Source organism: Dermochelys coriacea, chromosome 9 (genome assembly GCF_009764565.3).
Source record: "Dermochelys coriacea isolate rDerCor1 chromosome 9, rDerCor1.pri.v4, whole genome shotgun sequence".
NCBI lineage: Eukaryota > Metazoa > Chordata > Testudines > Dermochelyidae > Dermochelys > Dermochelys coriacea.
Genome location: NC_050076.1, coordinates 55,557,279 through 55,821,641, shown reverse-complemented (window position 1 = coordinate 55,821,641; position 264,363 = coordinate 55,557,279). Strand labels below are relative to the sequence as shown.

The 264,363-nt window shown below is 44.3% G+C and overlaps 6 protein-coding genes and 1 long non-coding RNA gene across 32 annotated transcripts; 3 read left to right on the top strand and 4 right to left on the bottom strand.

Moving 5' to 3' along the window:
* Positions 1 to 61,184: 61,184 nt before the first annotated feature.
* Positions 61,185 to 114,276, bottom strand: UBXN7 (UBX domain protein 7). 12 transcript variants are annotated; one of them, XR_006274393.1, is made up of 12 exons: positions 114,016 to 114,232; positions 109,315 to 109,462; positions 107,495 to 107,562; positions 105,621 to 105,814; positions 103,509 to 103,574; positions 93,262 to 93,408; positions 92,803 to 92,893; positions 86,956 to 87,083; positions 84,680 to 85,073; positions 83,735 to 83,814; positions 75,726 to 76,041; positions 69,096 to 69,221 (listed from the first exon to the last, which is right to left on the bottom strand). XR_006274393.1 is itself a non-coding variant. In XM_043492730.1 (12 exons), the coding sequence occupies exons 1-12, from the start codon at positions 114,086 to 114,088 to the stop codon at positions 77,467 to 77,469; spliced, it is 1,626 nt and encodes a 541-aa protein (XP_043348665.1). In that variant the 5' UTR covers positions 114,089 to 114,234; the 3' UTR covers positions 77,452 to 77,466. The 12 variants fall into 12 exon arrangements, 11 of the variants coding, with proteins under 11 accessions (XP_038271892.1, XP_043348666.1, XP_043348667.1 ...); XM_043492730.1 differs by lacking the exons at positions 69,096 to 69,221; positions 75,726 to 76,041 and adding exons at positions 77,452 to 77,481; positions 77,930 to 78,151 and having other exon boundaries at positions 114,016 to 114,234; XM_038415964.2 differs by lacking the exons at positions 75,726 to 76,041; positions 105,621 to 105,814 and adding an exon at positions 99,598 to 99,710 and having other exon boundaries at positions 61,185 to 69,221; positions 114,016 to 114,276.
* A 273-nt stretch (positions 114,277 to 114,549) lies between these two features.
* LOC122455889 lies at positions 114,550 to 125,800 on the top strand. Its single transcript, XR_006274395.1, has 2 exons — positions 114,550 to 114,888; positions 125,686 to 125,800. It is a non-coding gene; the product is annotated as an uncharacterized LOC122455889 (long non-coding RNA).
* A 3,940-nt stretch (positions 125,801 to 129,740) lies between these two features.
* RNF168 (ring finger protein 168) lies at positions 129,741 to 160,220 on the bottom strand. 15 transcript variants are annotated; one of them, XM_043492714.1, is made up of 10 exons: positions 159,789 to 160,062; positions 151,097 to 151,211; positions 150,413 to 150,541; positions 141,489 to 141,829; positions 137,222 to 137,298; positions 137,089 to 137,091; positions 135,290 to 135,481; positions 134,314 to 134,438; positions 132,858 to 132,945; positions 129,741 to 132,139 (listed from the first exon to the last, which is right to left on the bottom strand). In XM_043492714.1, the coding sequence occupies exons 4-10, from the start codon at positions 141,787 to 141,789 to the stop codon at positions 131,057 to 131,059; spliced, it is 1,869 nt and encodes a 622-aa protein (XP_043348649.1). In that variant the 5' UTR covers positions 141,790 to 141,829; positions 150,413 to 150,541; positions 151,097 to 151,211; positions 159,789 to 160,062; the 3' UTR covers positions 129,741 to 131,056. The 15 variants fall into 15 exon arrangements, with proteins under 15 accessions (XP_043348649.1, XP_043348647.1, XP_043348655.1 ...); XM_043492712.1 differs by having other exon boundaries at positions 151,097 to 151,181; XM_043492720.1 differs by having other exon boundaries at positions 135,290 to 135,466; positions 151,097 to 151,181.
* Positions 160,221 to 163,046: 2,826 nt separating this feature from the next.
* SMCO1 (single-pass membrane protein with coiled-coil domains 1) lies at positions 163,047 to 199,023 on the bottom strand. The gene is made up of 3 exons (XM_043492711.1): positions 198,701 to 199,023; positions 165,504 to 165,656; positions 163,047 to 163,968 (listed from the first exon to the last, which is right to left on the bottom strand). Exons 1-3 carry the CDS (start codon positions 198,832 to 198,834, stop codon positions 163,545 to 163,547), a joined length of 711 nt encoding a protein of 236 aa, XP_043348646.1. The 5' UTR covers positions 198,835 to 199,023; the 3' UTR covers positions 163,047 to 163,544.
* On the bottom strand, positions 187,665 to 198,544 carry WDR53 (WD repeat domain 53). Its single transcript, XM_038415361.2, has 3 exons — positions 198,072 to 198,544; positions 194,395 to 194,890; positions 187,665 to 189,752 (listed from the first exon to the last, which is right to left on the bottom strand). The coding sequence occupies exons 2-3, from the start codon at positions 194,872 to 194,874 to the stop codon at positions 189,165 to 189,167; spliced, it is 1,068 nt and encodes a 355-aa protein (XP_038271289.1). The 5' UTR covers positions 194,875 to 194,890; positions 198,072 to 198,544; the 3' UTR covers positions 187,665 to 189,164.
* Positions 199,024 to 199,149: 126 nt separating the features above from the next.
* Positions 199,150 to 205,945, top strand: FBXO45 (F-box protein 45; the record flags this gene model as incomplete). Its single annotated transcript, XM_043491544.1, is given in 4 exon segments — positions 199,150 to 199,185; positions 199,188 to 199,226; positions 200,049 to 200,405; positions 203,312 to 205,945. Coding segments are annotated over 4 exon segments (618 nt in total), but the record flags the coding sequence as incomplete, so codon positions are not given.
* A 44,269-nt stretch (positions 205,946 to 250,214) lies between these two features.
* NRROS (negative regulator of reactive oxygen species) lies at positions 250,215 to 260,062 on the top strand. The gene is made up of 3 exons (XM_038416400.2): positions 250,215 to 250,591; positions 253,883 to 254,006; positions 256,408 to 260,062. Exons 1-3 carry the CDS (start codon positions 250,560 to 250,562, stop codon positions 258,379 to 258,381), a joined length of 2,130 nt encoding a protein of 709 aa, XP_038272328.1. The 5' UTR covers positions 250,215 to 250,559; the 3' UTR covers positions 258,382 to 260,062.
* Positions 260,063 to 264,363: the final 4,301 nt, after the last annotated feature.

The following is a 264,363-nucleotide window of genomic DNA, read 5'->3' as shown; positions in this document are numbered from 1 at the left end:
TCACCACCCTCCTAGTGAAAAAGTTTTTCCTAATATCCAACCTAAACCTCCCCCATTGCAACTTGAGACCACTACTCCTTGTTCTGTCATCTGCTACCACTGAGAACCATCTAGATCCATCCTCTTTGGAACCCCCTTTCAGGTAGTTGAAAGCAGCTATCAAATCCCCCCCTCATTCTTCTCTTCTGCAGACTAAACAATCCCAGTTCACTCAGCCTCTCCTCATAAGTCATGTGTTTCAATCCCATAATCATTTTTGTTGCCTTCTGCTGGACGTTTTCCAATTTTTCCACATCCTTCTTGTAGTGTGGGGCCCAAAACTGGACGCACTACTTCAGTTGAGGCCTCACCAACATCAAATAGAGGGGAACGATTACATCCCTCGATCTGCTGGCAATGCCCCTCCTTATACAGCCCAAAATGCTGTTAGCCTTCTTGGCAACAAGGGCACACTGTTGACTCATATCCAGCTTCTCATCCCTAGGTCCTTTTCTGCAGAACTGCTGCCTAGCCATTCGGTCCCTAGTCTGTAGTGGTGCATGGTATTCTTTCATCCTAAGTGCAGAACTCTGCACTTGTCCTTGTTGAACCTCATCAGATTTCTTGACCCAGTCCTCCAATTTGTCTAGGTCCCTCTGGACCCTATCCCTACCCTCCATCGTATCTATCTCTCCCCCCAGCTTAGTGTCACCTGCGAACCTGCTGAGGGTGCAATTAATCCCATCATCCAGATAATTTTAAATGTATTGTTTGTTAAATGTACTATTTGTAAATGTAATGGTAATGGAGACCAGACTTTTAAATCTATTGAGGCACATCCTGGGTGTTTTAGGATTTTTTTTCTTAGATTGACAAGTAAATACCTTAATAGGAAAGACTTCTGGTATTCAAGTGTTGCATTTGCATGTCTCAAACTAAATCTGCAGCCTGGAATGCCTGATGAGCGACATCTCTTAAAGGACACACGATTCAGAAGTAGAGATAGTGAGGGTATCTCTAAAAACACGCTGGAAAACACACATTTGTTGAAATTCTGCAGATTTGCATTCCAATATGTATACTCACACTTTAAATATTTGTGAAGCTATCCTCAGCTATGATAGCTCATCACTGCAACTTTAGTTTCCTGACTACTATCCCAAATTATGTATAGGCCCTTCCTTCCATCAGTGTTTCCCCAACCGCTCCCCATTACCAACCCCAAGCATTTAAAAAGCATGACATTTTAAAATAAGTTTTGGATTCTTTTTGTTTGCATTCTGGTTTTTGAGCTGTTGGGATTCAAATTTTCCATTTTTCCTCCACAACCATGAGGACTAGAAACTTTGCTTTCAATAAAAGCTGGGATCTTCACGTGACTCCAGGCACTGGGGCTTTGAGAAAAGCATCCAGTATTGGGAGACCTGGCAACCCTGATGCTACTTAAAAAAATTCAAAACCCCCCAAAACCAACCCTTTTGAAACTAGAAAAAATCTAATATGAAACCAATAAGTAGTGTCTGTTTATGCTATTTTGGTTTGTTTTTTTGCTGTAAATAGCTATTCATGATTTTAAAAGTTCCTTTGCATGAATTTGTGATGCATTTAAATACTGAGCAGTATTACTTTCCTACATGTTCACTCATTGAATGTAACAGCTGTCTGATGAATTTTAGTTGAAATCTTTAAAACATAACTATTCTTTTTTTTCTTAAAAAAAAAGAGATGTACCCTTTGGCATAAATTAGATGAAAGGAATACAACCCCTTTATTACACTGTACTTTACATTTAAAAATATAGATGCTTATCTCACCTGGTGATTAAATGGAAAATATTGTGGAAAATTTTAAATTTGGGACCCAACTGCTCTAGGTTTCCTACCTCTATGTTGAATTGTATTAAAGAGGATAGTTCATAGAATATCAGGGTTTGAAGGGACCTCAGGAGGTCATCTAGTCCAACCCCCTGCTTAAAGCGGGACCAATCCCCAATTTTTGCCCCAGATCCCTAAATGGCCTCCTGAAGGATGGAACTCACAACCCTTGGTTTAGGGGGCCAATGCTCAAACCACTGAGCTATCCCTTCCCCCATGCCTGATAAATGTGGACTAGTGACAAATTAGATTTCTTAGCCAACTTTCAACTGGCCACAGTTGATAAGGGAGTATGCTGAACAGTCTACATGGTAATCATTGTACTAACAGTTTATGAACCAATATTAGACTGTTGGCTAAGGAAACATTACTCACCCTGGGCCGTAACTGTAGTTCAGCGAGATGTGTCCCTATTTGTGCTCCACATCAGGGCCATGTGCACCTCTCAAGCCCTTGATTGGAGATTTCAAGCTAGAAGTGCCCATTCAGCCCACGCATGTTCCCTATGCCTCCTGGTGGCAGACACCGAGGATATATAGGCATGGGTGCCGACTTCCCCTCTTTCACATGCGTGCTTGACCCCGACTCTGCCCCGGTCCCACCTCCACTCCACCCCTTCCATGAGGCACCACCCCTGCCCTGTCTCTTCCCCCCACCCCAGAGCGTGCTAATGCTACCAAACAGCTGTTTGGCGGTGGCCAGGCGGGAAATCCTGGGAGGTAGGCGGAGGACCTTGGCTGCCCATGGGTACAGAGCACCCGCTAATTTTTCCCTGTAGATGCTCCAGCCCCGGAGCACCCATGGAGTCGGTGCCTATCTATATGGGGCATCCCCTAGGGAGTGATGACCCAGACCCCCCAAACAGAAGAGAACTTTCTTTTCTTGGAGGTGGCAAAAAGATTGATCTCTGGCCATCCCCATCTCTGGAATATGTCTTAGGAGACCTGAGCATCCAGGTCCCATTCATAGTCGTGGCAGAAGTGTCTGCTGAGGGCATTGGCGGTGGTGTTCCGGAGGCCTGGAAGATAGGCTGCTGAAATCTGGATGTGGTTCGTTACGCACCAGTTCCAGAGCTTTCATAGCTTCAGCTCTCAAGGAGGGGGATCTTGCTCCTCCTGCTTGTTGATATAAAATATTCAGGACATTTTGTTCATCAAGACTGATTATTTTGCACCTGATGAAGGACAGGGATTTCCTGACTCCCCTGAGCTCCAATAGGTTGATGTGGAGACTGGTTTTGTGCACCCACTATTTGACCTAAACCATGAGTGTGCCAAGTTGGGCTTCCCATCCTAACAGGGATGCACCAATTGTTAGAGTTGCTGATGGGGTTGGGTAGCAGAAAGAAATGCCCGTACAAACATGGAATTGCTCCTTCCAGCAGTTTAGGGAGTTCTTTATGTGCAAGGGGACCACCACCTGCCTGTCCAAGGCATCTCTGGTCAGAGAACAGCAGTTCTCAACTAACCTTAGAAGCAGCAGAGGCTCAGCCTTGCATGATTGGTTACAAAGATTCATGCTGCCATATGACCAAGGAGTTGGAGACAATTCCTTCTAGATGTCCGATGGCTTCCCTGAATCATCCCTATTAGTCTTAACAGAGTCATGAATCAATCTAAAGGGAGGTATGCTCCGGCTGTCACTGAGTCCAAGTAGGCCCCCTATAAACTGTATCCTTTTCACTGGTACTAACATGGATTTCTTTGCATTCAGCTATAGGTCCAACTCCCGGAATAGATCAACAGCCTTTTGGGTGGATGACAACATTGCCTTGAAAGAGCGGCCTTTGAGAAACCAGTCATTGAGGCATGGGAAGACAAGAATTGCTTCCTGCTGAAGGTAAGCCACCACTACCGCTAGAACCTTTGAAAACACCATTGGGGCCTGTTATAAATATAAAGGGAAGGCTAACCACCTTTAAATCCCTCCTTGCCAGAGGAAAAGCCCTTTCACCTGTAAAGGGTTAAGAAGCTAAAGATAACCTTGCTGGCACCTGACCAAAATGACCAATGAGGAGACAAGATACTTTCAAAGCGGGGGGGGGGAGAGGGGAAGGGACAAAGGGTTCTCTCTGTTTGTTGCTTTTGATGGGACCAGAGCAGGAATGCAGGTCAGAACTCATGTAAAGGGTTAATAAGCAATCTAGTTAGATATGTGTTAGATTCTGTTTGGTTTAAAAGGCTGATAAAATAAATTGTGCTGAATGGAATGTATATTCCTGTTTTTGTGTCTTTTTGTAACTTAAGGTTTAGCCTAGAGGGATTCTCTGTGTTTTGAATCTGATTACCCTGTAAGGTATTTACCATCCTGATTTTACAGAGGGGATTCTTTTACTTTTCTTTAATTAAAATTCTTTTAAGAACCTGATTGCTTTTTCATTATTCTTAAGATCCAAGGGTTTGGGTCTGTGTTCACCTATGTAAATTGGTGAGGATTTTTATCAAGCCTTCCCCAGGAAAGAGGGTGTAGGGCTTGGGGGGATTTTGGGGGGAAAGACGTTTCCAATTGGGCTCTTTCCTGGTTTTATTTGTTAGATCTTGGTGGTGGCAGCAATAAAGTCCAGGGACAAAAGGAAAAATCATTTGTACCTTGGGGAAGTTTTAACCTAAGCTGGTAAAACTAAGCTTAGGGGGTTTTCATGCAGGTCCCCACATCTGTACCCTAGAGTTCAGAGTGAGGAAGGAACCTTGACAGGGCCAAAGACAGGCTGAAGGGAAGCACTTGGTACTAGAAATTATCTTGGTCTATGGTTAATTGTAGATATTTCCTTTGTGATGGATGTATACTTATATGGAAATAGGTGTCTTGTAGGTTGAGGGATGAAAATCAATCACCTTCCTCTGGAGAATAAATGATAGGTGCTAAAGTCACCATACTGAACTTCTGAGGCCTCAGAAATGTGTTCAGCTGTCTTAGAGCTAAGATTGGCCTCAAACCTCTGTCCATCTTTGGTACTCGGAAGTATTTTGAGTAGAACTCCCTGCCCCTGTAAGGGACTGCTTCTGTTGCTACTAGCCAGAGGATATAGTTCACTTTTTGCCTTAATAGCAGTTTGGGAGAGGGTTTCCTGAAGGGGGTGGAAGGGAGAGAATGCCAAAAACTGGATGGTGTAGCCTAATATTATGACCTCCAAGACCCATTGGTCTGTAGTGATCCATTCCCAAGCCTGGTGGAGATGGACAAGGCCATCCTCAGAGTGCGGGAAATGGGCTAAAGGACACAACTGTAAAATCAGAGGAGTGGGAGGATTGGGACCTTTGGCCAACCCATCAGAACAGCTGTTTTGATGTCACCTGGGTGGCTGTGGAGGGTGCATGGGCAGACCTCTTCCTCTGAAACCTGCCTCTTTCTGGAGCATTCTGGGGGTCTTTGGTACCTCAAGAACTGAGCAAGGCATGAGCTCTGGGCACTCTGTGGCCTACTGAAACATTTCTTGCTTGTAGACGTGTAAATGCCCAAAGTAGGGTAGCCCTGGAGTCCTTGAGCATGTGCCGGGAGTCATTCTTGGTCTTGAGAAGAGCTTATTACCATCAAAGGCAAGGTCTTCTACAGAAATCCCAAAAGCTGGAGCCAAGACACCCTGTGCATAACTACTGCAATGGAGGTAGATCTGGCAGCAGTGTCCACAGTGTCTAGAGCGTTTCTCAAATGCGGCCACTGTGGCCAAGTGCTGCCACCAGGGGCTTTTCTTGCTGCCACAGCCTCCTGTGCTGTGATTGAGGGAAGCAGTGGCCCATCTCCCAGGGCCACCAGTGGGAGTTGGGCCCTGCCCCCCTCCAGAGACACAAACGTTGGAGGTACAGGCAGCTGGTGAATTCCTCCCTCTTCCAGGGGCAGGTGGACAGGCTTCATCCACATGGTAGCAGGCTCTGGTCCCAGGCTCATCACCCACGCCATAGTCCCTGGGCCCGGCAGCCTCCCTGCCCAACTCCTCATCCAGGGCTTAATTTGTCCCCGGACTTGCTGGGGCTGAGTAAGTCTGCTGTGAAAAGTGATAGTAACAAATATACAAATATCACTTTTCACAGCAGCAGACTTACTATCTAGGAAGTTTTTTTAAAAAAGCAAAAGAAACAATAACAAAAAGACAAGAACATGCAAAGCACCTTATTTGTGTTTCTATTCTGTTTAGGTCCAGTATAGAGACCACTCTACATTTCTTTTATTACTGAGTCTGAAAAAACCCTACATCAATAAATTACAATGATTTGGACATGTATATGTGCATATTTATTTGTTTTTCCTAAAGTTAATTACGTATTTTAGGAAAAATTGTCAGTGTGGCCACCAGCAAGAGTCTGAGGCCACCAAAAAATTTGTTGTGAAAATCCCTGGTCACTTGGAGAGCGGTTCTGATCATCAGCTGACCCTTTGCAACAATAGAGTGGAATTACTCCCTGCAGTGATGTAGCAGTTGTTCAATAGAGGCTGTGAGCTTGTTATAATTAGTAAAGTTACAGTTGGCCACAACTGCCTGGTAGTTTGCAATGAGAAACTGAAGGATTGTGGACAAGTAAGACTTTAATTCAAAGAGATCCATTCACTTTTGGTCCTTGTCATAGGGGTTAGCCCTCAAAAAGTACTGCCTACCCCACTCATTCACAGCATCCACCACAGGGAAGCTAGGTGAGACATGGGAAAATAAGAAATCACAGTTCTTAGTGGATACATAATACTTCATAATACTTTGTGTCCACCCATTTGCACGTTGGTGGAATAGTGGCTGGCATCTGCCATACTGTCTTAGTTGGATCCAGGACAGCGTCACTGACAGATAGTGCCACTCCGGAAGGTATTGCTTGTGCTGTTGATCTTTGACCTTCTCCAGAGGGATCTGCAGAGTGTCCACTATCCTTCTAATGAGATCATGAACTGTCTGAAATTGTTGGCAATGAAAAGAAGGGGAGGCTTGAGCGGCTCATCTGGCAACGTCAACGAAATGAGAGTCTCAGGGGTGAATAACCTCCAACTCCTCAAATGTCTCCTCCTGCCTTGGCAGTGTAGAGGGAGGGTGTGAAATCCCAGTTTACCTAAGGCACAATACCTCTGGTCTATTGAATTGCTGCCGATAGGCAGTCCAGGGTCCAGTATGGCCATTTCGAGGGTCCATAAGGGAGCAGGGTGGCATACAGGGTTGGTTCCATCATGCTTGATGAACTGCAAGGCCCTCTCTGTATAAGGATGGGTTCAAAGGGGTTGTAGAAGAACCTCAACAGCAACAGGGACTCTGATTCATCTGACACCAAGTGGTCCCTCGAGTATCAGAACTCCTGTGGTACCAGAAAGGACCCTGGTATCGATACCATAGCCAAATTCACCGTGGCTGGAGCCAAAGGTACCAATGATGATCTGTGTACTGCAGGCTTTGTAGATGTCAGACACCGATGCTTGCTCAGCACTGCGGGTATGGCTTGTACAGTACCCACAGCTGAGCTAAGTGCATTGGTACTGATGGCTGGGCTAAGGTGCGTGACGGCACCAACACTGAGTGGGATGTTCAGTGCTGATGTAGTGGCTGAGCTTGATGGTACCCTGTGCCCACTCTCCTTGCTAGTGGAGGATACAGGAGGCTCTCCTTGGAGCTTCAGGGCTTCATGGGCCTGCTGGAACGAGAGCATGAGTCCTTGGCCTCAACAGTACCCTCGGAGACCAGGGACCTCAACAGGGACCTGGATTTTTTTGGAGCTGGCTCGTTAGGTATGGAGTCTGGGCTCCTCTTTTTGGCAGTCTTCCCAGCATGCTCCAAAGGATTCTCTTTCTCAGGGGAAGTATGCCCTAAGGTTGGATCCAGGATGCCGGAGCTATACGAGCACAGACATACAGGAGGGGGATATCTCCTGACCTGGCTCAGAGGGTAGCTGTAGGGACCATTCCATTTCCAGCAATCTGAGCTTTATCTCCCTGTGCTTCCTAGCCCTGGATTTAAGGGCTAAACAAAAAGCAGCACTTCTGGGAGATGTGGGACTTCGCCAGGCAACTGCCACCCACTGGTATTAGCCTCCCAGCAAGAGAATCAGCATTTGAAGCCCAGTGAACCAGGCTTCTGCTAGGAAACACGTCTCCCGGGAAAAAAGAGGGAAATGGTCCTCTCACCTAAAACTAACTAACTAGATGTAACACTAACAACAACTCTAACTCACTTTGATAGAAAAAAGAGTGAAAAAGAGCCAAATACACTCTAGGCAGACATGCTAGTGTTCCGTCTTGGGCCAGGGAACTGACGGTGGTTCACCTGCACACCTCTTCATAGCCTTGGTGTCTGCCATGAGGAGGCACAGTGCATGTGTGTGGGCTGAACGGTCACCACTAACCAGAACTCTCCAATCAAGGGCTCAAGCAGTGCATGCACACCTGATGCACAGCACCCATAGGGACAATACTGGAAGAAGAACTACACTGATGGCCCTTGAAGTATCAGAAACAAAGCCCAGAAACTCACTTACTGGCCTGCCTAATAAGGCTGGTGGTAAAAAGGTGAGAGAGCAAGAGGATTCTCCCTCTGTCCCAGAAGCGAGTGTCTGAACCAGGAAAGCCCAATGAGTTGTAGGAGAGCAGATACTGGCAGTGCGGAGAAGGTTAAAGAGAATGCTCCTTTCTGGTTTAAACACATGCAGCTCTGGAACAATGCCGGCCAATGGAAATGACAGTGTTAACCTGTCAGAAAAGCCCTGGATTGAATGAGCTACTCCTGGGGGAATTCTGTACCACTGTGCAATGCAGAATTTTGCAGAAATTAACATTGTGTATAAAAAATTTCCTTCCCCCCCTCCACCCTCACCTGAAATGGGCTACAGTGCTGCTAGCCACCACTAGGGGCCATGGGACTTGGCGGAGCCCAGCTCATACATAGAAGACACTGCTTGGAGGAGGGAGAGGGAGCTAGAGCAGGGTGGGCAAACTTTCTGGCCCAAGGGGACACATCTGGGTATGGAAATTGTATGTGGGGCCATGAATGCTCACCAAACTGGGGGTTGGGGTGTGGTAGGGGGTGAAGGCTCCGGCTGGGAGTGCAAGCTCTGGGGTGGGGCCAGAAATGAGGAGTCCAGGGTGCAGGAAAGGACTCCGGGCTGGGGCAGGGGTGCGTGTGTGGGTGTTTGTGAGGGCTCTAGCTAGGGGTGCAGGAGGGTGCTCCAGGCTGAGACCGAGAGATTCGGAGGGCAGGAGGGGGATCAGGGCTGGGGCAAGGGGTTGGGGTTTGGGAGGGGGTTAGGGGGTGCAGGCTCCGGGCGGCGCTTACCTCAAGCAGCACCTGGAAGCAGGGGCATGTCCCCGCTCCATCTCCTATGTGGAAGTGCAGCCAGGCAGCTCTGCATGCTGCCCCATCCACAGAAACCACCCCTGCAGCTCCCATTGACCATGGTTCCTGACCAATGGCAGCTGCAGAGCCAGCACTTGGGGAGGGAGTGTGAAGAGCCCCCTGGCTGTTCCATGTGTAGGAACCGGAGAGGGGACATGCCGCTGCTTCTGGGATCTGTGCGGAGCCACAGCACGTGTGGAGTGGAGGCAAGCCCCTAACCCCGCTCTCCAGCTGGAGCTCCAGAGTGGGGCAAGTCCCAGAGCCCGCTCCCTGGTGGGAGCTCGATGGCCAGATTAAAATGTCTGAAAGGCCGGATGTGGCCCCCGGACCGTAGTTTGTCCACTCCTGAGCTAGAGGGTTTCTGGCAGCTGCCACTCCCAGCATGCCCTGAGGGGAGAAGAGGGCAGTATTCAGAAAACTCTGTGCAAGCCTGGGACCAAGCATCAGGTTGTTTTTCCATCTGGATCCCTGGGCTCTGGGGAGAAGGCGGATGGGTGTCTGGGCTTGGGGGGTAGGGGGAGAGACAGGGTGCGGGTATCTGGGCTGAGGGGGGCTGCGGTTGCACTCTGGGGAGGAGAGGGTTTGGGTGTATTGGAAGGGGGGAAGAGAGCAAGAAACAAAAACTGGGTTGTCATAGGGGTTTCTTTAACTCTCTACTTCCAGGGGAATTTTTGTCTGTCTGTATTGTTACAGATATACTTGCTGACAGGTATTTTGAAATAAATTACCAAAATAATTGAAACTAGCATGATTATGTAGTGTTTATTTGCCAAATAAAATTTGCAGAATTTTAAAATATTGTGTGCAGAATGTTTCAGTTTTTGACACAGAATGCCCCCAGGATTAATGAGCAAAAGGAGATGATTTTCCTCTTCCCTCAAGGATGAGGCCCTGAGAAGAATGTTGAGATCCAAGGACTAGAGTCAGTCAGGAGGAAAATCGGGTTTCTGAATCAAACCCGTTATTTGCCATCATGGCTGTTCTTAGAGAGACAGTTCCACCCAGGGATGAATGCACCCTGGATAGTAGCTCAATCTCCAGAAATTAGTGTCCCTGGGCCCAGTTGCCCTTTGCCCCCTCATACAGGGCTCTCTGGGATGAGAGATACATTTCCCCCACTCTTTTCAGCACCTGAGGGAACATCAAGGGAGGTCAGTGCCAGAGCGAAGGGAGCAGATGCTGAGGTATCACCAACACTACTCCCCCTCAGTGCTGAAGCAGACAGAGAGCTGCATTTCTCTGCCTTGGACAACACAGAGAGGTGACCTGAGAGAACCGAGCCTCTACTCTTTTTCCCTTCACCTAGGCAAAGAAGTATCCCAAGCTATGCCCCTGCCCCATGCAAAACTGGGATCCTGATCCATTCAGCACTTGCACCCACCTTCATGCTCCTGGTCAGCTGAGGCAGGACTTTGATGCCCCTTTAGCTGGAGTTAAAAGCCTGTTCACTTGGGGCGAACAGGCTGGAGTGGAGATGCTCAGTGTCAGCGATACCTGATTGATACTGGATGAGACCAGGGACTCTGCCACATTGTGCAGGACAGAAGAGGACTTTGGCAAATAGGTCTTTGGAATAGATATGCCTTTGGGCATTGCTGCTGAACACTCTGTATCGGACTCAGTCACTCAGGCCTGGAGAGTCTTCCCGTTCAGCAGGGGTTTGAAATGACTTTCTGATTTTCATGGGTTGAGAAATGATGCAGATGGGCTACCTCACTGACTTGTGACCTTCTGTCAGGCACCAGACACTGAATGTGGGCTCTGAAACAGGCATCATGCTGAAGCATGAAGCACAAGACCTGAAGCCAGCTTAGCTATGTCTGCGAGGCCATCTGTTAGGGAGTTGACTGCAGCCAGGGAGGACACTTACAAAGAAAAGCTGGCTGAACAAGACTGACATTAGGACACGGGACTTAATGAATGTGCCTCCAAGTCACAGGGTCCCAGACAATATAGGCAATGGGCAAGCGTAGAGTTGACCATAATAGCTGAGAATTTTAAACACGGCTTGGGCCTTGTCTACACTAGATGCAAATTTCAGAGTAGCAGCCGTGTTAGTCTGTATTCGCAAAAAGAAAAGGAGTACTTGTGGCACCTTAGAGACTAACAAATTTATTAGAGCATAAGCTTTCGTGAGCTACAGATGAAGTGAGCTGTAGCTCACGAAAGCTTATGCTCTAATAAATTTGTTAGTCTCTAAGGTGCCACTAGATGCAAAGTAGTATTTAAAACAGTGTTTGCTAACATGTTTCAAATCATAATCTACTTTCCCAGTCTAGACGTGACCACCAGTGGAAGTAGGGAGAATACAAAACATGCTCTAAGCACCTTCAGTTGTCAGCAGGAACTGAAGAGCAGTTCGTGCCAGGCTCCTTATTTACACCTTTGCATGAAAGGCCCAGTGTTAGCAAGTGCTCTCAGTGGACCTTGCTTTGCTTTCTGGAAGATCCTGTGGTCTGGGGGATGTGCTTATCCTGAGTGTGTGAGTCCACATGGGCAGTTCTTCACAGAGAGTCGGTTGTCTTCCTCCAGGAGAAAATCTGAATTTACTCTAACATGGAAATACCCGTTTATTCTTGGATAACATGACTTACTCAGCTCAACCTAGTGATTGCTTAACCTTGAGAAGGCAGGTCACAGCACCAAAGAAACATTCCCTTAAGAAATTCATGGTATTGAAACAGCTGACAAAAGAGAGTAACTCAACGAGTTTCTTTTTACAGAAGGAAGAGGAAGTGTTTTTTCCACTGGAAAAGTGTTGCAACTTCATCTTGTGTCCTTGATACGTCAAACCAGCGTGAGCAGCCTGCATTGCTACACCGATGGTCTAGTCAGCTGTGGCTCAAAGCACACCACACAGTATGAAATATCAGAAATAGTTTTTCTTCACAAGTTTGTAGCATTCTTACCCTCCCGCATTTAGGGACACAGCAAAGTATTTTTAGAACTATATGGGAGGGCATCATCTTTCTGAATAAGAGGTGAAATGTTCACGTTTCACATCAATTCCAGTTGTGAAAGCAACAATATAATCAGGTCTGGATGAACAGCTCAGTATTCAGTCCTGACTCAACCCCTGCCCCACCCCCACCCCCTTCCAACCCCTTCCCCAAAGTCCCTGCCCCAACTCCGCCCCCTCCCTGCCCCTGTTGGACTCCTTCCCCACATCCTTGCTCTGGCCCCACCTCTTTCCTACCTCCTCCCCTGAGCATGCTGCATTCCCACTTCTCCTCCCTCCCTCCCATAGCTTGTTACGCCGCAAAACAGCTGTTTCGCGGCAGCAAGCACTAGAAGGAGAAGCGGGGATGCGGCATGCTCAGGGGAGGAGGCGGAGGCAAGCTGGGGCCAGGGGGACGGGGCGGGGAGCTTGGCTGCCAGTGGGTGCAGAGCACCCACCAATTTTTCCCCGTGGGTGCTCCAGCCACGGAGCACCCATGGAGTCGGCGCCTATGACATGAAGAGAAGGGAGTTTCCTTACAAGTGGAGAACCAGAGTTGATAGGGCCAATTCAATCAGGGTGGATGTGGTCCATTCCCAATAATTGATGAGGAGGTGTCAATACCAAGAGAGGGAAAATTGCTTTTGTAGTGAGCTAGCCAGTCCCAGTCATAGATTCATAGATTCTAAGGTCAGAAGGGACCATTCTGAGCATCTAGTATGACCTCCTGCACAAAGCAGGCCACAGAATTTCACCCACCCACTCCTACGAAAAACCTCACCTATGTCTGAGCTATTGAAGTCCTCAAATCGTGGTTTAAAGACTTCAAGGAGCAGAGAATCCTCCCTCAAGTGACCTGTGCCCCATGCTACAGAGAAAGGCAAAAAACCTCCAGGGCCTCTTCCAATCTGCCCTGGAGGAAAATTCCTTCCCAACCCCAAATATGGCGATCAGCTAAACCCTGAGCATATGGGCAAGATTCACCAGCCAGATACTACAGAAAATTCTTTCCTGGGTAACTCAGATCCCATCCATCTAATATCCCATCTCAGGGGATTAGGCCTATTTACCCTGAATATTTAAAGACCAATTACTTACCAAAATCCCATTATCCCATCATACAATCTCCTCCATAAACTTATCGAGTTTAATCTTAAAGCCAGACAGATCTTTTGCCCCCACTGCTTCCCTTGGAAGGCTATTCCAAAACTTCACTCCTCTGATGGTTAAAAACCTTCGTCTGATTTCAAGTCTAAACTTCCTGGTGGCCAGTTTATACCCATTTGTTCTTGTGTCCACATTGGTACTGAGCTTAAATAATTCCTCTCCCTCTCTGGTATTTATCCCTCTGATATATTTATAGAGAGCAATCAGATCTCCCCTCAACCTTCTTTTTGTTAGGCTAAACAAGCCAAGCTCCTTGAGTCTCCTTTCATAAAACAAGTTTTCCATTCCTCAGATCATCCTAGTAGCCCTCTCTGTACCTGTTCCAGTTTGAATTCATCCTTTTTAAACATGGGAGACCAGAACTGCACACAGTATTCCAGGTGAGGTCTCACTAGTGCCTTGTATAATGGTACTAAAACCTTCTTATCCCTACTGGAAATACCTCTCCTGATGCATCCCAAAACCGCATTAGCTTTTTTCACAGCCATATCACATTGGCAGCTCATAGCCATCCTATGATCAACCAATACTCCAAGGTTCTTCTCCTCCCTGTTACCTCTAATTGATGCGTCCCCAGCTGATAACTAAAATTCTTGTTATTAATCCTTAAATGCATAACCTTACACTTCTCACTATTAAATTTCATCCTATTACTATTACTCCAGTTTACAAGGTCATCCAGATCCTTCTGTATGATATCCCGATCCTTCTCTGAATTGGTAATACCTCCCAGCTTTGTATCATCTGCAAACTTTATTAGCACACTCCCACTTTTTGTGCCGAGGTCAGTAATAAAAAGATTAAATAAGATTGGTCCCAAAACTGATCCCTGAGGAACTCCACTGGTAACCTCCCTCCAGCCTGACAGTTCACCTTTCAGTAGCACCCGTTGCAGTTTCCCCTTTAACGAATTCCTTATCCACCTTTCGATGTTCATATTGATCCCCATCGTTTCCAATTTAACTAATAATTCCCCACGTGGCACGGTATCAAACACCTTACTGAAATCTAGGTAAATTAGATCCACTGCATTTCCTTTGTCTAAAAAATCTGTTACTTTTTCAAAGAAGGAGATCAGGTTGGTTTGGCATGATTTACCTTTTGTAAAACCATGTTGTATTTTGTCCCATTTACCATTGACTTCAAAGTGCTTAACTATTTTCTCCTTCAAAATTTTTTCCAGGACCTTGCATACTACAGTTGTCAAATTAACAGGCCTGTACTTACCCGGATCACTTTTTTTTCCTTTCTTAAAAATAGGAACTATATTAGCAATTCTCCAATCATATGGTACAACTCCTGAGTTTACAGATTCATTAAAAATTCTTGCTAATGGGCTTGAAATTTCAGGTGCCAATTCCTTTAATATTCTTGGATGAAGATTACCTGGGCCCCGCGATTGAGTGACATTAAGCTGTTTGAGTTTCACTTCTACCTCAGATATGGTAATATCTACCTCCATATCCTCATTCCCGTTTGTCACGCTACCATTATCCCTAAGATCCTCTTTAGCCTTTTTAAAGACTGAGGCAAAGTATTTGTTTAGATATTGGGCCATGCCTAAATTATCCTGAACCTCTACTCCATCCTCAGTGTTTAGCGGCCCCACTTCTTCTTTCTTAGTTTTCTTCTTATTTATATGGCTATAGAACCTTTTACTATTGCTTTTAATTCCCTTTGCAAGGTCCAACTGTACTTGACTTTTAGCCTGCCTCACTTTATCCCTACATGTCCTGACCTCAATAAGGTAGCTTTCTTTGCTGATCCCTCCTATCTTCCACTCCCTTTATGCTTTCTGCTTCTTCTTAATCACCTCTCTAAGATGCTTGCTCATCCAGCTTGGTCTACAACTCCTGCCTATGAATTTTTTCCCCTTTCTTGGGATACAGGCTTCCGATAGCTTCTGCACCTTTGATTTAAAGTAATCCCAGGCCTTCTCTACCTCCTCAACCATAAATTCTTCAGTCCAATCCACTTCCCTAACTAATTTCCTTAATTTTTGAAAGTCAGCCCTTTTGAAATCAAAAACTCTAGTTGCAGATTTATTTTTGTTAATCCTTCCATTCAGTTTGAACTGAATTAGCTCATGATCACTTGAACCAAGATTATCCCCTACAATCATTTCTTCTATGAGGTCCTCACTACTCACCAAAACCAAATCTAAAATGGCATCCCCTCTAGTCAGTTCAGCAACTACTTGATGAAGGAATCCATCAGCTATTGCATCTAGAAAAATCTGAGCCCTATTATTATTACTAGCACTGGTCCTCCAGTCTATATCTGGGAACTTAAAGTCTCCCATGATCACGCAGTTTCCATTAGTATTTACTTTATTAAAAACATTAAAAAGGGCTCTATCCATATCCAAATTAGATCCCGGTGGTCTATAGCACACCCCAAGCACTATCGTAGGAGAGGCTGTACTAGTTTTCTTCCCCAATGTAATTCAAGCCCACATTAATGGTGTTAAATTTGCAAATGAATTGTAGCTCTGCAGATTCTCTTTGAAGTCTATTTTTGATGTTTTTTTGTTGAAGGATGGCTACTTTAAAATCTGTTCTAGAATGTCCAGGGAGATTGAAATGTTCTCCTACTGGATTTTGTATGTTATCATTCATTCCTGATGTCTGATTTATGTCCATTTATTCTTTTACATAGAGGACAGTGATCAACTGCTCTCCATGTCCTTTGAAGGTAGGACAAGCAGTAATGGGCTTAATCTGCTGTAAGGGAACCTAACTGCCAGACTGTCAGATCAATGGTCCATCTAGCCCATTATCCTGTCTTCTGACAGTGCTCAGTGCCAGGCACTTCAGAAGACATGAGCAGAACAGGGCAATTGAGTAACCCATTCCATATCATATAGTCCCAGCTTCTCCTAGTCAAAGGCTTAGGGACACCCAGAGCATGGGATTGTGTCCCTGACCATCTTGGCTGGTAGCCATTAAAGTTCCTGGAGGATAGGTCCATATCTAATTCTTTTTTGAACCCAGTTATAGTTTTGGCCATCACAACATCCCCTGGCAACAAGTTCCACAGGTTAACTGTGCATTGTGTGAAGAACTACTTCCTTTTGTTTATTTTAAACCTGTTGCCTATTAATTTGATAGGGTGTCCTGGGGTTCTTGTGTTATGAGAAAGGGTAAATAACACTTCCTTATTCACTGCTCCACTCCATTCATGATTTTATAGACCTCTATTATATTCCTCCTCTCCATAATTTCTTTTCTAAGATGAACTGTCCCTGTCTTTTTAATCTCCCCTCATATGGAAGTTGTTCTCGCCCCTTAATCATTTTTGTTGCCCTTTTCTGTACCTTTTTCATTTCTAGTTTCTTTTTTGAGACAGGGTAACCAACTCTGCTCACTGTGGTCTAGGTGTGGGCATGCCATGGCCTGTCCTTTAGAAATCCTTTAGAAATCCTTTGTCCTCCTTTGGCAGGAGACAGAACTTTCCATGGGCCTTTTATAGCGAGAGCTGGTGAGAACATTGTAACTGAAATGAGAGTTTGGTAAGGAATGCAGTTTTGAACAAGAGCCAAAATGTTTTGTGGAGATGTTGCGGGTTCCACAAAGCTTTTGTCACACAGATGTTTGGGTCTGAGATAGACATGCTATAGGATGTAAGAAATCTAGGTTCAAGTCCTGCTCTACACAATTTGGCGTGATCTGGGATGAAAAATACTGCGCTGAATCTGGCACAGCACAGCAGGGAGTTGAATCTTGGTCTTCCTCCCCCCAGGTCAGCACCCTAACCACCAATCTATAGACCACATGACAGACACTCACACAAAAACAAATTTCAAAATCTCAGAAGTTGCTGTGAAATGGAACTGTCATCCTCCAGTCAGCTCTAATTATAACCACTGCTTTTGGGTTTCACTCAACTCTTCTGCTGGGACTGGCTTTCCCAAACACACTGGGTTTTGATGAAGTTGCATGGTGAGTTAGAATTTAGGAAGGGAATGGATAGATAACTAAAGGATTGGTAACATACAATGGAGTCTTTCATTACTAGGTTGCCAGTTCAACTCCAGCCTGGGTCCACCCTAAATCATTAAAAGAACGTTGTTCAAAGTGAAGTGATTTAGAAGTTTGTGTCCACTTCCTAGAGGAGAGGCATCCCCTTTAAAAAAACAACAACACAGCATCATAACTGTCACTCTTTTTAACAGGCTCAGTAGAAAGATCATAAAGACAAATATGTGATCCCATGATAGCTGGTCCTGCCAGGCAGAGGGACACTAATGTGGTTGCAGAGAGAAAACTGCATAGGCAATAGCCCCCCTGGAGACACAGGTAGGATTTTGTTTTCCAGAGTTCTCAACATGGTATCTTTCATGAAGTACTAACCATGCTTAACTTTTGATACTCGGATCTAGCTTATCAAGAACAGTGAACTTTAACCTAATTTTAGGGCTAAAGGAGTCGGGTCAGATGAGCACACACAAAACAAGAACCCACCTTCAAAAACATTTAGTAATTTCTAAAGAGGCCCTCACATGACTATACTTCTTGTTTTTTTGACATACTGAGATTTTGCAAGCTAGACAGGAGATGTTGCAGATTCATGCTGTTTTCCATTTCAGAAAGGTGGAGATGAACATTCCAATTTCTGAGATGGATTGTCTTTAGTATTGTTTCCTTTAGTGTAGCTATTAGACTGATCTATGTGGTGAAGTTATAGGACAGGTGAACTGGGTAGGCAAGGGAATGCTGATTTTAAGATAGTACTAGGAATTAAGCCTTGGAGACAGCAGAAGTTGCCTCTCTCAGGCTCCTCTGGCAAATCTCCATGGCTTCTATAGTGAAATACTAGTGCAAAACAGGGGAACCCTCCTGAACAAGCTTTTGCTTTGGTTGGGCCAGGTAGACCTGGTGCAGAAGCTATCTGTCACTTTCCCTGATTCTATGCTGACACATTGTATTACTGACACCCAGCTGAATGACGCTTTAAGGACAGCATAGCAGAGTTGCTGCCTGGCAGGTAGTCAACCCCATGACCTGTCAACACTCAAGAGAACAAAAAGCTGGTGGAAGAAGCTGTGATTTTTTAAACACTGCCTGTAATGTACATGTCAATCAACTACAATGATGAATATATTTGTCCCTGTTTATTGAAGGGATGTAAGTAAGTGTAAGCAGAGTCTGAATGAGCTCTCCCCTGCCATCTAATGATGAGCTGTGGAAGAGGACCTCAGGAGCTGATCTCATTTGCATAGGCACACCCACCCTGCCTATGTGCTCAGCATGAGGGGATTTTTTCCCCAGTTGATTACTTTGCTTTATGTTCTAGTTGAGTCTTTCCTGATTTGGAGAAGAATGTTCTGAACTTCAGCTGACCAGCTTCTTCTGGTGGATGTCATTCAGCCAGCATCCAAGGCTGTCAACTGTAACTATACTGAGCCTGGATGTATGATGTGACCATTGTACTGCGAGGCTGTCAGACAGCCAGTAAGGTTCTGGGGGAGGTGCACTAAGAGTTTCACCAGATCTGAATACTAGAACTGCCCACACCATGCAAGGGCTTTTGCAAGATCCATTAATGTATCTTGCCTCCGTTCTCAGGACCCTCTATCATGGGGAAGGCATACACCAGTCCTGATGCCTAGGGGATGAGAAAGCCTTCAACAGGGAGTCTGGACTGGAACCCCCCTGGAACAGAACATTGGGTATTTGTTGTTCTGGTCTGTGGCAAATAGGTCTATGGATGAATAAACCCCTTGCAAAAGATGCCCTGCAACACTAGGTTCTTAATTGACCACTTGTGGTTGTCTGAGAACTGCTTGCTGAGATGAGCCACTAGTGAGTTCTAAATGCCTGGAAGATACAAGACCAGCAGCGTGATCTTGATTATGGATGCCAAGTGCAGAGGCAAATGACCTCCTGATAGCAGGGAGATAACCTGCCTCTTCCTTGTCTGCTTTCATAAGACACAGCTGTGGTGTTATCCAGCAGCACTTGGATTGTGGATCCCTGGAGACAAAGCAGCAATGTTTTGTATGCCAGGCAGATGGCTCTGAGCTATAAGAAGTTTATGAGCAGGTGAGCTTCTTAAGGAGACCATGGGTCCTGAGTCTGAAGGCGATCTTGAGGAACCCCCCTTCTCTGAATGGAGACATCTGTCACAATAGTCTTGGTAGGCAGTAATGCAGAGAAAGGTACTTCCTTGCACACATGAACTGCGGCTTTCCCACCAGTTTAATCAGCAGGGGACTTCTTGTGGGACCATGACCAACATGTGCATGTGGTGACTGCTGGCTAGATACACTCATTTCAATCTAGGCAAAGTCTGGCAAACTGCATGACACAGGTGCATGAAGCCATATATCCCAGAAGTCTGAAACATATGCTTACTGATATATTTGGGCGAGCTTGGAGTTGGTTGATGAGGTTCAGTTTGGAATTTCTTGGGGAAGGTAAGGTCTTGCTTACCTGGAATGCAAGCCGGCTCCTATTAACTCTGCTTTGAATCAGAATAAGGTGAATTTTTCTCTGGTGATTTTGAGGCCTGGTGAGGCAAACAACACTAAGTTTACTCACCTATTGGTGTGATCTTCATTAAGTCAGCTAGTTATCAGCATGGGTACACCTGAATTCCTTGTTTCTTTAGATGAGCTACCACCACTGTCAAGCACTTGGTGAACACCCTCAGTGCTGCTGGAAGGCCGAAGGCTAAAACCCAGAACTGGCAGTGAGATGCTTCTGCTAAGAACGTAAAGTATTTCCTATGGGCTGAATGAATGGATGCCTGAAAACAGGCATCTTGAAGGTCAACAGCCACAAACTAGTCTTGCGATCTAATGAGGGAATAATGGAGGCTAGAGTCACTATTCTGAACTTGAAACAATGGATGAATCTGTTGAGACACTGAAGGTCCAGAATGGGACACCAATCCACTTCCTTCTTGGAGATCAGAAGATAATGGGAATAACTCCACTGCCCCTGAACTCTATGGGCATCTGCTCCACTTCTGCTGCATCTCAGAGCAAGTCCACTTCTGGCTTCAATCATATCTTGTAAGAAGGGTCCCTGAAGAGGGCATGGGAAGGTGATTGTGGTGGAGATAAGAGTGGAATTGTATGCAATATTTTTTGCTGACACTCTGTCAGACCCACTACCATATGGTGATCCCTGTCCAGGTTTTCCAAAAATATGCATATTTGGGGGCCAGCATAGGAATGCATTTTTCTGTCATGCAGATCCAGTCTCATAGAGTCCTTTTCCCTTGAAGTTGTTTTAAGGGGCCCTTGCTGCTTGGATCTTTCCTGAACAACGGCTACAACGAATGAGCCTGGAACCAGATGCAAATGAAAGTACTAGAAGCCACTGGGAAAAACTTTGTACTATCTGCCCTTTTAGAAATGGTACACATAGATGCTGCCACAAGTCCTTTACATGCTCTAACAATCCCTTGTCAATGGACACAGTGAGTCTAGTAGGCATGGAAGGAAGCACAGCATGTCTAGCAGCTGGGGTGACTTTCTCTTCCAGTGCTTCCAGCAGGAGGTCACAGGCTTTGGCCACACATTTCATCAGGTCTTGGAACACTTTAAAGTTATCTGTTGGATGAGACAGAGACTGACTGCCTGATCAGGAGAGAATGACAAAATTGCCACCAGGATCAATTGTTTCTCTACTTCTGCCCATTGCACCTCTCCTCACTCTCCTTCTGTCTCTCTTTGATTTGTGATTGCATTAACTCACCTGTATTCTACTTCTTACGGGAAGGGAATCTAACTCTAGAAGGCAGGGGTAGGGACAAGAGGATGTTGGCTAGTGGGCATATGACTGCATACCCCAGGGTACCCACTGGAGCCATGACTGATCAGCATAAGACGAGGGGGCCTGTTCCCTGTAAGACCCATGCCTTCTCCTGCCAAAAGAATGGACTCTGGGCTACCCTTTCCTGTGTGCTAAGGTATGCCTGCTCCCCTTCTACATGGGTAGAGGAAGTCCCCAGTATCAACATCTCTACCACTGTATGAGGGGTACCATGCTTTTGGTGACCGAAGTTATAGTTAGCACTACAGTAGACGATTTATATCATCACATGGAAAGCCTCAATTTAAATCAGAAATTTTAATTGTTTTCTAAAGGCAGGTGCGCTCCCATTGGTGATATAATCATTAACGCATGTTGATTTACAACTAAATAGAGCCTTTACACTAGATTTGGTATATCTTTTTGATACTTAGGAAGGTATATAGTTGTAGTGTACATTTATTTAGGCAATTACATAGTTCAATATTTTCAGATTAATTCTACATTTCTAGTATGTTAGAAAATGGTGAATATGCTATTTTCTATTGACTTTTTGCTCATGCTTTGTGTCAAGCTGCATTAGGATAATAACTGCAATTTAATTAACGTACAAAATTGCATATATGATTTCTTTTTTATTAAATGATACAAGCCCTGAATATAGCACATGATCTATTGTGCGATGCTGATAAAGTTTGACCTTGAAAGGTAGATGGTTTTCCTGATTCTTTCTTTATATAGAAAAGCAGCCTTTAAATTCAAAAGTTTCTGAGAGAGGCTCCTAAGTACAGCAGGCTTATATTTATTTAAATGTTCTAAGAGATTATAAATTTAGGCCTTAATATATTTTGTATTAAATTCAGATTTAAATTTTAAAGAGTTATTTTATAAAGAAAAAATATAATTTAAATAAAAGTTCCATTTTTTCTTCACAAAGGTCATCAATTTTTATTCACGCTGGGTAGCACTGTTGTATCAGGCCCTCACCCAGGCCACTTGGTGCTATATGGGCTCTAGGCACCAAAAGAGACAGCAGAGAAGTGCTAGGAGCTGAGGCAGAGTGCTGGAGGAAAAGTGGGCTGAGCTGGTACCACAGGCAGTCTTTTCATAACTGACACTGAGGTGCCGAGGGCCCATCTTCAGCCATTGGCTGCAGAGCTTGAGACAAGCCTGACACGTGTGGCCTCTTGTAGCTCAGGTTTGAGGGTTCTGGAGAGGGGATCTATGTCTCTTCTCTGGAGCAATGCTCCTGCCTATTTCTTCTGGAAGAGGTCAACAAGTGGATCAAAGTTGACAACTCTGGAGCTGTGGAGTTCGGTGCAGAAACATGGCTGGCTGGGGCCCTAGTCGATACAGAATGGAGAGAAGACTGAGAGAAGTTTACTCAGCCTGTGAAGTACCTGAGGTTCTTTGAGATGCGTGTCCCTGCGGGTGCTCCACTTCAGATGTTGGTGTGTCCCTGTGCTTTTGATTGGAAAATTTCAGCAGCAATGCCTGTCCAGGTTGTCCATGCCTGGGCCCTCTCTCATGGCGCCGTTGGCTCCTCATCTAGCGCACACACGACCCAATCTCCTCAGTTCCTTCTCTACCATAGAGTCCAGAAATTGAACTCCAAAGTAACGGGACGGAAAGTGGGTAGTGGAGCACCACAGGGACACACATCTCAAAGAACCTCAATTATTGCACAGGAAGTAACCTTCTCTTCTTCTTTGAGTGCTGTCCCTATGGGTGCTCCTATAGATCACTGCCCCACTTTGGAGGGAAGGGGCGTTGGCATTTCATGAGTAAGTGAAGATAATGCTGCTAGACCTAGCGGTGAATCCAAGCCAGAGCTCTGGGCTACTGCATAGTGTTTTGTGAATGTATGTTCAGAGACTAGGTGGCATCTCCATATATGTCTGTAAGTGGTACATTGTTCAGAAATGCTACTGAAGTTGCTCTAGATCTGGTAGAATGAATTCTGATGCCCGATGGGGATTGCAGGTTCTTTTGTTGGTAACAGAGGTGAATGCACCCTCAGATCCATTTTGATAAGTCTCTGTGTTAAGATAGTCTCTACTACAGAACATTCTAAAGTCTTGCAGATATTCTGAATGGCTTAATTCTATTGAGGTAGAATGCTAGTGCATGTCGGATGTCCAGAGTATGTAGTATGGAGTCCTGTGTGCTCCATGAGGTTTGGGAAAGAATGAAGGGAGATGGAGTGGCTGATTTACGTGGAAGGAAGAGGCTATCTTAGGTTTAAATTCTGGATGTGGACTTAAGGCAGAGGTCCCCAAACTGTGGGGCATGGTCCCCTAGGGGCATGGTGGGGCCCAGGCCAGCCCCTACGGGCGGTGGGGAGGCAGCCCCACCCAACTCCCAGCTCTGCTCTGGCCACAACCCCAGCCATGGCCCCATCCCCAGCCACAGCTCCACACCAGCTGCAGCTTTGTTTCCGGTCCCAGACAGTGCCCAGCCTCGGCCTCCTTACCCCTGTCCATGTTTCCCCTATCCCCATGGGAGCCATAGCCCCACTCCTGGCTTCAGAGTGTGTGTGGGGGGGCTCCACCTTGCAAAGTTTGGGGACCACTGTCTTAACATGACCTTGTCTTTGGGGGGAAAAATGGTATAAGGTAGGTGTGCCATGAGGACCCCTAACTCACACATGTGGAGGGCTGACATAATGAACACTAAGAATGCTACCTTCATTGAAAGGTGTATCAGGGAGCATGTCGCTCAGGGTTCAAATGGGGCCTGTATGAAGCACTGCAATACCAGGTTCAAGTCCAATGGTCGTGTAGGTGCACGTATTTTGGGGTAAACATTCTGAATGAGAAGGACCTTGGAGTATTGGTTGATCATAGGATGACTATGAGCTGCCAATGTGATATGGCTGTGAAAAAAGCTAATGTGGTTTTGGGATGCATCAGGAGAGGCATTTCCAGTAAGGATAAGAAGGTTTTAGTATCATTATACAAGGCACTGGTGAGACCTCACCTGGAATACTGTGTGCAGTTCTGGTCTCCCATGTTTAAAAAGGATGAATTCAAACTGGAGCAGGTACAGAGAAGGGCTACGAGGATGATCTGAGGAATGGAAAACTTGTCTTATGAAAGGAGACTTAAGGAGCTTGACTTGTTTAGCCTAACTAAAAGAAGGTTGAGGGGAGATATGATTGCTCTCTATAAATATATCAGAGGGATAAATACCGGAGAGGGAGAGGAATTATTTCAGCTCAGCACCAATGTGGACACAAGAACAAATGGGTATAAACTGGCCACCAGGAAGTTTAGATTTGAAATTAGACGAAGGTTTCTAACCATCAGAGTGAAGTTCTGGAATAGCCTTCCAAGGGAAGCAGTGGGGGCAAAAGATCTATCGGGCTTTAAGATTCTACTCGATAAGTTTATGGAGGAGATGGTATGATGGGATAATGGGATTTTGGTAAGTAATTCATCTTTAAATATTTAAATAGGCCTAATCCCCTGAGATGGGATATTAGATAGACGGGATCTGAGTTATCCAGGAAAGAATTTTCTGTAGTATCTGGCTGGTGAATCTTGCCCATATGCTCAGGGTTTAGCTGATCACCATATTTGGGGTCGGGAAGGAATTTTCCTCCAGGGCAGATTGGAAGAGGCCCTGGAGGTTTTTCGCCTTCCTCTGTAGCATGGGGCACAGGTCACTTGAGGGAGGATTCTCTGCTTCTTGAAGTCTTTAAACCACAATTTGAGGACTTCAATAGCTCAGACATAGGAGAGGTTTTTCGTAGGAGTGGGTGAGATTCTGTGGCCTGCGTTGTACAGGAGGTAGGACTAAATGATCAGAATGGTCCCTTCTGACCTTAGTATCTACGAATCTATGAATGCTCCTAAGGAAGTGTTTGTTAATTGGGTGTGTGAATATTGATGTGCTGTCAATCTTATGGTGGAAGAGCGTAATAGCTGCTAGACGTACTTTGAGAGAACTAATGGATAATCTAGACTCTTAGCTCCAAAATGTAATCCAATATCAAGGGCAAAGGTGCCAAAACTGCAGGAATGTGTTTGTTTTGGCACTATAAGTAGAACCTCTTCCATTGCTGGAGGTAGGTATTATGAATGGCGAATTCGTAATGACGATCACTTTTTTTTCCTTTCTTAAAAATAGGAACTATATTAGCAATTCTCCAATCATATGGTACAACTCCTGAGTTTACAGATTCATTAAAAATTCTTGCTAATGGGCTTGAAATTTCAGGTGCCAATTCCTTTAATATTCTTGGATGAAGATTACCTGGGCCCCGCGATTGAGTGACATTAAGCTGTTTGAGTTTCACTTCTACCTCAGATATGGTAATATCTACCTCCATATCCTCATTCCCGTTTGTCACGCTACCATTATCCCTAAGATCCTCTTTAGCCTTTTTAAAGACTGAGGCAAAGTATTTGTTTAGATATTGGGCCATGCCTAAATTATCCTGAACCTCTACTCCATCCTCAGTGTTTAGCGGCCCCACTTCTTCTTTCTTAGTTTTCTTCTTATTTATATGGCTATAGAACCTTTTACTATTGCTTTTAATTCCCTTTGCAAGGTCCAACTGTACTTGACTTTTAGCCTGCCTCACTTTATCCCTACATGTCCTGACCTCAATAAGGTAGCTTTCTTTGCTGATCCCTCCTATCTTCCACTCCCTTTATGCTTTCTGCTTCTTCTTAATCACCTCTCTAAGATGCTTGCTCATCCAGCTTGGTCTACAACTCCTGCCTATGAATTTTTTCCCCTTTCTTGGGATACAGGCTTCCGATAGCTTCTGCACCTTTGATTTAAAGTAATCCCAGGCCTTCTCTACCTCCTCAACCATAAATTCTTCAGTCCAATCCACTTCCCTAACTAATTTCCTTAATTTTTGAAAGTCAGCCCTTTTGAAATCAAAAACTCTAGTTGCAGATTTATTTTTGTTAATCCTTCCATTCAGTTTGAACTGAATTAGCTCATGATCACTTGAACCAAGATTATCCCCTACAATCATTTCTTCTATGAGGTCCTCACTACTCACCAAAACCAAATCTAAAATGGCATCCCCTCTAGTCAGTTCAGCAACTACTTGATGAAGGAATCCATCAGCTATTGCATCTAGAAAAATCTGAGCCCTATTATTATTACTAGCACTGGTCCTCCAGTCTATATCTGGGAACTTAAAGTCTCCCATGATCACGCAGTTTCCATTAGTATTTACTTTATTAAAAACATTAAAAAGGGCTCTATCCATATCCAAATTAGATCCCGGTGGTCTATAGCACACCCCAAGCACTATCGTAGGAGAGGCTGTACTAGTTTTCTTCCCCAATGTAATTCAAGCCCACATTAATGGTGTTAAATTTGCAAATGAATTGTAGCTCTGCAGATTCTCTTTGAAGTCTATTTTTGATGTTTTTTTGTTGAAGGATGGCTACTTTAAAATCTGTTCTAGAATGTCCAGGGAGATTGAAATGTTCTCCTACTGGATTTTGTATGTTATCATTCATTCCTGATGTCTGATTTATGTCCATTTATTCTTTTACATAGAGGACAGTGATCAACTGCTCTCCATGTCCTTTGAAGGTAGGACAAGCAGTAATGGGCTTAATCTGCTGTAAGGGAACCTAACTGCCAGACTGTCAGATCAATGGTCCATCTAGCCCATTATCCTGTCTTCTGACAGTGCTCAGTGCCAGGCACTTCAGAAGACATGAGCAGAACAGGGCAATTGAGTAACCCATTCCATATCATATAGTCCCAGCTTCTCCTAGTCAAAGGCTTAGGGACACCCAGAGCATGGGATTGTGTCCCTGACCATCTTGGCTGGTAGCCATTAAAGTTCCTGGAGGATAGGTCCATATCTAATTCTTTTTTGAACCCAGTTATAGTTTTGGCCATCACAACATCCCCTGGCAACAAGTTCCACAGGTTAACTGTGCATTGTGTGAAGAACTACTTCCTTTTGTTTATTTTAAACCTGTTGCCTATTAATTTGATAGGGTGTCCTGGGGTTCTTGTGTTATGAGAAAGGGTAAATAACACTTCCTTATTCACTGCTCCACTCCATTCATGATTTTATAGACCTCTATTATATTCCTCCTCTCCATAATTTCTTTTCTAAGATGAACTGTCCCTGTCTTTTTAATCTCCCCTCATATGGAAGTTGTTCTCGCCCCTTAATCATTTTTGTTGCCCTTTTCTGTACCTTTTTCATTTCTAGTTTCTTTTTGAGACAGGGTAACCAACTCTGCTCACTGTGGTCTAGGTGTGGGCATGCCATGGCCTGTCCTTTAGAAATCCTTTAGAAATCCTTTGTCCTCCTTTGGCAGGAGACAGAACTTTCCATGGGCCTTTTATAGCGAGAGCTGGTGAGAACATTGTAACTGAAATGAGAGTTTGGTAAGGAATGCAGTTTTGAACAAGAGCCAAAATGTTTTGTGGAGATGTTGCGGGTTCCACAAAGCTTTTGTCACACAGATGTTTGGGTCTGAGATAGACATGCTATAGGATGTAAGAAATCTAGGTTCAAGTCCTGCTCTACACAATTTGGCGTGATCTGGGATGAAAAATACTGCGCTGAATCTGGCACAGCACAGCAGGGAGTTGAATCTTGGTCTTCCTCCCCCCAGGTCAGCACCCTAACCACCAATCTATAGACCACATGACAGACACTCACACAAAAACAAATTTCAAAATCTCAGAAGTTGCTGTGAAATGGAACTGTCATCCTCCAGTCAGCTCTAATTATAACCACTGCTTTTGGGTTTCACTCAACTCTTCTGCTGGGACTGGCTTTCCCAAACACACTGGGTTTTGATGAAGTTGCATGGTGAGTTAGAATTTAGGAAGGGAATGGATAGATAACTAAAGGATTGGTAACATACAATGGAGTCTTTCATTACTAGGTTGCCAGTTCAACTCCAGCCTGGGTCCACCCTAAATCATTAAAAGAACGTTGTTCAAAGTGAAGTGATTTAGAAGTTTGTGTCCACTTCCTAGAGGAGAGGCATCCCCTTTAAAAAACAACAACACAGCATCATAACTGTCACTCTTTTTAACAGGCTCAGTAGAAAGATCATAAAGACAAATATGTGATCCCATGATAGCTGGTCCTGCCAGGCAGAGGGACACTAATGTGGTTGCAGAGAGAAAACTGCATAGGCAATAGCCCCCCTGGAGACACAGGTAGGATTTTGTTTTCCAGAGTTCTCAACATGGTATCTTTCATGAAGTACTAACCATGCTTAACTTTTGATACTCGGATCTAGCTTATCAAGAACAGTGAACTTTAACCTAATTTTAGGGCTAAAGGAGTCGGGTCAGATGAGCACACACAAAACAAGAACCCACCTTCAAAAACATTTAGTAATTTCTAAAGAGGCCCTCACATGACTATACTTCTTGTTTTTTTGACATACTGAGATTTTGCAAGCTAGACAGGAGATGTTGCAGATTCATGCTGTTTTCCATTTCAGAAAGGTGGAGATGAACATTCCAATTTCTGAGATGGATTGTCTTTAGTATTGTTTCCTTTAGTGTAGCTATTAGACTGATCTATGTGGTGAAGTTATAGGACAGGTGAACTGGGTAGGCAAGGGAATGCTGATTTTAAGATAGTACTAGGAATTAAGCCTTGGAGACAGCAGAAGTTGCCTCTCTCAGGCTCCTCTGGCAAATCTCCATGGCTTCTATAGTGAAATACTAGTGCAAAACAGGGGAACCCTCCTGAACAAGCTTTTGCTTTGGTTGGGCCAGGTAGACCTGGTGCAGAAGCTATCTGTCACTTTCCCTGATTCTATGCTGACACATTGTATTACTGACACCCAGCTGAATGACGCTTTAAGGACAGCATAGCAGAGTTGCTGCCTGGCAGGTAGTCAACCCCATGACCTGTCAACACTCAAGAGAACAAAAAGCTGGTGGAAGAAGCTGTGATTTTTTAAACACTGCCTGTAATGTACATGTCAATCAACTACAATGATGAATATATTTGTCCCTGTTTATTGAAGGGATGTAAGTAAGTGTAAGCAGAGTCTGAATGAGCTCTCCCCTGCCATCTAATGATGAGCTGTGGAAGAGGACCTCAGGAGCTGATCTCATTTGCATAGGCACACCCACCCTGCCTATGTGCTCAGCATGAGGGGATTTTTTCCCCAGTTGATTACTTTGCTTTATGTTCTAGTTGAGTCTTTCCTGATTTGGAGAAGAATGTTCTGAACTTCAGCTGACCAGCTTCTTCTGGTGGATGTCATTCAGCCAGCATCCAAGGCTGTCAACTGTAACTATACTGAGCCTGGATGTATGATGTGACCATTGTACTGCGAGGCTGTCAGACAGCCAGTAAGGTTCTGGGGGAGGTGCACTAAGAGTTTCACCAGATCTGAATACTAGAACTGCCCACACCATGCAAGGGCTTTTGCAAGATCCATTAATGTATCTTGCCTCCGTTCTCAGGACCCTCTATCATGGGGAAGGCATACACCAGTCCTGATGCCTAGGGGATGAGAAAGCCTTCAACAGGGAGTCTGGACTGGAACCCCCCTGGAACAGAACATTGGGTATTTGTTGTTCTGGTCTGTGGCAAATAGGTCTATGGATGAATAAACCCCTTGCAAAAGATGCCCTGCAACACTAGGTTCTTAATTGACCACTTGTGGTTGTCTGAGAACTGCTTGCTGAGATGAGCCACTAGTGAGTTCTAAATGCCTGGAAGATACAAGACCAGCAGCGTGATCTTGATTATGGATGCCAAGTGCAGAGGCAAATGACCTCCTGATAGCAGGGAGATAACCTGCCTCTTCCTTGTCTGCTTTCATAAGACACAGCTGTGGTGTTATCCAGCAGCACTTGGATTGTGGATCCCTGGAGACAAAGCAGCAATGTTTTGTATGCCAGGCAGATGGCTCTGAGCTATAAGAAGTTTATGAGCAGGTGAGCTTCTTAAGGAGACCATGGGTCCTGAGTCTGAAGGCGATCTTGAGGAACCCCCCTTCTCTGAATGGAGACATCTGTCACAATAGTCTTGGTAGGCAGTAATGCAGAGAAAGGTACTTCCTTGCACACATGAACTGCGGCTTTCCCACCAGTTAATCAGCAGGGGACTTCTTGTGGGACCATGACCAACATGTGCATGTGGTGACTGCTGGCTAGATACACTCATTTCAATCTAGGCAAAGTCTGGCAAACTGCATGACACAGGTGCATGAAGCCATATATCCCAGAAGTCTGAAACATATGCTTACTGATATATTTGGGCGAGCTTGGAGTTGGTTGATGAGGTTCAGTTTGGAATTTCTTGGGGAAGGTAAGGTCTTGCTTACCTGGAATGCAAGCCGGCTCCTATTAACTCTGCTTTGAATCAGAATAAGGTGAATTTTTCTCTGGTGATTTTGAGGCCTGGTGAGGCAAACAACACTAAGTTTACTCACCTATTGGTGTGATCTTCATTAAGTCAGCTAGTTATCAGCATGGGTACACCTGAATTCCTTGTTTCTTTAGATGAGCTACCACCACTGTCAAGCACTTGGTGAACACCCTCAGTGCTGCTGGAAGGCCGAAGGCTAAAACCCAGAACTGGCAGTGAGATGCTTCTGCTAAGAACGTAAAGTATTTCCTATGGGCTGAATGAATGGATGCCTGAAAACAGGCATCTTGAAGGTCAACAGCCACAAACTAGTCTTGCGATCTAATGAGGGAATAATGGAGGCTAGAGTCACTATTCTGAACTTGAAACAATGGATGAATCTGTTGAGACACTGAAGGTCCAGAATGGGACACCAATCCACTTCCTTCTTGGAGATCAGAAGATAATGGGAATAACTCCACTGCCCCTGAACTCTATGGGCATCTGCTCCACTTCTGCTGCATCTCAGAGCAAGTCCACTTCTGGCTTCAATCATATCTTGTAAGAAGGGTCCCTGAAGAGGGCATGGGAAGGTGATTGTGGTGGAGATAAGAGTGGAATTGTATGCAATATTTTTTGCTGACACTCTGTCAGACCCACTACCATATGGTGATCCCTGTCCAGGTTTTCCAAAAATATGCATATTTGGGGGCCAGCATAGGAATGCATTTTTCTGTCATGCAGATCCAGTCTCATAGAGTCCTTTTCCCTTGAAGTTGTTTTAAGGGGCCCTTGCTGCTTGGATCTTTCCTGAACAACGGCTACAACGAATGAGCCTGGAACCAGATGCAAATGAAAGTACTAGAAGCCACTGGGAAAAACTTTGTACTATCTGCCCTTTTAGAAATGGTACACATAGATGCTGCCACAAGTCCTTTACATGCTCTAACAATCCCTTGTCAATGGACACAGTGAGTCTAGTAGGCATGGAAGGAAGCACAGCATGTCTAGCAGCTGGGGTGACTTTCTCTTCCAGTGCTTCCAGCAGGAGGTCACAGGCTTTGGCCACACATTTCATCAGGTCTTGGAACACTTTAAAGTTATCTGTTGGATGAGACAGAGACTGACTGCCTGATCAGGAGAGAATGACAAAATTGCCACCAGGATCAATTGTTTCTCTACTTCTGCCCATTGCACCTCTCCTCACTCTCCTTCTGTCTCTCTTTGATTTGTGATTGCATTAACTCACCTGTATTCTACTTCTTACGGGAAGGGAATCTAACTCTAGAAGGCAGGGGTAGGGACAAGAGGATGTTGGCTAGTGGGCATATGACTGCATACCCCAGGGTACCCACTGGAGCCATGACTGATCAGCATAAGACGAGGGGGCCTGTTCCCTGTAAGACCCATGCCTTCTCCTGCCAAAAGAATGGACTCTGGGCTACCCTTTCCTGTGTGCTAAGGTATGCCTGCTCCCCTTCTACATGGGTAGAGGAAGTCCCCAGTATCAACATCTCTACCACTGTATGAGGGGTACCATGCTTTTGGTGACCGAAGTTATAGTTAGCACTACAGTAGACGATTTATATCATCACATGGAAAGCCTCAATTTAAATCAGAAATTTTAATTGTTTTCTAAAGGCAGGTGCGCTCCCATTGGTGATATAATCATTAACGCATGTTGATTTACAACTAAATAGAGCCTTTACACTAGATTTGGTATATCTTTTTGATACTTAGGAAGGTATATAGTTGTAGTGTACATTTATTTAGGCAATTACATAGTTCAATATTTTCAGATTAATTCTACATTTCTAGTATGTTAGAAAATGGTGAATATGCTATTTTCTATTGACTTTTTGCTCATGCTTTGTGTCAAGCTGCATTAGGATAATAACTGCAATTTAATTAAACGTACAAAATTGCATATATGATTTCTTTTTTATTAAATGATACAAGCCCTGAATATAGCACATGATCTATTGTGCGATGCTGATAAAGTTTGACCTTGAAAGGTAGATGGTTTTCCTGATTCTTTCTTTATATAGAAAAGCAGCCTTTAAATTCAAAAGTTTCTGAGAGAGGCTCCTAAGTACAGCAGGCTTATATTTATTTAAATGTTCTAAGAGATTATAAATTTAGGCCTTAATATATTTTGTATTAAATTCAGATTTAAATTTTAAAGAGTTATTTTATAAAGAAAAAATATAATTTAAATAAAAGTTCCATTTTTTTCTTCACAAAGGTCATCAATTTTTATTCACGCTGGGTAGCACTGTTGTATCAGGCCCTCACCCAGGCCACTTGGTGCTATATGGGCTCTAGGCACCAAAAGAGACAGCAGAGAAGTGCTAGGAGCTGAGGCAGAGTGCTGGAGGAAAAGTGGGCTGAGCTGGTACCACAGGCAGTCTTTTCATAACTGACACTGAGGTGCCGAGGGCCCATCTTCAGCCATTGGCTGCAGAGCTTGAGACAAGCCTGACACGTGTGGCCTCTTGTAGCTCAGGTTTGAGGGTTCTGGAGAGGGGATCTATGTCTCTTCTCTGGAGCAATGCTCCTGCCTATTTCTTCTGGAAGAGGTCAACAAGTGGATCAAAGTTGACAACTCTGGAGCTGTGGAGTTCGGTGCAGAAACATGGCTGGCTGGGGCCCTAGTCGATACAGAATGGAGAGAAGACTGAGAGAAGTTTACTCAGCCTGTGAAGTACCTGAGGTTCTTTGAGATGCGTGTCCCTGCGGGTGCTCCACTTCAGATGTTGGTGTGTCCCTGTGCTTTTGATTGGAAAATTTCAGCAGCAATGCCTGTCCAGGTTGTCCATGCCTGGGCCCTCTCTCATGGCGCCGTTGGCTCCTCATCTAGCGCACACACGACCCAATCTCCTCAGTTCCTTCTCTACCATAGAGTCCAGAAATTGAACTCCAAAGTAACGGGACGGAAAGTGGGTAGTGGAGCACCACAGGGACACACATCTCAAAGAACCTCAATTATTGCACAGGAAGTAACCTTCTCTTCTTCTTTGAGTGCTGTCCCTATGGGTGCTCCTATAGATCACTGCCCCACTTTGGAGGGAAGGGGCGTTGGCATTTCATGAGTAAGTGAAGATAATGCTGCTAGACCTAGCGGTGAATCCAAGCCAGAGCTCTGGGCTACTGCATAGTGTTTTGTGAATGTATGTTCAGAGACTAGGTGGCATCTCCATATATGTCTGTAAGTGGTACATTGTTCAGAAATGCTACTGAAGTTGCTCTAGATCTGGTAGAATGAATTCTGATGCCCGATGGGGATTGCAGGTTCTTTTGTTGGTAACAGAGGTGAATGCACCCTCAGATCCATTTTGATAAGTCTCTGTGTTAAGATAGTCTCTACTACAGAACATTCTAAAGTCTTGCAGATATTCTGAATGGCTTAATTCTATTGAGGTAGAATGCTAGTGCATGTCGGATGTCCAGAGTATGTAGTATGGAGTCCTGTGTGCTCCATGAGGTTTGGGAAAGAATGAAGGGAGATGGAGTGGCTGATTTACGTGGAAGGAAGAGGCTATCTTAGGTTTAAATTCTGGATGTGGACTTAAGGCAGAGGTCCCCAAACTGTGGGGCATGGTCCCCTAGGGGCATGGTGGGGCCCAGGCCAGCCCCTACGGGCGGTGGGGAGGCAGCCCCACCCAACTCCCAGCTCTGCTCTGGCCACAACCCCAGCCATGGCCCCATCCCCAGCCACAGCTCCACACCAGCTGCAGCTTTGTTTCCGGTCCCAGACAGTGCCCAGCCTCGGCCTCCTTACCCTGTCCATGTTTCCCCTATCCCCATGGGAGCCATAGCCCCACTCCTGGCTTCAGAGTGTGTGTGGGGGGGCTCCACCTTGCAAAGTTTGGGGACCACTGTCTTAACATGACCTTGTCTTTGGGGGGAAAAATGGTATAAGGTAGGTGTGCCATGAGGACCACTAACTCACACATGTGGAGGGCTGACATAATGAACACTAAGAATGCTACCTTCATTGAAAGGTGTATCAGGGAGCATGTCGCTCAGGGTTCAAATGGGGCCTGTATGAAGCACTGCAATACCAGGTTCAAGTCCAATGGTCGTGTAGGTGCACGTATTTTGGGGTAAACATTCTGAATGAGAAGGACCTTGGAGTATTGGTTGATCATAGGATGACTATGAGCTGCCAATGTGATATGGCTGTGAAAAAAGCTAATGTGGTTTTGGGATGCATCAGGAGAGGCATTTCCAGTAAGGATAAGAAGGTTTTAGTATCATTATACAAGGCACTGGTGAGACCTCACCTGGAATACTGTGTGCAGTTCTGGTCTCCCATGTTTAAAAAGGATGAATTCAAACTGGAGCAGGTACAGAGAAGGGCTACGAGGATGATCTGAGGAATGGAAAACTTGTCTTATGAAAGGAGACTTAAGGAGCTTGACTTGTTTAGCCTAACTAAAAGAAGGTTGAGGGGAGATATGATTGCTCTCTATAAATATATCAGAGGGATAAATACCGGAGAGGGAGAGGAATTATTTCAGCTCAGCACCAATGTGGACACAAGAACAAATGGGTATAAACTGGCCACCAGGAAGTTTAGATTTGAAATTAGACGAAGGTTTCTAACCATCAGAGTGAAGTTCTGGAATAGCCTTCCAAGGGAAGCAGTGGGGGCAAAAGATCTATCGGGCTTTAAGATTCTACTCGATAAGTTTATGGAGGAGATGGTATGATGGGATAATGGGATTTTGGTAAGTAATTCATCTTTAAATATTTAAATAGGCCTAATCCCCTGAGATGGGATATTAGATAGACGGGATCTGAGTTATCCAGGAAAGAATTTTCTGTAGTATCTGGCTGGTGAATCTTGCCCATATGCTCAGGGTTTAGCTGATCACCATATTTGGGGTCGGGAAGGAATTTTCCTCCAGGGCAGATTGGAAGAGGCCCTGGAGGTTTTTTCGCCTTCCTCTGTAGCATGGGGCACAGGTCACTTGAGGGAGGATTCTCTGCTTCTTGAAGTCTTTAAACCACAATTTGAGGACTTCAATAGCTCAGACATAGGAGAGGTTTTTCGTAGGAGTGGGTGAGATTCTGTGGCCTGCGTTGTACAGGAGGTAGGACTAAATGATCAGAATGGTCCCTTCTGACCTTAGTATCTACGAATCTATGAATGCTCCTAAGGAAGTGTTTGTTAATTGGGTGTGTGAATATTGATGTGCTGTCAATCTTATGGTGGAAGAGCGTAATAGCTGCTAGACGTACTTTGAGAGAACTAATGGATAATCTAGACTCTTAGCTCCAAAATGTAATCCAATATCAAGGGCAAAGGTGCCAAAACTGCAGGAATGTGTTTGTTTTGGCACTATAAGTAGAACCTCTTCCATTGCTGGAGGTAGGTATTACGAATGGCGAATTCGTAATGACGATCACTTTTTTTTTCCTTTCTTAAAAATAGGAACTATATTAGCAATTCTCCAATCATATGGTACAACTCCTGAGTTTACAGATTCATTAAAAATTCTTGCTAATGGGCTTGAAATTTCAGGTGCCAATTCCTTTAATATTCTTGGATGAAGATTACCTGGGCCCCGCGATTGAGTGACATTAAGCTGTTTGAGTTTCACTTCTACCTCAGATATGGTAATATCTACCTCCATATCCTCATTCCCGTTTGTCACGCTACCATTATCCTAAGATCCTCTTTAGCCTTTTTAAAGACTGAGGCAAAGTATTTGTTTAGATATTGGGCCATGCCTAAATTATCCTGAACCTCTACTCCATCCTCAGTGTTTAGCGGCCCCACTTCTTCTTTCTTAGTTTTCTTCTTATTTATATGGCTATAGAACCTTTTACTATTGCTTTTAATTCCCTTTGCAAGGTCCAACTGTACTTGACTTTTAGCCTGCCTCACTTTATCCCTACATGTCCTGACCTCAATAAGGTAGCTTTCTTTGCTGATCCCTCCTATCTTCCACTCCCTTTATGCTTTCTGCTTCTTCTTAATCACCTCTCTAAGATGCTTGCTCATCCAGCTTGGTCTACAACTCCTGCCTATGAATTTTTTCCCCTTTCTTGGGATACAGGCTTCCGATAGCTTCTGCACCTTTGATTTAAAGTAATCCCAGGCCTTCTCTACCTCCTCAACCATAAATTCTTCAGTCCAATCCACTTCCCTAACTAATTTCCTTAATTTTGAAAGTCAGCCCTTTTGAAATCAAAAACTCTAGTTGCAGATTTATTTTTGTTAATCCTTCCATTCAGTTTGAACTGAATTAGCTCATGATCACTTGAACCAAGATTATCCCCTACAATCATTTCTTCTATGAGGTCCTCACTACTCACCAAAACCAAATCTAAAATGGCATCCCCTCTAGTCAGTTCAGCAACTACTTGATGAAGGAATCCATCAGCTATTGCATCTAGAAAAATCTGAGCCCTATTATTATTACTAGCACTGGTCCTCCAGTCTATATCTGGGAACTTAAAGTCTCCCATGATCACGCAGTTTCCATTAGTATTTACTTTATTAAAAACATTAAAAAGGGCTCTATCCATATCCAAATTAGATCCCGGTGGTCTATAGCACACCCCAAGCACTATCGTAGGAGAGGCTGTACTAGTTTTCTTCCCCAATGTAATTCAAGCCCACATTAATGGTGTTAAATTTGCAAATGAATTGTAGCTCTGCAGATTCTCTTTGAAGTCTATTTTTGATGTTTTTTTGTTGAAGGATGGCTACTTTAAAATCTGTTCTAGAATGTCCAGGGAGATTGAAATGTTCTCCTACTGGATTTTGTATGTTATCATTCATTCCTGATGTCTGATTTATGTCCATTTATTCTTTTACATAGAGGACAGTGATCAACTGCTCTCCATGTCCTTTGAAGGTAGGACAAGCAGTAATGGGCTTAATCTGCTGTAAGGGAACCTAACTGCCAGACTGTCAGATCAATGGTCCATCTAGCCCATTATCCTGTCTTCTGACAGTGCTCAGTGCCAGGCACTTCAGAAGACATGAGCAGAACAGGGCAATTGAGTAACCCATTCCATATCATATAGTCCCAGCTTCTCCTAGTCAAAGGCTTAGGGACACCCAGAGCATGGGATTGTGTCCCTGACCATCTTGGCTGGTAGCCATTAAAGTTCCTGGAGGATAGGTCCATATCTAATTCTTTTTTGAACCCAGTTATAGTTTTGGCCATCACAACATCCCCTGGCAACAAGTTCCACAGGTTAACTGTGCATTGTGTGAAGAACTACTTCCTTTTGTTTATTTTAAACCTGTTGCCTATTAATTTGATAGGGTGTCCTGGGGTTCTTGTGTTATGAGAAAGGGTAAATAACACTTCCTTATTCACTGCTCCACTCCATTCATGATTTTATAGACCTCTATTATATTCCTCCTCTCCATAATTTCTTTTCTAAGATGAACTGTCCCTGTCTTTTAATCTCCCCTCATATGGAAGTTGTTCTCGCCCCTTAATCATTTTTGTTGCCCTTTTCTGTACCTTTTTCATTTCTAGTTTCTTTTTTGAGACAGGGTAACCAACTCTGCTCACTGTGGTCTAGGTGTGGGCATGCCATGGCCTGTCCTTTAGAAATCCTTTGTCCTCCTTTGGCAGGAGACAGAACTTTCCATGGGCCTTTTATAGCGAGAGCTGGTGAGAACATTGTAACTGAAATGAGAGTTTGGTAAGGAATGCAGTTTTGAACAAGAGCCAAAATGTTTTGTGGAGATGTTGCGGGTTCCACAAAGCTTTGTCACACAGATGTTTGGGTCTGAGATAGACATGCTATAGGATGTAAGAAATCTAGGTTCAAGTCCTGCTCTACACAATTTGGCGTGATCTGGGATGAAAAATACTGCGCTGAATCTGGCACAGCACAGCAGGGAGTTGAATCTTGGTCTTCCTCCCCCCAGGTCAGCACCCTAACCACCAATCTATAGACCACATGACAGACACTCACACAAAAACAAATTTCAAAATCTCAGAAGTTGCTGTGAAATGGAACTGTCATCCTCCAGTCAGCTCTAATTATAACCACTGCTTTTGGGTTTCACTCAACTCTTCTGCTGGGACTGGCTTTCCCAAACACACTGGGTTTTGATGAAGTTGCATGGTGAGTTAGAATTTAGGAAGGGAATGGATAGATAACTAAAGGATTGGTAACATACAATGGAGTCTTTCATTACTAGGTTGCCAGTTCAACTCCAGCCTGGGTCCACCCTAAATCATTAAAAGAACGTTGTTCAAAGTGAAGTGATTTAGAAGTTTGTGTCCACTTCCTAGAGGAGAGGCATCCCCTTTAAAAAAACAACAACACAGCATCATAACTGTCACTCTTTTTAACAGGCTCAGTAGAAAGATCATAAAGACAAATATGTGATCCCATGATAGCTGGTCCTGCCAGGCAGAGGGACACTAATGTGGTTGCAGAGAGAAAACTGCATAGGCAATAGCCCCCCTGGAGACACAGGTAGGATTTTGTTTTCCAGAGTTCTCAACATGGTATCTTTCATGAAGTACTAACCATGCTTAACTTTTGATACTCGGATCTAGCTTATCAAGAACAGTGAACTTTAACCTAATTTTAGGGCTAAAGGAGTCGGGTCAGATGAGCACACACAAAACAAGAACCCACCTTCAAAAACATTTAGTAATTTCTAAAGAGGCCCTCACATGACTATACTTCTTGTTTTTTTGACATACTGAGATTTTGCAAGCTAGACAGGAGATGTTGCAGATTCATGCTGTTTTCCATTTCAGAAAGGTGGAGATGAACATTCCAATTTCTGAGATGGATTGTCTTTAGTATTGTTTCCTTTAGTGTAGCTATTAGACTGATCTATGTGGTGAAGTTATAGGACAGGTGAACTGGGTAGGCAAGGGAATGCTGATTTTAAGATAGTACTAGGAATTAAGCCTTGGAGACAGCAGAAGTTGCCTCTCTCAGGCTCCTCTGGCAAATCTCCATGGCTTCTATAGTGAAATACTAGTGCAAAACAGGGGAACCCTCCTGAACAAGCTTTTGCTTTGGTTGGGCCAGGTAGACCTGGTGCAGAAGCTATCTGTCACTTTCCCTGATTCTATGCTGACACATTGTATTACTGACACCCAGCTGAATGACGCTTTAAGGACAGCATAGCAGAGTTGCTGCCTGGCAGGTAGTCAACCCCATGACCTGTCAACACTCAAGAGAACAAAAAGCTGGTGGAAGAAGCTGTGATTTTTTAAACACTGCCTGTAATGTACATGTCAATCAACTACAATGATGAATATATTTGTCCCTGTTTATTGAAGGGATGTAAGTAAGTGTAAGCAGAGTCTGAATGAGCTCTCCCCTGCCATCTAATGATGAGCTGTGGAAGAGGACCTCAGGAGCTGATCTCATTTGCATAGGCACACCCACCCTGCCTATGTGCTCAGCATGAGGGGATTTTTTCCCCAGTTGATTACTTTGCTTTATGTTCTAGTTGAGTCTTTCCTGATTTGGAGAAGAATGTTCTGAACTTCAGCTGACCAGCTTCTTCTGGTGGATGTCATTCAGCCAGCATCCAAGGCTGTCAACTGTAACTATACTGAGCCTGGATGTATGATGTGACCATTGTACTGCGAGGCTGTCAGACAGCCAGTAAGGTTCTGGGGGAGGTGCACTAAGAGTTTCACCAGATCTGAATACTAGAACTGCCCACACCATGCAAGGGCTTTTGCAAGATCCATTAATGTATCTTGCCTCCGTTCTCAGGACCCTCTATCATGGGGAAGGCATACACCAGTCCTGATGCCTAGGGGATGAGAAAGCCTTCAACAGGGAGTCTGGACTGGAACCCCCCTGGAACAGAACATTGGGTATTTGTTGTTCTGGTCTGTGGCAAATAGGTCTATGGATGAATAAACCCCTTGCAAAGATGCCCTGCAACACTAGGTTCTTAATTGACCACTTGTGGTTGTCTGAGAACTGCTTGCTGAGATGAGCCACTAGTGAGTTCTAAATGCCTGGAAGATACAAGACCAGCAGCGTGATCTTGATTATGGATGCCAAGTGCAGAGGCAAATGACCTCCTGATAGCAGGGAGATAACCTGCCTCTTCCTTGTCTGCTTTCATAAGACACAGCTGTGGTGTTATCCAGCAGCACTTGGATTGTGGATCCCTGGAGACAAAGCAGCAATGTTTTGTATGCCAGGCAGATGGCTCTGAGCTATAAGAAGTTTATGAGCAGGTGAGCTTCTTAAGGAGACCATGGGTCCTGAGTCTGAAGGCGATCTTGAGGAACCCCCCTTCTCTGAATGGAGACATCTGTCACAATAGTCTTGGTAGGCAGTAATGCAGAGAAAGGTACTTCCTTGCACACATGAACTGCGGCTTTCCCACCAGTTTAATCAGCAGGGGACTTCTTGTGGGACCATGACCAACATGTGCATGTGGTGACTGCTGGCTAGATACACTCATTTCAATCTAGGCAAAGTCTGGCAAACTGCATGACACAGGTGCATGAAGCCATATATCCCAGAAGTCTGAAACATATGCTTACTGATATATTTGGGCGAGCTTGGAGTTGGTTGATGAGGTTCAGTTTGGAATTTCTTGGGGAAGGTAAGGTCTTGCTTACCTGGAATGCAAGCCGGCTCCTATTAACTCTGCTTTGAATCAGAATAAGGTGAATTTTTCTCTGGTGATTTTGAGGCCTGGTGAGGCAAACAACACTAAGTTTACTCACCTATTGGTGTGATCTTCATTAAGTCAGCTAGTTATCAGCATGGGTACACCTGAATTCCTTGTTTCTTTAGATGAGCTACCACCACTGTCAAGCACTTGGTGAACACCCTCAGTGCTGCTGGAAGGCCGAAGGCTAAAACCCAGAACTGGCAGTGAGATGCTTCTGCTAAGAACGTAAAGTATTTCCTATGGGCTGAATGAATGGATGCCTGAAAACAGGCATCTTGAAGGTCAACAGCCACAAACTAGTCTTGCGATCTAATGAGGGAATAATGGAGGCTAGAGTCACTATTCTGAACTTGAAACAATGGATGAATCTGTTGAGACACTGAAGGTCCAGAATGGGACACCAATCCACTTCCTTCTTGGAGATCAGAAGATAATGGGAATAACTCCACTGCCCCTGAACTCTATGGGCATCTGCTCCACTTCTGCTGCATCTCAGAGCAAGTCCACTTCTGGCTTCAATCATATCTTGTAAGAAGGGTCCCTGAAGAGGGCATGGGAAGGTGATTGTGGTGGAGATAAGAGTGGAATTGTATGCAATATTTTTTGCTGACACTCTGTCAGACCCACTACCATATGGTGATCCCTGTCCAGGTTTTCCAAAAATATGCATATTTGGGGGCCAGCATAGGAATGCATTTTTCTGTCATGCAGATCCAGTCTCATAGAGTCCTTTTCCCTTGAAGTTGTTTTAAGGGGCCCTTGCTGCTTGGATCTTTCCTGAACAACGGCTACAACGAATGAGCCTGGAACCAGATGCAAATGAAAGTACTAGAAGCCACTGGGAAAAAACTTTGTACTATCTGCCCTTTTAGAAATGGTACACATAGATGCTGCCACAAGTCCTTTACATGCTCTAACAATCCCTTGTCAATGGACACAGTGAGTCTAGTAGGCATGGAAGGAAGCACAGCATGTCTAGCAGCTGGGGTGACTTTCTCTTCCAGTGCTTCCAGCAGGAGGTCACAGGCTTTGGCCACACATTTCATCAGGTCTTGGAACACTTTAAAGTTATCTGTTGGATGAGACAGAGACTGACTGCCTGATCAGGAGAGAATGACAAAATTGCCACCAGGATCAATTGTTTCTCTACTTCTGCCCATTGCACCTCTCCTCACTCTCCTTCTGTCTCTCTTTGATTTGTGATTGCATTAACTCACCTGTATTCTACTTCTTACGGGAAGGGAATCTAACTCTAGAAGGCAGGGGTAGGGACAAGAGGATGTTGGCTAGTGGGCATATGACTGCATACCCCAGGGTACCCACTGGAGCCATGACTGATCAGCATAAGACGAGGGGGCCTGTTCCCTGTAAGACCCATGCCTTCTCCTGCCAAAAGAATGGACTCTGGGCTACCCTTTCCTGTGTGCTAAGGTATGCCTGCTCCCCTTCTACATGGGTAGAGGAAGTCCCCAGTATCAACATCTCTACCACTGTATGAGGGGTACCATGCTTTTGGTGACCGAAGTTATAGTTAGCACTACAGTAGACGATTTATATCATCACATGGAAAGCCTCAATTTAAATCAGAAATTTTAATTGTTTTCTAAAGGCAGGTGCGCTCCCATTGGTGATATAATCATTAACGCATGTTGATTTACAACTAAATAGAGCCTTTACACTAGATTTGGTATATCTTTTTGATACTTAGGAAGGTATATAGTTGTAGTGTACATTTATTTAGGCAATTACATAGTTCAATATTTTCAGATTAATTCTACATTTCTAGTATGTTAGAAAATGGTGAATATGCTATTTTCTATTGACTTTTTGCTCATGCTTTGTGTCAAGCTGCATTAGGATAATAACTGCAATTTAATTAAACGTACAAAATTGCATATATGATTTCTTTTTTATTAAATGATACAAGCCCTGAATATAGCACATGATCTATTGTGCGATGCTGATAAAGTTTGACCTTGAAAGGTAGATGGTTTTCCTGATTCTTTCTTTATATAGAAAAGCAGCCTTTAAATTCAAAAGTTTCTGAGAGAGGCTCCTAAGTACAGCAGGCTTATATTTTATTTAAATGTTCTAAGAGATTATAAATTTAGGCCTTAATATATTTTGTATTAAATTCAGATTTAAATTTTAAAGAGTTATTTTATAAAGAAAAAATATAATTTAAATAAAAGTTCCATTTTTTTCTTCACAAAGGTCATCAATTTTTATTCACGCTGGGTAGCACTGTTGTATCAGGCCCTCACCCAGGCCACTTGGTGCTATATGGGCTCTAGGCACCAAAAGAGACAGCAGAGAAGTGCTAGGAGCTGAGGCAGAGTGCTGGAGGAAAAGTGGGCTGAGCTGGTACCACAGGCAGTCTTTTCATAACTGACACTGAGGTGCCGAGGGCCCATCTTCAGCCATTGGCTGCAGAGCTTGAGACAAGCCTGACACGTGTGGCCTCTTGTAGCTCAGGTTTGAGGGTTCTGGAGAGGGGATCTATGTCTCTTCTCTGGAGCAATGCTCCTGCCTATTTCTTCTGGAAGAGGTCAACAAGTGGATCAAAGTTGACAACTCTGGAGCTGTGGAGTTCGGTGCAGAAACATGGCTGGCTGGGGCCCTAGTCGATACAGAATGGAGAGAAGACTGAGAGAAGTTTACTCAGCCTGTGAAGTACCTGAGGTTCTTTGAGATGCGTGTCCCTGCGGGTGCTCCACTTCAGATGTTGGTGTGTCCCTGTGCTTTTGATTGGAAAATTTCAGCAGCAATGCCTGTCCAGGTTGTCCATGCCTGGGCCCTCTCTCATGGCGCCGTTGGCTCCTCATCTAGCGCACACACGACCCAATCTCCTCAGTTCCTTCTCTACCATAGAGTCCAGAAATTGAACTCCAAAGTAACGGGACGGAAAGTGGGTAGTGGAGCACCACAGGGACACACATCTCAAAGAACCTCAATTATTGCACAGGAAGTAACCTTCTCTTCTTCTTTGAGTGCTGTCCCTATGGGTGCTCCTATAGATCACTGCCCCACTTTGGAGGGAAGGGGCGTTGGCATTTCATGAGTAAGTGAAGATAATGCTGCTAGACCTAGCGGTGAATCCAAGCCAGAGCTCTGGGCTACTGCATAGTGTTTTGTGAATGTATGTTCAGAGACTAGGTGGCATCTCCATATATGTCTGTAAGTGGTACATTGTTCAGAAATGCTACTGAAGTTGCTCTAGATCTGGTAGAATGAATTCTGATGCCCGATGGGGATTGCAGGTTCTTTTGTTGGTAACAGAGGTGAATGCACCCTCAGATCCATTTTGATAAGTCTCTGTGTTAAGATAGTCTCTACTACAGAACATTCTAAAGTCTTGCAGATATTCTGAATGGCTTAATTCTATTGAGGTAGAATGCTAGTGCATGTCGGATGTCCAGAGTATGTAGTATGGAGTCCTGTGTGCTCCATGAGGTTTGGGAAAGAATGAAGGGAGATGGAGTGGCTGATTTACGTGGAAGGAAGAGGCTATCTTAGGTTTAAATTCTGGATGTGGACTTAAGGCAGAGGTCCCCAAACTGTGGGGCATGGTCCCCTAGGGGCATGGTGGGGCCCAGGCCAGCCCCTACGGGCGGTGGGGAGGCAGCCCCACCCAACTCCCAGCTCTGCTCTGGCCACAACCCCAGCCATGGCCCCATCCCCAGCCACAGCTCCACACCAGCTGCAGCTTTGTTTCCGGTCCCAGACAGTGCCCAGCCTCGGCCTCCTTACCCCTGTCCATGTTTCCCCTATCCCCATGGGAGCCATAGCCCCACTCCTGGCTTCAGAGTGTGTGTGGGGGGGCTCCACCTTGCAAAGTTTGGGGACCACTGTCTTAACATGACCTTGTCTTTGGGGGGAAAAATGGTATAAGGTAGGTGTGCCATGAGGACCCCTAACTCACACATGTGGAGGGCTGACATAATGAACACTAAGAATGCTACCTTCATTGAAAGGTGTATCAGGGAGCATGTCGCTCAGGGTTCAAATGGGGCCTGTATGAAGCACTGCAATACCAGGTTCAAGTCCAATGGTCGTGTAGGTGCACGTATTTTGGGGTAAACATTCTGAATGAGAAGGACCTTGGAGTATTGGTTGATCATAGGATGACTATGAGCTGCCAATGTGATATGGCTGTGAAAAAAGCTAATGTGGTTTTGGGATGCATCAGGAGAGGCATTTCCAGTAAGGATAAGAAGGTTTTAGTATCATTATACAAGGCACTGGTGAGACCTCACCTGGAATACTGTGTGCAGTTCTGGTCTCCCATGTTTAAAAAGGATGAATTCAAACTGGAGCAGGTACAGAGAAGGGCTACGAGGATGATCTGAGGAATGGAAAACTTGTCTTATGAAAGGAGACTTAAGGAGCTTGACTTGTTTAGCCTAACTAAAAGAAGGTTGAGGGGAGATATGATTGCTCTCTATAAATATATCAGAGGGATAAATACCGGAGAGGGAGAGGAATTATTTCAGCTCAGCACCAATGTGGACACAAGAACAAATGGGTATAAACTGGCCACCAGGAAGTTTAGATTTGAAATTAGACGAAGGTTTCTAACCATCAGAGTGAAGTTCTGGAATAGCCTTCCAAGGGAAGCAGTGGGGGCAAAAGATCTATCGGGCTTTAAGATTCTACTCGATAAGTTTATGGAGGAGATGGTATGATGGGATAATGGGATTTTGGTAAGTAATTCATCTTTAAATATTTAAATAGGCCTAATCCCCTGAGATGGGATATTAGATAGACGGGATCTGAGTTATCCAGGAAAGAATTTTCTGTAGTATCTGGCTGGTGAATCTTGCCCATATGCTCAGGGTTTAGCTGATCACCATATTTGGGGTCGGGAAGGAATTTTCCTCCAGGGCAGATTGGAAGAGGCCCTGGAGGTTTTTCGCCTTCCTCTGTAGCATGGGGCACAGGTCACTTGAGGGAGGATTCTCTGCTTCTTGAAGTCTTTAAACCACAATTTGAGGACTTCAATAGCTCAGACATAGGAGAGGTTTTTCGTAGGAGTGGGTGAGATTCTGTGGCCTGCGTTGTACAGGAGGTAGGACTAAATGATCAGAATGGTCCCTTCTGACCTTAGTATCTACGAATCTATGAATGCTCCTAAGGAAGTGTTTGTTAATTGGGTGTGTGAATATTGATGTGCTGTCAATCTTATGGTGGAAGAGCGTAATAGCTGCTAGACGTACTTTGAGAGAACTAATGGATAATCTAGACTCTTAGCTCCAAAATGTAATCCAATATCAAGGGCAAAGGTGCCAAAACTGCAGGAATGTGTTTGTTTTGGCACTATAAGTAGAACCTCTTCCATTGCTGGAGGTAGGTATTACGAATGGTTGACCTTCTACTGTTCAGTAATACGTGTTTAACTTGTTCTGAACAAGCTAGCTCATCATGATGGAACTATGTAGAAGCCACACTTTCAGGTGGAGTCTTTCCAGGTTGGGGTAGTGAACCTAGCCATTGTTCTGAGCTAGAAGGTCTGGTTGGAGCTGAAGAGTGCATAGTACCACGTACATGAGGTAAGAGTACCAAAGAGTAAGGCCTCTCTGGCCCACATTGGGGCTATCAGTATGGCTTTCACTTTGGGAATATATATTTTGTGAATTATCCTCAATAGTGGTATCGATGGGAACTAAGGCTATCAAGCGATTAAATAAATGGTATTTTATTAACAGTATGATTTAAATCACAATTTAAAAAAATATTTTGGATGTTTTCTACATTTTCAAATATATTGATTTCAATTACAACAATACAATGCTCACTCTATATTTATTTTTAATTACAAATATTTGCACTGTAAAAACAAAATGGTATTTTTCAATTCACCTAATACAAATACTGTAGTGCAATCTTTTTATTATGAAAGTTGAACTTACAAATGTAGAATTATGTTAAAAAATAACTGCACTCAAAAACAAAACAATGTAAAACTTTAGAACCTACAAATCCATTTAGTCCTACTTCTTGTTCAGCCAAACAAATTTGTTTACATTGCAGGAGATAATGCTGCCCAATTATTCACAATATCACCTGAAATGAGAACAGGCGTTCACATAGCACTTTTGTAGCTGGCGTTGCAAGGTATTTACGTGCCACATATACTAAACATTTGTATGCCCCTTCATGCATCACCCAACATTCCAGAGAACATGCTTCCATGCTGATGACTTATTAAAAAATAATGCATTAATTAAAATGTGTGACTGAACTCCTTGGGGGAGAACTGTGTGGCTTCTGCTCTGTTTTACGTGCATTCGGACGTATATTTCATGTTACAGCAGTCTCGGATGATGACCAAGTATCTGTTGTTTATTTTAAGAACACTTTCACTGCAGTTTGTCAAAACGCAAAGAAAGGTACCAATGTGAGATTTCTAAAGATAGCTACAGCACTCGACCCAAGGTTTAAGACTGAAGTGCCGTCCAAAATTTGAGATGGATGAGGTGTGGACCAGGCTTTTATAAGCCTTAAAAGAGCAACACTCCAATGTGAAAACTATAGAATCCGAACCACCAAAAAAGAAAAGCAATCTTCTGCTGGTGACATCTGACTCCGATGACGAAAATGAACATGCGTCTGTCCACACTGCTTTGGATTGTTATCGAGCAGAACCCGCCACCAGCATGGACATGTCCTCTGGAAGGGTGGTTGAAGCATGAAGGAACATATGACTCTTTTGCACTTCTGGCATGTAAATATCTTGCTATGCCGGCTACAATAGTACCACGTGAACGCCTGTTCTCACTTTCAGGCGACGCTATAAACAAGAAGCGGGCAGCATTATCTCCTGAAAATGTAAACAAACTTGTTTGGCTGAACAAGAAGTAGGACTGAGTGGACTTGTAGGCTCTAAAGTTTCACATTGTTTTGTTCTTGAGTGCAGTTATGTAACAAAAAAAAATCTACATTTGTAAGTTGCAAGAGTTTGCACTACAGTACGTGTATGAGATGCATTGAAAAATACTGTTTCATTTGTTTATATTTATTACAAATATTTGCACTGTAAAAACTATAAAGTGAGCACTGTTCACTTTGCTTTCTGTGTTGTAATTGAAATGTATTTGAAAATGTAGAAAAACATCCAAAATATTTAATAAATTTCAATTGGTATTCTGTTGTTTAAACAGTGCAATTAAAACTGTGATTTATTGCAATTAATTTTTTTGAGTTAATCGCGTGAGCTACTGATTAACTGACAGCCCTAGTGGGAATGCATATAAAAGTAATGCTTGCCATTTGCGAAGGGATCCACAGACCTGCTTTCAAGCAGAACTGTGGGCATTTGTAGTTTTGTGATGTCGCAAAGACGTCGATACGATGAGTGTCCCCTTTGTTAAAATATGTTTTGCAGGACCACATCATTCAGTTCCCATTCATGATCATGAGAAGATTCCTTACTCAGTGTGTCGGCTGTAGTGTTCTGGCAGCCTGGAAAGCAGGATGTTGATATTGTTTTGAATACACCAGTTCCACAGTTTCATGGCTTTGGTGCACAGGGAGTGGGATCAGGCTCCTCCCTGTCAATTTACATAAAACATACAAGCAAGTTTTCTGTCCTCACTCGTATTGTCTCATTCTTTATCAACAGCAGGAAGTGGAGGCACATGTTATGGACTGCGCAGAGTTCTAATAGATTTATGTGCAACTATGGAGGAGACCACTTGTCCTGAATTGTGTAATGTTACAGATGGGCTCCCCAGCCAAATCAAGGATGCATCAGTTGTATCACTGAGGGTGGGTCCTGAGTGAAAGGAACCCTCTCCCCTTGCACACATTGTTGGGTTGTATCCACCAATGTAGAGAGTCTGACTTTGATTGGCATCATAAGGCATCTGTTTAGGCAGTGTTTCTGAGATATGTGTTTGAGGTTGAAGGCAATGCATGTGGAGACATGCATGTCGTACCATGAATGTGGTAGCAGCCATGTACAGGTAAGTGCCGATATGTGTGGACTGTTCATTACTGAAGAGATGAGGTTGGTCATAGTCATCTTTTTGTTGGTAAAGATGCTTTAGCTTCCAGGGAGCTGAAATGGGCCTCGATGAAGTCCAGCTGTTGCACAGGTTGATTTGAGAGTTGATTTTTGTGCATTTAACTGTAAGAGGAAGTTACTCGCCTTGTGCAGTAACGATGGTTCTTCGAGATGTGTGTCCCTATGGGTGCTCCACTGTAGGTGTATGTGTGCCCCTGCACCTCTAATCGGAGACTTTTGGTAGCAGTGTTCCTTTGAGCCCGCGCATGTGCCCTCCCCCTCCCTCGTGGTCTGCCTCAAGGCTATTTAGCACTGCACAGGCAAACCCCCCTCACATCCTTCTCTACTGCAGAGCCCTATGAGAACTCCGAAGTAGAGGGGAGGAGGGCAGGTTGTGGAGCACCCATAGGGGGACACAGTTTTTGCACAAGGTGAGTAACAACTTCTTCTTCGAGTAGTGTTCCTATGGGTGCTCCACTGTAGGTGACTCCTGAGCAGTACCCACCACTGGAGGCTGGGACTTCAGAGTGGAGTCTTTTACTACAGAGAGTACTGTGGACTCAAAGATGGTGTGAGTGGCCAAATCTTCAGGGATTGCATAATGTTCTGTGAAAGCATGGGTAGAGGCCCAAGTCATTGCTCTATAGATTGCTCAGATAGTGGTATCCCTACGGACTGTGACAGAGGTAAAAACTGATCTCATGGAGTGCGTATGGACTCTGGACAGAAGCAAGTAGCCTGCTTGATAGGTGATTAATGCAACTAAAGATCCATTTGGATAGTCTTTGAGCTGATATCACAGAGCTTTTGGCTCTTTCTGTGGACAAAAGGAAGAGTTTAGGGGATTTCCTGGAGCCCTTAGTCCTCTTCAAGTAGAATGCTAACGTCCTTTTAATATCTAGCATATGCACAATTATCTCCCAGTTGTCACAATGCAGTTTTGGGAAAAAACAGGGACACTGATCGGTTGATTCATCTGGAAAGTGCAGAGAAAGTAGGGAGAAACTTGGGATATGGCCTTAGAGTTACTTTGTCTGTAAAAAAAAAAAAAAAAGTGAATGATGGATGTGCCATCAGGGCCGCTATTTCTCCTATGTGCCTAGCTGAGGCGATGGCAATTAGTAATGCTGTCTTCATGGACAGGTGTAAGAAAGAACAAGTTGCCCTGGACTCGGAGGTCTAGTCAAAGCCCTGAGAACTAGGTTAAAGTCCCAGGCTAGAGCGGGTGGTGTCACATGGGGAAGAGGTTCCCAATGCCCTTAAAGAATCTATGCATTAGTGGGTGAGCAAACACCAAGTGGGAAGCCAATTTCACCATAAGATGAACCTTAAGGAAGTTGAATGAGAGTTTAAAATATAGTGCAAAATCAGAGGGAGGAAAGATGAGGTTGAGTCTGTGTGTTTGAAATGACACAAACTTGGAGTCGTTTCCATTTTGTAGATAAGCATGTCGAGTGGTCAACTTTTGGTTGTGTTGCAACACATCTTTCAGCTTGTCAGAGCTTAGGTCCTCTACGCCTTGGAACTAAGAAAGTGCCGTGCCTGGAGGTGGAGGACCCGCAGGTTGAGGTGAAGGGTCAGCCCATTGTTTTAAGAGAGCGGGTGAGGGATAGGCTGAAGAGAAACAAGAGCACATATTGCCATCTGTCAGGTAAGGGAGCCAGACTTGTCATGGTCAAGAGGGGCAATCAGAATAACTCTTGCTTTGTCTCGCTGAATTTTCAATAGAATCTTGGATAGAGTAGGAAACTGGGAAGAGACATACAAGCGGACCCTGTCCCATAGGAAGATGAGGGCAACTGCCAGTGAATGTTTCCTCAGGCCGGCCCTGGAGCAGTAACACACACCTTTCTTATTCTGTTAAGTAGCGAAGAGATCCATAGGCAGGGTTCTCCAAAGGGCGGATATAACTTGGAGCACCTCTGAATTCAGTACACACTCATTGTCATGAGAAAATTGCAACTGAGACTGTCGGCTGTGACGTTCTGTATCCCTGGTAGATAGACAGCACATTGTGATGGGTGCATTAATTCAAAAGTTTGAGTGCTGTCTTGTAGAGGGAGGGAGATCTGGCAGCTCCTTGGTGGTTTATACAAAACATACAGGTCCATCATGACCTTTGTGTGTTGTTTTTGATGAAAGGCAGAAAGTGTACACAGGCACTACTGACAGGCCTTAGCCCCAAAAGAGTGATATGCAAAGTCATTTCTGTGGAAGACCATTTGTCTTGAACCTTGTGGTTGTATAGGTGATCTTCCCAGCATATTAAGGAGACGTGTCCCAGGGTGGTGAACGTGGGTAGCGAGAGGAACGCTCTCGCTTGTACTGCATCAGGTTGATGCTGATAAAGTCCAGTCACTGTACCGGGGTTAGTATGCTACTACAATGAAGAGAACCTTGGAGAATACCCTGCGTGGAGCAGTCTGTACTGAAAATGATCCTGCCCCAAAGGTAAGTGGTAGGAAATCTGCTGTACGATGGCTGTCTTGAGATATGGAAGTAGGCACCCTGTGGTTCAGGGCTAGAAATCTATCTCCTTGCTTTAGAGCTGGTCCTAACTGCTATGAATGTAGGGCAAGGTGACTTCCGACTGGTGTGACAGGTGTCTAGATGGCAGCTGATGCTGTAAGGTATCGTTGTTCAGGCCCTCGACCAGCTCATCAAAAGTGCTCTCAAACTGCCTCTTGTAAGATCACAGACTGGGGTGCAGCCTGTTCCCACTTTTGAGCCCTGGTGCTCTGACATTATGGTTCATAACAGCACTGAGATGGTGGGTATTGAGAAGATTGTGACCTGTGGTGTGGTTGAGAGGTACATCTTCTCTTCTGTCCCACAGTGTATATTCCTAAGGAGTGTAACGTGGTCCGAGAATCGTTCAGGATTTGGAGAGAAAAATCTGTCTTCTCTGCATAGTTTGGCCCTTCAAACTGGAAGTCTGTAGTTCTTGGGGCAATCTAGAGAGCTGTAGCCCAAAAAACCAATACCACCACCACAACCTACCTCGGTACCACTGTCATGGAGACTGGGTGGGCAGCTGTAACTGCTATATCCAGTGCTGTCTCTAGGACCAGTCTGGCTATTAACTGACCATCTCTAAGAATGGCCTGAATCCAGTAATGTTCCAGAAACACATTGGGTTTCCCATAATTAATAAAATTGTATTTGGCCATGACAGTTTGGGTAATTTATGATTCTAAACAGTAATGATTGATTGGTTGTTTGTCTGAAAAGTGTGAATTGGGAGTGCTTTGTTCCAGGCGAGCCTTGAGTGGGCCTGACTATTATAAAAAGCCAGTCAGCTGCGAACCAGCTGAGTGGCGAACAGCAGAGAGGCTAACAGAGGGAGTATGCCTAGGAGTTCGCCCGGGGAGAGCCCACTGAGGCTTACATCTTGCCAGCTTCTCTGAGTAGTTACTACAACTCCTGAGGAAGCTCATAGAAGGAAGGTAATAATGATGGGGAGCGCTCAGCTGTTGTGACCTGCACTGGATGTGCCATGTTTGTCTTTCTTCCACAGGACAGAAGCGACTTTGTCTGTACAAAGTGCAAGTTGGTCTCCATATTGGAAGAGAAGGTTCAAGGTCTGGAGAAACAAGTATCGACCCTGTGTTGCATAAGAGAAACCAAAGATTTCCTGGATAGACGTCAGGATATGCTTCTATGGGCACAATGTTCTGAAGATTCAGAGCAGGCTGCGCAGCAGGGACAGGAGGACGGTGAAGAAATTTGGCAGCATGTGACCTCCAGAAGAAGAAAGGGGAGCGCCCATGTACCAGCAGCGCAGATACATGTAAGCAACCATTTTCATGTTCTCTCCACAGGTACTAATGCGGAGAGTGGACTAGATGATACATCTGAGGGAAGGGAACAGAAGCAGACTCCGCCGATTGAAAGGTATGAGATGCACTGTCCTAGGGATGGGGGTTCCCAAGAGGAGGCGGCGGGTGGTGGTGGTCAGGGACTCTCTCCTCAAGGGGACTGAGTAATCTATCTGCCGCCCCAACCGGGAAAACCGAGAAGTCTTCTGCTTACCAGGAGCTAGAATTCACGATGTGACGGAGAGACTGCTGAGACTCATCAAGCTCTCGGATCACTACCCTTTCCTGCTTCTCCACGTGGGCACCAATGATACTGCCAAGAATAACCTTGAGTGGATCACTGCGGATTACGTGGCTCTGGGAAGAAGGATAAAGGAGTTTGAGGCACAAGTGGCGTTTTCGTCCATCCTCCCTATGAAAGGAAAAGGCTTGGGTAGAGACCGTCAGATCGTGGAAGTCAACAAATGGCTACGCAGGTGGTGTTGGAGAGAAGGCTTTGGACTCTTTGACCATGGGATGGTGTTCCAAGAAGGAGTGCTAGGCAGAGATAGGCTTCACCTAACGAAGATAGGGAAGAGCATCTTCGCAAACAGGCTAGCTAATCTAGTGAGGAGGGCTTTAAACTAGGTTCACCGGGGGAAGGATTCCAAAGCCCTGAGGGAAGTGGGGACGAGCCCTGAGGTAAGTGTACGAGCAGGAGGACTCCTGCCTCATACTAAGAAAGCAGGACAAACAGCAAGTTATCTCAAGTGCCTATACACAAATGCAAGAAGCCTGAGAAACAAGCAGGGAGAACTGGAAGTCATGGCACAGTCAAGGAATTATGATGTGACTGGAACAACAGAGACTTGGTGGGATAACTCACATGACTGGATTACTGTCATGGATGGATATAAACTGTTCAGGAAGGACAGGCAGGGCAGAAAAGGTGGGGGAGTTGCACTGTAAGAGAGCAGTGCTGCTCAAAGCTCCGATATTAAACTGCAGAAAAACCTGAGTGTCTCTGGATTAAGTTTAGAAGCATAAGCAACAAGGGTGATGTCGTGGTGGGAGTCTGCTATAGACCACCGGATCGGGGGATGAGGTGGACGAGGCTTTCTTCCGGCAACTAACGGAAGTTACTAGATCGCAGGCTCTGGTTCTTATGGGAGACTTCAATCACCCTGATATCTGCTGGGAGAGCAATACAGCAGTGCACGGACAATCCAGGAAGTTTTTGGAAAGTGTAGGGGACAATTTCCTAGTGCAAGTGCTGGAGGAACCAGGTAGGTGCAGAGTTCTTCTTGACCTGCTGCTCACAAACCAGGAAGAATTAGTAGGGGAAGCAAAAGTAGAGGGGACCTGGGAGGCAGTGACCATAAGATGGTCGAGTTCAGGATCCTCACACAGGGAAGAAAGGAGAGCAGCAGAATACGGACCCTGGACTTCAGAAAAGCAGGCTGACTCCCTCAGGGAACTGATGGGCAGGATCACCTGGGAGAATAACATGAAGGGGAAAGGAGTCCAGGAGAGTTGGCTGTATTTTAAAGAATCCTTATTGAGGTTACAGGGACAAACCATCCCTATGTGTAGAAAGAATAGCAAATATGGCAGGAGACCAGCTTGGCTTAACAATGAAATCCTTGCTGATCTTAAAACACAAAAAAGAAGCTTACAAGACATGGAAGATTGGACAAACGACCAGGGAAGAGTATAAAAATATTGCTCTGGCATGCAGGAAATCAGGAAGGCCAAATCACACCTGGAGTTGCAGCTAGCAGATGTTAAGAACAACAAGAACGGTTTCTTCAGGCCAGTCAGCCTCACCTCAGTCCCTGGAAAAATCATGGAGCAGGTCCTCAAGGAATCAATTCTGAAGCACTTAGAGGAAAGGAAAGTGATCAGGAACAGTCAGCATGGATTCACCAAGGGCAAGTCATGCCTGACTAATAGAATTGCCTTCTATAACTGGCTCTGTGGATGAGGGGAAAGCAGTGGACGTGTTGTTCCTTGACTTTAGCAAAGCTTTTGACACTGTCTCCCATGGTATTCTTGCCAGTAAGTTAAAGTAGTATGGGCTGGATGAATGGATGATAAGGTGGATAGAAAGCTAGCTAGATTGTCGAGCTCAACGGGTAGTGATCAATGGCTCTATGTCTAGTTGGCAGCCGGTATCAAGTGGAGTGCCCCAAGGGTCGATCCTCGGGCTGATTTTGTTCAATATCTTCATTAATGATCTGGAGGATGGTGTGGATTGCACCCTCAGCAAGTCTGCAGATGACACTAAGCTAGGAGGAGAGATAGATACGTTGGAGGGTAGGGATAGGATACAGAGGGCCCTAGACAAATTAGAGGATTGGGCCAAAAGAAATCTGATGAGGTTCAACAAGGACAAGTGCAGAGTCCTGCACTTAGGATGGAAGAATCCCATGCACTGCTACAGACTAGGGACCGAATGGATCGGCAGCAGTTCTGCAGAAAAGGACCTAGGGGTTACAGTAGACAAGAAGCTGGATATGAATCAACAGCATGCCATTGTTGCCAAGAAGGCCGATGGCATTTTGGGATGTATAAGTAGGGGCACTGCCAGCAGATCAAGGGACGTGATCATTCCCCTCTATTCAACATTGGTGAGGCCTCATCTGGAGTACTGTGTCCAGTTTTGGGCCCCACACTACTGGAAGGATGTGGAAAAATTGGAAAATGTCCAGCGGAGGGCAACAAAAATGATTAGGGGACTGGAACACATGACTTATGAGAAGAGGCTGAGGGAACTGGGATTGTTTAGTCTGCGGAAGAGAAGAATGAGAGGGATTTGATAGCTGCTTTCAACTACCTGAAAGGGGGTTCCAAAGAGGATGGATCCAGACTGTCTCAGTGGTAGCAGATGACAGAATGAGGACTTATGGTCTCAAGTTGCAGTGGGGGAAGTTTAGGTTGGGTATTAGGAAAAACTTTTTCACTAGGAGGGTGGTGAAACACTGGAATGGGTTACCTAGGGAGGTGGTGGAATCTCCTTCCTTAAAAGTTTTTAAGGTCAGGCTTGACAAAGCCCTGGCTGGGATGATTTAGTTGGGGATTGGACTAGATGACCTCCTGAGGTCCCTTCCAACCCTAATATTCTATGATGCTATGTTGTCGACGAATAGGCCATCTTGCCAAGACTGATTGTATGGAGTTGACTTGGCATCATGTTGCTTGCTTTGTGCATTAAGCACATCCACTATGATGGAGTTGGGTTGCAAATGTTGAAAACAAAGTCTGCCTCTTTGGATAGAGATGTAGCGTTGTTGGTTTGGGGTTTTTTTCCCCACTCTGTTGCTGGATGGTGCGATGGAGGCTGGTGTCTGCCAGATGAGTTTGGTAGGATCTAGAATAGCCTCATTCATTAGGAGGACAATTCTAGATGAGAAGGTGGTGTGCAGAATTTCCACTAACTTGTGATGTGGATCTGCCACCTCCTGAAGGGGAATCTGCAGCTTGTCTGCCACCCTCTTGGTAAGATCCAGAAAGTTCTTAAAATCTTCACCTAGTGATAAGGCATGGGCAGCACAGCCTCATCTGGGAGATGGGGAGAAGTGTGCTGGAGGGATAGCTTCCTCTTCACGTTCTTTTTCCTGTTCTGAAAAAGCTTTCTCCTGCCCCAGCTCAAGTACTCTGGACAGCCAGGCTGTAACAAACCATCTGGTGGACTCTCCCTGAAAGACACCGGGGATGGTCGCGACGTGTGTGTGTGTATATGTCGCCCAAGAATCACAATATGACCTTGGGGGGGGGGCACGCGAGGGACGAAGGGGGGCACGAGTGGTGGACTTATCTCAGGGGGCCTGTACCGCGACTGTAGGTTGGCTTGATGGAACTGGGGAGGATCCTTGCAGTGTGACGGTGGGCCATGATGAGGGCCAGGGAAATGATCTCCTCCTGGCCAGTGTCAGATTCTTCAGTGCATAAGGGTGGCACTGACTGGGGTATTGGACATATGATGCAAACCTGCCACACTGGTCAGGTTGATACCCATGTTGTTTTCTCTTGGTTACAGGCATATATAGTCCCAAAGTGCAGAAAGTCACTTGGGAGTCTTTCACTGTGTGGAGAACTTCATCTATCTTTGCAGCAAACAGTTTCTGTTGGTTGGAGAGGTCGTCCACCATGGATTGCATCTCCCTGGAAAAATCCGAAGAGTGGAGCCAAGATGCGCGGCACATGACAACCACAGTGGCTGTAGATCTCCCCACTATGTCCGCCACATCTAAGGATGTTTGCAGAGCTACAAGCTGACCTTCAATCACAATAGATTTAAATTGATTTCTTGTCTTCTGGGATGTCGTTAATAAAGTCCATAACCTTGGAGTAGTTGTCGTGGTTGTATTTAGCTAGTAACGTCCCATAGTTGGCCACCCAAAATCGCAGCGTTGCTGATAAGTAAACCTTGCATCCAAAGAGATCCAATCGCTTCCACTCTTTATCATGGGGAGTGGATCTGTACTGAGTTTGTCTACCACATTGGCTGATGGCCTCCACAACGAGGGAGTTTTGTGTAGAATACGAAAATAGGAAGTCCATGCCGTTGGAGGGCACTTTTTTTTTTTTTTAAATCAGTTGAGTGGTATTGTCACCAGGGTTTGCCAAATGTTCTTGGCTGGTTCCATTAGTACGTCATTGATTTGAAGCACTATTTTTGTGGCTGAGGAGGTTTGTAGGGTGTCCAATAGTTTGTACTGGGATTCTGGTACATTCTAAAGAAGGATCTTTAGCCCTTTGACCACACATTTAAAGAGTTCTTTAAATTGCATCAAGTCATCAGCAGCAATGTTCCCTCTAATTTTTTACATCCATGCGTGGAATGAATTTTGCTATGTGCACCAATATGGAGGTGATTTGTGGTGGGGGTGGGGCAGAGGGGTTCAGAGTGTGGAAGGGGGCTCAGGGCTGGGCAGAGGGTTGAGGTGTGGGCTCCGGGGTGGGGCTGGGGATGATGGGTTTGGGTTGCAGGCTGCCCAAGGGCCGCAGCAGGGGAGAGGGAGAGAGAGAACCAATTCCCCCCAGCCCTCTCTCACCACAGCAGTCCAGGGCTGGGGCAGAGGTACCTATACTCACCTGCTTGGCCCTTGATAGTCTGCTGTGTGGTGTAGAGGGAACTTAGGTGGTGTGGTGTCTTGTTTTAATCTCTCCTCCCTTTGCTCAACTGTCTCCTCAGGGGACTCTGACGTTACAAGCACTGAAGGTGGTGGTGGTGGCAGCAATCTAATTCCCTCCCTACTGGAGTAGAGTGGCCTGCTATAATGCCTTCTTTAGGTGGCCCAGGGATCCCAATAGGGCCACTGTGTGGGGAACAGCACGGGTGAGGACATCCTTGGGTGACTGTACCACAACCGTATGTTCTGTATGACCTTGATCATAGAGGTCCAGATGGTGGTGCCAGTTGGACAGGAGAGGAGTGGTGTGAAGAAGAGACACCCTCTTTCTGATCCTCTTCCTCCTCACTGGAAATTGGCAGAGGTAGTGGTGATATGGGTTGTTCTGGTACTGCGGTGCACTGGAGAGATGTTGGTGCCGAAAAGTGATGAGTCCAGTGTTGACAATACTAATATGAAGGAACTGGCACTGTGGTTTCAGCACTGACTTCTTCGATGCCAATAGCTGTGGCATCGCAGTGGACAATGCCAATGATTTTGTCCATAAAGTTTTTGGTGCCGATGGCATCAACGAGGCTGGCGGAGCCAGCAGTGGTGCTGTAGCCCGTGTTGGAGATCTCAATGCCACTGCCTTAAGCAGTGTTGACAGTGTCATGGCAGAGGAGGTAGGCTTGCCTTTGCCTCTTGAGTCAGCACCGGAGTGCTGGGGATTGGCAGAAGCCACTATGTGGGTGGTGCCGGAGGATCCCTGTGCCTCCTAGGTACTCAGCCATGGTGCAATCATTACTCAGGCAAGAGACTAAGCTGGAAATAGTTTATTTTTGGTCAGTTCTCTCTGAGAAGTTGCTGCTTGTTTCCTTGTTGATTTTTAGAGGAATAAGTCTTCCTCTGGGAAGAACGTGAGATCTCCAGGGATCTTTGATGATTTAGTTGGGGATTGGTCCTGCTATGAGCACGGGGTTGGACTAGATGACTTCCTGAGGTCCCTTCCAACCCTGATATTCTATGATTCTATTTGTCCAGTGAGAGTCTGCTGGCTGGGATCTGAAGCTGGTTGCAGAGACTTCTCCACTAAAATGAGCCTGAGGCACAGATCTCTGTACCTCCTAGCTCAAGCCTTTAGGTTGCTGCAGTGAGCGAATTTTTGCGGGATGTGCGACTCACCCAAGCAGTCGACGCACTGGAAGTGTCTGTCCAAAACCAGCATGGCATTCTGGCATGAAAGGTATCGCTTAAAGCCCAGTGAACCAGGCATAAACTGTCTGTTTACTCCAGGGGTGAACTTAACTAGTATATGGAAAGAAAAAAAAATATTTTGAAAACTAAGAAAAATAGGGAAAAGGAGGTAAATAACTGAACTAAGCTAAAACTATTTTAATGCTAAATGAGCTAATTTTGTGACACTGCTGGGAGCTCCATCTCAGGCAGAAGATGGTTGAGAAGGAACTGAGGGAATCAGGTTGTGCATGTGCTAGATGAGGTGCCAACGGTGCTGCAAGACAGGGACCAGCATACACACTGCTGCTGAAATTCTCTGATTAAAGGCGCAGGGATGCATCAACACCTGAAGTGGAGCACCCACAGGGACACCACTCGAAGAAGCTGCCTGAGCTTTATCATCCTTCCCCACGTGGGATAAGTCCTTCCTTCTCTGCTCCAGTCAAAAAACTTTAGGAGGGCATTCCTAGCCTTCTGAGTGCACTTGGGAAAAAAGAGTGGCCAAAAGAGTAGTGGCCAGGGAGGCAGTGAAAAAGTCACATGTGAGCACCATTGCTATGCCAACCTAATGCCCAAGATAGATGCAGCCAGGTTGATGGATGAATGTTTTCGTCTACCTAGCTACTGTCGCTCAGTGAGATGGAGTTCCCATAGCGATGGAAAAACCCCTTCTGTCACTGTACAAAGCGACTATACTACAGTGCTACAGCAGCATAGCTATAGTGCCATCGCTGTAGTGCCTGTAGCATAGACATGCCCTTGGAATGCCCATTATTGAGTGGCAAGATCACTGGAGGGTCATGTCTTATACCTCAGATTTAGCTTCATCCATAACAGCTTGGTGTCCTGGTATGGGGGTGGGGCAACTATCTATGAAAACAACAGTAAAAAATTCCCTTGGTTTAAGTCAACAGACAAATTAACAATACTAACTAATCACTAAAACTACTGCAACTGCTTAGAGGTTGTTGAGTCCATTCTGCCCTTATTCCCTCAGATGGGGGGTTGCAAAGACATCTGGGGCCTTGGTGCGCTCACAATGGACACTGTTAGCCAAAAGAATCCATTCTTGGATGCATGGAGCATGTGTACTCAAAAATGGATCCCTGTGAACAAATATGCATAGAAACTGGTATTAAAGCTACTGCACTCTGTCTTTAAAGGGCAACAGTATTATTCCTATTGCAGAAAAAAGTGATCCCTTTTAATATAGCATTTTAAACAAGGTGCCCACAGGTCTTGTACAGTAAATTAATTCAGCTTTTGATCATATACAATAAATAACCCACAGGGGCAGGAATTTAGCTATCACACCTTGAATTACTCTGCTAAATCATCTAACGCTCAGAGGCAATTAGCAAAAGAAAGATTGAACATAGGGTCTAACTCCCCATACGAGCTGTGACAATTCCACCACCTTGTAAGATCACACATGAACAAGAAATTGACTCTCAATGGGTACATCTACACAGCAATAAAAAATCCAAAGCAGAGTCTCAAAGCCTGCGTCAGCTAACTCAGGTGCATGGAGCTTGGACTGTAAGGCTAAAAAGTAGCAGTATTGACCAGTGGTTCTCAACCAGTTTACCATTGTGGGTTGGATATGCAGCTCTAACTGTTATGTGGGCCACCTCCACACAATATATATACTACCTGTATGGCCCTGAGGATGTCATTTGGAGCCACAGCTGTGTGCTGATTGGCTGCAAGCAGTCCACAGGTTGAGAACCACTGGTGTAGCCAATTGGGCTCGGGCTGGAGGCCAGGTACTGAGAGCTTCCCCCTTTTTGGGATGTCAGAACCTAGGCTCCAGCCCAAGCCTGAATGTCTACACTGCTTCTTTTAGCCCTGCTGTCCAAGCCCTGCAAGCCCGTGTCATCTGACCTTGACTTCAAGACTGGATGCTGCAGGTCTTTTATTGCTGTGTACATGTACCCAATGAGATAAAATTCTGTCAACTGATGAAAATGCAGGAGCTCCATACATGGCCTAGGGTCATGACCATTCCCACTAAAAAAACAAAAGATGAAGCTACTGAAAACAGTTTGTTTTATTTCCAGGATCAAATATTACAATAGGACATTTACATATATTTATAAAAAAATGCAGCAGTTGTTTATATAGATTAGAGAGGTTTCCTTGAGTTTGCTCCCTCCCAGCACAGCGAGCTGAAATCTTCCGAAGACGACTTCTCCTCCTCCCATTTAGTTGCATCATAATTAAAGAAAATTGCTGCTGTACAAAATGACAGGCAAAGTCACAATTTTGCACAGTTAAAAAGTACGTTTATCAACTGGAGGACCCCAACCCCATAAACAAACAACCTATTGTATCAGAGTGCACGATGTGCCTGGTTAGACACTACACTTCTTAGACTCAACTGAGTTTGACTCAGATTTTTGTCAATTAAAGCTGTTCTATAAAATAGCACCTCATCCCCCTCCTTCATCTACGTTTATATTGTATCCTCTTATGACTCAAAAGTTCCTATACCTTTAAACAATTATAAGATACAGGATTATTACTCTCTTCCGTACTGAAGATGTATTGGTGGAAATAATGACAACTGACAGTGACCGAGTCCAGAATTTCTATAATTATTAATGTATTTTTGCATAATGGTAGATGACAAAAAGTGAGGCAATTTAAGGCATAAGACAGTGACACTAAGTGCTGCATTCTTCAATAAAAAGCCAGTATGGCCATTTTTATTGGGACTGGATAGACACTGTAAGTGATCTCACAGCTAACTATGAAGAGATTTGAATAAATTCTCCTGTATTACACAAGGCTGCGTCTATTAATCTCACATGTTCAAAAAGCAAACAGCAGATCATAACTGAGCTGGAATAAAATTGAGCACTTTTCTGGCATACAAGGGAAAAATCCTTGTCAAATAATTATTTTAGAATGCCTGTAGCAGTAATGTGCACAGATTTCAACAGCAGTTGTCAAAATCTGTTTGATTAATTTGCAGAGGAGCTAATTAGAATCTGGAGCTTAATGAAAATTCCAACTCAGGTAGGTGTCTGGCACATTTATATGGGTCAATACTTTACCCAATTTTGAGTTATTTGATTAAAAAAAGAACATCCTAGCCTTTATATAACAGGGGAAGATTGCTTTTTAAAAAAATAGCATAATCAGAAATGTTAACACAGCATGACAAAGGCATGCCTACCTATACTTCACATGACTGAAGGCTGTCAGTATTTATACTTAATATAGCCAAAGCATGTCCATACACCTCCATGCCCTGGTCTGCATCACTGTGTTAACTACTAGCTTGGTAACAGAAAGGGCAAAAAATCTAAGAAATGATGCAAACTGATTCAGCAGAGCTGCTGAATTAGGCAAGAAGAGTGGGGGGAAAAACAGTATCTAATCCACAAAGCCACTACAAGGATAACTGCTAAAGGGACGTCTCAAAGGATACATCCAGTTTCACCCAAAAGAGTCTCTTAACAAATCCTCAGCTAACCTCAGTACATGAATAGCATTAATCACTTGTCTATTTGTATTCATCTTTACACTGTTTGGCATTTGGAATAAGGATAGAAGACCAATGAGTTCTCTCACGTGGTGCCTTATTTCCCTCCTAGAAAAGTGATGATTTGTAGATCAAACTTTTATAGTCTTTCAGTGCTAGTGAACCCAGCACTCCAGTTGGGAAGAGCAAACACAATAAATAGAGAAACAGACTTCTTACTCCAAAGGTTACATTCTAATCATCAGTGTCACTAACTAGTCATGCACAGTACTGATTGCAAAGGGCATACACCACTCAACTGGGAATCCACTAGGCTGTACCACATATCTACATATGCAGTTCTGTTTGAGCGCTACACATCAAGCACTCAGAACAGAAAAGGTGAAAGGTAGTTATACTCTACTGGTACCCAACTGTTGGTATATTTAATCTGTTTGGTTTGATAACAAAAATGAGTTCTCACTACAGTAGTATCAGACATGCAAGGCCAATATTGCTATTGAAGGGCAATCTGGGTTGTTTTTTTTTTAAATTTTTCAGGATTTCAGGATCTTTGTCAATTATACTCTTAAAACAAAGCTGTATTCTGAGCAGACTGAGGACTTAGTGCTGTCAGTTATGTAGCTCATTCAAACTTCTGTAAAATGCATAAATATTATGGGGAAGTAACAATGAGAATATGGAACACTGCGATGAGCTATTTCTTTCAGTCTATAAATCCCATTTTAACTGCAGTCTGCACAACTATGTGGGTAAGTCTACTGAAACAGAAAGAAAGACAGTGAGGGTTTAGTTACATCGGCTAGTTTTTAAAATTGTGCACCAGCGTGAGGCAAGGCTGTATTTCATCAAATGGTTTCTAGCAACTGCATAAACCATGATAGCAGAAATAGAGGTTTGTATGCATTACTGTGTCTCAGATGAAAAATGCAGAATTATATGTACTTGAGTGTATTTACAACACTAATACTAACAAATTACAGGCACCTAAATTTCTATTCAACTATCCACACTGGTTAGGAATGGACTGCACCTCCCACCCCCTGAAGTTTTTCTTTCTACTGTACTAACAGACTAGCAGATTTGGTTCTTTTTGAAAAGCTTTGATGTACCACAGCTAAGGAAATGCTGTTTAAACAACTCTTGATAACTCTGACACCCTTTGTAATACTATATTGTGTTACTATAGTTTAATAACACTTTAAAGACTGTAAAAGCCTGTAATTACAAGGCTATTAGACATAATTTCAAAAAGAAAGAGTACAAGCACATTTGGTGATTTACCAGGGAGTGCAATGTGCTTCCAGAAGTAAAGCTTAGGATGTGAGTACAATACCAATCTTTTAGGTCCTAATTCAAAGTTCACTGAAGTCATTGAAAAGACTCCCAGTGGCTTTTGCTCAGGCCCTCACTGCCTTCTCTGGGCAGAGCGTGTTGCAAGGTTGAAGCTTTTGGTCAGCTTGCTTTACTACATGCTGTGTCTGAAAACCTAGCATAGTGGTGATCGCTCGCTCTACAGGGGAGCGGAGGAGACGACTATCAGAAGGCCAAGTCTCCCAGTATCCTGGGAGTCACTCATCTCAAATTCCTCCTCAGTAGGGATGAGCTAGTATCATCATCCTTTAAAGCAATGCTCTCTTGATCTGATGTTTATGAAGCTACTATACACGTCCTACTCCAAGTCATGATTAACTGCTGTACTCATGATTAATTTTCAAGGAATTAACAGAGTTGGAGAGCAAAACAAGACAAATGGAACATGTGGGACAAACTGCTCCTTTTAAAAGAAAGGAACTACAAATCAAAACATAAGAGTTTGAAATACTATTAATCTGAGAGGATGGAGATGGCTATTCCCTCCTGTACCTGCCAAGGATACAGACTCCCATTCTATAAACACACCTCTACTCCCTAGTACTCTTCATGACAGACCCACAAAGTAGCACCCATTAGTAAGACCAAACAACGCAGTCATTTACGTTAAGGGTCCTGCATGAAGCTACACAACATTTGTTTTGCTAGCCCTTAGATCACCACCTTCCCTTGCAACTAACATGAGACCTTTCCCCAGCCCACTCCAAAGTAATGTGCATTGCAGCCTCAGTGTCATGAAACAATTTGACAAAGTTTTTGTTTACAGGGCACCTTCTGTGTCAATACAAAAAGCCTCTGACCAGGCTAGCTTACATTCTTGCCAGTCAATGCTCCGTTCTATGTAGATCCCAGGTTAGATTCCCAGTCTCACTCCTCCAGCCTTCTAAGACTAGGACTGTCAGAGGCAATGCATAAAGGTTCAGACTGAGGAGAGAAGATTTCTCTTAACAGGAGCCTCTCTGGCCACTTACTGACTCTTGGGAGTCTGAACTACAATGCTTTAGCCATACTGTGTAGTTGATGTTTGCAGTGGGGGGTCTTAAAAAGATAGGTGTGTGTAAGGGGGAACTTGGGACTTTGGCAGAGATGCAGAGAACTGAAAGATAAAGGACCCAACCAGAACAAGCACTAACCACTTCTTGGGAAGGGAAGAGAAGAGACAAGCTACCAGGGCCTGGCACAATGATGATGTTTTAGTCCATGACCAGTCAGCCATTCAGCCCACAATTGCCAGGACCTACTCATAGGGTTAAATGAAGTCACTGGAAATAGCCATAGTGCAGGAAGTATTTTATATCTTTGAACCTTCTGTGTATCTAAGTCAGGTAGCTAGCTTGCTTTTCTAAGAGGAAAAATTCTCAATGGGTGTGCACTGGTACAATAAGTGATCACCACCTCAGCTACAGATACTTAAAATTAAGGACCCATGCCACTCCGAGTGTTTCAAAAAACCCAAACCAAAAAACATTAGAAGCCAGTTTCTTTGGGGAATGGGGTTTAATCCACCAAATACCTTTCTACTATTGTTCACAGCACAAGAGAAAGTACTATGTTATGGATATATTTATTGTTGTATTTTCCTTCCTTTCAGGTTCCCTGGAGTTTTGACATCTTGTCTATTCAGATCTCCAACCCAGTGAGCTGAGTTGCCTTTCTTCATCAGTTTCTGGCCTATGGCTACTTTCAACTTCTTAAAATCATGAAAATAAGTTTGGGAGATTAGTGATCACTGGAGGAATATGAAAATGTATAGAAATTCATTACCCAGTAGTTGAAGTACAGTTGGGCAAGGAGATGGAGTAGAAGGAAATGGCAGTTGATAACTGAAATCCCTCACCTTCCTCCCTGTCCAACAGCTAGGCTCTTTTGAAAAATGTCATTTGCTTAAAAATGAACTGGGAGCAAGCTGCGGGCTCTCAATTCAGCTTGCGTTATGCTAAAAATCTAGTGCTAAGCACCACTGCCAGACTGGGTAAGAGGCAGATTTTCTTTTCATACCTCCACCACTAAAAAGCATGAGTGGCTTCTTCTCAAAGTATAATTATTGCTTCCCTGCCAGACCAGACTGCCTGAGAGGTGGGTGGGCAAGCTTTTAACATAACAAAGCTGACTTGAAAGCTGGTTCAGGACTCCAAATTCAGCTTTTTAATGCAAGATGGCCAGTATAAGAGAGTCTAGCTCCTTGCAACTAAGCAGGAAGAGAAAATAAAAGGGAGCTTTTATGGCTTTTGGCTGCCTTGCAGCTAAAGTCAAAATTTAATTAAGAATGCGGTTTTGGAAGAGAAGTTCCCCTCCATCCATCCAATGTAAAAAATGTGTACAGAATTATTTAGGGAGATCATAGCTGAGAGTGTATGATGTCAAAAAGGACCAACTACCCAACCAGAATATTGCTTTGAACAATCAGTGTGTGGTCCCCCCCCCAACCAAACAGAAATAATTTAACACAAGAGTTAGTGGAACTGACAAGGCCCCCAACCCCATGTACATAAAGGGGCATCAGGGGAGAGCCACAGAAACTTGCAGCCTTAATCAATTTAGTGCACAAGGAAAAGCCCATGGATAAATGCTAGATACTAAGTCTTGGTGCTCTTAAACCTCAAATTCTTCAGACATTCACCAGTTGGGAAGGTGCAAACAGATTCATGCACACAAGTGTCAGAGTTAATCATTTCAATTAGCCCTTGGAAGCCCAGGAAAGCATTTAGAACTAAATGATACAGGCTGCCGTTACACCGCTCCCTATGCGGCCAAGTCTGAATTGTGTATTTTGTGGTTCAGAGGATCCTCCATTCTAGAAGCACCATTTTTCTTTCACCTACAAACACCAGTGCACTCCCTTTCTCTCTGATTGTTGCTGTTCTCTTTCTCGGGTCAGTATAGCAGAGGAATAGTCCCTTTTGAGAACAGTGCTGACAATGATCAGTTATCACTTTAGAGTCTCAACATGTCACCTTTGATGTGACTCAACTACTAGACAGGGACTGGAGATTAGAACTGGCTTTTGTATCCTGGAGCAGAACTCAAAAAGTGGTATCAACGTGAATGCTTTTAGTCAAATCATCCATTCATAAAGCATTGTATAAATATACTTATAAATTATATACAAGAACTAACAGTTTTAAGGGCAAAAGGACAGTTAGCTTGCAAAGACCCACAAGGAATAAACTGGGTAATCGCCATGATTTCCCATGTAACATCCTTTAATGTAGGAATGCAGCTTGGAGTGAAATTAAAGGCAAAGTATCTTGAAAAGTTTTATCCCATATAATATTCCTAGCCATCCACTCAGAGGGTTCTTTTCTGGTTTGGAAATAGTTATTGCCAGCATTAATTCTTTTCTTTAACACTGATGCCAGGAGATAAGATTTCCTGACAAACACAATGAAGCAAATTGGCCGGGGGGGGTTGGGGGGGGGCACACTAATCTTTCACCCTATAAAAACTGCCAGTTTTGTCTGATTCTCAAGTTTACCCTACCTGTATTTTTATGTCCAACGTGAAGCAGCTCGTTTTCCTCCACAAATACAGAATACGCGAACACAAACTATCAGTTACAAAAGAGCACCCTGGATCAGTACCAGTTTCTGTAAAATCATGAGTTAGCAATGAAATGGTTTTGTCTCACTGCAGTCTTCTGTAAATCCTTGAACACAATTGTGCTCAGACTCAGGGTAAAGTATCTGAGGACAAAGGAGAGTACATGGTGCAAAAAGCTATTTGGCTGCACTGTACGTTGCATTATACGTTGCATTGTTTGGTTAACTGATTCATTAGTCATAATGTATGTATGGCTTACACTGACAGTTTTTATAGCTCTGAACGATGTAAAGCCCGAATCATACTGACATGAGTTAGTTACCGTTGCTTTACACAACTCAAAACTTTTGTTACAGATACAATTCTATATATTTCACTGCAGTTCCAATTAGGAAGTGGGATAACAAATAGCCCAGAGAGTTCAAGTCATCCTGATGATGTGACCCAAAAAAAATGATCATTCTAAATTAGTGGGATGTCCATCAATGACAGTTTTTTATAATTTATAATAAAAAGGAACCTCAGCACTAGAGTCTACTTATCTTATAGCCTGACTGCTTTGTGAATGTCCTACTGCCCCAAGAAAGTGAATTACCTAGGAAACAGAGAATCAAATTAGTTTTTAAATTGTACGATGACAAAAGTTTTTGTTTGAGATTCTTACAATATCCCACCACCAATAAAGTCCTGACAACAAAGAGGCCACGTTTTGGAATAAGAGAATAGATTCTGGAGGGGTAAGTTCTAACTATGAAAACAGCAGGTTTCAGCTCCAGATCAAGCATCCAATTCCCATATCAGGCATGCTAAATATCTGCCAAATCCACTGGCAGGTCAACCTTCACTTAAAACAAGATGCCACCTCATCAGCAGGAAAAGAGAAAAATATGCATGTGTAATCTACCAAGCTGCCCCAACCTGAATTGTTAAACACAGCTCACACCACATCCTTCCAGCAAATCAGTATTCTGCAGAGGACATGACAAGGGATCCTCACAAAGCTGTAAGGTTAATGGAGACCTTTTGTGTAGAAAACCAAAATGAAGAAAAATTCTACTGCAAATTACAATTTCTCTGTGTAGGGAGACAACTCAGTGCCTAGCCGCATGGTATTTCTCAATAAAAATAAAATATATTAACAAAATAGATTTTTCTTTTAGGGGTAGCGGTGAGAAATATTTGTTTTTATGGCCATCCCAAACCCCAGCATGTTGGATGCACAAACTACCTTCTTATTCCGAGAAAGGGATGTGCAGTTGTAGGAGGCATGTTCCTCCACAATTAGCGCATGATTTTTCCAAGGCCAAAGCTGGGAAAGCTCATATCTTAGCATTTTCATTTGGTCACAAAACTAGGAGAAAGGAGGAAGAGGGAGATGTGGCAAATGCCTGCCTGCCTGATTTCAGCTCGGTGATCCCATGAGCCCAGCTGCATACTTAGTGCATTGGTATCACAGGCAAAGAGGAGGAGGGGAGGGAGGCTGGCAGAGCTCAGGCCATGGTGCTAATTCCTTTCCTGCACAAAGACAGTCTCTTGAGGGCACAGGCCAGCCTCCTGCAATGTGATGTCATAGTCCAGATGAGAAAGCTTCCTTCGAGGGAAGTTGGTGAGAAGTTCAAAACGTTCATTAGGGTATCCTTTTGACTGGACATGCTTCACAAGAGCCTGCAGAAAAAGGCAGAAAAGTATTGATTCACATCAGAATCAAGTACAGACAACTTTTTCTTTGAAATATTAAAGTTTGCCATCATGGACAAAAGGGCATTGAGTGAGAAGTTAGGTAATAAAGGAGTTGTATTATATACACATTTCTATAGCTCCCATGACTGCAATACTGGACACTATTAAACCAAGTGGTCCCTAGCTAACGAATACTTTAACATAAGAGAAATAGATATTACCATATTAATTCAAACAAGCTGGATTTTGGACTACACATTAAGACAGTAAAATGGCACCTGCAAGAGAATCCTAAAATATCCAAAGATGGAAGCCACTTAAGTTGTTTATTGGTAATCACCACTAGAAAGAGTTAAAAATGATCCTCTGTGAAACAAGCGACTTTTCTAGGTTACTTGAACAGGACCATATTGAGTTCATCATATTTTACCTATAATTTAATCTTTTTCTTATTCTCAAAATATATATTTCTTTGTAAACTGCCCTCATTAGCTCCTTTGCTTCTCTCCCTAGAATGGCAATATTGTAAAGGAGTACTTGTGGTACCTTAGAGACTAGCAAATTTATTTGAGCATAAGCTTTCGTGAGCTACAGCTCACTTCATCCGATGCATTCAGCGGAAAATACAGTGAGGAGATTTATATACATAGAGAACATGAAACAATGGGTGTTACCATACACACTGTAATGAGAGTGATCAGGTAAGGTGAGCTATTACAGGCAGGAGAGCGGGGGGGGGGAACCTTTTGTAGTGATAATCAATGTGGGCCATTTCCAGCAGTTGACAAGAACGTCCGGGGGGGGGGGGGGGAATAAACATGGGGAAATAGTTTTACTTTGTGTAATGACACATCCACTCCCAGTCTTTATTCAAGCCTAAGTTAATTGTATCCAGTTTGCAAATTAATTCCATTCAGCAGTCTCTCGTTGGAGTCTGTTTTTGAAGCTTTTTTGTTGAAGTATAGCCACTCTTAGGTCTGTGATCGAGTGACCAGAGAGATTGAAGTGTTCTCTGAATGGTTTTTGAATGTTATAATTCTTGACGTCTGATTTGTGTCCATTGATTCTTTTACGTAGAGACTGTCCAGTATGACCAATGTACATGGCAGAGGGGAATTGCGGGCACATGATGTCATATATCACATTGGTAGATGTGCAGGTGAACGAGCCTGATAGGGTGGCTGATGTGATTAGGCCCTATGATGGTGTCCCCTGAATAGATATGTGGACATGGTTGGTAACTGGCTTTGTTGCAAGCATAGGTTCCTGGGTTAGTGGTTCTGTTGTGTGGTTGCTGGTGAGTATTTGCTTCAGGTTGGGGGGCTGTCTGTAAGCAAGGACTGGCCTGTCTCCCAAGATCTGTGAGAGTGATGGGTCATGTGCCAGCAATGCCCCTCTGCCATGTACATAGGTCAAACTGGACAGTCTCTACGTAAAAGAATCAATGGACACAAATCAGATGTCAAGAATGATAACATTCAAAAACCAGTCGGAGAACACTTCAATCTCTTTGGTCACTCGATTACAGACCTAAAAGTGGCAATTCTTCAAACAAAAAAACCTTCAAAAACAGACTCCAACGAGAGACTGCTGAATGGAATTAATTTGCAAACTGATACAATTAACTTAGGCTTGAATGAAGACTGGGAGTAGATGAGTCATTACACAAAGTAAAACTATTTCCCCATGTTTATTCTCCCCCCGCCACTGATCCTCAGATGTTCTTGTCAACTGCTGGAAATGGCCTACCTTGATCATCACTACAAAAGGTCCCCTCCCGCCCTGCTCGTAATAGCTCACCTTACCTGATCACTCTCTTTACAGTGTGTATGGTAACACCCATTGTTTCATATTCTCTATGTATATAAATCTCCCACTGTATTTTCCGCTGAATGCATTGGATGAAGTGAGTTGTAGCTCACGAAAGCTTATGCTCAAATAAATTTGTTAGTCTCTAAGGTGCCACAAGTATTCCAATTCTTTTTATTGTTTTTTTTGTTTGTTTGTTTTTGAGGAGGAAGAGGGGGAAAAACATGAGAGGAAGAAGAGATATCCAACTCAACCAGTCCAACAGCAATGTGTCAGGAAAGGTGGGTGAATGCCCATGTCAGGAGAGGAGGGGAAAGGAAACACCATGTGTAGAACCACCATGTGTGGAAAAGTGGACTGTGGAGAGAAAGGAATACAGGAAATAGTTAAAAGTGGTGCAAGAGGGAAGCAACAACATAGCAAATAGAAATGGGGTAGGGGCTAAACAATAATAGGAAAGCAAATGCCACTTTTCAAGAACAGGAGAGAAAAAGGAAATTCTCCTACATGCTCTTTTATTTAAAAATCAATCAGTTAAGATGGCTGCTCACACCTCCCTGAACATTTTAAAGCCCACCCTGTCCATACACCTCAAACCACTTGGTAGGCAACAGACATTTTCTAGACAACAAAATCTGACAGCTAGAGATGAAAAGCTGTACTGTGTTCCTGCATAGAACAATGGTACCTGCAAAGAGTGAAACTGAGCTATTTACTATACATCACTGACCTCAAAACAGGCATCCACAGAAAATGCTACTGTGAAAGAATGTTAACACTGTTTTCTTTGCCTGTTTGAACCCAAAATAGTGAAAGAAGGAAAAACATGGAAAATAGGAAGACAAGTGTGAGTCAATCCTTTAAGTGGAGCCAACACAACATATACTTTTGCTCCCTCCCACCCCCCTCAAACTAACTGGGGAAAAGGGCAGTATTAAGAGTGCAAGCATATTCTGTGAACATTGGTGTGCAATGAAGCAATATCCAGACTGGTAAAAATTAAAGGCTGAATAGTCTGAGTTTTCAACACATTCAGTGTTAGTGTAATGGCAACTGCCATTAATTAAGGTCTCCGTTTTAACTTCAAAATGCAATTTTTCCTCATTATAAACAATTCTTATGACAGTTTTGGACAACACTAACTGAAACCATGGAGGGTAAAAAACAATTCAGCATGGAAATAGCCATCATAAAGAACGGTCTTTGAAACTTGGCTCTGATTTGACTGAAAGCACTTGACAACTGCATAAGAATCAGCACATTTGCAGTACACATTAAGTGTGCCACTAAATAAGGCTGCCCATGTGCACAGCCAACTGTATTGTAAAATGTATAGAGAGGGCATACAGGTTGAGTATGACATTCTTGGCAGATGTGTAGTTATAGCCATGTCTCTAATCTTCTGGGACCGACAAGGTGGGTAAGGTAATATCTTTTACTGGAGAGAGAGACAAGCTTTTGAACTACACAGAGCTCTGGTGAAAGTATGTCTCTCTCACCATAAGAAGTTGGTCCAATAAAAGATATTACTTCACCTTCATTGTCTCTCTAATATCCTTAGAAGGTGTTGTGACACTATGCCCCATATTTTTCATAGTAATATTATTGTGATACGAGTATGGCATAATTACGATGTATTTTATACAAGATAGGTCATGTGAGATATAATTGAAAAGGTTATGATTTACTGAATATGGTTATCATACTTGCATGCAAGTATCATTTTGGTATCTGAAGTTAGGAATATTGTCTATGTGTTTACCCCTGGGGAACGCCCACTAGGCAAAAGACTGTCAGTCTAGATGGCTGGCTGGGAAGGGCCCATTCAACTCAAATGGACCATTAAGCAGAACAACAGGTCTTAGAAAACGCTAATCTCCCACCAGGGAGCCTTCCTGAGGACGCTACAAATAGCCTCCGAGTCATGGCTGCTGTGACGCTACAGGGGCATGTGACCAGATCACCTGGTACTGGATTCCTTCTTGGAATACCAGTGTTTTTCCACTGAAAGGTGTCGGAAACAAGCTGAGAGACAAAGGGTTCCTGCCATATGAAAAAGCTATTGAGGCAGGGGAGTGACATCATCAGGGTTCTTCACTGACTCCTCACCTATAGGAAACTCTTGGAAATGAGGAACAAGGACTGAACTGGGTGGGGGGAGGAGGAGGAGGAGGAAGTGCTGGACCCAGGCTAGAGGGACTTCTAGCCTGTGAAAGCAATACCTTGGGTTTTAAGCTGCAAGCAAGTGCAGCTTGCTTCTTAAGAGCCTGAAGCTGGCTTAAATAATAATTTAGGGTGAGAATTTGCTACTTCCTTAGTATACTAAACTTTTGCGTTTTTGTTTATTTGCTAGGTAATCTGCTTTGATCTGTTTGCTATCACTTAAAATTTATCTTTCTGTAGTTAATAAATGTGTTTTTGTTTTATCACAAACCAGTGTGGGAGAGTTATAACTTGGGGCAGAAAACTGTTGCATATTTTCTCTCCACACTGAGGAAGGGGGTGAATTTCATAAGCTTATGCTGTACAGATCTCTGGACAGTGCAAGGCAGCATAATTTTGGGTTTACACTCCAAAGGGTGGTGTGCTTTTGAGCAGCTGGGCAGTTGCTTAGCTGTAGCCTCCCCATGCAGAGCTGACCACAGTAGCCTGTAAGTACTGCACTGGGTGTGTCCCTACCTGTGTGTATGCTGTCAAAAGAGCCATCTTGGAGAGCTTGGCAACTTATCACAGCAGCACAGTGTGAAAGGGAGCCCAGGCTGGTGGGTCAGGGGACTCAGTGGTACCCCAGTTGCAGGTGGCACCCAGGGGGAACCCGCCACAGGTGTAAGTGACAATAGCCTTCAGAAGGTTCAAAGGACCTTAGCCAAGGTGGTAGAATTTCTTTTTTAACTATATATTTTATTGTAATCACGGGAAGAGTTATCAATCACAGACTACCAGAATTCATATTCACAAAGGGTAGAGTTAAGGCTGGACATGCAAAAGAAGGTTCCTTACCTGTACTGTAATTGTTGTTCTTCGAGATGTGGGTGCCGACATATATTCCATGCCATTCGGCCCAGTCACGTTCCTATGCCTATGTAAGGGTGGCACCAACCTCACCCTCATCAGTTCTCTCCCACTGGAATCCCAGGCTAAAGACTCCGATGCAGAGGGGATGGAAGATAGGTCATGGAATACACATCTGTACCCAAATCTCAAAGAACAACAAGCTACAGAACAGGTAAGTATTGGTTATTTCTTCTTTGAGTGATTGCGAACTTGTATTCCACTCAGGTGATTTACAAGCAGTAACTGAAGGAGGTGGGGCTCAGCATCTACCTAAAGAACGACCGCAGGACTCCCTTTCCAAAGTTTGCAGCTGATCTAGACGCAGTTGTAATAGCTGCACTGAAGACCAGGTAGCTGCTCTGCAAATGTCCAATGTAGAAACACTGAGGAATGTAACTGAAGCCGCTTGGGCCCTTGTCAAATGAGCTACCAGTCTTTGTGGAGGGATGGACTGAGCTACTCCATATACTGCCATAATGTAAGAAGTAATCCATCTGCAGATTGTGTCTTACACGGATTGGGTGAAAGGTCAGGTGGCTTCTGCGCAGACAAAGAGCCAAGGTGAACAATGAAATGGTTAGTCCTTTCCAAATAGAATGCCAAACAATCTCACATCCAATGTATGAAGGTGCTATTCCTCTGTATTCAAGAGCTGTATAGGAAAGACTACAGGCGAATACATAGTTTGTTAAGGTGAAACTAAAATCATTTTAGAAAAAAACTTTTCTTACATGTCCTTAGGGCCAACTTATTCTTGAAAAACTATTTGCAGAGGTCCTGCCATGAGAAAACCTGTCTTTTGTCAAAGAATGGACAGAGAACAGGTTGCCAAGTGCTCAGATGGATGTCCTGTGAGGGCAGCCAGCATCGAATTATGGTCTCACAATAGTGCTCTTAACAGGAAGTAGGGATCACCACCACCACCACCACCTTTAAAAAAAAAAAAAAAAAAGCCTAGCCACAAGGCAGTTATCCAAAGGAAGTCAATTTTGTCTTGGCAGGTGGAACACCCAGATAGCCACGAAGTGGACCCCTGAACGAACGTAAGAGACAGACCTGAGGACTTAAAATGCAACAAGCAATCCAAGGAGTCATGAATGAGTGCTGGACTTGGCCGGATTCCTCGAGCTAGAGACCACACTGAAAAACACTTCTACTTGTCCAAATATGTACTCCTAGCAGAGAGCTTTCTACTGCACTGCTTCTGAGCATTATTCTTCCTTCTCATCTAATCATGTGTTATGGAATGGGATGTAGGTGGTCCAGACTAGTAGTCATAGCAGGAGTCATGGCTAGTGGGCGGAGCAGACGTCCAGGGTGGGGAGTGAAGCCAAGGGTCAGCACCAGAGTCAACTGCCAATCACCAGAGGGGCAAGCCAGAGTCAAGGTCACAAGTTAGAGGCCAGGGCTGGGGCCAGGACTGGTAACTAATTGGAGGCGAGGCATAAGGGCAGGAACTGGAGGAGACACAAGGATCAAGCACAGAACAGGAGCATGGTGGGAACAGATGTAAAGAGAGAGGTAAGACAGGAGCCAGAAGCAGAGCAGAGCAGGAATCAGGAACAGGGTTAGGTGAAAAAGAGACAGGCACAAGCAGGGTCCAATGCAGCCATAACAGGAAATCACCTTACTGCTCAGACAGACTTCCTGTGCCTCCTTCAGCCTGAAATAGTGTGGTTGGACCAATTGGTGGAGCTGGGTGATCCTCCAATCAGGGTTCCTGTTGATAGTGTCTAGGCTGAGGCTATAGTCCTACTAGCTTCTCGGACCACCTGGTTTTGACAGACATTGGGTGGAGGCCAGGATGCAGCAGCGGTCTTGGTTCACAATCCAGGACATCACACATGAAGCATCCATGCCAAGAGATGCAGACTGATCAGCGCTGGATGCCAAATATTGTTTGGCACAGAAGGTTTGGGAGGAGGTGAAAAGATCTGGAAGGTTGAACAGAAAAAAAAAAAGTCCAAGAACCAACACTCATCACACCAGTTTGGCTAAGACAGTATCAATGTGACATGATCCAACTTCAGTCTGAGGATAAACTGAGGAATTAGCAGGAACAGGGGGAAAGCATACATCATCTCCGGTCCCCAGCCCACATGAAAGGCATTGGTTAAAGAGCTCAGACCAAAACTGACTGCATTTCTTGTTGTCTTTTGTTGCAAAACAGGTCAATTGCTGAATACCACGATCTCTGAACACCTTGTTCTTCAGGGACCATTCAAGATTCTGGAAGAAAACTCTGCTGAGGTGGTTGGCTAACTGATTCTGAGTATGGGGTAAGTGTGCCACTGTGAGGCTAATATCCTCCTTGATGCAAAAGTGCCAAAAAGAATTCACTTCCTGGAAAAGCTGGTTGAAGTGAGTTCCCCCTGTGGAACATTGCAGTAGCATTACTGGTAAGTACATGAACAGCTGTGCACCCGATTTCAGTCCAAAAGGCCTGGCATTCACTTTAAAGGGCTCAAAGCTCCAGAATGTTGATATGAAGAGAAGCTTCCTGTTTGGTCCCCAAACCCTGAACTTTTAATGTCCCTAGATGTGCTCCCCAGCCCATTGTGGATGCATCAGTAACTACAGTCCTGGTTGGAGAAGGGCGGGCAAAGGAAACACCCTGGCAAACATTGATCTGATTTCTCCACAACTCTAGGGAGTCCAGGATCTTTGGTAGAATTCTTACGAAGCTGTCCATCAACTGTCAATTCAGGAGAGAGACTAAATTTCAACCAGGCTTGAAAAGGATGAAAATGCAATTTCGCGTGCTGAACTATGGAAGTGCATACTGTCATATACCCTAGCAATCTCAGGCATATGCAGATTGTAGCTGAAGGGTGAGACTGGAGGCATAGATGGATGACAAAATTACCTGAAGTCTCTCAATCATCAGGAAAGCCTTCAAACTCATACAGTCTAGCACGGCCCCAATAAACTCTATGGTTTGTGCTAGCATTAATGTTGACTTCCCTTTGTTCAAAATCAGACCTAGATCAAAAAGATGACAGGTGTACTGGATGTGCAGAGGAGTCATGTCTTGGCCTATCCTCAGCCTCAAAGGGAGCACTGAATTGATGACGATGATCTGCCAGTACAAATCTCAAACTTCCTGTGGGCTGGGAAAATTGCCACATGGAAGTAGGCAGCCTGAAGACTGAGAGCCATATACCAGGTAATTGTGATCCAATGTAGGGAGGGATTGTACCTAGGGTTACCATGCAGAATCTCATATTTCACTAGTTTGTTGAGACTTGGAAGATTGAGAGTAGATCTCACCTCTCCCTTGGATTTGAGGCTCAGGAAATAGAATTCCTTTTGCCGATGCTGAAGGAGGAACTTGTTCTGTAGTTCCCAAAGCGCACAGAGTCTGGACTTATGAGAGATGTCCCTGAGAAGGGGTGGAGTAGGGAGGTAGGTAGGAATGGGAAATGAACATAAGTTGAATGGCATAACCTGATCCCACAGTGCGTAGGACTCAGTAGTTGTTTACCAAGGACTGTAGAAGTGAAACAGCCTGTCCCTGAATTCAAGGGATATGGTGAGACTGTCACAATTGGAATGCCACTCTTGATATGCAAGTCAAATAGACTTCCTGCCTAAAACTAGCAGAGAGCAAGCTGACTGATTAAAATTGGACCCAGGGGGTTTTCTCCTCTGTGATTTATGTTCCTTTCTAGAGAACTATTGCTACCTAGCAGGGTAGGATGACTGTTGGAAACATTGCTATGAATGATATTGCTGGTGACGTCTATAAGGAGTCTCTTTGTGGCCAGGGTACAAATCTCCCAATGACTGCAAAGCAGCACAAGAGTCCTTAAATGAATATAAAGTCTCACCAGTTTTCTTAGAAAATGAAAATGGACCTCTATGCTATGTTGGATGTGACATGGAGCTATGCCATAAATTTGCAGCCATGAGGTATCATTACAGCTGAGGCCAAAAGACAAAGGGTCTGCTACATTCAGTGCTGACTGCAAAGAAGTCTTTCCCACCAAACAGCCTTGGGCAACGAATGCCTTCAATTCTTCCTTCGAGGATTCTGGCAACTCATCTGTAAACTTAGTAAATTGCAACACTATGTCCAAGTCATATCTTGTAATGAAGAGGTTGAATAAAAATTTCTCTCCCCATCAAATCTAACCTTTTAGACTGTCATCTTTTGGTGTGGATTTATACCTAGTCTACCACAGTCTTTTGTTTGCCACCGCCACAACAAGGGAATTACAGGCTGGATGTGAGGAAAAAAAACCCACACAAAACCCTACCTGGGGGACATACCACCTTTTATCAGTACACTTCACAATAGGCGTTAAGGATGGCGGAGGTATTCCACAGAGACTTTGTAGGTTCCAAGACTGACTCTCCCTATAAATGAAACATTCTCCCTGGAGCTGAAGAATGAATATCCACTGACTTATGCATTTTCTCCTTAAACTCAGTCTGAATAACTGTCAAAGCCATTTGTCTCAATAGATCATGATACGATTTAAAATCCTCAGGCACCAGAGATAAAAGAATCTGGCACTGCAATGTCATCTGGTGACAAGAAAGAGGACACTAGCAGAACCCGTGACATCTCTGTAGCAACATGTGTCTGTAACAAGGGCTCAAGCTGAACCAACTCAGACGGAGCCCCTCAGTCGGTGACTGCTCCACGAACAGTTCAGGCAGGGAGATTACTAGGAGACAGGCAACCCTGTCCTGGACTGAGCTGTGGATCAGGACCTCGCAAACTGAAGAACCTCCCAGGGTTTCCAAGGAGGCCACTGTAGATTGGGGTATGGCATTGGCCATTAGGAACTAGGCCAAGAGTCTTTATCCATAGTGCAGGAATGGTACCCCACGATGTCTCAACAACCTTTGAGAGCAGTAACGCAAAGGTGAAGGAGAGGGAAATGTCTCTAAACTTGATCTTAAAGAACCTTCCAAGTAGTTTGAAGGTAATGGAGGAGCAATTCTAGGCGGAGCCAGTCACATCCAAAGCCCAATATACAGGTATCACTGGAACCAACAACGGCACATGAGCTGGCACTTCAAGTAGTGATAGGGGATTGCACTCGTACTCAGTGCGTAAACAGATCTTGGTACTGAAGTTGAAGCTGGTACTGGACCTGCAGATATAGACAGCACTGCAATCGTTGTCAGTACCAAAGATAGCATGGGGCCAATGAGACTCTGTACTGAGAAGGAAGCAGACAAATTCTGCCCCTGGGTTATGATGTGGTGTGGACAATGGTGCAGACAATAATGATAAGTCTGCAACCAGTCTGGGTGAAGCTGAAGCCACTGAAACAGGAAATCACCATAATTGTCTGTTCCTGAGTAAAGGGAGAATCAGGAACAGAAAGTCCAATGCTGCCTGATAAGTCGCCAGCATGGAAAGAGTCTGTGCTGACACCACTGTCCTTGGTAATAGACTCAACAGAGACACCCCACAGAAGGTACTGGAGTCAATGGTATGGTGTCTAACTAGTCACATGCTGGTACTGGAGAGTAGGTTGATGACTCCAATCTACCTTGTGTATGGGAAAACTCAGTGCCAGTATGCACTCCTCTTAGAAGGGAAGGACAACGCTCTGAGCTCTGGAGTGGCCCCAGTCCATTTTGTGAGTTCTTTTTCTCAGAGGTCTAGAAGAATGCTCTCTCTTCCTCCTGGGTGAAGAATCCAAATCCAGCTATGGAACCCCAGTATGTACCGGCTCAGGTGCTCTCTGGAGGGTCTGATGATCTGCGGAGGTCCCTGGTGTCAAATTCGGCCTCATGGGCTGCTCCAAGTGCAAGTCTCTAGCCACCTGTGTTCTCTTTTAAAAGATTTGCAGATGGAGCACACTTCCTTAATGTGCCCTTCCCCATGGAACAATAAACACGGAGCATGGGGATCACTAGTAAGGACAGCCACTCCAGATTGATTATGCTTAAAAATCCAGTGAAGGCATCACACAGGTCTACATTTCTACTAAACTACCTCCTACAGTACTACTAAAATTAACCATTTACTCAAAAAATACAGAAAACACTGCAGTAGAGAAATGTGAAAGGAGATACCACACCGAATACTCCAACTCAAGCAGCAGGTGGCGAGAAAGAACTGAGTGGGGTCAGGGCAGCACCACTCTTATATTGCCATGGGCCTAAGGGTGCAAGTGCTGTCCTGATGCATGCTGCTAAGCAAAGTTTTCCAACTTTGGTGCACTGGGCATGTGCACACCTGAGGGGAATGTATGCCTCCAATCACTGGAAGAACATTAACTTTGATATTTTCTAACTTTTGAGTATTTATCAAATCAACTGTAACTGTTTTTGCTATAAGAAAAGGAAGACTTGTGGCACCTTAGAGACTAACACATCTATTTGAGCATAAGCTTTCGTGAGCTACAGCTCACTTCATCGGATGAAGCTGTAGCTCACGAAAGCTTATGCTCAAATAGATGTGTTAGTCTCTAAGGTGCCACAAGTTCTCCTTTTCTTTTCGTGGATACAGACTAACATGGCTGCTACTCTGAAACCTGTTTTTGCTATGGAATTATAAGAGACTTTTTAAGAATTCAAGTAAAATATAAAAGCAAATTTGAAAAGATTCCACACAAATGATTGCTGGCTAAGACAAGGCATAAATTAGGGTTGAAGTGCATGAAGTAAAATTGGTTCCTGAACATAAGATGAATAGCTTTGTCAATGCTCTTTGGGTGTGATTTTCAATACAGTGATATTCAAATCCCAGGTCTATGGAACAATCTGACAATGATGCCAAAATATCCTGTAGGTTTGGTATGTTTTTTTTAAAAATGTGTCTGAACTAGGGTGAGACCAAAAACTTTCTCTTGGAAAATAAAGCAAAATTTCAATTCAAGACTAAGGTGAATGTCTAATATATCGTATTTGGACCAAGCCATGTCCTCATTTTCTTCAGCTAAATTGTAATAGGCATCCTTCAGTCTCGAGAGACCATAGATATGCACCCTGAGAGAGAAAGAATGTACTCAATTGTTTTTTATGGCAGCCGTGACTGTGGCTGAAGAGACCCACTCAAGAGAGAACCTCCGCTGAGTCTGACACATTTTAAGGTGGTGTTTCAATCCTTTGGGCTCTGCTTTCTGCGAGCTCTTTTCTCCTCTGCTAAACTGAACTGCTTTTTCTCATAACTCTTGAGACCTTTGTTAAGCTCATTTAAAAAGGCTGCGATCCCGAGTGTGATCTTCCCAGTTATCCACATCCATGTCCATGTCCATTTCTTTGATGTCTCACTTGTACACATCCTTGAAACGCAGTTTTGGCATCCTTTGGGTCTTTTTTCAGATGCCAGTTTGCCATAGAGGATATCCTTTGGGATGCACACATCGTTCATTCGGCACATATACCCAAGCCAGCAAAGGTGTCGCTGTTTGAGGAGTGTTTACATGCTGGGTATACTGGCCCACTCGAGCACTTCAATGTTGGTGACTCCGTCCCTCCAGGAAATTCCAAAAATTTGACAAAGGCAACACATCTGAAAGCTATTAAGCCTCTTTTCCTGATGAGAGTATAAGGTCCATGCCTTGCTCCCGAACTAAAAAAGTGGGTCAGTTAAATGTTGCATGATAAATAGCAATCTTCCTCCAATTCTTCCTAGAGTTGGGCAAACGCTCTCTGAAGTTTTGTACTTTTACAAAAGGACATCAGAAAATTCCAGAAAGGGCTTTTATGTCTACTCAGTTTGCAGTGTCACTGCTGGTCATACCCCACTTCATGAGCAAGCCTGGTTGCTAGTAGTATAATGGAGCTTTTAAACACAGTAAGCCTTCAAACTTGGGAGAGTTATGCTATTGCTACCAGATGACCACCATTCTACTATAGTAAACAGTTCTGAGGAACAGTGCAGAAAGGCACCAGGAACTGTGTTGACAAAAAAATTCCCCATGTTAGGGGGATCCCATTATGGGGAAAGTTCTATTATCTATGTACAGAGGGGAGCTGTGGAAATATGTAGTCAAAATTAGAGAAAAGGACCCAAGAATCAGGAATTTTGTATTCTATTCATGTCTATCACAAAGGGCAAGTCACTTCTCTCAGTTTCGCTCACTATAAAATAAAGAATACCTAAAACACTGGAGTGAGATGAGACAACGTTTGTAAAGTGCTTTAAGTTGCTAATGAAAAGGTATTTAATTAGAAAGGGTTATCATATGAAAGAAGCAAGCAGCATTAAGACCAGGGAAGACGCTGGGGAGCCTGTATAGGGACTGGACGTGGCAGCGAGAACAAAGGACCAGCAGTGTCTGAATGTGGTACTCCTGGGGGGATTCTGCACTAATGTGCATGCGCAAAATTTATGTCCCCTGCAGATTTCTTTGCTTCCCCACAGAAAAATGACTTTTGACAGGGAAGCAAAGGGAAGTCACAAGAGTGGTCCTGTGACCCTCCCCAGGAGTATGTTTCAAGGGTCCTAGGGCAGCAGGCAGAGAGGTAAATCACTGTGGGGCAAGAGGCGGGACTGTGGAAGACCCGGCTGATGGCTTCTACCCTGCGCTGGGCTCAACTGCTAGTCCTGGCTGGGCTGGGGAGGATGGGACTTCCTCTTCCCTTGCATACCATCTGGGGCCAGGTCAGACCCACCCCCAGATTTATCGCACATCTGAAGGAAGCTCTGCAAACTCCTTCCCCCCCGTCCCCTCTGCTTCCTACATCCATCGCTCCTCAGCTGCAGGGATTCCTGTAAAGGGAGCTGCTCCCCCAACCCCCATGCATCCAGTTGCCCTCATATGCAGGCCCTCCCACCAAACCTCACCCCCCCACCCACTCAGAAACACCCTCCCCAATGAGCCCATTCCCCCTGCACCTGGACCACCCAGACAAGCCACCCACACCTAGATCCCCACCCCACCACACCCTAGCCAGCTGCATCTGGATCCCCCGCTGAGCTCTACCTCCCCCACCCCCCACTGAGCCCCAACCACCTTCACCTGGACAACCCTGTTGAGTCCCATTACTGTTGCACCCGGACCCCCGACCCCTCCAACAAGCCCTTGTGCACCCAGATCCCCCTGCATCAAGATCCCCCTCTGAGCTGCCCGCAATCAGATTGCCCCCACACAGAACCCTCTCAACCCACACCTGGATCCCCTCCACACTAAGCCTCTCCATACTTGGATCCTGCCTTGCTAAGCCTGCCTGCCCATACCTGGTGAACCTGCAGCAGAGGGGCAGGACCCTAGGGTGTTTCTGGGGCAGGCCCGGTCTTTATGCTGTGTCAGGGTTGGGTGCAGCCTCACTGCTGAGTCTGTGTCCCAGGGGAAGCTGCACAGTGATCTCCCACCTCTGTGCAGCCAGTGCCCTGTGCTCCCCAATTCCATGCTGGAGCCTCCCCATTTATTTGACAAATAAAATTTGCAGAATTTTAAAATATTGTGCACATAATTTTTTTGGCACAGAATTTTTAATTTTCTGGAGCAGACAATGTGAGTAATTCCCTCAGGAGTAATGTGGGAAAGATAGTTATATAGCAAGAAAGAAGCCTCAGAGCCTGACAGCACAAGCCCCTCCATATGTATACCAACCACTTTCATATTTGGTTAAGTCTAATTTCATAGTGCCATCAGAAAAAAGTATTTTCTAGTTTCAGCTCTCTTCCATTCAAACAAGGATCTCCAATTAGCTTCACTTACCAGAAGTTTAGCTTGTTCGGGAAGTGAAATTTGTTCCCTCTTTCCATCTGGATACCTTAGCATCAGCTGTGCCTTTGGTCCTAGTGTAAAGTAAATTGCTAGAGTTTAACAACAGGACATCTGAATTGAACTCTTTTGTACATTTAGATGGTGTACTTCACTCTAAGGGAGAAGAGGATTAGTGAATGGAAATTAACACACAAAAAAGTCTTAAAGGTGAGCTGCAAAGCTTGGTTCATGAAGATGAACTTCTGTTGCATGTATTTTATAATCAAAATCCCTGTTTTCATTTTTTTTTTTTAAGTTAAAACGAGTGACTGATACCGCTCCTCCCCCCCATCTCCACAGGGAAACCACAGCAAAGGGAATTTAAGGTGCAGCCCTCACATCTATCATAGCTATTTGTATGCCAAACTGATGCCATTCCCCTCTCTTTAGTGCACTCTTTACTTGAACATTGCTGCGCGGTTTTGTGGAAAACTGCTGCTGTCCTACTGCCTACCAGCAAAGAAAGTCAGGGTGTGGGTGTGGGGGTGTAGAACTTTTGAGGTCCTTCTACACTAGGAAAATGTGCACCGATACAACCACACCAGTGCAGATATGCTGCATAAGTGCAAAGTGGACTTACATTTGTGCAGCGTACCTCACTTGTGCGAGCCTCACTACGCACATCTACATTACACAAATGCCAATTTCTCTAATATAGATGGGCCCTCAGACCAATTGAAACTCAGATTACAGTTCAGTGATTAACAGGTTCTTGGCGTTTGTGACGTCATTTCATGCTGCTGAAAGTAGAGGGACGTATCCAAATGGCAAACTTTAAGGATAAAGACCAAAAAGGTGTTCTTAAAATTAGGACTTAAGCATGCTTGATAATATAAAAAGGCTGTTGCAAAGCTTTTTTAAAAAAAATTAAGTTATGTTTAAAGAGGAAAAGCTCACCATTCACATCCAATCCCTCCACTGCACTTTCAGGCTTGTCAGCTGATTCCTCCAGTATCCCAGCATCAATACAGGACACTACTCGATGGTTTGATGTTGTTCCAGGCTCAGTCCTTGTGGGGGGCTCAGGTGGAGGCCTCCGGCTCTCCTCTTTCCTAAACCCCAGGTCCTTGTGTGGAGACTTCCTAGACTTGGCAGGATTCTCGGACTCATCATCATCATCAGAGCCACAAACAGAAATAAATTCCTCACTTCCAGAGAAAAGCTCAGATTCAGACTCCTCATCTGATCGGCTGTCCTGTTTGACCTGGGAGGAATCAAAATGCGTCTCCTGCAGGGAGGCCCTGATGGCAGCTTCCATCTGGCTATCCTCACTAGCATCAATGAGGCTCTCCTGTTTGATGTAGTCATAACACAGAAATGAAAAAAAAAACCAAAAACAAATAAGCAAAATATTTTAACAGGAATTAGAGGATTTTAACAAAGGGTTCTCAGGTGACATCTGATAGGTGTGTAATGATTAAATGGTGTGGCAGCCAGCTGTTCTACAATTTTAAAGCCTGTATTTCTCCTTTTTGAGGAATACGTAAATTCTCCACAATTGACATCTCCCTCTCCCCCTCCCCCACTCCACTATATTCTCTGAAGCAATGCTGATCATGGAGTACTGTCTATTCCAATCATTCCCAAACCTTCATAATATGGTGGATCACCTTCACTCTTCCAACTGTCCAGGCTTGATTTCCATATTGCAGCTACAGTATTTGTCTGCATGGAAAAGTACTAAAAGGTCTATAATAAAGAGGCAAGTTGTAATAAGCTCCCTTTAATGTGGTGGTCCCAAACTTTTCATGTAACACCCTCCCTTATCTCTGCTGCCTCCCACCTCCCAGGAGGGACAGTCGCGAGCCATGGCCAGGGCTCCTGGGAGACGGGAAGGTGCGGAGGTAAGGGGGCAGAGGATGGGGCCAGAGTTGCAGCCAGGCCGGCAATCAGTGGCGGGTGGCCTGGGGTGGGTGTTCAGTTGGGCGCAGGGCTGCAGCCAGGGGGCAGAGAGGGTGGGTAGTGCCCCCTCCCATGAACATTCCTCTGCACCCCCTTAAGGGGCTGTGCCCCTCAGTGTGGGGACCGCTCTTTTAATGTGATCTGTGCAGCTGCTGGATGAATCTCTCCCTCTCCCAGGGCACAGGAGTTGACAGTTCTGGTCCCAAGTTCTTTAGTTGCCAACCTAGTCTTTCCAGATCACTCAGTAATTTGGTTCTATCCTCTGCTTGCAATCCCTTCAGTTTGTTTTTTGCAAATTTCATCATGGCTTAGTTTATATTGAAGAATCACTCAAAAGACACAAACAAAACTACTGCACAAGTTACAGCAAGGTGCCTGGGTTTTAGTTTAGTTGCTCACAAAAAACTCTGGAAACTGTAAGAATCCAGGTCTGGGGTACAATTAGCAGGAAAAACAATTGTGTAAAGAGCAACAGAAGCGTCATCATTTTGAAAGAGGCAATTCTATTGAGATTAAGTAATCTAAATAGGAAATTATGCATTCTACACTTTTCATGGATTAACTCCAGTACTGAAATTTGTAGTAGTTTACTGAAAGTCATTTTGCATGACATTAAAACACAATGAGTATTTTTAAAAAGCTTCCTTTTAGGATTATTGTATTCTAGAAAACTGTACAAGTGAACCAGGTGGTGGGAGAATAAGCACTAGTGCCAAGTACCTGTACTTTCCTCTCACCTTTATTTTCAGTCCGTCCTTCCAAGACACCAACCCTACCACTTAGTTCTTATTTTATTTGGAGGCGTGGGATTGAGAGGTTAGGGATACCACAGATGGTTGAAAAGCCAACTACAGAGAAAAACAAACATTTTCCCCATCCCCATACTATCAATCAACTAAACAACATTTAAATTATAGTGCACCCTTTCTAATATTTACACCTCATAATTCACATCCACCAAACCTCTCATTTCTACCTAGCAATTTTAACAGCAAAGTGCTGTAGTGAAAGCGCACATTACTATGGTTATTACATTTGTAACAAATTCTATAAATTACGTAGTATCGAACAAAACAAAACTACTGATCAAAAAGGAGAGAAAGTACTTTCTCTGACGCATTATCTGCATGTTTTGTGTTTTTACTCATTTGCTAGTTCACACAAGTCTATTTGTATTTCCCAAGCAGTGGGGTGAGAGGTTCTACTGGACCAGACACAATGTGCCGAGTTTTCCTCTTTCCCTCCCCCTACCCACAAGGCCTTATACTTACAGAGCGGGAACATTTTTGGGGAGGGTTGGTAGAATGTCCATCCAGTTGCCCATGCTCACCCAGGAAACCAGTCACTTGGTCCAAGAAAGAAGTTACATCCAGTTGGTGCCACTCCACTAATTTCTGGCCTATGAAACACATAGGAACATTGGACTGCATTTCACTGAGGGTGACCCTCAAGAGATTTTTGCTTAGCCACGAGGAGCATAAAACAAATTTATCTTAAAGCACATAATGCTTATTAGTTTTTATAAAGGTCCAATTTTGGTCTGCAAAACTGATGAGGTGGTGAGGAGGCAAGTGTGGATTTATGGAGGACCCTACACCTTTTTTAGGCACCTTAGAGATGAAAACATTTATTTGGGCATAAGCTTTTGTGGGCTATAACTCACTTCATCAGATGCATGGAGTGAAAAATACAGTAGGCAGGTATAAATATATACTAAAGGTAAGCAGTTTCCTTTTCTCCAAAGCTTTCACACCTTCTAAAGAGCCTCATTCCTGGCCCTATCAAGCTAGAGGTACAAGCCAGTCTCCATTTAAAGTGCTCATAACAACAGAAGTAATGGCTTCTTTCCTGTATGCAAGAATGTATGCATACCACACACAATGAATGGAATGTTAAAATTCAAGTTTTGAGAAAATAAATTCATAGCTAAGATTTCTTCAATGTGCATAACTCAATCTTTTGGCTTGATGGATCTGACATCCCAATCTGCAAGCTCTCTTTCCATAAAGTAACTTACTACAATGTACATGTATTTGTTTTCTGCCTTAAAAAAAAAGGGGGGGGGGATTACAAGGCTGGAGAAGCAAACAAAACTAAGGCTTAATTCTATACAACAGAAGGTTAAATGGAAAAATCCTAATACAACTGCAAGGTCTTTCTTAAGATTGCAATGAAAAGGCCAGCGAAGGGAAGGGAGTAGATATCAGAACCTGGTTTTCCTATAGCCACATACTAAGTGACTAGTTCTAAACAGAATAGCAAGGTTTGGAATTCTCAAAGGGCTGTGGCCCGCCGGGAATAAAGACTTCTTAGTAAACTGCAATTCAGTCCCTTTGGAAGGAGCACTAAAGAGAAGTTACTCTTATAACCTTAGTTATATGTATAACCTTCGTACATAAAAGTCAAGAGCATTGTCCGAGCCTGCGTTTCGGTAATGCAGATTCTTTTATTGTTATCAAGCAGTAAGAAATCTCAGGTCAGCATTCATTACAGAAACCAATAATTCAGAATGAGGAAATTGAGGACCAGTAATGGTTTGGAGGGAAGGGAAGAGAATCAGAAGATTCCTTGTTTCAGAGTAGCAGCCGTGTTAGTCTGTATTCGCAAAGAGAAAAGGAGTACTTGTGGCACCTTAGAGACTAACAAATTTATTAGAGCATAAGCTTTCATGAGCTACAGCTCACTTCATCGGATGCATTTGGTGGAAAAAACAGAGGAGAGATTTATATATACACACACACACACACACACACACACAGAACATGAAACAATGGGTTTATCATACACACTGTAAGGAGAGTGATCACTTAAGATAAGCCATCACCAACAGCAGGGGGGGGAAGGAGGAAAACCTTCCATGGTGACAAGCAGGTAGGCTAATTCCAGCAGTTAACAAGAATATCAGAGGAACAGTGGGGGGTGGGGTGGGGGGGAGAAATACCATGGGGAAATAAAAAGAAAAGGAGTACTTGTGGCACCTTAGAGACTAACAATTTTATTAGAGCATAAGCTTTCGTGAGCTACAGCTCACTTCATCGGATGCATTTGGTGGAAAAAACAGAGGAGAGATTTATATACACACACACAGAGAACATGAAACAATGGGTTTATCATACACACTGTAAGGAGAGTGATCACTTAAGATAAGCCATCACCAACAGCAGGGGGGGGGAAGGAGGAAAACCTTTCATGGTGACAAGCAGGTAGGCTAATTCCAGCAGTTAACAAGAATATCAGAGGAACAGTGGGGGGTGGGGTGGGAGGGAGAAATACCATGGGGAAATAGTTTTACTTTGTGTAATGACTCATCCATTCCCAGTCTCTATTCAAGCCTAAGTTAATTGTATCCAGTTTGCAAATTAATTCCAATTCAGCAGTCTCTCGTTGGAGTCTGTTTTTGAAGCTTTTTTGTTGAAGTATAGCCACTCTTAGGTCTGTGATCGAGTGACCAGAGAGATTGAAGTGTTCTCCAACTGGTTTTTGAATGTTATAATTCTTGACGTCTGATTTGTGTCCATTCATTCTTTTACGTAGAGACTGTCCAGTTTGGCCAATGTACATGGCAGAGGGGCATTGCTGGCACATGATGGCATATATCACATTGGTAGATGCGCAGGTGAACGAGCCTCTGATAGTGTGGCTGATGTGATTAGGCCCTATGATGGTATCCCCTGAATAGATATGTGGACAGAGTTGGCAACGGGCTTTGTTGCAAGGATAGGTTCCTGGGTTAGTGGTTCTGGAAATAGTTTTACTTTGTGTAATGACTCATCCATTCCCAGTCTCTATTCAAGCCTAAAGTTAATTGTATCCAGTTTGCAAATTAATTCCAATTCAGCAGTCTCTCGTTGGAGTCTGTTTTTGAAGCTTTTTTGTTGAAGTATAGCCACTCTTAGGTCTGTGATCGAGTGACCAGAGCGATTGAAGTGTTCTCCAACTGGTTTGTGAATGTTATAATTCTTGACGTCTGATTTGTGTCCATTCATTCTTTTACGTAGAGACTGTCCAGTTTGGCCAATGTACATGGCAGAGGGGCATTGCTGGCACATGATGGCATATATCACATTGGTAGATGCGCAGGTGAACGAGCCTCTGATAGTGTGGCTGATGTGATTAGGCCCTATGATGGTATCCCCTGAATAGATATGTGGACAGAGCTGGCAACGGGCTTTGTTGCAAGGATAGGTTCCTGGGTTAGTGGTTCTGTTGTGTGGTGTGTGGTTGCTGGTGAGTATTTGCTTCAGATTGGGGGGCTGTCTGTAAGCAAGGACTGGTCTATCTCCCAAGATCTGAGAGAGCGATGGCTCGTCCTTCAGGATAGGTTGTAGATCCTTGATGATGCGTTGGAGAGGTTTTAGTTGGGGGCTGAAGGTGATGGCTAGTGGCGTTCTGTTGTTTTCTTTGTTAGGCCTGTCCTGTAGTAGGTGACTTCTGGGTACTCTTCTGGCTCTGTCAATCTGTTTCTTCACTTCAGCAGGTGGGTATTGTAGTTGTAGGAATGCATGATAGAGATCTATGGATCTCATCCACTATGGATGTAGAAGCCCTCTACACCAACATTCCACACAAAGATGGACTACAAGCCGTCAGGAACAGTATCCCCGATACTGTCACGGCTAACCTGGTGGCAGAACTTTGTGACTTTGTCCTGACCCATAACTATTTCACATTTGGTGACAATGTATACCTTCAAATCAGCGGCACTGCGACGGGTACCCGCATGGCCCCACAGTATGCCAACATTTTTATGGCTGACTTAGAACAACGCTTCCTCAGCTCTCGTCCCCTAATGCCCCTACTCTACTTGCGCTACATTGATGACATCTTCATCATCTGGACACATGGAAAAGAAGCCCTTGAGGAATTCCACCATGATTTCAACAATTTCCATCCCACCATCAACCTCAGCCTGGACCAGTCCACACAAGAGATCCACTTCCTGGACACTACGGTGCTAATAAGCGATGGTCACATAAACACCACCCTATATCGGAAACCTACTGACCGCTATTCCTACCTACATGCCTCTAGCTTTCATCCAGATCATACCACTCGATCCATTGTCTACAGCCAAGCGCTACGATATAACCGCATTTGCTCCAACTCCTCAGACAGAGACAAACACCTACAAGATCTCTATCATGCATTCCTACAACTACAATACCCACCTGCTGAAGTGAAGAAACAGATTGACAGAGCCAGAAGAGTACCCAGAAGTCACCTACTACAGGACAGGCCCAACAAAGAAAACAACAGAACGCCACTAGCCATCACCTTCAGCCCCCAACTAAAACCTCTCCAACGCATCATCAAGGATCTACAACCTATCCTGAAGGACGAGCCATTGCTCTCTCAGATCTTGGGAGACAGGCCAGTCCTTGCTTACAGACAGCCCCCCAATCTGAAGCAAATACTCACCAGCAACCACACACCACACAACAGAACCACTAACCCAGGAACCTATCCTTGCAACAAAGCCCGTTGCCAACTCTGTCCACATATCTATTCAGGGGATACCATCATAGGGCCTAATCACATCAGCCACACTATCAGAGGCTCTTTCACCTGCACATCTACCAATGTGATATATGCCATCATGTGCCAGCAATGCCCCTCTGCCATGTACATTGGCCAAACTGGACAGTCTCTACGTAAAAGAATGAATGGACACAAATCAGACGTCAAGAATTATAACATTCAAAAACCAGTTGGAGAACACTTCAATCTCTCTGGTCACTCGATCACAGATCTTAGAGTGGCTATACTTCAACAAAAAAGCTTCAAAAACAGACTCCAACGAGAGACTGCTGAATTGGAATTAATTTGCAAACTGGATACAATTAACTTAGGCTTGAATAGAGACTGGGAATGGATGAGTCATTACACAAAGTAAAACTATTTCCCCATGGTATTTCTCCCCCCCACCCCACCCCCCACTGTTCCTCTGATATTCTTGTTAACTGCTGGAATTAGCCTACCTGCTTGTCACCATGGAAGGTTTTCCTCCTTTCCCCCCCCTGCTGTTGGTGATGGCTTATCTTAAGTGATCACTCTCCTTACAGTGTGTATGATAAACCCATTGTTTCATGTTCTCTGTGTGTGTGTATATAAATCTCTCCTCTGTTTTTTCCACCAAATGCATCCGATGAAGTGAGCTGTAGCTCACGAAAGCTTATGCTCTAATAAATTTGTTAGTCTCTAAGGTGCCACAAGTACTCCTTTTCTTTTTGAGAAGATTCCTTGGGGACCTTAAAAAACCCAAAACAGTAGATTCATTTTGTCTAGCATTCCAAAAAAGGTCAAAGCCAAAAGCAGACAAACAAAATATTGCACTGATATTTGAAAATTAAGATGCGACTAAAATAATAATTTCTGAGCCTCCTGGTAGTGACTAACATGCTTCTATGACATTAGCTTTTGATCTGCAGTGTTGTTGTAGCAGTGTTGGTCCCAGTATATTAGAGAGACAAGGTGGGTGAGAGTATTTTTTTATTGGACCAACTTCTGTTGGTGAAATTGGCAAGCTTTTGAGCAATGCAGAGCTCTTCTTCAGGTCAGTTTGAAGACTAAGACCCTAAAAGTAAGTAACTGACTTCAGATTTGCATCATTCAAGCAGAGAGAAATGGAAATAGTAAACAAAGAGTACCACTAGTGAGTGAACAGATTTTTAAAATTTATTTCACTTTTAACAGTCTAAGGTGTTTTTAATACCACAAGTAAAAGAAATGTTTGTTTAGAACATGGTTTAAATTGGCCCTTTAAAGGGCACTTCAAAGCCAGTTCATGATTTGGCCATGAAGTGTTATCAATTTTGTTTTCCAAATGGATAAAGTTAGCAACCTAAACTGAAATCATGTGTCACTACACAAAATTTGTGCAGAACTTGAATTTTTATTCATTTAGTTCTTTTGTTGAAGATTATGTGGACTAAAAATCTAACGGCTTCAGTGCCTCTAAGAGAATGCTGCTGTTTGTATACAGACCTTTACAATGTTACAAAGTAATTTACATGTTTTAACCCATATTAACTAGCACTGCCAAAAACAAGCAGAACTAAATATTCCAGATTACAATCAGCAGTCTGTCTGAAGATGATATATATTGTCCTTTCTCTTACCTGTCCTCGGGTCCAGAATGGAGACATAAGGGAAATCTGCCAGTTTATAAAACTGTATGTATCTCTGTCCTTCCTCACTGTCATGGTATACCTACAGACCACCACATTTGAAAAAAGTTAATGCCTCAAAACTGAACAAAATGTGTCTTTATTTTACCATATATTCTACACTTTGTAAGTACACAATTCCCATTAACTCTTCCAAACATTAGTATGTGGATTTTGTTAGCGTACAAAGGTTATAGACCCAAGAAGGCTAGTTTTGAACACATGGCTTTTAAAATTGTTTTAATATACATTTAATATACATTTCGGTAATTTGAGATTAAATCCACAGTTCCATCTTTCTTGGCAGTTCTTAGAACTGGGTTTTGCTTTTTTATAATTTACAAGAGGCTTGTTTTTGTTGTCTCACTCCCATCAATTCCTATCTTCAACGTATCTCTATTAGCCTCTCACCTGCCAAAAAATGAAATGCTCCCGGATAATGTTCTTCACAGCCTCGTTGCTCCAGACATCACGGTTGAGACACTGGCATGCAAAGTCCTGCACGTTCTGGATGTTAATCATGAGCCATTTATTCTGCATCTGACCACACTCTTTGGCCTTCAAGCAGACAGAAAGAATACATTATTTAAAAACAAAAGGCTAGACAGAAACAATGTCAGCAACGATGGGTTGATTTGTGCACCAGGCTTCACCAAAACCCCTTTACAGTAGAAAAGATGATCAGGACTAGCAAAAGTCATCCTTAAACACCTGACAAACAAAGGGCAGGGCTAGAAGACCTGCTTAACTGCAGTTCAAGTTGGCTAAATGTATTTAAAAACAAAACAAAACAAAAAACAAAAACACATCACACTTTGGTTAATTGAGTTCAACAAGCCAAGCCCAGAAGGACAGGGAAAGGAAGCAACTTGAGAAGCAAAAGACTGAAAATGGAAAAAAATCTGAATTAACCATTTGTTCAGAGAAAACAGAATGAAGTGAGTCACCATCTGATAGTAGAGGAAAAACCTGGTTATTCAAAAGAAACGCCTGTGGACCCTTTTTCTGTGTAAATAGGCTAAAGCTACTGACTGGGGACTTGTATTTATACAACAGACCCCTTTTTCCACTCTTCATTTTTTCTAGATTTTATGTTGTTAAACTTATTTTTGGTGTGACTGCCAAATCAGGAGTCATTTTCTGATGCTCATTCAGACTGCAAGTGGAGGGAGGGTGAGCGGGGAAAAGAGATGGGAGGGTTTGAAGTCGCAGGAAGAGATCTTACTGGTTTGAGTCACAAAGCTGGCATTGTCTGATTGGTTGGTTGCAAGTTAATGGTAGGAGTTTGATCAAGAATGTAATTCTGATCGCTGAATTGTCAAACCTGTTGAAAAAAAGAGGGCTTTATCAAAAGCAGGAATGCTCATATCTCCAGGATAGATTGGAAATAGTGATGAACTTTCCTTTAAAAAAAAGAGTTACTTACATGAGTTTGCACTAACTGCATTACTCACAACGGGAAAACAGCAAATTCAAAGGTTTAGGGTATTTCAACAGATTTTACTGTTTTCTTCAGAACCTAAGCTTTAACTTTTAGAATGAAGTTTCTTGTCTTATCTACCCACTCATGTAAATGAATTGTAAATTTAAAACCTCAGTATTACCATTCCAATGCTAATACTTCATTTAATTGGTAATTCAGTTAGGGCCTGTATATGTTAAGGAAAGCTGGTTCAAGTTTACTTACTGTACACAGGACCTCACATTAAACACCTAGGTAATAAGATTTCTGCCTGGCCAGATGACAGACCAATTGTGGCCTAATTTTCCATTCACTTGAAAGGACATCATACAGAAATTAGGTGCACATAGGATATGCCAGTACTCTTGCATATTCACATAATGATCACTTAAGTGCTTATCTTTAAAGTGCTTCTCATTCATTAGTTAATCCTCACAACACTCCTTGGGCACCTATTTAACAGAAGGCGAATTTAAATAAGTGGCCTGACTTTTCAATATGCTCACCAGCTCCAAAGGAGACAAGCCTTTTATTTAAATACCTAAATACAGATTTGGATGTCTAATTTTTGGAATAATGACTTGCCCAAGGCTCAGAGGAAAATCCATATCAGAATGTATACTTAGACCCAAGAGTCCTGGTCCCAGTCCTGTGCTCTGACACCCAACTCTGCCGGATTACAGGGACACTGACTAAGAAGTCCATTCTGTCTGCACAGTTTCTCTCCTACTCGTTACATATGCCAAATTACTATTAAAAAAAAATAAAAGACTCAGTGTGAAAAAAGTCTAATTTTTCTACTTTTGTGTGCATCTGCCAGCGTTTTGTGTAACCAGTTTCACCCCCCTCCAACCCAAATATAGTCACTTTCCCCTTTAAATTTTGTAAACAAGAAAAACCCATACTATATATTTACAAAAACAAGTCTACAGAGATTGATTGGGAGGGTGGGGGGAGGGGAGAGAAAAGGGAGAGAGAGGGGGAGTGCTTCAGGGCAGGTGTAATGCCAGAATTACTTTAAATTCATTTTTAAAACTGATCAGATTTCATGCTGTGTCCTTTCAAGTAGTAAGACTCTTGCAATTACCTTTATTTATAATAAAAATTGAGTTTACAGCATTAGACAAGCACTGAACTCCCAGAAATGACTTGCAGTACCTGAATTTTCTACAAAACTTGGACTTGGTTCAATAGCAGTCACTATTTACTTTAATAATGTGATGAATTTCTGAATGACTCCTTTTTTATTTCTGAACTAACTAAAACTAGTATCAAGTTTATTTATTTATTGGAACCCCATTGTGCCAAGTGCTATACAAACACAGACTGTCCATTTCAAAGAGTTTGCAGTTTAGACACACAAGGGAAAGGAAAGAGAGGCACAGACTTGTCCAAGGTCACAGCAAGTCAGTGGTAGAGCCAAAAATAGAATCCCCAGTCCCCTGATCCCTGTCTGGTGCCCTATCTGCTGGACCATGTTGCCTGTCCAACGTATGAGAGAATGTGACCAAATAAGAAGAAAAGTTGCACATTTAAAAAGACAGCGTCTTCTCAGAGTTCTCTTGTTTGTATGTGGTAGAGTGAAACAGGAGGAGTCTGAACTGGTTGATCCAAACAGCTGGTCATATTTGGTGTTCCATTTATACCAAACTGCCCTATAGCTTTGTATTTGTTGTTAGAATCAGAAATTCCTAAGTATTTTACTAATTAAGTTACACAAATACAAATTCACTGACTAATGGGATTGAACAAGATTAAAGGACAGCCTAATTTGGCCATCAGAACCTTTATTATATGTGAGGATAAACAAACCCAAACTTGACTTAGAGCAGGACTGATAGTTGGAAGACATCTTTTTAACCTGAAAAAACTAACAGTATTTGATATGGACACAAAGACAACACTGAGCTCTACAACATAATTTTTATTAAGCTTTTCAAAGAAGCGGCACACTTTTAAGGTTCAAATAAACGTTTTACTCATTAAAAGTTCAGAACCAGGTGCCACATGGCTAGTTGCTTACACACATCTAAGAATGCACTGAATCCTGACCACCAGATTCCTAGCTATGCCAGCTTCATGTGTATCCTGAGCCGATACTGCTAATTACACCTACAATGCTTGTGGGCGTGGTGAAGAGGACAGGCCTGTGACATACAAAAGTGTTCTTTTGGGAGTAGGATGAAACCAAGCGTTCACTTATGATCTTCTCAAGAGCTATTCAGCAAGAACTCAATGCTCTTTTTAACCATGATTAAGCCTTCCTCTTATTATTTCCAACCCCTTGATCTGTCCCTGAATCGCCTCCCAATTCCCATCTTCACACTCTTCATGCATATTTCCCTCACCTTCAAGTACTCTACAGTAACTCCTATCATGAAGTGCCTCATTTCAGCTCTCCTCTATTTCATTACCCTAATCGGATCCATGTACAAAGACAATACTTAGTGTTGCAGTGGTTTAGTGCATGGGCTCAACTCCATTTTAATTGTTTGTTCCATGCAGAAGACTATATTAAGGAAAAAGATTAGTTGCAAGGCTGAATATGGTAGAGTCAGGAAATGCCAATGAGAATGTATGAATAATCTCAATTCTGCCTCTTTGTGCATAAGGCATGCAATTAAAGACTAATTACTTGCTCACATACTATTTCTCAAACACAACACACACTTTCTACAGTTTCAGAGACACTTCAGTGCTTAAACATGCAATCTTAATGCTTTCAGCACAGGCTTGTGATGTGTGTGGAATTTCCTAATTATTTAAAAAGAAAGGTGGGGGTGGTTTCAAGCTGTTTAAGACTAACATATTGATAATAGTACGTTCTGAGCCATGGACCTGTTGAGATCTGCAAGAATGAATCCCCCGTCCTGTTTACTGAGGAGCCCTTTTCCACAAACATGAGGAGTTGCAGAGAGCCCTCACCTGCAAACCTTTAGGTGTTAGTGTACAGCAGCCTCCCCTATTACTTTAAAAGGTCTGCAAAAATGGTTCTCAACCTTTCTAGACTACTGTACCCCTTTTCAGGAGTCTGATTTGTCTTGCATACCTCAAGTTTCACCTCACTTAAAAACAACTTCCTTATAAAAGCAGACAAAAATACAAAAGTGTCACAGCACACTATTACTGAAAAATTGTTTACCATCTCATTTTTATATAATTATAAAATAAATCTATTGGAATATAAATATTATACTTACATTTCAGTGTACAGTATACAGAGCAGTATAAACAAGTCATTGTCTGTATGAAATTTTAGTTTGCACTGACTTCACTGTGCTTTTTATGTAGGCTGTAGTAAAACTAAGCAAAAATCTAGATGAGTTGATGTACCCCCTGGAAGACCTCTGCATACCCCCAGAGGTACACATACCACTGGCTGAGAACCATGGTCTACAGGACTAAATCAGGTCTCTTACAGAATTCTTGCCTCAACCTATGTACATCCTCACAATACAGCCAAGTAAACCACATGCAGATAGCAATAAACCCTATGTAAAGTGTATTGATCACATGAAAAATGGATCATAACTTGATCAAAGACACATCAATACTCACTGGAACATTCAAAGGCATTTTTCCTCAACAAAAGCTACTTTCAATGCCAAAATTGAATTTTCTATCCATAACAGTTTAAACTGGAGGTGAGGGAAATGGCTGGTGCAAAAAGCTGCAGTTTTTTAAATTGTATTTTTTTTTAACAGTTGGAAAAGCTTTTTTTCCCTCCCTCTCTTTACATGTATTTAAAAAATGAGAACTGGTCATGACAGAAAACCTCAAAAAACATTAAGTGCGTAAGTTAACTTAAGTTGCAGATGAAAACTGGAAAATTTCAGCCCAAAGAGATGAGCTACAAAAATCTGAATGATTGAAAACAAGGGATTGAATAGAAATGCTCATACAACCTTAACTAGAGTGAATACTGCCATTCCTGCTATCTTTTGTGTAAATGTCACAATAAGCTATGGCCACACCCCGAGGAATTTAGCATCTAATACAAGAACAAATGATCTAAATATTTATTTAAACAAGATAATACCAAGATCTGAGGGCATAAACAGTCCGAAACATTTGTTCTTAGATATTTCTGGAGGCAAAATCTTTAACTTATGACCATTAGAACTGTCACATTAGGTTTACTAGATTTCATAAAATGTATCATGTAGTCAGGTACATGGAGGGGGGTTAGCTAGTTGTGCCTGAGTAGTAGTTAGCTAGAAGTGAGTTTTGAGGAAGGTCTAGAAAACTGTGTGATTATCAGGTATACAAAAGGAAAGAGGCTGTCCCAGGCTTAGAAGTAACATAAAAGAGCAAAGATGACAAAGAACATGGAAACGAGGATAGTAGTTAACTGATGGACAGGAGAGTGATTTGGGGATGGGGGAAAAATAAGTTTCTCTAGGATCCCTAGTCATGGATCAGCTGTACCAACAGAACAAAAAAGATGGTGCTTGCCCCAATAAGCTTACCATCTAGTCTTTGCCATATTACAATTGAGTTGTTGGGACATCAGGGTGAGATGTCAGATGCAGTCACACTTGTAAAACTGAACAAATAGGCAGAGGTCACCAAGTGAGTGGAGGTGTAGACTTGGAAACAGAGACCTGTCCTTGGGCTAACTCATCCCCTCTCAAGGGTTCAGTGCATCCAGGGAGAAGAGAAGAGCACTGAGGAACACTGGTGATGAAATATTGATCTGTGAGACAGGAGAACCAGGCAATTACAATGCTCTGGAATTCCTCAGAGAGGGAAGAGCGAGGACAATATTGATGATTATGATGATGATACTTGATCTGTGAAATACTATTTCCATCACCACCCCGCTTCTGTGCAGAAAGATCATGATTCTGCACAGACATCCTGTACCTAGAGCACCCATAAAGAAAACCTTTAGCCACAGCATCTTTCCTGAATTTAAATAACTAGGATTCTTCCAACCTGGTCAGCTTCACTCATGCACTGAAATCTTTCACCAGTAGCATCTACTCAACTTCACATTTAAAAAAAAGAAAGAAAGAAAAGAGTGTGGGCCAGGGAAGAGAACAGTGGATAACAAGCCTACCCTTTTTAGAAATCAGTCACTACTTGCTAAGATCAGTCCTATACAACTTAGGAAATTACTACCACATGCAAGTGCTAGTTGCCAATATTTAGAAGCAGACTGTTTGCTTGTAATTTATTGTACGATCATGCTATAAATCAATTTGGACATGCATGCTGATGTAGGGCTTACAAGCTATGCCCAATTAATACATAGGTAGTCTTACTGAAAGACAGAAACCTACCGTTTCAAAGCTGCCTTTGTGCATCAGATCGATGGGAGGCCTGAAGAGGTCTGCAAGGGTAGTGAGTTTCTTATCTATTGCACCTCCATTCCGCAGCTCTTGCTCCTGTCGAACTATACAGCCCCAGGAGGAACAGGAATTGAATTAGACAAAATACTCACAACAGTGCATTACGCTGCCTTCATCCCCATTCCCTACATACAAATTCACCTGGCTGAAATCATTTTAAAAGGTTACAAAGTCCACAGGCCAAGTTTTTTGAAGACAGGATCCTAAAGTGAGGATTCTAAATACATGACAAGGCAACTAAGTGCTCTGATTTTCTGAAGTGCTGAACACTCAACTCTCATTGATTTAAATATATTTTGATTTGTAAAATGTACACATTAGTGGGATCTGCTTATGAAAAATCAGGCAACTTATTCTGGTTCCCAGATATGGATTTAGTAGTCTAACTTTAGGCTCCTGTTTTTCAAATATTGACCTACATCCAAAAATATTTCTGGTTTGATCTTTCACCTGTTCCCTCACCTTCACAAACATCAAAGGATCCCTTTGACAGAATCAGATATTTCTTCACATAAATAGAATATTCTTTGAAACTCACATTTATCGTAGAGCCAAGCTCTATAATACAATGGCATTTGCTCCAACCCCTCAGACAGAGACAAACACCTACAAGATCTCTATCAAGCATTCTTACAACTACAATCCACAATACCCACCTGCTGAAGTGAAGAAACAGATTGACAGAGCCAGAAGTTACCTACTACAGGACAGGCCCAACAAAGAAAATAACAGAACGCACTAGCCATCACCTTCAGCCCCCAATTAAAGCCTCTCCAACGCATCGTCAAGGATCTACAACCTATCCTGAAGGACGACCCATCACTCTCACAGATCTTGGGAGACAGGCCAGTCCTTGCTTACAGACAGCCCCCCAACCTAAAGCAAATACTCACCAGCAACCACACACCACATAACAGAACCACTAACCCAGGAACCTAGCCTTGCAACAAAGCCCGTTGCCAACTCTGTCCACATATCTATTCAGGGGACACCATCATAGGGCCTAATCACATCAGCCACCCTATCAGAAGCTCATTCACCTGCACATCTACCAGTGTGATATATGCCATCATGTGCCCGCAATGCCCCTCTGCCATGTACATTGGCCAAACTGGACAGTCTCTACGTAAAAGTATCAATGGACACAAATCAGACGTCACGAATTATAACATTCAAAAACCAGTTGGAGAATACTTCAATCTCTTTGGTCACTCGATTACAGACCTAAATGTGGCAATTCTTCAACAAAAAAACTTCAGAAACAGACTCCATCGAGAGACTGCTGAATTGGAATTAATTTGCAAACTGGATACAAGTAACTTAGGCTTGAATAAAGACTGGAAGTGGATGGGTCATGAAGTGAGCTGTAGCTCACGAAAGCTTATGCTCTAATAAATTTGTTAGTCTCTAAGGTGCCACAAGTACTCCCTTTCTTTTTGCGAATACAGACTAACACGGCTGCTACTCTGAAACCTACACAAAGTAAAACTATTTCCCCATATTTATTCCTCCCCAACCCCCGCTGTTCCTCAGACGTTCTTGTCAACTGCTGGAAATGGCCCACTTTGATTATCACTACAAAAGGTTTTCCCCCCACTGCTTTCCTGCGGGTAATAGCTCACCTTACCTGATCACTCTCATTACAGTGTGTATGGTAACACCCATTGTTTCATGTTTTCTGTGTATATAAATCTCCCCACTGTATTTTCCACTGCATGCATCCGATGAAGTGAGCTGTAGCTCACAAAAGCTTATGCTCAAAAAAAATTTGTTAGTCTCTAAGGTGCCACAAGTCCTCCTTTTCTTTTTGCGGATACAGACTAACACAGCTGCTTCTCTGAAACCTGACATTCAACATTAAATCCTTTCACTGATAGACTTGGTTATTGCAACCTCTTATAGGTCAGAGGTTCTCAAACTCTTTCTGTGGTCTACACCACACCTTGAAAAACAGTGTCCTGTGGATACCATCTCTCCCATTCATGACCATGGTGGCCACCTTGCATGCCCATCTGTGATCACATGAAATCTTTGGGGGAATTACAGCAATTGCTTACCTAAAAAAGCAAATTCACAAAGTATTTTATGCAGTTTAGCAGCTGGAAATGGGGAGCCAGGGCCATGTAGTCAGCCAACTCTCCACTAGACACAAGCAAGTGGACAGTGGACCAGAGTATAGAAGCTTCCTGTACCTGTAAATATCACTATTTTGCCACCTCTGGAAAATGTCTGCAAACGTTAAAGGCCAGATTAGTGTCAGACTTTAACTATTACATTTCCAGCTTTCATTTAGGTGAAAAAAGCTTTTGGTGTATTCATGTATTTTTATTGAATTTTATTAAGTTAGAGGAGAGAGAATGTGTAACTGGATCATATATCCTTCTTCAAGAGCTACTGTTGACATGGTGGAATGCTTCCAGATTCTCAGACATTTAGTATAGGGATATGAAAGAATTAAACATTGCCTGCAATATTAATCACTTTTAGTAACACACACCATAGTAACAGACAAAAGGTCGTGTTCCACCTAGCTGACCCATGTTGGTGATCATGGAGCTGTAGAGTCCACTTTTTATGCACCAGCATGGGCCATTCCACTTTGAATTATCGTAAGGATGTGTCAACAAACATTTTGGAACATCTTCCTTTGTGGAAACAGAGTAATTAGAGTAGTGGAAGCCTAAATTCCACTGTATTGTTTATCTACCACTTCCCAGTACATTATTAAACTTTAACAAAGACTCCTCAGTTTGTATATCTTTTGTTCAAATAATTTGAAGCACAGTGTCTGAGACCATGCGTTGGAGTCAAAAAATGTGGTTGTGCAGTAGGGTATAGGTTATTAACAGAGAAGCCAATGACACTACCTTTAAATAGATTATTACTAAAGAGTCTGACTGGGACCCTTTGAAAAATGCCAGTAGAAGATTGTCAGCTTTTTGTTCGGTGCCTTGCACAAAGGGGTCCTGGTCCATGACTAGGGCTCTTAGGCACTACAGTAATGCAAATGATTAACAATAAAAGTTATTAAGGCTGAATTTGTCACAGCTGGCAAAGGAGTAATTTTTTGAAATTTTATGATTTATAAGAGTTTCTCTATTACTTTTGTCATTTGGAGATTTTGCACATGGGTGGGTGGATCTAATGGTAAATGGCTAAACAAATTCATGGAGAACTTTGTGTGCTGCCAAGTAAAACCCAGGACTAATCTGAAGACTAATAAGAGCACGGGCACAGCAACAGTGGCCACACAAAATATCAGATTAGTGAATGAGAGCTTTAATTCCCCTAAGATTCTTGAGTTCTTTCCCCACCGTTCCATCCCCCACTACCAAAAGAAAAAAATGCCTTTGAAGAATTAGATTGGGTTATCAAAGTCCGTTCTGGTATGGCAAGTACTTTACTCATTTGTCCCGTACTGCCACAGAGCACACACAGATTTTTTTTGTTTTATAAGATTGGAGGTATGCATGAGGGTCACAAGGTCCAATAGTATCTGCCAAGATTCATATTTCCATGACTTGGAATTTTCATCATAATCACCTCACAGCTATTTAAGATTGCATGATTATAAGTATCTGAGGGAGACAGCTGTAGTTAATAAATAGACATCTCTTTAATTATAAAAGTAGTAATGGCACCACTACAATTAAAGATTAATAAAGTAGTTTTAGAATAGAATATTGCCTACTTCATTGGAAATTCCAATCTCATTTAAAATTAAAAATGGTTTGATGACTGCAGCCAATGATCATGACCAATAGCCGATAACTCTGTTCATTCCACCCACCAAGTTACACAACAAACTAGAAACCCTACCATAATGAACTACAGATACTTACTGGTTTCTGTTTGAAAATCCCGAAAACCATCAAATATTGAACGGGCAGGTCTGCGTCGTTTAGGAGCTTTAAAAAATAAAAAGATATCTCAGATGTAATTTCAAAGCTAGATTGTCAAAGAATTACTTTTGAATGATGGCTTACCACAAATTTGTGATGCAAAAGACTGAAGACCCAAAGCATACATACAAGGAGGAGTAAGGTCACTGGGGAAGGGTGGAGGAAAACCAGAACAACAGACACAAGCATCACCACATTTTACTTTAGGATATCCCCCACAAGAGCAAGTCTTTCCTCAAAGCAAATCCAGGTTGCTCATGAAAGCAAGTAAAATGCTGGCCTCCCATTTCTGATATGCTTGTACATACCCATGCTGATTGCTTTTCTGCCATGCTGCCCAATGTAGTATTTAATGAAATAATTCTTACCACACTGAACCCAAAACATAAAATAGGGACCCTCTTTAGAAAATAAACTATATGTCCTGGAGGAGTAATAATGGAAAACCCACTAGGAAGGCAGCTACTCCCAGGGTTCTCCAATTTAGTTCTGTCAGGCCTCTCACCCACACCATCTTCTTGGCTGTTGGGTGGGGTGAGCAATACCAGGATTCAAAAGGAGGGATCTTGCTATTACTCTATCCCCAAGTAAACCCCTCTCAAGGAGCTCTATGCACTTGCCTCTGGGCACAAAAGGAGGGGCAGAGATACTGTTCCAATTCTCTGTCTGGGCAATTCACTCACACAGACCTCTGTAATACCAGGATAAAAGGGCTGTGCTGAAGTCACCTGGCATTACTATCTATAGCTGCTGCTCCAAAGTACTCCTGATGGGGCCATAAGACAAGACACCATAGAGCGATTTATTACAAAATTTTTTGTCTGCCTAGGAATGGTCATTTTTAACAATTAAGACAGTATTTTCAAAGTAATTCAGTTACAGATATTCAAACACGCAAAGTAAATGGAAAGAGGCCACCATACAAATTAAACTTAAAGCCTGTTTTTAAAAAATCCATTTGCAGGGAGACTGGTTGAACTAATGGGCATTGCCTACTCCTGAGGGAATTCTGCACCAAAAAATTAAAATTCTGCAAAATTCTGCATATTTTATTTGTCAATAAATAAATAAACCTGAAGGTTCCAGCATGGCAGTGGGGAGCACAGGCCACTGGCTGCATGGAGGTGCGAGATCACCCTGCAGTCCTCCCCCACCCCAGGACAAGAACTCGGCGGTGAGCTTGCACCTGACACAGCACGAGGGCCAGGCCTGTCCCAGAACGGTGTACCAAGACAGTAAGCAAGAGGGATAGAGTCTCGCACGCCCAGCTCTAGTCCCCAAACTAAGGTGTGGGGCAAGCAGGCTCAGCTCAGCAGGATCCAAGAATGGAGGTGCTTAGCGTGGGGGGATCCAGATGTTCGGTCAGAGGGTTCTGTGTGGGGCAATTTGAATGCTCAGGGGCTCATTGGGGGGGTTCCAGGTGTGGAGGAATAGGACTCTGCAAGAGGTCCTGGTGAAGGTAACTGGGGCGCAGGGGGGTCTGGATGAGGTGGAGGTCCAGGTGCAGCTGGCTGGGGCTCAGTGGAGTGGAGGTCTAGGTGCAGGGGCTTCTCGGGGTGGTCCAGGTGCAAGGGAGGTGCAACTCAAGTGCAGGGAGCCTCAGTGAGGGTTGGTCTGAGTGCAGGGGGGGAGGTCTTGGTGAGGGTCCAGAGGGCTCTGGATGAAGGAGGGAAAGGCATGGTGGGGTGGGAAGTCAGATGTGGAAGGTGGTCTGGGTGCATGGGTGGGGACTGGATGCAGGGGGGAAGGGCTTGGTGGAGGTCTGGATGCACAGGGGGTTGGGCAGAGTGGGGACGAGCAGTTCCTCATACAGTGACCCCTCCCCCTGTGGCTGAGGAACAATGGGGACAGGAAGCGGGGGGGCCTGGGGAAGTGTAGAGCTCCCTAGGGCCCGGGAGGTTTCTGGGGGTGGGTCTGATCTGGACCAGGCCACTCTGGCCAAAGAAAGAGAAGGTCCCATCATCCTCCCCCGCCCCCCCAGCCAGGACTAGCAGCTAAGACCGGCGCAGGGTAGGAGCCACTGGCTGGGATGTCTCCTCCACAGTGATTTACCTCTCTGCCGGCTGCTCCGGGCGCCCGAAACGATGTGCCCGCACCGCTGGGGAGGGGCGCATGACCGCTCTTGTGGCTTCCCTTTGCTTCCCCGTTATTTTCTGCGGGGAAGCAAAGAAATCTGCGGGGGACATGAATTATGCACACACGCAGTAGCGCACAATTCCCCCAGGAGTAATTTCCCTCTCTAATAACTATGAAAAAAGGTATATTTTTGACCCCAAGTGATCTGCTTTGTACATTATAATCAAAAATTTTCAGACTTGGGTGCTTCAATGTGAACTTCGGAGTTAAATACTAAGCACCCATAAATCTCACACAAATCAATAGGTGCTACAAGTGCTCAGCATTTGTGAAAATCAGCTGCCTGTAGTTAGGTATTTATGTGTGGCTTTAGGAACCTGAGATTAGGCATGCAAGTCTGAAAACATTGTCCTATATTTTAGTGTTTCTTTGGAATGTAATTTAATAGTTGGCTATGGATTGCGGTTATCTTCTGTTTCAGACAATTATTTAAAGTATCTCATTCTCAAGAGAGTTCCATGCAAAAAACAACCTGACAACATTCAAATCCAAATATCCTTATACCTAGACCGAGTTCTCTAGGGCAAAGACTGTCCTTTCTTACATGTCTGTAAAGTGCCTAGCACAATGGGATCCTGAAGCTTTATTGGGGTTCCCGGGATCATCATAAATAGCCATCTCTTCTCAGAAGATCAATATTTTAACTAGTAGGAAAATGATCTTCTCATTAGCCCTTCACTTTAAAAAGGCAAAAAAGACAACATTTCAAAAGCAAAAGATGATAAAGCAATCTTATATTTAAAGCAAACAGTAAATAAAAACTACAAGATGCATTTCAAAACTTCAGTTTATTCTCCAAAGGAGAAAATGAGATTAAACTACCAATAGCAGTAACAAATGGGAAAAGCTACTATTATCATCTAAAACGAATTCACACGGTAGTGCCAAGTGTACAATTACTCAAGCCTTAGGGCATTACACAGCAATGCCCATTGCATATTGCCTGTAGAATGCCCAGGAACCACCTCCTTTCTCAGAAACCTTCTACTTTCTAAGCCTCCCCAATAATATTTCTTCAGCAGATAGGTAGGTTCAGATGACTCAAGAAATTCAATACAAAGCAGAACTAAAATAATCAAATATTTTTCTTTAACATTTCATTAATAGTTTGTCTTTACCCTTCATATACTTCTGACTTTATTTCTAATCCTCCTATCTCCTTTGTAGCTCTAGTCCTCTTGAATCTTCACCAGTTCTTTTTCCCTTCATCACCAATCACTCTGCCCTTCAATCCCATCACTTTGAGCATCTCTAATGTGGGAGAAGTATCTTCCAGTCCTGTTCCTGGACCACTGTACTCAGTAAACAGGAGTATTTTAGCATAACTTATGAGGCAGCACCCATTATAAATGGCAAATAAAGCAAACTTCACTCCCAGTGGTGCATGATTTATTACCTATGTCTCCTTTGAGAAACTATACTTCCAACTGCATAGAGGTATTTTGAAGTGTGCAATCACATCCCACGGCTATAGAGTTATTGTAGAGAAGAGCAGCAAGTGATGGGATTACATTTCTCAGGCTTGGTCTACACTCCAGACTTATCCACACCCACTTAGAAATGCATTTACACTGAACTCCTGGTATAGACAGCACTGCGCTGACTGGGGGCGGGGGAGAGCTTCTCGCATCAACATAGCCACTGCCTCTTGAGCTGGTGGAGTACCTACAGTGGTGCAGCTGCACCACTGTAGTCATGTGTAGATAACCCCTCACACAATTATGATTTTTCTTTTGTCACTCACCCAGTGAGTTGGAAGCCACATAAACAAAAACACAAACAAATCTTACCTCCAAACAAGGGCTCTGGCTCTACCAAAATTTCCTGCTTTTGTGGAATCGGTGCTCGTACTTCATCCCTACCAGAGGGGAAAAAAATAACTTATTTACTGAGGGATATGCTGGGCACTGTATAACCAAACACAACCAGTTCCTGCCCCAAGGATCTTGCAGCTTAAATGACAGACAATAGTACAGATGCATACCACTTAGGTGAAGTAAGGATATTGTACACATTTTTAATGATTTTATCATTTCAGGCGGCTCAAGGGCTCCACAGAGGAAGTGAACGTTTAAAAGACCTGAACTGAGAGAGGTTCTTTGACACATAAGAAGTTCCATGCATACAAGGGTGTCACAGACTAGAGTCTACAACCCCACATAATGTAGAAAGAAATGTTTTATTTGTTTTACCAATGACTTCTGTGTCTTTTAGGCACTGTGTTTGAAGTTTAGGAGATGGACTGGCTGGCTCCTGAATGGAGCCAAGGTATCAAATTTATTCCAATAAAAGCACTTCTAGGTTTAACTTATAATGGTATAAAAAGAAAAGGAGGACTTGTGGCACCTTAGAGACTAACAAAACTATTTGAGCATCAGCTTTCGTGATAGCTCACAAAAGCTTATGCTCTAATAAATTTGTTAGTCTAAGGTGCCACAAGTCCTCTTTTTCTTTTTGCAGATACAGACTAACACAGCTGCTACTCTGAAAAGTGATATAAAAGTCACTGATTCACAAAGAATCTGCATAAATACAAGGTCTCCATACTAACGAATACAGACTTTAAGTTCTGGTACCTGTCAAAGGCAACTGGCAGAAAGGAACGGAATTTAGCATCAGCTAGGACTGTTGGCACCATTCCAGCTGTTTTAACCTCAAGTACACCCTTTTCTGGCACTTTCACCTTTATACTTAACCTGAATTTAGACAGAAAGTTTAATAAGATTGTTTCCGGGGTCAAAGTTCTCTATCCATAGAGCAGGTAGAGCAAAAGGAGCAGCACTGCCAACTTCCCTACAATGCCCAAATGCCTTTCAGTGACCAACACTGCATATGAGCGGGTAATATGCTCTTCATAATTACTCATACCCTGGCCATTCATGCACAACATGGGCACCAATTAATGGCAAATGTTGCTGTGGATTTTATGGTAGGACACAAGCCCCCTAGGAACCAGACAGAAACCACTAACTCATTTCTTGAAGAGGAAAAACCTAAATTACCTTTTAGCCATGACTAATCCAATTTAGACCAAGTTCAAACCAGTGACTTGGAGGTGAAAGGAACCATTATTACTACCACTTACACATCCAGCTTCTATGTCCCCTGAAAGCAGCATTTAGCTAGCATGGCTTGTAACCAAAATTTCTGATAGGTATGTAAATGTTATCCAAAACTTACAGGTGAGGAAATTGAGTCCTAATACAATTTTCAGGACAGGGGACGATCTCTTTGTTATATGTTTGTATAGCACCAACAAGGTGCTAGCCTCTAGGCACTATTTTAACACCAGCAGGGAGAACAAGTAATTTTCCCAAGTCAAAATGAGAAACAAACCCCAGGTCTCTTAAAACCCAGTCCTGTGTTTTAACCACAAGACAATTCTTACTACCAGATAAAAGTTTTACTAGAACGGCCCTACCAGAAGAGTGGAGAAATGGACAAGATCATTAAAGGACTACATAGTAACAGTGAAGTGACAGCAGGTTATGAGAGAAATGAACAATGCAACAGCAAAATGCCTTGATGCCCTAACTTTTCCACCTTTCTATCCTACCACTATTCAACACAGGTTATTCATTCATATGGATACATTCACACAGGCACATACTCAGTATGTGGTCGTACAGTTGACACTGCTGCTGAACTGGTGCTGGGCTCCTCTGCTATGCCTCCACCATCCAGAAACATTGTGACAGCCATCTCTAGATTATTGTTGCATGCTTCAAGCATATGTTTCCCCACACTTTCACTGGCACCTATAACACCAAAGACAAAAAAAGTCTCAGAAAATAGTATCAAGACCCTGATCAAAGAGGTGCTGGGAATAGCTGACAGGCAAGATTGCTCTTCCAAAGAATTAGTAAATTAGTAACAATGCACAACTTATATGACTGTCACTTGATTTGCATTTATAGTTTAGAAACCATCAGAAGAAACACTAATATACACATCTTGCCTGGGGAGGGGAAAAAAGGGAGATGGAAATGTGGCTCTCCTTCAATCCTATCCCCTTCCTTAAAAAAGAAAACTTTAGCAGTAGCCATTTAATCTTTTTTGTTTTTTTAATAGGTCTTAGATCTTTGCCCAACACAAAATTCAAAACATGAAGAAGGTGCAAGGATCCAGAAAGATGTTGGGTTATACACAAAATTAACTACCAACTTCTCAACACCCTATGGACAACTCAATATTAAATCAACAATGAGTATAACGCAGGGTGGATTTGATTTAAATTACTAGTCAGGAAGATCAGATTTAATCATGGATTTCTACATAAAGTGCATTCTTGTTGGTTGTTATAACCTTAATACATATTCTTCACAACTCAGAGATAGGTGTAGGTTTCGTTTTTAGAAGGTACACACTATACATTTTTAAAGTGATTTATTTTGCAAATTTTTCAGATTAGTTTTACAGCTATATCAGAAAATGAATGATTTTGTAAATGAAATACCCCAACAAAGGTAATTGAAGCAGATATTTATGAAGTCATTGGGAGGTGAACTATTCACAGATACTAAGGTCAGAAGGGACCATTCTGATCATCTAGTCCGACCTCCTGCACAGCGCAGGCCACAGAATCTCACCCACCCACTCCTACGAAAAACCTCACCTATGTCTGAGCTATTGAAGTCCTCAAATCGTGGTTTAAAGACTTCAAGGAGCAGAGAAGCCTCCCTCAAGTCACCCGTGCCCCATGCTACAGAGGAAGGCGAAAAACCTCCAGGGCCTCTCCAATCTGCCCTGGAGGAAAATTCCTTCCTGACCCCATATATGGCAATCAGCTAAACCCTGAGCACATGGGCAAGATTCACCAGCCAGATACTACAGAAAATTCTTTCCTGGATAACTCAGATCCCGTCTATCTAATATCCCATCTCAGGGGATTAGGCCTATTTAAAGATCAATTACTTACCAAAATCCCATTATCCCATCATACCATCTCCTCCATAAACTTATCGAGTAGAATCTTAAAGCCAGATAGATCTTTTGCCCCCACTGCTTCCCTTGGAAGGCTATTCCAAAACTTCACTCATTTGATGGTTAGAAACCTTCATCTAATTTCAAGTCTAAACTTCCTGGTGGCCAGTTTATACCCATTTGTTCTTGTGTCCACATTGGTGCTGAGCTGAAATAATTCCTCTCCCTCTCCTGTATTTATCCCTCTGATATATTTATAGAGAGCAATCATATCTCCCCTCAACCTTCTTTTAGTTAGGCTAAACAAGTCAAGCTCCTTAAGTCTCCTTTCATAGGACAAGTTTTCCATTCCTCGGATCATCCTAGTAGCCCTTCTCTGTACCTGCTCCAGTTTGAATTCATCCTTTTTAAACATGGGAGACCAGAACTGCACTCAGTATTCTAGGTGAGGTCTCACCAGTGCCTTGTACAATGGTACTAAAACCTCCTTATCCCTACTGGAAATGCCTCTCCTGATGCATCCCAAAACTGCATTAGCTTTTTTCACAGCCATATCACATTGGCAGCTCATAGTCATCCTATGATCAACTAATACTCCAAGGTCCTTCTCCCCTTCCGTTACTTCTAATTGATGCGTCCCCAACTTATAACTAAAATTCTTGTTATTAATCCCTAAATGCATAACCTTACACTTCTCACTATTAAATTTCATCCTATTACTATTACTCCAGTTTACAAGGTCATCCAGATCCTCCAGTTCAACAGGTTAATCATGAATATTTGGAGGATTTTCTTGCCATGCTGTATTAGGAGGAGAACATCACCAGACAGAAAATTGTTTTATTTAACTAAAACAACGTTATGTATTCTGGATTTTTTTCTTCAACAGCAAACATATCATATTTTAACAAAACAAGCATATGAATTTTTGAATTTAGTTAAACATTCAAGTTTTTAAAAATCATTGTTATTTTTGTTAAAATCGATTTTAACTATTTTAGTTAAAAACTACTATGTCAGCCAGGTCAACATGAGAAACTGAAAATACTGGCTTTTGCAGCTCTCTCACTTGTCTTCACCTTAATTTTCCTGTTTGTTTATAATCTGGAAAAGAAAAAGAAGTTTTCCTGCTTTTTGAGGTCCCAAACAATTTCTCAATTTGGAATGAATTAGTCCAAAGGAAGAAAAAAGATTCTTTCTACACCAGCAGAAGCAGCTACTGCTGTTAAAAGTGAGATTATCATTTCAACAGTCTCTGAATCCAAGTGCTTAAGTGACTTCCACCAGTTCACTGGTGTGACTTTCTTTAAAACATCAATCAGCAATTGTATATTTCTTGAATGGTTCACCCTTGGCTATGACATGGGCATCCAGCAATCATTCCTCCATAATGCCAACTATAATAAACTTCTGAGCTAACTCCTCTTCTTCAGCAGTTAAAGTTTGACCCCGGTACTGTCATTGCATATTTCTCTCTTAAGATCTCACTCAGTTCCTTCCAAATATCAACAGCGTCAGCAATAAAAATAGCTATTTCCCTGCATTTTGTTCAAAGCTACAGAAATAGGCCTCAGGGTACTCAGCATGTTTTCAACATTTCTCTTAAGCCCAATGTTGAGAACTTTGGCTGTGACAGTGCCATCTATTTTCTTATGATTTTGTTCACAGTCATTAGATTAGGCCAGTTCTTGATATAGTGCTCAAAACAGTCCACTACTGAGTTCCATCGCACGTCTTGTGGGAGAGTTAACTTAGTTACTCCCACTTTTTTCAGAGCAGCTGCTGCAAAGTGGTGTTATGGAAGTATTATGCAATTTCAACAACATTAGACTTTATTTCTGGAACACTGAAGTCTTTGGCTCGGAGGTTCATCAAATGAGCAGTGCAACCGTATGTTATTAGCTTGGGACTCTCTTCACTCTCTTCTAAATAATTTCTTCTCATCTTGGATACATTTGCAGAATTGTCTGTGACCAAGCTACATACTAGACATTTGAATTTATTTTCCAAAATTTGTTATAGCTTTTATTGCTACTTCTTGGAAGTATTCTGCTGTGTGTGCATTTCCTCATGTATCAATTGTTTCCATAAGGAAGACATTCCCTTCTTGTTGTCACACAGGCACATACAACAGGATCATTGTGGACATTGCTCCACCCATCAAGGCTCAGGTTAACAATTTTACCCTCTAGACCTTTTGCACACTGCTCAATTTCTCTTTCATACTCTTTATCCAGCAATTTGCCTGTGACATCTCCTGTGTTGGGTGGACCGTATCCTGGTCTTAATGACTGAACCATGTTAATGAAGTGTGGGTTTTCAATCATACGGAATGGAGAGTTTGTTGCATAAACATCAATTACCTCTTTTTATAATCTGGTGGTTCTTATCACAAACTTATCTATGGTTGTTTCTGGATGACGGAGATTTTCTTTTCTTTTTGCTACAGGTGATATACTGCGGTTATGTGACATTCATAATGTGCCTGAAACGCCATCAGTGACAGGTAACTCTGAAACTATAGAAAATGACAACCATATTTTCCCATCTTTTAAAACCCTTCCCTTCTCTGTTGTGGTTTGAAGGCACACAAAGAGAGGAAACTATAATGAAACAGACTATGCACAAGTTGTATCAAGTGCTCAAGATAAACTAAACAAAGAATTTCATAGGGAGCAATCCAGTGCCGTTTGTAAGAACAGGGGGGAAATATATACCGAAAAATGATCATTTCAGTGTATTAATAGATTACTTCCACAGATCATGTTACACCAGAATCTGCCCACTAATTACTCAAGCAAACTGAACTTCAGTTGCACTGAAGAGGAAGGGGGAAGCAGGAGGAGGAAGACTGCTGCATCTTGTGGTTTCTGTTGAGTGCAAGGAGCACTTGTCTTGGCAACGGAGGGAAAAGGAAAAGAACATCCGACAGGATTGGAGTGTCACCCTTACAGCAGACAGGGATTCCCTGCCAGGCCCCCAGCTCCCCGGCAGCCTGCCCCCTCCCGCATGTCCTTCCAACCGTCCACCTGGCTCTGGGACTCTGTGCCGCAGACACAGGCCGGGCAGCGGCCCACCTGCCAGGTGGGGTGCCTGAGCGCCCTTCCGGAACCAGGACTTTGCCGGGAGAGCAGGGCCGGGGCCACCCCTCGAAGGGCACAGAGAGACGGGTCAGCCCCTGGTCTGGCCCACCTTAGGAAGGAGGGGGAACCCGACATCCCCTCAGCCGGGAGCCTCCGTGCCCGCGCCCCCCGGCCGGAAGCCGCCGCTGGCCCAGGCCGGCTCCGCCCGGAGCTGGCCCAGAGCAGCGGGGCTCAGCCCCCCCGTGTTACCCCCCGATACCGGGGCTACAGGACGTGCACAGCCCCCCGGCTTCCGTGCGTCTCACCCGTGATGGCGGTGAACTGCTGGATTAACCCTTTGAGCGCCGAGGAGGCCGCAGAGCCTCCGTGCGCCGCCATCTTGCCGCCGCCGCCGCCGAACAACAACACACCAGCCACCTGCCCGGTTGCTGTGCACAGGCGCAGAGCCGCCCACGCCCCTTTCCCTTCGCTCGCCACCAGGGAGACGCTTTCAATTTCAATGTCAAGCTTTATTGGGGGACGCGGCTGCTCAGCCCACTTCCCCGCCCCTTCCGGGGCGGGGCGCTACTGTCCCCTTCCCTCAACACTGGGCGGTGACCAGGGCCAAAAGTGGGGGTCCTAGACCTGCTCCCTGCAGCAAGGCCAAGCACTGACAGACCCTGTTGTGGCCATGTCCCTCCTTAGTCCAGACACTAAAAACTCAAGAGTCAGGCTCTTGCCCTCATAAGATTAGCTAGAAAATCAGGAGGGTATTTTAAAGAAACAATATGTGGTTCTTTAAATGTGCCAGCAGGGGCTGAGCCTTGCCGCATTCTTCATACAACCAGGCAGGCTAGAAAATGTATTTTATTATTAATTATTATATACAGTTTCTCCTATTCACAGGACTCCAAGAGCTGGGGCTTTATGAAAAGCACCACATATCATGCAACACACTATAGATTAATGAGAAGTGGTGGCACTGTCTCCATAGGCTGGCCATCTATATCAAAGCTACCCTCTAGGGATCCATCATCACCGTTCTGTAAGGAGGCTACTCAAACCACCCCCATGCTGAGTCTACTGCTAGAAAGGCAGCAGTTGGGTTCCACCCACACCCCGGCTGCAGTGACAGGAGTCTGGTGGCAGAAGTCCAGTGCCAGTGAGTGTTCTGTCAACACAACAGGCAGCTGAACGGGGTAATTCAAACTTCTCAGATGCTTCCTGTAGATGTCACAGAGACCGCACTGTAATTAAATTTTAGCATCGTTGTAAGGGAAAAAATACCAAAGAAATCCACAACGGTAGCATTTTTTATCTTTAAAGAGAGGAACTACACAAAAATAAAGAAGCTAGTTAAACAAACAGTCACAAGAATGAAATGCCTGCAAGTTGCATGGAACAGACTTAAATGCCACAATGGAGGTTCAAACTAAACATATACCCAAAATAATAAATAATAATAATAATAATAAAAAAATAAAAATAGGACCAAAAATTCCTATTTGGTCAATAATCAGCAAATTAGGGCTAATCAGCAGACTAAAAGAGGTGGTTCAAGGCAAACAGGCATCCTTTAAAAACTGGATGTCAAATCCTGCTGAAGAAAATAGAAAGGAGCATAAACTTTGGCAAGTGTGAAAGTGTAATTAAGCAGGTCCAAAAAGAATGTGAAGAGCAAATAGCAACACAAACAGCAAAAAATAAAATAATAATCAAGTACATCAGAAGTGGGAAACCTACCAAGCAACCTAGGTCCACTGTGATCAAGGTACTCAAGGAAGACCAGACTGTTGCAGAGAAGCTAAATGAATTCTTTGCATTAGTCTTCGCTGCAGAGGATGTAAGGGAGATTCCCACACCTAAGCGATTAGAATCATAGACTTTAAGGTCAGACAGGACCATTATGATCGTCTAGTCTGACCTCCTGCACAATGCAGGCCACAGAATCTCACCCATCCACTCCTGTAATAAACCCCTAACCCTATGTTTGAGCTACTGAAGTCCTCAAATCATGGTTTAAAGACTTCAAGGTGCAGAGAATTCTCCAGCAAGTGACCTGTGCCCCACACTGCAGAGGAAGGCGAAAAACCCCCAGGGCCTCTGCCAATCTGCCCTGGAGGAAAATTCCTTCCCGACCCCAAATATGGCAATCAGCTAAACCCTGAACACATGGGCAAGACTCACCAGCCAGACACCTAGGAAAAAATTCTCTGTAGTAACTCAGATCCCACTCCATCTAACATGCCATCACAGGCCATTGGGCATATTTACCACTAATAGTCAAAGATCAATTAATTGCCAAAATTAGGCTATCCCATCATACCATCCCCCTCCATAAACTTATCAAGCTTAGTCTTGAAGCCAGATGTTTTTTGCCTCCACTGCTCTCCTTGGAAGGCTGTTCCAGAACTTCACCCCTCTGATGGTCAGAAACCTTCTTCTAATTTCAAGTCTAAACTTTTTGATGGCCAGTTTATATCCATTTGTTCTTGTGTCCACATTGATAGTGAGCTTAAATAATTCCTCTCCCTCCCTGGTATTTATCCCTCTGATATATTTAGAGAGAGCAATCATATCTCCCCTCAGCCTTCTTTTGGTTAGGCTAAACAAGCCAAGCTCTTTGACCCTCCTTTCATGACAGGTTTTCCATTCCTTTGGATCATCCTAGTAGCCCTTCTCTGTACCTGTTCCACTTTGAATTCATCCTTCTTAAACATGGGAGACCAAACTGCTCACAATATTCCAGATGAGGTCTCACCAGTACCTTGTATAACAGTACTAACACCTCATCTCTACTGGAAATACCTCGCCTGATGCATCCCAAGATCGCATTAGCTTTTTTCACGACCATATCACTTTGGCGGCTCATAGTCATCCTGTGATCAACCAGTATTCCGAGATCCTTCTCCTCCTCTGTTGCTTTCAAGTGATGCACCCTCATCTTATAACAAATATTCTTGTTGTTAATCCCTAAATGCATGACCTTCAACTTTTCACTATTAAATTTCATCCTATTACCATTACTCCAGTTTATAAGGTCATCCAGATCTTCCTGTATGATATCCCGGTCCTTCTCTGTATTGGCAATACCTCCCAGCTTCGTGTCATCACAGACTTTATTAGCACATTCCCACTTTTTGTGCCAAGGTCAGTAATAAAAAGATTAAATAAGATTGGTCCCCAAACCGATCCCTGAGGAATTCCACTAGTAACCTCCTTCCAGCCTGACAGTTCACCTTTCAGTATGACCCATTGTAGTCTCCCCTTTAACCAGTTCCTTATCCACTTTTCAGTTTTCATATTGATCCCTATCTTTTCCAGTTTAGCAAATAAATTCCACATGTGGAACCATATCAATTGCCTTATTGAAATCGAAGTAAATTAGATCCACTGCATTTCCTTTGTCTAAAAAATTTGTTATCTTCTCAAAGAAGGAGATCAGGTTGGTTTGGCACAGTCTACCTTTTGTAAAACCATGTTGTATTTTGTCCCAATTACCATTGACCTCAATGTCCTTAACTACTTTCTCCTTCAAAAATTTTTCCAAGACCTTGCATACTACAGATGTCAAACTAACAGGCCTGTAGTTACCCGAATCACTTTTTTTCCCTTTCTTAAACATTGGAACTATGTTAGCAATTCTCCAGTCATATGGTACAACCCCTGAGTTTACAGATACATTAAAAATTCTTGCTAATGGGCTTGCAATTTCATGAGCCAGTTCCTTTAATATTCTTAGATGAAGATTATCTGGGCACCCTGATTTAGTCCCATTAAGCTGTTCAAGTTTGGCTTCTACCTCGGATGTGGAAATATCTACCTCCATATCCTCATTCCCATTTGTCATCCTACCATTATCCCTAAGCTCCTCATTAAAGACTGAGGCAAAGTATTTGTTTAGATATTGGGCCATACCTAGATTATCCTTAACCTCCACTCCATCCTCAGTGTTTAGCGGTCCCACTTCTTTCTTTGTTTTCTTCTTATTTATATGGCTATAGAACCTTTTTACGATTGGTTTTAATTCCCTTTGCAAGGTCCAACTCTATATGACTTTTAGCCTTTCACACTTCATCCCTACATGTTCTGACTTCAATAAGGTAGCTTTCCTTGCTGATCCTTCCCATCTTCCACTCCCTGTATGCTTTCTGCTTTTTCTTAGGTTTTAGAGTAGCAGCCGTGTTAGTCTGTATTCGCAAAAAGAAAAGGAGTACTTGTGGCACCTTAGAGACTTGAGCTGTAGCTCACGAAAGCTTATGCTCTAATAAATTTGTTAGTCTCTAAGGTGCCACAAGTACTCCTTTTCTTTTTGCTTTTTCTTAATCACCTCTCCGAGATGTTTGCTCATCCAGCTTGGTCTACAACTCCTGCCTATGAATTTTTTCCCCCTTTCTTGGGATGCAGGCTTCTGATAGTTTCTGCAACTTTGACTTGAAGTGATTCCAGGCCTCCTCCACCTTTAGATCCACAAGTTCTTCAATCCAATCTACTTCCCTAACTAATTGCCTTCATTTTTTAAAGGTAGCCCTTTTAAAATAAAAAACCCTAGTCACAGATCTATTTTTGTTTATCCTTCCATTTAGTTTAAATTGAATTAGCTCATGATCGCTTGAACCAAGGTTGTCCCCTAAAACCATTTCTTCTAGGAGGTCCTCACTACTCACCAAAACCAAATCTAAAATGGCATCCCCTCTTGTTGGTTCAGCAACTACGTGGTGAAGGAATCCAGGAAAATCTGAGCCCTATTATTATTTCTAGCACTTGTCCTCCGGTCTATATCTAGGAAGTTAAAGTCTCCCATGATCACACAATTCCCTTTAGTATTTACTTCATTAAAAGCATTAAAGAGGTCTCTATCCATATCCAAATTGAATCCCAGTGGTCTATAGCACACCCCAAGCACTATCCCAGGGAAGGCTCTAGTCACTTTCTTCTCCAATGTGATTTTTGCCCAGACAGACTCCATCTTATCCATTCCATCACTTCTTATTTCTTTACAGTCTAACTCATCCTTGATATTCAATGCTACTCCACCACCTTTGCCTTTATTTCTGTCTTTCCTAAACAGCACATACCTTTCAATATCTGTACTCCAGTCATGACTATTATTCCACCATGTTTGTGTTATCCCTATAATATTTGGTTGCACTTCCTGCACCAGTAGCTCTAGTTCCTCCATTTTGTTACTTAGGCTCCTCGCATTAGCGTACAAACATCTTAATTTTTGCTGTTTGGCTTCGCTCACATTCTTTACCCAATTATGCACAGACATTCTACCACCAGTATCACCTATTAGACTGGTATCTACACTACCCTTCCTCCTTATATCCATTCTCCTACCCACCTTACTTCGATTTCTTCTCTCTCAATGTTAAAATCCGGCATGGAGATTACCTGGACATCTCCCAACCATCTCCCGCAGATTCCTAGTTTAAAGCTGTCTTAATCAGTTGTGCCAGCCTCCATCCTAGAAGTCTATTTCCCTCCCTACTCAGGTGAAATCCATCCCAAGAGAACAGTCCTCTTCCATGAATGCTTCCCAGTGGCCATACATCCCAAAGCCCTCCTTATAACACCACTGCCTGAGCCATCTGTTGATCATCATAATCTTGTCACACCTTTGTTGCCCTTCTCCAGGAACAGGCAGAATCCCACTGAAGATCACCCAAGCCTCGATTTCCTTAAGCGTCTTCCCCAGCCTGGCATAGTCTCCCTTGATACGTTCCAGCGAGAATCTAGCTGTATCATTTGTTCCCACATGAAGGACAATCAGTGGATCCTTTCCTGCTTCTGTTAGGATCCTCTTCAGCCTCAGGTCCACATCTCGTATCTTAGCACCCGGCAGACAGCACACCCTTCTATTCTCTGGATCACTTCTGGTTACAAGTCTGTCTATTCTTCTCAGTAAGGAGTCCCCAATCATGTAGACCTGCCTTTTCCTGGTCATGGTGCGATTCTCTGGTCTATCCCCTGTTACCTCTGGCTGCAAGTCCTCTCAATTCCTATTGTCCTTTGCAAGCCTCTGCAACCCATCCAGAATCCTCCTGGAGCTCATATTTGGTGTTATGTCCATTGACTCTTCCCCTCTTCCTATAGAATTAGCTGCTCTTCTCTTCTTCCTTGCCCTGTCACTTTCAGTGACCACCTGGTGTGCCCCTTCTTCATTTTCCAACTCCGCAAACCTGTTCCTGAGCTCTATTTCTCCTTTACTAACCTGTCTTTTCCTTTGCTTGGTTCTCTTAGTCACATGCTTCGACCGTCCACTTTCCTCACCCAGCAGTTTCCCCTCAGAGTTCTTTGATCCTGCTTCCATCTGCAAGTCTGAGCTTTTCCCCTCAGCCTCCTTCTGTCTTTGCTCCATCATCTGCTCAAACCCCCTTCTAAACTCAACCAGAGTTTCCACCTACATCTCCAATCCTCGGATCTTTTCTTCTATCAGGTGGCACTTCATACAGACAAAACTCTTTTCAGGTACCCCCTCGAGGATCATGTACATCAGCTCTACATCCAGTCATCTTCAAAGGAGGTTTTGTAACAAATTGAGAAAAAGCAGGACCACATGGTATTCACTCAAGAGTTCTGAAGGAACTCAAATATGAAATTGCAGAACTACTAACTATTGTATGTAACCTATTGCTTAAATCAGCCTCTGTACCATAGGACTCAAGGATAGCTAACACTATGCTGATTTTTAAAGAAGGCTCCAGAGGCAATCCTTGCAGTGACGGGCCAGTAAGCCTTACTTCAGTACCAGGCAAACTGGTTTAAGTTATAGTAAAGAACAGATTTACCAGACACATAGATTAACATAGGTTTCAGAGTAGCAGCCGTGTTCGCAAAAAGAAAAAGGAGTATTTGTGGCATCTTAGAGACTAACAAATTTATTTGGGCATAAGCTTTCGTGAGCTACAGCTCACTTCGTCGGATGCATTTCCGATTAACATAATATTATAGAAACGGATGGAAGGGACCTCAAGAGGTTATCTAGTCCATATCCCTGCAATGAGGAAGGACCAAGTTTACCTAGACTATCCCTGACAGGAGTTTGTCTAACTTGTTCTTAAAAATTTCAAAGGATGGGGATTCCACAATTTTCCTAGCTATGTTGGGGAAGAGTCAACATGGTTTTTGTAAAGGGAAATCATACCTCACCAATTAGAATTCTTTGAGGGGGTCAACAAGCATGTGGACAAGGGTGATCCAGTTGATATAGTGTACTTGGACTTTCCGAAAGCCTTTGACGTGATCCCACACCAAAGGCTCTTAAGCAAAGTAAGCAGTCATGGGATAAGAGGGAAGGTCCTCTCGTGACTCAGTAATTGGTTAAAAGATAGGAAACAAAAAGATGAGAATTAAATGGTCAGTTTACACAGTGAACAGGTAAATAGTGAGGTTTCCCAAGGATTTGTAGTGGAATCTGTGCTGTTCAACATATTCAAAAGTTATCAGGAAAAGACAATAAGCACTGAGGTGGCAAAGTTTGCAGATGATACAAAAATATTCAAGATAGTAAAGTCCAAAGCTGACTGCGACGAGTTACAAAGGGATCTCACAAAATGGGGTGAGTAAGCAAGAAAATGGCAGAGGAAATTAAATGTTGATAAATGCAAAGTAATGCACATTGAAAACATAATCCCAATATACAAGCAAAATGATGCTATCAAAATTAGCTGTTAACACTCAAGAAAAAGATCTTGGAGTCATCATGGATAGCTCTCTGAAAACATCCACTCAAAATGTGCAGCGGCAGTCAAAAAAAAAGCTAACGATATTGAGAACCATTAGGAAACAGATAAAATATAATGCCATTATATAAATGCATGGTACACCCACAGTTCTGCTTGCCCCATATATATATAAAGAGAGAGAGAGAGAGAGAGAGAGAGAGAGAGAATTGGAAAAAGTACAGAGGACAACAAAATGATTAGGGATCTGGAACAGCTTTTATATGAGGAGAGGTTTAAAAGGCCGGGACTGTTCAGCTTAGAAACTAAATGATTAAGGAGGGATATGATAGAGGTCTATAAAATCATGAATGGGTTGGAGAAAGTAAATAAGGGAGTGTTATGTATCCCTTCACATAACACAAGAACCCCAGAATACCCTATGAAATTAATAGGTAGCAGGTTTAAAACAAACATAAGGAAGTATTTCTTCACACAATGCACAGTTAATCTATGGAACTCATTGCCAGGGGATGTTCTAGATTTGATTTTGACAAATAGGGAAGAACTGATTGAGAATTTGAAAGTGGAAGGCAACTTGGGTGAAAGTGATCATGAAATAGTAGAGTTCATGATTCTAAGAAATGGTAGGAGAGAGAATAGCACAATAAAGACAATTGATTTCAAGAAGGCAGACATTAACAAACTCGGGGAGTTGGTAGGTAAAATCCCCTGGGAAGCAAGTCTAAGGGGAAAAACAATTGAACACAGTTGGCAGTTTTTCAAAGAGACATTATTAAGGGCACAAGAGCAAACTATCCCACTGCATAGGAAAGATAGGAAGTATGGCAAGAGACCACTATGGCTTAACCAGGAGATCTTCAGTAATCTAAAACTCAAAAAAGAGTCCTACAAAAAGTGGAAGCCTCGGTCAAATTACAAAGGATGAATATAAACAAACAACACAAGTATGTAGTGACAAAATTAGAAAAGCTAAGGCACAAAATGAGATCAAACTAGAGACATAAAAGGAAACAATAAAACATTATACAAATACATTAGAAGCAAGAGGAAGACCAAGGACAGAGTAGGCCATTTACTCAATGAGGGGATAGACAATAACAGAAAAGGTGGAAATGGCAGAGGTGCTTAATGACTTCTTTGTTTCAGTTTTCACCAAGAAGGTTGGTGGCAATTGGATGTCTAACCTAGTGAATGCCAGTGAAAATGAGGTAGGATCAGAGTCTAAAATAGGGAAAGAACAAGTCAAAAATTACTTAGACAAGTTAGATGTCTTCAAATCACCAGGGCCTGATGAAATGCACCCTAGAATACTCAAAGGAGCTGACTGAGTCATTAGCACTTATCTTTGAAAAGTCATGGAAGATGGGAAGACTGGAAAAGGGCAAATATAGTGCCCATCTATGAAAAGGGAAATAAGGATAACCCGGGGAATTACAGACCAGTCAGTTTAACTTCTGTACCCAGAAAGATAATGGAGCAAATAATTAAGCAATCAATTTGCAAACACCTAGAGGATGGGAGAAGAGAGCAGCTCCTGGTATCCAAGAAGGTGGTTCCTATGGTCGAGAACAAATCGTGTCAAACCAACCTGATAGCTTTCTTTGACAGGGTAACAAGCCTTGTGGATGGGGGGGAAGCAGTAGATGTGGTATATCTTCACATTAGTAAGGCTTTTGATACTGTCTCACATGACCTTCTCATAAACAAACTAGGGAAATGCAACCTAGATGGAGCTACTATAAGGTGGGTGCATAATTGGTTGGAAAATCGTTCCCAGAGAATAGTCATCAGTGGTTCACAGTCATGCTGGAAGGGCATACTGAGTGGGGTCCCACAGGGATCAGTTCTGGGTCCGGTTCAGTTCAATATCTTCATCAATGATTTAGATAATGGCATAGAGAGTACACTCAAAGTTTGCGAATGATACCAAGCTGTGACGGGTTGCAAGTGCTTTGGAGAATATGATTAAAATTCAAAATGATCTGAACAAACTGGAGAAATGGTCTGAAGTAAATAGGATGAAATTCAATAAGGACAAATGCAAAGTACTCCACTTAAGAAGGAACAATCAGTTGCATACATACAAAATGGGAAATGACTGCCTTGGAAGGAGTACTGCGGAAAGGGATCTGGGGGTCATAGTGGATCACAAGCTAAATATGAGTCAACAGTGTAATGCTGTTGCAAAAAAAAGCAAACATCATTCTGGGATGTATTAGCAGGAGTATTATGAGTAAGACACGAGAAGTAATTCTTCTGCTCTACTATGCACTGATTAGGCCTCAACTGGAGTATTGTGTCCAGGTCTGGGTGTCACATTTCAGGAAGATGTGGACAAATTGGAGAAAGTCCAGAGAAGAGCAATAAAAATGATTAAAGGTTTAGAAAATATGACCTATGAGGGAAGACTGAAAAAATTGGGTTTGTTAGTTTGGAGAAGAGAAGACTGAGTGGGGACATAACTGTTTTCAAGTACATAAAAGGTTGTTACAAGGAAGAGGGAGAAAAATTGTTCTTCTTAACAAGAAGCAATGGCCTTAAATTGCAGCAAGGGCAGTTTAGGTTGGACATTAGGAAAAATTTCCTAACTGTCAGAGTGGTTAAGCGCTGGAATAAATTGCCTAGGGACATTGTGGAATCGCCATCATTGGGGATTTTTAAGAGCAGGTTAGACAAACACCTGTCAAGGAGTGTCTAGATAATACTTAGTCCTGCCTCGAGTGCAGGGGACTGGACTAGATGACCTCTTGAGGTCCCTTCCAGTTCTATGATTCTATGTTGTGAAGGCATAAAGAATAACTGGGTTCAAAAAAGAGTTAGATAAGTTCATGGAGGATAGGTCCACCAATGGCCATTAGCCAAGATGGTCAGGGTACAACCCATGCTCTGAGTGTCCCTAAACCTTTGATTGACAGAAGCTGGGACTGGATGACAATGGATGGATCACTTGATAGCTGCTGTGTTCTGTTTATTCCCTCTGAAGCATCTGACACCAACCATAACACTTAGTCCTGCCTTGAGTGCAGGGGACTGGATTAGATGACCTCTTGAGGTCCCTCCCCGTTCTATGATTGTTGGAAGACAGCAGACTAGGCTTAATGGACCATTGGTCTGACCCAGTATGGCAATTCTTATGTTGGTTACTCTCAGACTAGTTCACACCTTAGAGCGGCTGTTTAAGGCTGCCTGTAGATTCAGGCACACATCATTGCATACGGGATGTTCAGCTCATGGTTTGAAGTGTTTTTTTAAATATTTTTTTTAAACAACCATGAAATCTAAACCCATTATTAAGTTAAGCGCTGGAATAAATGGCCTAGAGACGTTGTGGAATCTCCACTATTGAAGATTTTTAAGAGCAGGTTAGACAAACATCTGTCAGGAATGGTCTAGATATACTTAGTCCTGCCATGCGTGGAGGGGACTGGACTAGATGACCTCCTGAGGTCCTTTCCAGTCCTATGATTCTATGATTTTTTTTTTAATTAAAAACTTGAGATTCATTACAGGACTCCAGGAACTAGGGCTTTAGGCAGGTACCTAGAGCGCTATGGTTTAGTGCAGACCTTGGAGGCCCCAGGCACATTGAAGCTAAAGGCCTCAAGCACTATCAATGGTGAGACTTGGGCTTTGGGGGGAGTGCTCAGAACTTCCTTACCTCAGCAGGCCTACACCTTATAGTCAGGGCTACAAGGCACAAACACTATGAATGCAGTGGGTCCTGTAGGTGGCATAAGTGCTGAGAGGCATTGGATTGGGAAGTGCTAGAGGGGCAGCAAGTGGTGCAAATGTTGTGGGTGAGCCAGAAGGTAGTAGTGTAGTACCTATGTGTGGGCCAAGTGATGTCATGAGTGGTGTGGGTGCTTTGGTGGCAGCTGATGCTATGAACCGCTTGACTGAAGGTTTTGTAGCTCTAAAAGTGACACTGGACGAGACTAGAGAAACAATAGCGAAATATGTCCTATCCATAGAAGGCAGTTCCGTTTGTCATGTAGCTTACCTTAACAACAGGAGTTTTAAATTTTTTTTAGTGAGAACTATATCTCACTAGAGCAACTGTCTCATGGATAACTTCACCTTCCACGTACACTCCTATAAGAGCCTGTGCCAACTACTGTAATTGTTTACTTTGAGTAGTAACAATTGGAAAGTATTTTTTGTGTTTTTAGTTGTCTTTTAATTCAATTTGGCAGCAGGCCACCAGGAGAGTTAGAACTGAATGGCCATCTTGCTCACAGACAGCCTTGAGAACAAATGCTTTAACATTAATGGAGAGATTCTTTTTTTTTTTTTTTTTAAATACAGAACCAACTCCAGATTATCCCTGAGATGGAAAGATCTTCAAATTAAGTAATCTGTACATGCACCAATTCTAGAAATACACATTTTAAAATAAATTGAAATAATTTTGTCTTGTTAATTAGTTTTATTTCCATTTGAACACTAATTTAGAGTCACACTCAGATTAACCTTTTGGCCCATAAGGCATTCAAGGTAGAGGACATTCAAGATAGAGGAATTTTGAATACTATCATTTAAGGATGACTTCTGAAGTGTATTTAATTAATGAATGCAGGTGCTATGGCAATAGATACTACAATTTAAAAAAAAAAGTTTGGAGGGTCTTTTTCTACCATCTTTGATTTATAAGACAGGAAAAAAAAGCATTCTTGACAATAGAATACACTTTTGCACTTCTATCATCCAATAATTCAGCACCAGCTGAGCAGATTTAACCAATTTCCCCCACAACATATGTAGTTTGGGAAGCATGAAAAATGGCAGCCCTACAGAAGAAATTAAATTAAAAGCAGAGGAGGTGGAAGGGGAATTTATTATAAAACCAGACCCACACTGACTTTGGGGGGGTATATGAAATCTAAAGGCGGAGCCAATCTGGAATTTTAAAGATGGTTCTTACCTTTATAGACACAAAGGCCAAGGTAAAATAGGCAAAGAACCCTGGCTCCATATACCCCTGAACTTTGAAGTGCTTGAAATCAGATCCAGGTCCAATTTTTGCCATTTGGATAGGTTTGTTTTTAACATCGCTATAACTGTAGATTTTCTTATTTGTTATAGGGAAAAGCACTTTTGAAAAATCAGGCCATTTATTTAGTTGTCTATATACAGACTGAGGAGCCTGATTCTTAAAAATCTTGCTCCTCTTCCCTAAATAATGCATCAGGTGAAACAAAGCATCAGTGTTGTATCTGTTGAAACTATGTAAAGAAAATGAGCAAGTAGCCACTGGAAGTCACAATAATCTCTGTAGGACATAATCTGATAGCTGGTGGGACAAGAGCCTCACCAGCAAAATTTCTCCAATACACGGTTTAATCCAGCAAGCTAATGTGACTGCCATCCAAGTTTTTAAAAAGCATGAGTCAAGCACCCCAAAAGTCATGAAACTGACTTGAAAATAACTTTTTTTGCTTTTAGGAGTCACATTTTCAAGCCTTCCTTTACAACCCATAAGGGTTAGAAGATTTTTTTTTTTTAATTAATGAAAAGTAAGCTGAGATTCTCACAATCACATGAGTGAAAGGCTCTTCACATGAGTGAAAGATCAGTTTTATAAAAACAATTTGAATGGGAAGTGGAAGGGAAGAGTTTGAGAGTCAAGGGGTAGATTTTTGGTTATTTTTTATATAGAAGCTGAAACCCCAGGAGTAGATGAGATCTCATGATCTTAAAGCAGTTAGCCAAGGAAAAATCTCCCTTTGAATTGTGCATACTTCTCAGCTTCATCAAGGCACTGACATCACTCAAAACAGTTACACAGACTTGAACCGCTAGATGAGGCACAAACAAAATGGGTCCTTCTTCTGTTGCCACTGCCAACCTTTAGCTTAAGGAAAAGCAAACTGACCTACGAACCAGGCAACCATGAGTTTTAGATTCTCTTCTCCTAACTGGTGTTAGTGCTGCACATTCCACAATCATTAACATTGAGTAAGGTCTCATATCTGCAACATAGGAGGTAAGAGGATACAGAGTCACTGCTAGCAGAAAGCTGTAGAACTATCCTCTCTAATATGGCAGCCCCAAATCTCAGCTGTATTGCCTCTCAAAGAATCTGCCAAAGCTAGATGCTCAGGTATGTTATCTGCAAAACGGGGCCATTCCTGTATATATAACCACTGTTTTAGCATGTTATGTGGCAGGTCCAGAGAGGATAACAGCCTTCTGACACTAATAAATAATGTAAGTACTTTTTTAGCTCAAGCGGTAGAGGTATGCTTCCGCACTGAACTGTCCTAGGTTTTAACTCTGCTGATAATCCAAAGCAGTTGGGGAGGGCAGGGGGGCTGCTAAACTTGCACACAATATATTTTTTTCATTTTTAAACTAGGAAATCACAGAAAAATATTAAAAGATCATTGAGGTTACCAACGAAGCACTCTAAAGTTAGGAAGTGTCAAAATTAAAGTTGCATTTATAACTTTAATCCTCTCCTATTGTACGTATGCATTTGAGATAGTCTTTAATTATATGACAGTACACCTGAGAGAAATAGGGCCAATGACCCATAGTGTGCCAAAGGCTACGTCTACCCTATGGACCTTACTCTATGGTACAGCTGTGCCACAGTAAGGTCTCCTGTGTGGCTGCTTTATGCCAGCAGGAGAGAGCTCTCCTGCTGACATAATTAAACCACCTCCAACGAGCAGTGGTATCCATGTCGGCGGGAGAGCATCTGCCACTGCAATAGTGCTGTCCACACCAACACTTTTGTCAATGAAACTTATGTCAGTCAAGGGTGTAGTTTTTTCACCCCCCTCACTGACAAATGTTTTACCAACAAAAATGCTAGTGTAGACATAACCAAATTGATCTACCCACAACAGCCAAAAATCCCTCCTTGCCTCAAAGCAGCACTGATAACTCAGACTATGGCTATGTCTAGATTACAGAGGCTGTTAGCATAGCCCCTTAGCCTAGATGCAGTATACACCGACAGAAATAGCATTTTGGCCAATATAGGAACACCACTTCCCCTGAATGTTAGCTATGCTGACAGAAGCCCTCTTCTGTTGGCATAGTTGTGTCTCACACCGGTGGTTTTGTCAGCATAGCTATGTCACTAGGGGGTATGTTTTTTTCGTATCCCTGATCAATATAGCTATGCTGGTGTAAATTTTTAATGTAGACTAGGCCTATTTCATCTGCAAAGCTAAAAAGCACCAACGGAGACACAATGCTGTAACCAAAAGAGAACAAAGGAACAATAAAGTTGCAGAAATAACATCAAAACTGGATAAAAAAATTTGCCAAGGCAATAGTGAGCTAGACAGGAAACTTCTTTTCTGAACAAAGTCAGAAGGAACTGAAACCAAACACTGCAAAAGGTATTAAGACATAGGCAGTTGGCCTTCAAATGGGGCTGAACTACCAGTGCCTCAAAGAGAAAAAAAAAATCTTTTGAAAGCTAGAGGAATCACAGCTTGTGCATGCTAGGGAGAGCAGGAATCTAGTCAACGTTTTGTTTTTAGAGAAACATTTTAATGTAGGAAAGGGTTAACAGCTTTGGGAAAAGGCAAGATTAGTAATAGGATAAAGTATAAAAATTGAAAAGAAAAATTAAAGGCTGGACTGGGATAGAATATAAATTAGGATATTTTATAAAGAAAAATACAGTAAGTGAAGGCTTCTGCACAAGGGTTTAGAAAGCAATAACCTGGGCAAAGTGGAGAATGGTTTTGTTTTGGGTCTGGTGTTTTTTTTGTTTTTAAAATGCATCGTCTCACCTATTGTCTTTGTTAGACTGAAAAGCTCTTCTGGGAAAGTACCATTTATGCATACAATGCTCATACCATTCTGCTATTATTATTGTCATAAATATCAGAAGACAAAAAGTCATGCACAGGTTTTTGGCTTGTCCCACTGCTTATGCTTTCCAGAAATTATTTTAAAATGCTGTTTACACCAGTGGTTCTCAACCCTGGGTTCAGGGCCCTCTGGGGGGCCATGAGCAGGTTTCAGGGGGCCACCAGGCAGGGCCAGTGTTAGACTTGCTGGGACCCAGGGCAGAAATCTGAAGCACCATTGTGTGGGGCTGAAGCCCAGGGCTCCCAGCCCTGCCACCTGGGGCTGAAGCATGAGCAACTTAACTTTGTGGGGACTCCTGCAGGTGTGGGGCCCCAGGCAACTGCCCTGCTTGCTACACCAATGCTGGTCCTGGCTTTTATATGCAGAAAAAACAGTTGTGGCACAGGCAGGCCATGGAGTTTTTGTAGCTCATTGGGGGAGCCTCAAAGAAAAAGGTTGAGAACCCCTGGTTTACACCCAAAATTTAAACACGGGTGTTTTTAGTCTTCCCTAGGAAAAGAATGGCAAAATAATTAATTCAAGTTACATAGTGATGAAAGCCATTTTAATTGATACAAAGTCAGAAGAAACAGCAGCTGTATTGTGGCTTGGGAATATCTCACACTTAAACCATGAAAAGTGCTTGACCTTAAAGACTAAACTCAGAGCCGAAAAACACAGTTTTTAGTTTTTGTTTTGGAATTTTTCATTACAAGTACACCCAAACTAAAACTGTTGTTCAAACAAATGTACAGATCAAAATAGGATTCAAACATTTATTGTAATACTCATTCACTAAAAATGTGAATATACATAGAATAGCGTCATCAGTATTACTGTAGATTAACATTTAGGTTAACATTTGGCAAGTCCAAACGAAACAAAACTGTTAATTTTTGTTTCCTTACAATGCAAACAAATAGTAAACTGGGAATTTCAGAGAAGTAACAAGGAGGAAGAAATGTGGGCAAATGAGAACCCTTCATCTATCTTTCATAGCCTGCAATAACTTTTCCTCACAGGCCTGAGGTTTCTTGCATTCTAGACAAACAGCAATTCAGATGAATTATAAAACTCTGATATTATTTGCTTATTTGAACAAAAACATTTAACATGTACCAAAAAAGCAAAGCAGGAGGAAAATGGTTATTGACATAAAGGGATGATATCCTACAAAGACAACAAAAAGAAAGGGTAGTCTTATAACCAGCCAAATAAACTAACTGAAAACTGGGAATAAACCTAGTCCTTATTCACACTTGTTGATTCATTAATTATAACTTACTCCAAATTATAGTCTGTTTATCTTGACTTTTCTTCCCCCACCCCCCATTTCCAGTCTGGTGATTTTGTATATTATATACTTTGATGAAATTCATCATATTGTTGTAGAAAAATAAGTAATGCTAATTTATCCAATATTTTCTATAGGAATCTAATTACAAAACTGTGAGGGGGAAAAACTACAACAGTCATGGTTAACTGTCATCTCTTCACCAGCCAACATTAATCAAGCATGGTGAGGTTCCAGTCCAGCCCTTCAACATAATGCATAGCAGCTGTGTTGATGGAAGTCTGTAGTGCTGTAGCCCTGCAGTGAACAAATAATTGAAGATACAGACTCATTCTGTATTTAGTTAAGAAATTAACTAAAACTGATAAGGTCTGGAGAAAAGGAAGGCATTAGAGGCTCCTTGGCTCAACAGCACTATATAATTCTGAGTGCATTTATGCTCTAAAATGATCCTCCTTTAATACAATCAACTTAAAAGTAGCTGTTTACAAGAAGCTTTAACTGATACCAGGAAGGATACTGCTTTATTTCCCATCCACCCCACTGTGCCTTCATAGTCCTATTGATCTTTTACTTTGAAACAGACCTCTTAAACATCTGAAGGATTGTCTTTTGCTTATTCTTGGTCAACAGTGATTGGATATCCTTTGAGTCACAGCTGTTGACACAGTTCAACACTTTTCCTCCTCTGACACTGGGCGATTTCATCTGGAGCTTGCTGGGAGGCTGCCTATTCTCACTGTGGGAGCTTCTTCGCAGTTTCCGATGACTCATTTCAGTCTGGCTCTTGGGAGATGTCGACTCACTTGCCATCTTATGACTACCTCTCCCAGTTGGAGATTCCTCCAAAGATGGAGATGCTTTAGGACGTAGAAGGTACTCATCTGGAGAGCCTTTCTTTCGGTTTAATGTCTTTTGCTCCCTGTTTATCTCTCTCTGAAGTTGCAGAGCCAGGAGCCTGTCTTGCTCCTCTTGCTTACGCCTCTCATAAAGCTGCTTCTCCAAATCTATATGCATTTGCACATTAAGATCATATACCTTCTCCTCTTGGTCTTCATAAGTTTCTGGAAAAGTTTTCCTCCTTTTATCAATTAAGCATAAATCAACTGCTGCTTCAGTTGGAGATTGAGATTTTCTTTTTGGAGTCTCCTTACTATTCTGTAACACATTTTGTTTCTTTCCTTCAACTGAGCAGTTTGCAGCCACTTCCATGAGATTATGGGATGCATCCCTGTTCTCTAATTTGCCAGACGTCACAGAATCAACTGCTTCCTGAAGAGAAGAGCTAATTTCTGCACATTTTTCAAAATCTATATTTTCTGTACATGTAGAGTTATCATTTTCAAAGGCACTTCTGGCTACCTCTCCACTGGAAGAAGAAAGTCCAGTATCAGGCCTTTCCTGTTTTGTGACATTGAGAAGTGTATTTGTAATTTTATCTACCTGATAGTTTGCTCCTGACAGACCTTCCCACTCAATGGGATGAGACCCCACTACAGGAGAGGTATTTAAATAAGTCAGACACGATTCTAAAAATGAATCCTTAACATTTCTGTCTTGAAGAGTGGAGAAAGTTTGTGGAGACAATGTCGGCATTTCCTCTCTATCCTTTTCTTGCCACATTAAGATATCCTCTTCAGTGCTATTATTTTCCTACAGAAAAGATAAGGCAAAACTGAAAACAAACCGATCAAATACAGCTTGGTGAAAAGTTAATCTTCTATAAACTTTTACTTCTGTTCAGAAATGTTTATTGTCCTCTGATAAGCTTTTATATAAATAGAAAAGTTGATAAAATAAAAAGCAAGTTTCATTTCTGTTGGCTGCATTAGCTCTGAAAGCTAGAGGGTATTAAGTTGGATTCTTTTCTGGTCTGTGCACCAACAGAACTATTAACCAAATCACCATTGTACAATACTTGTTGGGGATGATGCACAAATCAAAATGAATACAAGCTTGCCTTCCAGATGCCATGTTGAGTTTGCAGTTAGAATATTTTTTTTGGTCAGAAAAGTAGAGGTCTCATACATAAGGAGAAATTACCCCTGTTTAGCAGACCTTAACAGTGAATTTTCTGGCTCCAACACTTGATATCAGAGAATCAGAATACATATTTGGATCTTGCAATTTTTCACAGAGTAACAAAAATATATTTTGCCTAGTCAGTGATACAGATTGTCTGGATGAAATGCTTTCTAAGGCTTTCTGAAATTCTATTTAAATACAACCTTTACCTTTTTAAGATGACAGTGTATTCATTTTTATGGCTATATATGTACTTCCAGTCTATATACCCTCAACAAAAAGAAAAGAACATGCAACTACGAATAAATTGTGCCATATATAACTTCAATATGGAGTGATAGATTACCATAGAAAAGGAGTTATTCCTGCCTTTCTCTGCTTTTTTAGAGAGCGACATTGATACCGAGGCACAAGGTGATTTTGGAGATAGATACCTTAAGGGGGGGAAAAAAGCACATAGTAAGACAAAACTTTAAGCATCAAATTAAAGTCTGAGAGTCCTCCACATTTCTCTGAACCTTCAGATCAGTGTAGGTGAGTGTCCCACTATTATCTTTCACATTATCCTGTGCTGAAATACTGTAACATTCAGTAGCTTCCAGTTACCATAAATTACGCCCCCCCCCAAAAAATGTATGCTAAAAAAGTAATGCAGATCACCAATAGAATCCAAAAATTAAGCGATAGCTTATTTTACAAATGAAAAACCATTTACGTATAATCATTTTGAAGGTGATTTATTGCATCAACAAGAAACAAATGCTTGGCATTATACTTTCTAAGCCTCCTTGAAGCCATGAGAAATAGTTCATATTTACTTTAAAAGGCAACAGTGATTACCCAGCGTGGCTACCAGCCACAGCTGGAGGACCATAAAGGGTCAAGTTCTCTGATCCTAACTGGAAGACTGGATGGCATACAAGTCCATAAGGTCTGAAGAACACTTCTCTGAAAAAGTGAACTTAATAAAGAAAGGTTTCAGAGTAGCAGCCGTGTTAGTCTGTATCCGCAGAAGGAAAAGGAGCACTTGTGGCACCTTAGAGACTAACAAATTTATTTGAGCATAAGCTTTCGTGAGCTACAGCTCACTTCATCAGATACATCTGATGAAGTGAGCTAGTGCCACAAGTACTCCTTTTCTTTTTAAAAAAGAAAAGAAGTTAACAGAAACCGATCTGCCAGGAACAGAATTAAAGCTGAGTAACCAAAGGGGCCACAGTGATCAAGTTTAAAGAATATAACATAGAAGAAATTCAGCCTAAGTAGGCCAATGAGACTACAACAGGATATCGAGGCAGAACACAGTGATCTTAAAGTGGGGTTACAATCGAAAGAGTCAACTATGCAAAGGCGGCACTTGTTATTCAATAGATCTACCTGTATATGTCAAATCTTATCTGTTTACTGACATTTTCACTATTTGCACTGCAGCTACAGGAGAACAAGACTGATTCTATTCTTGTCCATAAATCAACAGAATTACTAACCGAGCTCCAACTGCAGAATCTCTATTGCTATGTCATGTCAGAGTAAGAACCCAGCTTGACTTTCAGATTCCAGGTTGAATTTGCTCTACTGACAATTAGAAAATCCATCTTTTTATCTGTTACCTGAGCAAGTTTGATAAGGAAGTAGTTGAGAGAATCAACACAGAATGCCAATGTGCTCTTTTACAGGGGCACATTTCAAAGTTTAGCCACACTTATTTCTTTCCAAACTAAAAACCATATTTCTCCTTTCACATGCTGTGTATGTTGTGGAAATATACCAACAAATCTTGGACAGAAAGCTGGATTACTTACTTTTGGATGTCTCCAGAGTTGCTTGATTTGTTCTTTGTCTTGCATGAACTAATTGGAGATGGGCCAGACATGTGACTGTTTGCAAGTAAAGGAGTGCTGAACATGTGTTCACCGGTAGACTTGTTCTTTAATGACAGAAAACATACAGAAATTAGACAAAATTGAAAATAAGTGTGCTTCTGTACACAGGATTAGTTATTTGCACTAATTCTTTGGCGCTAATAAGAAGTATAAATAGGGAACCGCATTCAGCATGCATTAAATTTATCTGGAGGCAGTGATATCAGGAGAAGAGGAGTTTTTCCATTAGTGATAAATCCACTGTTTTTCATTAGTACACTGGACCCTTGCTAGAACATGGGATTTGGGATCCATGCACAGTACTGCGTTAGAGCAGGGACTGCGTTAAAATGAATTGCAATTAAAGTAATTTGAGGATCTATGGCCGCAACCATGTTATATGCGAATTTGCACTATTTAGATGTGCGTTCTAGTGAGGGTCCAATGTATTACCACAAAATGGCAGGTTACATCAAATGCAACTGAGGCATGTACATCCCACATCTATATATATTTCAATGGTTAGGATTCTTCTAAGTTACTCTCTCTCAAACAATGCCATTGCATTTTCCACTCCTAAACACAGGCTACAGACATTAACCTCCTCCAAAAAAGCATTTTTTACATGATGGGAGGAGAGAGGAGCTCCTGGTATCCAAGAAGGTGGTTACTATGGATGAGATTTTAAATCAACTACTGGTAAGCACTTCAAAAAGTGGAAATTTTTATTTTCTCCTCTCTTTTGTTGGATTTTAAACTTATTTAAGCACTGAATATTTAATGTTGGGTTCCAATATAAAATTTGAAGAATTTTTTTGAAATTCTTCATAAGGATTTTTGCATATGCTCTGGAAGATATAAAGATCACTCACTTTGAGAAACACACTGCTCTAATGGCCCCTAGAGCCAAACTCACCAGATTGATACTCAGCTCCCATGCCAGCTCTTCATCTTGTTTAAGCTGTTCCTCCATCTCTCTTTGCCTTTCTTCTGCCAGCCTGTGCTCTTCTTCTTCCTCTGCTAATAGCCTTTGAATATACTCTTCACTTGCTTTGCTCTCCTCTTGTTCATGTGCCCGCCTCTCTGCCTTCACCTGTAAGAAAAGTTTCTAAAATATCTCAAATTAAATTTCAAGTGAACCTGCAGACAACACATTAATTACACTAGAACCTCTCTATCTTGCACTTCATTAATATGAAAAAAACACACAAAAAGGCACTCTTCATGTTCTCAGCAAAAATTTAATAGCAGAGTGCTGTGAAACTTCACTAATTTTAGCATATATACAGGATGCAATCTAGGATACTATTAAGTATTAAAGAATCAAGTACACTAATGAGCTACCTTTTAATTCTTGGAAAACTGCATTTTCAAACTTGCTAATTTGCAGGATTCAGTGATTTGCAAAGGGTCTCCCAGTCAGTGTGAAAAGGTTATTTATCTGCAGCTAGAATTCTCCAAATACGTGTATCTACAGAGAACCTTGAGAAAAACATGTGCCATGATACAGCAGACTGGAAACCATCCACATTGCAATGACTGCTGAAGCTGTTCATTCTCTCATACAGCCAATCATTTAATGCGGGGATATGGAAGACGGCATAGCACTCACCTCTTTCAATTCCTTTCTAACCCATTAGAGCATCAAAAGAACTCTAACATAGTAGGGTGGGTGAGTATGGCTTTCTTGAGGCAATATACTGAGAACTCCAGTTATGGGTTAAAATCTTTTCTTCCTTTAGGAATTACCTCTGCAGACTTTCTTTCTTGGGAGATCAGGCAGCAGAAACCATCCCAGTCAGACTAAAGGCACTGTGTTTATTCTGCATTACTTGACTACAGACTGGAAAAGCCTGAACAATAGAGTGGAGGTGTAGAAGTGGCCCAGAGGAATGTTTTAAGGTGCTCGTGAGTGTCTGACCTTGGCAAACCCTCGCAGGGCTCTGGGCCGAAGACCGGTGGAGTGGGAGGGCCCAGGCTCCCCTACCAACCTCTAACCACAAGGCACCATCTCTTTCAAGTGCCAGCTATTACAACCCTTCTCCATTCTTCCATCAATGCCAGCCTTGACATCCCTATAATCTCCTTCCACACATGCTGTAAGAGGAAAGTCGCACATGATCACTGGGCTCACTCAACTTCCTTGTTGCCATATGAAAAACAATGCAGCCATCAGGAAAAGGTGGTACAAGAACATTCATACATTGGTTCAAATCAAAAATCTATAAAACATTATTAGTACCATGTTTAATTCCATTTAGAAGGGTCCTAAAGTCGAGAGTAAAAAAAGAAGCAAGTGATCGAATAATTCCTGCACTGAGCCCAACAATTTGTGGTTAAACAAGAGCATGTCTTTAAAGAAACATCCAATCTTTATTGAAAGATGAAGATTGAGAATTAGTCACCTTCCTTGGTAAACTATTCCAATGGCCACCTACAATGACTTAAATCAGATGTACAATTTTCTTGTTTGAATTTTTATAGCTTTGACTTCCAGACATTTGATATTGTTTTGCCTTGTGTGCTAGATTAAAGAGCCCAGTAGTATCTCTCCCTGGATAGCGTCTTGTACATCATGATCAAGTCACCTCCTAACCTTCTCTTTAATAAGAAAAACTGAACTCAAGTCTGTCACTGTAAGGTGCGTTACCAAACCTCAAAACCATTCTTGTAGCTCTTTCCTCTTCAAATTTTCCAACACAGCACCAAACTTACTTTCTATTTTAAAAGAAAGAGGAAAGTTATTCTAATTAAATAGTCAAATACTGGAGTTATTCTATACATACAAGATTCAAATAAATCAATAGTCAAGGCAGTTACTACTTTAAACAGAATTTTCTAGACTTACCTTGCTAATCTCTGCCTCATATTCCTGTCTCAGTTCCCCAGGCTTGCTTAGCTGATGCAGTGGTTGGGATATGCAAACTAATCCAGAGAAAAAGAGAAGGGGAGTGTGGGGAAAACAAAATGATCACTTTAGATAGCTCAGATTTTTATGGATTCTTTTCATACTACAGTTCATTACAATTTCATATTATCCTAGTTTAACTTAAACCTAAAATATGCAGAACACAATCATATCCAATACTGTACCTTAACTTAACTGTGCCCACCTAGTGGGAACATGCAGTATGTTCCAATTCAGTGAAAAAGCAAATTCATCTCTCAATCACTTCCAGCTTCCCTCACCCTCTATGACAGGGGTGGGCAAACTTTTTGGCCTGAGGGCCACATCGGGGCTCTGAAACTGTATGGAGGGCTGGGTAGAGAAGGCTGTGCCTCCCCAAACAGCCTGGCCCCCGCCCCCTATCCGCCTCCCTCAGAACCTCCCACCCATCCAACCCCCCCTGCTCCCTGTCCCAACCCCTATCCACACCCCCACCCCCTGACAGGTCCCCCGGGACTCCCACGCCTATCTAACCTCCCCTGACCATCCCCCCCGACTACCTCCCCAAAACCTCCACCCCATCCAACCGCCCCCTGCCCCCTGACTGCCCCCCAGGATTCCCTACCCCTTATCCAACCCCCCGCTCCCTGCCCCCTTACCATGCCGCTCGGAGCGACATGTCTGGCAGCCACGCCACCCAGTCTGAGTGAGCTACGCTGCCCGGCAGGAGCTTGCAGCCCTGCCTCCCAGAGTGCTGGTGGCACAGTGAGCTGAGGCAGCAGGGGAGGGGGGACAGCAGGGGAGCGGTCGGGGGCCAGCTTCCCCGGCTGGAAGCTCAAGGGCCAGGCAGGATGGTCCCACTGGCCAGATGTGGCCCGCGGGCCGTAGTTTGCCCACCTCTGCTCTATGAGGAAAATCGCCAGGCTTCCTTACACTGTAGGATAGTGCAGCATGAAATGTAAAGATCTTAAAACTGACCTTCAAAGGGGGCGGGGGGGGGAAAGAGTCTGTGCCGTCTTTTGTTCTTTATAGTATATAAAGACAGCCTGAAATGTGTGTTGCTCTGTTGATTTGAAGCTATTTCACGAGATTCTCGTTCTTCAGCGCTAAAAATTCTTGACTGGATAGAACTCTCAAAGCTAATGTGTTGCAGGGCTTCACCCCCATATATCAACAGAGGGAACATTCCCATCCTGGATTGGCAGTGATACAGCCCACTGGTGTCCTCAGATGTCAGTTTCTTTTTCAAACAAAACGGAAGAAATTTATCAATTCACAGCTGTACAGGTAAAGCCACTAAAACTCTGATGGCAGTGAATGGACAAGTGAGATTCCTGTAAGAATATTATTTTCAAAGAAGCAAAATTAAGTACGTCTCCCTCCTTCTTGATGAAGGATATGATGCCCTGATTACTTGTTTGAAATTTCTGGAATATCAGGCTCTGAAGGTTCTTAGAGCAATCAGAACTGTCCTTATTTTGCAAACACTAATGTGCAGGTTTCATCAGTGGAGCAAGTTCATAGCATGTGCCTATAATTTTATCATTGCCTGATCTAGTATGTATTGTTGATCTTTTTATTAAATGGGACATTTCTTGAGCTATTTACTTTCCAAAAGTAAGAATCCTTTCCAAAGCCTTGGCTGGGACGATTTAGTTGGTGTTGGTTCTACTTTGAGCAGGGGTTGGACTAGATGACCTCCTGAGGTCTCTTCCAACCCTAATATTCTATGATTCTATAATCATGACATCTTCACATGAAGACAAAATCGGTATAAAACAGCCACAAATAGCCAGGAAACCCAATTTAAAACCAAGAGACAATCTGTGTTCCTGTTGCAGGCTTTACTTGGGGCCAGCAGGCCTAGGGTGCAGGCTGCAGTGCAACAACCTCCCATAGTTTTGGGATTCCCTTGTCAGGCAGTCTGAGGGCCTGGCTGTCAAGTTACAGTCCGTCATCTCCCTGTGCTTCCTGGGTTCTCTCAGCCAGCCAGCAGAGGAGGGAAGGGGTACCAAGGTCCTCCCTCTCCAATGGGAAAGTGGTGAGGAGACAGTCTCAGACAGTCTTAGCTAATACACTAGACCAGCCTCTCCTGGGCCACTTCCTACATCTCCTGTTCTCTCTTTGGCTAGGGGTGCAATCTCCACACACTGCTTCCCTCTCAGCAAAGAGTTGCTCTAACAGTCTCAACAATTCAGATAATCATCTGGAGCTTCCCAGTTCACTTTCAGTGTCCAGTTGTTTCCTCTTGTTGGAGTGGGAGAGAAGGGGATGAGGCCTCTGGCCTCCTGGTCAGATCTTACTCCAGTCCAGACCTTTCCCCTGTAGATCGCTTTGTCCCAGAAGCTACAGGACCTTACGCCTGGGGAAATTCTGCGCCACTGCACAATGCAGAATTTTGCAGAAATTAATGGTGTATGTGCAGAATTTCCTTTCGCCCACAAAAATGGGCTGCAGTGCTGCTGGCCACCACTAGGGTCTGGTGGACCTGGAAGAGCCCAACTTTCACATAGAAGATACTGCCCATCAGTCTCCTGAGCAACAAGTCTGTCTTTTGATATTTAAATACAGAACAGCAAAGATACTGAAATAATTTGTTGAAAATCCTGAGGAAACCTCAGTAAATAAAATCAACTGATGTCAGTGAAAGCATTCAGCCCTCCAAAACTATTTGGTTGGAACTTCCAAAGTGAATATGAAGTTGGAGGGTTAAGACCCAAGGCTGAGAATCCTGAGGATGATGATATCTAAAGAATTTTTTTCAACTTATTTTACCTTAGAAATATCAGGAATGTCAAGTTTGGTCTTCCCTGGTTTGGCTGAAGAATTCATTGTGGTTCTCCAACACATATTGACCATAATAGAAAGGATTGATGGGGAGGAAGGAGAGTTAAATCACTGATATTAACATTTTCTCCTAAATATTTTACTTAATTAGGTGTCAAAACAACTAAGTTTTAAACAATCTAAAGGAAAGTCTACACTTAAAACGCTGCACTGGTACAGGTGTGCTGCTGTAGTGCTAAAGTGAAGATGCTCCTGCGCTGACAGGAGAGCTCCCCGAGGGGAGGTAGCTATGTTGAAGGGAGAAGCTCTCATCTACATGGGAGTTGAGGTCGATATAATTATGTTGCTATGGGGCACAGATTTTTCATTCCCATGAGCGATACAGTTATTCCGATATAGGTCTGTAGTGTAGGCCTGGCCTAAATAAAAATCATTCTAACTCTCAGTTAACACGTTTCACTTCCTTATGATTGTGATGTCTATCCTAGTAGTTGTCAGAACCTTGTGCTCGAACCCATACCCACTGTTTTGTTGGGAAGTAGCCTAGGCCATCAGGCCACACCGACACATTAGATTACAAGGGAATTCACAGACTTGGTGGGCCAACTGTCAGGGTTCCATGACCTGCTTCTTGACTGACCACAGGATCTTGACCCTGATTGGTTGGTGACTATATATATATATATATATATATATAAACTTACCGCCTCCCTTTTGGCCTTGTCTGAGCAAGAAGCCATTGCCTGCTAGTTGCTACTCAGACCCACCTGACCCTGCCTTGCCCCCCTTGACCTCATCTGGCTGCCTCGCCCTAACCCCAGCACCCTCCTCGCTTGGATTAGATCTTCCCTTTGGATTAGATCTTCCCTTTCCCCTTGGATTAGATCTTCCAGCGGTCCCTTGTGTTAACTCTGACCACTTGGGACTACCCACTGCCCTGCCCGACTCCCCGCCATTCCAGTAGTCTATCCAGCAGTCTCCCAGGCTGTGACCTGGTGTCAGTAAAATGTAGACAGGGCTTGGGTATTTTTAACCATGTCACTCATACTATGTTGGTAAATAAATAAAAAGACCCAAGCACCATTTACATTCACAGCCTCCTTTATTACCACTACTGGCAATTTTCCTTGCATAGACAAGATGCCCGTTTTTTGTGTAAAACACAAAACAAAAAAACAAATGTGCACTTTTGAAAAAAAACAAACATATATGTAGCTTGCCTTCTTTATATTACATAAAAAAGGGCACAAGCTCATTTCTTTCCTTTGCAAATTACCTTTAACAGCAGCAAACTAGCGTGAGACTGCATTTCCCAGATGATTCAATAATTTAGCTGCGCCAGCAATTACTTTATAATCTCACTTTATGACATCCAAGCTCACTAATACCAATTACTTTGCTACGGCACAAACAGATACAAGACAAATATCATTTTACTTACTGTCCTCTTCCAAATCCTGTCCATTAACTCTGCGCTGGCATTCTTCTGGGTAATTCTTTTGAATCCTTTCCCACAGTTCCCAATTGATAAGAGTATTTTTGCGGGCATTATATCGTGCCCAAGAAGAGACCCGCCGGCGGCAAAAAGGGCAGTAGAGACTTGCCTTCTCTACCGTCAACTGGAAACAAGAGTTACAGAGTGTGTGGTTGCATGGCAGGGTCACTGGCTCCACAAAAATTTCCATGCAGATTTGGCAAAGACAGTCAGTCAAGGAAAGCGGAGCCTCAGATTTCTTTGACATTTTGATTCCAAGCAAAAGGAGGTTAATGCAACATCAGTACCTGAAGCCAAAACAAAACACACATTTCTTAGTTGGTACTATCAAGAATACAATTTAAAACAGAGTTTAAAATGTTTGCTGAATAATGTATAAAAAGGCTTGCGCTATCAAAACGTGTGCTTAATCAGCTATTTTTGTTCATCACACCCAAGATTCCAGATTTGCAGAGTAAACCGGAAATCCTTCTCAAAGTCATCCTGAAATGACTAAGACTACATCAGCAATCCATGTTACACAAAATACTTGGAAATGAACTGCAAAGATTTGCACAAATCCTAAATGCTTTATTATAAAATTCCAAAATAGAGGGGGGAAAAAAATTATGCTGGGCTTGAAAACTTAGATGTATCCACTAGCTACGGTGAAAAATACTTTTCCCAACCCACCCCTTTTCCCTTACAAAGATATGCCCCTTGCAACGCCACTTGTGGGATGGGGAGTATGCTGAACACGCAGGTGAGAAGCCAAGCCCATTTCCCCAGCCCCTCAGTTCAGGGACAGGGAAGGTATTGAGATTTCTACCAGGGCGATTCCCTTAATTAAATGGCAGATGAAATTCAATGTTGATAAATGCAAAATAATATTGGAAAACATAATCCCAACTATACATATGAAATGATGGGATCTGAATTAGCTATTACTAGGGCCCCACCAAATTTACAGCTGTGAAAAATGATCTCCCCTGTGAAATTTGGACCCCAGCCAGCGGCTCCTCTCCTGCACATGGCTCCAGCTGCTAGTGCCCGCCAGGGATTGAAACAACTTCTTCCCCTGCAAGGCCACTCCAAGGGAAGGTCAGATCCATCTCTAGGATTCTCCCCAGCTGCAGGAAGCTCCACAGATCCAGCTGTTATACCCCTCCTCCCTGCCCCAGAGGCTGCAGCTCCAGTTGTCACCCCTATGTGTGGAGAGGCTGCGGTTCCAGCTGTCAGCCGGCCATGGGGAAGGGAAACTGCAGGAACCAGACCTACGGTAACTCATCCCGCAATATCCTGCAACCCTCACTTCTGTGCTGCTAGTGGCTTTAGAGATGGGTGCCCTAGCAGCAGCCTTCCCCTCTGGCTGCCTAGCTCTGAAGGCAGTGCTCCTGCCAGCAGCAGGGCAGAAATAAGGGAGGCAATCCCACAATCCTGCTACAATAGCCTTGCGACTCCACCACCGCCACCTGACCACCTTTTGGTTCTGGACCTTTACGGTTACAACACCGTAAAATTTCAGATACAGTAACTCCTCGCTTAACGTTGTAGTTATGTTTCTGAAAAAGGCTACTTTAAGTGAAATGATGTTAAGCGAATCCAATTTCCCCATAATAATTAATGTAAACGGGGGAGTTAGATTCCAGGGAAATTTTTTTCATCAGACAAGACATACACACACACTCTATAACTTTTAAACAATTTAATACTGTACACAGCAATGATGATTGTGAAGTTTGGCTGAGGTGGTGAAGTCAGAGGGTGGAAAAGGGGATATTTTTTAGGGAATGCCTTACTGCTAAATGATAAACTAGCACTTGGCTGAGCCCTCAAGGGTTAACACATGTTGTTAATGTAGCCTCACACTCTACAAGGTAGCACAAATAGAGGGAGGGGAGACTGCATGGCAGAGAGAGAGAGAGAGAGAAAGACACCATTGCCCCCACTCTAAGTACACGGCCTTTTTAAGTAGATAAGCAAGTTGAGACAGCAGCTGGTGCCAGCAAGCTCCCTCTGTCCTGAGCCCTGTCGTGTGTCCCCCCTGCTCTGATGAGATGGGGTGCAGGAGCAGAGGGGAGGGGGACACCCTGACATTAGCACCCCTTTTTGTCCCCCGCACAGCAAGCAGGAGGCTTTCGGGAGCAGCTCCAAGGCAGAAGGCAGGCAGGAGCAGCACACAGCAGTGTGGAGGAGGGACAGCTGAACTGACTGGCAATTGACAGCCTACTGGGCAGCTGACACACAGGGAACAGGGAGCTGATGGGGGGGCTGCCTGCCCCCCCTGGTTCCAAGCCCCAACCAGCTAGCTCCAATGGGCTGCTCTTCCTGCAAGCAGTGGACAAAGCAGGCGGCTGCCAAACAACGTTATAAGGGAGCATTGCGCAACTTTAGACGAGTATGTTCTCTAACTGATCAGCAACATAACAACAAAGCATTAAAGCAGGCCAACATTAAGTGAGGAGTTACTATGTAAACATCTGAAAATGTGAAATTAACTAATTTTAAACACGCGCACACACACACACACACACACACACACAAATTGACCAAAATAAACCATGAATTTGGTAGGGCCCTAATAATAAGATCATAAACTATCATAATACCACTATACAAATCCATGGTAGACCCACACCCTGAGTACTGCATGCAGTTCCAGTTGCCTTATCTCAAAAAATACATTTTAGAAATGGAACAAAAATGATTAAGTGTACAGAACAACTTTCATCTAAGAAGAGATTAAAAAGACTGGGACTATTCAGCTTGGAACAGAGATGACTAAGGGGGTGTATGATAGATCAGGGGTTCTCAAATTGGGGATCATGACCCTCAGGGGGTCACAAGGTTATTACATGGGGGACGCAAGCTATCACCCTCACCCCAAACCCTGCTTTGCCTCCAGCATTTATAAAAAAAAGTGTTAAATATATATGTGTTTTTAATTTATAAGGCGGGGGGAGTGTCGCACTCAGAGGCTTGCTGTGTGAAAGGGTCACCAATACAAAAGTTTGAGAACCACTGAATTAGTAGGACTATATATTTGAAGCCACTTATTCCACACCATTATTGGAAAAGATGAGCATTCTCTCCTCCCTCTTGCTGTATTTCCCGGGGGAACGTTTCCAACACTGTACATATTTTCTAGCCTCTGGTTTGAGGTCCTCTTTCTCAATCAACGCTCCATTAACTGCATCAAGAAATTTGTCCATTCTTGTCTGTTTAACTGTTACCAACATGATTCTGAACACTAGTAAAGAAAACTGACAAGAGTCTGGTCAGATTTTACTGACTTCATCTGGCAAAGCTCTGAACAGAAGCATAGGTAGTGGGATTGTCAGCAGACGTAGCCCGGGTCTACACTACGAGTTTAAGTCAGATTTAGCAGTGTTAGATTGGTTTAGCCCTGCACCCATCCACACTACAAAGCCATTTCCCCCCGACTTTAAGGGCTCTTAAAACCGGTTTCTGTACTCCTCGCTGACGAGTGGATTAGCGCTGAAATCGACCTTGCTAGGTCCAATTTGGGATAGTGTGGATGCAATTCAACGGTATAGGCCTCCAGGAGCTGTCCCAGAGTGCTCCATTGTGACTGCTCTGGACAGCACTCTCAACTCAGATGCACTGGCCAGGTAGACAGGAAAAGCCCCGCGAACTTTTGAATTTCATTTCCTGTTTGGACAGCGTGGCGAGCTGATCAGCGCAGGTGACCATGCAGAGCTCTTCAGCACAGGTGACCATGCAGTCCCAGAATCACAAAAGAGCTCCAGCATGGACTGAACAGGAAGTACTGGATCTGATCGCTATATGGGAAGATGAATCCATGCTATCAGAACTCCGTTCAAAAAGACGAAATGCCAAAATATTTGAAAAAAAAAAAAAAAAATCTCCAAGGGCATGAAGGACAGAGGCTATAACAGGGACCCGCAGCAGTGCCGTGTGAAACTTAAGGAGCTCAGGCAAGCCTACCAAAGAACCAGAGAGGCAAACGGCTGCTCTGGGTCAGAGCCCCAGACATACCGCTTTTATGATAAGCTGCATGCCATTCTAGGGGGTGCCTCTACAACTACCCCAGCCCTGTGCGTGGACTCCATCAATAGACTCTCACGCAACAGAGATGCGGATTTTGGGGACGAGGAAGAGGAGGAGGAGGATGAAGCACAGCAAGCAAGCAGAGAAACAGTTTTCCCCGACAGCCAGGAACTGTTCTTCACCCTGGATCTAGTACCCTCCCAACCCACCGAAGGCGGGCTCCTGGACCTAGAAGACGGAGAAGGGACTTCTGGTGAGTGTACCTTTGTAAATAAAATACACGGTTTAAAAGCAAGCGTGTTTAATGATTAATTTGCCTTGAAGACTTGGGATGCATTCGCGGCCAGTACAGCTACTGGAAAAGTCTGTTAACGTGTATGGGGATGGAGCGGAAATCCTCCACGGACATCTCAATGAAGCTCTCCTGGATATACTCCCAAAGCCTTTGCAAAAGGTTTCTGGGGAGGGCAGCCTTATTCCGTCCTCCATTGTAGGACACGGACGCCATGCTGGCGTGCCGTGGTAGTCTGGAATCATTGCATAACAAAGCGTGGCAGTGTATGGTCCCGGTGTCTGCTGGCATTCAAGCAACATCCGTTCTTTATCTCTTTGTGTTATCCTCAGGAGAGTGATATCATTCATGGTCACCTGGTTGAAATAGGGGAATTTTATTAAGGGGACATTCAGAAGTGACCGTTCCTGCTGGGCTGTTTGCCTGTGGCTGAACAGAAATCATCCCTGCTGTTAGCCACGTGGTGGGGGGAGGGGCAAAGTGATCATCCCAGAGAATTGGGTGTGTGGGGGGGAAGACGGTGAGTTGGGTTTATGCTGCATGTTAACCTGAAAACCGCAGCCCCTCCTTTTAAATGGCCAACGCAATAGGTGCTTGGTATGTGAAAGGAGAGTGCTGCTGTTTGAAACCATTCCCACACGTTAGGAAGGTTAAAGAAGCCAAAAGACTGTGGCTGCAAGCTGAATTCTGTTGCCCGCCGGCCCTGGGTGTGTCATCTCTCACACCATACCTCGGTATAAGAGGCAAAATGCGACCTTGTAAAGAAAGCACACATGCTATGTAATGTTAACAGCTTGGTTCACTGTGAAAGAGTCTACCCCTTGTTCTCTAAAATGTGTCTTTTTAAAAACTAATCTCCCTTTTTTCCCCTCCCGCAGCGGCAAATGTTTCATCATTCCACGTATCATCTCCGTCCCAGAGGCTGTCAAAGATTAGAAGTTAAAAACAAAAACAAAACAAAAAAAAACGCGCTCACGATGAAATGCTCTCTAAGCTCATGCAGGCCTCTTATGCTGAAAGAACACAGCACCATGCACGGACGGAGACAATGTCAGAGTCCAGGAAAGCACAAAATGAACGCGAGGACAGGAGGGACGAGCAAAAGGAGAAGTGGCATCAGCGTGATGAGAGGAAGCAGGATGCAATGCTGAGGCTACTGGAAGATCAAACTGATATACTCCAGCGTATGGTTGAGATGCAGGAAAGGCCGCAGGAGCACAGACCACCGCTGCAGCCCCTGCGTAACCAACCACCCTCCTCCCCCAAGTTCCATAGCCTCCTCACCCAGACACCCAAGAATGCAGTGGGGAGGCCTCCAGGCCCCCAACCACTCCACCCCGGAGGACTGCCCAAGCAACAGAAAGCTGGCATTCAGTAAGTTTTGAAGTGCAGTGTGGCTTTGTCCTTCTGTCCTCCCCTACTCCCCCACCCCTCCCGGGCTACCTTGGCAGTTATCCCCCTATTTGTGTAATGAATTAATAAAGAATGCATGAATTTGAAACAACAATGACTTTATTGCCTCTGCAAGCAGTGATCAAAGTGGGGAGGGGAGGGCGGTTGGCTTACAGAGAAGTAGAGTGAACCAAGGGGCTGGGGTTTTCATCAAGTAGAAACAAACAGAACTGTCACACTATAGCCTGGCCAGTTATGAAACTGGTTTTCAAAGCTTGTATGATGCGCACCGTGCCCTGCTGTGCTCTTCTAACTGTCCTGGTGTCTGGCTGCGCGTAATCAGCGGCCAGGTGATTTGCCTCAACCTCCCGCCTGCCATAAACGTCCCCCCCTTACTCACAGATATTGTGGAGCACACAGCAAGCAGTAATAATGATGGGAATATTGGTTTCGCTGAGGTCTAACCGAGTCAATAAACTGCGCCAGCGCAGTTTTAAACATCCAAATGCACATTCTACCACCATTCTGCACTTGCTCAGCCTATGGTTGAGCAGCTCCTGACTACTGTCCAGGGTGCTTGTGTATGGCTTCATGAGCCATGGCATTAAGGGGTAGGCTGCATCTCCAAGGATAACTATAGGCATTTCAACATCCTCAACGGTTATTTTCTGGTCTGGAAAGTAAGTCCCTTGCTGCAGCCGTTCCTACAGACCAAAGTTCCTGAAGATGCGAGCGTCATGTACTTTTCCCGGCCATCCCACGCTGATGTTGGTGAAACGTCCTTAGTGATTCACCAGTGCTTGCAGCACCACTGAAAAGTACCCCTTTCGGTTTATGTACTCACTGCCTTGGTGGTCTGGTCCCAAGACAGGGATATGTGTTCCGTCTATCGCCCCACCATAGTTAGGGAATCCCATTGCAGCAAAGTCATCCACTATGACTTGCACATTTCCCAGAGTCACTACCCTTGATAGCAGCAGCTCAGTGATCACTTTGGCTACTTGGATCACAGCAGCCCCCACGGTAGATTTGCCCACTCCAAATTGATTCCCGACTGACTGGTAGCTGTCTGGCTTTGCAAGCTTCCAGAGGGCTATCGCCACTCGCTTGTGAACTGTGACAGCTGCTCTCATCTTGATATTCTGGCGCTTCAGGGCAGGGGAAAGCAAGTCACAAAGTTCCATGAAAGTGCCCTTACGCATGCCATTGGGAATCGTCCCAGACCTGCAACACTGTGCGGTCCCACCAGCCTCTGCTTGTTTCCCAGGCCCAGAATCAGCATTCCAGGGCATAAGCCTGCCCCATTGCCACCAGGATGGCCAAACTGCCGGGGCCCATACTTTGAGAGAAGTCTGTGTCTATGTCCTCATCACTGTCCTCACTGCGCTGCCGTCGCCTACTTTTGCAGGTTCTGGTTCTGCATATACTGCTGGATAATGCGCATGATGTTTAGAACAGTTACAACTGCCGTGGTGATCTGAGCGGGCTCCATGCTTGCCATGGTATCGTGTGAGCAGGAGAGTAGAGTGGCAGCAGAAGCGGCGGGTGGAGGATGATGCTGACAGCAATATGGCACCCGCACAGAAAAAGGTGCGCAATGATTGTTGGCCGTTGCTTTCACGGAGGGAGGGAGTGGGGAGGAAGGGGTAGGGTGGCAGCAGACCATGCAGTACAACTGCTAGCTCTCATCGTCTCCTGGGTGGTCACGGTGCTGCCGGCTGGAAGAGTGGCCTGAGGCAGAATGGCCCCCTCAAGGATTGAACTCACAACCCTGGGTTTAGTAGGCCAATGCTCGAACCACTGAGCTATCCCTCTGCCAATATTCCAGGCAGGACTGAATCTCCATTAGACAAAACTTAAAGAAGAGAATGACCTGAGTCACTCCCATTTATGTCCAGATGCCCCTGACAGACCTCGCTGAGGTCTTCCAGGAGTACGTGTGTCTGCCCAGGCGCCCCGACCGACCTCAACGTGGTCGGCCAAGAGCTCCCAGGAGATGAGGAGGATGGCTAGCAGTCATAATGCACCATCTGGGGGGGGGAGGGATAGCTCAGTGGTTTGAGCATTGGCCTTCTAAACCCAGGGTTGTCAGTTGAGTTCTTGGGAGGGCCATTTAGGGATCTGGGGCAAAAATTGGGGATTGATCCTGCTTTGAGCAGGGGGTTGGACTAGATGACCTCCTGAGGTGCCTTCCAACCCTGATATTCTATGATCTGCTGCCACAAGGCAATGAGCTGCTGCTGTGTAGCAATGCAGTCCCGCGTCTGCCAGCACCCAGGAGACATACGGCGGCGGTGAGCTGAGCGGGCTCCATGGTTGCTGTGGTATGGCATCTGCATAGGTAATCCAGAAAAAAAGGCGCAAAACAACTGTCTGCCAGGCCCTCCCTGAAAGCAATGGCAATGTACCCAGAACCACCCCTGCAATGTTTTTTGCCCATCAGGCATTGGGATCTCAACCCAGAATTCCAATGGGTGGCAGAGACTGTGGGAACTGTGGGATAGCTACCCACAGTGTAACACTCTGGAAGTCGATGCTAGCCTCGGTACTGTGGACGCACTGCACCGACTTAATCACTTTCTAAAAATCGACTTCTATAAGTTCGACCTAATTTTGTAGTGTAGACATACCCTTAGGGAAACAACACTATATCTGAGACATGTTTGGAAGGTCATTTTTCACAACTATAGAAAATACTTTATTTTGCAAAAAGAAAAGGAGTACCTGTGGCACCTTAGAGACTAACACTGTAAGGAGCGTGATCACTTAAGATGAGCTATTACCAGCAGGAGAGCGGGGGGGGGGGGGGGGGTTCTTAGAGACTAACAAATTTGAGCATAAGCTTTTGCGAGCTACAGATACGTTAGTCACTAGAGCATGTATTGTCTCTCTGGACCGGTTTTTGATCGGGATTCATTTCAGCCAATTCCTTAATTATGTTATTTATTCCACTCAGACAGGGAGGTGACAAACATACCTATGTCTCTTAGTCTGTCCTTAAAGCAAACTTAATCCTTTCCCCACCAATGAGAATCAATGCAAAGTATGAGGGGAAACTGAAGTGCACGGAGGATTCAAAAATATTACAGAAAATTCCCACTGTGTCACATCTGAACATAACCATTATTAATAATGAAATCAAAATGTGTATTTTAACAAGATTAGAGACATTTACCTACTCAAGATCCTGAGCTGAAGACATTCTAGTTCTTCTGAGTGATATCAGAAGTGCTATAAACAGTAGTATCTGTGATATCATTCAATTCAAGCAGAGAAAAAGTCTACAGCACATATTTGTCAGGACCTAGGAGAGGTAATCTTGTTAAAATACCTATTTACACTTTTTAAAATAGTCGCATGTGCTTTTCTTACACTAGAATCTCAAGAGTTTTCAACTTTCAGTAAAGCCTTTCCCGTTTATCTGAAGATAAACATTATTCAAAGAAATCACAACTACATAATCAAAATTAAACTAATATTGCTCATGGCAACTTCAACATTTGAGTAATTTGATAACAGAATATTTAGTTGGCAAAAGTAACGTGCGAATACAGATGCAAAAATGAGTACACAATTATATCACAATTGTTGCTTTGTGTTCATAAACATGTCTTCCATTAGTCAAGGTTTCAATGCATTGCATCCACATGTCCTTTAAAAAGTTGCAACTAGTATAGGACCTCAATTTTAGCATCATCTGAAATTAACCTTCAGTATTGTTCTGTGGATCAACAATGGTTCTTGCTCAAAAGGATAGTTTATTTGCATTCATCTGGTTGACTAACCTTGGGCTAAAAAGCTGAAATGAAGTAATCAAAACTGAAAAGCATGCAAAAAAGTGAAATGATATGTTGCATACCTTTGGTTGTCCAATATGAATTTGTGATACTTTTATGGACCATCCCATACCTTCCTCACAGCATTTTCTATCTGCTCTAATAGTACTGTGGAACACAAAATACATTTCATAGGCCCTGATTTAAAAAAACAAAAACAAAAAACAAAACAAAACATATAGATCACTGATATTCAAACTAAGGCTCGGGAGTGCAAGCAGCTCTTTAATTTGTCTCCTGAACCTTTTTGCAGCACATGATATTAAAGCACTGTGAGATTTCATTATTAACCAATCAGGATGCACTTTTACTGTGTTATTAACCAATTGCTGTTGATAAAATAATACTTGGTCAGTCATTTAGTTGTGAGAAAAATATCTCTATATATTAAAAATAGTAAATAAAACAATGAATTCACACTACAGAGGCTCTTTTGGGTAATGCTGATTGATAATTTGGCTCCTGAACCACTGAGGTCGGAGTATCACTGATATAGACCAGAGCAGAACAAGTGACAATATATAATAATGAATAAGTGTTTTGTAAATGCTCCAAGTTACAAAAGCTTAAGTTTAAGTAACCTCTCCCAATGATCTCCTCAGAACTACAGGGAACATTTATATAGGTAACAGTTAACCCATTCAGCTTGCATCCAGGATACACTGTCAACTGAAGAGGAGTGGGTAGAGACTGTTGGAATATGCAGTCCAATAACCAAGCTTTGGACATTCTGGGATGCATGCTATGAAATGCAACACTCACTTTCAGAAAATATTATTATGAACAATGATGGAAGAGACTCCGATCACCTGACCAAGATGGTGATAGTGCTGTGAAATGCTCAGGGACATTAGAGAAGCTATAAAAATAAAAACAACCTCAGTAATAATGGGGGATTTCAATTATCCCCATATTGACTGGGTACACGTCACCTCAGGAGGGGATGCAGAGATAAAGTTTCTTGACACCTTAAATGACATCTTTCTTGGAGCAGTTAGTCCTGGAACCCACAAGATGAGAGGCAATTCTTGATTTAGTCCTAAGTAGAGCACAGGATCTGGCCCAAGAGGTGAATACAGCTGAACCACTTGGTAATAGTGAGCATACCATAATAAAATTTAACATCCCTATGGGGATGGGGGGGGGCACCACAGTAGCATTTAATTTCAGAAAGGGAAACTACACAAAAATGAGGAAGTGAGATAAATAGAAATTAAAAAGTACAGTGCCAAAAGTGAAATCCCTGTAAGCAGCATGGAAACTTTCTAATAGAGGCTCAATTTAAAAGTATACCCCAAATTAAAAAACAGAGGATCAAAAAAGTGCCACCATGGCTAAAAAAAAAAAAGTAAAAAAGAAGTAGTGAGAGGCAAAAAGGCATCCTTTAAAAAGTAGAAGTTAAACCCTATTGAGGAAAACAGAAAGGAGCATAAACTGTGGCAAGTGAAGTATAAAATATAACTGGGAAGGTCTAAAGAATTTGAAGAACAGCTAACCAAATTTCAGAGTAGCAGCCGTGTTAGTCTGTATTCGCAAAAAGAAAAGGAGTACTTGTGGCACCTTAGAGACTAACAAATTTATTAGAGCATAAGCTTTCGTGAGCTACAGCTCACTTCATCGGATGCATTACGATGAAGTGAGCTGTAGCTCACGAAAGCTTATGCTCTAATAAATTTGTTAGTCTCTAAGGTGCCACAAGTACTCCTTTTCCTTTTTCCCCCTCTATCTGGCACTGATGAGGCCACACGTGGAATACTGCGTCTAGTTTTGGGCCCCCCACTACAAAAAGGAAGTGAAGAAATTGGAGAGTCCAGCAAAGGGCAACGAAAATGATTAGGGGGCTGGGTCACATGACTTATGAAAGGCTGAGGGAGCTGGGTTATTTAGTCTGCAGAAGAGAAGAGTGAGGGGGGATTTGATAGCAGCCTTCAACTAGCTGAAGGGGGGTTCCAAAGAGGATGGAGCTCGGTTGTTCTCAGTGGTGGCAGATGACAGAACAAGAAGCAGTGGTCTCAAGTTGCAGTGTGGGAGGTCTAGGCTGGATATTAGGAACAACTATTTCACTAGGCCCTGGTCCACACTGGGGGGGGAAATCAATCCAAGTTACGCAACTTCAGCTACGTGAATAACGTAGCTGAAGTCAACGTACTTTGATTAACTTATCGTGGTGTCTTCACTGTGGTGAGCCGACTGCAGTTGCTCCCCCGTTGACTCCGCCTGTGCCTCTCATGATGCTGGAGTACGGGAGTTGACGGGAGCACGCTCGGGGGTCAATTTATCGCATCTAGACTAGATGTGATAAATTGATCCCCGCTGGATCGATCGCTGCCCGCCGATTCGGCAGCTAGTGAAGACATACCCTAGGAGGGTGGTGAAGCACTGGAATGGGTTACCTAGGGAGGTGGTGGAATCTCCATCCTTAGAGGTTTTTAAGGCCCAGCTTGACAAAGCCCTGACTGGGATGATTTAGTTGGGGTTGGTCCTGCTTTGAGTAGGGAGTTGGATTAGATGACCTCCTGAGGTCTCTTCCAACTCTAATCTTCTATGATTCTATGATCTTGGAGTCGTTGTGGGTAGTTTTCTGAAAACATCCACCCAATACGCATCAGCAGTCAAGAAAGCTAACAGTGTTGGAAATCGTTAGGAAAGGGATAGAATAAGAAGACAGAAAATATCCTATTGCCTCTACATAAATCCATGGCACACCCATATCTTGAATACTGCGTGCAGATCTGGTCACCCCATCTCAAAAAGATATATTGGAATTGGAAAAGGTTCAGAAAAGGGCAACAAAAATTATTAGGGGTATGGAACAGCTTCCATATAAGTACAGATTAATAAGACTGGGACTTTTCAGCTTGGAAAAGAAACAACTAACAGGAATATGATAGAGGTCTATAAAATCATGACCGGTGTGGACAAAGTAAATAAGGAAGTGTTATTTACTCCTTCTCATAACACAAAAACTAGGTGTCACCAAATGAAATTAATGGGCAGCAGGTTTAAAACAAACAAAAGGAAGTATTTCTTCACACAACACTCAGTCAACCTGTGGAACTCTTTGCCAGAGGATGTTGTGAAGGCCAAGACTATAACAGGGTTCAAAAAAGAATTAGATAAATTCATGGAGAACAGGTACATGAATGGCTATTAGCCAGGATGTGCAGGGATGCAAACCACGCTCTGAAGTGTCCCTAGCCTCTGTTTGCCACAAGCTGGGAATGAGCAACAGGGGATGGATCACTTGATGATTACCTGATCTGTTCATTTCCTCTGAAGCACCTGGCATTGGCCACCGTTGGAAGACAGGATACTGGGCTAGACAGACCATTGGTCTGACCCAGTATGGCCATTCTTATGTTTTTAAGTGCAGAAGACAATCTGCCTGATCTGCTGGGCCCCTTCTCATTCTATGATACAAGAGAATATATAAGAACCTGAAGCATCCCTACACTACCGTTAGAATAGCACTGAAAAGCGCCTAGAACAGTGGTTCTCAAACTTTTGTATTGGTGACCCCTTTCACACAGCAAGCCTCTCAGTGTGACCCCCTTTATAAATTAAAAACACTTTTTTTTTTTTTTTACATTGAACGTTATTATAAATGCTGGAGGCAAAGCAGGGTTTGGGAGTGGAGGTTGACAGCTTGCGACCCCCCATGTAATAACCTTGCAACCCCCGAGGGGTCACAACCCCCAGTTTGAGAACCCCTGGCCTAGAAAGTCCATAGGTCTTTCTGCGGGACTCTCAGCTATTTCACTTTTGTACACACCGACAGAAGCAATGTATCGTGAGCCTCAAAGCTTCACATCATATTAAATATGAATTATTATAGTTGGCTTAAGTCTCTTCAAGCTGGTGAGAGAAGCTTGTACCAGCGAGCAAGGACATGGTCTCCTGTCATTTGATTCTCCCTTTGTTAAAGGAAACAGACTTTGGATTTTTTTGTAATAAACAGGGCTGCATCCAAGTTACCCGGCTCCATCATCAATTTCTACTCCTATCTGTAATAACCTGCAAGACCCCAAATCTTTGACTAACTGCTTGGGTCAAAAGAAGTAATAGAATGCTCAAAAAATGATGAGAAGAAAGGAAAAATAAGGTAGGAAGGTTGTGCAAAAACTTCCCTGATGTGACGCCAGTGCGCTTGGCGCTGCACAAAAGAATGCAGCTCTGGTTCCATAGATTTTAATCTAAATCAGACAAATAACACAGCTCTGACTCAATACATAGTCTCAAAGTGGCACAGATTAAAAATCCAAAAGTAGAATAAATCAATAGAAGGCTTCAAAGGATACATTTTAAGGAAGAATCAGAAAACAAAGGAAAGTAGCTTGGCACATAAAGAGAGAGGAAGAATTTTCTGAGTAAATGGAAGCTTAAGAGAGAGGGAATATAAGGAAAGTAAAGTTACTGTGCTGGGACTTGAAGATAAGTTTGAACTTGATGCAGATTGTGAGGAAAGGATAGTGAACAGGAAAGTGACAGTCATAGCAATGAGAGAAAAGTGTAATTTTCACAGCAGCATTTTATACAGATGGGAGGTGAACAAGGTGAAGTCTGATGAGGAGACTGTAGCAGATGATGCAAGGGATAATCTACACATAGACAAGGGCTCGAACAGTAGGTGTAAAAGGATTTTAGAGCTGTTCTAAAGGAGCTTAGCTTTAAGGATACAGTTCTAAAAATTCTGGGTACTGTTCATTTTTTTAACAGGATAAATTACTTTTATTTGATCTTTTAAGTGCACCTATATTTTATGTTCACTCTTCAATAGTTGCGCAGATTTGTTGGTAACTATTCAACTGATTCATTTACAGAAGAGAGGTTTTAAGAGTAGTGTATGAACATGTTGCCATTACAAAAAGAAAAGGAGTACTTGTGGCACCTTAGAGACTAACAAATTTATTTGAGCATAAGCTTTCGTGAGCTACAGCTCACTTCATCAGATGCATTCGGTGGAAAATACAGTGGGGAGATTTATATACACACACAAAGAACATGAAACAATGGGTTTTATCATACACACTGTAAGGAGAGTGATCACTTAAGATGAGCTATTACCAGCAGGAAGGGGGGGGGGGAGAAGAGGAAAACCTTTTATGGTGATAATCAAGGTGGGCCATTTCCAGCAGTTAACAAGAACGTCTGAGGAACAATGGGGGGTGGAGTGGGGAGAAATAACATGGGGAAATAGTTTTACTTTGTGTAATGACACATCCATTCCCAGTCTCTATTCAAGCCTAAGTTAATTGTATCCAGCTTGCAAATTAATTCCAATTCAGCAGTCTCTCGTTGGAGTCTGTTTCTGAAGTTTTTTTTAATTGAAGGATAGCCACTCTCAGGTCTGTAATCGAGTGACCGGAGAGATTGAACTGTTCTCCGACTGGTTTTTGAATGTTATAATTCTTGACGTCTGATTTGTGTCCATTCATTCTTTTATGTAGAGACTGTCCAGTTTGACCAATGTACATGGCAGAGGGGCATTGCTGGCACATGATGGCATATATCACATTGGTAGATGCGCAGGTGAACGAGCCTCTGATAGTGTGGCTGATGTGATTAGGCCCTATGATGGTGTCCCCTGAATAGATATGTGGAAGAGTTTGTTGCAAGGATAGGTTCCTGGGTTAGTGGTTCTGTTGTGTTGTTGCTGGTGAGTATTTGCTTCAGGTTGGGGGGCTGTCTGTAAGCAAGGACTGGCCTGTCTCCCAAGATATGTGAGAGTGATGGGTCGTCCTTCAGGATAGGTTGTAGATCCTTGATGATGTGTTGGAGAGGTTTTAGTTGGGGGCTGAAGGTGATGGCTAGTGGCGTTCTGTTATTTTCTTTGTTGGGCCTGTCCTGTAGTAGGTGACTTCTGGGTACTCTTCTGGCTCTGTCAATCTGTTTCTTCACTTCAGCAGGTGGATATTGTAGTTGTAGGAATGCATGATAGAGATCTTGTAGGTGTTTGTCTCTGTCTGAGGGGTTGGAGCAAATGCAGTTATATCGTAGAGCTTGGCTGTAGACAATGGATCGTGTGGTATGATCTGGATGAAAGCTAGAGGCATGTAGGTAGGAATAGCAGTCAGTAGGTTTCCGATATAGGGTGGTGTTTATATGACCATCGCTTATTAGCACCGTAGCATCCAGGAAGTGGATCTCTTGTGTGGACTGATCCAGGCTGAGGTTGATGGTGGGATGGAAACTGGTGAAATCATGGTGGAATTCCTCAAGGGCTTCTTTTCCATGGGTCCAGATGATGAAGATGTCATCAGTGTAGCGCAAGTAGAGTAGGGGACGAGAGCTGAGGAAGCGTTGTTCTAAGTCAGTCATAAAAATGTTGGCATAACGTGGGGCCATGCGGGTACCCATACAGACTAACACAGCTGCTACTCTGAAAGTTGCCATTACAGTGACTGAACTATTCAGTGCCAGGATACCTGAATAAATGGGCTCTCTTTTCATGAATATTTAAATTAGCAAATCAGGAGAAAAGCATTAGACTTAAAAGATGTTCTATTTTTGGATTTATAAGGACTTTTCTATAAAAAGCACAGCTGTGTATCCAGTATGATGTTCAGATTTATAGGTGTAATGCACAGAGGGGCACTTACACCACAGCAGTGAAGGCTGCATTGGCATCTCACCAGCAGCTTGGGGTTTGCTCTCCACTTGCATTTTTCAGATGCAAGCGCTTGCCTGTATTTTTGTACACATGAATAAGAACAGGGTTTCAGCAGTTACTCCTTACCCCCAACTGCTCCTCTTGGCCCCCCTCCAGTGCAGGGCCTCCTTCCCCCAACCTGCCCCTCACCTCCCAGTGCAGTAGGGTTGCCAACTTTCTAATTGCACAAATTCGAACACCCTTGCCCCGTCCCATACCCCACCCCAACTCACTCCATCTCCCCCACTTCTTCACTCATTTTCACTGAGCTGGGGGTTGGAGTGTAGGAGGGGAAAAGGGCTGTGGCTGGGGGTGCGGGCTCCAGGGTGGGGTCAGAAATGAGGGGTTCAGGGTACAGGAGGGGGCTTAGGGCTAGGGCAGGGTGTTGGAACATGGGAGAGGGTGCGGGCTCCAGGAGGGAGCTCAGGGCTGGGGCAAAGGTGCAGCAGGAAGTACAGCCTCCAGGAGGGAGTTCGGGTGCGAGAGGGGGCTCTGGGCTGAGATGCGGGAGGGGGTGTGGGGTGCAGGTTTCAGGAGGGATTCTGGGTGCGGGAGGGGGCTCAGTCTCCGGGAGGGAGTTAGGGTGCAGATTTCAGGATGGGGCAAGGGATTAGCGTGCAGGATGCAGGCTCTGAGAGGGAGTTTGGGTGCAGGACGGGGGTGGGGGTTGAGGTGCAGGAGGGGTGTGGGGCATGGGCTCCAGGAGGGAGTTTGGGTGCAGGAGAGGCTCAGAGCTGGGGCAGGGGGTTGGGATGCAGTAGGGGGTTCAGGGTGCAGGCTCCGGGCAGGCAGCACTTATCTTAGGAGGCTCCCTGGAAGCAGCGACACGTCCCTCGGCTCCTAGGCGGAGGAGCAGGCAGGGAACTCTGCGCAGTGCGTACTGCCTCCCCATGCATGCACCACCCCCGTAGTTCCCACTGGCCATGATTCCCAGCCAATGGGAGCTGCAAAGCCAGCACTCAGGCCACAGATGTCCCTCCACCTAGGAACCAGATGGACATGTCACCACTTCCAGGAGATGTGCAGAGCCAGGTAAGGAGCCCGCCAACCACGGCCGTCTCTACCAATTATGGTGTCCTACACACCACGAGCACCTGCTCCCCCCCACCCCCCTTCGCAGAGGATCTGGGCTGTGCTCAAGGCCTGCGGGGCCAGGAGCTTTGGGAAGCTCCACAGGCCCAAAGTGGCCCAGGGTATTAGCATGGAGCCTGACGCCAGCAGCAGGAAGTAGAACAACCCAGCCCCAGCCAGCTCTGTTTCCCACACCCCGGCCCCAGCCGTGTCACTTGCATGTGGGGGGCAGGGCCGGGGAAAGGACTGCCCCCACGCTCACCAACAGCAGGAGTGGAGTGACCTGGCCCCAGTCCGCTCCGCTTCCCCCGCCCCAGCCATGTCACTTGGGGAGGGAGAAGGACCACCCCCTGCACTCACCGGCAGCAGGAAGCGGAGCAATTCAGCTGGGAGCTGGTAGAGAGGAGCAGGCTGGAGCCAGGTTGCTCCACTTCCCGCCGGTAAGTGCAGGGTCACTGGGGGAAGAGGCGGAATGGGGGCAGGCCAGGGACAGAGCATGGGGGAAGACTAAGAGTTTTCCTGGGCCCACACCACCCTAGGGACAGCCCTGCCCCTTGTAGTGGGTGTAGCCCACGGGGGGGGGCCAGCCAGGGGATAGGGCTGGCCATCAGAGCTGCTGCCATGTATGCAGCATGCAACTGCCTAGGGCACCATGAAATTTGGGGCAATTTGGTGCCCCATACAGCTGTGTATTCTGCATATGCCTAGGGACGGCCCTGCTCCAGCTGGACTTTTAACGGCCTGAACGGCCTGAGGTGCTGACCTGAACCTCCTGGGTTTTCCAGTACGACTGGGCTTTCTAGCCAAAAACCAGACACCTGGCAATCCTAGCGGGGGTCCAAGGGTCTAGAGCCCTCTTCCCCCTCAGGGTCCCTGCCTATCCCCCAGTGCAGGGGCCCAGGGATCTCCCCCCCTCAATTCAGTGGCCTGTTACCCCCAGGAAACAGCATAAGCTGGGCCTGAGGCCGCCCCTAACCACCGCCCCTGACACTCACCGCCCGCCTCAGCTCGAAGCCGCACCAGTGCAACGGATTCTTAACCCCCTCTCTCCCTCGGGCTCAACCAGCTGATGTCATCACGGCAGGCGCGCGCGGCCCGCACTTCTGGATCCCACGGCTTCCGCCGCCCCCAGGGCCCCGCCCCGCCCCGTCCTCTCGCGCGCCGTAGGGCGGGAGCCGCGGCCTGGCTTCCTAAGGCCCCCCCGGGAGCGAGCGAGGAAGGAGAGGCCGGGGCTACTGAGGGGAAAGGCCGCGCCCCAGTCCCGCCCCCAGCTTGCCGGGCTTCGGTCGCCCAACCCGGTAACAGGGCCTGGCCTGGCTGACTCCGCCCTCGCCCAGGCGGCGGGCGGAGACATCTCCTTTCAGGTAGGGCGGGCCCCAGGAAAGGGAGCGCGTGGGTCACAAGCCTGTCTCCCGCCCGGCCGTGCCAGGAGCTGCCTGCTGCGGAGGCACGTCTGAACGTGCCGGCTCCTGTTTGATAGGGCTTCCCCTTCTACACCCAGTCTGGGCTCTTAGCCTGCTCTGACGCAGCTGGCCGAGTGGAGCCGGGGGGGGTGGAAGGCAGGCTGTAGTCTATTGGGGGGAGGGGTAGCTCAGTGGTTTGAGCATTGGCCTGCTAAACCCAGGGTTGTGAGTTCAATCCTTAAAGGGGCCACTCAGGGATCTGGGGCAAAAATTGGGGTTTGGTCCTGCTTTGAGCAGCGGAGGTTGGACTAGATAAATTTCCTGACGACCCTTTCAACCCTTATGTTCTATGATTCCCTGCAATCCTTCCTATAAGGAAACTTGTAAATATACCCCCCCCCCAAGCCATTTAAAGTATCATCTTTAGCTGGAATTAGAAATTTTTAATATAAGATATCCCAGGGTATTATGATGATAATGCAAATTTCTAGACCCATGCAAAAAAACCCTGGCAGAGTAAATTATTTTTCTGGTAATTGGCAAATTTTAAAAAAACTTGGCCAGGCCTGTCAAATACTGGCCAGATGGTAACCCCACCTGCAGGGGTCAGGCCTAGGTCCAATACTATTTAATATTTTTATTAATGACTTGGATAGTGGAGTGGAGAGTATGCTAATGAATTCTGCAGATGACACAAAGCTGAGGTGTTGCAATCACTTTGGAGGATGCACTTAGAATTCAAAATGAACTTGCCAAATAGGAAATTGAGCTGAACTGGGACCAGTGCTATTCAACATAGTCACTAACGATCTGTAAAAGAGGGTGAACAGGGCCATGGCAATGTTTTCAAATGACACAAAATTATTCCAAATTTTTAAGTCCAAATCTGACTGTAAAGAGGTACTCGGGGAACTAACAAAGCTGAGTGACTGGCAACAGTATGGCAGACAAACTTCAACTGTGACAAGTGCAAATAATCTCTCTCTCTCTCTCTCTCTCTCTCTCTCTAAAATGATGGGTTCTAAATTAGCTGTAATCACTCCTGAAAGAGATCCTGGAGTTACTGTGGATAGTTCTCTGAAAACTTCAGCTGTGTTCAAAAGGGCTTACTGAATGTTAGGCACTATTAGGAAAGGAATAGAAAATCAAAACAAAATATTATAGCACCAATATTTAAATCCAGGGTGCACCCACACCTTGAATAATATATCCAGTTCTCATCTCCACATCTCAAAAGGGATATAGTGGAACTGGAAAAGTTCAGAGGAGGGCAACAAAGATTATCAAAGCTATAGAATGGCTTCCATATAAGTAGAGCCTAAAATGAGTAGGGCTGTTAAGATTAGAAAAGAGATGATTAAAGGGACATATGACAGAACTGTATAAAATAATGAATAGTGTGGAAAAAGTGAATAGAAATATGTTAGTTACCCTTTCCCACAATTCAAACGCCAGTGGTTAGGCAATGAAATTAATAGGCAGCAGGTTTAATACAAACATAAGGAAGTACTTTTTCACACCACACACATTCAATCTGAAGAACTCATTGCCATGGGATGTTGTGATGGCTAAAAGTATAACTGCGTTCAAAAAAGAACTAGATAAGCTCATGAAGGATATGTCCAGCAACTAGAATGGCTATTAGCCAAGAGGGTAAGGGATATGACTCCATGCTCAGTGTGACCCTAAACCTCTGAATGCCAGAAGGTGAAGACATGGGTGGATCTCTCCAAAATTGCTACTGTCAGAGTCAGGATACTGTGCTATATGGACCATTGGTCTGATCCAGTATGGCAGTTCATAAGAAATCAACAAGATGAAATTCAGGAAAGACAAGTGTAAAGTACTACCCTAAGGAAGGAAAAATCAAATGCACAACTACAAAATGGAATAACTGGCCAGGGTTAGTGCTGCAAAAGAGGATCTGAGGGTTATAGTGGATCATAAATTGAATATGAGTCAAAAATGTGATGAAGTTGCAAAAAGGGGTAATATCAGTCTGGAGTCTATTAACAGGAGTATCATATATGAAACACAGGAGGTAATTGTCCTATTCTAGTCAGCACTAGTGAGGCCTCAGCTGGAGTAGTGTGTCCAATTCTGGGTGTCACACTTCAGAAAAGATAGGGATAAACTGTTGAGAGTCCAGAGATGAGCTACAAAAATAGGTTGTTTAGAAAACCTGACCTATGAGGAAAGGTTAAAAAAAACTGCACAAGTCTAGTCTTGAAAAAAGACTGAGGGGGCCTGGTAAATCTTTAAATACATTAAGTGCTTTTGTAAAGAGGATTGTGATCAATTGTTCTGCATCTTCACTGAAGGAAGGACAAGAACTAATAGGCTTAATCTGCAGCAAAGGAGATTTTAAATTAGATATTAGGAAAAACTTTCTGGCTATAAGGGTAGTTCAGTTCTGGAATAGGCTTTTAAGGGAGATTGTGGAATCCCCATCATTGGAAGTTAAAAGAAAAGGAGTACCCGTGGCACCTTAGAGACTAACAAATTTATTAGAGCATAAGCTTTCGTGAGCTACAGCTCACTTCATCGGATGCATCCGATGAAGTGAGCTGTAGCTCACGAAAGCTTATGCTCTAATAAATTTGTTAGTCTCTAAGGTGCCACGGGTACTCCTTTTCTTTTTGCGAATACAGACTAACACGGCTGCTACTCTGAAACCTGTCATTGGAAGTTAAGTGCAGGTTGGACAGACACTTGGCAGGGATGGTCTTAAGTATGCTTGGTCCTGCCTCAGGATGGTGGACTGGAGTTGATGACTTCAGGAGATCCCTTCAGTCCTATGTTCCTAGGATTCTGTGAAAATACTGATTTTCCACAGAGCAGTAACACACATTAAACAATAAACCAAAAAGTTTTATTACAAGAAATTAGTGTCTCTGTTGCATACTACAGTTTACAGCTTTCATAGACATGCAATGAGAATACAAAGTACAGCAAAGCAGATTTTATGCTGGAAAATATTGGCATTTGAACTATTCAGCATTATGCAAGTGTCAAAATCTTTTAGAGGAGAGACAGAAGAATCTTTGTGTCCTTCCCAGCAGCCTCTGGCTACACATTTACGTGTACATACTGAGCTTGTACATGATGGTGATGAAAATCTTTTTGACTGGTGTATTGATTCTGAGAATCTGCCTGGCTTTTCAGACTCATGATACACATTAGCATGTCATGGTTGAGAGTGTTTGTACGTATGGATCTGTGTGTTGATATACACATGCACGGAAGTAGTTGGGGTATGTAATTGCATGTTTATATAGGAACCTGTTTAGGTTGTAAGCTTGTTTGTCCTAAGTGGGTAAGGGAGTTTTAAGAAATCTGCCACATACGTTATTTTTGGAAAAGGGTTACTTTCTCTTTTGGATCCCTCTGTGCTCTGCCATTTTCTACCACCTGCACAGCACACAGCAGGCTCTCTCGAAGGATCTGGTTCTTCACGACCTTGGTTATCATTGTGCAGATATCACTGGTGTACTTTTGCCTCTGGTTAGCTGGATAATACTGTGCTTCAGAGCAATGTATGATGAAAAAGGTGCATAGAGCTAGGACATCTCGTTCTTGCAGCCCCAGCATCTCCAGCACTGCTTCCCACACTAGTCTAATTTTCTGGTTCTTGCCTTTGTGCCTCATGACAGAGGCTAAAGTGGGGAGGCCTCCCGCCAGATCTGGCAGCTTCACTCTGACACGGGAATGCAAGCAGCAAAGCATTTCACTGATATAGCTGTAGAAAAGATTTATCTCCACTGAAGTGAACCTGCCACGGAGATGGAGACAGAAACCACTTCTCAGATAAAAATACTTCAGTTCATTCCCATTTAGGTAATAAGTGGAGAATTCATGTGTTCTGTAACCCCAGCAATCCTAGGTAATGCAACCATCACATCACAGTAACCCTTCTACTTAAAAGGCAAACACACAGTTATCATTTTCAACAAGGAGTCCAGTGGCACCTTAAAGACTAACAGATATATTTGAGTATAAGCTTTCGTGGGTAAAACCCCCACTTCTTCAGATGCATGGAGTGAAAATTACAGATGCAGACATAAATATACTGACACATGAAGAGAAGGGAGTTACCTCACAAGTGGAGAACCAGTGTTGACAGGGCCAATTTGATCAGGGTGGATGTCATCCACTCCCAATAATAGATGAGGAGGCGTCAATTCCAGGAGAGGCAAAGCTGCTTTTGTAATGAGCCAGCCACTCCCAGTCCCTATTCAAGCCCAAATTAATGGTGTTAAATTTGCAAATGAATTTTAGTTCTGCTGTTTCTCTTTGAAGTCTGTTTCTGAAGTTTTTTTGTTCAAGTATAGCTACTTTCAAATCTGTTACAGAATGTCGAGGAAGATTGAAGTGTTCTCCTACTGGCTTTTGTATGTTACCGTTCCTGATGTCCGATTTGTGTCCATTTATTCTTTTATATAGAGACTGTCCGGTTTGGCCAATGTATCTACACCATCAGAGGACCCAACCACATCAGCCACACTATCAGGGGCTCATTCACCTGCACGTCTACTAATGTTATATATGCCATCATGTGCCAGCAATGCCCCTCTGCCATGTATTTAGACCTCAGTTCTGCAGAGGCTTAAGCATGTGTGTAATTTTACTCATAAGTAGTCCCATTGAGTTCAGTGAGACTACTTATGTGCCCATAGTTACACATCTGTAAGTTTTCATAGGATCAGGTCAGAGGTATCTAAAAGTAGCCTGTTTTTCAAAGCACTGTGCACCTGAGCTGCCATTGCTTTCCATGGGAACTGTGAGTAGCTCAGGACCTTTTAAAAAAAAGCCTGTTATTTAGATGTCTAAATATGGATATGGAAGCCTAGCTTCAGGCACCAAAATGTGAAAGATTTGGCCTTATTTGCTAGCAGAACAAAACCAGGGCATTAATAAGATTCTGATTGTTACTGCTTATAATGGGACACAATTATCTGAAAGGTTTTGAAAGAGCATATGGTGTCTCTGGTATTCTTAGAAATGGTGTGGGTTTTTAAGATATAATAATATTTAGTGCATATTTAAAATTTCTTTAGAAGTTTTTGCACTTGGAATGGAATTTGCCTTGCATTTGCTGAGATCAACAAACTATATTCTCTTGTGGTGAAAGGCAATTCAAAGCCACATCCCTGGATATAGAAAGAGTTTTATTCTTTTCACTCAATGTAGCATAAGCCTATTCATCTTCACCTGCACATATAGAATTTACACATGTTTCTCAATTCTCTAATCTCCAAGCTGATGCATGGAGGGGAAACTGAGCTGTTTTTTAATTCTGTGGCTCACCTGTCCTCCAGCAAGGATATCCACATCTCATCCTCATCCACCTGCTTCTCCAGGATTTTATCCTGAAACTGCAGCTTCTGTGACAGTTTATCCATGGCAGAGTTCAGCTCTTTGAACTGAGTCTCCACAATCTGCAGCCTGTTTTCCACCCTATGGAATATAAGAACTGGAGTCATTAGAATCAGCATATCTGAACTTCTACACTGAAAGAGGGCTCCATTTCTGCTGCATTATGACTAACTTCAGATCCAATTTAAAATTCCTCCATTTTACTTGGAAGTCATTCTGACTCCTTTTGAAGGTGTTTGCCAGTTGAGCATCAGTTGCTTGATGTGGTCTGGGTCCTTTAGAAGTAGTCATCACATAACCTTGACTGTCTTTGAAGACTCTGAATTAATGTATCAGACACCCTCATTCTTATCATAAGAGATTAAATGTCTACTAATAGTGACCTATCAAGCTCAGTCTAATCTCATTGAGGGTTTCATTTTAGGACCCAAATTGATCCTATATAATACTTAAATCAGCCTGTATAAAATCTACCATGAAAATATAATAATACCTAATACTTAAATAATACTGTAATACTTAAAACCAACCTTTTCCTTGCCTCCCTCAGTACCATGGCTGGTGACTTCCTAGTCCCTGCTAACTCTCCCTACATAGGTGCTAGAACTAGGGATGCTACTACACCCCCTGGCTTAAAGTGGTTTCCATCATATACATGGCTTATAGGGTGGTTCTATGAGTCTCAGCACTCCTGTCTCCCTACTGCAAGGTTTTCCTTTTATAGGAACATTTTTCCCCAGCATGCTTTTCTAGAGATGGCTCTTTAAATATGGCAGAACCAAATAGCGGCAGCACAAAAAAGGCTATTTAGTAATTGGTAGCTGTATTGGTCTCTGTTCCAGCTAGTAAGTACTTGTTATGTTTTTTCTTCTGATTTTGAAGAAAGTGGTCTATTTTCATATTTCCTATGAATAATATAATTAAAATAGGTATCTTGATTTTAAAGTTTCTCCATGTGACCTCTATCAGAAAGTTTATTTTAAGAGGTGCTATTGTGTTGAACTTATGTCAAAAAACAAGGAGGCAGGGAGCATGCTTTATATTCCGTTGCTGCTGTTCTGTAGATGTAAAGGCATGGAATATGCTGGTCACTGTCCATTTTGATAGTGTTCCTCAGGAATAACTTAGGGTAACAGCTTAACTAAGTTCCTAAGATCCCAGTTAAATTGTTCTCCCGAGGTGCAACTTTTGGGTATTTCTACGATCTTGAAGCTGTTGAAACACTTTAGACTGAAAGGTTTTTTGCCTAGATTTCATACAAATAACAAGGGATCCCACAACTGGCCAAGTATTGATTAATTTGAAGTTCAGATAGCTTTGATTTATTTTTTTTAATGGAATGAACTTCAGGCTATCTTGAAAAACTATCTATGGCAACTAACAGCTATTGAATTGCAAGTTTCTGTTCCATAGCAGTCTGGTCCATGGGTATTCTTACTACTGTTTTATCCGTTTTGCAATAGTGCTGAGGAGCCCAAGTCATGGACCAGGACCCTATTATGCGAGGCACTGACTGTATAAACACAGAATGAAAAGAGTGGTCCTGCTCCAAAGAGTTTGAGATCTGTTGCATTTGGTGATCTCCCTAGACTAAGAGTATAATTCTTTGCCTTACAAATATTACATTTCCTGATCTATTTTTTTACCTTTATCTGATGTTTTTGTAATGCCAAAATATCCAGTAGTTTTCAGGTCATAGCATAATCTCTGTCTCTTTTCAGTTTAGATGGTAGGAACAGTTGACACTCAAACCTATTAACAGCTGATTTCCACCCCCTTTTTTTCTGAAATATACAATGAGAATTTTTTTGACAACTAACTTCAAATAAAATTTTGCATTAACCATGCTTACATCTCATTTTACTCATAAAAGTGTAAACATTTTCATATAAATGTTTGCCAAAAGGGAATTTTAGGCCAGTAACAGCGATTTGTTTAACCACAAAGGAAATTTGTTTAATGAGAAAATGAAATTCATGTTGGGCAGAAATAGAATTAGCTTACAAAGGTCAGTGTAACTCATTTCAGTAGAATGGGTCTTTGTCCCTTCTAGTGGGTGGTTATCACACTTATTCCTTAATGTAATAGTCAGCACATCAGCTCCAGTAGTACAGGCCCATGCTATTAGCAGTGAAGATGTAAGAGTTCAAACCCTACTATTTATATGAAGGTATCAATTAGAGAACAGGAACAATATTATGATTTAAGTGACTAATCACACAGCTCACAGACTAGATACTCAAAGGAATAGCTGTCAGCAACCCTTTGTGTCATGGAGTCACCGGGTCAACGGTCTGGAGCTACTTCATATGAAGCCAGTCAGGACTCTGGGGGAGCATGCCTCCTCTCTCTGAGCATAATGTCTCCAGGGCAGGAAGCTTACACAGCTTCTTCCTGGGTCTGACCTCGAAGCATTCATCATCTCTTTCCACACCATGCGCTTCCCACAGCAAGTCTGCCCAGGCGGAGCTCCTGGGGAAGCCAGAGGGCCCTGCACCTCAACTCCGCAGTCAGACGTGACTCTCAGCCAACCGGTAAAACAGGTTTATTAGTCGACAGGAACACAGCATAGGACAGAACTTGTTAGCACAGAAATCAGTGACTTTCAGCCAAGTCCATCTTGGGGGGAAGAGAGCCCAGAGCCAGGACTCTGGTCCTCCCCCTGAGCCCCAAGCCAGCCTAGACTGACTCGCTTCCAGCTGTCTGGCCCCTGCCCTGCTTGTTGCTCCTCCTCTGGCCTTTGTCTCGCTTCCTGGGCCAAGAGTCACCTGGTCGCATCCCCCTCCTGGGTCTCAGGTTGTGAAGGGGCGGCTATAGCATCAGTGCAGGCAGCTGGAACAGCATCCGCAAAAGTCACACCCCCTTATTCCCACCACCTAGACATTGGTGCAATACACAGGGAAACTGAGGTACACACAGCATTCATGCCAAATAGTAAGACTCACATAGGCTCACATACAACATAACAAGGGAAAATCCCCACTTCGTCACATCTCTCCCCCCTTCGAGACCGAACTGAATGGGGTCACTTTCCCCAGGGACCGGGGGAAGTTCAGGCTCCCCTCTCTGGGACGAAGCATCAGCTATAACATTTGCACTCCCCTTAATGTGAACCACCTCCATCTCAGGAGCTTTGCATTGGCATCTCTCATCTGGTGCAACCATGGCAGAGCGAGTGGTCCGGATATGCAGTGAAGCGCCGCCCAAATAGATCTGGCTGCAGCCTTTTAGAGCCCACTCTGTGGCCAGGCATTCCTTCTCTATGGCTGCATAGCTCTGCTCCCGGGGCAGCAGCTTCCTGCTCAGGTACATGATCTGGTGTTTCTCCTCCTTTGCATTGGCCTGCCTCGGCACTGTACCCTACCCTGTGTGTGGGGCATCGGTGAACACCATAAAGATCTTGTCAGTCTGGGTTTCCACCAAATCCTCCTTCAGTGTACAGAGAGCCCTCTGGCACTCCCCGGTCCAGACCAGCTTGTCTGGCTTACCCTTTTTGCATAGTTCAGTGATGGGAGCTGACACAGAGCTAAAGTGGGGCACAAACCTCCGGTAGTGCCCCACCATCCCAATAAAGGCCTGGGCCTGTTTCTTAGTCTGGGGAGCAGGTCAGTCTTTGATTGCCCATACCTTGGCTGGCTCTGGCTTTAGGCAGCGGCTCCCCACCTTGTGGCCCAGATACAACACCTCTGCCATCCCCACCTTACACATCTCAGCTTTTACAGTCAGTCCTGCATCCTGGAGGTGACTCAGCTCCCTCTTTGCCTAGGACACCTGGTCCTCCCAGGTCTGGCTAATGGCACAGATATAATCAATGTATGCTAGGGTAAAATTCTCCATCCCCCTCACTAACTGATCCACCTGTCGCTGGTTGGTGACAGGCGCCTCCTTGAGGCTGAAAGGAAGGACTAGGGACTTGTATACCCCCAAAGGGGTGAGAAAAGCAGGTTTCAACCTGGCATCTGGATCCAAAGGCACCTGCCAGTAGCCTTTGGTAAAATCCCTGGTCATGGAGTACCGATTCTCACCCCAACTTGTCTAGGATTTCATCAGGCCTAGGTATGCGCAGGCACCAGACATGGTGGTGGCATTGAGCTTCTGATAGGCCACACAGAATCGGATCGACCCATCTTTCCTGGGGGCCAACACCACGGGAGAGGCCCCCAGGACTGGTGGATGGCTGGATCACCCCTAAAGTCAGCATGTCTCTGACCTCTCCCTCCAGGGCCTATGCTGTGTTCCCCATTACTCTGAGTGGGGAACACCTGATGGGAGGGCCAGCTCCCAGATCCCCACAGTGGACAGCATGGTTAGTGAGCCCAGGCCAGTTGGAAAACAGCTGTCGGTACGAATGCAGCGTCTCTCTGATCTCTGTCTGCTGGGCATGGGTTAGCTGGTCAGAGAGGGGAACTGATTCCAGCAAGGGGCCGGCTCTGGTCACAGGGAAGAGACCCATCAGGGATCTTCCCCCTTCTCCCACTGGCCATATATGCCCAGTACCAGCCTCTCCCTATCACAGTACAACTTCATCATGTTGACCTGGTCCCCTCAGTGGCTGTGAGCCTGGTTGGGCAGTTCCACCACATCGTTCTCCTCATTCAGCTGCTTGATGACCTTGAAAGGCCCATCCCAGGCAGCTTGCAGCTTATTCTTCCTCACCGTGATGAGAACGCTCACCTGGTCCCCGGTGCCATAGGCTGAGTGGTCATGCCAGACTTTCTGCCTCCCTTGGGTCCTGGCTAGCTTGTCCCTGGCCAGATCCATTAGGTCAGCGAGAAAGTCAGTACATATCCATCGGGGGGAGGCCTTCCCCTACCATCCATCCCTCACCAAGTCCAGGGCCACCTTCTGAAAAGGCTCCTCTATGACAGGCAGGTGTCCCAAGGCTGCTTTACCCATGTTCAAGGCCATTTGCACCTCTGGACCATAGGCGCTGACTCCGTGGGTGCTCTGGGGCTGGAGCACCCACGGGGAAAAATTAGTGGGTGCTCTGCACCCACCGGCAGCCAAGCTTCCCTCCCCCCCATCTCCTCCTCTTCCTCCTCCCCTGAGCGCACTGTGTCCCTGCTCCTCCGCCTACCTCCCAGCGCTTCCTGCCCGACCGCCACCAAACAGGTGTTTGGCCGCTCCGGAGAGGGAGGGGGAGGGGAGCAGGAACGTGGCACTGTCAGGGGAGGAGGTAGGGAAGAGGCAGGGCTGGGGCAGGGGTTTGGGGAAGGAGTCGGAATAGGGGCAGAGAGGGGGCGGAGTGGGGGCGGGAACTTTGGGGAAGGGGTTGGAATGGGGACAGGGCAGGGGTGGAGTCGGGGTGGGGCAGGAGGCAGAGGGGGGTTGAGCATCGACCAGCGGGAGCAGAAGTTGGAGCCTATGCTCTGGACAAGGCAGCCTTGGTTGGCAGCTGTCCCACCCTGGCTGTGGTTCCTCACACTCAGCTGGGGTCCCTGATTCCCCGGGGTCAGCTTTGCCCCTGATGTCCCAGTGAGGGCAGGCAGGGAGCCCACTGCTTTGCCCACAGCATCAGAGCCAGCATGAGCCACCTCCCCTGTGTGCAGGGAGGCGGGGAGCATCTCTCCATCCCACTCAGCTCCAGGGCTCTGGTTACAGACAGGCAGGTATCCTGAACTTAGCAGCTCCTCCTCCCTGCCAGCCAGGTCATTTGTATTTTCACTGATCGCTTCAGTCTCAGCCGTTTGGTTCCCTGGATTCAAATTCAAATCCTCTGTCCTTACAGGAGCATGGCCTGGATCCTGTCCCAAATAGACACAGTCATCCTCCAACAGGACTTCACAGCTGATATCTTGGAGATCCCCAACTACCAGCCAGCCCGACCCCTCCTGTGTCTGCACAGGGACCTGGGCCATAGCAGGGCAAGGGGCTTCATCCCTTGGATCCTCACCCAGGTCACACAGCCCCTCAGCACCTGGTGAGGCTGCACCACCTGGGGCCTGACAATAGTTCTGTCTGTCCCAGGGTCTTCTCACCCCAGGAATGTCTCCCCATTGACCACCACCTTCCGCTCCCACTGGGAGTCCGAGGGGCCTGAGACCAGGAGAGTCTACACAGACATATGCTGGGGCCAGGAGTGAGAGCCAGTCTGCTACCCTGCCCTTTTGGCTAAACAGCTCTATGGCCTTGGGACCCAGGAATGAGGCTAGACAACAGCCTTTCTGCAGGGCCAGCCTCATTCCAATTGCCAGCCTTCCCTAAGACTGTGAGACAGGCATCTATATCTCCCCTCTCCTTAACCTGGGGCAGCAATTTAGTGTCGAGGTTCCCTGCAGAATTGGCACCCCAGGGTCCATCCCCACTCACACCTGGACGGGTCCCTCTGCCTATCAGCTCAGCCATCGCCAGTTCATGCTGCCTCTGTCTCCCTGCTGATCTGCTTCATGCCTTCCCTGTCTCTCATGGTCCTCTGACTCCTTCAATCTCAGTTCCAATTCCATCTGTCTCAGATCCAACAATGGGGAACCTGGTGGAGACCCCTAGCTGGTCAGGGACACGGGTTTCCAGGACACCCGGATGCTCCCAGCCTCTCTCATGGCCCCAGCTGGGTCAGGAACTGGTGCAGGCCGTGGGGCTGCCTGGCTGCTCCCAGCTGGGACAGGAACCGGTGAGGGCCCTGGGGCTGCCTAGCTGGTCCCAGCCTTTCTCGTGGCCCCAGCTGGGTCAGGAACCGGCTCCTTAGCGCGATCCTCCTCTTCCAACAGAGCAATCAGCTGTGCCTTAGTGAGCTTTCCAATGCGCAGCCCTCTTTCTCTGCACAGCTCTACAACGTCCTCCTTAAGGAGATACTTATAGGCCATCTCCACGCTGTTCCCAAGTGGTCACGGACTCAGAGGCCTGTGCTCTCTTAGTACCCCATGGTCCCTGGGAGGAACCCCTTCAGTGCGACAGCCCTTCCCGGGGGTCCACCTCTCTTGGGGTTAAGCCGTAGGCTCCTCCGCCTCCTGGAACTGCACCTCTTGGAGCCTGCAGCATGCCCGACTCTCTCTAATCCCCCTTCGTTTTACTGCTCCCCAGTCACTTACTGCAGGATGCTCTGTCCATGGGGTGTAGTTTATCCCACGTCTGCCACTGTTGTCATGGAGTCACTAGGTCAGTTCTCTGGAACTACTCTGTATGAAGCCAATCAGGACTCTGGGGGAGCATGTCTCCTCTCTCTGAGCATACTGTCTCCAGGGCAAGAAGCTTACACAGTTTCGACCTTCCTGGGTCTGACCTTGGAGCATTCATCATCCCCTTCCACACCGTGTGCTTCCCACAGCAAGTCTGCCCAGACGGGACTCCTGGGGAAGCCAGAGGGCTCTGCATCCAAACTCCGCAGTCAGACATGACTCTCAGTCAGCCAGTAAAACAGAAGGTTTATTAGTCGACAGGAACACAGCGTAGGACAGAACTTGTTAGAATAGAAATCAGGGACTTTCAGCCAAGTCCATCTTGGGGGGAAGAGAGCCCAGAGCCAGGGCTCTGGTCCTCCCCCTGACCCCCAAGCCAGCCTAGACTGATTCGCTTCCAGCTGTCTGGCTCCTGCTTGTTTCTCCTCCTCCGGCCTTTGTCTCGCTTCCTGGGCCAAGAGTCACCTGGTCGCATCCCCCTCCTGGGTCTCAGGTTACGAAGGGGCAGCTATAGCATCAGTGCAGGCAGCTGGAGCAGCCTCCGCAAAAGTCACACCCCCTTATTCCCACCACCTAGACATTAGTGCAATACATAGGGAAACTGAGGTACACACAGCATTCATGCAAAACTGTAAGACTCACATAGGCTCACATACAACATAACAAGGGAAAATCCCCACTTCATCTCACTTTGTCAAAAATGTACAGCCTGAAACTTATTTAGGTAACATTTGCTGGAAAACACGAGCAAACATATTTGTAAGAGTACGTTTGTGGACAAGTCAGAGATAAAAGGCTGAGTGAATTACTCATTACAGATTGTAATGGCTCATTGATAGAGTTGCGTGAACAAAGATTCATTGTTTCTGTTCTCACAAGCTTTCTTCTACATAAATGGTGAAAATGGCCAATAGATTTAATTACTGATGAAAATGTGTCACCACTGTTGCAATAATTTTTCTCTGCTGCCTTTAATCTTTAATAATGTTGCTTTAGTATTCCTTGGCTTTTCCAGCCAAGGTTGCCTTGGCTTTTCCAGGCATTTTTGGTCTTGGGAGAAACTGCTCCCAGCCTCTAAGCTACGTGCACTGAAGAATTTACAAGTGTCCGTTCTGAAAATGCCAATTCACACTGCAGTGGCCACTTGAAATTATGCAGTGGTTTTACAATATTATGATACATGGAAATGATCCTTCATTAATAAGAGCAAACTCCAGGAAAATTTTGCATCTTGAGCCTTTGGGGAATAGATCAGCTCTACATTGCCCCAATATTCACTTTGCCGATGAAAATGTATTCCTCACTCGTCAAAGGATAATGGTAGGTTATCTGACTTTTTAAATAGCTCACATTTCTTTGGGTTCCATTTCAAAAATAAGAATTATTTTACACTTACACTTACACAAACTGATGCAATTACAAATGTGGGAAAACATCAGGATGGCATCCACATATAGCAAACAAGAGAGAAGAATGTAGAGGAGGATGGTCCTGTGTTTAAGACACAGGGCTGGCAGTCAGGAAATCTTGATTTTGTTACTAGCTGTGCCACTGAACCTCTGTGATTTTGGGCAAATAAATTAACTTTGTGCCTGTTTTTTTAAGTAAAATGGGAGTAGCTAGATTTCCTAATCTCACTGGGTTTTATGAGAATGTATTAATTGTGAGGCACTCAGATTATAGAGTGATGAGTCTCTTTACTTTTTGAAAGTGGTAGCCAATGAGGTTGCTACTAAATTAATTGACACCTTGTGTCAATCTTATTCTGTACAAGCTCAAAACAAATCCTGATCCTTTAGAAGAAAGCTTTTAAAACCTTCCTGCTGCTCTTCCTGTAAATATATAGCACTGCACTTAGAATACATCCAGTAAAAACAGATTTCAGAGAAGCAGCCGTGTTAGTCTGTATTCGCAAAAAGAAAAGGAGTACTTGTGGCACCTTAGAGACTAACAAATTTATTTGAGCATAAGCTTTCATGAGCTACAGCTCACTTCATCCGATGAAGTGAGCTGTAGCTCACGAAAGCTTATGCTCAAATAAATTTGTTAGTCTCTAAGGTGCCACAAGTACTCTTTTTCTTTTTAGTAAAAACAGAGTTCACATTCTTATGAAGGTTATTGAATGCTATATGGAAAAAAGAAGCTTTTTAAAAATGTTATTTAATGCTGATGGCTTTTCTTTCCGAGTTTAGATCCTTTCCAGAAAATCAGACACCCTCATTTTTATTACTTTTAGAACTAAGCTATAGATGTTCATATTCCAGGTGTGTTTTCATGGACTTGTGTCCTGACACGTAGACTGTCAGATCTCTGGGGAAAAGATTATCTTCTTTGTTAATTGTCTCTATCATGTCTAGCACAGTGGGGCATTGATCTTTGGGGTTCCTTTCCTAGGTACTTCCATAATATAAATACAATATATACAAATATGCAGATGTTGAGATATTAGAAAGGTTCATTAAAATACTGCATTCCAGCAGCAATAATATATTTGTTTTACAGCAGCCACTTTTACTACAATGATACTTATTTAAGCAGACACCAGTTTTATACATACTCAAGCCTCCCTTGTTATATAACATTTGCAGAATAATGTCAGACCTGGGATTTCCACATATATACTATTTTTTTTTAAAAGGGACTATATTTTACCCATCTCCAGTAAGTATAGGAGCATTTTCAAATATTGTTCTTTCCTTCCTCTCTAATTTTAATATGAACTGTTAACTATTTAAATTAGAAAAATAGTCTGCAAATTAAAAAAAGTGGTTATATGTGACCAGGCAATTGATAAGATACACAATGTGAAGTAGATTTTCCTCTGTGAGGTGCCTTCCTTCCTTTCTTGTCTTTTGAATCCACTGGGTTCTGAGCTATTTGCCTCTAACCCATCCTGGGCCTGGGCTCATCTAAAAACACTTGTTCAGAAATGGACCTTAACAGAACATTAGCATATGGTTCAATATGGAAATATCAGAATCTCCTGCTGGCCCATAATCAAATTGCAACATTTAAAAAAGAGATAATTTATGATTGGGGATCAAGAGGTTGCATTCAGACTGATAGCAAAGCACTTGTGCACCCTGGTCACAGGGTTAAATACTTGCGAACTATATGCAAAAGCTTATTCATAAAACAGGCGGTTGGTTGTTTTCAAAGATAAAGGAGAAACAAGGAGACTCCTTGTGATCTGAGGCCCATCAGCCACTAAGTTCATGTTTATACCCCCTCTGTTTCCCATAAAGAATTAAGAAACAAGTACAGGCTCATCTAATATACAGACCTGTCACTCCGGTAGTTGTTAGTTTCTTCCCTTGCCCCATCTTGCTATAGCCTCTTCCCAGCACAATGGAGCCTTGCCTTGTTCCTCCTTGTAGTACTAACACACACAGCCCTTTGTGACCTGTTTAATGTGTCGTTCAGGGAGTGCAGAGATATGGTCTCTTTGGTCATCCTCATGGGTAACAAGAAGAGAAGAAATGCAATTTTAATAGGCTTGAATCTTCTCTCTTGTGGGCAGTCAGCAACAGCATGGACAGGAGATCTGACTTCTGCTAAAGGTCACTTTGCACTGAAGGCTTTTTATAGCCAGTACATCCAAATATAGTTCAGAAACACACAAACATGTTACTTAATGAATTATGAATTTGGTGCAGCTCCTCCAACACAACCATCCCACTTGTCTTTCTTTGTATATGAATTACTCTTATTTAAAGGTGATCTGAAAAGGGGCTTGTACCCTGTTCAGCTTCTTCCTGATATATTATTATTTGTATACTGTAGCATTTATGGAGGGCTCCATTGTGCTAGCTGGTGTACAAACAGAACAAAAATACCTGGCTTTTATATAGAGACAAGGTGGGTGAGGTAATGTCTTTTATTGGACCAGCTTCTGACATCACAAGAATCAAAGGATTGTTGCTATAAACGTGAGTTGATTGCCAACTAACTTGTTAGCTAACATGTTTGTCCATGCTACTCTGGACACTACAAACATTTGTGTGCTAGCAGACTAGCATCACTATATCTGAAAAAAAGAGAAATGGGGCTTTTTATAATTTTTGATTAATCTCTGGCTCTCCTTTTCATCCTCAGACTGGAGGCTGGGCCCTACCATGCCTGTCCCTCCAATGAACTGTGGTAGTGCAGAGAGATAGGAGGAGCCAGCATGGGGCTGGGTGAGCAAAGAGCCAAAAATGAACAGAAATTGCTAGCCCTAACATTGTGCACCATTTCTTGCTCTTTTTCCTTCTCTCCTACCTGCCTTTCATTGCAATGTCATTGCCTTTCAATTTTTCTCCCTTTTAATTATTTGGTTACCTCTTGTATCTCCTCATACCACTTTCCTACCCCCCACCTTATTTCTTGTTCCCCCTATTCCCATAGCTTCCTGCATTGCCGTGAGGGACTTGAACTCTATTTTTTTGAACTGGTGAGTGAGACACTTCCTAATTGTTAAAAAGTTAATTCCAGAAGTGTGTCGACTGTCCTTTAGCTCAGGATATGAGGATCACAAAGATGAGAGCAGCACAAAGATTCACCCTGCCATAGAGATGATACCCTTAAACCTTGAAATGCACATCTGACAGAAGGCATTACTTTATTGTCACCATGGAAATGTAGGAGTGTTAAATATTCAAAAGCAAAGGATGAAAAAATAAGATAAAGCATATACAATTGTAAGGAATCTTTTAATCTTTACTGATGCATAAGACGTTGTGACGGATTCAGTCATAGAGACCCCCCTTGCGACTGTCACCTGACATGCTTAAACTAACTCTGAGCCCATTTTCCCTGCCTGGTTGGGACTCCAGGACCCTGTCTTATTGAGCAAGACACGCTACTCTGCTGTAACACAGACCCAGGGTCTGAACCACACCCCCAAAGCTGCAGACTTTAACCAAAACTGCTCAGCAGGTTTCCTATCTCCAGCACCCAGACACCCAGCTCCTAATGGGATCCAAACCCCAAATATATCTGTTTTACTTTGTATAAAGCTTATACAGGCTAAACTCATAAATCGTCCACCCTCTATAATACTTATAGAGAGATATGCACAGCTGTTTGTTCCCCCAGCTTACTTTGGGTTAATTAATAAACAAAAGTGATTTTATTAAGCATAAAAAGTAGGATTTAAGTTGTTTCAAGTAATAACAGATAAAACAAAGTAAGTTACCAAGCAAAATAAAGCAAAACACGCAATTCTAAGCCTAATACATTAAGAAACTGAATACAGGTAAATCTCATCCTCAGAAATGTTCCAATAAGCTTCTTTCACAGACAAGACTCCTTCCTAGTCTGGGCCCAATCTTTTTCCCTGGTACAGTTCTTGTTAGTTCTAGCTCAGGTGGTAACAAAGGGGATTTCTCATGATTGCAGCCTCCTTTGTTCTGGGTCACCCCCTTTTATGGCTTTGGCACAAAGGCGGAAATCTTTTGTGTCTCTGGGTCCCCACCCCTCCTTCTAAATGCAAAAGCACCAGGTTTAAGATGAATTCCAATACCAGGTGACACGATCACATGTCCTGTGAGACCCCAAGCCTCCATCCTTTCCGGCCTGACTCACAGGAACACAGGAAGGCTTAGAAGTAAACAGAGCCATTTATAGGTGATTGATTCTGAAGCACCCTTAATGGCTTCCACTTAACATGTTTACATCAGTAATACAAGTTTATATCTTATTCTTAGGTTTCAGAGTAGCAGCCGTGTTAGTCTGTATTCGCAAAAAGAAAAGGAGTACTTGTGGCACCTTAGAGACTAACAAATTTATTAGAGCATAAGCTTTCGTGAGCTACAGCTCACTTCATCGGATGCAGTGAGCTGTAGCTCACGAAAGCTTATGCTCTAATAAATTTGTTAGTCTCTAAGGTGCCACAAGTACTCCTTTTCTTTTTATCTTATTCTTATAACTCCAGACATAGGGCATGGCTACACTTGCAGATGTAGAGCACTGTGAGTTAAACCAGCCCTTGGAGAGCACACTAGGGAAAGCGCTGCAGTATGTCCACACTGTCAGATTCAAGCGCACTGGCGCGGCAACATTAGCAGCTCTTGGAATGCCACAGAGAGCAGTGCATTTTGGTAGCTATCCCACCATGCAACTGGCTGCAACGTACGTTTCAAATGGGGTGGGGTGTAGGGTGGAGTGTGACAGGAAGTGTGTTGTGTGTATGTGGGGGAAGAGAGAGTTGGTTTTTGGGGGGCTGAGACCATGTCAGCATGCTGTCTTGTAAGTGCAGACCCCCCCCTCCCTCGCTTCTCTCTCACACACACTCACAGCAGCAACATTCCACAGTAATGGTTGCTTTGTTCCGGAGCAGATAAGCAGCCGGCCGTCAGAAACGGAGCTTTGAAAGGGCATATCGGCATTCCTACAGCCGAGTTCAAAACAATGACAAGAGTGGCCACCTGATTTAAGGGGATTATGGGATGTTTCCAATGGCCGATCGCAGTGCAGTAATGCAACACCTCATTCACACTGACGCTGGGCATTTCAGCCAAGGCGCAGCAAGCATTATGCTTCTCGTGGAGGTGGATTACCAAGAGCGCTCCAGCTGCAGAGTCCAGGTGCTCTAAGAGCCTTGCCAGTGTGGACAGGTTGTGAGTTAGGGCGCCTGGGACTGCTTTAATGCACTCTAACTTGCAAGTGTAGCCAAGCCCATAGAAATGATACATTCATACAAATAGGATGAACACACTAAGTAGATTATAAGATTTGTAATGATACCTTACAAGAGAACTTTTGCATAAAGCATATTCCAGTTACATTATATTCACAGTCATGGTGAAATCCTAGCGGATCTTAAACATAAAAAAGAAGCTTACAAGAAGTGGAAGGTTGGACATATGACCAGGGAAGAGTATAAAAATATTGCTCGGGCATGTAGGAAAGATATCAGGAGGGCCAAATCGCACCTGGAGCTGCAGCTAGCAAGAGATGTCAAGAGTAACAAGAAGGGTTTCTTCAGGTATGTTGGCAACAAGAAGAAAGCCAAGGAAAGTGTGGGCCCCTTACTGAATGAGGGAGGCAAGCTAGTGACAGAGGATGTGGAAAAAGCTAATGTACTGAATGCTTTTTTTGCCTCTGTTTTCACTAACAAGGTCAGCTCCCAGACTGCTGTGCTGGGCAACACAAAATGGGGAAGAGATGGCCAGCCCTCTGTAGAGATAGAGGTGGTTAGGGACTATTTAGAAAAGCTGGACGTGCACAAGTCCATGGGGCCGGACGAATTGCATCCGAGAGTGCTGAAGGAATTGGCGGCTGTGATTGCAGAGCCCTTGGCCATTATCTTTGAAAACTCGTGGCGAACGGGGGAAGTCCCGGATGACTGGAAAAAGGCTAATGTAGTGCCCATCTTTAAAAAAGGGAAGAAGGAGGATCCTGGGAACTACAGGCCGGTCAGCCTCACCTCAGTCCCTGGAAAAATCATGGAGCAGGTCCTCAAAGAATCAATCCTGAAGCACTTAGAGGAGAGGAAAGTGATCAGGAACAGTCAGCATGGATTCACCAAGGGAAGGTCATGCCTGACTAATCTAATCGCCTTTTATGATGAGATTACTGGTTCTGTGGATGAAGGGAAAGCAGTGGATGTATTGTTTCTTGACTTTAGCAAAGCTTTTGACACGGTCTCCCACAGCATTCTTGTCAGCAAGTTAAGGAAGTATGGGCTGGATGAATGCACTATAAGGTGGGTAGAAAGCTGGCTAGATTGTCGGGCTCAACGGGTAGTGATCAATGGCTCCATGTCTAGTTGGCAGCCGGTGTCAAGTGGAGTGCCCCAGGGGTCGGTCCTGGGGCCCGTTTTGTTCAATATCTTCATAAATGATCTGGAGGATGGTGTGGATTGCACTCTCAGCAAATTTGCGGATGATACTAAACTGGGAGGAGTGGTAGATACGCTGGAGGGGAGGGATAGGATACAGAAGGACCTAGACAAATTGGAGGATTGGGCCAAAAGAAATCTAATGAGGTTCAATAAGGATAAATGCAGGGTCCTGCACTTAGGATGGAAGAATCCAATGCACCGCTACAGACTAGGGACCGAATGGCTCGGCAGCAGTTCTGCGGAAAAGGACCTAGGGGTGACAGTGGACGAGAAGCTGGATATGAGTCAGCAGTGTGCCCTTGTTGCCAAGAAGGCCAATGGCATTTTGGGTTGTATAAGTAGGGGCATAGCGAGCAGATCGAGGGACGTGATCGTTCCCCTCTATTCGACACTGGTGAGGCCTCATCTGGAGTACTGTGTCCAGTTTTGGGCCCCACACTACAGGAAGGATGTGGATAAATTGGAAAGAGTACAACGAAGGGCAACGAAAATGATTAGGGGTCTAGAGCACATGACTTATGAGGAGAGGCTGAGGGAGCTGGGATTGTTTAGTCTGGAGAAGAGAAGAATGAGGGGGGATTTGATAGCTGCTTTCAACTACCTGAAAGGGGGTTTCAAAGAGGATGGCTCTAGACTGTTCTCAATGGTAGCAGATGACAGAACGAGGAGTAATGGTCTCAAGTTGCAATGGGGGAGGTTTAGATTGGATATTAGGAAAAACTTTTTCACTAAGAGGGTGGTGAAACACTGGAATGCGTTACCTAGGGAGGTGGTAGAATCTCCTTCCTTAGAGGTTTTTAAGGTCAGGCTTGACAAAGCCCTAGCTGGGATGATTTAACTGGGACTTGGTCCTGCTTTGAGCAGGGGGTTGGACTAGATGACCTTCTGGGGTCCCTTCCAACCCTGATATTCTATGATTCTATGATTCTATGATTAGCATATTTTCATAAAGCATATGGAGTGCAACGTCACACCCTCCTCCTGAACTTACTGCCAGAGACTTGGACACTGTCCACGGTGGAAGCAGTATACCTAAAATTCCTCTTTTCTGGACAGGGCATCTGCTACCCAGTTCTCCTTTCCTTTAATATGCATAGTCTCCATGTCAAATTCCTGCAGGACCAGGCTCCAGCATAGCAGTTTGGAGTTTGTGCGATTAGTCCGGTTAAGCCATACCAAAGGTGAATGGTCAGTTAGAATCCTGAACCTCCTATTAAAGAGGTAAGGCCTTACTTGTTTGACGGCCCACACAATAGCATAGCACTCCTTCTTTATGACCGAGTAATTCTGTTCAGCAGGGGACAGCTTTTTGCTTAGGAAGGCAATGGGATGCTTCTTGCTGTCTTTCCCTGTCTGCATCAACACAGCACCCAACCCTGTGTCTAATGCATCAGTACACAATTCAAAAGGCTTATCAAAGTCAGGGCTGACCAGCACAGGCTCTGCAGACAAGAGTGCTTTTATTTTGTCGAAGCCTTTCTGGCACACCTCTGACCAAATTACCTTATTAGGTTGATGCTTTTTACATAAATCTATGATTGGGGATACTATGTCACTGAACCCCTCCACAAACCTCCTGTAATAGTTTGCCAAGCCTATGAAGGATTGGAATTGCCTTTTAGTTTGGGGGTACTGGCCATTTTACGATGGCTTCTATCTTAAGAGGGTCAGAGGATATTTTGGCCCCCACCCCGTGCCCTGGATAAGGGACTTTGGCTATCCCTATCTTGCACTTAAAGGGTTTCACGGTTGGCCCAGCTTCTTTGAGCTTTGATAGCACAATTCCCAGGTACTCCTTGTGGTCCCCCCAGGTGTTGCTGAATACAGCAATGTCATCTATACATGCCATAGTATAATTCTGCAAACCATTTAACACTCTGTTGACCAGTCTCTGGAAGGTTGCACCAGCATTTACCAGACCAAAAGGTAACACTGTAAATTCATAGAATGATAAAAGCTGATTTTTTGTTGCGCCTCCCCCTCCAAAGGGATCTGCCAGTAACTTTTGGTTAGATCAAAGCTACTGAGGTTCTTGGCTTGGCTCAGCACATCCAGCATGTCATCAATTCTTGGCATGGGGTATGCGTCTGTGACAGCATGGAGTTTCCTATAGTCTACCCAAAATCTTACAGTGCCATCCCTTTTGGGGATCAAGGACACAGGGGAAGCCCATGCACTGTCAGATTCCTTAATCACCCCCAGCTTCAATATGCTTTGTATCTCAGCACGAATTTGCTCCTTCACCTTGCCGGTGGCCATGTAAAGCCTGGAAGGTGGGGGGCTGAGCCCCTTTCGTGAGGAGTCTATGGGACAAGTGTGTCCTCCCTGGTTTGTTGGAAAATACCTCACTGAACTTTTGCAGCGTTGATAACGCTTCCCTCTTTTTGACTGGTGTCAGATCACTACAAATTTCCATATTTTCCAAAGTTGACCCATCTTGCCATTCAGCCATCAAATCAGTAAGTGGGTGTGCTTCAGTTTCCTCTTTGACACAACAGATCATATTTACCCCACTTTACATATTTTCATATTTACCCCATATTTACAGCCACTCTACTGTGATAGGCCTTGAGTCTGTTCACGTGTACCAATTGGGGCACAGTATCATCAAGGGGCTTTTGAACTTTATAAGTGTCCTCATTCACCACTTCCACCACTTCAAAGGGCCCCTCCCAGGAGTTTTACATTTTGAACTTTTTGCAGGGCTGAATACTGTGACCAAATCTCCTATGTCAAAAGTGCGTTTACAAGTATTTTTTTTTTTATCATACCACGCCTTTTGCTTAGCCTGACTGCTCAGGAGATTGTTTTGGACAATTTCCATCATGTCCTTCAACTCCCTCCTGAACCTCTGAACATACTCCGTCATGGGTTCTTCCCTCACCATGTTGCATCCTTCCCAGATATCCCTGTTGAGACGGAGGGGTCCCCTCACTTTCCTCCCATACAAAAGGTCAAATGGGGAAAATTCTGTGGACTCTTGGGGCACCTCCCTATAGGCATACAGCAGAAACAACAATAACTCGTCCAACTCTGGCCTCTTTTCTGGGTATACATCCCCAGCATGAATTTTAGAGTCCCATTGAACCTTTCCACCAGCCCATTAGCCTGGGAGTGGTAGAAGGCTGTCTTAAGCTGTTTCACTCCATACACCTTCCATAGCTCATTTAAAATTTGCCCCCCAATCAGACAAAATCTCCTTAGGGAAGCCCACTCTGCTGAATATAGTGAGCATGGCTCTTGCCACCGTTTCAGCTTCTGTTAGACAGCCGATTGCCTCAGGATACTGAGTGGTGAAGTCTACCACAACTAAGATATACTTGTTCCCCCTCCAAGTGGGGAGAGACATAGGACCCATTATGTCCATTGCCACCCTCTGGAATGCCTCCTGAATGACAGGCAAGGGACGCAGCGGAGCTTTCTGCGGTTCCACCAGTTTCTTCCACTCCCGACACACCACACAAGTTCTACAATGATCCCTTGCATCATTCTCTATCCCAGCCCAGTAGAAATTCCTCCTTAACCTGTCATAAGTCCTCTGTACCCCAAGTGACCAGCAAAGGGACTATCGTGTGCTACCAGCACTAATTCCCCCTGGTGTTGGCTGGGTACAACCAACTGCTTATAGGGTTGACTGGGGTCTCAGTTCTTCCCTACAGGGGCCTCCCTATACAGTTTCCCATCCTCTTCAAAAAACTTCTCCCCCACTCCCTTCCTGGAGTTCCCTCCGAGACACACTTTATGTCCTCAACGGAGGGGTCAGCACTATGTTTACCTACAAATTCCTGACAGACAACCCTCGAGATAACATCCCCATCCCTGGGCACTGACTTCATCTCCCCTGCCCCCACCCCTGGGAGCCTGTCATCTTCAGCCAGGCAGAGGCCTGGCTCTGCCTCTCCCATACTTGGAAGCACCCCACCTTCCTGCACTGGTCTGTCAATAGGACCCTCCCCCACCTCCTCTATGGATTCCAAGGTCCCCGCCCCATTTCTGGGGATTCCTTCCAAGTCGCCTACTCCATGTTCCCTGGGGTAGGATATGTTAGCTGTGCTGCATCAGACCTACAGTCATCAGCTAGAACAGCCTCCTCATTGACAGACAGTGCTCTCTCCTCCCTCTCTAGGAGTCCCTCACTGCCTTTCTTCATGCTGCAAGTTACCACACTAACAGTCCTAGTTTTGCTGAAAAAAATCATTTCCCAGCAATATGTCTGTGGGGATGTTCTTGAGCATCCCCACCAGTAAATCACCTTCCATATCTTCCCACTCCACATGAACCTTTGCCGGGATACAGGGAACCTTTGTGGCCCCACCCCCTTAATGTGGGTCGTCTGCCCCATCAAAACACTAGCATCTGGAACCACACTTGGTCCAGCCAGAAAGAACTGAGCCACAGTATCCCTCCACTGCAGACACTTTGTGCCATCAAACTTGATATCCTTAATGTGTTCCCTGTCGACTTCACTAGGCCCTGTGTCCACCAAGCTGGTGTGATAAGAGCTGAGGGCACCCTCTGGGGCTTCAGAGCTGAGGGCAACCAAGCTAATATGGGACAAGGGGGTTTACTTGCCTTTAATTTGGGGCAGCTGCTCTTCAGGTGCCCTGGGGAATTACAGTGAAAGCACCTTCTGGGATCCTCTGGTTGTCCAGGAGACCTGAGGTGAGTAACAGGGGTATGGAGAGGTGAACGCCCAGCCTCCTTTTTCCCCAGGGGTAAAATGGTGATTCTGCTTCCCACCAACCCTGTACCCCTCTGCCAGAGGTTTATGTTTAATTGCAGCTTGTGACTGCTCATAGGAGTCTGCAAACCCAGCTAATTCACCCACCTTTTTATCCCACAAATACTGTTTTACATCATCATTGCACATATTCAGGAACTGTTCCTGAGTAATTAAACAACACATTTCTTCAAAGCTTATAATGCCTTTTCCCCTCACCCACTTGTCTAACAAATTCCTCATTTCATTTGCATAAGCCACATTATTCAATACAGATCCCCTCTTAAGACTCCTGAATTTAACTCTGTAGGTTTCAGGTGTAATCTGAAACTGTTTCAAAACCAGTTACTTAAATTTACCATAGTTTGAAGCGTCATCAATAGGTATCTTATTGAATATGTCCAGAGCTCTCCCAGTCAATTTTGCAACCACAGTGGTCATCTTTTGATCTTCAGGAATCACCTGGAGAGTGCACAGTCTCTCAAAGGTGATGAAATATTCAGCAATATCATTGGATTCATCATACTGTGGGCATAATCATTCCCATTTGTGGATTTTTGAGGAATTAGAGCCAGCTGCTGAAAGGTTTTCTTTCTTCCACGCCATTACAGCCAGTTCATGCTTCTGGGTCTCAGTTTAGGCCTGTATTTCTCTGTCTTTTAACTCCAGGGCTAGCTGCCTCTCTCTTTCCTTCTCCTTCTGAACATCTTGCTATGCTAGCCTCTGGGCTTCAAGCTCTTTCTCCTTTAACTCCATGGCTCTTTTGTGAGCCACTTCCTCCCTGGCTGCTTCTGCCTCTATAGCCCTTCTGTGTGCAGCCTCCTCCCTGGCTGCAGCTGCTGCTTTGCGCCTCATTTGAAACTTGCGGTCCTTTGCCTTCTCTTTCGCTTCCAGCCTGGCCAGCTCTAGTTTTGTAGCTGCCTCATTGGTAGCCATTTTCCTGTTTTCTTGTGCTTATTTCCCTCACCCGAAATAAACAGAAAACAACAAACCAGTAACCACTTTGTCTGTTCTCTAGCTAGCACACTTAAAACTCATTTAAAATCACTGCCAGTGTCTCAAAGCAATCAGCTGTGCACAGATCGTGTTCAACTATGCCACTGTGATGGGTTCAATCACAGAGACCCCCTTGCAACTGTCACCTGATGTGATGAAACTACCTCTGACACCGTTTTCCTTGCCAGCTTGGGACTCCAGAACCCGGTCTTGTTGAGCCAGACACGCTACTCTGCTGCAACACAGACCCAGGGTCTGAACTACACCCCCAAAGCTGCAGACTTTAACCAAAACTGCTCAGCAGGTTTCCTATCTCCAGCATCCAGACACCCAGCTCCTAATGGGATCCAAACCCCAAATAAATCTGTTTTACTTTGTATAAAGCTTATACAGGCTAAACTCATAAATTGTCCACGATCTAGAACACTGATGGAGAGATATGCACAGCTGTTTACTCCCCACAGGTATCAATCACTTACTCTGGGTTAATTAATAAATAGAAGTGATTTTATTAAGCATAAAAAGTAGGATTTAAGTAGTTTCAAGTAATGACAGAACAAAATAAGTTACCAAGCAAAATAAAGCAAAACACGCAATTCTAAGACTAATACATTAAGAAACTGAATACAAGTAAATCTCATCCTCAGAAATGTTCCAATAAGCTTCTTTCACAGACAAGACTCCTTCCTAGTCTGGGCCCAATCTTTTTCCCTGGTACAATTCTTGTTAGTTCTAGCTCAGGTGGTAACAAAGGGGTTTTCTCATGACTGCAGCCTCCTTTGTTCTGGGTCACCCCCTTTTATGGCTTTGGCACAAAGGCGGAAATCTTTTGTGTCTCTGGATCCCCACCCCTCCTTCTAAATGCAAAAGCACCAGGTTTAAGATGAATTCTAGTACCAGGTGACATGATCACATGTCCTGTGAGACCCCAAGCCTCCATCCTTTCCGGCCTGACTCACAGGAACACAGGAAGGCTTAGAAGTAAACAAAGCCAGGTGATTGATTCTGAAGCACCCTTAATGGCTTCCACTTAACATGTTTATATCAGTAATACAAGTTTATATCTTATTCTCATAACTCCAGACATAGAAATGATACATTCATACAAATAGGATGAACACTCAGTAGATTATAAGCTTTGTAATGATACCTTACAAAAGACCCTTTGCATAAAGCATATTCTAGTTACACTCATTAGCGTAAAGTATATGGAGTGCAATAAGAAAAGGAGTACTTGTGCCACCTTAGAGACTCACTTCATCAAATGCATCCGATGAAGTGAGCTGTAGCTCACGAAAGCTTATGCTCAAATAAATTTGTTAGTCTCTAAGGTGCCACAAGTACTCCTTTTCTTTTTGCGAATACAGACTAACAGGGCTGCTACTCTGAAACCGGTCATGGAGTGCAATGTCACAGATGTACAGTGGATTATTCTGGTAGCCAGAGGGGAATGTCTACTAAGTATTTTAGTTACAGTTTGGCTCTTTTCTTACGATAAAAGGACAATCCATCTCTCCCATTATCTTACTGCTTGCCACCAAAAAAAGCTTCTAATTGACAAACACAAATTAACCTTATTTTAGTAATGTCAGATTAATACTTCAAAGTTCAGTGTTTTTGGCAAAGATCACTCCTTTACATGTATAAACAAAGAGAAGGAAATAATTTAATTGGTCAGATTGGTTTCCAAACTGTACAAGTAGTGCACTTTTAGCACATTAGTAATACAGGACATCCTGGGAAAATAAAATTTCTGAATTATTTGCACATCCCATAAAAGCCAAGAGTTTATTAAATAACTTCAAAGGCACAGGATTTACATTTTTAAAGTTAACAGTCCACCTAGGGCAAGAACCTGCTTGCCCTATTTATGCAAGGAGCCCTTGAAATCAGTGATACTATTTGTGTAAGGAAGACAGCAGCATTTGGCCCTCTATATTTTTATTATACTCTGCATTTAAGTTATAAAATACTCAACTTCACATTTTGCACAGCATATGGGGTTACATAGGATAGTCATACAAGAGCTAGCAGGAGCACAAGGAGCACAGTGAGCTAGAAAGCTTTTATTGAAACAGATTTAAAAGATTTTTTCTTCTGTGACACACAAAATCAGAGGAGGACAAGCCAAGTAAACAGCTGTTAACATTTCCCCCCACCCCCAATGTTGTTCCAGTCTGAAAATCCCACTTAATGATGAACTTTAATCAATTTAGCTATTTAACCCACTTCCGTAATTATTCTTATCTATATTCAATTAAAAATAGTTCAAACATGCTTGCAACCCACATTTTCAGTTGCTGCAGCTCAGATAATCAGAGAATATGTCTAATTTAGGCCTAAATTGCCAGAAATGTTGAAATAGGGAAAGCAAAGAACTAAAGAGGTAAGGAGGCAAAACAGGAAAATTAGTTTTGTTATAGTACAGGGGTTTGAGGACTCCAGTCAATTACACCTTCAGCAAAGCTTATCACACCCATTGATTTAGTTTTTACAGAAAAGGCCACCATTTTTCTCCCAGACTGAATAGATTCTTTCTTACAATGTTTGCAGACTGAAACACAAAATGTTACAACCTGCAGCATGAGGCTGCCTCAGTCTGTTCATATTTGATCCTGCAATTCCTCTCAATCCATTTCAAACAAAGTCACACCTATATTCAAGATGCACCGTCTTCCAACCCCATAAGAAAATATTTACAGTGAAGATGTGCCACTATTGAAAAAGATAAAGCAATGTTACTTATGTACGTAATGTGCCAGAGCAAATTCCTGGCCACTTCTAAACATGCACAAGAGCTGGTAATTATTTAAGCTACAGGAAGTTTACTCTCCATGGTAACAAACAGGAGGGTACTTTGTAGGGAACCAGGTAGGCCAGCTCAAAACAACCCAAAAAACTAGCTACTTGCCAAGATTTCCTTAAACAATGTGTGTCTAGGTTTCTGTCAGAGGATATACAGATATACAGCTGCTCTGATCCGCAACTAATATCCTCCTGAAGCCTTTGATCTCTGCATATGAAATCCAGTTCACCTTCTCTCCATGTTCTATGCTTAGTTTTGGTAAAATTCTGATATGTTCATTTGTAACCATTGTGTTGGGCTCTCCATCTCTCTTGGTGGAAGTTGGTGTTCTGGCCTTCCTCCTGTGGATGGATTTCACAGGACTCGTCAGTTGCTTCCCAACTTCATTGCTGACATCCCACAGTAACACCTTCCCATCATTTCCTCCAGAAAGCAGCCAATATACTTCTGGCAGAAAGAGGACCTGTGACACCCCCAAAGTGTGACCCTTAAACCCCAGCTCCTGTTCAAACTTGACACCTGTTACCCTGAAGATCCGGATTTTACCATCTTCGCCTGCACAACCAAAGACGTTGCCACATGCTGCAACAGACAGAGAATGGGCTAGGGGAGGATTAAGGAACTGGCCAGCTGATTGGTGTTCTGCTCCCTCTGCTTCGTTCTCCTGCAGGGTTACGGTCCACAGTGGGCGAGCTTTCTGCAGGTTCCACAGCATAACCTTCAAATCAAACCATAAAAAAATGACTTAGCACTTAGCTGCTGACACAGCCTTCCTTTGGATAGTTAAGGCTCAACCCTTGAGAAGGTGGAAGTGGTGAAGAAACCACTCTGAATGCTTTCGGAGGCATCTGAGCAGTGGTAGCCATGACACACTGACAGTTTTAACTATGAAACTGTCAAAGGAACACACCAGTGTAATGGGGAATGAGAACAGCGTTGAGAGTCAGACAAAAAGAAAAGGAGTTCTTGTGGCACCTTAGAGACTAACAAACTTATTTGAGCATAAGCTTTCGTGAGCTACAGCTCACTTCATCGGATGCAACCGATGAAGTGAGCTGTAGCTCACGAAAGCTTATGCTCAAATAAATTTGTTAGTCTCTAAGGTGCCACAAGTACTCCTTTTCTTTTTGCGAATACAGACTAACACAGCTGCTACTCTGAAGAGAGTCAGACACTTTCTCTGATGCCTTTGGTGACCCATTTCATTTCCTTATCTGTAAATGGGGAGAATGCCTACTTCATAGTGAGGGTTGATGACTTTGTAGACAATACTGAACATATTTAAAACATTATGTAAGTAGTAGCCAATTTTCATGATAACATACTAACAGTTCAGGAAAATCCAAGCCTGTGTGCTCTGGACCCCCAGGGTGTTTCAAGTTCCTGGAGCCTGAATGGACTCCAGCCACTGCCCCAAATCTCTGAGTCCCTTGACACTCAGGGCACAGACCAACGTTCCCTTTAATTTTTAACAGGCCGTGTGTGCAAAAAATTTGTGCAAATTTTTGTGCTTCTGTGCAAATTTTTGTGCGTGTAGTGTTTAGGATCTGTGTGCATGTGCACACGTGCACAGCTTAGAGGGAACAGTGGTGCAAATCTTCTATCCATCACCTCCTTCTGGGTGTTGGAACCTACTGTCCAGCTGCCTAAGGCCCTCTAGGTGCAGCACTGACCTGTCAGACCCCCTGATACTTAAACACACCCCTCTCCCAGAACTCCATCCAAAGTGTGAAGCTTCTGATTACATTTGAACTCTCCTGGGGCAAAATTGTGAATGCTTAACACATACCGGTAGACAGGCTTTGCACTGATTCTAGCACAATTGCTCTTTAACAGAAAGCACAGGACACACATCATACAAAACAAACATCTGAAATTGTAAGATCCCTCACTTGCTAACTTTGTCCTTTCCTTGGAGTACCATCTGGGTCCAGGAAGGCAGGGTGTTACAAAGTGAGTGATCTCTCCCTCACAGACTACAGTAAATAGCCCCAACCCCAGCTGAGCAGACCATCCTCTGCCCTTTTCAAACCTTCAGCCTCCCCCATAAGGTGACACCCTTGCCAGCTTCCCCACAGGAGGGCAAACCCTTGTCAAGTGACTTTGTTGCTGTGACTTCCCCTGCTAAGCAGTTCTTCTGGCTAGGACCAGTCTTTTGTCTGGAGTGAATAGTTTTCCTATGATTGGGTACTTAGGAGTCAACTACCCTCTACTGTTGTTCTGACACCACCTTTGGAATTTTTAACCCAACATGGAAGGAAGTACACCATAGAGGCTGCATGTTCAAAATGGAATTTGCAGCCTGACTGACACACAGGGTTCATAATCTCATACACAATACATGAATTGTACAGATATATTCCCAATTTATCACACCACAGTATTTGCAACCCTCAGTGTAGCATTGCGCTGTGCATGAGAAGTGAAACTGACAAGAAACAGGCCAGTCTAGTTTCACTAGCCAGGCTGGGTAAAATATAAAAATGAAACATTATCAATTTTAATAGGTAGTAGCCCTTTAACAGTAATCTCCTAAATCTCCAAAACAGCACACAGGGATTTACCTGCATAGTTCCCATAATCAGTTGGGGGGAGGGGACCACAACTCAAATTCCATACTCACCTCACTGAACATTTGAGTTCACTTATTTGAAGAGACAATACAGGATGATTCCTGTTTCCTGTATCATCATAATCTGGTGAGAACACATCTCTAGATGATAAAACTTAAGACTCTACCACCTGCAAAATCCCCATATTGCAATAAATATGCTTCCAAATGGAGCATTATTTGACTTCCAGTACTGCAAGTCAGAATTATGGACGAGCCACCCAACAGGGTTAGTATGTGTATTAGGTGGTAATGCAAAAAAAATTATGTTACTGGCTTGTGAATCTTGCCCACATGCTCAGGGTTCAGTTGATCTCCATATTTGGGGTTGGAAACGAATTTTCCTCCAGGGCAGATTGGCAGAGGTCCTGGGGGTTTTTCACTTTCCTCTGCAGCGTGGGGCACGGGTCACTTGCTGGAGGATTTTCTGCACCTTGAAGTCTTTAAACCATGATTTGAGAATTTCAATAGCTCAGACATAGGTTAGGGGTTTATTACAGGAGTGGATGGGTGAGATTCTGTGGCCTGCATTGTGCAGGAGGTCAGACTAGACGATCATAATGTCCCTTCTGACCTTAAAGTCTATGAGTCTACTGAGGTACAGGAACACAAGGAAGCTTCAGAAACCATAAAACATCTATTCTCTCCCCCCAACCCAACCCCCAGCATGTGAGGAAAGAGACATATAAAAGGACATGACTCTGACCAAAATATTCAAACCTGGTGTGTAAAGTTAAGCTCCTAAATCTATATTTAGGCACCTTAAAATAAATGGCCTGATTTTCAAAAGTGCTGAGTGCCTGCACCTCCCATTAACTTTAATTGATTTTTTGGGTACTCAGCGCTTCTGAAAATTATTTCTCAAAGTACCGAACTATAGATTTAGGAACTTTAGACAATCAGGTTTCCAAATCTTAACCACTGTATAAAAAAAGTCAGCCTTTACTGAATTACAGCTACATTATGAATTCAAAAATTGAGGTTTATAATGAACACTATCACCTCAACTAGAACATGACAAATGTGACGGTGCTAGTGGGAATTAGTATACATGCAGCTACAGTCATAGGATGATCAAAGCTGTTTTTTTCCCCCTCTCAAAACTTAGAGGCAAGTAAGTAAAATAGCAGTGACCTGTAGAGATGGCTATGCCAATTCCAGGTGTATCCCATCCCTCAGGATATCCTGGAAATAGGCATCCAGTGTCAGAGTTTGAACCTGAAAGCCCTTACATACAAAAGTAGTCCTTTAACATCAAGGGGCCTATTTGCAGGACTACACCCTAATAAGCTATCAAAACCTGGGTATTGCAATGTTTGGAATGTTGTTTGCATTAAGTTTATATCACTCCCCCAGTGGATTATGCCTTCAAGAAGAAAAAAAACCCAGACCCCAGCATCTCTATGCTCAAAGAATAACCTGAGTCATGTTTTATCATTGGAGGATTAATAAAGAGTACATTGTCAAAGTTAGGCTAAAAAGAAAAGGAGTACTTGTGGTACCTTAGAGACTAACAAAGGTATTTGAGCATAAGCTTTCATGAGCTACAGCTCACTTCATCGGATGCATTAGGTATACTCCCAAACTGACTTTCCCCCTATCTTTTTGCAAAGTCCATGTGATTCAGTAACATTTAAATATTTTTCTTTAAAAAAAGAAATCTAGTCCTAAATAGTAAACCTAAAGTTGGAATTTGAAGTGAGGTAGAGGAAGGACAATTTAAAAAAAGTAACTGATTTCATTTAAGCTTTCAAGAGGTTATTAAAACAAAGGAATAACATATTAAATTTTAAACAAAAATCTCGTTATCATTGTATATATCAGTCAAATGTGCTTTTAACTAATCTGTATTAAATGTCAGAACAGTAGTATCAAAGGTTAACACTTTTTGCAAACCACTCACAAAGTTCCGTTTGCAATATTTAATATATTTGCAATATTGGGAACAGTCAATATGCATAAAGAAAAACAATGATAGTTAATGTAGTGCAAGCTCTTTACAGCCACCTTCTGTTATGATTTTTCCCCTTTCTCCACACCAGACAGAACCTCTGAGTCTTGGCTAATTCAGGCTTTGGTGATTTGACCAGTGGTCTGTTTGTTGACGACAGACTGAAGTTCTCAGCCACAACTATCCAAGGGCTGTTCCTCTCTGTCTTAGGCTAGTTGCTTCTTTTAGCTCTGCTGCCACTTCTCATACCCCCTTTGAAAGAATACTCTAATTCAGTGACATTCAGACCTCACTGGTTCAGAAGCCAAATTGGTGATCAACATTACCCAAAAGAGTCATAGTAGTATGAATTCATTGTTTCATTTACTATAGTGCTCTACATTCATATTTAAATACGAATGGGTTTATATTATATATAAATATATATAAATGATTATCACAGCAAAACGTGTGACCAAGTATTATTTTGTGCTAAAAAAAACCACAGGAGGCGCATTAAAGAGCCACTTGCTACTCATGAGCCTCAGTCCGAGTATCACTGCTCTAATTCCTGCTTTCCCAACTCTTTTATAATAAAGGAAGGCAACAACAGAAACAATGCAACTGCTGTGCAGAAAACAGCATTACGAATATCCTCACTACGCTGCTGGCTATTATGCTGGGGCCACATTAGGCGTGTTGGAGAGCCACATTAACTATCCTAGAATGGAAGAGTACAGCAAATATCATCTAATTACTCATATCTGGTTGATATTTTAAGTTCTCTAGCCATCATCCACCATCTACTATAAAAATCACCTTCATGTCCAGTCCACAAGACACAAGGCTTTGAGGGCGCTGAGGTCGAAAGGCAACAGAGGAGCAGATGTTTGAATGCCTCCTCAAGGACCGGCTGACTTTCTTGTTTTCCAAGTTCATAATTTTTATTGCCCCAGAGTCATCTGCAGCAGCCAGGACACTGTCTATCTCATTCACTGACAGGCAATTGATCTCTTCCTCATTCAGATGAAAGCATTCAACTGGCCCCTTAAGGGATCTGACATCCAACACGCTAATGGTTTCACCATGGGAGGTGTACAGCCTGCTGGGATAGGTGGGAGAGAACACAACACAGGTGACATCATCTGCTCTTGGGAGCTGTATTTGTCCTAAATGAATCCCTTCTTCATTCCAGATTGTGAGTTCTCCTCTCTCTGCTCCTGAAGCTACCAGCCCTTCTTTGTTTACATTCAAGCACAGTATAGAAGAGGAATGTCCATTAGTCCACTTGACTGCCATGATACTTCAAGGGAGTCTGTGAAGGAAAACAAATTGATGTTAGGGAAGGGTTTTTTCTACTACAGTAAAAAATTAAGAATGAAAGCACGCTTGGCTGACACAGTAACATGTACTGAATGAGATACTAGTGTTCCTAAGGTAAAACAAAAAGAAAAGGAGTACTTGTGGCACCTTAGAGACTAACAAATTTATTAGAGCATAAGCTTTCGTGAGCTACAGCTCACTTCATCGGATGCATTTCGTAAGCTGTAGCTCACGAAAGCTTATGCTCTAATAAATTTGTTAGTCTCTAAGGTGCCACAAGTACTCCTTTTCTTTTTGCGAATACAGATTAACACGGCTGCTACTCTGAAACCTGTCATTAAGGTAAAACAGACACCTGTATAGGTAAGCAAATTAATTGGGACTTGGGCTTAAACACTATTGACATTTTGCATCATCCCCTTGTAGCTCTATTGTGAGAAGTGCTCTGTCCGGTACATGAACTAAATTAAATTACCTTCTGCTAATATTGAGTAGCTGTCTAGGTGGAAGTTACTTCAGCTGCAACCCCTGCAGCAAGGACTGTCTTTTCATTACGTGCATATAGCGCTCAGCACAATGGGGTCACAGTCTCTGACTGGGGTATCTAGGTGCTATCACAACACATAAGTTAAAGTTTCTATTGTACTTACTGAAAAGAATAGGGGAAAAATCTCAGGACTTGTCTACACTTTCAGAGCTGAAGCAGTGCAGCTGAACCCTGTAGCACTTAGTGAAGATGCTACTTACGCTGACAGGAAAGTTTCTCCCATCTGTGTGGGTACTCCACCTCCCCAAGTGGCAGTGGCTATGTTGATGGGAGAAGCCCTCCCGTCAACACAGCGCTGTCTACATTGGGGGTTAGGTCCGTTAACTGTCACTCAGGGGTGTGGTGTTATATTGACATAAGTTCCTAGTGTGGCCAAGCATTAATATCCTGGTCAACACTCCCTTTTCATAAAACAAATTCTAAGGTTCCAAGCTGTGTGAAAAGCTACAATTTAGAGCATGACTACTTCCTCTGACTACACAGTCACTAAACTGCTTTGTAAAGCACACAGATACCTAGAGTAAGAAAATTGCTGTATAAGACAAAGTTCTATTCTTCCTAAACAATAAGCTTATTTTGATAATGGTGGTGTTTGCATGAAGTAACATCACTGTAAGCAGAACAAATAAAATCGTTTAGCTATATACAGCACTACCCACATAAGCAGAAAGGAAACATACAAAGATGAGATATGGAAAAACTGAAATGAAAAAATAAAAAAGGACTCCACCAGTCTAGTGTCAGTGAAGCCAGAATGATGTAAATTGGTGGAGGTGGGAGGAACTGAGTTAATTGAGGGATGAAGTGAACAAGTTTAAATATGAAATCAGAAGGGAAGAAGTAACCTGTTGTTCAGAGCCACTGAGAGAGAAAAGGTTGAGGAACTTTCTTTGGTGCTTTGACTCTTGCTATTGAATTTTCAGGTAAAAGAGACCAGCATCTAAAACTATAAAAATGTGATGTGCAAAAAACTGTGTTGAGCATTTTTCTAAAGTTGCTGGAAGCCCCAATAGAGGAGGAATTTAGTATTTGTGTAAGCTAAAACTTTCTGCTCGTTTGGCCCCATTGCTGGTCCTAAAATATGAATCACTACCAGTCTCCAGCTTCTTGTGTGTGACACCACTGCTTGCAGTCTGCTGGTACACCTGTCCTGGAACCTCACTGCCAACCCACTCTATGGGGCAAAGGAAGCCACTTTGAAAAAAATGTGGCGTTTCTTTAAAAAATCTTGCTAGTATTTATAAACCTACACGTTTTTAAAAAATGTGGATCTGTAAAATATTTTACATTTTAGTATAATAGGATATAAAGAACAGTATAAAACCATGCTGAATTCCTTATACATGCCATTTACTTTACTATGGGGTTGCAAGGTGGTATGCATCTGCATGTGACACTGCTAGCAGAATGCTTTTACAGAATGTCACATACCAGGAGTTGGAGATCTGTGGCTGGTCCAGACTTCCCAGGGCCTGAACTTTAGCTAATTTGAATTTACTAATGTGCTTGATGACCATGTTTACCCTTATTAGTTGGAGTCATCAGCAAGTATGTCTAAAACTCTGCTCCTGCAACTGGACCCACCTGGAAGGCCCCCGGCACCTATATGAATCATATTGTAGGCTAGGGCCTAAAATTGTTGAGGCTTTGTAAACAGCTTTACATGTTATGGTTGAAACAACACAAATATATTAAGTATTTCAGCAATTTGTCATTCCAATTCAAAGCGTGGTAAGAAGCATCATCTCTATTTTAAACCAAACATGATTTGTTCAAATTTTGCGGTAGAGACAAGGATCAATGATGTCAAATATATTAATATGATTTTAAATTGTAAACTCTTCGCAGCAGGGATCTTTTTAAAACTGTACAGCACAGAGCACATCTCACAAAGCTCCTCGTCTGCACGCAGGGGTAGGAGATGGCTGTAGTGGAGGTTTACAGTTGGGGGTGGCAGCCATAGGCAAAGGCCCCTGATGGTGGGGATGAGCAAGAGGAAGGACAAGCAGCTGTAGGCAAAGCTCTCCCGTCCTCCCCCCATGGGACGTTTGAGAGTGGGTTTTTGTGGAAGTGGCTGTAGTCAAAAGCCAGGGGTGGTGACTGGGGATGGAGGGGGGTATAGGAAAGGCCCAGGGGGGAAGCAGGGAGAGGGATGGCCCTATGAAAGGGCCCCTGCAAAGGGAAGTGAGTGGAGTGCGGGTGGCTGGAGGAAAGGACCTGACGGGTATGGCTGGATGGAAGACCAGGAAAGGGGGGTGGTGTTTGGGCGTAGCTGTAGGGAAGGCCCAACGAGGGGGGAGAGGACGAGTGAGGGAGATGGCTCGAGGGAAGGCCCAGGTGAAGGGGAGAGGTCTGGAGGTAAGGCCTGTGGGGAGGCTCGAGCGGAGTGAGCAGGGAAGGCGACAGCTAGCAGGAAGGCCGGCATGGAGGGAAGGGTAATAACAAGAGGGAAGGAGCGGGGGACGGAGCGACTGGGGGAAAGGCCCAGGAGGGATGAGCGGGGCCAGCTGGAGGGAAGGCCAGGGGATAAGCAGCTCCCACCGCACCGCACCGCACCGCACCGCTCGCTCGCTCTTGTCCGTGCTGCGGGGAGGGGCGTGGGGCGCTAGAGAGGAAGCCGCGTTACCTCTAAGTACACCAAGCACCCAGCCTCCTCGCGTGACCCGCCTGTTCCGGCGCAGCATAATTACGTTAACTCAAAGGACTTCTATGTCTCCTCTGCGGCCAAGGTAGTGTACGCTGCGGCGCATGCGCTTCCGAGATCCTATGCCAGCTCTTGCCCTTAACCAATATGGCACCCCTGTTTTCAGTCTCTCCTGGTACAAAGTAGGAGTGAAGCCGCTGTGGAGAATGCGGGGTGGATGGGCTGGGCATCGCTAACGACTATGTTCCCGGGATAAACTGTGGCACTCTGGAATCTCAGCTGGACCCCTTCTGCCCAACCGCAGGGCTCACTTCCGCCCGCACTTGTCGCCAGTCCGGGGAGGGCAAACAGCTCGCGCCGCCCCGCACTGTACCGCCGGTTCCCGCGAGGCTGGCTAGTGTGGCTGGCGCCGCCTCAGGGGCTGGTACAGCGGCTCGCGCCGTCGTGGTGGGGGGGTCTCGCGGAGCGGGCGGCGGCGGCTGTTGCCGGCCGGCCGGCCGGCGCCGAGAGGAAAGGCGAGCGGCCGGTGAGCGCCGCCAGAGGCGATGGCGGCGGGGGGCGCTGGTTCGCGGCTGCCCGGCAGGGTGCTGGAGCTGGTGTTCTCCTATCTGGAGCTGCGGGAGCTGCGCAGCTGCGCGCTGGTCTGCCGGCTGTGGCACCGCGTCCTGCACGGTGACGAGAACAGCGAGGTGTGGCGCAGCCTGGCCGCCCGCAGCCTGGCCGAGGAGGCGCTGCGCACCGACATCCTCTGCAACGTGCCCACCTACAAGGGCAAGGTGAGCGGGGCCTCGCCACAGGCTCCCAGCGGCCGAACCGCCTCCGCGGGGGGCAGGGCTGGCGGCTCGTGCTGCGCCGCCGGGATCGCTGCAGGGCCGGGGCACCCGCGCGGCGATAGCGACTGTGCAGGGCCGACCGGCACCGGCCGGCGCTGTCCGCGCACCCGGGCGCTGTAGGGAGGGACCCTCCTGCCGCGCCCGCCGTCCCGGCCCCAGCGCTGCCAGAGCTGTTATCTACTCCCTGAAATAACCCTTCTCTGTCTTCGCCTTGACAATGGGACTGGCCCTATGAGGAGCAGGTTTTCCCTGGCTGCGCGTCCCCCCCCCACTGCCCAACTTCCATCTCCCCCGTTGGAAAATGGCAAGTAGATCTGGTGTTGCTGAATTGTCATCTTCTTGCAAGGAAGGCTTGTCTTAAGCTGCCGCCATAATATTAAGCATTGGTCCTACCAGCTGTTCAAAGCAAGTCTGGTCAACTGTGCTTAAAATACTCTGCACAGCCAGCAGGCTGTCTCCATTGCTGTGGCCTGGAAAGCTGAGATCGGGTTGGCTATTTGAAAAATTTCCCTAATATTGACAGGGCTTTTAATTGCTTGTCTTACAGGTGCCCTCCACTTCCTACCATTCCCCTCAGTCCTCTCTACTGCTCTGTGTCAGGGGTTCAGATACTCTGGTTCCCTACACTCTGGAGTCTTCAACCAGTAAACCCACTATCCTGCACATAGGTGCTGACTCTGGGTGCTCCGGGGCTGGAGCACCCACAAGAAAAAAATAATGGGTGCTCTGCACCCACTGGCAGCCCCACAGATCAGCTCCTCCCACAGCCCTCCTGTCCACCACAATCAGCTGTTCAGTGGTGTGCAGGAGGCACTGGCAGGCAGGGAGAGGAGCAGGGGTGGGAAGAGGTGTGGGGAGGGCAGGAAGGGACGGAGGTGGGAGCTTGGGGGAAAGGGTGAAGTGGGGGCGGGATCTGGGGCAGACTGGGGGGGTTGTTGAGCACCCCTTGGGAACTCAGGAACTTAGCACCTCTGATCCTGCATACTTTTGCATCTCCTCTACACTGTGGTTTTAAAAAAAAAAGTTTGAAATTTGGTGGGAATGAGCTGTAGGATGTTAATGAATTAATTCATTTTATGATTATTCCCTCCACTCAAAAATCCCTTCTTTCTTCCTGTGGTTTTAGGTACGGGCCTTTCAACATGCTTTCAGCACCAATGACTGCTCCAGGAATGTGTACATCAAGAAAAATGGATTTACATTGCACCGGAACCCCATTGCTCAGAGCACAGATGGGGCAAGGACCAAGATTGGTTTCAGTGAGGGTCGTCATGCTTGGGAAGTTTGGTGGGAGGGCCCTCTTGGCACAGTGGCAGTAATTGGAATTGCCACAAAACGGGCTCCCATGCAGTGTCAGGGCTATGTAGCACTGCTGGGCAGTGATGACCAGAGTTGGGGGTGGAATCTGGTGGACAATAATTTGCTACATAATGGAGAAGTAAATGGCAGTTTCCCACAGTGCAATAATGCACCAAAATACCAGGTGAGTGAGACTAAGCACCAGCTAGAGGCTCTACTGCACCTGTGAACAGCTGTCCTTCAAGAATTGTTGGGCAAGAAAAAGACTTCATTGCCTAATAAGCCTTAACACTGTTCTTTAATATGTCCCTTTTCTATTATAAAAATGTCTGTCTCCTAAACTGGTCAGACATGGCAATATATACAATATGTTTACCTTTTGAGGGGAAAAATTTACCTGATAACCTTTTTTCTAATTTACTGGTTTATTTTAGATTACATCCCTGTACGGTGTACAAATTCTGGATCCTACGTTGTCTCTTCCAGTTAGAATGAAATTAATATTGAACCTTCCTTTTATCTCAAATCTTATTTGATATGATCCTGCATTCATACAGTTTATTGAAAGGAAGCTACCTCTTTTTATTTAAAAAAAAAAAAAAATTAAAAAAAACGTACTAGAACGTTCTAAATGTTTTAACCAGGGATTTGTCCACCAATAACAGGGCTGTGTTTGATAAGCATTATGTCTTTTTGGTACATCCCAGTGTTAAGTGTGCTGAGTTTAGTCAGTAATTGGATAGGAATTCTCCAAGGAAGTCCTGGGTGATGTAGAAGTGATGTTTATTCAATAATTGATATTCTTAGAGGTGACATCTTTTGGATGAAACATAACATTGTTCAGATAACTTGCCGTAATTAGAGTGTGTGTGGCACTTCCCCCCCCCCCCCCCCCCCCAAATAGTGGTATTTAGCTTTGGCCAAATTTCACTTTTGGATAACTATGTTCTGCCTACTAGATTTTCTGACAGTACAGCTTCAATTGAATATGCTATACTTCCTGACTTGCACTGTTATGTAATGTTATGTGATGTTCCACTTCAGATGTGGCTGCATTTTAGTCGGTGAACATTGTTTAATGTATATTTATATATAATATTCCTAAATCCCCACTCTAAGTAAAGTTAGCTGTCTGAGTGGTATGATTGTGTAATGGCACTTAAATTTAAAAAATTGCACTTTTTCTGAAACGTGTATCTATGATTTTTATGAGTAAAACATAATATTATTGTAATTTAAAGATCAGAGAGACAATTTTTTCTGTAGTTGATTTTGTGTGTTTGATAACATTGTGTGTAGTCACTCTACCTATTTACTTTGTGTGGTCAGTTTCTCTTGTTTGGGTCTTTCACATCCTAACAGGAAAGGAGGGTGGGGAAGAACTTAAAACTGGGGTGGGCAAACTTTTTGGCCTGAGGGCCACATCAGAGTTCCAAAACTGTATGGAGGGCCGGGTAGGGAAGGCTGTGCCTCCCCAAACCCTAACCGCTCCGTCCCACTTCCAGCCCCCTGACTGCTCCCCTAAGAATCCCCAACCCATCCAACCCCCCCTACTTCTGACCCCTGACCACCCCCTCCTGGGACTCCCTGCCCCTAACAGCCCCGGGGACCCCACCCCCTATTCAACCCCCCCCTGCTCCCAGACTGCCCTGACCCCATCCACACCTCCACCCCCTGACAGGCCCCCCTCTAAAGCCCCATTCAGAATGCCGCCCTGCAAACATGGGCGGAGGACTCAGAAGGAGCAGGGGCAGCCATGAAGCCAGAGAGAAGCAGCAGTTTCCCCTTCAAAGCACTGCTTCACTCCCGCCGGCTGCGCAGCCACCAGGTGCTCCTCCTGAGTCCTCCGCCCACTTTCGCCGCTCGCCTACTCCCCTGAGGCTGCAGGTGAGCCTCCCTTCCTACTTTCCTCTGCCCCCGCAGTGCAGCCCCCTCCCACGCTGGTGGCACAACGAGCTGAGGATGCGGGGGTGGGGGGACAGCAGGGGAGGGGCCGGTGGCTAGCAGGGCAGGACAGGACAGGACAGGCCCGTGGGCCATAGTTTGCCCACCTCTGACTTAAAACCATAGCAATAGTCATGGAGACTCAAGGATATGGTGTAGACAAAACTGCTTTGATCTTAGTTTTTAAATTGACTTGATTTCAAGTTGTCTCTTTAAAGTATGCTTGAATTAAAACATGTGAGATGATCTTTCTTTTCATAAAATAAAGACTGAAAAGTATACATTCTTAAGTGCCCTCTTATAAGTTAGAGGTTAAAGGAGACTACATCTGAGGGTGGCTTGACTCTTCCACAACATAGACGCTTGTGCAATATCATGTTACTGCTTTCTGTTGGGAGCTGTGACTTTTATTTAAATTTCAAATCTTAACTCTAGGTAAATGAACTGACATGCAATATCATGTTTATATGCTGATCTGTGATTCTCCTGGCACAGACGATGTTATTACTCTCATATATCTTTCTTTTTTTGGGCAAAAACAAATGGGAAAAGCCTACACATAGTTCTGAAATTTCCTGCTCTATCGGTAAATAAGAATGTAATGCTGATGTTCAGAGTGCATGCTTGGCCAAAAAAGTGTTTTAGTGCACCTGGCATACAGCACCTACTTTCTTAAAACCAGTTCCGTGGCTTTAAAAGGCTTTACCTATTACCTATTACCTATCTGCAAAGGTTTTACCTATTTATCATAATGAAAGCTATATTCAGAGTCATGGGAAATACAGGGTGAGGCCATTACAAAATAGCCACATACTGCAGAACACTGAAGTAGATGTAATGCAGTGCGTTAATTCTTATTGCCAGAACAGTCACATGTGAAGGGTCACATTTGGTGGTTGTACCCTACATGGGGTATTTAGCATTGTGATTGTTAACTTGAAATTTTATGTACAGCTATACAAAATCTTGTGAGCATCAGTAAAACTGACACTCACAGAAAAATAATTCATTTTTATTGAGAAACTGAAACATGCCCTTCTCCTAAGGTCTTCTGTTCTACTGTCTATGTACTTATTTGTTTTATTTCCCTTTTGATTGGTCTCTCTTTGAATATTGCCTGACTCTTCTTCCTATCTCCGTTTGCAGATAGGCGAGAGGATTCGAGTAATCTTGGACATGGAAGACAAGACATTAGCCTTTGAGCGAGGCTATGAGTTCTTGGGAGTTGCATTCAGAGGATTGCCAAAGGCCTGCCTATATCCAGCAGTGTCTGCTGTGTATGGCAACACAGAGGTAACTTTGGTTTACTTGGGAAAACCTCTAGATGGATAACATTGATTGTTTCATTGGGATATCAAGATATGGAAGATCTGTAGGAGAAATCTGCACGTTGGTTAGAAGGAAAGATGAACTTGAAATAAAGTGTGGATGCGTGTGCAAGAAACATCCAGGAAAACAAAGAATTGTGATTTGGAGAACCAGCCATACTGCAGGAATTGTTACATTTCCTTTTTCTACCAAGCCAGAAAAATCCTCAGGGTTGGAGTTGGTTGAGTGGGCAGTTCACACATGCATTTTGCAACAGATTTCATTGCTAAGATGGCTGTGTGTGACATCAAATATGTAAGGAAAGGTTTTATAGAAGTGCTTGAGGAAATTAACCTGAGATTTGTAGGTAGCGTGTTTTGTGAAAGACTCCCATTTTAAAACTGTTCCTTCCTTCCGGGCCAGCATGGCTACCAGAGGAGAAAGAGTCTGGTTGGGTTTTATTTATATTTTTTAATGTATTGAGAAGCATGGTCTACCTGGACTGCATTTCTCTTATACAATGAGATATAAAATGTGTGCAGCTATTTTTAAGTGCATTTTAAAGGTTGTATATACAGAACATGTAAAAAAAAAAAAAAAATCCTGTTAAACAAAACAAAAGGTTGACTTCGTTCTAAACTGGGATATAATTTCTTAAAGGAAAAACCACTACATGGCATCAGAACAACCTCTGCTGAGAGATAGACAACATGCATGCAAGTGTTATAAAGCATCTTGGGATGCTTTTGTGGAAGAAGGTGCTACATATGCTCATTTGGATGTGGTAGAAAGTTTCCATGGCTAGAGCAATTTTTGTTTGTTTTTCTTGACAAAAAGAAGCCCCCCATGAGTTTTATTATGCCACAAATCCTGATCCCCATTAACAAGGGAATGCAAACCAATTTACTGGGTTGATCTTCCTCTTGATGCAGAAAAACTAATTCATCTTTAAGAAGTCATAAAGTTTATAATATTGTAAAATGAGGCTTTCAAAGTAATATGAAAAACTATGTTTAACTTCCTGGGTCTAGATTTTATTTTCCTGTTAAAATGTTTTAATAAGGATTCAAGGCTTCCTTTTACTTGACTTAAATTGGGTGTTTAAAAAACAAACAAACTCCCAAATATCCAGGTATGGGCTCTGTCCACCTACAGCCAAGAGTAGTAAAACTCTCACCTCCCACTGTCAGGAATTCTGGATCAGGTCTATTGTGGGGAGTTTTCACCCATTTCATTTTTCTAAAACCTATTTTTCACAAACTTGTCAGCATTACAATACTCATGGAATCTGAGAAGACTGTGATATCAAATCAGTTGTGTCCTAAGGAAGTACATGTAGGTGCTGTAGCAGCTGCTTTCCACAGAGGCTGAAAGCTCAGCAGTGGTCTAGGAAACTGCCAGCTTCCACAATGAAAAATGCAAAGTTAGCCTCCAACCTGGCAGTAACATCTTAACCTCTAAGCCCTGAGGTCAGCCCTTGGTACTAAAATTTTTTTTTTTTTTTTTAAATGATCCTCCAAGTTACACAGAGCTATCTTAACTGTTTCAGGATTATTGGCAAAATGCTTGGAGGGAGGGAGGAAGGAAACATTTGTATAAACCCTTAATTTGTCTGTGCTAGAGAATCTGAATCATGTAATCTCAGACATATCTTTGAGTTCTCCGTGCATGGGCATGAGAGGAAGTTCTTAAATTATTGATTTCATTTTTTTCTGTTATCTGATTAAGCCAGGGGAAATGGTACAGGTAGTTGTCTGGAATAATTGGGGTGCTGCTGAAGAACTAGGTTTGGAATGCTTTTTACATAATATATAACAGGGTTCTGCCCTGAAAAAGACTCTGTTGTTGCCACTTGAAGGGTTTTAAAAAAATATTTATTTGTTTTATGTGTAGTCTGTTACTTAAAGGGAATATCTGTTGAGGTCAGTTTCTCTTGTCTGTTTCTTTGAAAACAAAATGCACATTAAGAAATGAAAGACCTTTTAAAACGTGGAACTGAAACATGGAACAGTTGAATGAGGTGAGATGTGAATAACTTTTCGAAAAATCTATTGTTACAAACATTTACTATTTGTACTAGATTGTAAACTATATATCAGTACAGCAGAACATTATGGCATTAATTTAAAAACTGTCCTAAAATGAAAGAAAAACCTCAGTTAGATTAATGTGCTCTTTAACTGAGTCTTGGAAGGCGTGGCCTCTGCACTTGTTTATGGAATCCAGGTAGATATAGTTAATCCCAAGAACTGTTCCAGAGAATTCTGTTCATGAATTAGGTTTCATTTTTGTTTTTCAGGTAATGTCATTCCCTCTTTCCCTATAAATTAGAAGTGGTGGAAGCTGAACATTCCTTTCCTTGGGGGGCTGGGGGTGGGGAACATCTTGCTTATGTAAACTTCTTATAACTTATTACTGGAGACCAATGCTAGTTGTACAAAATATTAAAATAAACTCTGCTACAACATAAAAGGAAATGTTTGTGTATTGTTATAACAGCATTCACAGCATATTGGTAGGGAAGTTGAAGTAGCAATTTTGAAAGTGTTGAATTGGAGAAATTTCGTTAAGTCCAACTGCCAAAAAGGTGAGGCCTATTGTGACTGGTTTCTGCTGTTTGATTTGTAATATGGGCATTTAAAAAAAAAAAAAAGACCTTGGCCAATGATTGTAAAGAGCTTGTAACTCAATGGTATGTATATGTGCTTGTGTACTCTTTGAAACACAGGGAATCTCACAGGTGACTGACTCAGTTGGGAGCACTCTCCCTTAGAGCCAGAAAGATGATTCAAGTTTCATACCAGGAGATGAGTTGATACTCATTGCTGAGACTGCACTGCGGTGTGTGTAGTGCTGCATAGAGAGGTCTTTCTGCCACTCTGTGGCTCTTGATGTGAAAGTTAAAGGTCGTGGGTACCTTTAAGGAGAATGAATAAACATTTCCCCTCTTAATAATAGACTCCAGAACAGGTGTTCTCAAACTTTTTTTTGCTGGGCCCTCCTTTGAAAATATTTCAGGCTGTGATGACCCTCTAGAGTTAGTATATTTCAAGTTCCCAAATAGAGGCTGGGGGCACGGGGGTGGGGAGTGGGATATTGCAGCCACTGCTCTCCAGCCACCCAACTCTGAAGACAGCACTGCTGCCAACAGCAACACAGAAGCAAAGGTGGCAATACCATAGCATGCCACCCTTACTTCTGCACTACTGCTGGCGGTAGTGCTGCCTTCAGAGCTGGGCACTTGGCCAGCAGCCACCGCTCTCCAGCACCCAGCTCTGAAGGCAGCGCAGAAATAAAGGTGGCAATACGAAGTCACAAACATGGGTTCATATTTCAAAAATCTGCCTAGATGGGATCCTGCCCATCAGTTCCCTGAGGAAGTCAAAGTCAGCTTTTCTGAAGTCCAGTGTCTGTGTTCTGCTGCTTTCCTTTCTTCCTTCTGTCAGGATCCCGCACTTGACCATTTCATGGTGTCCGTTTCCCATGTTCCTATCCACTTTTGCTTCCCTACTAATTCTTCCCTGTTTGTGAGCAGCAGGTCGAGAAGAGCTCTGCCCCTAGTTGGTTCCTCCAGCACTTGCACCAGGAAATGGTCCCCTACACTTTCCAAAAACTTCCTGGATTGTCTGTGCACTGCTGTATTGCTCTCCCAGCAGATATCGAGGTGATTCAGGTCCCCCATGAGAACCAGGGCCTGTGATCTAGTAACTTCTGTTAGTTGCCTGAAGAAAGCTTCATCCACCTCATCCCCCTGGTCTGGTGGTCTATATAGCAGATTCCCACCACGGCATTACCCTTGTTGCTCATACTTACTCAGTATTATATTATATCAGTTATTCAGTATTATACAAACATACTTATTTGTGGCTTTCTGATTTTTTTGCTCATTCTTAAAATGATACACTTACTAGGTAGTATCACTAGGAATGGAAGATTTAAGGAACTTGTGGTTACCCCCAAACTAACTTTTCTGTATCATAGATGATGCTTTTAAAATGGCTTAATTTGAGTAAACTTCTCCTAAATGAAAAGTTGTATGCTCTTTGGTTCATTACATTAGTGAAATATAGTCAGGCACTCTAAAGTTGAAATATCTGAAAATAAATCCTGTGTTTTGGATTTCAGGGAATATAAAAATATAACAGAAGGTAAGACCTAATGTTGGTGCTGGGCACTTGAGCTAACTTTTGTTCTGAAGGTACATGATCTTGTTGCTGCTTTTGGATGCCCACTTTGCAGAAGTACCCAGATTAATTTTTCTTCCCCTTTGGCTAGGGTATTGGTGGCTTCTTTTAGATGTGGATCTTGCCACAGTCATCTGTAGCACCTCTAGTCTGGGTTACACTAATTGGGGCTACACTTGAAGAATGCTCAAAAGTGTCAGCTAATGGAGAATGCAGCTCCTTGTTTGTTACTCATATCTTACTTGTGGAGCATATTGCATGGTTTTCCATAGGGCACCCTTGCTTCCAGTTTGTTTGCAGGGGCAGTTCAAGGTGGTGTATTTGACTCAAGGCTCTTCATTTTTCAGGTACTGGTTAGGATCAGAGAGATGGTCTCAATGGAATCTTCCTCAACTGAAATCCAATTTAGGTGAAATAACTTGGTGTGTATTTTTATATAGGTAGTGGTCTCTCAGTTCTTGAGCTCCTCTTTGGTTTGAAAGGGCCAGAATTAGAAGGTTTTTAGGGCAGAGCCTATTTGGTTTACTCAGATTTTCCCTGAAGGGGCAGTTTAGTGGGGAAGGAGTTCCATTCTATTTTGGAGGAGTAGGAACAGACTTCTTTCAGGATCATGAATATTTTATTAATAGATTTGTGCTTTTAAATCTTTTGTTGTAAATGTGCCTAGGAAGATACTGTGTGATACATTACCTTAAAAAACAGATGACTATCTGTTTATCCTGTATGGAGAAGCCAAGAAGAGCTCAAATAACTTACAAAAGGGAAGACCTACTTTCTCAGCTTTGGGGCCTATTCTCCTAGAGCAGTGGCCCAGCTATGTTCTAAAAAAATTTAAAATTCGCTTCTCTGGTCTGGCAGGGGGCGGGGCTGGCTTGTCCTAAAACTTTATTTCTAGTAGCGATTAATCTGACTTGTAATTAATCTTGGATGTGATCCCCAAATCTGTGTATTTTAATTCTAATGTTTTAGCTCTAATTGAATCTCATCATTTCTTTCCTCTTGTGACAAGATGGCCGATGTTAGTATCGTGGGTCCTGCACTTTTCTTGGTGGGGGGGCTAAATCCTTAGGCACTGGAGGAGGGAGTTTCCCTTACTTCGGTTCTCTGGTCTTTCAAATCTCACAACACATCTCTAAGCTCTAGGCCTCTCTCCTTCCCCCTGTCTGCCGGAAGCAAGGGGGTTTTATGAGGTTCCTGACCGGACCTTAATTGACTACAGGTGCTCCAATTAACCTGTAGCCACCCTCCCTAGTCTACAGGGAACCAGGCCTTAATTAGCCTTGGGCTTATATATTTCCACTCTGCCACTGCTCCCTGGTCCTTCTGTCTCCTACTGCAGAGTTGTCCTAGCAGTGCTGGCTGATTGCTCCCTATTTCTGGGGTGCTGTTGTTGTTGCTGTGAGGAGAGGACTCTGTGTATGACCCCCAGAGGGGAGTGAGAGGCCCCGCTTTTTCCATCTCCTTTGGGGCCTCCCTTGGCTGAGTTGCTGTTGACCTTGCTGCTAGAGCTGAGGAGGGAGTGGAGGAGGCCTTGTTCTGTGGAGGGGATTTATCCCATCTTTGCTTTTGTGGTGGTAGGTGCCTTTACTGGGGGAGTGGTGTGGAGCCCTCCCCCTGGTCTGTCCGTTCCCTTACTGCCGCCACCATCGCCATCCTCTTCACCTTTCCTATTATCACCTGGCTCTGATCTCTGCTCCCCAGCCCAGCCATTTGCTCTGGCCTTCTTCCACCTTGGGACAGCTGCAGCAGCGAGCAGGCATTTGTTTTTCGGGTTCCCAAGGGTGTGCGTTTCCTCTCCCCTCCCTTGGACTTGCCCTCCCTCACCTGCTGCATTCAGTTGGTAGGCTCCCTTCCCCTCTGCCTCGCCCACTGCCCTGTTTTTGCAGCTGCTTGCCCCCTTTCCTTTTGCTGCCAGTCCCCTTCTAACTTCCCTGTTTGCTCTGTTTCACCCTGCTCTGTTTTTTGGTCCTTGGTTAGTTTGTTTGCCCTGCCCTTGTCCCGTGGTGTGGGCATGGTTGCCAGCCCCATTTCCCCACTTTTGGTTTGGTTGCTTTTGAACCCACTCTGTTTTTTGCTCCACACCTGAGGCATACCTGATCTGACCCTCCCCTTTATTGCGACCCCTTGCTAATTGCCTCCCAGTCTGCCCTCATTGCCTGTGTGCCCATGCTCTGCTGTTGGTGCTTGAGATTCCCCCCACCCCCTTTTTTTCTGTTATTCCCTTCACTGACACACACTCCCCCATGATGTCTTAGTTTTCCTCACGTTTCCTTAGTGCAGCCAGGGGAGCCAGTTTTTTCATCTTGTGCTGGGAGTGGTGTTCCTTGTTTTCTTCTGTCCCTTTCTGTTGCTGCCCTCCTGTCCTGCTCTCAGCCTAGCAGGTGGGGTGTGGTAGCTGTTTCCTCCCCGCTTCCCTTCTCTCCCAAACCTTCCTACCCTCCGTTCCCCTCTTCCTGCCCTAGCAGCTGTCCCTTTCCCTCCCTTCCTGTGGTGGGTGATCCAGGGGGTGGGACTTCCCTGGATGCTCCTGCAGCTCCCTTTCAGTCCTCCCCACACACCCTTCCTTGTGATAGCCGCCTCGACTGCCACTGCCAGGCTGCCTGCCATCACTACCAGTGAGGCAGCGGCGGGCATGGATGGGGACTCCCAAGACTCCGTGGCTGCTGCTGCAACCTCCACCTCTGGGACCGCTCCCTTGGCTGGTGGGAAGGGCCGAGGGATGAAGAAGGATAAGGGCCCCGCCCAGAAGGTGAAACCTCCCGTGGTGGTGGTCCTCTCTCCCGCTGTGGCCCCATCCCCGACCCGTTGCTTCCTCCACCAGCCCTGGAGGTGCTGCTTCCTGGGCCCCAGGTAGCTGTGACCCCTCTGCTCGCCACCTTGTTGTCTGCTCCAGACACCTCCCAGAATACCATTCCCGGTGGCCAGGGCCCCTTTCCCACCCTCACCAGGGAGCATGGGGCACGTTGCCTTCTGGTGTCGACCTCGACCCGTGTAGAAACATACGTGCATGTGGTGGGGCCCACGGCCGTGGTGGCGGCCTCTAAGATGTTTGGGAAAGTGGTGTTCTTCCTGGTGTCGGAGGCCACTGCCCAGGAGGTAGTGGAGAGGGGCTTGGTGGTGGGGGGCATTCATGTCCCCCTTGAGCTTTTGGAGGACCTGGGCAAATGGGTGGTGTTTTCCTCGGTTCCTCCCTTCCTCCCTAATGCCGCCCTTTTGCCGTTCCTCTCCACCCTTGAGAAGCCCCTGTCCATCCTCAGTCCCCTTCCATTGGGCTCTAAGGACCCCACCTTCTGCCAAATTTTGTCGTTCAGCCAGCAGGTGCAGGTTCAAGTGCCGCTGGCGGTGCGTGATGGGGAGACTATGGAGGGGTCCTTTCTGGTGCCCATCACGGGGCCCAGTACTGGGTTTACTATTCTTCAGGGGAGGCCCGGTGCTTTCTCTGCCGGGCAGCAGGGCATGTCTGGAGGGACTGCTCCCTGGCCCAGCTTGGAGGGGCATCTGGGACCCCTGATACCCGGGAGGGTGTCAGCTTTACCATGGCTGGCAGCGCTGATCGCCCAGTCCCTGGGGTTGCCCCTCCTCCATCTGTGACCATTGTCAACTCCGTTCGAGTCTTGGGGGAGGCCCCCCGACGTGCCCAGATGAGCATGCGGGCCCCGCCGCTGTGGTGGATAATAGACGGGCCCGCGGAGGAGAGGGCGGCAGGGCCAGTAGCTAGCATTGAGCTGGGCTTGCCTCAGGGGGAGTCTGTCCTTTTCCTGCTGTCCCGCCCTCATCTTCCCTTACCCTCCCGTCATCGCCCTCACTCCCAGTCTCTGACCCGGCTGTCCAGCCCCCTTCTTCGGGGAGCTGGGAGCCCGTGCGAGGGATGCGCCATAAGCAGGGAGTGTGGGCCCAGCCCTCCCCCTTGGCGAGGGGGAACAGACCGCCCCGTTAAACTATAAAGGGGATTGCTTGTCCTGAGTTTTCCATTGCCTCTGCCACCAATAGTCATCGATTGGAGTTGGCCGAGGTTGCTGCAACCGTGGAGGTGGGTAGTACCACCTCTCTTATGGAGTCCCTCCCTGAGGGTTTAAGGACGGTGTCCCCGTTGCCATCTGTGCCCCCTGTAGGCGCCACAGTGGCTACTGCCCTGGCTGCTGTCGACGGGGATCCCGTAGAGGTGGGTGGGGACTTTGCCTCCATTTTTGCTGAGATCGAGGCACTGGGCTTGATCCCAACTACTGAGGGGTGGATGCCCCCCTGTTAGTGGGCCTCACTCAGGACACTTGTGATCTGTCCCCCCATCCCCCTTTCTTCCCGCCTCAGGCGGTTGCCCCCATTTTGCCCTCTGCAGCGCCCCGGGACCTGACCATCTGCCCGGCCGTGAATGGTAATCCAGCTGACGCCACCATGCCCAGTGAGGCTGATGCCGAGCGGCCGGGCTTGGAGCCCACATGTGCTCTTCCCTCTGAGGCGGGGCCGCAGCCCTCGCCCCTGCCCCCCAGTGCTGTAATCGTGGGTGCCTCATTTAGTGGGGCACCTGAGCCTAGCAATGTGGGGGTGCCCCGATCCCTTGCTGCCCCTTTGACCACCGTGCTGAGTCGAAAGGCACAGTGTCCCGGTGGCTCCGCCACTTGGGCCCCTGATTTTTGTCCCTGTTCCCTGCCCTGACCCTGTTCCCATCCTGGATTTGTCTCCTGTCCCTGACCCTGTTCCAGCCCCTGTTCCTGTCCTTAACCTTTATTCCTTCCCTCCTCCTGTTGCTGCCACCCCCGGGGTTGCCTCATGCTCTTTTTATGAGGACCCCGGGAGGTGGTTTTTTTTTTTTCCCTCTCCTGGCCCATCTGGGGCTGCAGTTCTCCCTCTGCCACTGTCCCTAGGGCTGAGTGCTGAGGCAGGTGGCGCTGATCTCTGCCTCCCTGTCTCGATGGGCCACGGCGCTGGCAGGGGGGTCCAATTGGGGGACACCCTGCGGTCTGTGACCCCGGTCTCTGCCATGCAGAGGAACGAGCTACGCTATTTCCTGGAGGACACTCGAGACTCCACAAAGAGAGTGCATCTTGCTCTTCAGTGCTGGGGCAATTTCCATCTTGTTCTCCAGAATGTGAGGGCCTTTATGGGGGAGGGCAAAGGGACCAGGAAGCAGGACGCTGTGCCTTGCCAGTGGCTTCTGTGATGCCACTGCCATTGGGATCAGTCACAGTTTGCTGCGGGGCCTAATGGGAACCACTAGCACCCCTGCCCACGAGGATCATCCCCAGCCCTCCTTATGTCACCGTCCCTCTTTGCTACTTTGAACACCCAGGGCTGTAGGTTGCGTCTCCGCAGGTGCCAGGTGCTCTCCTTCCTTGGGGCGGGGATACTCAGTTTATTTTCCTGCAGGAGACCCACACGGACCCAGCCGCAGAAGAGAGCTGGTAGCTGGAGTTGGGGGACAGGGTCTACTTTAGCCACCTTTCGGCCCATCAGGCCGGGGTGGCGACCCTTTTCTCTCCGCACCTACAGCCCGAGGTACTGGGGATTACTGAGGTCATGCTGGGTTGCCTGCTGCACCTCTGGGTTCGGGTGGAGGGGCTGATGTTGCAACTCATCAATGTCTATGCCCCAGCATCCGGCCTGGAGAGAGCATGTTTCTTTTGGCAGGCGTCCGCCTTCCTTGGTTCTTTGTATCCTCACAAATGCATGGTCCTTGGTGGACACTTCAACTGCACCCTCGAGGAGCGGCACCTCACAGGGATTGAGCCGAGTCCAGCCGCTGCAGACATCCTCAGGGAGATCGTAGCCCATCACTTCCTGGTGGACATCTGGCGCAACCACCACCCGGACGATGACTCTACATTCACTTTTATCCAGGTAGAGGAACAATGGTCGAGCCACTCCCGATTGGATTGCATCTGCTTCTCTCAATGTCATCTTTCACAGGCCCACTCCTCCAACATTTGGCCGGCCCCGTTCTTGAACCATCATTTGGTAGCTATGATGACCTCTTTTTCTTTGGAGAGGTCAGGGCCGGCCTATTGGCATTTCACTAACAACCTGCTGGAGGATGTGGGCTTTGTGGCATCTTTCCTGGAGTTCTGGATGGCCCAGCGGGAACAGAGGTGTGCCTTTCCACGGTGGTGGTGGGATGTGGGGAAGGTGCACTCCCGGCTCTTCTGCTGTAGCTACACCCGGGGTGCCAGCCAGTGGAGGGATGTGGTGATAGAGCAGCTGGAGTGGGAGGCTTTGGAGCTGGAGAGGCATCTAGCCGCCAGCCCCGGGAATCCACCCCTCTGTGAAATGTACCAGGAGAAGCGGGAGGAGCTCCGGGAACCTCGATGATCTTCAGACCGAGGGTGCCTTTGTTCGATACCGCATCCATCTCCTGCAGAAGACGGATCGTGGCTCCCACTTCTTCTACGTCCTGGAGAAGAAGAGGGGGGCAAAAAAGCGCGCCCCCCGCCTCTTGGAGGAGGACGGCGCCCCCCGCCTCTTGGAGGAGGACGGCGCCCCCCGCCTCTTGGAGGAGGACGGCGCCCCCCGCCTCTTGGAGGAGGACGGCGCCCCCCGCCTCTTGGAGGAGGACGGCGCCCCCCGCCTCTTGGAGGAGGACGGCGCCCCCCGCCTCTTGGAGGAGGACGGCGCCCCCCGCCTCTTGGAGGAGGACGGCGCCCCCCGCCTCTTGGAGGAGGACGGCGCCCCCCTCACGGATCCAGTGGAGATGTGTGAGAGGGCCAGGGCCTTCCACGCTGGCCTTTTCTTCCCAGATCCAACGGATGCCGATGCCTGCAGAGTGCTTTGGGATGGACTCTCGATGGTCAGCACGGGTGACTGGGACCGGCTGGAGCTGCCTCTCACTCTCGCCGAGTTCTCAGAAGCCCTCTATCTCATGCCTACCAATAAATCCCCGGACATGGACGGGTTGATTGTGGAGTTCTACCGCGTGTTCTGGGACATCCTTGGCTCGGACTTTGCCACCGTCTGAGCCGAGTCTTTGGAGAGCAGGGTCCTCCCTCTGTCATACAGGTGAGCGGTGCTCGCCTTGCTGCCAAAGACGGGGGACCGCCATGATCTCTGGAATTGGTGTCCTGTCTCGCTCCTCAGCATGGACTATAAGGTCGTGGTGAACGCCATCTTGCTGCGGCTGCGGTCTGTGCTGGCGGACATGGTCCATATTGACCAGACCTACACTATCCCGGGCTGTACCATCTTCGATAATCTTTATCTGGTCTGGGATCTCTTGGAGCTCGGGTGTAGGGATGGTCTGTCATTCGCCCGCCTGTCCTTGGATCAGGAGAAGGCGTTCGACCGGATGGACCACTGGTATCTCCTGCAAGCATTCGGCTTCTGGCCCCAGTTTGTGGGGTTTCTCCAGGTGCTGTATGCCTCCGCAGAGTGTTTGGTCAGGCTCAACTGGACCCTGACTGCACCTGTTAGCTTTGGGTGAGGGGTGCGTCAAGGCTGCCCCCTGTTGGGTCAGTTGTACACTCTCTGGTTCATTCAGCCCTTCCTTTGTCTCCTTCGCAAGAGGTTGACGGGGTTGGTGCTGTGTAAGTCGGAGGTGCGGCTGGTCGTGGCAGTGTACGCCGATGACATGCTTCTCGTGATCCAGAACTTGAATGACCTGGTGCAGGTGGAGGCTTGTCAAGCTGTTTGTTCAGCAGCCTCCTCCGCCTGGGTCAACTGGGTCAAGAGCTCTGGCCTGGTGTTCGGGGCCAGGTGTCAGGCGAGCTCCCTCCCACCCGCGCTTCAGGCCATCCAGTGGAGCACAGGTCCGCTGCTCTATCTTGGTGTTTACCTTTCTGCCACACATCCATCTCCGCCGGAGAATTGGCACAGTTTAGAGGGCAGGGTGATGGGGCAGTTGCGGGGCTGGATGGGACTGCTCCGGTGCCTCTCCCTCTGGGGGAGAATGCTGGTGCTTAACCAGCTGGTCCTAGCCATGCTCTGGCACCAGCTCAACACCCTGTGCCCACCCCCGGTGTTTCTGGCCAATCTCCAGAGGCTGGTTCTGGAGTTTTTTTTGTCCAGGACTGCACTGGGTCTCTGCAGAGGTTCTCCATCTCCCGCTGGAGGAGGGAGGACAGGGCCTGACGTATTTGCCTCCAGGCCCTGGAGAGACTCCTTTTATAGTGTAAGTTACTCGGCATGGAGCATGTTGGTTGCCTTCCTCCGCCATCTTGGGCTCCAATATGACCGGAAGCTCGCTTTTTTTTTTTCTCCATCCAAGAGGTCTTCCACGAGACCTTTCCAAGCTGCCAGTCTTCTCCCAGGACCTCCTCTGGACCTAGAGGCTAGTTTCAGCAACCAGATCCTTTGTGGCCACCAAGGGGATAAATCTCCTCGCAGAGCCCCTGCTTACACAATCCCCATCTTCGTGTTCAGGTGGCAGAGTCCTCCTTGGTGTGCCGGAGGTTGGTCCTGGTGGGAGTCACCAAGATTGGAGATCTCCTAGACTACAACCTGGGGGGTTGGTTGGATCCCCAGCTGCTTGGTCAGTGCACGGGGCTCTCCACCCTTACAACCCCTCCACCCTTACTGCTGTCTCCCACGGCTTGGTTTTTCCTCGAGTGGGTCCTGCGAGAGGTGTGCCCCGCCCACCACTCACTCCAGGCCCACCAGATCTTTCCATCAGCCTCCTGCCCCATGAACCTTCCCGGCATCTCCCTCCTCGTACCTCAAGCAGGCTGCATGCTCTGCAGCCGGTTCGTTTCCGAACTGTGCCAAGAGACCATCTATACACACTCGTGCTGCACGTGCTTCATTACCCCACCCTCGTGTCCCGCCCAGATACCAAGTGGTGGGACCTTTTACCAGCAGTGGAGGGTGGGAACCCTGGTGGGCCAGTTTATATTCCATCTTAGTCCCACAGCCTGCCGGGAATATCAGCTGGTGGCTCCTGCATGGAGTCGTGAGCATGGGCGTGTACTTGGTGCAGTTCACCTCCGTCCCTGAAGCCTGTCCCTTTTGTGACATGAGGGAGACCCTGGTGCATGCGTACCTTCAGTGCACCAGGTTGCAGCCCCTCTTCCGGCTCCTCCAGAACTTCTTATTGGGGTTCTGGCTGCACTTTTCCCCACACTTATTTATTTACGCACACCCGATCAGAGGCCCCACGAAGTCGTGGGACCACCTCGAGAACCTTCTCCTAGCTATGGCCAAGGTGGCCATCCATAACACCAGGGAAAGGAGGTTGCCAGAGCTGGGGCCCTGCGACTGTGGGGCTGTCTTTCGTCCTTTTTATCCATTCATGTATCCAGGAAGAGTTTCTCTGTGCAGAGTTCACCGGCTCTCTCAATGCCTTCGAGGAGCAGTGGGCGCTGTCTGGAGTTCTCTACTCAGTGTCCCCTTCTCGTTCCCGTTTTGGCCCTTTGACCCCCACACCTGTTCCTGTTCTTGCATTTGTTGTCCCCCGAACTCTGTTGGGTTCTGGGTTTAGTAGCCCCTCCCTAGGGTGGGGGAGGGGCTTTTAGCAGTGGGCGAGCTAGCACTCTCCCACATCCTGGTGCTCAAAAGGACCACTTCACCACTGCTTCCTGGCCTTCCTGTATCACACCTTCTTTTACTTTCTTGGATGTATGAATTCTAATAATCTTTTCATAAACAAGGAAAACATTATTATCCCAGATGTTGAAAAGGATTTATCATTTTCTTTTGCAATGTTCATTGGAATTCCTCTGAGATCTTTTGAACTGATAGGTTAACTTTTCTAAAAACTACCTGACTGTTGGAAAACTTTGGTTGAACTGGAAGTAGGCTGGCAGGTTACACTTTTGTAACCAGGGTGGATAAAAAATCAATGATAAAAAAAAAAAATTAAAAATCGGAATTTAATTTAAATCAGATTTTTTTGATAAAAGGTTTTTTCCTCAAAAAGCATATCTATAAAGATAGTTTTAATTAAGATGCATTATAGCTCAAAGATATCTAATAATGGAATAGGGATTATAAATTCTAATTCCATATTATGAGACAATATATTCATGTAATGTTTAAGAAAAGTTTTGTAAATGAGTTCCAATAGTTCATGCATTAGGGACCCAATCTTATGGGGTTCAAAGGGCTTCTGTGTAGATTATTTAGGTTAATCTTTCTATCTACCCAATGGGACTTGGTGCTCAGACTAGAAGATACCATCAGAGGTGCTTAGTTTTGCAGTTCTCAAACTGTGGATTTGTGTCTCCAGAGGTAACATGCTTGTTAACAGCAAAAATGTATAGAGGTGAGAAATAACAGACTTCAACCCTGTTGTCCCTCTGCAAATTTGTGTACACAGTCAATTCCTTACCTCTTTCTAAAAGTACAAAGTTTCAAAAAGTTCAGTGAATAGAAGATTGTTGGGGGACAGAATAGATCTGGACAAGGAGAAGAAGTCTGGAGATAAATGTGAGAAGTGAGGGACACGCAATAGAAACAAAAGTGAACTGTTTGAGCAGTATATTCCAGAGGTCTTGAGGTCTTTCTGAGTGTAGCCTTCATTGATTTGAGATCTACCATACCATTCTCTCCCTAGAAGGGAAAACTTATAATGGCAGCAGGCCATAAAAGAGACCCAGTTTGGGAATATTTTAATGAAGTTCCTCTACCTGTGGATAAGACAGGCAAGCGTGCAAAATGCAAACAGTGCAACAAAGAAATGTAAGGCCTGGTTGCCAGAATGAAACAACATCATGAGAAGTGTTCCAGGGTTCCCCCCTCCCCCCCGAACTCTGGAGTACAGATGTGGGGACCCGCATGAAAGACCCCCTTGAGCTTATATTTTACCAGTTTAGGTTAAAACTTCCTCAAGGCACAAATTCCTTTCTTTGTCCTTGGACGGTATTGCTGCCACCACCAACATCACAAGAAGTGTTCCTTCTCAGAAGGAAGCTGTGTAGAAGGTGATGAAAGCAACATGTCTGAACATGCAGGATCTTCGGGTTGATCAACTTCTTTATTTCATACTTTTTTTCTTAAGGACTGCCTGTCTTCCTTCTGGACTATTCTTGAATTCTCATGTTTGAGGAAAAAAATATAGTTGTTACTGTTTGGTACTAGCATTTTAGATGCAGTTGTGAAAAAATAAATAGCTGAAATAGTCAGAGCTTCTGTCAAGGTTCCTTCCCCACTCTGAACTCTAGGGTACAGATGTGGGGACCTGCATGAAAACCCCCTAAACTTATTTTTACCAGCTTAGGTTAAAACTTCCCCAAGGTACAAACTATTTTACCTTTTACCCTTGTACTTTATCGCTGCCACCACCAAGCATCTAACAGATGATATATAACCGGGAAAGAGCCCGCTTGGAAATTTTACCCCCAAAATCCTCCCCAAACCCTACACCCTCTTTCCTGGGGAAGACTTGATAAAAATCCTCACCAATTTGCATAGATGAACACAGACCCAAACCCTTGGATCTCAAGAACAATGAAAAAAGCAATCAGGTTCTTAAAAGAAGAATTTTAATAGAAGTAAAAAGTAAAAAGAATCACCTCTGTAAAATCAGGATGGTAAATACCTTGCAGGGTAATCAGATTCAAGACATAGAGAATCCCTCTAGGTAAAACCTTAAGTTACACCAAAAAAAAAAACAACCCCACACAAACAAGAATATACTTTCCATTCAGCACAGCTTATTTTCTCAGCCATTTAAAGAAAACAGAATCTAACGCATATCTAGCTAGATTACTTACTAAGTTCTAAGACTCCATTCCTGTTCTGTTCCTGGCAAAAGCATCACATAGACAGAGAGAGACTTTGTTTCTCCCCCGCTCCAGCTTTTGAAAGTATCTTGTCTCCTCAGTGGTCATTTTGGTCAGGTGCCAATGAGGTTATCCTAGCTTCTTAACCCTTTACAGGTGAAAGGGTTTTTCCTCTGGCCAGGAGAGATTTTAAAGGTGTTTACCCTTCCCTTTATATTTATGAAAGCTTCCTTTTACAATTTCACCTTTTACAATAGTACTGAGTGTCAGTGAATGCAATGAGTAATACTAAATGAGCAGTATGGTGGTAATAACTGCATTGACTTATTTTGTTTAGGAGAATCCATCCTCAACATACAGGATTCTGAAGACTATCCACCTTCAAGATTACCATCATTTTCTATAGTTTCAGAGTTATCTGCCAATGATAGCATTTCAGTCGCATTATGTATGTCATATAGCCACAGAATATCACCTGAAACAAAAAAGGGAAAAAAATCTCCATCCAGAAACAACCATAGATAAATGAAGTGAGCTGTAGCTCACGAAAGCTTATGCTCTAATAAATTTGTTAGTTTCTAAGGTGCCACAAGTACTCCTTTTCTTTTTGCGAATAGAAGAAGGGAATGTTTTCCTTACAGAAACAATTGATATATCACGAAATGCACATACAGCAGAATATTTACAAGAAGTAGCAGTAAAAGCTATAACAAACTGTAGAAAAAAGTTCAAATGTCTAGTATGCAGCTTGGTCACAGACAATGCTGCAAATGTATCCAAGATGAGAAGAAATTATTTAGAAGAGAGTCCCAAGCTAATAACATACAGTAGCAGTGCTCATTTGAGGCACCTCCTAGCCAAAGACTTCACTGTTCCAGAAATAAAGGCTAATGTTGTTGAAATTGCAAAATACTTCTGTAACACCACTTTGCAGCAGCTGCTCTGAAAAAAGTGGGAGGAACCAAGCTAACTCTCTGACAAGATGTATGATGGAACTCAGTAGTGGACTGTTTTGAGCACTATATCAAGAACTGGCATAATCTGATGACAGTTTGTGAACAAAATTGTGAAAAAATAGATGGCACTGTCACAGCCAAAGTTCTCAACATTGGGCTTAAGAGAAATGTTGGACACATACTGAGCGCCCTGAAGCCTGTTTCTGTAGCCTTGAACACAATGCAGGGAAATTGCTGTTTTATTGCTGACGCTGTTGAAATTGGAAGGAACTGAGTGAGATCTTTAAAAAGAGGAAATATGCAATGATAGTTAAATTACAAGCATTAAAAAAACAAATGGGACAAGCACTATCTCCAGCTCATTTTCTTGCAAATATTCTCAGTACTATGTACCAGGGTCAAAACTGCTGAAGAAGAGGAGTTGGCTATGACATGGACACCCAGCAATCATCCCTCCATAATGCCAACTATAAAAACTTCAGAGCTAAGGGTGAACCACTCAAGAAATATATGTTTGCTGATGATATTTTAAAGGTCACACCAGTGAACGGGTGGAAGTCACTTAAACACTTAGATTTAGAGACCGTTGAAGTGATAATCTCACTTTTAACAGCAGTAGCTTCTTCTGTTGGTATAGAAAGAATATGAACAAACAGGCAAATGAAGGTGAAGATGAGTGAGAGAACTGCAGAAGCCAATATTTTAAATTTCTTATGTTGAGCTGGCTGACACAGTCAGTTTAATTTTGGGGTTTTTTTAAAACTATATTAAGTATTTTAGTTAAACAATTTTAACAAAAACCTTATTTTAAAAAAACTTGAATGTTTTTTTAATTCAAAAATTCATATGCTTGTTTTGTTAAAATATTATATGTTTGCTGTTGAAGAGAAAAATTCAGAATACATAACTTTGTTTTAGTTAAATAAAACAATTTAAAAGTCTGTCTGGTGATTGTTCTCCTCCTAACACAGCATGGCAAGAAAATCTTCCAAATATTAACAATTAACTAGTTGAATTAGAGATGGTTCACCTCCCAATGACTTCATAAATAGCTGCTTCAATTACCTTTGGTAAATGAAATAACTAACCAATCACATTTTCTGATATAGCTGTAAAACTAATCTGAAAAGTTTTCAAAATAAATCACTTTAAAAGTGTGTAGTGTGTACCTTCTAAAAACGAAACCTTCATCTATCTCTGAGTTGTGAAGAATATGTATTAAGGTTATAACAACCAACAACAATGCACTTTTATGTAGAAATCCATGATTAAATCGAGTCTTCCTGACTAGTGATTTAAATCAATTTGATTTTAATCAAATCGACCCTTCTTGTAACTTGTAGTTTAAATAATAATCTTGAGACTGCATTGTTTCCATGTGTGATGGTGCCCCCCATAAGGCTTTATGGAAATATGCTTATGAATATATATCTGACATAAATGGAATATGGTTTCATGCTATATATGTCATGTAACACATCTATGTAAAGGTTATGATCTACTGAATCTATTAATCCACTTTGTATGCATGTATCATTTTTGTATTCAAAGTTATGAATATTGGCTGTGTACTGGCTTGATTTCTAAGTAACCTTAGTAGAGCATTTGGTCAGTTCCTTGAGAAAGGAATGTGCAAACTAGGCTCCCAATCAAGAAACACCTAAAGGACAATGAATCTTGAAAGGCTCCAATCCACATAAGAGGTCTACCTGAGGACATTCAAAGAAGCATTTGAACCATGGCTGCCACCTCTAAGTTCTGAGTCATGCATGGACTTGTGACTTGCCCATGTGACTCCAAATCTCCATCTTGGAGCTGGACTTTGCATAGGAGAGAGGAGGGGGTATCCACCCACAAGAGAAAGTCTATTTAAGCCCCTGGAAGACCCCTCCATTTTGTGTTCAGCTGGCTAAAGAGAGAGCGTCTCCACCCCCAAGGATACCTGAAAGAAACTGGAACAGAGGACAGTAACTACAGGGGGTGTGAGGGACTGCTGGACCCAGACTAGAAGAGACTAGTCTGTAAAAGGAAGCTTACTGGAACTGGTGAGGTTTTTGTTTGTATTCAATTTTATTACTGTACTAGACTTAGACTGGCATGTTTTATTTTATTTTGCTTGGTAATTCACTTTGTTCTGTCTGTTACTACTTGGAATCACTTAAATCCTACTTTCTGTATTTAATAAAATCACTTTTTACTTATTAATTAACCCAGCATATGTATTAATATCTGGGGAGGCGAACAATTTATGAGTTTACCCTGTATAAGCTTTGTACAGGGTAAAACAGATTTATTTGGGGTTTGTACCCCAGTGGGAGTTGAGCATCTGAGTGTCAAAGACAGGAACACTTCTTAAGTTGCTTTCAGTTAAGTCTGTAGCTTTGGGGCACGTGGTTCAGACCCTGGGTCTGTGTTGGAGCAGACTGGCACATCTGGCTCAACAAGACAGGGTGCTGGAGTCCCAAGATGGCAGGGAAAGCAGGGGCAGAAGTAGTCTTGGCACATCAGGTGGCAGCCCCATGGGGGTTTCTGTGATCCAACCCATCACACCATAGAGTCATAGGGTTAGAAGGGTCATCTAGTTTACCCCCTGCCAAGATGCTGGATTTCTTGTGTCTAAACCATCCAAGATAGGTGACCATCCAGCCTCCTTTTGAAAACCACCAGTGAAGGAGCTTTCATGACCTCCCTAGCTCTAGGCAGTCTTGATGCTATAGGGTTATATCCTCTTTGGAACTGCATTTGGTTCTTCTGCAATGTAACTTTGTTCTGTGAATCCATTAGCAAAATTACTATTCTCTTATCAAAATCTGCTTTGATACTTTTTAAATCTCAAGGCCAAGCTTTTTAAAAGCAAGAGCCTAAAGTTAGGCTTCTACATCCAGATTTAGGCTCCTAAAAATATAGCCTGATTTTTCAAAGGTGTGCTGTGCACGCAGCAGCTCCCATTAAAATCAGTTGGTATAATTAAAAAGGGGTGGGGTGGGGGGCATTAATGCAACACCAATATTTTGAATTGCATGAGAGAGTCAGTTTTTTCCTATAGCAATGCTGAATTTGCCACTTTGTCTGTTCATATTGTATATAGCATTGTATGATTATGCAGTAAGATAATTCATGTTAACACCTATCCCCAAGGGGGCAAAGTTAATGTTGCTGTGGGAAATTTTGTTCTGAATTTTATTCAGCTAATCATTCTTAACCTGACATTCTCTTTATGCAGTATTTTTATAGTTAATTTCCTCCTTTTAAAAAAAATGCATTTATCTGAGTTGATTAAAAATATGTAACCCTTCTGCCAGGTCGAGTTGATAGCAGCAAGGGCCAGGTTCAGTACCTAAGGGTTCCCTCTCAACAACACAATGCCAAACCAGTGATCTGGGAAAATCTTACACACACCCCGGGTGCCTCAAAGAGGCAATACTTCCCCTCTCACAAGCACAGAGTCTTGGTGTAGCAGAAAATGTTTAATAACATCAGGTAAATGACATCAGCATTAGATTGGGAAAACACCACAACTGGGGTTCATAAACCAAACCATAAGCAAAGACCCACCTCAGCAAATTGGGCTGTGTCCTTTCCTTTTGGTTCTTGAGTCCAGCAACCCAAAGTCCCAAAAGTCCAACAACCCAAAAGTCTCTGTCCTGGGTCAGTGCAGCCCCAGAGTTCAAAAATTTATCTGCAGAGTTTTACCTCCCAGCCTGGGTGGAAATGGTGGTGGTGGGTGTTAAGGATCCCCTTATGTGGTCCAAGGCTGCAGCCTTCACCACGGGCCAGTCCGCCCTGCTCCACCAGCCGTCCCATGAACTGCTCCGCTCTGCTCTGCTCATCATCCTGTGAGCCACTCCAGACATCCCACAAACTGCTTTGGCAACCACTCAGCAATATATCTTCAGCCCCCCCTCTACTTAACACAGCACTCAGTGATTTCAGCTCTTAGTGAGTTTAGCTTTTAGTAGGGGAGCCTCAGAGCTGGTGCACCATTAGCCTAAAGTGAATTCAGTTCAGCAGCCTGTAACTATGTTCCTAATAGAATCAAAATTAGCTCTAATATTCCACAATGGAGTAGAAGTGTAACTAGTATTTCAAGCCTTCAAAACAGACCTACACCACCAAGTACAAATATCTATCTCTAACCTTTCTCAACTCACTGGGCTTTGGAACCCATGTCCTTTGTCTAGCGAGTGCTAATTAGTTGATGGCAAGTCCCTCCATCATAAAACAGTTCCACTGTCCTTGATTCACATAATCAGGGTAACAACACTTTATTTTTCCTGCCCCAATAATAGAGAAACTGGGGATCCCACAGCAAACAAAGTGACCATTTTCATTGCTGTGGGCTCATGCTAGGCAGGGTGGGTGTGCCTATGCAAACAAGATCAGCCCCTGAAGTTCTTTTCGACAATTTGCCACAATCCACCACCAGATGTCAGGGTAGAGCTCATCCTGACTCTGCTCACAAATAGGAACATAATTTTTACACATTTATTTGAATGAATGTTCCTGAAACTTGGTTGAATAGGTTTTATTTCACTTAAACAAGTCCCTCTTTGCTGACATGTATGAATTGAGACTAAAAGAAAATGTTCAAAAAACAAAATTCTCCATGGCTGTAAAGGGGAGAGTTCGGTTAAATGAAATACAACTTCTGCCTTACTGTCACAGTTATGGGGATAGATGCACCTCTATTTGCTTTCTGGCTTCTTTCTTGGACCTCTTGCCCCTAGTTGTCTTAGGGTAGAATCACATGATTCTTCTACTCTTAGACTAGAATCAGGCAACAGTATACTGTGTGTACTAACTGTTCATCACCCTGCAGATCTGACTGGGTTTCGGTCACCTGCATTGAGAAATGTGACCAGTGATAGTGATCAACAGCCTTCTTAAAACAAAATGTTTTTTATTTAGCAGTTGGCAGAAAGCATTAGAGAAAAAAAGATTTTAAAACAACAAACAGCTGACATGTATATATGATCTCATCTCATCTCATCTTATGCTTTGCTACAAACCAAAGACTTTATCAACAGGAAAGGGTGTTTCTTCATCATGCTGTATAGGATTACTGTGGAAGATTCACCAGTATTGCTGTGGGAGCGTCTGGTAAGGTCCATGATGCAAAGATATTTAGAAACTCATGCCTGGTTGTTGGAATGAGCAAGGGAACGTTTGCTCCTCAGAACCCTGTGGACATTAACAAAGTTAAGATTCCTCATTTCATTCTGGGAGACTCAGTTTACCCTCTCTTCCCTGGCTTCTGGATGCTTGGACAAGAGAAAGGAGAGATTTAACTCTGAATAGTTTCAGAATGTTAGGAAAGTGTGCTTTTGGAAGGCTGAATGGGAAATGGTGGTGCTTTATGAAAAGTCTGGATATTTCTCATCATTATGTACCTTTTGTGGTAAGTGCCTATTGTATTTTGCACATCTGTGAGATCAAGTGAGGAATCCTGGATGGTGGATGAGAGCAGGAACTCAAAGTTATGGACACCTAGAGAGGCTGTGTCTTCAAAATGGTCCAAGTGATCAAGAGACAGAGTCAGAGATGACTTGTGCTCCTATTAGGAAGTCAGGGAGTAATTATGGGTAATGCACACTCTGTAATCCAACAACATATGTTTGAGTTTAATTTTTGTTAATTGATTGCCTGGCATGGTTATACCATTTATGGGTTGAGCAGTACCTGAGTTTAGTTTTCAAGACAAGTGCTTAGAAAATGCATTTATTGTTTATAAAAAAAAAGCAACAATACTTGAATGAAAGTAAACAATTAAACTAGGAACAGAGTGCATACTTAAGAATAGGTTTCAGAGTAGCAGCCGTGTTAGTCTGTATTCGCAAAAACAAAAGGAGTACTTGTGGCACCTTAGAGACTAACAAATTTATTTGAGCATAAGCTTTCATGAGCTACAGCTCACTTCATCGGATGCATTTGGTGGAAAATACAGAGGGGAGATTTATACACACACACAGAGACGTGAAACAATGGGTTTTATCATACACACTGTAAGGAGAGTGATCACTTAAGATGAGCCATCACCAGCAGCGGGGGGTGGGAGGGAGGAGGAAAACCTTTCATGGTGACAAGCAAGGTAGGCTATTTCCAGCAGTTAACAAGAACATCTGAGGAACAGTGGGGGTGGGGTGGGGTGGGGGGGAGAAATAACATGGGGAAATAGTTTTACTTTGTGTAATGACTCATCCATTCCCAGTCTCTATTCAAGCCTAAATTAATTGTATCCAGTTTGCAAATTAATTCCAATTCATCAGTCTCTCGTTGGAGTCTGTTTTTGAAGTTTTTTTTTGAAGGATAGCCACCCTCAGGTCTGTGATTGAGTGACCGGAGAGATTGAAGTGTTCTCTGACTGGTTTTTGAATGTTATAATTCTTGACGTCTGATTTGTGTCCATTTATTCTTTTACATAGAGACTGTCCAGTTTGACCAATGTACATGGCAGAGGGGCATTGCTGGCACATGATGGCATATATCACATTGGTAGATGTGCAGGTGAACGAGCCTCTGATAGCGTGGCTGATGTGATTAGGCCCTATGATGGTGTCCCCTGAATAGATATGTGGACAGAGTTGGCAACGGGCTTTGTTGCAAGGATAGGTTCCTGGATTGTTGGTGGTTCTGTTGTGTGGTGTGTGATTGCTGGTGAGTATTTGCTTCAGGTTGGGGGGCTGTCTGTAAGCAAGGACTGGTCTGTCTCCCAAGATCTGTGAGAGTGATGGGTCGTCCTTCAGGATAGGTTGTAGATCCTTGATGATGTGTTGAAGAGGTTTTAGTTGGGGGCTGAAGGTGATGGCTAGTGGCGTTCTGTTATTTTCTTTGTTGGGCCTGTCCTGTAGTAGGTGACTTCTGGGTACTCTTCTGGCTCTGTCAATCTGTTTCTTCACTTCAGCAGGTGGATATTGTAGTTGTAGGAATTCATGATAGAGATCTTGTAGGTGTTTGTCTCTGTCTGAGGGGTTGGAGCAAATGCAGTTATATCGTAGAGCTTGGCTGTAGACAATGGATCGTGTGGTATGATCTGGATGAAAACTAGAGGCATGTAGGTAGTAATAGCGGTCAGTAGGTTTCCGATATAGGGTGGTGTTTATGTGACCATCGCTTATTAGCACCGTAGTGTCCAGGAAGTGGATCTCTTGTGTGGACTGGTCCAGACTGAGGTTGATGGTGGGATGGAAATTGTTGAAATCATGGTGGAATTCCTCAAGGGCTTCTTTTCCATGGGTCCAGATGATGAAGATGTCATCAATGTAGCCCAAGTAGAGTAGGGGCATTAGGAGACGAGAGCTGAGGAAGCATTGTTCTAAGTCAGCCATAAAAAGGTTGGCATACTGTGGGGCCATGCGGGTACCATCGCAGTGTCGCTGATTTGAAGGTATACATTGTCCCCAAATGTGAAATAGTTATGGGTGAGGACAAAGTCACAAAGTTCAGCCACCAGGTTAGCCGTGACATTATCGGGGATACTGTTCCTGACGGCTTGTAGTCCATCTTTGTGTAGAATGTTGGTGTAGAGGGCTTCTACATCCATAGTGGCTAGGATGGTGTTTTTAGGAAAATCACCAATGGACTGTAGTTTCCTCAGGAAGTCAGTGGTGTCTCGAAGATAGCTGGGAGTGCTGGTAACGTAGGACCTGAGGAGGGAGTCTACATAGCCAGACAATCCTGCTGTCAGGGTGCCAATGCCTGAGATGATGGGGCGTCCAGGATTTCCAGGTTTATGGATCTTGGGTAGCAGATAGAATACCCCAGGTTGTGGTTCTAGGGGTGTGTTTGTGCGGATTTGTTCTTGTGCTTTTTCAGGGAGTTTCTTGAGCAAATGCTGTAGTTTCTTTTGGTAACTCTCAGTGGGATCAGAGAGTAATGGCTTGTAGAAAGTGGTGTTGGAGAGCTGCCTAGTAGCCTCTTGTTCATACTCCGACCTATTCATGATGACGACAGCACCTCCTTTGTCAGCCTTTTCTATTATGATGTCAGAGTTGTTTCTGAGGCTGTGAATGGCATTGTGTTCTGCATGGCTGAGTTTATGGGGCAAGTGATGCTGCTTTTCCACAATTTCAGCCTGTGCATGTCGGCGGAAGCACTCTATGTAGAAGTCCAGTCTGCTGTTTCGACCTTCAGGAGGAGTCCACCCAGAATCCTTCTTTTTGTAGTGTTGGTAGGAAGGTCTCTGTGGGTTAATATGTTGGTCAGAGGTGTGTTGGAAATATTCCTTGAGTCGGAGACATCGAAAATAGGATTCTAGGTCACCACAGAACTGTATCATGTTCGTGGGAGTGGAGGGGCAAAAGGAGAGGCCCCGAGATAGGACAGATTCTTCTGCTGGGTTAAGAGTATAGTTGGATAGATTAACAATATTGCTGGGTGGGTTAAGGGAACCACTGTTGTGGCCCCTTGTGGCATGTAGTAGTTTAGATAGCTTAGTGTCCTTTTTCTTTTGTAGAGAAGCAAAGTGTGTGTTGTAAATGGCTTGTCTAGTTTTTGTAAAGTCAGCCACGAGGAAGTTTGTGTGGAAGGTTGGTTCTTTATGAGAGTATCCAGTTTTGAGAGCTCATTCTTAATCTTTCCCTGTTTGCTGTAGAGGATGTTGATCAGGTGGTTCCGCAGTTTCTTTGAGAGTGTGTGGCACAAGCTGCCCCCCACCCCACCCCCCACTGTTCCTCAGATGTTCTTGTTAACTGCTGGAAATAGCCTACTTTGCTTGTCACCATGAAAGGTTTTCCTCCTTCCCCCGCCCCCCGCTGCTGGTGATGGCTCATCTTAAGTGATCACTCTCCTTACAGTGTGTATGATAAAACCCATTGTTTCATGTTCTCTGTGTGTGTATATAAATCTCCCCTCTGTATTTTCCACCAAATGCATCCGATGAAGTGAGCTGTAGCTCATGAAAGCTTATGCTCAAATAAATTTGTTAGTCTCTAAGGTGCCACAAGTACTCCTTTTCTTTTTACTTAAGAATACTGGAATTCAGGCGTGGCCACAATAAAGAGTGCTCATAAACTCTTCAAAGGGTTCTCCTGCACCTCCGGTGGGGTTGAATGTAATGGGAGGAACTTGTAATTAGATTGGTTAAAATGTGGTCCCAGTGTGATGTATTCTCCACATTTTGCAGGCATTGGAATGTTGGGGTGCAGTGTTTGACCTTTACATGCCATCACAGTTGTTTACCCCTATGCTGTGTGCATCATGTACCTTCCCCTGGCCTTATGACTCCCTCTCAGTGGCCATCCACTACATTTTGTTCTTTTGAGCATGCTCCCAGAAGCCTACCCTTCACAACTCTGACTACATGGCTGTCTGATGTGAGAAACTGAATATTTCATGACAGGTTTCAGAGTAGCAGTAGTGTTAGTCTGTATCCGCAAAAAGAAAAGGAGGACTTCTGGTACCTTAGAGACTAACAAATTTGTCCTCCTTTTCTTTTCGTGAACACTTCATGGAACAGATTGCCTCTAGCTTAATTTTTCTGAGATCTGAAAGCCTCTCTGCAGGTGCCATCTCCTATTTGCTACTGCCTTGCATTGAAAGTGCGCGTTCCTGGCTGTCCGCCATCATTTAAACATAGGTCAATCCTGGTGTGAAGCAACCATAGTGTGAGATACTAGTTTGACAACTGTTAGCAGCACAGTAGTTAGGAATTGGTCCACATGAACCTTAGAGCGAGTAAACCCATTGCAAAGTGCATTTACTCGTGTTCTATGGAGTATTACTTACTGCGACCTAAGATGCCAAGTAAAATTGCTTTGAAGAAGATTTTGTGTGGACACAAAGCACTTTAAAGTGAGCGAACTACAGTTAGTGCAGTGTAACATCCCCATGAAGACAAGACCTTAGGAATCCAATACATAAATCACAGCTTGGGATACAAATCAGCAGGGGGGCCCCAAGAAGTTTTTTCAGTGGTATGCACTTCAATCACTGTGGACCCAGTGCCGAGTCTGCACTGTGCTCAGCCCCCACCTTCGGGTAGGCCCACCCAGATGCAGTGTCACTCACCATTCCTGAGAGGGGGACATGGTCTTCTGGAGGTAGGATGAGGATGGGTAGGTCCACCAGATGGAAGCCCTGGTACAGGAGCCTGCCCCACAAAAGCGGCAAGAAGGAGGTGCACTGGCCACCCCACTGCCCATTTAGGTTTGACCCAGCTGGCCCACGGTCATGGTGGGGGAGTGGCATTGCAGCAAGGGGCACCGGGGTTGCAGCACTGCTCAGGTTTGGCCCTACGGGCACCTCTGCCATTTATTCTGTGTAGTAATCAGGACTTTTTTGCTCAAAAAAGTACAATTATGTTGGCATTCCACAAAAAAGAAAAGGACTACTTGTGGCACCTTAGAGACTAACAACTTTATTTGAGCATAAGCTTTCATGAGCTACAGCTCACTTCATCAGATGCATTTGGTGGAAAATACAGTGGGGAGATTTATATACACAGTTTGGTAAAGAATGGACAACCATAGATCTAGATTTATTTCTAAATTGGGTAACAATATGAAATGAACTTCTTGGTCTCATCTGAGATGGTAATGAATATTTCCCCACCAATATTTCTACTCAAACCACAGTCCCATGGATTTGTAGCCTGAAGTTTAAAGAAGTCATTCTTGACTGTTTAAAATATCCTAACCTCTGTTAGTTAGAGTTGTTATGCTCTCTAGGGATATCCAGGGTTGTCAGGCACCTCACCACCACCTGTCCTTGTCATGAGGAAGGCTTGTCTCTGTCTGCTGTGGATCAGTTCCCTGAAACTAACCAGCCTCTGGCAGCACAAGCACTGCCTTCCAGGCCTCTGTTTCTGTACAGGTTAGTGAAAGACACACACCAACCCCTAAATCCTTGTAATGTTACCCACGGAACAATCATAGAATTACCAGGCCTTCTGTTCCCAAAGGAAAGATGCACATCAGCTTGGAAATTGAACTCAGGATCACTGCTTTGCTTAACACCACAACACTTAGATAACAAGTGAAAACAAGAATTAGTTTATCATCAAAAAAACAGAGATTCAAGTGATGGTAAGTAAGAATACTGAAAACAAATGGTTATATATAAAACAAAATCATAACCTGCTTTCTAGAGACTAAACTTAACTAATAAATTATACTCTTTTCTAAAGAAACTTCTCATCCAATTTTCTCTCTAGCATTTTCAGCAAAGCCCGGTGAGATCCTTCTTTCGTGAACTAAACTCACTGTCCGTTTACTTCCCAGGTGGAGGATTGCAGAGTGGCTTTATCCCCCAAATATGCTTGAGCCCACCATTGATGTGCCCCCATCCTCTTGCTTTCTTTTCCTGTTACCTTTTTCTCTCTGAAGTTTTCACAATCCTTCATTAGCATTCAATTCAGACTGGTGAGAAGGAGACCCATTGTGAACTATACAATACTTAATTTTCTTGTAAACCATCTATCTAGACATTTGTTGTCTGCCAGAACACTTGTTTTTCATCTTTCCTGGTGACAAATCCCTAAACACAGACTTTAAAACATATTTTTCAGTGTATATACATAACTCCTTATGAATAGGGTGACCATTTTTAATGGGACAGTCCCATATTTAAGCCCTATTGCAGATGTAGTGCCTTTTTTTAAAAAACCAGGCAAATTGTCCCATATTTTCTGCTCCCCCTGCTGGTCAGTCAGTGGTCAGTCAGTGCTGCCCCAGCTGCGTATTGTTTGTGGCTGGCGAGTGAATGCGGACAGGCGGTGGCTCGTCAGTGAGAGCACGTGGTGGCCTCAGGCCGGGTGGAAAGGCAGGAAGATGACATGTCAGGTAGGACAAGAGGCAGCCCCGTGTGTGAGGGGCTAGAGGTGTGTGTCACCCCTCGCCATGTGAAACCTTAAGCAGAGGTTCTCAATTGGGATCTGCAAGCGCTTTCAGGGGGATCACTGGGCACCGATGCTGAAACCCAAAGCCTGAGCCCCAGCGCCCTCCATGGGGCTGCAACCCCGATCCCCGGCACCCTTGTGGGGCAGAAGCTGGATACATGGGACTGAAGTCCTGATCCCTGGCACCCGCTTTGGGTGTGGGGAGGTTGAAGCCAGAGGCGCGGGGAGGCTGAAGCCCCTGATTCCCGATGCCCGCTCCAGAGCTGAAGCTGCAGCCATGGGGGGCTGAAGCCCCAATTCCCAGTGCCTGCTGCAGGCCTGAAGCTGGAACCATGGCAGGGTGGTGGTGGTGGTCTGAAGCCCTGATTCCCAGCACCTGCCGTGGGGTTGAAGCCGGAGCTACATGGGGGCGGGGAGGGAGGGTTAAAAAGCCTGATTCCCAGCACCCGCCGCAGTGCAAAAACCAGAGCCGTGGGGAGGACTGAAGCCCTGATTCCTAGCGCCCACTGTGGGATGGAATTCCTGAGTCCTAATGACCTCCGTGAGGCTGAAGGCAGGAGCCACAGGGCTGAATCTTGGATCTCCGGTGCTCTCCATGAGGCAGAAGCCCCCAGAGCCCACGGACAGAGTTGGGGGGCACTGGGAATGTTGACACCCCAAACTGCAGTGCATGTGAAGGGGTATCCTGGGGGAAGCTCCACAACCCCCACACCTCCTTCTCTCTCTGCCCTCTGGCCAGTTAGGAGGTGGGAAGCTGGAGCCAGGCAGTGAGGGGCAACCATAGTGATCCCTCCTCTCCTGCTGGCTGCTCCTCAGCTCCCAGCTCCCTTTTCTCATGCAGCCGGTAAGAGACATAGGGGTGGGGCTGGCAGAGCCCTCAGGGAACAGGGACCGCACCCTGAGCTACTCCCCTGCCTGCACACAGCCTCCAGTAGGGTGACCAGACAGCAAGTGTGAAAAATTGGGATGGGGGGGGGGTAATAGGCACCTATATAAGACAAAGCTCCAAATATCGGGACTGTCCCTATAAAATCGGGACATCTGGTCACCCTAGCCCCCAGCTACCTCCTCCCTGCATCCTGAGCTACCCCCTGCCCATACACAGCCCCTAGCTACTCCTCTGCCCGCACACAGCCCCCAGCTTACCCCCTCCCTGCACCCTGAACTACCCCCTGCCCATACACAGCCCCTAGCTACCCCCTCCCTGCACTCTGAGCTGTTGTCAAACTTTTTGAGCTGAACCCCCGCCCCCACACCTTTGAGTTATAATATTTGGTTGTGCCTACCTCCTGTCACAACCAAGACAGGCTGGGTGGCCTCCTGAGGTGAGTCAGGGGGTGAAGGTGGCATTCCCTCCCTGGACTCGCCATGTGGAGTTGGCTTGAGCCCTGCTGCCCCCTGCCCCCCAAAATAGAAGTCATACTATGCCTATGCCTGAGGGTTGCCCCCCCACCCCCGACACCTGAGGCCTCCCTTTCTCTGCTGGGCTCTGGAGTTTTTATAGCATGTTGGGGGGAGGGGGGAATACTGCATAGTTCTGATTGATTGCTGTTGAATACAAGCAATTTTTCAAGGTGTTCCATATTCAGCATAAGGAAATATGGTCACCCTACTAATGCATCATCCATACATGCATTTTGCAATGATATTGATGATCAGTGTGACACCAGCTTTTATCTGAGACATCACTTGACATTTTTGGTGAACTAGAATGTATGTACATGACCCATAAAATCCCTGTAACCCCTATACAGTCCCTTTGTGCCCATTGCCAGTTGGCATTAAGAGGTTCCTGGGTCACAGTAGTTGATTGGTTCCAAAATTAGTTGGAGAGGCTTATTTACACAAAATAAAACTTGTTCAGTGACATAGTGAGCAAAGATTTATTTTGGACCAGAATGGAAGAGCACATATTTCACCTCTCAAAAAAACCTCAGGCATCTTGAGAGCACAGTTGTGTATGTGCTAAAGTTGGTGGTGAACTAAGTTTCCTCTAAGCTGCATGGCTGCGCAGCCACCTATTAAGTGCTGCACAGGCTCTCAGGCTGGTGAGATGCCTCTTCCCATCAGCCCCAGACCAGCCACAAATTGGGGAGAGGCGCCCCAGCCCAGACCTGCTGCGGCTGGGGGAGAGGCGCCCCTCCCCCGGCCCCAACCTAGCCCTGTTCAGAAATGCTGTGGCTGGGGGAGAGGTGCCTGTCCCATGGCCCCAGGCCCGGAGCTGCCGTGGCAGGGACAGGTGCCTCCCCTGCCTCCCAGCCCAGGTGCTGCTGTGAGGAGAGACAGCTGGGGGGAGTCCTCTCTCCCCTCTGTAGCTCCAGGATAGCCTGCACCTCAAACCCCTCAACCCCAGCTCCAGCCCAGAGCCCCCCCAACCCTCTGCCTCAGCCCTGTGCCCCTCATCCCTGGCCCCATCCCAGAGCCTGCACCCCAGCCAGACCCCTCACCCCCCATACCCCAGCCCTGAGCCCCCTCGACACTGCAAACCCCTCGGCCCCCACCCCTGCCACATGAATTTTGTTATGTGCACCAATATGGAGGTGATGTGGACACATCACCTCCATATTGGTGCATATAAAATTCATTCCACACGTGCGTGGGAAAAATTAGAGGGAATACTGCTGGTAAAGTGAGTGAAATCAGGCTTTGTTCTCCAAAGTGAATGTATTTAGTGGCTTCTGTCTAGTACCCATTTGTTCATGTGACTGCTTATGACTTCTGCTGAGAGACACCCAAATGGACTAAAATATTAGGGAGGTTGTAGGTCTGCATTATTAGATAAAAGTGAAGAAAATGTCCTATTGCCTAGTCACACCTGCCTAACTGAAGCAAATGGCGTATGGCTGCTTATGAAACAAAGGCTTAAAGATCTTCCCCTTCAAAAAGTTGCTGTATCTGATTTTTCATTAAAAAAAGCTCTGGATAAATATGTATATGCTAAAATTAATATTGGCTAGTAGGTTTTTTGTATTGTAGACTGAATGCTGTGCTGATCAAACCCATTTTCAGTTTAGTCTAGTTCCAACAGCAGAGGGCAGCAAGTTACCAAACAGATCAGAGAAGGCTAAGAAGCCGGAGCTGTGGGGAGGAGGGGAAGAAACCATGAAGCATTCACCAAAGTCAACCTCAAAGCTTAACCAGTGTAATGTGGCAAGTACCGCTACACTCGTTCCTTCTCCACAATGATTTTTTTTCTTCCTTTTACACTCTGGGTTGCAGAGAATGATAACTTCACATGATGACTGGTGTCAAACACTGATAGATTAATGTCGCATGAGAATGGAGTTTAGAGCTAAATTACAGTGCTTTATAGCCTGCTAAATTATAGCTTTCTTTTGTTGAGGATTTAATTTTGTTTTACACTAGAAAAGATTATTTAAAATCAATCATTCCCAATGTAGAGCCAGATTAAATATTAACTAGAGAGAAACAGGGTAGAATGAAATCTGAAATGTAGGAGTGATTTGCTGTTAAATGTAAAGCTATGGTACATCCAGGTTCTTGCTTTGCTTTCAGTTCTGAACATAATCTCTAGCCAGATTTTACAGTGTTCCTGGCATGTGATGTCTATTGACTGACAGATTAGGTTGCCGCTCTTCTCAAAGTGCTACGCAGCAGATCATATCATCTCATTTTGGATCAGTGTGGCTGTTTGAGCTCTCTACTTTTTCTTCTGCCATTTGCATATGTTAACTATTCAGTACTCTGTGGCTAAGTGAAAAATAGACACTAGAACCAAGACAAGTAACATCTTTATTTTGATTTTCTTTCAGGTATGACATCAGTGGCTGGCTCTCCAAGCCACTACAGGGGCTATGTCATACTGCTTTAAAAAAAGAAGAGGGGAAAATTGCAGAAGTTCACAGGGTGACTGGTAGTTCTGGCCATTTTTGTTATGATAAAGAGTGCATCAAATAAAATATGGTGCCTCAAGTTCATCCTTTTAAAAAATAGTAGATTGGCTTATCTTGACTCTGTGGAAGTTGATTTCAAGCAGCATGTGAGAGGATGTGATGCTGACTGCCAGAGGTGGAAGTGCTGGGGCAAAGGAGGACTTTAGAGAGTGAGCACATCTAACGTACTTTCTCAAACTATTCTAGTAACTTGATTTTTAACCCACCATAAAATCCTATTTGTCTGACACAATGTGTAGCATATGGTTGGCCATCTTGGCCAAAATGGATAGGTTGCTTGGGATGTATATAGGTCTGTGGGAGGACTTGCTATAATACTTTCACTTCCCTTAGCATTAATGACTTTCTTCTCCTAAAGAGAAGTGAGAACTAAGGGCTGGTGTATATGGGGAAGATGACCAGAATAAGCTATTCTGCTTCATGAATTAAGCAAAACTGGAAAAAGGCACTCTTATTTTGGAATAAGAGTGTCCACACAGACAGCTATTCTGCAATAGCTATTCTAGTCAGTTTCCCCAGGTAGACAAACTCTAAGTGCAGGAAAAGGGTATATGTGACTCTGCAGATGGGAATTGCTATTTTGCCACACATGCATTGCTGAATGATGTCAGCAACAGTGACTTGTCATTACATTTTGATCCTTGATATTTTAGTATTCAGAGCTTTGCAAATTTTACATTAGAAAAATTAATGATGTGTTCCTGCACTAGCAGAAATGCTAGCATAAACAGGATTCAGGAGTTTTTACCACTGCTGTGAAAAGCTGCGCTAAGCAACTTTAGATCACAGTGGTAAAAATGCCTGAACTCTGTCTATACTAGCACTTTCACCACTGCTGGAAATTGATCCAAAATTTTCTAGTGTAGATGCACACCGGAGACCAAAATATAGGGTGCAGCAGATTGCCCTGAAGCTTCCTCACTCTGGGTAGACCAGGAAGGAAAGAGTGTTTTTCTTTTCTATCTTGTACCTTCAAAAACTTATGTATTCATATAAAAATGAATTACTAACAGCTGTCTAGATTAGAACATCTAAACTTCCAGTACACCTTACCTTGTTTCACAAGTTATAAGGAAGTGCAAATACTTAGCTTTCAATTAATATAGGAATGTAAGGCATGGTTAATATGTTTAATGTTTGAAATTCTGGGCTATCTAGTCCTGTTACATGCACTAGTCTAACAATGGGGCAGGAAACTCATCTCAGTTTGTCACATTCTTATGTAAGGGAGTGGGATTTGCCTTTCTGAGAAAAGTGGGAGCTTCATCCGATAGAACAGGGGATTCCCTTGTGCCTCTGCACTGATTGGGATGATTTAGTTCAGGTTGGTCCTGCTTTAAGCTGGGGGTTGGACTAGATGACCACCTGAGGTCTCTTCCAACCCTAATCTTCTATGATTCTACAATTGCTGACCACTCTTCCTCCTTCCAGCCTGTGGCTGGACTGATAGGGGCTACTCTGTTGATGGCTGGCCCTAAAGCTCCCGCTGCCAATGATGTGATGGAGACAGGATGAGTAAGTGAACACTAGCAGAGGCAGCATTATCTAACTTGAAAAAGTTCCACATGGGGTGTATTTATGGGGAAGGAAATGATCTCCTCCCTGACCCACTTCCTCCATATTTACATTTCAATTTGTAAAAAGAAAAGGAGTGCATTGAATGCATCCGATGAAGTGAGCTGTAGTTCACGAAAGCATTATGCTCAAATAAATTTGTAGTCTCTAAGGTGCCACAAATACTCCTCTTCTTTTTGCGAATACAGACTAACACGGCTGCTACTCTGAAACATTTCAATTTGTGTTCTTGGAAAAAGGAAGGAAAGATGCCACTGAGGTAGCACTGCCCTCTTCTGTGTCTTCCAGGCAGGGAGGGAACCACTGAGTCACTGGACCCTGCAAAGCGGTATACCTAGCCTTCTCACATCATTCAGTAAAGCATACGTGACTAAGCCACTGACCAGCACACGCCCGAATGCTGCTTTGGTCCTAGAAGCTTGGTTTTGCTTTCTACTAAGATCTAAATCTGACTTCCTTCTGATCTCCTTGTGGAACTCTTGCTGCTTTTGTATGGTAAGACTTGAAGGGTTAAAGGGTGAATCTAGTCTGTGAAGTGACTGTGAAGTGATTGTGGGGCTGTATGTCTGTCTCCATGATCTCAGATCAAGTTTGCTCAGTTATGGATGTAACTGGTTTGGACACAGAGACCACCTTGGGACTGTCACCTGATGTACTGAAATTACCTCTGAGCCTGTTTTCCCTTCCAGCTTGGGACTTCAGAACCTTGTCTTGTTGAGCCAGACATGCTAGGCTGCTGCAACACAGATCCAGGCTTTAACTGAAAATAGCTCAGCAGGTTACCTGTCTCCAGCTCCCAATGGGATCCAAATCCCAAATAAATCTGTTTTACTCTGTATAAAGCTTATACAGGGTAAATCCATGAAGTGTCCACCCTCTATATCACAGATAGAGAGATATGCACAGCTGTTTGCTTCCCCAGTATTAATCACTTACTCTGGGTTTATTTATAAACAACAGTGATTTTATTAAGTATAAAAAGTAGGATTTAAGTGGTTTCAAGTAATAACAGACAAAATAAAGGAAGTCACCAAGCAAAATAAAACAAAACACGCAAATCTAAGCCTAATACATTAAGAAACTGATTACAGGTAATATCTCACCCTCAAAGATGTTCCAATAAGCTTCTTTCACAGACTAGACTCCTTTCTAGTCTAGGCCCAATCCTTTCCCCTGGTATGTCCTCTGTTAGTTCTAGAAGACATCTCAGGTGGTAAGCAGGGGTTTTCTCATGACTCCTCCCCCTTTGTCCTGCTCCACCCCCTTTTATAGCTTTGGCACAAGGCATGAGTCTTTTGTCTCTCTGGGATGGATTTCATTATCAGGTGACATGGTCACATGTCTCTGTAAGACCCCTAGTCTCCATTTCCCATGGGCTGGCCCACATGTACACAGGAGGGCTTTCAAGTAACTAAGGCCATTTACAACTGGCTGTTTCTGGAGCACCCTTAATGGCCTCCAGTTAATATGTTTACATCAGTGATACACATTTATATCTTATCCTCCTAACTCCAGATATAGAACTAATACATAGTAGATTACAAGCTTTCTAATGACAAAGGGTATTTAGTGTAAATCATATTCCAGTTATGTCATATTCATAAGCATATTTTCATAAAGCATATGGAGTGCAACGTCACAATGGAGTCCAAGCATATTTTTCCCAACTGCAAACTCATCTTGGATTTTTTGCTGCTTGTACATTGTCAATCAATTTAAAAAAAACAGTTTTGGTGGTAAAATTATACCATCAGTGGTGGTCCATGCGTTCCCATTGCCTTCAGTAGGTGTACCAAGGTGTTAAAGTAGAAAGGAAGTAAACAACTATAATGATGCACAAGAAATGATAGAACCCATTTCATGCTCTCAGGTGTGCTGGTTTTGCAGCGCTGATGGGAGTGAAAAGCAGTACATTATTATTAAATGATTGACAGCTGATTACTCATTTGGTTAGGGGCTACACAAACACATGGGAAGATACAATCCCTGCTGCAAAGTAATAATCTAAAAAAAGACAAAAGGCAGGAAAAGAGTGAAGGAAATTTTTTTTCACTCAAGCCAGCAGACGTGACTGAATACACACGGAGCAGCAATAAGCATTTTTCAGAGTAGAAATGCACTTTAAATAGGGAGGTAAAGAATTAATGACTTCTTTAAACCTTGCCCTTCAGCTCCATTGGACTGTAGTTTTTCCCAATGGCAAACCCCTCAGAAGAAAGAATGATTGATCCATGAGTTGTTGGAAGATCCAGAAGCAAAACTGAACACACAGAGCATTTTCTCCTCTGTAAACATTGAGATTTGTTTTATTAATGGGGGAAAAAACATTGACAATAAAATAGGCGTAACAGGGTCAGTCTAGCTCAGGCATGGGCAAACTTTTTGGCCTGAGAGCCACATCGGGGTTGCAAAACTGTATGGAGGCTGGGTAGGAAGGCTGTGCCTCCCCAAATAGCCTGGCCGGCCCCCTATACCCCCTCCCACTTCCTTCCCCCAAACTGCCCCCATCAGAACCCCTGACCATGCACCCCCCCGCTCCTTGCCCCCTGACCACCCGCTCGTGGAACGCCCCACTCCTAACTGCCTCCTGGGACCCCACCTCCATCCAACCGCACCTGCTCCCTGTCTCCTGACTGCCCTGACCCCTATCAGGCCCCCCAGGACTCCCACACCTATCCAGCTGCCCCCTGCTCCCTGCCCCCTTACCATGCCTCTCAGAGTATCAGGAGCTCGCAGCCACGCTGCCCGACTGCCCGGCCAGAACTAGCCACACCGCTGCATTGCCTGGCAGGAACGGTGGGCCAGAGCAGGGGAAGCACAGCGAGATGAGACTACAGGGAAGGTGGGACAGCAGGGGAGCAGCCGGGGATTAGCCTCCCAGGCCGGGAGTTCAAGGGCCAAGCAGGACGATCCCGGGGGCCAGATGTGGAGATTCAATCACAGGACAAGATGGCCACTGAGGTCCATGTTCAGGCTGCATTGGTTAAGCAAGTGTTTATAACTGATCATAGATTGAAATCACTGGAGCAGTTAGCCCAGATTTAGAAAACTTTGAATATTGGGGATCCCTGAAAGCTCTGAAACTGGAGACATTTGTAGTTCCACTCTAGATAGGCATAGAAGTATTAGTACATGTTCAGCAAAGAGGCTTGGAGCAAGGAAAAAGCACTGTTGGATGTATGAACAAAGAGAGAATTCTGTCTGCAGCCAGGGAAAAAAAGACACTCTGAAGTTGCTGGCATTTCTCGAGCTCAGTTTAGACAGTTAAATAAGTTTTTCTTGAAGAGGGAATTAAGGTACCTTATCCCTGTTCCTCGTAAAGCTCCAGATAAACTGACAAGTCCCTGATCTTGTAAAGACTTACACACTTGCTTAACTTTACATATGAAATTCTTTGCAGGATCAGGGACTTACTGTAACTCTTTAATTCTAGGGACTTGGACTCCCATTTAGTAAACGGACAAGATAAAAAAGAACAAGGTAGCAAATAAGGATCCTGAGACATTCAGCCAGGAGGGAGAACAGTATCAGAACTCTAACTTAAAATCAAGCCATTATTTAGGTCTAGTTTTAACTTAGCTAATGAACTACTTCTTGTTAAATTTGTTTGTATGGGAATATGGTTTAGAGAATGATTCATTTTAAAATACATCTGGCACCTGTGATTAGAAGTGTTTACAGCTTTGGAAAAATGGTGGAACTTTGGTTTCTTTTTAATAAAGATATATCTCTTAATAATATTACTATAATATGACTCCATTAAATCATTTGATCCTGAGTAGAAGTATTTATAAATAATCTCCTTTCCTATAGTGATGGGCAGCAATATAGGCTTATTGTTGGACTGTAAAGTGACGAGTTTTATCATGCATTGTAATAACAGTTATGCTATTTTCCTCTAAAAGATAGCTCAAAGTGAAAAATGTTAGATACAAAGGTTAATTACAGAAATATTAATGTGCTTACATTGCCTATACAGCATACATCAGTCAGTAGTAAATAAAATATGTGATGTAGATAAGTTGAAGACCAACTTTGATTTTTTTTTTCATTTGGATGGTTCAAAACATGCAAATGCTGGTGAATATATTTAATATCGTTTTGACAGAAAAAGCCTCTCCCCCTCTATAGTAATTCAACATTGCTAAGTTTTGGTCAAATTTACTTTGGATCAGAATTAATATGGGAAAAATAGGAGATGGTAGTTTCCCAACTCTGCCTATATCACAACTTGGCCCCCTCATGATGCCAAGGTAAGATAATACAGTAGATGTGCAGATCTTCATAATGATTGTTCCTCTTTCTTGCAGGCTTGGATCTCAGTAGTAAAGTAGTTACCAATACTGACATTAAAACGATCAGTGTTTGGTTTCTGAGTGAGCATCCTATTGAGGTATGAGGGATTTCAGGTTCCAGAAAAATTGTTCCAGGCTGTCTGCAGACTCTGGCAGATATCACTGCATCAAGTAACACTTGGATCATATTTTGAAGGTTTTCTTTACAACCATAAGGACTAGAAAACATAATGTTTTTACATGAAAGCTGAGATTCTAGACCACAAGGTAAGTGGCCACAACGTGAAGTATTGAGTGGCCAACCAGATCCAACCTGACATCTGTCTTTGAGCTAGAATCAAACATGAAAGCAGGGGCTTATAATGGGTACTGTTTGAAACTATACAGCATTTCCAGTAATTAAAACAGTTTCTCTCAAATCTAATGAGATGCTGCTTTAAATCTTTTTTCTTTGTCTCTGAAATGTCCAGGATTTTTCAGTTTCATAGAATCATAGAAGATTAGGGTTGGAAGAGACCTCAGGAGGTCATCTAGTCCAACCTCCTACTCATGGAGCTGTGAGTTCTCTTACTCCTTCAGGTTTGTTTTTCCAGTGGACTCTATCCATAGGCAGTTGATAGCTGGCAAAATGCCAGTTGCCAACTACAACCTCGAGGCTTGCCCATAATGTTTTGCATCATTCTGAAGGCTCTCATGCTGTTCTGTTGGACTTCTCATGGATTACACTGTTCTCAGTACTGAAGTCAATTTGTGAGTAGATGTGGCTTGTCAATAAACATTTCTATGAATTTAGCTCTTACTTACATGTGGAGATGCTGATCTGCTTTTTTTGCAGCAGCTACTTGAACTATGGGTGACCCCTACTCTCAGAGGTTCCACTTTAGAAGAAATCATGTCCCATACAGGAAAGAAAATAACACATTGAGGCCTGCTAATCAGCAAACAAGGGGCTGCTTCTCATCCAGCCACTTTCTGTTGCAGTTTTACCAGCCTATCCGCCTTCTACTCAGCGGTCTTGGTGGGTACCTCACCACAGTGTGATCACTGGGATGTATGCCAGGAAATTCAAACTCCATTATCTATTGGGGTTGTGGTTTCCTGATCTGTTCTAAGCTAGAATTCTGGTAGCTCAGAAGACATGAAAGCCCCAAAAAACTGAGTGTGGAGCACATCAAAAGCAGATTATGACTAGTTTTCAACCCTGTTCACCTTTGTAACTCAGAGCAGCCCATGGTCTTTGCCCAGCACTGAGGCCTCTATCACGATCTCTGGTACTTTAGACAACAGATGTGTGTCTCTTTTCCTTCTTGATTTCTGTTCTTAAAACTTCCTTGAAATGAAGGAAATGAAACCACTGAACACTGTGCTTAAGTGACAGGAGGGACCTGACTTATACCAAAAAAGAAACAAAATTCAGAGTAACGGCAATAAAACAACAACCCCCGCCCACAACTTAGACACATGCTCTGGCTTAAGCCCATTGGCAGGAGTTGTGACAGACCCAGAGTACAATCCAGACCAGTGAGTAGCTGTGTCACCCCTGCCCTGCAATCTTGGATGCCTTACAGTGCTCCCACTGGGCGCTCACAAACAGCTTGCCAGCATGCAAGTGTAACACCGACAGATCCCGGTTGTCTGTGGGCAGGATCAAACCTGGGATCTCTGGAGCTAAATGCATGAGCCTTTATTGCATGAGCTAAAAGCCAGAGGCCTAGTAGCTAAGGCTGTAGAGAAGACGCATTAATCTCTCTTTCTACGTAGTCTCGGTGCCACTAGATGTGACAGAACACCACACCCTGGAGGGTGTGGATTACATACTTCCCCTAGCTGAGGAAGTATGTCCCAAGCTTCAGCGACTTCCCAGTTGAAATCCCTGATGAGCCACCACTTATAACACCTACGGACTCCAGTTGTTGGAATTGAACCTGGGACCTTTGGAGCTAAATGCATGAACCTCTATTGCATGAGCTAAAAGCCATATGCCTAATAGCTAAGGTTGTAGACTTATTAATCTCTCTCTCTCAGTGGTCTTAGTGCCACTAGATGGGACAGAACACCACACCTGGGGGGTGGGGGTTACACAAGCCAGCCTCTGGAATGTCTCTGTGTAACTGCCAGCCTGCCAGCTGCAACCCTGGCTCTCACCAGCCGGGTTACACTTCAGGGTGACCCCAACCATCCCCAGTCTTAGCTTTCCCCACAAAGATGTATGTCCTGTACTGCCCAGTCTTCTCCTGGACAATATAGGTTATATATATCTGTTATTTCTCTAAAAGGAATCATAGAAGATTGGATTGGAAGAGACTTAAGGAGGTCATCTAGTCCAACTCCCTGCTCAAACAGGACCAACACCAACTAAATCATCCCAGCCAGGGCTTTGTCAAGCCAGGCCTTAAAAACTTCTAAGGATGGAGATGGTCCCCAGCCTGTAGCAGTGCATGGGATTCTTCCATCCTAAGTGCAGGATTCTGCACTTGTCCTTGTTGAACCTCATCAGATTTCTTTTGGCCCAATCCTCCAATTTGTCTAGGTCACTCTGGACCCGATCCCTACCCTCCAGCATATCTACCTTTGCCCTCAGCTTAGTGCATCTGTGAACCTGCTGAGGGTGCAATCCTCTCATCATCCCGATCATTAATAAAAATGCTGAACAAATCGGCCCCCAGGACTGACCCCTGGGGCACACCGCTTGATACTGGCTGCAAACTAGACATTGAGCCATTGATCACTACCTGTTGAGCCCGACAATCTAGCCAGCTTTCTATCCACCTTATAGTCCATTCATCCAATCCATACTTTTTAAACTTGCTGGCAAGAATACTGGGGAAAACATATCAAAAGCTTTGCTAAAGTCAAGATATATCTTGTCCACTGCTTTCCCCCATACCCACATAGCCTGTTACCTCCTCATAGAAGGCAATCAGGTTGGTCAGCATGACTTGCCCTTGGTGAATCCATGTTGACTGTTCCTGATCACCTTCCTCTCCTCTACGTGCTTCAAAATGGTTTCCTTGAGGACCTGCTCCATGATTTTTCCAGGGACTGAGGTGAGGCTGATAGGTCTGTAGTTCCCAGGGTTCTCCTTCTTCCCTTTTTTAAAGATGGGCCACATATTTACCTTTTTCCAATCATCCAATAAATATGCCAGTTTATTATTTCAATAGTATTTAGACACATCAATTTAAATACATTGGATCAGATACAACAGTAAATTAGTTATTAATTACAAGAGAGATTTTAGTGAGTACAAGTAATGAGGCATAAAAATCAGAAATGATTACAAGAAAAATAAAGCTACAACACTTATTAGTGTCTAACTTACACAAACTGTGTTAAGTTCAAAGCAGTTTTTCTCATCATGTACTTTCAGCTGTCTCACTGACCAAACTTCTTAGGTCAGAACCCCTTCTCCCAGAGTCCGACAAAGGCTGCCTTTGTCACTTCAGTTACAGTGAATGCAATGGGCAGAGGGGAGGGGTATTTGCCCCTTCTTAGTCCTGTCCCACTTTGAGAAGCATTTCCATCAGGGAGCAAGGTGACAGGGAGTCTGCATGGAAGGGAACCTCCATGCTGTTTCTTTGTAAAGATGTAGATTTTTTGCCCTGCCTCCTTTCCTGCCAAAGAATAGCTGCTTAGCAGGTAATTGTCCATCAGCCTTGTTCACACCTGGTTGAGGTATCAGTTTGCCTTTTTCAGAGTAGTAGCCGTGTTAGTCTGTATTCGCAAAAAGAAAAGGAGTACTTGTGGCACCTTAGAGACTAACAAATTTATTTGAGTATAAGCTTTCGTGAGCTACAGCTCACTTCATCGGATGCATTTGGTGGAAAAAACAGAGGGGAGATTGATATACACACACAGAGAACATGAATGATAATGGGTTTATCATACACACTGTAAGGAGAGTGATCACTTAAGATAAGCCATCACCAGCAGTGGGGGGGGGGGGGAGGCGGAAAACCTTTCATGGTGACAAGCAAGGTAGGCTATTTCCAGTAGTAAACCAAGAATATCTGAGGAACAGTGGGGGTGGAGGTGCTGTCGTCATCATGAATAGGTCGGAGTATGAACAAGAAGCTACTAGGCAGCTCTCCAACACCACTTTCTACAAGCCATTACCCTCTGATCCCACTGAGAGTTACCAAAAGAAACTACAGCATTTGCTCAAGAAACTCCCTGAAAAAGTACAAGAACAAATCCGCACAGACACACCCCTAGAACCCCGACCTGGGGTATTCTATCTGCTACCCAAGATCCATAAACCTGGAAATCCTGGACGCCCATCATCTCAGGCATTGGCACCCTGACAGCAGGATTGTCTGGCTATGTAGACTCCCTCCTCAGGCCCTACGTTATCAGCACTCCCAGCTATCTTCGAGACACCACTGACTTCCTGAGGAAACTACAGTCCATTGGTGATCTTCCTAAAAACACCATCCTAGCCACTATGGATGTAGAAGCCCTCTACACCAACATTCCACACAACGATGGGCTACAAGCCATCAGGAACAGTATCCCCGATAATGTCACGGCTAACCTGGTGGTTGAACTTTGTGACTTTGTCCTCACCCATAACTATTTCACATTTGGGGACAATGTATACCTTCAAGTCAGCGGCACTGCGATGGGTACCCGCATGGCCCCACAGTATGCCAACCTTTTTATGGCTGACTTAGAACAACGCTTCCTCAGCTCGTCTCCTAATGCCCCTACTCTACTTGGCTACATTGATGACATCTTCATCATCTGGACCCATGGAAAGAAGCCCTTGAGGAATTCCACCATGATTTCAACAATTTCCATCCCACCATCAATCTCAGCCTGGACCAGTCCACACAAGAGATCCACTTCCTGGACACTACGGTGCTAATAAGCGATGGTCACATAAACACCACCCTATATCAGAAACCTACTGACCGCTATTCCTACCTACAAGCCTCTAGCTTTCATCCAGATCATACCACACGATCCATTGTCTACAGCCAAGCTCTACGATATAACTGCATTTGCTCCAACCCCTCAGACAGAGACAAACACCTACAAGATCTCTATCATGCATTCCTACAACTACAATACCCACCTGCTGAAATGAAGAAACAGATTGACAGAGCCAGAAGAGTACCCAGAAGTCACCTACTACAGGACAGGCCCAACAAAGAAAATAACAGAACGCCACTAGCCATCACCTTCAGCCCCCAACTAAAACCTCTCCAACGCATCATCAAGGATCTACAACCTATCCTGAAGGACGACCCATCACTCTCACAGATCTTGGGAGACAGGCCAGTCCTTGCTTACAGACAGCCCCCCAATCTGAAGCAAATACTCACCAGCAACCACACACCACACAACAGAACCACTAACCCAGGAACCTATCCTTGCAACAAAGCCCGTTGCCAACTCTGTCCACATATCTATTCAGGGGACACCATCATAGGGCCTAATCACATCAGCCACACTATCAGAAGCTCGTTCACCTGCACATCTACCAATGTGATATATGCCATCATGTGCCAGCAATGCCCCTCTGCCATGTACATTGGCCAAACTGGACAGTCTCTACGTAAAAGAATGAATGGACACAAATCAGACGTCAAGAATTATAACATTCAAAAACCAGTTGGAGAACACTTCAATCTCTCTGGTCACTCGATTACAGACCTAAGAGTGGCTATCCTTCAACAAAAAAGCTTCAAAAACAGATTCCAACGAGAGACTGCTGAACTGGAATTAATTTGCAAACTGGATACAATTAACTTAGGCTTGAATAGAGACTGGGAATGGATGAGTCATTACACAAAGTAAAACTATTTCCCCATGTTATTTCTCCCCCCCCACCCGACCCCCACCCCACCCCCCACTATTCCTCAGATATTCTTGTTAACTGCTGGAAATAACCTACTTTGCTTGTCACCATGAAAGATTTTCCTCCTTTCTCCCCACTGCTGCTGGTGATGGCTTATCTTAAGTGATCACTCTCCTTTCAGTGTGTATGATAAACCCATTGTTTCATGTTCTCTGTGTGTGTATATCAATCTCCCCTCTGTTTTTTCCACAAATGCATCCGATGAAGTGAGCTGTAGCTCACGAAAGCTTATGCTCAAATAAATTTGTTAGTCTCTAAGGTGCACAAGTTTTCCCTTTGTTTCTGAGGATCTGGTTTGGCCACTCCGCAGACTTCTCTGGAAAACCTCCCTTTTCGGCTATGCTTACACTAGCACTTTGTCCGGCAGGGTGTGAAAAAACACCCCTCCCGTCCGACATAAGTGTCAGCGACAAAAATGCGGGTATGGACAGCACTATTTTGGCTAGAGAGCGTCTCCCAGTGACATAGTTACTGCAGCTCGTTGAGGGTGGGCTAATTATGCAGATGGAAGAGCTCTCTCCTGCCAGCATAGAGCAGCTACAATACAGACCTTACAGCAGCACAGCTGCAGAAGTACAGCTGTGCCACTGTAAGGTGTGTAGTGTAGACATAGCCTTAGTCATGGTTTCAGCTTGTGTTTATAACTTCACATATAATGCTGCTACATGCATTTTGCCATGATATTATTTATCAGCAAGTTATGAGTTTTTAAATACCTCAGAAAACATGCCTTGTGCAAAAATTATTACAATGTGTGTAGGGTGTGAACACAGCAGTATATTCTGTCAAAGGACCTATTTATGGAAGAGGAGAGCAAGTGGGAAAGGGAGCAGTAAGGCTCATTTTCTTTCTCCTGCTTTCTTATGTTCTAAACTGCTAGAGATTTGCTTTATGCCTCACTGCAGTGTAGAACTACTTGATTGATTAAAAATGCATTGCAGAGAGTGTAGTTAATAAGTCTTCCATTTGTGCTATGTGAGGAATTAATTGAAAATGGCCTTCACCACCACCACATTGCATATATTTATAACAAGGGCCCCATATAGAATAACAGGGTTGAAAGGGATCTCAGGAGATCATCTAGTCCAACCCCCCTCTCAAAGCAGGACCAATCCCCAATTTTTGCCCCAGATCCCTAAATGGCCCCCTCAAGGATTGAACTCACAACCCTGAGTTTAGCAGGACACTGTTCAAACCACTGAGCTATCCCTCCCTCACTCCATGACAACATACATTACACCCCTTGCTGCAGAATTCTGCTCCAGAATCTCCTTTTTTATTTTTAAAAAATTGTTTCTAACCCTAATTGTTGCAGAGAGCCTTAAAAAGATGAGCTGGCTGTAGCCACTGCAGTGCTATCTTCCTGATTCTGCAGCAAGCCTGAAGCTAACTTTGAGAGTGTTGCAAACTTTCCCATTACCACATTAGTGTTGGCTCTGAAACCTAATGATGCCAACGTAACGTGAGCACTGTTAATTTTTTCTGTACTGATTGTTTTTGCAGAAAGCATACAACTAATGTGCTTATCTCACAATCCCAAACTTCCTCCTCTGCCAAAAACTCCAATTTTCTTTATGTTGTGGCCCAATTCCCAATCACTGCCAATGACAATAATGTTTCATTGCATGGCAGAAGTTAATACAAAGCTCTGTAGAACACTGAAAATGTAAAATGTGAGGACGGCTTAAAATAAATAGAATTTTAATATCAAAGAAAGTAACATGGGGGATGCTGCACTCTTGGTATTAGTATTTTTGTACTGAATTCCATAAAAATTTCCATTTTTAATATTTAAATGAAGCTGCCCAGAATTTCCAGCTGCCATGCTCAATGCTATAGAAACCTGAGTCCTTGGGGGCAGATCTGGGTCTAGCTTGCTACATGGAATCTTCTTTATAACAGAATCCTAAGACTTGCTTTTAGAACTCTTTAAATGAGGCTCTGAGCTGGCCCATTGGCCTGGTGTGACCGACCATGCAGGAGATGCAGATTTGATTCCAGGTCCTGTTCTTTTGCTCCCAAGCTCAAGGGCTAGGACTGTTAGAGGCCTAGTTCATATCCTCTTGGAATGAATGGAAAAAGATTCCCTTTGACTTCAGTGGGAGTTGGATTGGGTCCCTTGTTCCCCATAGTTTGATAATGGAGTTAGCCTGCCTGAGGAGCGGTATTGATGGCTCTGCAGAGAATATTCCTCAGCCAGAATGATGGTCATCACAACGTTAAGAGGAAGGTTACATTGGAATCAGGGAGAGGGGGGTAACCTCTGAGCACTGCAGAATATGGGAATATTGTGTGTCATTCTGTATATAGCCTGCAGGTTCTTGTAGTGGGAGAGCTTTCAAATGGGCTCCAGTTTGTCTGATCAGACTGAAACTGTGATGTCTTTGCTCCCTTGTCCAAACAGAGAAGCCCTGATACAAATGTCATAGCAGACCACTCATACAGACCAGAGCAGACCACTCATACAGACTGTCCCCAGAAGAGGTCCCAGAGCAATTAACTTGAGTTCAGCTAATGGTTTCATAGCCTGGACCTGGGCTAGTTCCTCCCCTCCCCTTCCTTCCCCTCCCCCTTGCTCCTGATTCCTTCTTGTTTTTAATTGACTTGCATGTGCATGACCCTTGAGTAAGTGCTGATATCAGTAAGCAGAGTGGCTTGCAGCAAACTCTGCAATCCATGTGACTGTAGTTTCCGTTAGTTCCTTCCGCAAGATCTAAATTAACCTGATGCTAAGTGAGAGGAAGAAAAAAAAAAAGGCTGCAGCTAACATTGCCTTTTGTGAAGGAGCTGAGAGAGAGCAGGAGGGTGGCTGTGTGCAGCATGAATGCCCGCGATCTGTGCACACTGCCCCGAGCGGTGAGTAACCCCCAAAACTGGGCTCTGCACTTCACCCTGTCCAAGATAAAGTTCAGGGATGGGTGCAGGGGAGGACAACGGAAAGAAACTCCCAGGTGGATGGTCGGTCATTATGATAGCCATGGCACCCATGATTTACTCTTGTGTGTACATCTGAGCACTGGGAGTGTGGAGCGTTACCAAGTATTGTATGCCTCGATGTGCTTCATGCTTGCAGAAAACTCCTTCTGTAGAGCAGTGTCCTCCCCTCCCGCTCTGTGGTGATCGGGGCTGTGCCAGCGTCGGGAAGGACAATGCCCTTAAATTCGCTTTCTCTCATGGTCTCCCTTGGAACGCTCACCACCTGTATTGGGAGGATGCTGCAAAAGCCACACTTTGGCCCGCATCCCAACAGGGCAAGCTGGGAGAAAGATGGAGGGAGAAGGGCTGTCACTGGAGGGAAGACAGTTAATGGTGGGCAGACAGAGCTTGGGAGAGAACAAACAAGTCAGCTGTGGGAGAGAGGCTGAGTGAGAAAAGAGAGAACCTCCTGTAAAGGGAAAGAGTTTGAGGTTAAAAAGCATTGAAACATTTAAGAAAGGTGAAATATGATAGAAAAATCAGTGTGAAGGACGCCAGAAAAGGCTGAAATAAAGATATATCAAGGTTGGTCTGTTTTAGGTTTTAATACTGCATCTATTCCGGTGGTATCTTGGCACCGCTCAAGGCATGGAGGGCAGATCCTCAATTGCTGCAAATGGCTTCAGTGGAGCTATACTGAGCTACACCAGCTGAGGATCTGTCCCAGAGGAAATATAGAAAAAGAGGGGGAACCCCCAGGGAGACCAGTAAATGATCTCTTTGAATCTGTAATTTAGTGGTGGTTTGGCTGGTGGTAAAACAAAAATAAAAAATCTGAAATTGCCCCAGGTTGTCCAAGACTTTAGATCTAGCCCAGGCATGGGCAAACTTTTTGGCCTGAGGGCCACATCAAGGTTGCGAAACTGTATGGAGGGCCAGGTAGGGAAGGCTGTGCCTCCCCAAACAGCCTGGCCCCCATCCCCTATCTGCCCCCTCCCACTTCCCACCCCCTGACTGCCCCCTCAGAACCCCTGACCCATGCAACCCCCTCTGCTCCTTGTCCCCTGACCGCCCCCTCCTGGGACCCCCCTGCCCCTAACCGCCCCCAGGACCCCCCCCCATATCCACCCCCCCCCGCTCCCTGTCCCCTGACTGCCCCAACTCCTATCAGGCCCTCTGGCACTCCCATGCCTATCCAACCGCTCTCTTACCATGCTGCTCAGAGCAGCAGGAGCTCGCAGCCCCACCGCCCGGCCAGAGCCAGCCCCGCTGCTGCACTGCCCAGCAGGAGCAGAGGGCCAGAGCGCGGACAGCACAGCGAGCTAAGGCTGCAGGGGAGGGGGGACAGCAGGGGAGGGGCTGGGAGTTCAAGGGCCAGGTAGGACAGTCCCGCAGCCGGATGTGGCCCGTGGGGCCATAGTTTCCCCACCTCTGATCTAGCCACTTCAGCTTCCAGAAAGGATCTTCCATTTCTTTAGTTCACAGGTTTGAAAACACTGCTCATAGAATGCGAATTGTGAGTAGTGTAATCAAGGTCTCCAGGCATGTTTGCCTTAGGTTTATCATTCTCCTGCATGCAAATGTTATAAACTCTGATGCCATGAATTGCCATTATTATCTGATTTCACTTGATTGAAAAGCAGCAAGTTCCATTGATCTCCATCTCTGGAACCTTAATTAAGGACTGGATCTTCAGGGGAGTTCAGGGCTTGGTTTCTGTTGGAGTTGTGCGTCAGCATGGCTAAAAATCAAGCCCCTTGTTTGCTGGTAAGACACATAAAGAGAACATTTGACGCGTGAGATTTTGCAACTTATAATATAGAGGGAAACTTCTTTATGAAACATGTCAGTTAATTGATGTGGGCAAGTAGCTTTTCAATTAGATGGTAATGTTCCTTTAAAAAGGATTTTCACATCCTAGCGTCAAAATGTAGCATATTTCTACACACATTGTCTATTCCTCTATTCAAACTCTATATGAATTTGTGTTCTGTGTATTACACCAGTGCCAACTGTTCCAGCTGAGATCAGGGTCCCATTGTGCTTGATGCTGCACAGACACACAATGAGAAACTGTCCCTGATCCCAAAGAGTTCAGCCTCAGATCCTCAAAGGCATTAGGCTTCTTACTTCAGTTGATTTCAGTGGGAGTTAGGTGCCTAAATACTGTTTGATTATCACGTTAATAGGTGTGATAGACAAGGGTGGGAAAGGAAACAGAGTCACAGAGAGGTAAAATGTCTTGTCCAGGTCATAGGCCCTGAGTCCCAGTAGAGTTCCCTAGCCACTGGTCCACACTGTCTCTCAGTGTAAATGGGTGTGAGGTTACCTCTCTATTAGCATTAGAGAACCTCCTGAGTGGCTTAGACATTGGACTACTGAACCACAAAATTAACCTGCCCTGTTCTTACACCAGGGGTTGAACTGTGCAACAGAGACCATCTTGTTGCAATAAACTTCAGAGTAATTAATAAAGTTGGGACCAGAAGATGCCTCCAGTGCAGATTTTCCTGTATAGGACTCAAACTCCACTGGAACTGCACTGGACACATGGGGGAAGGGGGGATACAAATGGCTTCACTCCCTAGCTGGAGCCTGGGGCAGAGTTTGCCCCCCCAGAGGCATGTTATGCTGTCTTGTAATAGCCCTCTAGGAACTGTTAAGTCAACTGAGAGCCACTGATGCCCAATAAGAAAAAGAGGACTTGTGGCACCTTAGAGACTAACAAATTTATTTGAGCATAAGCTTTCATAAGGTGAGCTGTAGCTCACGAAAGCTTATGCTCAAATAAATTTGTTAGTCTCTAAGGTGCCACAAGTCCTCCTTTTCTTTTTGTGAATACAGACTAACACGGCTGCTACTCTGAAAACTGTCATGATGCCCAATGTGCTCCACCCACATCTCCAGTGTCATCCCTATGCCATGGTGCAAAGGGTGCTCCAGTGGGGCATTAGTCCCACATGGTATAGCTAGGCCTGGTGGGGGCAGTGGATCCAACACCACAGTGTGAGGAAAGTGCTGCCGAGAAAATGTTTAGAGCCCAAGTCTGATCTTGGGCTGACAGAGGATCTAAAATCCCTGTTCCATGTAAGAAAGTTTGGGAGGCAGAGACTGTCTCGTCTTATGTTTCCTGGGAAATCCTCTGGTGTGCCAAAAAATAATTATGAATGAAGGGAAAAAAGTAGAGCAGATCTTTCAAATGTGCCTTATCTTTGGTTTCTCTCTTTGCAGGACCATTGCTGTTGAGATGGAGTCAGTGTTTCTCAGTCTCTTCCTGAGTCTAGTCTTTATAGTAGCAGGATGGGGAAACAAGACTGGAATGGCCCTGGCAACGTATCACAGGACCTGCAAACTAGTGAGTCCTCTTATGCAAACCCATAAACTTGTTAATTGTTCACTTCTCGCTGCACACTGCCTTCGGAAAAGCAGGTGTATACTCTGAGTATGTACTCTAGAAGCACTGGCAGTGACTGCTCAGTGTAGGCACTGTTCCATTGTTTTCATTCTAGCCTATGACTTTCACCATCAGGCTGCAGTTTTCCAGACTTGATCTCAGCCCAGAGTTGTTGGGTTTTCTTAATGTGAGCAAAACCTGGTTTGCCATTTTTGAATATGAGGCAAGAGGCTTAGATGGTGCACAGTGAATGAAGCAGGACGTCTCGTGGAGTTGATTGATAAAATGGAATAGGGCATTGTAATGTAAATATTGCCATAGGAACAGCATTTATTCACTTTGTCTTTGAAACTAATAAAAATATAGAAATGAGGTGAGTGATGCCAAATGAAGAAGCTGCGTAGGCTAGAGATTGTGATTCACAAATAGCAAGGGCGGGGGGAGTTTGGAAATACTGTGTGTACTCTCAAAAGTGGCCACTGATTTCTAGGTGCCTCAGTTTTTGGGTAACTTCTGGTATCTTGGGCCTGATTTTCAGAGGTGCTGAGCAGCTGCAGCTCCCTGTCTGGAAATGATGCTTATTTGCTGATCAGTGAAGTATGCTTGAGGCTATACGGCAAGCAGAGGAAGATGCCCCAGGAGCTTACACACTAAGGGATAGATTTTCAAGTGCTCGACATCCACAGCTGAGGCCAGATTTGTAAAAGAGCTCAGCTGCACCCAACATACTGACTAATGTAAAGAGCTCTGCAGAAAATCTGACCACTTAGGTAAATAGAACTGGTCTTGAAAATCTGGTCCTTATTGTGGGTACTGAATCCTTCAGAGGATCTGGCCTAGCATGTGATAATAAACCAAATGCAACGCTTCCCCTGAATAATTTTTGCCATTTCTTAGCCTTCCTCCTTTAGGCCAGTCTAAGTGATTTCAGTACTTCTGTGCTGCTTCCTGCTGACAGAACTGGTTCTGCTCCAGGCAGCCAGCTTCTGTCTGATAAGAGGCACTGATTAGAACAGGGTGGATTTTCTCCAATTTCTTTTTGGTTCTTTCCTCTTCTTGTCCTGTTTTCTCCTCTTTTTGTTTATACTACATTAGTGCCTAGAGGTCCCAGATGAGACCAGGACATCATTGTGCTAGATCCTGTGCATACGCAAAGTAAGAGACAGCCCCTTCCCCAAAGATTTTACAGTCTAAGTAGAGAAGACAGGAGAGGAAGTGCTGCTGTTCATGTTTTACAGATGAGGGGTTGAGAAAGGCAGAGAGAGATTGTGTTTCACCCAAGGTCACACAGGGACTCTGGGGCAGAACATGAAGCTGAACCCAGAATTTGAGTCCCAGTCCAGTGTCTTAATCACAAGATCAACCTTCCTCTCCTCTGGTGCTTTGCACCCTTAATTTCTCCTCCTCTTCCTGCATCCCCGAATCCCCTTCTCTGCATCATTCCAAATCCCTCTTTCTTCTTGATTGGCTCTTTCGCACTCCTTGGTGGGGAGTCCCCTTTCTTTCTTCTGGTCCCTCATTTGCTCTGTACTCTGTGATCCCCTTTTTCATCTGCTCAAGGATACTGCCTCCTCCCCCACAATGCAATCTCTTGATCCACATCCACTGAGTGGGAGCTCTAACAGCAGGTCTGCTTTACCAGGACTCTGATCCATGCTGCTGCTGCCTTTGGAGCCATGCATGGTGCAAGTCAGCGACTCAGCCTCCAGGAGTGGCTGATGCTATTCCAACAGGGTAGGCGGGCAGGGAGAATGTTGGAACAGGGTCATGTCCTGCCCTGGTTTACTCCCATAGGCAGGCTCTGCTTTCCAGTGCATCCCAGAAGGGAGTTGTAAAGGGAGATAGGGAACATAGATGGTCAGCTGGAAAGCAGACCCTGGCTGTAACTTCAGAGTAGGCCAATCTGATCTTTTAGAGTAGCAACCGTGTTAGTCTGTGTTCGCAAAAAGAAAAAGAGTACTTGTGGCACCTTAGAGTCTAACAAATTTATTTGAGCATAAGCTTTTGTGAGCTACAGCTCACTTCATTGGATGCATTTTGTGGAAAATACAGAAGGGAGATTTATATACACACACAGAGAACATGAAACAATCTGATCTTGTATGTCTTTTGAGGGGCAGTTATCGTCTTCCCCCAGCTGCCCACAGGCCTCACCATATCAGTGATTCAGGCAAAAATTACTGCTGCTACCATCTGATGTTTGTCGTCTGGAAGAGGTGGAGAGGTCAGGGTGGTGGCAGAAAATAAAGAATCAGATGTTGTGCATCCTCTCCTATCTGAACTCTAAGCCTTTGCCCCCAGTTTCACTATTTCCAGTCTTGTTTATATATAGATATAGATATATTTGTATTTCTTGTTTCAGGTACACAGAGCTGTGGATTGCAATGGGAGAGGGCAAGGCACAGTCCCAGCAGACCTCCCAGCTGACATAGAGGTGCTTTTCCTGGATCACAACACTATATGGACCCTAAAGAATACCTCTCTGCTGCAGTACCAAAACCTGGAGACACTGAGCCTGTGTGGGAACAGACTGGAACTCATTGAACCTGGGGCCTTCCTTGGCAGCAGAGACCTCAAAAATCTCTCCTTGGCAGACAACACCCTCTTTACAAACTACTCTGTGACGGCAGCTGCTCTTCGCTCCTTACCAGCCTTGAGGAAACTGGACCTGTCTGGGAATCATCTCACTGAGGACATGGTGGCTACCATGCTTCGCAACCTGTCCTCCTTGGAGTCCTTGTCGATGGCCAGAAACATCATAATGCGCTTGGACTCCTCTGTCTTTGAAAGCCTGAGCCAGCTGAAGGAGCTGAACCTGGAGAAGAACTACATCTATGAGATCGAGGGGGGCACCTTTGAAGGTCTGCAGGGCCTGCAGATGCTTAATCTGGCCTACAACTACATTCCCTGCATCGTGGAGTTTGATCTGACCCAGCTCAAGACACTTAATGCCAGCAACAACATAATCGAGTGGTTCCTGGCCATAGAGGGTGATGCTGTCTTTGAGCTGGAGACGCTAGATCTCTCCCACAACCGGCTCCTGTTCTTCCCGCTACTACCAAGACAGAGCAAACTGCGCTCCCTGCTGCTGAGGGACAATGAGATGAGCTTTTATCACAAACTTCCCAATGCTACATCCCTCATGGATGTCACAGTACAGTTCCTTCTCATAGAGGGCAATACCACTAATGTCACTACCCTCAGTCTCTGGGAAGAGGTCAGCCTGAGCAATCTCTCTTCCTTGAGGTTTCTGGATATGAGCCAAAACCAGTTCTGGTACCTCCCTGATGGCTTCTTGGGAAGGATGACTTCTCTCTCCCAACTGAAGCTCAACCAGAATTGCTTAGAGACCATTCACATCCAGGAGAGAGAACCCCTGGGCATGCTCAGGGATCTTGATCTCAGCCAGAATCAGCTCTCAGAACTGCAGGTGGACCTAGGTTCTGAAGGCACCCTGCCAAATCTTAGATCGTTTAATCTGAGTGCCAATAGGTTACAGAGGGTGCCGCCTAACATTTTCACCCACACAGAGATCACTACAGTTGACCTCAGTCACAACCACATAGACCTCTGTCCCCAGCAAGCTAATGCAGATGGGGCTGAGTATCCCATCTGCATAGACTTAAGGAATGTAACATCCCTTAGGAAACTTTACTTGGCTGGGTGTGGCCTGGAGATGGTGGCGAGCAATGCTTTCAGTGGGACACTGCTAACACACTTAGATCTGTCTAACAATCAGAGAGCACTGGCTCGGGGCCTGCAACCTCTAAAAGATATTGCACTAATGCTGCAGGTTTTATCTCTCAGGAACACTGGTCTCTCTTCCACCATGGAAGACATTGACTTCTCTGGCTTTCAGAACTTGGTAAGTTTGGACCTTTCTGGAAACTCCCTGGCCAGCTTCCCAGAGTCCTTGAGTGGTCTGAAACTGCATACCCTGGATCTCCGGAGAAACCATCTTCCCTCTCTTCCACAGCACTCAATGAAGAAGCAACTTGGGAGGAGTCTGAGTGTGCTCTACCTCAGCCAGAACCCATTTGACTGCTGCAAACTGGAGTGGTGGGACTTCCTTCACAGTCTCAGGACAGTGCGTGTTGTGGACAGGGGGCAGGTCACTTGCAACTACTCCTCTAACATTATTAATACAGTGAGGCTGCCTGAGTCTGTGCTCCAGAGCTGCAGGTGGATGACAGTGAATATGGCTTTGTTGTACCTGGTGCTTACTCTCCCTGTCTGCCTGACCCTGCTAGTTGCCTTTGCTGTCATCTTCCTTACTTTCAAGCACAAGCTGCTTCAAATGGTGAAAAACCAGTACAGAGTGTCCAGCCCATACTGATCTCTGTGGGGAAAGGAGTAGGCTGTTGGCTCACAGAATGCAGGCAGAGTAGTAACTCTGTGATGCCTGCGAGGGGCCGAGAGCAGAGTGAGCAGGGGTGCTTTGGAGGGAGCGGCCAGGATACTGGCTCTCTGATGTTCTCATTGCTGCATTTTGAGTGTGTTGCTTCTCCCGTTGCTCTGGGCAGGAGTAGGGCCTTCTGCTGGGAAGCACAATGGAGGCACTTGGAGTTTAACTCAGGAAGCACAGGGTTCAACATGGAGTCAGAAGGCAGGAGAATTAGTGATTGGAGCAATGAGAATGGATTTTAAGACACTGAAAATGAGTAAATGGGAGAGAAATTCAGAAGGGAAAGGTGAGGATCATGATGAGGAAGAGCTGACCAAAAAATGAGAAAGGGCAAATATTAAGAAAAACCAATGAGGCAGCTGCAAAGTGGACTCATTGGATGCCAGAGAGCGAGAGGCAGGTGAGATCTGTCTCTGTTTGCTAGAGGACGCTTCACTGGTGCCTAAGGAAGGGAGTTCAGGGTATATAAGTCCTGTGAAATATAAAGCAAATATGCATATGTATACACTATTAATATAAACCAATGAAGCTGCAGTTCTGAGTTAAGGCCTACAGGGATCTATTTTCTCCTAATTGGAAACATAAATTCCCATTCATGACAATTTACTTGAATTTATGTTGAAATTGAACAGTCTTAGCCAATCAGAGTGCGAGAATGTACAGTGCTTTCCCTCCCCACTGTCACCCTCAGACATTATACATTTATTCATCACCATAGTATCCAGGAGACGTATGGTTTTCTGTTATACAAAAACTGTTTTACATTTATATAGTCACTTGAATGCTGATTAGCAGAAGGGGGGTTGGTTTGCATAAGGACTAATTAATTCTCAGTTGAGTAAATGAGAATATTGTATACGTATTATGTGCAAAATAGAATATGCAGGTTAAGTGTGAGAGTGAAAATCCTCATTATATTTATTGCAGTGTGGTTATTGCTCAAACAGTTTTTCAGAGTTAAATATCTACCCCATTTAAAATCCTTTGGTAGTCTTTGTAAATTAATGATCAAGGTTAAACTGCATAGATGACCCCCTTGCAAAACTTTACTTTTTTAATCAACTCATTTTGAGCTGTATAATGTAAAAAAAAAAGTCCCCATCACCTTAATGATTAAACTTTGAAGTGCACACTTTAATTACTGTTTTTTGAGGGTGAGGCTTTATTAAAAGAAACAAACCCAGAAATGTTTTTCCCTTGGATGTGACTTAATATGTCAAATTTCAATCTGTGATTGTTGCAAATTTCACCCCTTAAAAAAGAAGGTCAAAGAGATTGAAACTGGAACCCATATCCACAGCAACAATAACCGCAGTGAGAGAACACATCTATCATATTTACATTTTGGTCTCTGTAGAAACAAGACAACTGAATGGAATTGGCAGCTGTTCTTGACTTACAAACACATACAAGTGATGATTAGATTTGTTTGATAAGATGTGTAGAACAATACAGTTGAACATTTCTAGGCTATCAACTGTGGTGTCATTAATTATGTTTAAGTAGCTATCCCAATTAAAGAAGAGGCTATTTAAAAAAAACAGGTCGGGAATAATGTAAAATATTGAATGCAAGATACAAGAATAAATTATATTCACTTTATTTTTATTAACATTTTTCTTCTGTAAATTTTTATTTGGCAACTTCTATAGTAAAACACAAGATAAAAATTGTAAGTGGAGTCACAACCCTTGTACCTTATCAAGTTTATGTGGAGTTGTGGGAAAGCCATGCTGATGCTGGCACCAAGCATAGTAAATAGTAGAGTGCTGTCTGCAAGCTACTATACTACAAGCCAGCACCTGCATTTGGTCTGCTGTGGGATTCCTAGAATAGTTAGATCATGCAAGGAAGTATTGGCTAAATCCTCATTTATCCAAAGAATTAGTGTGGGTGTGGGATGGGAACCCTGGGGTGCAACCTGGAACTGTGTCCCCTTAACTCTCCAGCTTGGGCTGTCCCTCACAATACCATGCTAGTGAAAAGGAGCAAACCCCTCTGTGTGCTATTATTACTCAGCACAACAGCATGTGGATCCCCACACCCAGCTACATTGCATGAATGCTCCCAAAGCCACTCATGAATCACACAGAGAAATGCACCAGACAACTCCCCCCAGTTCCCCAGCCTTGCACCCCAGAGCTGTACCATCTTGCCCATGTCAGAAGCCTGACCAGTGTAAGTTTATTACCCAGTCTGCCCCACTCACCATTTGTAAACTGAGTTGAGATTTCCCAAGCGCTTCAACCAAAACACAATTTTAGGTAAAATATAAAACAGATTTATTACCTACAGAGAGATAGATTTTAAATGATTATAACTGGTAGACATAAAAGATCAGACCACAGTCTAAATCTTAAATCTTGTTACACTAGATAGTATTTAGATCAAGCAGTTTTCTCACCACACTGGACACACAGGCTTCTCTCTTAAGCCTGGGACCAGTCTCCTCAGTTGAAATCTTTGTCTTCCCAGTGTTCTTGTTGATTCCAGCATAGGTGCGGGAGGAGAAAGGCAGAAGCATGATGCTACTGTCCCCTGTTTTATATCCTCAGTCCATGTGCCTGGAAGACGCTAGTCCAGGCATGCCTGGTGGGCCTTGCTGAGTCACAGGGTTGAACAATCATGGTGTGGTCTTGTGCAACTAAGTCATAGAGTTGAACAGTCCCCATTGTGTGGTGCTTGCGCAACTGTCATTGAATTGTAAATCCTTTGTTTACTATTCCCTTGCTGGTCAATGTCTGGTGACGATTGTTGAACATCCGCCTGGATGTTGATCACTTCCTTTGTCATTGTCACTGGAGAACTAGCATTAGAGACTCTCAAACTTATAAGATATTTCAGTAATAGCCATTCAGCAAAATCTCATAAATTCACACACACTAATGATATACATATTTGGACAGAACAATGGGTTTCAGCAGATCATGACTTTTCATATAATATTTTTCATGGCATGCTTTGTGTGAAATATATCATAACTATATGACAGGGGTGAATATGGGGATTCCAGGGTGCTGTTTTGAGGTACAGAGGGTGGAAATGATCATGTTTATCTGGGCGTTACTGTAACTCACACTGGCTATTAAGTGCTCATCACCATAGTATCTAAGCACCTACGCATTCCCCACAGACCACATTTCCTGGTCAGGGAGCTGTGTGAAGAGTGGCATGGTACTCCTCCCCTACATTAGGATGTTTTCAGCTCACTAAGTTGGTTCTGAAGCCACTTAGTTGTGCTGGAGCCATACAGGGACCATAGTGGGAGCCAGGATCTGGCCTCAAGCATTCTTGATCAAGAGATTTGTCTGTGAAATGAACTTCCTGAGATTAGACTAATCCAGGGCCTCATCACATTCATGCTTATTGCAAGACTCTTCTTTTCCATAAATCTTTCCCTCTGTAACCAGTAAGGAGTGACTTTGGGGTGGGAAAGAGAGTAGGGAAGGGGCTGAAGAAGATAATTCCCTTCCACCAGAATATTCCTTGCAAATCTAACTTGCCTAGGAAGTATTAGATGGGCACTCTAATAAAACCATTTGATGGATAAGACAGGTAGGTAGGTAGACTGGTGACTAGATCTCGTGCAAGTCTGCAGAATAAGAAGAATCTATAAGAGTGCTTCTGACCTTAAGTCTTGTTTGCCAGAGAGATTTAAATAGGCACTTTTGAAGTCAAAACTGAGCCTGTTGGGAAAAGCGCCCATGAACTATGAAAACTGATGGTGCTCTGGGTTTTGTGGTTGAGAAATCTCTTACCACCCCAGCACATTTTCTCTTTCTTCAGACTTTATTTCTGTAATGCTGCTCAGATTTCTCTGGTAGAATGTTGGTGTGAGATTTAATGACATTCCAAAATAATTGGCTCTTAGTGTGGCCTCAGACAAATATCTGCCAGGTCAACACCAAAGAAGCTGCTGCAGCTGTCACAATTTAGAACAGGCCTGAGACTGCTCTACATGGTTCTGGGGGCTAGAAAAGAACCTATTTGGCCCTAGTCGTGGGAACCCACAGAGATGGCTTAGAGCCACCTTTGTTCCCTGCCCTCCCACCTCAACTGTGCCTAGAGGAGATCACCCACAACTGAGGACTGAGCACTTTATTTCTAGCTCTCATGTACTTTGTCCTTGATTTTGTAAATTGGATTGTGCCAAAAGATGGTGAATGGAGATGCAGTCACTGATGTAACTGAGCCATGCCCACTAACGGTTTTGAAGATGAGATAGGACCATGTCCTGGTGTTGGGACCAAGTAGAGAGATGAGGGCAGATGGCAGGTGTGGTCACAGTGGCTGCCCTATGAGGAGGTAGGCAGTCATGCTCTGCACAAGCCAGAGCCTGTGCACTGAGAAGCTGCTGTGAACGGGACTAGCCACTGAGATGGTGAAAGGTTGTTTGGCATCTTTGATGCAGGTCATGATGCAAGATGCATGCTTCTATTCAAACCACTGGCCTGGGAATGAAAGAGGAAAAGGGGAAAGAAATGGGGCCCAGAGCACTTGCTTTTTATTGTAAAAGTGGGCAGAATAAGCACCTTGATCTGAGGGGATTGGTTCATTCCTAAGGAGGCATGGCACTGATCTAGCAAAGCATTTAAGCTTGTGACTAGTCTTATTGAGGTCAATGCGACTACTCCCATTCTTAATTGATTTGCTGGATCTGGGTCCATAAGAGGAGGGACCAGTCTGTGCCCTTCCCCTCCATCTCTGGAAGAAGAAACAGAGAGTCAGGACTCCTGGGTTCTATTCCTGCCTTTGACACTGAGTCTATGACACTTTGGAAAAGTTACTTACTCACTTGTACCTCAATTTACCTTTTTGTACAAAGGGGATAATAATATTTGCTTACCTTCCAGGGGGCTGAATTCATCAGCTGGAAAATGCTTTGACATCTTCTGTTTAAAGGAGCTATTGACGTACAAAGTGATTGTAAAAGGATTCTGATGTGCCTTATGTTATTTATGGACCTGATCCTGTGAAGTGCTCAGCATCTGCAGTTCCCATTGGTTCAGCATCTTTGGCCCCATTGAAGGAAGCCCGGCAGTACTGATGAGCTAGAGCCCCACATGGCCAGGTGGTACTCTGGGACAAGGTGTCATTTCAGCTGCTCAGCTCTGGTTTACCTTTCCTCCTTGTGCACATCTTTTCTTTCCTCTCTCTCTGGTGTGGGAAGGTGGGCCATTCTCGGAGTAGAACATGTACCACTCCATTTCCATGTGTGTCTGAGCTGCGCTAGTCTCCCACAGCATTCTTGTCAGCAAGTTAAGGAAGTATGGGCTGGATGAATGCACTATAAGGTGGGTAGAAAGCTGGCTAGATTGTCGGGCTCAACGGGTAGTGATCAATGGCTCCATGTCTAGTTGGCAGCCGGTGTCAAGTGGAGTGCCCCAGGGGTCGGTCCTGGGGCCCGTTTTGTTCAATATCTTCATAAATGATCTGGAGGATGGTGTGGATTGCACTCTCAGCAAATTTGCGGATGATACTAAACTGGGAGGAGTGGTAGATACGCTGGAGGGGAGGGATAGGATACAGAAGGACCTAGACAAATTGGAGGATTGGGCCAAAAGAAATCTAATGAGGTTCAATAAGGATAAATGCAGGGTCCTGCACTTAGGATGGAAGAATCCAATGCACCGCTACAGACTAGGGACCGAATGGCTCGGCAGCAGTTCTGCGGAAAAGGACCTAGGGGTGACAGTGGACGAGAAGCTGGATATGAGTCAGCAGTGTGCCCTTGTTGCCAAGAAGGCCAATGGCATTTTGGGATGTATAAGTAGGGGCATAGCGAGCAGATCGAGGGACGTGATCGTTCCCCTCTATTCGACACTGGTGAGGCCTCATCTGGAGTACTGTGTCCAGTTTTGGGCCCCACACTACAGGAAGGATGTGGATAAATTGGAAAGAGTACAACGAAGG

Bases quoted from the DNA above. Each gene is read 5' to 3' on its own strand.
- NRROS (XM_038416400.2), top strand. From the start codon at position 250,560: ATGCCCGCGATCTGTGCACACTGCCCCGAGCG. The intron at 250,592-253,882 runs GTGAGTAACCCC...CTCTCTTTGCAG, and splicing joins TGTGCACACTGCCCCGAGCG to GACCATTGCTGTTGAGATGG. The intron at 254,007-256,407 runs GTGAGTCCTCTT...TTCTTGTTTCAG, and splicing joins ATCACAGGACCTGCAAACTA to GTACACAGAGCTGTGGATTG.
- RNF168 (XM_043492713.1), bottom strand. From the start codon at position 141,789: ATGTCAAAGAAATCTGAGGCTCCGCTTTCCTTGACTGACTGTCTTTGC. The intron at 137,299-141,488 runs GTAAGTAAAATG...TCTCTGGATTAG, and splicing joins ACAGGATTTGGAAGAGGACA to TTTGCATATCCCAACCACTG. The intron at 132,140-132,857 runs GTAATCTATCAC...TCTTTTCTGTAG, and splicing joins GGAATAACTCCTTTTCTATG to GAAAATAATAGCACTGAAGA.
- UBXN7 (XM_043492726.1), bottom strand. From the start codon at position 114,088: ATGGCGGCGCACGGAGGCTCTGCGGCCTCCTCGGCGCTCAAAGGGTTA. The intron at 109,463-114,015 runs GTGAGACGCACG...TTGGTGTTATAG, and splicing joins GCAGTTCACCGCCATCACGG to GTGCCAGTGAAAGTGTGGGG. The intron at 78,152-83,734 runs GTAAGTGAAGCT...CAATTTACTAAG, and splicing joins CCGAACAAGCTAAACTTCTG to TTTACAGATGAGTTGCCAGA.
- SMCO1 (XM_043492711.1), bottom strand. From the start codon at position 198,834: ATGTCGGTGCGCAGCGCCTCCTCGGCCAGGCTGCGGGCGGCCAGGCTG. The intron at 165,657-198,700 runs CAGATAGGAGAA...TCTTATATTCCA, and splicing joins CTGCGCAGCTCCCGCAGCTC to TAGGGTGGAAAACAGGCTGC. The intron at 163,969-165,503 runs GTGAGCCACAGA...TCTCCGTGGCAG, and splicing joins ATATCCTTGCTGGAGGACAG to GTTCACTTCAGTGGAGATAA.
- WDR53 (XM_038415361.2), bottom strand. From the start codon at position 194,874: ATGGCAGTCAAGTGGACTAATGGACATTCCTCTTCTATACTGTGCTTG. The intron at 189,753-194,394 runs GTGATTTTTATA...TTTGATTTGAAG, and splicing joins CTTGTGGACTGGACATGAAG to GTTATGCTGTGGAACCTGCA.